This window comes from Amphiura filiformis, unplaced genomic scaffold (assembly GCF_039555335.1).
Source record: "Amphiura filiformis unplaced genomic scaffold, Afil_fr2py scaffold_26, whole genome shotgun sequence".
In the NCBI taxonomy this organism is placed as follows: Eukaryota; Metazoa; Echinodermata; class Ophiuroidea; order Amphilepidida; family Amphiuridae; genus Amphiura; species Amphiura filiformis.
The window spans coordinates 838,151-1,057,541 of NW_027305490.1; the positions used below are offsets into that span (position 1 = coordinate 838,151).

The 219,391-nt window shown below is 36.5% G+C and overlaps 9 protein-coding genes across 12 annotated transcripts; 3 read left to right on the top strand and 6 right to left on the bottom strand.

The window, feature by feature from the left end:
- Positions 1-12,047: 12,047 nt before the first annotated feature.
- Positions 12,048-23,325, bottom strand: LOC140143740 (uncharacterized). Its single transcript, XM_072165552.1, has 2 exons — positions 23,088-23,325; positions 12,048-12,671 (listed from the first exon to the last, which is right to left on the bottom strand). The coding sequence occupies exons 1-2, from the start codon at positions 23,214-23,216 to the stop codon at positions 12,528-12,530; spliced, it is 273 nt and encodes a 90-aa protein (XP_072021653.1). The 5' UTR covers positions 23,217-23,325; the 3' UTR covers positions 12,048-12,527.
- LOC140143750 (uncharacterized) lies at positions 14,989-18,847 on the bottom strand. The gene is given in 5 exon segments (XM_072165565.1): positions 14,989-15,821; positions 15,824-16,234; positions 16,284-17,190; positions 17,223-17,711; positions 18,158-18,847. Coding segments are annotated over 5 exon segments (2,895 nt in total). The 3' UTR covers positions 14,989-15,423.
- LOC140143739 (D-aminoacyl-tRNA deacylase 2-like) lies at positions 23,299-28,726 on the top strand. 2 transcript variants are annotated; one of them, XM_072165550.1, is made up of 4 exons: positions 23,299-23,411; positions 26,478-26,636; positions 27,384-27,453; positions 28,112-28,726. In XM_072165550.1, the coding sequence occupies exons 1-4, from the start codon at positions 23,370-23,372 to the stop codon at positions 28,432-28,434; spliced, it is 594 nt and encodes a 197-aa protein (XP_072021651.1). In that variant the 5' UTR covers positions 23,299-23,369; the 3' UTR covers positions 28,435-28,726. The 2 variants fall into 2 exon arrangements, with proteins under 2 accessions (XP_072021651.1, XP_072021652.1); XM_072165551.1 differs by having other exon boundaries at positions 23,346-23,443.
- An 8,643-nt stretch (positions 28,727-37,369) lies between these two features.
- LOC140143705 (uncharacterized) lies at positions 37,370-56,670 on the bottom strand. The gene is made up of 11 exons (XM_072165518.1): positions 56,567-56,670; positions 50,672-50,755; positions 48,733-48,858; positions 47,607-47,673; positions 43,781-43,825; positions 43,190-43,261; positions 42,017-42,080; positions 41,281-41,379; positions 40,357-40,560; positions 39,477-39,533; positions 37,370-38,019 (listed from the first exon to the last, which is right to left on the bottom strand). The coding sequence occupies exons 2-11, from the start codon at positions 50,712-50,714 to the stop codon at positions 37,861-37,863; spliced, it is 936 nt and encodes a 311-aa protein (XP_072021619.1). The 5' UTR covers positions 50,715-50,755; positions 56,567-56,670; the 3' UTR covers positions 37,370-37,860.
- LOC140143706 (protein crumbs-like) lies at positions 56,569-85,919 on the bottom strand. Its single transcript, XM_072165519.1, has 5 exons — positions 85,831-85,919; positions 84,178-84,327; positions 58,135-58,365; positions 57,432-57,548; positions 56,569-56,683 (listed from the first exon to the last, which is right to left on the bottom strand). The coding sequence occupies exons 1-4, from the start codon at positions 85,910-85,912 to the stop codon at positions 57,457-57,459; spliced, it is 555 nt and encodes a 184-aa protein (XP_072021620.1). The 5' UTR covers positions 85,913-85,919; the 3' UTR covers positions 56,569-56,683; positions 57,432-57,456.
- A 10,853-nt stretch (positions 85,920-96,772) lies between these two features.
- LOC140143720 (paraneoplastic antigen Ma3 homolog) lies at positions 96,773-98,114 on the bottom strand. The gene has a single exon (XM_072165533.1). The coding sequence runs from the start codon at positions 97,961-97,963 to the stop codon at positions 96,773-96,775; it is 1,191 nt and encodes a 396-aa protein (XP_072021634.1). The 5' UTR covers positions 97,964-98,114.
- A 24,375-nt stretch (positions 98,115-122,489) lies between these two features.
- On the bottom strand, positions 122,490-175,735 carry LOC140143741 (transcriptional adapter 2-beta-like). 2 transcript variants are annotated; one of them, XM_072165554.1, is made up of 16 exons: positions 175,652-175,735; positions 175,455-175,552; positions 173,474-173,533; positions 162,886-162,974; positions 161,871-161,962; positions 161,379-161,435; positions 160,868-160,971; positions 160,047-160,119; positions 157,229-157,351; positions 156,333-156,449; positions 154,786-154,857; positions 153,518-153,647; positions 138,148-138,224; positions 127,263-127,336; positions 126,223-126,285; positions 122,490-125,832 (listed from the first exon to the last, which is right to left on the bottom strand). In XM_072165554.1, exons 1-16 carry the CDS (start codon positions 175,686-175,688, stop codon positions 125,710-125,712), a joined length of 1,389 nt encoding a protein of 462 aa, XP_072021655.1. In that variant the 5' UTR covers positions 175,689-175,735; the 3' UTR covers positions 122,490-125,709. The 2 variants fall into 2 exon arrangements, with proteins under 2 accessions (XP_072021655.1, XP_072021654.1); XM_072165553.1 differs by having other exon boundaries at positions 156,333-156,452.
- Positions 175,736-175,891: 156 nt separating this feature from the next.
- On the top strand, positions 175,892-184,974 carry LOC140143759 (mediator of RNA polymerase II transcription subunit 17-like). Its single transcript, XM_072165574.1, has 11 exons — positions 175,892-176,008; positions 177,979-178,167; positions 178,678-178,831; positions 179,528-179,717; positions 179,946-180,101; positions 180,881-181,008; positions 181,547-181,678; positions 182,408-182,799; positions 183,303-183,417; positions 183,852-184,000; positions 184,490-184,974. The coding sequence occupies exons 1-11, from the start codon at positions 175,920-175,922 to the stop codon at positions 184,710-184,712; spliced, it is 1,917 nt and encodes a 638-aa protein (XP_072021675.1). The 5' UTR covers positions 175,892-175,919; the 3' UTR covers positions 184,713-184,974.
- Positions 184,975-189,643: 4,669 nt separating this feature from the next.
- On the top strand, positions 189,644-206,505 carry LOC140143758 (uncharacterized). 2 transcript variants are annotated; one of them, XM_072165572.1, is made up of 9 exons: positions 189,644-189,753; positions 195,641-195,769; positions 196,209-196,717; positions 197,652-197,837; positions 198,573-199,038; positions 199,442-199,597; positions 200,546-200,680; positions 202,266-202,470; positions 204,615-206,505. In XM_072165572.1, exons 1-9 carry the CDS (start codon positions 189,649-189,651, stop codon positions 204,833-204,835), a joined length of 2,112 nt encoding a protein of 703 aa, XP_072021673.1. In that variant the 5' UTR covers positions 189,644-189,648; the 3' UTR covers positions 204,836-206,505. The 2 variants fall into 2 exon arrangements, with proteins under 2 accessions (XP_072021673.1, XP_072021674.1); XM_072165573.1 differs by lacking the exon at positions 189,644-189,753 and adding an exon at positions 195,203-195,313.
- Positions 206,506-219,391: the final 12,886 nt, after the last annotated feature.

The following is a 219,391-nucleotide window of genomic DNA, read 5'->3' on the forward strand; positions in this document are numbered from 1 at the left end:
CAACAAGTCAGTAAAGATGAAATAGTTTAACAAATCAGCCAGGTTATCTCAACTATTGTTACTTCAATATTTGATGTATTTTTACAAAGTTTTAATTGAGTAAAGCAAATGAGAATGGTGTTTGTCTTCTATACCTACATTAGGTATACTGGTTCAACCTAGTATTTCCTTTTTTATTAGCTTCAGCAGACAACTGCTGTTTCAATGTGATGGGTCACAAAAAGGGGACATATCTGACAGTGAAATTGACAATGGAAAAAAATAGGAATCTATTTTTATGGACATTTTACAGTATTGCTTTAATGCGCCTTTCATTTCAGTTATATTGCCCTTTGTTGGATCATGAAATTCTCTGTCAAAAACCAAAGAAGTTTAAAATATGGAAAAAAAGCTAATGGCCATATCAAACTTTATGTTAATTAGGCCTATATGTTATCCTGTGTATAAATATCGAAGTAATGTATAACAAATTCGTAATTTACTTCTCATTGCCCTAGGCCTGTTATCGACACATAATTTCTAATTCAACACTTAGTCGGGAAAAAAAATACGACAATCGACATGTGTCGAAACTCGTAATGAGATTTTAAAATGCTGAAAAAAGTTGATAGATAAGCTTAAAATAACGCCGATATGAGTTAAGATTGCCGACTTCTGGTTTAAACATACTTCCTGGTTCGTTCTACTTCCGGGTTCGGGTCAACTTCGGGAGGTAATTTTTGACTTTCTGATGAAAACTTGATCATACAGTAAGCTTATTCGGACAAAATAGCATGGAAATTGCATTTTTTTCCCTTTTTGATATGTGTCATAAAGTGTTGAAAAACGACAATTTATACGTATATGACAGTCGTTAACAGGCCTACGTTTCCCCAGTTTACCTGTTTAATTGGAAGGATTAAGCTGACCTTGGCTGATAGATTTTATATTGTAGGCTGAATAATATTCATTGAATATGTGCATGTACATAAGAGCTGCATCATTAAATGACGCTTACATGATTTATAAAGGGACTTTGCTGTGATTAGCAAGACTGGTGTGCAATGTTGCACAGTGTGCTGAGACCATACCAGTATGTTTGGAAATATTGTACAATATATCATCCCTTTATTACAGCCATGCTTTAAGGGAGTATTTTGTGATCCTAGCATCCTCTTTTTATGACATTTTCAATAGATTTGCACAAAAAAGCTGATTCCCAAAATTTCAGTTGATTCCTATTTTGCGTTTGCGAGTTATGCATGATTATGTGTATTACACTGCTCCATAGGCCACAGTGTTGAATTTTGTTCTGGTACACCAGAACATAATTCAAATTTGGCGATATATTTTCTCAACAAATAAATCTGCAAGAAATCTTTTGTACATAAACATTATGTAGCCAGAGGTTTCCAAATCACAACTTTTTTTGAGAAAAGTGGGGGGATGAGGCTGTTGATCACGAAATGCCCTTATCATGTTCAGTATTAATTTGTAACATGGTTTTAGTGTTCAATATTAACATGGCTGAAATGAATTATCAGATTTAAAGAAGCGTAGTTGCATAAATGTTCTAGAAGTATATTGTATTATTTCTTGAAACAAAACCAAGTTTCACTGGTCTAGGTTGAAAAGCATTTTTGAGATGTTAAAAGAGAGTTTTGGCATCATGAACACTGATATACATACTGATGGACAACAGCAAAAGTTAGTTGAATTGTAGCCAAGTTGTTCCACTTTGGTCTCATTTATAATTGATCACCCAACTGCACAACTGAAACTCACATATTTGTTGGTTTTAGCATATTTACTAAGCAAGATTAGTGCTAACCAAGAGTGAGAATATATGTGGTGTGATCAAGCAAAATTAGTCTGAAGTTGGGTATATTCAATTTTCAGTTTCCTACATGATTCTATAAAGCTTTTGCAAAGGTACTTTTGGCAGAAAATCCAATTGAAATCAATCATTTAGTTCCAAAGATATGAACAATTGAAAAATTTCCAAAACAGTAGACAACAAAATAAACGTTTTCCTTTGTTTGTCTATATCTTGAAATCAATATTTCTGACTTCCGACTGATCTTGCTTGATCACATCGCATATGGTCATCAGTTCTAAATAGCTACATAGCATGACAAACCATGAGTTGGCTGAGTGGAACCACAGGAGATGGCCTGTATCAAATGTACATGAAGAGGAGATGGTTGTGAGTAAGTCAACCTGTGTGACACAGGAGAAGATGATACCACCACCACCTCCAATGATCGGATGAATTTGAAGCATTATCAAGATGTTGCAACATAATGTTTCAGCTTCACCCGACTCGTCTGAGCACTTCGGGAAATTTGTTGCATCATCGCTTTGAGAGATGAGACTTGAAGTCACGGTCAGGTCTTTGGCCCAGACGGGCCCAGATGGGGGGAGGGCACAAGCTGTTTTTTGGCTATTTTCCTATGAGATTTATTCAATTTTGTAATCGACGGTACCCCTATGATGCTATGCCACAGTGTTTGGGGCTGGGAAGTAGCAATACATAAAGTGTATTATTTTAGTATCAAGGATCAACATCCAATCATGCTGTTGGAGATGCTTTTGAATTATGAAAAGTGACATAATCAGTACTACAATAAATTTATAGGTAGCTTTATTTTCTCATTAAATTCTACAATATATGTATTTGATACTATTCCATAGGTGAAAGAAGAGTCTCTACTAATGGCTGAGTCCCTCCATTTTGATATTTTCATAATATTCTGTACCATATTGTTTCAGAAGCTCTGTATTAAACACAAGGGTATTTTTGTGATGTGGTATTATTATTTTATCTTATTCTACATCCAAGTCCTTGGATTTCAGTTTTATATGTATGTAACAGGGCGGATCCAGGAATTTTCAATAGGGTGGGCGCCCACACAAAGTCAGGCATTGCTCTGCAAAAATTAGGGGGGGGGGCAGCACCACTCTGCAAAAATTGGGGGGCCCATCCGCCTCTGTGTAAGACTTATCTCCGCTATTGGAATTGGTTGTGATCATATCAGTAAAAACAAAATAAATACAGTAGTAGATAAAGTAAATAACAATTGTTTCACAAATAAAAGGTATTGTTTAAATGTATGTTCAAATCTTAATTTTGTTAACAAGGATATTCAGAGATATTATATTAATTGGTATAATACTTTGGGAAATGTGTGCTAGTGAAAATGTTTTGTATCTTAATTACCATAAAATTATGTGTGCAATTTTCATACAGCTGAAAAATTTGTATTCAAAAACAATTTTTGTTCTTAACAATTAATAATTTTCTATTTGTACTATTTTTAAGCAAGTTTTATAATTGTAAATATTTTGTTTGTTTGTTTATAATGCACCACTCCAATGAGGAACAACCCTGTTTTGAAATGAAATCCAATATAATATCGTCAGCCTGCTACGCTAACTGCCTAAGTCATTCTGTACATGTTTCTCATTTGCAATTTTGATTTTCTGAGTAATAAACCCATAATTAATCAAATTTACAGCTGCATTAAACTTGTGGAATACATCTCTTTTGAAGTATTCCACAAGTTAATGAAGAATGCGGCTGGAAATTTGATTAACTATGGGTTTATTACTCAGAAAATCAAAATTGCAAATGAGAAACATGTACAAATGACTTAGTCAATTAGCGTAGCAGGCTGACGATATGTGACCATCTGAGACGAATATACCTTGTCTCAGGTGACTATCCACCACAAAGTGGTTGTAAAGTCGGCTCAACCAGCTTCATCGGACATGTGGAAGTGAAGTCATGGTTCATCAAAGGTCTAACTCCAAATATATTTTACAAAGAAATCCATATACTGTTTTTGATTGTATCTCAAAATGGAAAATACTGACTTTACGACCAGTTTGTGGTGGATGGGCACATATATATTTTTACACCTGTCAGTGGCTCAACCAAGGTCGGGGTGTGCATTCGTGTATATTTGGTTGTGTACATCATGGTGGTTTTGTCAATCTCATTAATCGCTACCCTTGCCATAATCCATCACAATTGTGATGTGTGTTAGGAGGGTTGATTTGACGGCTCTCTAGCTCAGCGGCAGATAGACTCATGTACATGAACTGAGCACTATATGTATGATTGTTTTTGATGTGTACATATTCTGTCAGGCATAGCATTTTATGTACCAATGTACTCCCAAACAGGACCCCATAAAAAGGTTTTGTTCTTTCACATACCAGAGACGATCATACATGCAGAGCTGATGGACATACACCTGTCTGCTGCTGAGCCATCAAAATAAAAAGAGTAGGTTAGAATATGTAGGAACAGATTGATCATGAAATATTGTTAAAACATGGATGCTGGCAATCAATTATTACTTATTTTAATCAACAGTTTCAATATGCATTTCATACAATTTGAGAGGCTGATATTAATGATCAAGCCATTGAATGATGAATCCTTTACAGGTATTATTTTTTAGTCACATTTAAAATGCCTTATCTTTCAAAATTGTACTCTTTTTGTGAAGACAATAGTCATCAGTATTATTTTAAGAGAAACATGCATTCTGGAAAATTAGGCCAGAGAAAAGGCTACAAAGGAAGGGCTGAAGCCTTTTACATAATCTTACATACAAGAATTGAAGACTGTCATTGAATATAATACACTAGCACAATTACTGCTAAGAAAATGATGGCCATATATGTCAATAAAACCTGTGGAAATTTTTTGTTTAAAAATCACAGCTTGCCATTAGATTTATTTCGTATATTTCATAATATTTAATATATCAAGACACCAAGGCAGACAGAAGTCAGATGGAGGGATGAGATATCAAGTTTCATAGGGATCAGGTGGATGGCAAAAGCAAATGACAGGAATCTTTGGTGCCAACTTGGGGAGGCTTTCGCCCTGCAGTGGGCTAAATATGGCTGATGATGGGGATTTAATACATCACTGTACATAAATTCTAGACCACTCATTAGTTGATAACCACTCAGTATTTTTACTATCAACCAATGATGTTTGATAGTTAGTACCATCCCAATGACGCTTATCCCCTGGGTGATACCTTAGCCATATGGGAAGAGACAGACTTGTAGCAAAATTTGTGTGTGTCTCTTAGATTTGCCAATTTGGTTAATTGAAAATTGTCACCCTGCTACGATAACTGTCTAGCTCACTTTTCAGCCGAATTGAGGTTTTTGCCAAAATCATGTCTCTATTAGCTGAGACCATAATACCTAAGGTATTATGGTCTCAGCTATTAGCATGTGCACCTGACCTGCTGTAATAATGCCATTGTCCAAACATTAAAGGAGATTTTGGGATGAGTTAGGCAATTTTGACAGGTGACAAATGGTGAGTTAGGCATAACACCAGAATTTATGCTTGAACCATATTTTGTACAAAATGTAACTTATGTAACTGCAAACTTGCGTTGCGTCAACAAATGAGTATAAAAATATTCTTGAACAGTTAGAATTCATGTACGAGTTATATAAAACAAATGACAATGCATCAGCCTGCTACGCTAATTGCCTAAGTCATTTTTGTAATTTTGAGAACGAAGTACAAAATATGGTTCAAGCATGCATTTAAACATATTTATTGACCAATCTTTGCACAAGAACAAATGATAATGGTACTAATAAAAGGGAATAATCTGAAATAATTAGGGTGATTACCTACATGTAACTGATGCATGCTTGAACCACATTTACAAAAAATGACTTAGGCAATTAGCGTAGCAGGCTGATGAATGGTCTTAAATTTTTGTAATGGTCTAAATATATTCACAAGGAGGAAGATGTGTTGTTCCATTCCACTCGCTGTTCCAGCTTGTGGAATGGAACAATCCATCTTTTATTTCACCTCATCTTTATATTTTGACCATTACAGTCATAGACATTTAATATTTATATAATATTGAATGGCTTTGAGTGTGATACAAGAATATATTGCACGAGATAGAAAAATATTGCACGAGTCGAAGACGAGTGCAATATTTTTCTATCGAGTGCAATATATTCTTGTATCACACTCAAAGCCATTCAATATTATTATTATTATTTATATCAGGCTTTTGCTATGCGGTAAAATGAAAATTTAAGCTTACCTAGCCACCGGGTTTAACCAATGTGTATTGTAATGTAAGCTTACCGTTGACCTTCTTGTTTTCTGCTCTTTACTCTCCAAAGACATTTTCGGAATAATTATATATAGGTTTATTTGTAGATGTGGATTATATTTCCCCAGGTTATCATCATCCAGAACTACAGCGAATTAAGTTTGTGATTTTACTTGTTTATACAGTACGAAATCTCCTGTGAGCCGTTACGATATCTGTAGTGTATTGTTGTGCTGTTGCATCATGACGTGTGTTGGTGCCGTCACCATGGTAACCCGCGACGCGTACAATATTCAAGAAATATTGTATTGCATCCGGGTATTTTGCAAATATTATACAATATACAGTTTTATTGTATCGCTCAAAAGCCTGATATAAATAATAATTGTATATACTTTTAAATTTGTGATACGCAAAATCAGTCTATTGTCTTGATAATTGAATAAATTCAGTAATTTAATAATTGCTAAGAGCTTCCACAAGAAGATAAAATAGATATTGGTGCTTTAAGGGGGTACTACACCCCTGACCAATTTTGAGCCTATTTTTGCATTTTTCTCAAAAAATATAGCGCATTGGTGACAAATTATATATGTATATTATAGGGGCAAGGACTACAACTACTGCACTGAAAATTTTATTTCAGCACAGACAACAGTTGTGGAGTTACAGTCAAAAATGAGGAAAACCAATATTTGATCAATAAATCAATAACTACTTGTCTTGAGTAACTGAAATTCCAGTGTAGTAACTGGATTCCTTGCCCCTATAATATGTATAATTTTTGTTACCAGAGTTTTATTAGTTTTTGAGAAAACTGCAAAAATAATCATAAATTTATCAAGGGGTGTAGTACCCCCTTAAGTACACAATTGCTTCTACAATAAGAAAGATCTCAAATACAATGATTTCCTATGAAAATCAGCTTTATTTTAATAAAATTCTGATGCACAACATTGGACTATAAACATGGTGTCATGTAGTTATTCTTACTGAAACGGTTGCCTGTGTGTGCATTCATGAACAAAACATGTATGCTGAAGCATCCGGTAAATTGGATGGAGTGAACCAAGTATGTACTCTTGCCCATGCACAAACACTTCACAATTTTATATATTTAACCTCTTTAGCCTTAAGATTTCTATACCAAAATGTATGGCAAATTTTTAAAATCAAAGAATTCCAAGTATTGTACTTTGTAATAGTATATCGTCAGCCTGCTACGCTTTTAAAGTCATTTTTTGTAATTTTGAGAACATTCAAAACAAGTACTAAAGTACTTGAGAATAAGTACAAAACATGGTTCAAGCATGCATTTAAACATATTTATTCACCAATCTTTGCACAAGAACAAATGATAACGATACAAATGAAAGGATTAATCCGAAATAATCAGGGTGATTACGTAACTGATGCATGCTTGAACCACATTTTGTTCTTTGTTCTCAAAATTACAAAAAATGACTTAGGCAATTAGCATAGCAGGCTGACGATATCTTGCACTTTCAATCCAGATGTACCATAATCTGTACATCAATCACAAGACCTTTAAATTAACGAGTAAATGTATTTTTATCATTGACATTGTAGTTATAGTTGTAGTTATAGTTGTAATCACATTTTTATAATCATTTATAATTGTAGTTGGATTATAGTTGCAGTTATAGTTGCAGTTAGAATTGTAGCTGGATTGAGAGTTATAATTAGAGAGTTATAGTTGAGTCTAGAGTTATAGTTGAGTTTATAGTTACTTTATAGTAGTTGTAGGTTTAGAGTTAGGGTTGAATATTTCACTTATGCTACATATGATCACAGAAGTAAGAAATCTTTCATGATGATCAGGTATTAAACCTAGTAAATTCAAAACCTAGGTCTATAGATTCAAATCTTCTTAGACTATTATACTCCACCATCAGATACTCTTTTTTTCTGGAAGACCTGGGTAAATTACTTGAGGGCACAACAAAGGGGAATTAGTTTTATGGCCATGATGTTTTCACTGTGGGAGACTATTACATGTAGCATGATTAGTAGTTGTGAAAACAGACCCTGGAAATAAATTCCAGGATCTGTGATGTGACTTGGTATAGATCTGATCACCTACCATGCCTATACTGCTAAAATATAGTGGGGTGGGAGTAACAATGTGGTACTTAAAAATAATTGTGCCATTTAGTACTGTTTAGCATAACATAATTAGCGCAAATTGCACTCTATTAGTTTAATTAGTGTTCAGTGGTGTAGTTCAGGGATTGTGGTGCCCAGGGGCCAATGATACATAATGGTGCCCCTTTTTTTTGCATCAGGCCCCCCCTTACAAGTGTTTGTGAACGGTCCCTAAATAGTTTATTTGCGAGCATAGCAAGCATGACATTTTGCACACATTTCTGTACTGCCCGGGGTACTGCCCCCTCTTTTAAAGAGCCAAATCCCCACAGCTCATAATTAGTGCACAGTCCAAAATGAGGGGTGTTTGGGTGATGGAGCCAAAAGTAAAACCACTGACAGGCCTGTACATAGAACCCTATTTATTTTCACCTCCAAAAGACCGCGTATAAACTCTTCTACAGGAGTGGGAGAATTAAGAAGGGGCCAAGAGGTGCAAAATTTCCAAATCTTCCTGCTGTCCCTCTACTAAAATATTGTTGATATTCACTGAGAAATTTTGGGTCAAAATTAAAATTTTAAAAATGGTGGTCTAACCAGGACAAAAGAAGATATTTACTAATTCTTTTTTTTGCTTCTTCGACCAGTCCGGGGGAGGGGGGCACATCAAAATTTTTGGTGGGTATGCTCCCCCGAAATTTTGAGGTGGTGGGTCTTTGGGAGCTGACTGCGTGCCGATAAAAGGGGGTCTTTGGAGCTGCGAACAAGTAAAACAGGGACTTTTGGAGCTGAGAACAGTCCAAATCAAGGGTCTATCTAATTGGCTTTCTGGTTGAAAATCGCCTGAAAAAAACCTTTCAGAGCTGACATTATCAAAATCAAGGGTCTTTCGGAGTTCTATTTTGGTCAAATATAGGGGTCTTTCGAGCTGCGAAATCCAAAAGGGGGGTCTCTCCGGGAGCATAGGCCTACCCGTGGTCATTTGTGTTGAGTGCCCCCCGGAGTGAAGTGACATGAGCTATCTATAAATTGCATAATGGGTTGCTGTTTTGGCCATGATTTGACCACCCAGAGGCTTTCATTTCCTGCTTAACATCATCAACACATTGACCCCTCACTGTGCGTCTCAACTCCAAGCATGAAGTTATAGAACTCCCAGGACCCCAGTTTAGTATCTTTGTTTACCTTGACAAAAAGGACTCATGTAACATTTCACAGTGAACCCAGGAAGGGCTTCATCATATTGAAAAAAATGCAGAATTATGAACAATGCCAAAGGGATTGTTATAATTGGTTGGTTAGACATGTATACATGGTATACAGGTATCAAAGGACACCATCAGTTGCGGTCCTGTAGTAAGTATCTTCACATTTACATCAAGATACTAGTAATAGTATATGGCGACGACACAAGTGGACAAATTACAAAATTCAGTGCCTAATTTGTGCCTTCTGAAGCACAGGATTCTGTTTGTGGACAACCTTCCTAGATTCAGTGCCTGATTGGTGACTTTTGAAGTGTGAGATTCTATATGTGGGTTTTGAAATTGGGGCGTTGTATGGACCATCCCCCTGCCAAAATATTGGGAGACACCCCCCCCCTGATCTACGCCTATGATTGATTGACATACACAACCAACATGCTGATGGAGAAGGATATTTTGCCCTGTACAATCCAGGATTTTTGTCTCATTTCTTTGGTCTTTCCCAAAATTCTGCAACAATCTATGGCGTTTCGACCCCATATGACCACAAAATGACAATAAGTTGTTTTTTTCCACCAAATTTCACAATCTATATTACCAGGATGTATTGATGTATTGTGACTTACCATTTCAACAAGGGATTCGAATAGAGGGTACAGCAATGCATTATGAGAAGACATTCAGTACAGAGTACGGAATGCATTTATGGAAGGCATTTGACTACCGGTATAGCATAGTATCAACAATACATTATGGGAAGCTATGGTATAATTTCATGGGAATGAAATAATTTCATAATTTTATGGGAAGCTATGGCATTTGACTACAGGTATAGCATAGTATGCACAATGCATTATGGGAAGCTATGGCATAATTTCATCAATACTTTGTATGGGAATATAAGGTACAGCTGATGCATTCTGGGAAGAATACATAGTGTACATGTAGGCCTATTTAACATGACAATAACATGGTTTTAAAAATGCATTTATATGGGCAAGAATTCCAACAATTTATTATGGGAAAGCATTACAATACAATCTACAGCAATACATTATGGGAAGACATTCCGCTACAGAGTATAGGTATAGCATATAGTTTCAACAATGCATTATGGGAAGCTATGGCATAATTTCAACACTGGTACAGAGAATGTCTTTAGTTATATACTCGATCTAGCCAACTATAAACTCAACTATAATTCCAACTACAACTATAAACTCAACTATAATTCCAACTACAACTATAAACTCAACTATAATTCCAACTACAACTATAAACTCAACTATAATTCCAACTACAACTATAAACTCAACTATAATTCCAACTATAACTACAACTACAACTATAACTACAACTATAAACTACAACTACAACTATAAACTATAAAATGTTAACACTCTAAATTAACAAGCACAATATTTGAAAAATATGATCAGTTTAATGCATGTGAATCTTGAACAATTTGAAAAAGAGATATCCTTAGCACCACCTTGACCAATATATGGTAGCAAGATAGTGCAATTGATGTTTGTGGTCTTCCCTTATGATTTCTGAGGAGCTAGAAAAATAATTTTACTTGTTTATATCAACAAATATTTACCCTTCCACACTTCCTGAGTTTTCTTGTCATAATGACTGGTTTTTTTTCATGGAAGAAAATTCAGTAATAGAGGCATGTTTATTGCTGAATGACTTGCATTGTTAATGTTAATGAGGTTCACGGATTAGGGTCACCAGCTGAATTGCAAATGGTAGTTGCCAACTTGCTTTCTTCAGTTACTCTTCATTTCCTCAGGTTTCACACTCTGAGCAAACAATTCTGGTCTCAGCTACCTTACAGCGACTTGGTTAGGAATACAGGTTTGCTCATCATATGAATGTAATTGCCTGTCTTACATGTATATCTGACTTTAAATACATTAATAAGGCTTCATCATGTATACAGGAGGTTTCAATCAGATGACATGCAGTGGCATGCGCAAGTTTTTAAAAGTGGGAGGACGGGTCTCGATTCCCCTGACTGTTGTAAAATTTTCGGCTTGATTCACTTGCCGTAATAGCCAATCCCTACCAATTCCCCATTTTCCCCCACCTGCTCTCAGCTCCACCTTTGCGCACGCCACTGATGAAATGTGTGTTGCTATGGAATGTGACCAACTTCTTTCAACAGTTATAATTTAGAACCTGTCATAGACACTAACCACGTAACACATATTTCTTTGTCTTGCGCGTAAACACGAAGACAAGCAACGCTTTATGCATATCACGAAGGCACACAACTCTGTTAGACATGAACGATCAGCCCTCATGAATATGCGCAAATTCACAGCATACAAAACATGGGGACTTAATTGGCTGTTTGCAAATAGTTTGTAGAAGTGTGTGACACTAAATTTGCTAATCCAATAAGCAATCTGTATACCCAAAATGAAGGGTGGATGAGTGTATAGCTAGAAACTACTACCTTAATTATTGCTGCATTTCACGCACTACATAAAATCACATAGCCCTCAGAGAGGAGAGATATCCTTCACATACAAAACCAAGCCCTTCTGAGCATACCATCTGCTTTGTAATTGCATGGCCACATATTACTCAGTTAGCTCTGAGACTAGTATACTAGTCTCAGGTTAGCTTAGTGTCCAAGCAAATTGTCAGATTATTTATACAAACTCCATATTTCACTTGATGCATTTTCAGACTTAAAGTTCGTCAGTCAATGCTAAACTTTTTTTTGCACATTGAGTGAACTGTTCTTATTTTACTTTGGTAAATTACACACAGATGAAGTATTGGCATTATGTGACTTTCGGAATGACAATTAATATTATTGCTTTACATAAATATAAAACTTCAAGCACTAATGTGCAGAATAAGACACATGATGCAAGGTGTTCCAGAGTAGTTTTTTTCACTGGTTGTATAAACAAACAGTTGCTTATTATACAGTGCGAATTGCCCATAAAAATTAGTTCCCCGTACTTTGACATAATTTCCAGCTTATTTGTTATTTGATGATTCACTTTTTTAGTCTGTTGGGTGTGCACCAATGTCAATCTGGTATTATTTCCATACGAAAATATCTGTCTATAAATAATCTATCCTATAGTTATCATCATTGTGTGGCAGGTTTCTTGTCATCTAGTTGTCCATCTTTAGCTCTTTGGTGGAAATCTGCCGAGGACTTTGCTATACATTTTCTGAATTCCATCACTTGAGGTTGACATTTCCTCCAGTCACGATGCTCTGCCATACAGTCCTGAAAATGATAAGAAATACAGAAAATAGGAATACCAGTAATAAGTTTGGTACATTTTGAATGGAAGTTAAAACAATTACCCATTTACATTTTAGATATATGTTTATGGTAACATATAATGTTTGATAATTTGTGATTTAAAATGATAATGTGTGATTATTTATCACTTCTTGTAGGTTACACACCTATTGTGCAATACTATTCCTACTGGAGATGCCTAGTTGAACGTTTTCCATAACGCGTCATGTACACATCATAAACACGAACAATAGAATGCTTCTGTAAAGTCTTATTTTGACATTCAATAAAGTTGTACATTTATTGTAACCTTTCCTTACAACATCTTGGTCTTCTTTCTGTGATTATTGATGATCTAAGTTATGTTCTAGATGAGTACAAATACGATATTTGACGGTAGAAAACCGTATCATCACTGCATCTCCGTTACCATGGGCGCAGCCATTTTGCTTTCTCCCAGAAACCATAGCGGCAGTGCAGATGCTGTGACAAACAAGTAGTCTATAAAAAAGGGAATTCTGACGGTAACATCCCGCCCCTCTAATTGGTATGTTCACAGACATACAATTACCAAAAGGCCAAATATTTACATTGACAAAATCACTTTAAATCAGAATGTCTAACATTTGAACGATAACATTTAAAACTTGAAATGTTTTGAACACGTAAACAATTAGTCAACAAACATGTTTAGCTAAATCTGGAAACTTTTCAAAAAGCAGAACTAAATTTGGATCATGAATATTCCAAGATTTGAAAACATTAACCTGTGATAAACAGATCAAATAAATTTGAAACTCTTGCATGTTTTTGCAAGGAATTGGAGGAGGGAACAGTAATTTCCTGATACCAAATCTCCTAACTAACCATTTGCAAATTAACTTTGTTGATTCACAAACAACTTAACATTCTTAACTGAAAAGATTATTTATGCACACCTGTGCTAATGATGCTCATTTGCAAAACATAATGGATCTCCATGTAGATCATAAAGTTAAATGTCTGACAGTTCACTTGCATCAATTGTTGCAGTTCAGTCTTAAAACAGCTCTTGAAGAAATCACATGTATGGTCCTTGCAGGCATGTTGAATATAATAACACATGAAACTAGAAACATGTCTGCATGACTTCACTTGGAACTCAAAAAGTTTGCTTGAAAATGAATGAGAGGAAATAGCTTAAGAGCTACATTGACTAGACAAAGCAAACATATGAGATTTATCCAATATGATGCCATACACAATGTTGCATGCTTCACTGAAAACCTTTGAATATCTAAAAGCAAGGAATTTTAGCACAATAATATTGCTGAGCACAAGTGCTTACTGGTTACCAAACTTTATCATAGGCCCAGTTCTGATCACAAATCTAAATTACCATCTAAAATGATGGAAGTTTGTCCATTTGAGGCTAGTCATTTTCTAGTCCTTGAATGTTCTATTTACATATTTGTTCCAACAGCAAAAAAGAAAAAGGGGTTGCATACACGCTACAATCTACCGTGAGACTAAGAGGTGTATGCACTTTAAGTATTTTGTTGCTGAAAGAGAAAATAAAAATAATTGTTAGTGTCATCTGAAATCTTCTGCAATGGTGGCTCAGCTCTATACATCTGACATGCCGGTGAGATCAATACTATTACTTGAAGAAGATGTAGCTCCCACATTATGATCATTGTCCAACTTGTCACATAATTATTCCCACATAAAGCTCCACTCACTCGATGGCCATGTGAATTTATCATGGGCATGTAATGAAACCTCTTTGATGTGTAACTTGGCACTGATGAAGTTCAGATGATTGTCTTGCTCTGTTGATACAATATTCTTCATTGCATGGTGGGAATGAGCTTGTTGACAAGTTGAAGTGCACTTGGGTAAAATGCTGAGTTGCCAATTGTAGGTTGCCATGGTGCCGCTATTGTCTTACAGCTCTAGAAGTCATGTTGACATGGTGGATGTATGCAGGTGGGACTCTCATACTAATTTGTGTACATACTACCTGTGTAGCTGTGCCATTTACTGTTCAGTCTAGTTGAACTGGTAGAGTATGTGAACGACTATGGTCCTTTCTACTGTCCTAGTTTCTTCTTTCTTCACCAGTAACCCAGGCAGGGAGGTTGCTCAAGGGCCCGAGCCCGAGCCGAGGGTACCCGTGCCGCACCTTACAACACCGCCCCCAAGACTATGCGGCGCTTGCTGCTTGAAATGGGAAGGGCTCGCCTCACTGTCCCTTTCACGAACTGCTACATGTCCGGACATGTAGGTTTCGTGCGCACCCATTACACGTCACGTAGAAGTTCTAGTGGTTCTTTCTGATATGGTTCACTGACAGCTACACAGTACACATGAAGTTAAACTTTCAATGTTTGGTGTTCTCTATAGTCCCCTGCTACTACAGTTTCTTGGTGCAATAATAGTTTCACTGCAATATATAATTGTCCATTCTTTCAGCCTCCACATTTCAATTGTAAAGGTTCTTATTCTTGATATTTCATTATCTAGTTGTAAACTGCAAATTCCTTCTTGCTTCATTCAGGAATTTTGTTGTCTCTGGCTTTCTTTAGTGAAAATATCCTTTTTTCACTTTGTTGACTTAGCTAATGGCATAGGCTTCAGGCTAGTTCTCTCTTTCTGTATGGCTTGTATTCAGTCATTTTAGTGTTCACTGCTTGTCACTTCACTCATACTCATCAATGTTGTGAAAATGTATTCAGGATTTGATTTAGTTACCCTAAGATTCTTGTTCCAAGAGTAAACATAACTTGGTCACAGGTCTGTTCAGTACTGAAGACTTGGTCTTTATAGATGCACTTCTGACAAGACCTTGGTTTCCAATATGGACCTGCTGGACTCTGCCCATTAACCATGCGTTTCTTGGGGCATTGTTGTCTACGACTAATACTACATCGCCTACTTGTAGATTCCTTGTTGGTTGTAACCATTTCTGCCGCTTCTGGAGCATTGGCAAATACTCACGGGTCCATCTCTTCCAAAATACTTCTGTCAAGTATTGGATCTGTCTCCATCGCTTTCTGGCGTAGACTTCTCTTTCATCGAAGCTGCCTGGAGGGAGTGTTACATTGCTTTTCAACAGAAGTAAGTCATTCGGTGCGATGACATTCAGATCCCTGGATCACTTGACACTCTGGTCAGAGGTCTGCTGTTCATTATGTGTTCAACTTCGCACATGAATGTGTGCAGCTCCTCCTCTCCTCGACAGGTCTTCAAGTATTGCTCTGTTAAGATGGCATTCAGTATTTTTCTCACTGTTCTAATATGCCTCTCCCATACACCTCCATGATGTGAGGCAGCTGGAGGGTTAAAGTTCCAAGTGATTCCTTGGTTTGTAGAGAATCTCTCTATTACCTCCTGGTCTAACTCATGAAGTGCTTGCTCTAACTCTCTTGATGCACCAACCAAGTTAGTGCCGTTATCTGAGTGTATTTGTTTCACTGGTCCTCTTCTACTCATGAAGCGCCTCAGTGTGTTTATACATGAACTTGTGTCCAAGTTGGTCGCTACTTCCAGATGTACTCTTGCGACTGGCAAGGCATGTGAATATTACCCCGTAGCGCTTTCTTGTTGTCCTGCCTTGTTTAATCAGGAATGGACCGAAGTAGTCAACACCGGTGTTGGTAAATGGTGGTTCATCAGCCTGTAGGCGGTTGGCTGGCAAGTCTGCCATCTTTTGACTGCTCACAGCTGCTTGCACCTTTCTGCACACCACACATTTCTTGACCAGATTCTTTACCACAACTCCTGCTTTGATAATCCAATACTTCTGTCTTAATTCAGCCAATACGTGCTCTCTTCCCTGATGCTTGTTGCTTCGATGAACATACTGGATTATCAGTGTTGAGATATGACTATTTTTGGGTAATATGATCGGATGCTTTGCAGCTTCTGTTATTGTGGCATGTCGCAGTCTTCCACCTACTGCAACAAGCTGTCTTTCGTCATAACTGGATCTAAATTCGCTATGGAAGATCCTTTCTTCACATGGCTGGTGCCAGCTTGTAGGGTCCTGTATTCTGGAAATGTCTGTCTTTGTATCGTATTTCAGAATGGCAGTTTCTGCCTTGTACATATCTTCAGTGGTAATCTTTCCACATTCTCTCTTTAGGGTCTCTTTGTCTGCTCCTTTAAGCTTCTTTTGCAGGTACTCCTTGAATTTGGTCCACCAAGCCACTGCTCTCTTCAACTTTACCCAGTCACTGTAATACTGTATCAAGTTGTCTGCAGCTTCTCTCACTTCACTTGCTTGGATTCCGCATACTGTTGTACCTGCTTCTGTTTTCTCATTTTTCCTATCTTCTGTCTCTGTCAAATCTTGATTGACTTCAGGCCAATGTTGTTCAGATTCCCAGAGGAAGGCTGGTCCATTCAACCATTCTGTCTTACCGGTAAGGTCTCCAGCATTCAGTCCGCGCGTGAAGCATGATCTGCAGGATTTAGCTTTGTGGGGCAATACCGCCACTGCTGGGGATCTGTGCTTTCTCTAATTATGGCAATTCTGTTGGCTACAAATACTGGGTATCTGGATTTCTCATTGTTGATGTACTTCAAGACAGTCTGGCTGTCTGACCAGAATGTAGAGTTACTGATCTCAATGTTAAGCTCTCTTCTTAGGGCGGTTTCTTGTTTTACAGCTAATGTTGCTGCCGTAAGCTCCAACTTCGGGATCGTGTGTGTCTTGAGGGGTGTCACACGTGACTTGGCGGTAACAAATGCGCAATGTATTTGCTGATTTTCATTCACATATCTTAAGTATGACACAGTCCCGTAGCCTTCTTGGCTTGCATCAGCGAAGTGATGAAGTTGAGTATCAATCACGCTCCCAAAATCCTTAGGCTTGTAACACCTTTCGATCTTGATCTTCTCTATCTTAGGAAGGTCTTCTAGCCAAGTATTCCACTGCTTCTCTTGCTGTTTGCTTATGTCTTGGTCCCATCCAATCTTGTCTTTGGTAGATGCTTGGAGAATCTGTTTCGCCTTCAGGACGTATGGTGAGCGTGATTCCTATCGGGTCATATACCCGACTCAACACAGAGAGAACATTCCTTCTGGTTGGTCTTAGGTCGACGCCCTTTACTCCTACCCCTATCTTATCTTCCTCCACGTGCCAAAGAACTCCTAAAGTTCTTTCTGTTGGAAGGCGTCATGGCTGAGATCTAGCTCCTTCACTTCCTTGGCTCTTTCTTTCACTGGGATCGCTTCGAGTAGCTTTCGGCTATTAATAAGCCACTTCGTCAGGTTGAATCCTGCATTCTTCAACAAGGCTGTGATGTTGCTAGCTATTTCTATTCCTTCTTCTTCAGTGGGAACCGACTTTAGGAAGTCGTCAACATAAAAGTCGGTGTTGACTGCTTCTACTACTCTTTTACCATGGTCTTGTTCGTTATCATTGGCTGCTTTCTTTAGCGTAGCTGGCAACACTGGGTGAGGATGTAGCTCAAGACGTGTACCCTCATTCTGTAGGTTTTAAGGTCTTGCGCTGTGTCTCCATTAGGCCACCATAGATAGCGTAGCAGATCACTGTCATCTTGTGGTACTTGTACTTGGTAACACATTTGTTCCACATCCGCCATCATGGCTATTCTTTCTTCTCTCCAACGAAGCAGAACTCCATACAGGCTGTTCGTCATATCAGGTCCCTGAAGTAATTGTTCATTCAGCGATGTACCTCCAAAGGACACTGGACAGTTAAAAACTACTCTCACTTTTGGCTTGTGTGGATGTTGAACAGCGTGGTGTGGAAGGTACCACACTTTTCCATCTCTACGGTTCAAATCTTCCTTTGGAACAGGTTCAGAATAGTTCTTATTCTCTAGTTTGTTCATGAATTCTGTATACTGCTGTTGCAGTCGTTCACTTCTATCCAGGCGTTTCTTCAACTGCTTTGTGAACATGACTGCTTGTGTCTTGTTGTTGGGAAACTGTGGATCATCCTCCTTAAAGGGTAATGGTGCATAGTAATGGCCATCTTCCAACTGTGTCTCTTCCATGATCTTCATGAATCTCCTGTCTTGTACCGACAGCTTCCTGTCATCTCCAAGTTTCTCTGTAAAGTCCCTTTCAACATAAGCACGGAACAGTTGTTCCAGATTTTCTCCACTCGTTTCACTTTCTCTTTCTACCTTGCAAAAGTTTGCCATAACCTCTTCTTTGCCTTGGCACTTTACAATCCCATGCACTGTCCACCCTAATGGGGTCAGGATTCCACGGATCCCCAGGGCCTCCTACTGCTGTCTGTAAAGGTACGGTGGCACCTGGTATATCCATACCAATGATGACCGTCACCCTTGGAATAGCATTTCTTGTGTTAGGAAACTCTGGGAGTTGGATGTCTCTCAAGTGTGGCCATTTTTCTAGATCCTCTTGTGTGGGCATGTCCTCTAGGGTAACTGGAATACCACTCTTCACATATGAGTGAAGCTCTTATTTGTTGTTGAATTAGTAACTGAGTCAGTTCGCTCAGCTGACTGGCATGATCATCTTGTCTGTTCTGTAACTGGTCTCGCTGTCGCTGACCATAGTCATGTGGATTACCGCTGGCTGTCTGGCCTTGCTGACTATATTCATGTGTCACTTGACTGTTCTGTAACTGGTCTCGCTTGTCGCTGACCATAGGCATGTGGATTACCGCTGGCTGACTGGCCTTGCTGACTATAATGTGTGACTTGACTGTTCTGTAACTGTTCTCGCTGTAGTGGCGTTTGATACTTGTATAAACTGCTGTCATTGTCATTAGGCCCATCTTCAGGATGGATATTATCAACTTCAAGCCACTTCTTTATTGACGCAGCCTTGTCTACAGGTTCCACAAGACTGTCTACAGACTGTACTTGGGACATACGCCTGCCATCATGATCTTCATGCATGTCTAACACTTCCATTTTAGCCCTGGCGACTTCCATTTCAGTGTCTATCGCAAGCAATTCCTTTTCATGCTGAATCTCAAGCTCTCGCCGCCGAGCTCTATTTTTCTTCTCAATGCCTTAGCTCGGCATAGCAATTCAGCCTTTTTTGCAATGGCATTTGAACGCCTGCTGACGGACGTGAACCCACTGGGTGACCTGCTTACTGAGGCTGCACTGTATTTATATCCACTCATGATTCTTGTCTTGTTTTGAATCTACTTCAATTATTTTAAAGTCAATACACATTTGGCACTGTTGCAGTGGCACTGTTTGCTACAGCACGGTATGGACTCTTTCTTTGGCAGCAAATGTTATTTTATTCTGTCCCCTCATGACATCAGACGTAGCAGTCATAATTTTCTCACAAGCTTATATTCATGTGATTTATTGCATCACAGTGACAACGGATTCTGATTTCTGTTGTACACCTTGAACTTCGTACTTCTATTGGTGCTGTTCTTTGCTTTACGAGTTGAGTTTTAACTATGTAGAGCCAATAGTTTCTAACACTGTCTAGTCTGTGACGTTTCACAAATTATTTTTCACATGATCGATGGATGGAGGGTGGCATGTTTCTGACGTTATTGTAACAGCAGGGTTCCACAACTCAGCTCTGCATAAACTACGGCATGCGTAAGCTTTAGTCACCAACTGACTGTAGTGACATTGTAATTCATATGCATGCACTCTTTCCACTGTTCATTAACGTCTTGGGCGTCCGCTTATCTCACGGATTACTACGGGATTTCCATAGGCCTATTTATAGTTCCACCATAGGCCTGATGTTGAAGTAAACAGCCTATTTGTTAGTACTTCACTCAGTCTAGTCTTTATCGGCTTTTACAGAAACATTGCATTGTTCTTTGAGTTTCAATTCCTTCGGTAGGATGAGGTTTTCTACTAGAATGTAGGTTACACACCTATTGTGCAATACTATTCCTACTGGAGATGCCTAGTTGAACGCTTTTCCATAACGCGTCATGTACACATCATAAACACGAACAATAGAATGCTTCTGTAAAGTCTTATTTTGACATTCAATAAAGTTGTACATTTATTGTAACCTTTCCTTACAACATCTTGGTCTTCTTTCTGTGATTATTGATGATCTAAGTTATGTTCTAGATGAGTACAAATCGATATTTGACGGTAGAAAACCGTATCATCACTGCATCTCCGTTACCATGGGCGCAGCCATTTTGCTTTCTCCCAGAAACCATAGCGGCAGTGCAGATGCTGTGACAAACAAGTAGTCTATAAAAAAGGGAATTCTGACGGTAACACTTCTGTTTTGATGCTTGTGTACACTCAGTGTATGTCTGGTTCCACAAGCAAGTACGAAAAAAGTCCCCATGAATTCAGAGTTCAGTGTACGGTTTTAGCCAATGTCTCCTCTCCTACTATCATTCCAACATTATTGTGCACACAATGCATAAGCAGTATTCATTAATGGGACGGAAACAATGCTGCAATTTCTATGTTTGTACCAGGAATTTTCCGACATCGAGATTTCTATAAATTCTTACAAAAGGTAATCAAAGGGTTGGGGATTGCATTTTTAACTACCGGTATCACTATATATGTTTAAGAGTTGCAGTTGTCTAAAATGTAGATCATTTCGGGAGCTATAATTGGTGTACATTGTCACATTTTGAATAGTGAGTGGGAAGTGAGGCTCTTTACGCACACCATATGTATTGGGCCTTATCTTCCCTGCGCTCGGCGCAAGGAAAAAATAATAAAGCAAAAAAAAGACTAGTTATCTAGTTATCTCCAACTTAGTTTCGCCAGTCAGAGACAGTGTCGGAATGTTTATACCGACATTTTTTAACAGAACATTACTTGTTACTAAATTGGACAATAAGTAGTCATGCGAGATGTAGTGGAAGATCGTGATGGTTCCTAGTAAGTTTATCCGCACAGCATGCTATGAGATTGGAGCCAACATGACACGGCACACTGCCCACATGTTTCACTCAGGCGCTGCAGTACTTGCTAATTGGGAAATTTCCACAATCAATTCCCACCATTGCACAATATTACACACCCATATGATAACGCGATGGTGGGATGTTTCTCATTTTCTAACACCCAAAATAGGGGGGTTTTATAATTATAAGGGATGGTGCGTATTCTTTAACTTGACAATCAGAATTGCGCACAATCTTTAGTTATAATTTTCGTGAGTTCTGCGTGCCTTCTTTACACTTACGATCAAAATTGTAACCTGATCCGTACATATATCCAGTCTGGACACATCACACTTCATGTGCGAAATACAGTAGACATTCTTCGAGGACGGCCCGTCACTTTTAGCTTCCCGAGAACACTCTTGTACATAACTTACAAAACCACAAACTCACTAACTTCAACTTGCACTACTCACAAAATAAAACATATATATTTATTATTACCGATCCTGCAGAATAACTTACATATATTGTCAATTTCATGGAATCCTGTTGCTGAGAATCGCAAATTTTACAAAGAAATGTCAGATTCGCTTCATATAAATCACAAGTGTGAAACTAACTTTATACCACTCGCTCGCTTTTGCAGAAAGGCAAAGCCACATGGGTACCGCGGTGCACAATTTCCGAAGGGTTTTGTGATTGATTGTATTAACCATTTATTGGGATCATAAGCCAATCAATGAACGTGACGGCCTTTTTGTGTAATGTAGATCTGACCACGAAAAGCAAAGTACGTCTAACCTGATTGGTTTAAAAAACTATTTTGACAATTGCTAAGCCAGTCAGCGTGCTCGATTATTAACAACCACGTGGAGGTGATTTCCTCGTGGTGATTCAGTGATCGAGTATAAATTCAGCTTGACAACTCATCTTGCAGCTGCAAGGACAATATACGGAGACAATCACTGACACTACAACAACGAATTCGGGTGGATTTCACGAACGAGGTAAGGTTTTCGGCCTGTCCCGGCGTGAATATTCTCATTTTTCTTCTAGAAAGATGCTAGCGATGATCAGTTTTTTGCAGACACTTTGATAAGAAGAAACTTTCAAGGGTAGAAAACGATACCGGGGGTAGCTGTACAATTGTTCAAAATATACATTTTGACATAGGCCTAAAATTATGTGCAAAAAATCTTTGGTCCATACATAGCCAAAGGCTTGGGATGTTATACGCATAAATCCGCACACTTTCTTCATTCTAAAGTTTTGGCGCCCTCCGCTCCTTAGTTCGGTGATAAAAAATTTGTCTCGAGTCCGTGTTAGGCGCGGCAACAGGGGGGAGGGTCATAAAAAATTTCGACCCAAGATAGGGAAGGTCATAAAAAATTAGCCCGCGGTGGGGGTCATAAAAAAATTCACTCCGTACCAAAATATTCATGACCCCCCTTCCGAAGAAAATGACATCCCCCTTTTTAATTTAAATTATGATTTATGGCAAAAGCTTAAATGCATGCTAGTATAAACCTATTACTGCAATTAATTACTACATTAAACTTTACCTGCACAGCATAATGTTTTTCTATGCACCCTGTTCTTTTAATCATTTCATCAACTGGATCAACTTCATCGTCATCATCATCATCATCTTGTCTTCTGCTCCAATCATGCTTTCCACTGGGCGCAGCCATTTTTAAAGACCAATCAATTAGCGTTGCTGGTTTCCGTGGTTATGTCACAACATTATTTGATTTATGAAACCTACGGGAATCGCTATTAGTAGCCTGTAGGACGACTGATGACGAGCTGTGAAAGCTGATGCAAGAAGTAAACAACGACTTGGCATGTTGAGTAGGATTGACTTGATGCATTTCTACGAAAAATATGTAAATATACAATTGATTTAGACAGCTAGCAGGTATATAGGAATCTGAAATTCAGAAAACATGTAATAGAAATTATTTACCTGCATGATCAAGAACTCTCTCAGCAATGTAAACTTCAGTACCGGTAAGCTTAGCCAAAGGTGCATATTTAAGTTTAATGCCTTACAGTATTCAACAAGGTCTGTATCTGTTGCGTCACATACAATCACCATCTCTGGTTGTCGCATACGTTGGGGGGGGGGTGTCATGTGCAAAGTCGCGGTTAAATGTGCAAAGTCACGGTTAAATTAGATTAGGAATGAGGACTGCGTTCCCCAGTCTAGCTTTGTCCGAGAATAATAGGAACAGCAGTATAGTTTACAGCAAGGTCCTTCAACACTCCAGCCGTCTTTACTAATTGAGTCCATTGATAATGATGGGACTCAATAAGTAAATTAGAACACCACTTCCATGTTTATGCTGAAAACAGCGCCACTGGCACTGCAGACTGCTGGAGTGTTGAAGGACCTTGCTGTAAACTATACTGCTGTTCCTATTATTCTCGGACAAAGCTAGACTGGGGAACGCAGTCCTCATTCCTCAATGATAATTGATAGGCATTTATCTATTAGCTAAAGGCCAAGGAAAGTCGATTTTGAGTTTCCCGTCACCCGCCCTCACTTCATTTTCTGACCCTCACTTGAATTCATTATTGTGATTTTCCAAAAAATACCAATGAAAACTGGTTATATTTGCAAAAAAAATTATGAATATCCCTTTATTTTTTGTGGAAAAATCAAAATCAAAACATACATTTTGCTGTCAACCTTGCAGACTCTTTGTAATATACTTTTGAATCTCATTTGGGCTAAACATCCATCTTCAAGTGAGTGAGCAGCAAATAACAACACATTTTACATGAGTGTTGGTCATATAATGAAAGGCAGACAAATAATGAATAATGAATAATGAAAAAGTTACCTCACTTGTTTTCAGAAATGATGTGACGGGAAACTCAAAATTGACTGTTAGGGGCCTAACCTATGACTAATTATTATCATTAATTTTTATAATAGAGAATTAACCGTTAGATGTTATTTTCAGGTTAGCGAATAAAAAAATGTGGTGAATATGTTGTAGTTGATTTGTGTTTTTAATTACGGTCAAAGATTGTGAACCTACCAAATTGGTCGCTTTGGCTCCTTGATATTTGCCTGTTTCAAACCGCAGCGTCGGGGACACAACATTCACATTTGTCTTGTCTTGTCTTGTCTGGGTACTGTCCAACACCCACTGTTAGGCAAGTCAACTGGACAGGATACTGTGCACATGTGTATCTTTCTTGGAATGTCTTGGTTACTGATAGGTGGTGTTGTACAGCGCTGCTTTGCAGGCTTTCTTGTCCTCAATGGATGATATTGACTGTGGCAGAGCATTAGTATTCGTGGCACGAAAGAATACTTGTAACAAAAAATAGCTTCAGTGGTATGTTTACTTTCTTTATAGGTGGCGCTAGATGTAAAAAGGAAGGTTTTATTTCAAAACTCTAATGGTGACCCGCATGTCAGTAACCTGCAAGATTGTGAAAATCGAGGCATGCAGCGATATTAAGTCGCTGCATGCACATGAAGGGTTACAGTGCCCAGAAAACAATGATGAAATGAAGGCTCTCTACAGTGATAATTGCCCATCATATGACAGTGTTGCTTTTTAAAAAAGGTATTACCAAACTGGCTACATGTCCCTCACAGATGAGCCAGAAGGGGAAGTCCATCATCATTTATAGACAAGATGGCCAGTTTAGAAATTCCTTTTCCAAAAAGCAACAGTTTCATATGACTGGCAATCATCACCATAGACAGAAAGTAAACATACTTATGAGACAATGTTTACACCTTAAATGTACATAAGGACCAGTGATTATACAGACAAAATTCCATATAGCTCCTTCACTTCTGGGCAATTTCAAAAACCTTTTGATACCCCCTCGTATTACATCATATTCATAATTGCTCAGAACTCAAGAGAGTTTATGCATGGAGTGTCATGAATGTGTATTCCCCAAGTACAGTGTATGTACAACATGAAAACATGGCTGTCATACACAGTCCATAAAAATATATCATTAGGCCTAAAAAAGGGTTTTATTGCCCTTTCCGGACTGACCAAAAAAATTTAAAAATCACACTCGCTCCCCCCAAGTGGAAATGTAGCTTTTTAAACATTTGATGCAGTTCTGCGGCAAATAAAGCCTTTTCTTTGGCTGTTCCTGGACTGTGGAACAATTTACCCATCACCATTCATACTGCAAACTCATTACCAGTCTTCAAGAAATTAATGAAGTCATATCTCTTCCCAAAAAGTTAACTGATTTATTGCTCACATTGTTTTGTTATATTGTGTTTATGCTTTGAATTTGTTTATGCGCTGTGGTCTAGATGTAACGGCGCTTTATAAAAGAATTGTGTATGTATGTATGTATGTATGTATGTATGTATTCTCAGCACTAAACATTGGTGAAATTTAGATCTTAGAGGTGTAGACCCAATTTATTCATCTATAGATGTCAATGAATGCTGTATAACAAATGCTGATCCACCGCTATACACAGAAAAATGGCAGCTGGATGTATACCAGGGAATTTCCTACCGGGATGTATTGTAAAATGTTAAATGCTGCCGAGTGAATTTTTAATATGCTTTATTCTGCAACGTAAATTCCACCAAGCTCTGCTATAAGGTATCAGAACAAAAGTTGGAACAATTTTCACAAATTCATTGTTTCCAGTGGGATTTTAGCACTCTTTGAATCATCGAAACATAATCGACCTACCACACCCAAATCAATTTTGAGCTGAAAGGGAAAACAGACCTTTTTTGGCCTTATGTATGCCAAAGAAATGGAAACTTGTAAAACAGTATTTTCAATAGCACACTGACATGAATACAAAAATAATTGCTCTTAAAAATTAGTGCAAAAGAAAATGCAGCTATGTGATGTAATTAAACTCTTATGAAATGATATTAGTAATACCAATATGGAAAAACAAAACAAAATATTAGTAATACCAAACCCTTGTTACTTCAGTCACCAGGAATCATGGCTTCATCAGAACAAGACACAAGTAAATCCGGATCATCATCTGGTAGCAATGGGTCATTAGCAAAGCTAATTATTCAGCAGTGTTTATCAGCCAGGCTACAAGTAAAGCCACCATCTGATGATGAAGAGGCAGAGTATGTGGAGGTAGGTCTGGTGGAGAGAAGTCTGTCTGATTCTGTTAAATGTTTAATCATATGATTCCATTGTTATAACCTTTTACTAACAGAAGTCAAACATAAAGATTAATGAGGCCTGAAGCCAAGATTTTTTGGGGGGAGTGGGGGGATTAAAAAGTGGACCTTTATTTGTTTTAAATTGTAAAAAGAGGCCCCCAAAGATTTAGCTGACAAGGTTGACCCACAAAAACAAGTGGAGAAAAGTTGAGAGAAAAGAACCCCTCAGCCTTGCTCCGGTCAGCATGCACCAGAGTCAGCATTCTACAGTCTTTGGAACAAGTTGTGGAAGGCTTTGGCGTCAAGAACGGAAACAGACACCCCTCAGTGTTAGGAAATGTCTTCAGCAGTTTTCCAAAGTGTTCCAACATTGATTGATAGGAGAAGGGTAAATCATTGTTGTACATGTCATGTTTGTTCATACATGTAAACAAAATCAACATCATTTCCATGATCATTGCAAATTCAGCACTGAATTTTGACAAAGTGTACCAATTTGTGTTCCAAGTACTTATTTCCAAGATTGTAGATTCAAACAAAAATATAAACATGGTGCGTGATAAAAAAAATACTTTTTAGCCTGGTTTGAACAATCAGGACACATACATGTCTCCACACAGAGCAACAATTTAAACAAATATATTTTGTAACTTTATAGAGAAGAGCATGTAGCATATTATGTACAAGTGCATGATTTCTGTCCATTATTGTTCTGCAGGTTGAAAGGGGGATAGTTGTGTATGTTTGTTTCTTAAAAGGTGCTTCAAAAGCAACAGTTGAAAAAATGGGTAAGTTTAATATTTGTGGCTTATGTAGTGTAAGACCAAGTTTCCAAATCACTTCTGCAGTTTATTTTGCAATAAGCACTACTAAAAGAAAAGTGTATACATTCAATAATTCTAGCATTTTGCCAATGCTACCTCAGCTTAACATGTGTAATTGAAAGAATTGAAATACATAATCTAATAATGCATATCAAATTGGCAAACTTTATTGCATTTAACAGCAATATCTTAAAAGTATAATCTGAAAGTTACACTTTAAATTGAGTTTGAAAATAGGAAGCAAAATGAGTCAAACATAAAACAAAAGCCATAGGAGTTGTTGGCAGAAAGCTGTCCACGTGTACGTGAGCATAAAATTAGCCGTTTGAGCAGCAAGAATCAGGCAATATATTATATTTTGTTGTGTATTTAATTTAAACAATGTAAGCATTGCATTAGCTGAAAACAGCTTCAAAATTGAGCCAGTAATTTCTGAGATATGAATGGTTGTTGTATCACTCTAATAAAGAAAAAAGAATCAGCTCACTTTATTGAATATATCTCATTGCAGTATAAATTTAAAATAATGTGTTTGCACTACAGTTGATATTTCAATAGTTTTTTTCTAAGAAAAGTCATTGTTCACATTCTAAAGGCTCATTATATTTATTCTCCTTTTCAGTGAAAACAGTACTGACCATTCGACTGAGTGAAAAAGATACCAAACTAGCGTCCGTCACAGATCTCCCTGGCGATGTATTAATTGTCCCACAAGCTACACTTGGTGGTAAAGCAAAAGGGAAAATGATGCAGTACCATTCCAATATAGCCAAGGACCAAGGATTAGAACTCTACACTTTGTTTTGTGATATGTGCCAAACTGGATTAAGTAGCAAAGGACCAAGTCAGGAATCCGGGACGACTGTAAAACACGGAACCTATGGGAACCGCCAAGTGCTGTCAATTGTCACAAATGGCCCTTTCACACATATATTTGAATTTTGATGATATACACTCAGTTTTCTTCTGTTAAAATGACTTAAAGTCAAGTTTGGTGAAAGGGTCTTTGCATATTTTTCCTTTGTTTTCAAGTTTTGAATATGATGATGATTAATATAAGTAAAATTATTCAATGGCAATCATGAAATATTCACAAAATGTTTTAACAAAAATAATTTTGGTGACATGTGCACCGATGCTCAACTAGTAACTTATTTCAAGAGTTGAACACTTGGCGTCATTTAGTGCACAAAGTTCAACATTTTACTGATCATAATTTGATTTGGTTTGGGATTAGTTAAAGCTTATTACTTAAAGAGATTATTACTTCCATGGCCATGCCATCAATATTTTGAGAATTGCTATAAATTTGATAGCAATAAAGTTGGTAAAATCAATTTGTAGAGGCAAAATGGATTCTTGCCAAATTTGTAAGCTCATTATTTATTATTTTCATTTTAGTGTATGGGTATTTACTGTTTTTAAATAAACTGCAATTTTTCCAAATTTTTTACAAGGTTGAAATTCCTGGAATCTTGTGTATACTATAGTCTGCTTCATAACATCTTTTAAACATATTTTTCTGACTTTCCCCCCGTTATTTTTCCTGCCCTTTTTCCATCATGAAAGCAACCTACATTAGAGATCCCATTCAAGAGATGAAAAATGTAAAAATTGCTGAGAATCAAACCAATATTCTGGGGACTGTGGGATGAATTTTCTATCAAAGTACCGTCAAAAGCTATTTTTTGTAATTCTTTAAGGGGTCAGATGTAAATTCTTTCTTGGCAAGAAAGGGATGCTCTCATCCCATACGAGGCAGGGGAGGTTTGCTGGTTGTAGGTTCTGTCATGGGAGCTAGGGGACCATCAGCCCATGTCAGCATCTCCCTGTGAATATACATGTACCTCCTGGATTATCAGATCAGTGCTATACTAACCCATAAACCTTGTGTGTATTCTATGGTGTTTTGGGCCAACTTCTGGTGGTCACCACCTCCAGTTGCTTAGGTAAAAGTGTCATAACTTTTCCTTGACTCTTTTCCATTAGGAAAATTCTTTTGTATGTCATATGTGAATAATAAGGAAGTTATAGCACTTCCAGTAAATGCATTTCTAAAACTTGACACTCACTTGCCATGTTTACAAATATAAACATACTGAACATACACATTTAAATACTAGTAAATTCAAACCAGAGGTACCATCAGGGAGACTGAATAAGTAGCAGCACACTTCTAAATTCTATTTTCTGAATATTTATTAGAATAGCAATCATGTAATCAATATAATCAAAACAATTATTATTATACAATCAGATTCTGCCCAAATATACAAATTACTTCAATTTCAATTAGCAAAAATACAAAAACAGTTATTTCATGAAAATATGAACTTCTAACAATTTGGACTTGTAGCTTTATTAAACCATTAGAATGTATGACAGCTGACATTATACAAAATGGCATACATTTTAGTCAGGATAAACTGTGTACTGTTTGAGTCAGGAGAGGCACCAGGACCAGGTATAAGATGGCCTCACTATTTTGATCATTTTTTAGTGTTTTGATAAAAAGGTTCTTTTTGCCAATTGAAGCCTACCTTCCGGTCACAAAAAGACATGAACTTGAACATTTGTATAGGCTGTTTGGTATGCCAATTACCCAATACCTCCAGGTTCCTATCCAGGGGTGCTATACACTGTCCAATACCTTTATCACAATTCTTAACCTCTAACGACTTCACCTGGTAACGACCAGGGTTATATAACTTTAAAAGCCAAAATGGCTTCATAACTTACAAATTTAAATCTGGAAAAATATAATACTCTAGAACAGCACATAAACTTACAAATACAACTTTATGATCTCCTTATGGGTACATAATTGAGTAACTTCCACACTATTTTCAAAATGAACAGGTAATAAAAGAATGAAATAATTATCTGTGTTCTGCAAAATTTGGATTTGTCTTTAGTCTCTTCAATTGAGAAAGGTATGACTTCAAGATTTGTAAAGACAAATTTAGCATTTTACTCCTTTGCTTTACTTTTGCCTTTAAAGAGCAATCACTGTAACATATCTATCATAGCTCAACCAACCATAATTGATTTAAAAAGTAAGATTTGTTAAAACACATAGAACAGATCACTTCTGATTATTTAGCATTCAGTGTTCATTACTTAATGGACTATTCAATGTTGAAATCTATACACCACCTGTGGAAGACATAACCTTAATCTTCCATACAGGGACGGGTGCAGATTTCAATCGAGTCGCCCATTTGGTTACCCCATTTGAAATTCACATTCCCTGTGTGGGAGATTTAGGACATGTCTTCCATAGGGGATTTATGGAATAGTCAAATTCACTGTGATTTGTGAACAAGTGTGAAAACCTAACATGAAAGTTACCTCTTGTACCCAGGGCTGTCGCTAGAGAGGGGTATGGGGGGGGAACCCCATACACAGTTTTTGTCGGCATAAATAGACTGTTGTCGTCAAAATCATGTGATTGTCGGCAAATGTAATCAAAGCTATGTGATTGTCGGCAAATTGCAACAGTCATGTAAAAGATTAATGTGTTATGAAATGGTGCTGTTGTTACGTAATAGACCTATTATGTTATAGTAGTTTAATACTAATTTAAAAACATTTGACCGTTACCCCCCCCCTCCCACTTTTTAGATTCTTGAGCGCCGTCCTGGCTAAAAAATATTTGGGTCTACAATTCACAAAATATTTCCGTCGGCAAAACATGCTGTACACCCCCCGAATCATATTGATCTAGCGACGCCCCTGCTTGTACCGTATAGCAAGAATTCACTATAACCTGTGGTCTGTATTGTCTATCATGATCATAATCATCCTGACCTTCTTACACAATGTTATTTAAAATTAGGTAAATTAAGCACATGATTGAATAATAATTCATTGTACTATGTCACCATTGTTTTCATACCTATTTTTGAGTTGGAATATTATATAGTGCTACAAAACTAGATTTGTTTTTTTATTTCTGTGCATTATCAATCTGAATCCTTTTTTAACTTTCCAAAAATAATTAAATGAAGTGAGTAAGAAGGCCTACATACAGTACAACAATCAAACAAAAATATGTCCAAATATTGGGCAAAGCTATCTCGAGGCCTATTACAGCGATAAGTTATTAGAGATCGTATAGCAATATTAAGGGGTCGGATAGCAACGTTTTGTGGGACATGAGAGAATATCAGACATATCAAATGGCATGCATTCTTAATATGAGGAATGTCCTTCTGATATCAAGAAATTTTGATTTTTTTAAATTGGCGATATAAAACACATTTTATAGCAAATGATTAAAAATTGTTTTATTATTCATATTGGTGATGCAAAATGAGTCTGATGTCGATCAAAATCAAATTTCAGTTTTCAATCTCATTATATGAGCCATTCTCAGAGCTTTATTTTGCTGAAAATCCCATCTTAATTAGACTTATGATTCCAGAGATATGGCCATTTTAGTGTTTCTCAGAACAATAAAATACAAAGGAAGTTGAATACTATTATTGAATATATCTCAAAAGCAATATTCCCGACATCCGACTCATTTTGCTTGATCGCATCACATTAACAGTCATAAATGTAAAATTAATATATCTACTGATATGTATTTAATATTTAAGTAACTGGGAGGAAAAGCCGACAATCATTTAAAAATTTTGACTTTTCGTATACACATTTTTTTCCCAAAAAGATTTTGTAGGTCTTTTGGGGGAAATGTATATCTTTGACATATCTGATGTGCTCTTATGTCCCACAAAAATACTGTGCAAACGTCGCTATCCAAGACCTAAATACATATGTACTTTGAATCATTTAATATGGGTTTTATATGTCCACAGCTTGAATGATTAGTTTTGTATGGATATCCCCTCCTTACTTATATGCCTATAAACTAGTAATAGGCAACAGTTATCAGTCCAGTCCGACTGCCTGATCAGGAAATACTGCCGAGTAGGACCGCATGTTGCCTGCACAGGCAACATGGTATCCCACAATGTAATGCTCTATTTCAAATAGAGCATCTTTTAATATACCGTTATTTCTTGGTTTAGAGTAAAGAAGTAGGTAAAATATATAAAATTGTTTTTTTTTAAAAATTATTTTCCTCCTGGTGGAATTTTTTTCGCCCCGGTGAAAAATTGTCAACTTACATGTAGATCATGTGTGTCAAAGAAAAATTTCCACCGACCTTTTATAAAATCACCATGAACAATTTAGTCTTTTGTCTGTCAAATTCGGAAGGGTTACCAAAGCCTGTGTTGCCTGCGCAGGCAACATGCTGCCCTACTCGGTAGTATTTATGAGTATTTCCTGATCAGGCAGTTGGACCGGACTGGTTATTTATATTATTATTATTATCACCACATGAAAACACTCATTGTCATTTACAAAGTTAATCATCACATATTATATTTTGGTGAATCATCAACAACATCATATTTTATCAAGTTTGGTGATAATCTCCTCAGATGTGCCTTATACATAAGGTTGACATTCCAAGCAAACAATTTTCCCCAGAAACATACTTCAGTGATGTCAGCCTTTGGATGAAAGATCCACATGGCACTGTACCCAAGGAGATTGTCAATTTGGCACTAAGATAAATTGGTTCTCTTTCTATAGTCCATTTAAACTTTACGATAAATTGATTCTCTTTCTATAGTCCATTTAAACTTTCTTGACCAGCAAGAAATAATGGAATAAACCCCTAAAAGGTTAATGATATCTTACTGATCACCTGGATTGAAAACACAAAGCTGAAAGGTTGCCTTTTCTGAATATGTGCATAATAAATAGGACAACCTTTGTATTTACTATCCAAGCCTGCATTAACCTTTTCATGTTTCTTCCATAAACAAAATTAGATTGTACAAACACCAACAATAATACTGTATTTCCCAGTCTATATGGCAAATGGAGTATGAACAACACCTCTAGCTCTATAGCTGACTGAAAAATGCAGTTTCAAACATGACCAGAAGCTTGATTCCCAGGTGCACATTTGCGACCCATCCAAGGAAAATATACCTTCAACTTATATTTTTCAACTTAATTTTAACAACTTAATTTTAGAAAAGGCAAAAATGAATTTTTTCATGATACCATACCTTACAATAATGAAGGTTTGATTCTTAAGTTACAATAAATTTAGCCAACATAATTCTTATGTTTTTCTTTATTTTTGAAGCTTAGTTTGTCTATTTCTCAAAACTTTCCAAGCTCAAAGGTACTCGTATATTTGCTGGAATGGATCACATATATAAAACTGATAACTGAAACTGTATCACCAATTATAGTCAAGAAGTTGAAACTTGTACTAAAACATCATTGGATGTGATTTAGTGGTATATGACCAAACAATTATTTGTTTGGTTCATGCATGTGGTATTACAACTGCAGCATATAGCCTGAAAAATACAGCGTCAGATTAGTCTATTAAACATGTTAAATTTAACATTCAAACAACAGATTATAAATCACATTTATTATTTAATAACAAAAGTTTGTCAATTATTTCAAACTTGAGTTGCAACATGATTAAGTGAAACTTTGGTTTCAAACAACTCATGAATCCATATTAATACAAATAATGCATTTAATGCAAACAGTCTATAACAAAACACAAACAAAATTGAAAAAACTTCATAAATATATTCTATAAAGGTTAACACAATATTAGTAGATTCAGAAAGGCCCAGGGATACAGGTATTTGAAAAAAAAATGAGACTACACCCACTGAAAGAAGTGAAGAAGGAAAAGAACAAACCTTTTTCACTTGGAATGGAGTACTTGGGAAAACTATGATAATTTGAGTTCACATGCTCTCTTTAAATTTTCTTGATTGAATATTCAATCAAAAAGATTGATTTTTCAATCTTTTGCCGATGTCAGCAGTTAGTGACAAATCTTTTTCAGTTGAATGGTTTGAATTTCCAATCTTTTAACCAATCAAAACAAGTAATTGTCAATAGATTTAGCAATTGTAAAAATCTTCTTAAAGAGGAAGCCCCACCAGAGCAGTTCTTCAATCACTGACAAGGTTATCTCTGAATTTGACTGGTGCTAATTGATGTATTAATGTTATTACTCTCTAAATGTAAAAGAGTGAAAAACCACTCTGAATTTCAGAGTGAATTTAAGTTAGCTCTAAAAGAGTGGGTTTTAGCTCTAAAAGAGTGAAAACAGTACACATAATTTCACTCGCGATTTCGAGTGAGCCTCACTCGCTCAAAAGTGGCGCAAAATCTCACTCTTTCTTGGAGTGAACTGTCAGCCAATCAGAAGCGCCAAAATCGGCCGATGTTTGTTGAACTTGTGTAACAAAATGGCGAACAGCGTGTGAATGAATGGCGAAAAGAAAGCGGATTTGATGAAGAAATAGACAGCATACTCAATAGTGATTACATTTATGTGTAGGTCATAACTCTTAGCAAGTATACACTTGGTCTGGAGACAACGGCAGCAGTAAGCTTAAGTCATATGTGAGCAGTTTGTTACCGCCCAGTGCCGGTTTACATGTACGCATATGTAAGCTTATGTAGGTTACGCCGCATCACGCTTCTCCAGACTGTGACCGTAAACATGGTATTTGCCAAGTGTTATGTCCTACACCTAAGTGTACTCACCATTGAACAGTTTGACTATTAGCTTCACTAAATCCATAGTTTTTCATCATTCATCCCACACACTGAAGTTCGACACATTGTGTATGTGCTTAAGCTTTAGACCAGTTCAATATTCCTAGACTGGGCCCTACCTAACCTGGGGCCTAGCCTCACAACAATTTAAAGCACATATAGTAGCTGTTATGAACTGCTGTGATATTCTTGTATATAAAATAGGCCTAAATGAATAAATAAATAAATAAATAAATAAATGCTCTTTTCTGATTCACTCTTTTCCGGAGTGATTTTTTTCACTCTTTCTTGAGAGTGAGCTTCACTCTAAAAGAGTTGTCACTCAGATGGCTCTTTGAAAGAGTGAGATTTCACTCTTTTTTGAGTGATTTTTCACTCTTTCACATTTAGAGAGTAAGGTTACACCTGTCAAATTCAGACATAACCTCGTCACTGATTAATTTGATAACCAGGCAGGTTTGGTTCACCCAGAAGAACTGCTATGGTGGGGCTTCCTCTTTAAGTTGAAAAAGAAAGTTCTTTTCCATCAATTTCATCATTCATTAGTTGGTGGAATTCAATCAGTTTTTTTTATGTCCTGAAAAGTTAGAATCTCAAATTGCTTCCAGGGAAGCATGCAGGAGGTCTTACATTTTGAAGAAAAATAAGAAAAATGAATCAAATCAATGAAGGTAACTATTCCTGATTAAATATAATGAATACAAAGCATAGTTGGAACTACACTAAATTGGTGAATACTAGGAAGGTTGAGTCTACAACTACTTTGGTTAAATCTAGAGAAATAAAGAAATCAGTTTGCATGGCCTGACTAACAGATGAAACAATTAACATTTCTGGGTTCTACCTTCATGTAAGGATCATCACAAATTCTAAGGTTTGGTTTTAGGGTTTGAATTAGGGTTAGGGTAAGGGTTAGCCCGAGGGTTAGGGTTATAGGGTTAGAGATAGAAAAAATTTGGGATGCTTACATGAAGGTAGCACCCACTTCTGCTCATATTCTCTTGCATCATGTATTACATTTTGCAACATAGGGCCTATTCTACAACAAGACTTCCCACATCTTATATTATCATCTGAGAAAAATTATGTGGTCAAAGATGAAACATTATTTAACAGGTATATAGGTGCTTTTTAAATGAATCTCAAACAGCTTGAAGTTTTTGGTCCATTTTGTGCATCATTAAAACTGTTAGAGAGCAAACTGTCACCACAAAATGGACCATTTTGACAATGTGGCTATGATGACCTGTGTCGTACAAAATGGGCACATTCCAAAGTTCTTACATCAAATATCTGTGCAGACTTAATTAAACATCGTTCAAGCTATAAACAATGTGAAACAATTAATTGTTCTTATTTAATGATACAAGAACCAATAGGTCTTTTTTTTTAAATCTTTGGCTCAGCACAAAGATGGATGTGAAAATACAAAAATGTAGAAAAGTCAAGTGTGATTGAGAAAGGCCAATATGATACATTATACTATTGTCTACATGTTCTCATCTGTCTTAGCACTTTGTGCTCACACAAAGAGTCAAAGGAGGTAGGCCTATTTGACTGTTATCTTAAGATTGTCATCTCAATGGTGAGAAATTTATGGAATTGTTATAAACCTTGTTCTTTTGTGAGTTGATAAATTATAAAGAATTTGTCGCCCATAATTTTCACATGAAATACATTATACTAGTTTTACTATGAAAGACCTAATGTTGAAAGTGTGCCTCTTTCTACAAGTTCAGAAAGCTTTTGTATAAATTGTGGCATACTTTTGTTTCACTTCCATTAATTGTATTTATACAACTTATAAATAGGAAGAAAAATGAATACTTAGAACAATGCTGCCAAGTCTTAAGCAGCGCAGACAACACTACTCACAAAAAATGAAAAAGGATCAGAGACTGATAATTCTTGTACTTATGGTGCTGACCAGAGTGTTTTCAGTGCCGTGGGATGTCAGTACTTGGAGGCGCAAGTGTTCAGTTGTTTGAACATTACTGAACAAAATGGTACTCATTATGATTTGCAATGTTAATGCCGTTTTTGAAAAATAAGTCTGATCCTTATTTTGAGTAGTGTACATGGTGTATGTGGATGTGACTTGCATACAGAATTTTATACTACGGAGCATGTTTGATCCATGAAGGAAAAGTAGAGACCATTATCACTAAGTCCTTCTGCATTTTATGTAGCTATCTATTTGGCATATGCATGAAGAATCCAAATATTGGTCTACCGCATGCACATTTCATGGGCACATTTCATGGCCACCTGCCCCTGCATTCAATGCCTGTGACCTGCTATCACGTGATGAATGTAAAGTCACAAGTTGGTAGTTTCGAGAAATCCTGGCTGACTGAGTTGATATCCTTTGTTTGCTCTGCACCTGTACAAGCCAGTAGTATGTCCTTCGTGAATGGCCCATTGTGTCCCTATTCACAAAGGACATACATATTACTGGCTTGAACACAGCTAGGGAGGTAAATTACAAGTGAAATTCATTTCATCTAAATGGGCCGCTCCATTGTTGTTGACCACACCGTTGAAAAGATCTCAAGTGCATGGCAAACGAAAAACACCAAAGCAGTAGCCAGGACGTCTTGAAACTACCAACTTGCGACTTTACGCTCATTTCGTGGTGCAGGTCACAATTACTCAGTCATGGCAGAATGAGATTTTCAGGATTTTGATCCATTTACCTTTATAATCTGTGAATGAAAGTATTGCGTGCATTGGTACATTAGAAAAACCCTAGTATAAATCGTCATCTCTGTAGAGGTTGATATTTTTGGTATTTCCTTCGCTTGTTCCACTCTCATCATCGCTGTCTTTTGAAACAGAGTTGTATGATTGCCGGCTTTCTAAATTATTTTGTTTTGCACATGTGTTGTTCAGCTTGTTCATGTTAATCTGTGAATAGAAATATTCAAAACAAAACAAAGGTTTAGTTAATACTGCTCTGCATAACAATTTAAACTTTTTTTATGTAGTTTCTTGACATTCTTGCGCTAAAAGCATCAACATGTGATGTAAAATGAAGACAAAGTTGTAAAAGGTGGTTTTCACACTTTCATTTATAGTGTGGTTGTTTATCATTTTATTTAAGCCATATTAAGGGATCTAAAATGAGCATTTATTGCGTTTCGACAGTATTTTTTGTGGGACATGAGAGCACCTCAGACCTATCGAATTGCATTCTCAATACGAAGCATGTCTTTCTGATATCAAATAATTTTCATTTTTGAAAATCACAATATAATACAAATTTTATGACAAATTATAAAAATTTGATATTTTTCAAATTTTTGATATATAACAGTCCTCAAGTAAATTATATAAATCTAATGACATATTCTTAAAGTGTATGTAGCAGGGAGGAAAAGCCGACGGTCAATTGAAAATTTTGACCTTTCATATTGAAGATATGGATTTTTTCCCAAAAGACCTAATTTTTTTGGTGTTTTGGGAAAAAAATCCATATCTTCAATACTGAAAGGTCAAAATTTTCAATTGATCGTCGGCTTTTCATCCCACCTACATACACTTTAAGTATAAATCATCAGACACATAAAGTTTACTTGAAGTACTGTTAAATATCAAAAATATCAATTTTAATGATTTGCCATAAAATGTGTATTAAATTGCGAATTTCAAAAATCAAAATTATTTGATATCAGAATGACATTCTTCAGATTCAGAATGCAATTCGATGTCTGATGTGCTCTAATGTCCCACAATAAATACTGTCCAAACGTTCATACCCCAGCCCTTAAACTCAGACTCGGTTGTTGTAGTTAGCATTTTGATGAGAGGTATATCAAGATCACTACATAAAACTAACACTTCCCTATCAGTTTTGAATCTAATTTATTACACTCTTAGAAAAGCTGTTAGAAAAATAGGAGTGAATAAATATTGTACACTTGCACTTGTGTGCAATTTTGTACACTATACACCAGGTGCGTAGCAAGGTGATAAAAAATTATGAAAAAAGCTGCAAAAAAGTGCAAGAAAGTGGTATGCACCTTTTTCGATGTTACGCGCTGTGCGTTCTCGTCTTGCAAGATTGATATATTTTCTTGAAGGTGGTTGTATTGATATTGGTCAAATTTGCCAAGTATTTTTGTATATTATGAAAAATAGCAGAAATTGCAGAATTTCTTTGTTGTGTTTGAAAGAAGTTAATAAATGCAGATCCCTTGTTGCTTGAGAGATTGGACACAATAATGCACTTGCCCTGGATGTTGATACGTCCAATGCACTGCCCATGTGGGGCTCATGCACTGCACGAATCAACATCTCAACAAGTGATATGCATTTATTAATCTATAACATAACATAACCAAAATGTTAAGAGGAACACTTACCCCTGCTGGTGTGTTAAATTGATCTACTGCTGTCTTTTCTGATTTACTTCTTTTAACCTGCATTTAAAAGGAGAAATGAAAGAAAACATTTGGATGTCTCGCTATTCATACCCATTACAATATTACAGGCCTACCTGTGATTTGTTGATGTGTGGCTTGCTGTAGTCATTGTAATGTGTGATATTATGGGCAATTTTCTATTTCAGTTATTTAGCTTTTGTTTGATGTCCATAACATTTGGTAGGGTTGTGTTGTTATCAAGTTGGTAATACTGGTTAAATTTGTCACTTTTGGACAATAAAATGCCTTTGTTTTGAAAATAATGGCATGATATATCACGTATAATGCAAACCACAAACTGTTTTGTTTCTTTCAATTTGATATTCAGGGAAGTAAAATGCAAAATGGAGTCCCTTTTAGCCAACTTCAAAAACTATGATTGCATGGACAAAAACAGGAGGTATGCATGACCCCCTGACTGACTGTTTAGTGTGATGCTCCTCAGCTCTTGTTTATTAGTCTGGCATTACTATCTTAATTAAGCGACAAATTACCGTAAAAACTTGATAGTTAGCATATTTGCTTACTATCGAGTGCTTTTGGAAACATGAAATTGTACCAAAGTCTGGTGCTTTACCAACTGAGCTAATGGGGTTCAGACACACATTTGCAGGTTTATTTGTTCGTATATAACTATGTGTATCGATGATGTGCTCAAAACCCTTTACACTTTTGTCGATGGGGCTCTTCATGTTTGCTTGTTTTTAAAGCGCTCGATAGTAAGCACATATGCTAACTATCGATATTTTTATGGTATGGTAGATGTCACACTACTGAACATTAAAAACATTAATTTTCAGGAGAAATAACTTGTACTTACAAATATTATAATAAGTCCTGCAATGACTGCTAGTACTAATGTAACGCTTACAACCACACACACCGTGACCAGCAGTGAATGTGTTACAACTGGCTTGTATGTTTGGTTTTCTTCTGTTGGCTCATACTTGACTAACTGCACAGAAGTTGGATCTACATGGAATGCATGACCCTCAAACGGGAAAATATAATGACCTGAATCCAGCTGAAATGAAAGAATTACACCAGAGAAAATGTTACCACTTTTGCTGAGTAAACAAACTAGCAAATACTACAAACAAAATGCAATGAAGTATTTGATTTAATAGTCTATGACATCTTGTAACTACTATATGTACGCCCCAAGATTCCAAATCATACTAGACTCACACTTCTTGGGTATCTGCCTTGATAGCTCAGACTCAGAGATAAGACTGATGCAGAGTCTCAGTGGTCCTAGGTTCAAATCCTGGTCATGGCTGATTTTTTTTCTGTGGCTAACTCAATTGAGTGGAAGAATAATTTTTGATCATAACAGTTACCCTTACGTACTAGGCAATCCGTAATTCACTACTACTAATAAAATATACTTCTGCATCATGCATGTTGCTAGAGAAGAGGGAGAAGTATGATGTGGAATCTGAGACCTACAAAATTATCATGCTTCAATGCTATAAGATTCTATGGTTAGAGTGCTGGTCTGGAGTACCCGGGGTTCAAATCCATGTCTCTTTCCTTGACCAATTTGGAAAAAAAGGAATAATTTGTGCTCATTTAACACTTTAACCCTATTTGAATTAGCTCAAGTGTTATAGTAATCCTTAATTGTAAGTACCTGTTAATATAATAAGTCAAAAGACAAAATGAAATTAATTGTGACCAGTGTGGATAGTTACTAACTTTTGTCCAATATAAATGGGGTATTAGTTAACTCATGAAAACTTACCAGTAATACTACATTGGTTGCTGCATCCTCTATATCTGCTTCCACATCAGCAGTTGCAACTAAATTGAATTCAATATGAATACTACTACCAGCTGATATCTGAAATAAAACAATCAGGTGTGAAAAAGAAATGTGATTTGATCGGACTTATCTGGGTCAAAGGTAATTGTGTTTCATCATCTTTCACAGTAACCAAGCATGCTATTGCTGAAATCCTTATAACCAGTGGCGTGTCCAGGGGGTGCTTTGGGGGCTAAAACCCCCCCGCACGTTGTTAAAAAATCATGTAAAATTAGCCGTTTTTAGCCACTAAGCCCCCCGCAAAACTCTGAGAGCCCCTCTGAGCCCCCCCTGCAGGAACAGGTCCTGGACATGCCGGTGATAACTCTATCATACTTGGTTTCAAACTTATCAGCTTTTACAATGAGCGACTCCACACGAGATTGGGATCCGCATCAATGCAACTCCATAATAACAAGTGTCTACACAGCATTCCAATCCACATTCGGGAAATGATCGCGTAGTGAGCGCATTTCTTGTGTGTTACAGTGCGTGCACTCATGGCACAATGCTGTCTGCGCAAACTGTCACAAACAAGAGAAGATCCTCATCCCAGGAGTGTGCATTGATGTCGATCCTTCCCATGTAGAGTCGCCCATTGTCATTATCTTTTGTATTTCATTGTTGCATAGACTTTAACTTTCTCATGCTCTCTTTATTTTGAAAAGAAACGTACCTGCATATCTTGTATTACATTTCTACTTATATGAATTGATTCTGCTAGATGTAATTCAAATGCACTGAAAGAAAAAACAAAACAAAATGGAGCAGAAAAGAAGCAGTTAGTTTGACACTAGTTATTGTGACATTTTCTACAGGTCATGAAAAGTAATAAATATATCTGATTATATACCTCATATATAGATTCCTGTCATCTGATTGGTTGAAAGTGCAGTCATTGAATTAACTATGCCCGCAAAATGAACTATGGACCGGTCCATGGAAATGAACTATGGACCGGTCACGTGCGTCACGATCAAACTGCGCGTTTTCCCAGCGTAAAATGATATTACGCACGCGTTAACGTTTTCACGCTATAATTACGCAGAAATCGCAGATTGTAATCTGTGTGCCGTTCGCATTGAAACTATTAATTTCTTTTCCCAAAATCGATGCTTTTAACCAAACAGATGACAAGAATCTTAAGATTTGGTATATAAAACAAATATTGACTGCTTTTTATCGGGGCATGGTTAAAATTATAGGCCCTCGGTGATCTCAAAACCATGACTATGTCCCTCGGCTACGCCTCGGGACATAGTCATGGTTTGAGATCACCTTGGGCCTATAATTTTAACCATGCCCCTCATAGCAGTCAATATTTGTATACTATAATGATAATCTGAAAGTAATAACACATCACACAACAAGCTTATTGTAAAGCGTACTTTTAGCTACTTCACAAGACACAGCCATTATACTTTTTCAATAACCTACATTTGTGTCCGCATATTTAAAAGTTGTTATCTGTGATTAGATTAAACATATCGCGTATATTCATGAGGTTATGAATTTTCAATAATCAACCATTTCTTTTCTTTCCCTGAAAAAGCAATTGTTTGCTTTTGCCTTTATATGCAATGTACTTAACAACTTCATGTTTTGCATTAATACCTGATACTTCTAGATTTTGTTTTTTCTTTCATTGGTGGCTATAAATGCCAAGTGGTCTAAAGTGAGATTTACTCTCAAACATTGCATTATTTTAATGTACTTGATGCCACTTCAAGACTGCTCCATGTTTTATTGATAACTATAGTCACATATCTTCATATTTTGATAACATTTTCACCAGAGAGGGTTTTTTGTTTTAAATTACAGTCATAAACATGATAAAGGTGCAACTTACTTTTTGAATTTCGCTGTTCTTCCTGTGAGCAATGAGAAATCTTCTGTGAAATCAAGCATCACTGCTATTGTGCTGAAATATAAATGAATGTTTGGATTATAACATGTGACATATCACCCAACTAATCAATCTGAATGTGTTGTTGTTGAGCGTTAAATATAGCTATAACAAAACAAGGAGAACCTGTTAAGAGGGTCTGGCATTGCATCAGGGAATCAAACCCAGGCTGCAGTGGTGAGGGGTGAGTGCAGAATGCCCCCTTGAAAAATTGCTTTTGTCTGAAATCAGGACAGAAACCAGGGGACAGAAAGAACAAAAGTCAAATCAGCCCCTATTGGGCATGTTGGGCCTTGTTTTTCATTCAACTGGGACAAACTGGGAACGATCAAGCTGGTCACGCACCTGCACCAACCAGTCATACCTTCAAATATATTAATTGATTGTATGATCTCAATTAATCAATCAATGCAATGAAGCATTACGTTAATTAAAAAAAGAGATTAAACAAAGAATTATTTTATCTATAAGTCAATAACCAATCACCCAGCTAATCCAACCATGCAGCCTATCATTATTTTAATCCATACTTACCCACAAAATTTAGTTGTACATAGCCATGACCCAAATTTGCAATGACTGAAAATAAGAAGGAAAGAAATTATTAAAAACTGACATAACTGATGAGCTACTATATATCTTTGTGAATATTCTGAAACTAGAGAGCTACTACTAGTATTTACTTTAGTATAAATGCCCAAAATTATTTGTAAGCCATTCAGGTCAACAAAACAAGTCACATTTGTATCAGCAGAAATATTCCCCCTTGTATTTGATTTGGTACCAGGTTGTGCATTTATACTCTAACATATTATAGTTTTTTATAATGATTATTCTTCTGCAAAGTAGAAATGATTTTATATCTAAATTAACAAATCAGGGGAAAAAGGAAATTAAACACCCCTAGTCACAAATCTTTAAATTGTCCAGCTCAATTTAAGCTGTCCCAACATTTTGCAAATAGGAAATGTTTACATTTACATACAGGGAGCCCTCATGCATGCATGAGCCCCTCTGAATTGGTACAGGTATGAGCAGGGACAAGTGATTTGCGCGGAACTTTTTTCCCGCACAATCTCCGTGCAATTGGATATTTTTTTCCTATGGGCAGGGATACATGATTTGCACTGAAAAAAAAGTTCCGCGCAATCTGCTATTTTTTTTCGCGCAGATCACCTGTCCCTGGGTATGAGAAACCGGCAAGTAAATCACATTTTAAAGTTATTGTCTTCACTGGAATTTAAAAAGGCCTTACAATTCCCAAGTTTCTTTAATTTGAAATTGTCGTTGGCAGACTTTCATCAAATGAATATTGTTGACAACAACATTGTAGAATATTTCTGTCATGGCATTATTTTACTTGTCTATCTAAAAAGATGAGTTATATCAAAAGTGTATACTGCACTGAAAAACTAATAATATTTGTGTATAGTTATTTTTCGCGATTTGGAGTGAGAATAACATTTAGGCCTATAATTTTGTTATTTCCCTGATTGTCTAATCCTGCCCTATATACTTTCTATACATTAAAACATAATTTGCGATGTGTTAATTTCGCAGTTGGAACTCTGCGAAATTCATGAAAAATAAACCCTCACAAAAATTACCGTTTATACAGTAGTACAAGTAAGCAAGTTATACTAATAATATAACAACCTTGCAATGCTTTGAATCCAAACATAAGGAAGTAAAGTACAATTGACTCTTCCAAACAAATAATTATTTGCATGATGGCAACTCTCTGGAAATAATTTGCAACCTTGCATAGCAGATATGTGACCCAATGTACTGTATGTTGGGATTCATGGATAACAATTCTGCCACAAAATATTACTGGGGGATACAATGCACTATATTTCATCCAAGCTCATCCACATCAGATAAATAGAATTCCATAATCATTAGCTTAACCCTGTGTGCTAGCAAAAAATCCAAAACATTTATTGCAAAATTCTACTTGGCTTAATTGGCTACTTGCCTACTTGACTTATTTGAATAATAAATCAAGAAGATTTCAAATATTGGAGACAAAATGACCATTTTTGGCAACCCGATTCTACAAAATATACATCTGGTTAATGGTTAATTTGCTTGCTATGCTATACAAATCTTTTTCCAAACAAACAGTTTTTAGCCTTTCTTGATGTATATCAGACCAATTTGAAATTTGACAAGTTAATAACAATTTGCCGACTACCCCTATCATGCTTATAGATCTTTGTGGACAATTATACTGAATACTCAACTCAACTCCATAAGTGAACCGAATATTCTATTGTTATAATCAGTAGGCCTATATTAAACTGTCACAAGGTACCCCTCATTATCACAGATTTCAATACATATCCCCAAGTTCAACTATCACCTTAGGCGAACTGTTTTGTTACAAAAAGTGCATGATCATTCAGTGTGTCCACGGAATGCTTCATGCAATTGAAGTGAAGATAAACCATTTGAATCAATTAGGGAAATAGATGTCTTACTCTGAATAACTCTATAGTAGGTTTGTCACTTGAGTGTCGGTGAACATAATAATGGGCGTAATAAATATCTATTCAAGTGTAAAGATTTTAAGGTAGTTCATGTACTTATTGGCCTACATATGTGACTATAATTTGCCTCAATTTCCTTCTCAAATAACAAATTTACAACACTGAACAACATTATTTTATTTTCTATTCATCCTGTGGAGGTTTTAACCCCCTGAGCACTACCTGCCGATCTAACATTGCCTAACATTCTAACAATGTTGCTGATTGGGTTAATTGATAATGAAAACTTCTTTTTGGCCAATCGGCAGGTAGTTCTCATGGGGTTTAAAGTTATGTAGCAAGATAGTACAATCCTGTAAATATTTATACCACAAAACAATTTACAAACCATACTTAATTTATCATATGAATAATTTATATAAAGAAACATATAGCCTAATAATTGCAAAATTTGTCAAATATGGTACACACTGCCAATGTTGCACTTTTATGAAAATCTGCACAAAGTTCATAGCCTGATGTTTATCGTACCGTCTGGATCAATCCTATCTAATCTTCAGTTATGCATAGCTATGAATTGAACTCTTTTTAATGATCATGAAAATATTTTATTGACTACATTCACAATAGAAAAATGCTTAACCAAGTGAACCTGTGGAAAGCAGTACGTGCAAAACGGTTACCCTGGTAAAAATATGACTTTAAATAAGAATAAATAAAATTGAAAGTATTAAATACCCTGGTTTGTGATCATACCATTTCTTACATTTGATTATTATTTTTTTTTAACAGTGTGGTTGAGAAAATCCCCATTAATTTGCAAATTGCTGGGAAAAATCAACACCAATTTGGTTACAATACTAACAAGGCCAGCCTGTAACTAGTAACCCTTTTTATGAACATACATTAAAATAAGTCCAAAAAGGCCCTAATTTGGAAGGAAAAAAATCACACACTGTCCATTTGTGAGTGGGAATGTTCAAATTTTTAAAGTCAATTTTTAGGGGATAAAGTCCAAATTTCTATGCAAGCAGATTTGTTCCAAAAACTTAATAAATACCCTAGATATGCTACAGGCCTGAAAACACCCGATCCAACCACTCTACAATCTTAAGAATAGCTATCATGTTCTGTCAAGAATTGCAAAATCATATAATTAGAATACCTACTTAACGTACTGCATCATTTGATAATATCGCTCAAAGTCACATGATAACCCCTTAATCGTTCCAGGGGTCCTTCAACTGCTGTGTTCTATTGCCAAGTGTTTAGAAATCCATGATTCAAGCATACCCATTGCAATATATAACAAGTTTTCAGTTAAAAAATCTATTGTTTTGACTTCTGATAATTGTATTTGTTTATTCTCTCTCTGAATTTCATAATTTGTGATTATTTGTACACTGATTAGATCACATCAGGTCAAATTTACTGAAAGGCAAAAAAAAAAAAGATGGCTTGCTTGTTCTCCGCCAACTGACCCTAATCTGGAAAATTCAAAAACAAGTTTGTTTGTTTGTTTTATTGTGCAAATGAACACCGACCCTAATTTTGGTAATTCCAGGAAGGAAAAAAAATTCTTTCAACATTTTTGACATCCTGATTTTTTTTACAGTTTCTACACAGTTCTAAACTGTTTTGAAAACATGAATGAAGTGGTATATAGTAGAGAAATCCCCCAATTCATAACTACTTGGGCTATTTATTAAGCTGAATAAAGGCATAGAGTCATGCTTTGGCTATTACCTTTAAATAAAAAAATATTTAAAAATATATTTAAAACCTACTGACCACCCAATTCTGACAAAGTTGTAAAAGTCAAGCAAACTATCTTTTGTTTTTTGCCTAGTTTTAAACCAGTTACATACCATTTATTGCACTCCGCAATGCGTATTTCTCCATGTATATAAGTTTTTCCATTATAATAACAAACAGCTGTGGAGGCAAAACAGATCCATAATCTTATTTCATAATTGTTGTTTAATTGTTAGTCGATTAGTGCACTAATCTAATATCAATTTCTAGGCTTACAATTATTAGAAAGATAACATCAATATCAGTGCTATGAAATTAGTTATAACAGTTGCATAATAATTAGTAGAGCAGTTTTCTACCAAACAGCTAAGAATTCAGGCAAGTTGTTATACAAGAGGAAGTAGGTTTATTTTTACAAATACTTGACTCCTGTGTAATGGCAAATGGACTCATATTATATGAAAATATATAGATCTTCCATGATTACAAGCTTCAAAATAATACTATAATTTGCACAAATGCCAGGTTTTTATAAACTATAGGGCTTAATTAAAAAGAAGAGTATCTCTAATGTTTTTGCACTAAGGCCAAAAAAAGATGTGTGCTTGCCCTCAACCGACCGACCCTAATTTTGGAAATCAGAAAAAGTTGTTTTTTTCTATTTACTGTACAAAAGAATACCGACCCTAATTTTGGAAATTCCTGAAAAAGTGTTTTTTCTCAAATTTTTGCATTCTGAAGATGTTTAAAAAAATGTATTTTAGAGCTTGTGTTCAACATTTTAGTTGTTTTGTAATGTTAGTTGATTCATTTTGACACCAAAAGTGACTGATTTTTCATATTTTGATCCTTAATTGATAAAAACAGTAGAGTTTGCTAGTAATTAAAAAAAAGACGGAAAAAAAGAAAAGAAATCCCGACCGACCCAATTGTTAAAATTCATTTGAGGGCAAGCAAACAATTTTTTTTCTTAGCCTAATTGGCTATATCTTTGTGTTATTGATTTTTATTTTAGATTTCATATTTTGATCAACAATTTTTTTTATAAGTTATAATTAGTAGCAAGCATCATATTCACCAATCCATCAACCGAGTGAACAAGGAATAGTGATACATTCCGAAAGCTCTCAGGTGAGCAAACAAATAAGCTTTGAGTAATTGTTCAACTTTTTTCATCAAGTTATAATTATATTTATTTTATTTACTGTTTTTGATATATGAATAAAACTTTTAACGCACCATGTAGTTTTTGATCGCAAAGTCTCCCTGTATATCCAATGGCACACTCACACACGTAGCCATTAGGGTCATCGGGTGATGTTGTACAGCTTCCGCCATTCTGACATGGTTGACTGTTACAACCAACTAAAGAAATAAGGGAAAATGGCAGCCATTTTGAATAGTGAATTTCTGTATCACAGTTTACGTACCTGACACACTGAGAATGAAAAGTTATTCAAATGTTCTGACTGATACAGTTGACCATAAGTTTTTAGGAAAAGTGTTACTAAGAAGTGCCAACCTTGCATGCTTTTAATTTCTTTTACCTATACCCACAAATTTCTATCAAAGAAATGTTATAGTAATGAAATATTAGACATGCAAAAATACATTATCAATGTTGATAGAACAGGGTAAATAACTGAAGTACCTGTTATGTTATAAGAATACAGAATTCATTGTAGGCATGCAAACAACACTGCTGAAATTCATATGCATCAAACAAAATGAGGATATGTCATGCAAGTTTTTGGCTCTTTTTCAAGAAATTAGTAAAATTAAAAAAATATAATTTTCTTTTATCTCCAGCTAGGACTAAATGAATGAATAGGATTGAGCTATGTTTCATTTGGCAGAACTTGATTATATTTTTTTAATCGCCAAAAAATAGTGCTGTATTTTTCTGGAATAGGGAGTACCACTGATATACATCATTGGTGACAATTGTCCTCTTTTTGCTTGATATATAATTTTTTGCATGGCATTATCATATTCACTATGTTCACATCCTTATTACAAAGTATATTAGCAAGATTTAAACAGCACATCAGAGATCATGATAGCAAGCAAAGCATAATAAAAAGAAAGCTACAACAATATAGAGAGGTTAGCAAAAAAACATCTTAATAAATTTATGAAAGCTCATCTATTAGACATGACAAGTTTGTCACTAACATGGTCAGCTCAGTCTGATATCTATACGCATCTCCTGAATTGACTTTGGTGTACCTTTGGAGAATCTGTGGTAGCTAGTGTATAAGGCAATTCAATCAAACTACCAGTCAGAATCCAGTGGTCATAATCATAAAGGATGTACACCAAGGAGCAAAACATCCCTTTATCAACAAGCAAAACTTAGTTGTTGGTTACTAAAAATGATTCTCTGAGTTATGGCAAAAGTGACAAAAGATGTATTCAATATTTTTATTGTGTTATTGGTTGTTTGTGGTAAAATATTAATGTTTCGTTCAATAAATGATATATATTTTGCTGGGATATTTTGTCACACACATTTTACACCTACAGTGTGCTAGATAAGACATATGTGACACGATCTGGTCCATGGGGGCCAAAGGAGGCATTTTTGAAAATTGAGTTACTATAATTTGTACCTTGTAGTAACATTGGGCTATCATATACTGAAAACACCAAAGGTCTAGCATATTTGGTTCTAAAGTTGTGAGGTTTTGTGATGCATATTTTTTAAAATCTATTTTATTGTTTTTTACTCCATATTTTTGCCTTTATCTCGCCTATGGCCCCCATGGACCAGATTGTGTCACATATATAATACCAACTGGTTCATCCTCTACAGGCAGGTACCGTATTGCATTAACCGTCTAGTTAGTTTTGCCACTGATTTCTCAGCAAATTTTAACAGAAGCTTTACTTAATATAATATTAAGCAAGCAGCACAAGCACCATGCACAAACAAATAACAATAAAAGCTGGCATAAACAACCTTATGTTAGTTAGACAAAATTCACATCCACATTTATACCGTTTCAGAAGCATGCAAAAGGGAAAATATTACAATAGATGATAATGGAGTCAAGTAATAAGAACTCAGAATCATGCAAAAAGATTTTATAAAGAAAACTAGCGGGGTATCAGGAAGACAAGGATGAGGCTCATGCAACAATGCGATGAAATCGTAATCGTGAATCGTCAAACTCACGCATGCATTCGTATCCTGTGGTGTCGTTAACTTCTTTGCACATGCTGTTATTTCCGCATGGTTGGCTCTCACATGGTGAGAAATCTGAATGTGTATGCCAACAAGCGCATACAAGTTTATGGTGTGGTTCAAGGGAGGGGAATGGAAAAAATCAGTTTATAAAGTTAGTAAGTTAAAATATGAAAATAATATATGAAATAAGGCCATCTTAATTTAATAGTTTATCTCAAAGCCCTTCCCTTCCCAAGTTGAAGATCTAATGCGGAATGTGTGGAAAAATTACATTTCCAATCCAGCAGGAATAGCACGCAAAAATTGGGCGATTTTAGTCTTTTACTAATGCGAGCGGGCAAACTATTAAATTAAGATGGCCTCAACCCAAAATATTTCTGATTCAACATGCACATTCTGATTCAACATGCACATTCTGTTGATAAAATGTATAGGTATTGATCAGATATTAATGATTTGTGCAGAACTAATTCAAATCCCTATTTCCAGGTTCTGCAGTGCATATTATGCTAAACCTAAACCTGTTCTTTCTCTACTTCAACTTCAAGCCACCATGGCATATACCCTGCCACCTTTTGAAGCCAAGCTTGCAACATTTGCCCAACGTGCAGTTCTTCACTTTTGTTCATGGAAGCTGGAATTGTGCACACATGCATGCACATTGTGACATACCACCTACCCCCCCTCTCCCATACACGCACACCACCACCACACCCCTACAGTACACACACATCATGTGTAAATAATCCTTTCCCTTTTTTGACTGGTTTTAGTTCACTTCATTTTGGTTCTAATTTTGGAAATAATTTTTTTAAATATGTGACAAGATCTGGTCCATGGGGGCCAAAGGAGGCATTTTTGAAAATTGAGTTACTGTAATTATTACTTTATACATACAATAATAATATGCTATCATTTACTGAAAACACCAGAGGTCTAGCATGCTTGGTTCTAAAGTTTTTTGATGTCTATTTTCTTATGTATTTTATTGTTTTTTACTCCATATTTTTACCTTTATCTCAGTTTCAAATTTGCTACCTTTGACCCCCTTGGACCAGATTGTGTCACATATTATACTTCTTGTTTTGGCTCTCCTTGTGTCATCAACAAATTATCTTGTCCAATACTAATGAGTATTTAATTCTGTATAAATGTGCACTCTTTATTTACATATGTAATCATTCCGACTTATATTGTTAAATTGTAAATGAGAATTTGTATTTCATTAACCTGTTTTTAATTTGATAAAATGTTGATAAATTCGAATCAATTAAAATTTAATTGAATCCTTATGCACAAATGCAAAATAATATGCACACAAGCTTCTCTTTTACCATGTCTTCTGTCTATGCTCTAACACCCCCACACACACCCCTACCACATCCCTGCTATTACTAACACTTATCGGGTCTTGAGTCTTACATGCCGATGCAACCAAAACCAATTAAAAACATTTTTGCTGAGCTCCACTGGGACACATACACTAAATTACATGTCTGTATCTCTTTAAATCTCAATGTTTACGCTCACTGCATTTTGCAATCCAATTGAGCTTCAAAACTAAATTAAAATATGCTGTTTCACCTGCATAAGATCGAACACAAACCAAGGCTAAAGAATTGTTTGTGTTAGTCATGTGCACATTGGTACAATATCTTAAGATACACCATGCACCATGATCCTTAATACAGTGTGATTCTGGCAGAAATAACAAATTGCAATGAGTAGTTCTTAATCAGAAACCTCATATATAAATGGTGCAAGGTGTGGTGTTTGTAGTGGCGCAGCCGTGGGGGGGGGGGGCAGATTGCCATGGACATTTTCCAGGGACAAATGGGGATGAAAAAGATAAAAATGTCATTAGAATGACTAAAAACAGGACAAAAAATTGACAATGGGGAAGAAACTTGGGTTTTACCCCCCCCACACACAAGGCTAGCAATGTTGCTGAGTGTTGGTGAAAGTCCAGTGATCACTCATTTCCACTACCAAGTAGTATGTATATGCATACTTGACTGGACCCTTGAGGGTCCAAGACCGTGGCTATAATAGTTTGGCCGGGTTTAAGAGGCAAGCAAGTAGTTTCATACACTATAAAATATATATAGTCTTAAGGTATTTGCTATCATGTGATCATAGCTGACGGCCCTTAGATACCGTACCATCCCAACATTCATTTTGGTTGTTAATTTGATTGCACATGCTTCATTAAATCTGTTATGCAGTAGGAAGGTCCCTGTAGTGCTGCAGTCTGATTTTCATTAAAATTAATCTGCCAAACCACTCTTAATACTCTATATCATTCATTCAAAATGCACACACATTCCTCTACCTACGCCTGCCCCGACCGCTGACATTATTGCTTTAAAACCGAGGACGTCTGAATTGACATTTAATCGACAAACCAAGGACCAAAATTTTGTGTATGATACACAGCTAAGGTCAATATGTTTATTGCACGATACAGAGGACATATCTCAAAAATGCATTTAGTACGCAATTGCGACCTACTGCAGATTGCAAACTGTGGACTGTGTTCATTTGCAGTTAGGTCTTCGGTTTAATAGTAAAAGGTCTTGTGTGTGGCCAGGGTCCTTGGTGCCCCTACTTATTCATTCATTCATTCAATCATTCCTTAGCAATTTGCAAAATTGCTAAGGTCTGTTTCTGTCAAGTTCTTTGTTGCACATCCGCCATCGGCGATGTGCATTCTTTTTACCGCGTTCTTCTTCTTCTTCTTTCTTTCTTCTGTCAACACTATGATCAGCCATCGTAGCCACATGCTTTCAGGCATGTTGACCATACTTGGTCAGTATAACTGCTTGGTGGTGCCACAGATGTCACATGATCAACTTCCGGTCAAATGTCATCCACTTCCGGTCAATGGCCAAAACTTGGATTTTCACTAAAATGCTACTCCTCCCACATATTACATAGCACCGTGGCGTCACTTACACACATGCATCATCTATAGCCAGTGTCTAAAAGTTATACCACAAAATTGGAATCAAAGGTCATTAAGGGTCACTTCGGTAAAAGTCTGAAAAATTTGTAAAAAATATTCAAAAAATCACTGTCTTTACAAATTACATAGCAGAGAGTCGCCATTAGCACACATGCATCGCTACTAGCTAGGGTCTTTAGGATGCCTACAGTTTTGGGGTCAAAGGTCATTAAGGGGTTACTTCCGGTCAAAAACTAAAATTATCAAAAAAGTTTAAATTTTTTTATCTCAAAATGTAAACAAACCAGAGTAATATACCCATCATACATGAATTAGTGTTACATGGTGTATGCATGGTATTTTTTATTTTGGGGGTCAAAGGTCATTAAGGGGTCACTTCCTGTTTTAGCTAAATAACTTCAAGAATTTTTATCTCAACAACTAAACATAGTAGAATTTTTTAATTAAAAGTGGAACAATGCATTTTGTCGTTGTATATAAGGTTTTATTTTCATTGAGGTCAAAGGTCATTAAAGGGGTCAAAAGGTCAATAAAAAAAAAAAAAAAATCATAATCCATGTATAAGTTCCGATAAAGCTGAAAATTCACCAGGAATATTCCTTATGACATCCTAAGCACTATGTAATATTTTTGCGGGGTCAAAGGTAATTAAGGGGGTACTACACCCCTGCACAATTTTGTGCCTATTTTTGCGTTGTCTCAAAAATTGTAGTGCATTGGTGACAAGTAAGATATGTTTATTATAGGGGCAAGGACTACAACTACTGCGCTGGAAATTTTATTTCAGCACAGACAACGGTTGTGGAGTTACACTAAAAAATGAGGGAAAACCAATATTTTATCAATAAATAAATAACTACTTGCCTTGAGTTGCTGAATTTTCAGTGCAGTAGTTGTAGTCCTTGCCCCTATAAAATACATATCTATCTTATCACCAATGCGCTATAATTTGTGAGAAAAATGCAAAAATAGGCACAAAATTGGCCAGGGGTGTAGTACCCCCTTAAGGGATCACTTCCGGTTCTCACAGATTCGGAGTCATAACTCATTTGTCACTGCTGGCTGTGCATCCTCGCGTCGCATGCAGGCGAACGCAATCAGATCTCGTTTACATTATTGATTTTTATTTAGGGTCAAAGGTTATGAGGCGTCACTTCCGTGTTAAACAAAATACCTTCTAAAATACCTGGCGGTTGTGCATGCTCGCGGTCGCAGGCGGCCGCAACCATATCTAGTTTCTTTCTTTCTTTCTGTCAATCTTATAATGAGCCACTGTAGCCTTATGCTTTGAGCTATGTTGACCATAGTTGGTCATTAGGACCATTGGGTGGGGGGACAAATGAAACATGATCAACTTCAGGTCAAAGGTCATCCACTTCCGGTCAATGGCCAAAAACGTGATTTTACTAAAAATGCTACTCCTTCCACAAATTACACAGCACGATGATGGCACGTTGGTACATGCATCAGCTATACCCAGTGTCTAAAAGTTATTGTCCAGAATCGGGGTCAAAGGTCATTAAGGGGATACTTCCGGTATATGACCAAATACCCTAAAATGCTGATGCTGTCGCAAATATATATAGTACAACAATGTTACTTGGTCATCAGGACCAATAGCTGGTGGCACAAATGTCACATGACCAACTCAAGGTCAAAGGTCATGGAAAGGTCATTATGGCCGAAATGTTATTTTCTATTATTTTTACTAAAACTGCTACTCCGTACACAAATTACACAGCAAGATGACGTCACTTGACACATGCATTAGGCTTGAGGTCAAAGGTCATACGAAGGTCATTATGGCTGATGTGATTTTCTGTTCTGTTACTAAAAATTCTAAGTCATTCCACAAATTATAATATAGCATGACATTATTTGCACACATCCATTGGGGTCAAAGGTCATTGGGTCAAAGGTCATTGGGTCAAAGTTCATGTAGGTATTACTTCCAGTATGTAGCAAAATACCTTAGGAAGTCGCACTATAATAGCGCATGACCAAAGTTGCACAGAAATATTTACATGAATATTGAATAATTTCTGGTTAGGCCGAATAAAAAAATAATCATGTTTCGCGTCTTCTCCCGCTTCCTTTTTTGAGGTTTCTCCAATTTATATTTTTATTTTTTGAAATTCAGTTATAACTTGGTTTTGTGATGATTAGAGGAGGCCTATCTCGTTGAACAAGATATAAAAGAGGCCTTCTCCTTTTTCCGGGCATTATTCTGTGCGCTAAAACAATTCTAATTATGGGTATTTGCACCAATTTTACGATAAAAAATAAAAAGCCCCCTCTTCATCCTTTTTGAAACATGTTTTTTTATTTTACTTGGCCTTATCAAAATGATTTCACATACTGTAATATTATGGAAAATAATTATGTAATATAATTTATGATTATAATTATAATACTACAAATATCTGTTCATACATGTATATTCCAATGAATTATACATATGCTGGACCTTTTGAACTTGCATATGCTATAGGTGAGCTAACAAATTAACCTTGGTCTCTAGCCAAATTCCAAAGTTATAGTGCATTTCAAAAAAGACCTCTCAGTAAAATCAGCATAATATACTACTGCTTACATGCATTCATGCTATATAGCTGGGCTAATTAGCTATAGGCCTAGTTAATTAGCTATTGCTAAGGTCGCGTATATGTGTATGCGCAGTTAGCTCTAGTTCATTCTTTCTTTGGTAGAATTATTGAGATATAACCTGCCTTTATAATTCATCACCTTACAATCCCAGCTTTGCAAAGATAAATTTTAAACATACTAATTTAATTTCTAAGATTCCCTTTTAATTGCAATCACCTATTAAAATTGATCAAATGCAATACCAACACTGTCAATAATAAAATCATGTGACTCCTATATCATGCAACTTTCCCGCGCGACAAGTGACTTACTTTCTCTAATTTCACAGAAGTTGCCTGAGTATCCCAGACTGCATTCACAGAATTGAGTGTCGTCTGCTTCGTAACAAATACCTCCATTGTGACAGAAATTTGAAGCACATTCTGAGGCTGTGTTAGAGAGAAACAGGTCAAAGAGAGATATTTAAAATAAAAAGAATTGAAATCTGTACAAGAAGGAATACTCCATTAACAAGTTAAATTACTATGAAGAGTGTACAATAAAGAACAAGTATTGATACATGTAACGCTATGAGAAATTAGGTGTATAAAGTTCTATACACAGGGGCCAAACCAAAGTAATTTTATTCCTCTCCTTCAATGTTGAAGTATACGTACAGAGACCTGTTGTTGCCTTTTCAACAAATCCCTAGACATGGAGTTATGTTTTTTTCAATGAAAATCCTTATACATGGGTCCATGTTCTGAAAATTGTGAAAAATGGTAAAAATGGAATAGTTTATAGCTGTTTATTACAGGAAATTCTTTAGACATATAAGTCTACCTTTTGAAATAATCAACATAAAAGAGCCAATATTTGTTGTTTTTCCCTAGAAATGGGATAGGAGTTTGACCCCCATCAACAAATAATTGCATCAAAGGATAAATCCAAAGACCATAGACATTACAAAGATTTCTGTGCTTTACATAATCAGGAAAATTAGGTCTATTATTCGGTACTCCAATTGATGCTTTCTCCAAAACTTCCATGTGTTCAGATCTAATAGAAAACATTTACTTTTGAAAAATTTTCTTCACAAACCTAACTTAACCCAACCCTAATCTTCATCAGGAGGAGAATATACAGTAGTACATTTGAATTTTGATTTCTAGGATTGTGACCTATTACCATGGTTACCTTGACAATTCTCTCCTCCAAAGCCTTATGGACAACTGCAGGTGTAGCCAATATTTGTGTCTGGCGCCCTCTCACATTTACCACCATTCTCACAGGGATTGGCTGCTGTACAGATATCTAAAAGTATTTGAAAATAAATCCATCAGATTGATAATATTACATCTCTATGTAACATTTTCCATGCATTCTAAAAATGAATGGGTAAAAAGAGTACTTTTCATGTGCCAGTTAATACTTTGTGACATCCTAAAAAATAGTTAATAAACACCTATCATGTGGGAGTGAAATTGTACAAAATATTTTGTGTCTAATGCACGAGCCCCGAAGGGAGGGGTGCGTTAGACGTATCAATATCTTAGAACAAGTGCATTATTTTGTGCTGTTTCTTGAGCAACAAGTAATATGCATTTATTAACCTATTTGCTATTTCATACATAAGAAAAACAGGTCTTGCTATTTTTATAACAAAATTATCCCTAAAAATGTTGGAAAATAGTACCAACCAAATATAAATGCATCAACCCAACTGAAAAATGAATCATTCCTAGTCCTACATGACACGAGCATGTGCGAAAGCACTGCGCATAGTACACGGAATACACAATCAATGCACTCTGCATACTTTTCTAACCACTTTTCTGATTGGCTGCTTTGATATAGGAGTGTATGAAGAAAGTGTATAACTTAAATTTTGCAACCTCACCTTTATCACAATTTTCTCCGGTAAAACCAGCTGGACATCGACATTCAAAACTTCCAATAAGATTGACACAAGTCTGCTTACTGTTGCAACGGTCATCTTTAATACACTCATTATCATCTATGTTACAGTTGCTTCCTTTCCAGCCCATATAGCACATACATGTATATGATGAAGGGTTAGTGCTGTGGCAGAGACCATGGACGCAAGGCTGAGATGCACAGGCGGTTTGCTCTGAAATTGAAAAAAAAAGAGAAATACAATTATATTATTATACATTAGAATTTCAGTACTAATAATGTCAACTCAGCTGGAAATTTAAAGTAAGATCACCTTGCCATATAGCATAAATCTAAAGCTTAAGAAATACTCAATTAAATAATTGTTAAAGCAATTCTGATTGACATATGACATATCCAACTAATTTTTTCATTAACAAATTTTGATTCAAATATCAATATTACTAATGCATTATTCTGAGCTTTTCATCAACAAATTTTGATTCAAATATCAATATTACTAATGCATTATTCTGAGCTCAGTGAATTGACAGTGGTACATTTTCCACGAATTCTATAGCTCCTTTGAGAAATAAAAGCAAGTTCACTGGCCTAGCTGATTCAAGACTTGGAAAAAAAAAAAAGATTTTCAGATCATGATCAATTTTTGTTAGCATTTCCAGATTTACATTTTCACAATATAGACTAAAAACACCACTCTTTTGTAATCCTTTGGGCTTCCTCTCGAAAATCGCTCACAGGAAACCACTTTGTGTTCCCTACAGATTCAGTTTTGCAAATATAGAGGAATTAACTAAATGAACTTGAATGGTGGCTCATCACATACATAAAGTTCTTTTGGAATTATTCAGTGCAGTTTAAACAATCTGTGTCCAAACAGTTTTTATCGCAGTTTTGGGACAGAAAATAGTTGGGATTTGGGAACCAAAGCTTCAGTGTTTCAAATAGTAGACTTGAAGATAAAAACATTTCAAATGGTTATATTTAAGGGCTCAATTACCCAATTGTGGGACACGAGAGCACTATATAAGGACTGTCATTCTGATATCAAAAATTTAGATTTTTTAAAATTTGCGATATATTAGGTGGGTTACACTATAGCCCTTAACAACACTTACAGTCTATGACCCAGGTCTATGACAACACTCCTTTGAATGCATTACAATTTATGAAATCAACCTGGTGGTGTGCTGTTCATCAGGAGTCTCTTTATGTCAGTATGAAACCCAAATATCCTAGGGCAGTACGACTTAGTAAGCTTATCTACTCAAGATGGTTAACTATCATTTGGCATATACTTCAGTAGTTTCTAAACTAACACTAGATAACAAGGGCCTGTCTGACAGACGCCAGGTTTGGGTAGGCATAAGCTAAAGGTATACCTTCTATGATAACTTGGAAGCTTTAAATCTTGTCAGGGAATGTCAGCCTTTGTTACAAACTGACAGATACAAACGCATATCATGTAGTACTATTAAATTTCAATACAATAATCTGTAGATTAAAATTTTCCAACACCAAAAAGGTTGCATGCAACAACAATGCTGATGTAGCCAACAGATAAGATAGATTCTTTCAGTATTATACAAGGGTCATTCCAAAAGTTCTACCTCCATCATTTCAGTTATCTTACGTGCTAGGAAATTGAAAAAAAATAATCACATTTTCATCAAATAACTTTTCTATTTTATTTTGCAATCAAGACTTAAGAATATAATCATGGGTAATTTCAATAGCCTAACATGTAAGATAAACAGAGATGTGATAATGGAGGTAGAACTTTTTGAATGACCCTCGTATGTAACTTGTAAGCACATTTATAACTGTAACAACAGTGTTAATGAAGAAGAAAATAAGCCCTCATATAGTACGTATTATAGCCACAACATGGTAATGTGATATTTTGAAAAAAAAAAGTGTCTCAATAAAACCAAACATTTGCAGTCAACATATATGACAAAAATCATAGCCACTCGACACTAGTGAGTTGATTCTGTTACAATCGCGATGTTACCATGGGAAGACACTGAATCTATCTCATAGAGGTATCCATGGTATAACATGGCACAAATGACCCAAAGGCTGCACGATATTTCCATTGTGTTTCCGTACAAATCCTATTCAATTTCATCTTTTAATTACATGGGACACCGAGTAATCTATCGCTTCATCCCTCAAGGTGTTTTGATAATCCTATCTAGTCGTCAGCTTTCTTGTCATATCACAAGAATTCACAGTCTCAATAGTCTACCCTTTCAAATAATTATCGAATGTTCAGAACCAGAAAGCCGTAACTCACTATGACCAGCTCTCACAAAATGAGCATAAAGTTGGCTCCTTTTTTTGGTTTTCATAAATCAATATTTTTTTTGTTTTCTATTGAATTTTGTCATTATTAAACAGACTATCGTCTAAAAAGTGCCCTGGCGACTTTATGCTCATTTTGTGGGAGCAGGTGATTGTGAGTTGAGGCTTTCTGGCTCTCAACCTTTATTATGTTGCTTGATATGCAATTAAGTTTCTTTACTTTCAGACTCAAATTATTAAATTTATTACTTTGTATTGTGGACAAGGTTTAGGAATTGTGATAAAATTATTATAAAATTGTTGATTATGGAATTGTTGATAATCATTGAATCAGCTCCTTTTTTTTCTAAATAAAGACTATGCATTTGAAACAAGATGTACTAGCAAGTAGGAATTCAATTTACAAATGGCAGTGTGCAAATTTGGAAACATCATAAAAATAGATTCATGTCCATATAATCTTAATCACAAATAGAGGAACAGTTTGATCTTTCAGACACAAATTATTATTAATTTTGTATTTCTGTACAAACTTTGGATCATATTTATTTAGATGATGATAAAATCGTTGAATTTGTTATTTTTCTTCTAAATAAAGACAAGCAGTAACATAAATTTGTAAGCTGAACTAACATAGAGCAAGAAGTATTTAAAATTATAAATGCAGCAAACTTGCAAAAAATCAATTTGAGAATCTGCGATGGATCCAACCAAATACTTTGATCCAAGCATATGAACTCAACAAGGGCAAATGAGGACAAACTGGTGTAATTGACCTGTCACTAGCTAATTGAGACACCAATTATAGCCTGCTATTTAATGTCATATATCATTTTGATCCTCATAATGACAGATGACTACATCTCATTTGGCATTTATTATTGAGTCACTGTGATTGAGCACTGAGTATGTTGAATGTCATTTCTTCATGAGGCATGCAGATAGCAATTTAACATGTTTAAACTTTAATGTCAAAATGTTTTGTGCGCTCCTTTCAAATAGCGATGAACATGATGAAAGATGCATAGATGTGAATGCCCAATGGATATTATTTGAAATAGGTGTGTACATATCGAGATATGAAGTAGAGGGTTTTATGGGGGTGGGGAGGCTGATATCTGGGAAAGTACAATTTGACCTGGTAAATAATAGAGGTGATTTGGCAATTTTAACCCATTTGTCAATATTTGGCCACATTTGTACCCCCAAAATATACCAAAATTTCAAAAATGTGTTTCACATCAGTCATTGTTTTACACACAATGGTCCCCAATTTTGGCTTTAATTTGCAAGGACTTGGGAATTTGAAGTCAGTCATTTTTGTTTTTGTTGGGGGGGCACGGAATGAGCAGTGAAAAGATTGTATGGGCAATGCCATCCAAACTCTTCTTTGCCAATGGCATACAAGCCTTGAAATAAGCAGACTGGAACCAGGAGCAATTAGTTTTCGAACATTGCTCCTGGTTCACTGGGATTTTACAAGAACCAGGAGCAATTTTTGAAGAAACAGGAGCAATTTTCAAATAGTAATCCTTTTCTGCATATATACAATACCATCACTACTGCATCTACTACTAAGTGCAAAACTAAAACCAGGAGCAATTTGTTTTAGAAAATTGCTCCTGGTTCATGTGAATTTTACAAGGACAAGGAGCAATTGGTGGCTTTACGAGAGCAAATTTGCTCCCCGCGCCTGCTTATTTCAAGGCTTGATGGCATATGGTGAGTGCAATAGTTATGAGCCCTGGGGAGGTTAAATTGGGGGTGGGGTGGGCATGATTTTACCACTAGGGGGCATACAGTTATGTCTTATGTGGCATCTTTAAAATAATACCCCGGTACACTCTAGGTTTTGTAAACCAGTACAGGAACATTAAATTGCACAAAATGTCCTGCTCGTTACACTTGCACTACATAAGGTTTGCAAATTCGAAACCCCAAAATTTGGCATGCATGTGCAAAGGAGTGGTGGGGTAAAGATTTTTTGAAAGGCAGATGGAGGGGGCAAAAAGTAATTTTGGCAAGCCGGGAGAAGGGCCAAGCAATTTTTGTCATGCCATTATGAAATTTTACCCCATCCCCCCACTCATAATATTGCACAGCCCCTAAGTTTTAGTTTGCAGACTGTATAGAGTTTAATATCATGATACAGAGTACCGTCCCTGCATCTCAAGAGTACCATCCCTGTATCTTCACCTGATTATGACTCTGCTGAGAGCAATTACATGCAATCACAACTATATTTAAGCTTATTTAGCTAGCTCAATAATGATGGTTAGAACTTTATAATTGTGAATGTATTGTGTCATTATGAATATTCATTTACTAATATAGCTTCATTTGAAATCCATTATGAAGATCACTGTTGCAAATACAGATTTAATTTCATTAACATGTTGAAGGGCTCTTTGAGATTTCACTTCACTCTATCAGAGTCAAACAGAATCAATTTGTGACATAACATGTATCATCATCATAACCCTTCTGCTACACTGCTGTAATTTAAAACCCTTTACTCTGTCGGATATTGTAAAATAGTGTAGTAATACCCACAGATCGTCAAAAAAACAAGATGATCTATGATAATACCTAGCGATATTACAGTCTGAATTACATCATGGCAAAAATATAGCTAAATCTGATGTATTTTTGTCTCATTGGAATATTTCCAACATATGAGTCAAGTATGACATATATCTACCATCCACAAACTAAAAAGGTCAAGAGTCTTATAAAATGCAATTATAAAGTTCCACTTATCTTAGTCATATTAGCTCATATTGACCAGTTGTATTACATTTACAAAAGCAGACCTAATTCAGGTTTGAATTGAAGGCCTATAATAGTCATACTTATATTAACTATAGATATTCACTATTCCAGATGAGTATGTTCAGTTCCATTTATGTTGTGCACAAAAATATGAACTAACACCCAATAACACTTTAAAATGAGACTACATGTATTGGAATGACCCCAGCGAATTGAGTACCTATAACATTTCACAAGAAGTCTTTGTATCATAATGTATGTAAGGGGCTAAACACACATTGAACTGAAGTAATTCCAATAGGGGATCAAAAAGGTATCAGAACCCCTGACTTTCTTTCTGCAAGTCCCAGTCAGGGATCAATGCAATATGCCATCTTCTCAAAAGGACCATTTTCACACTGTTTTGTTCACATAAGGGATCAGCTTTGAACCCATTTTGTACTTGCTTGAGGACCCAATCAAATGTACAGATGATATTTTACTTTTTTTTAAATGGTATATATTATTTATTTTGCTTTATTTGATCAATTTAAACTCTACATCCAGTACATGTACCGTAATATTAATCATTGTCCATCGTGCTAAACCACATTAGCCACAAGTTCCTCCTCAAACCAATTTGGTTTGTTATTTGTACACAAGCAAATACTGAATGGTATAATCATATGGCTTTAGGTCAATATAATTTGGCCTATTAGCAACTAATTTCTGTAATATTTAGGTCAATTGTGTCTAATAAATGATTTCATTGTCCATTCATTCTAATTTTATTGTCCTTGACACCTTACATCTCTGCAGACTGCAATATCCTGTAAACTTCCTCCTCTGTCTGTAGACCCTAGCAGTGCTAGAAGGGGTCTACATGGTCTATGCTCTGTCTAATTTCCAATTAGACAAGATCACACCACATTATTGTTAACAAAATACATGTATATTTTTAAAATCATACAATATCATAGCTTCTAATATAAGCAATAATTTTTAAATTACTGACTTTTACAAAGGATAAGGCTATAGTAGCCTAGGATTTTAATTTTTTCTCGAGGAATGCACAAAATGTGGTATGGACTTATGTTCATTTGCAAGTAATTTTTCAAGCAATTGACATTTGGGACCTTTTTGAATAATGAATATTTTTGACAATATGCTCTTTCCTGGCGTGCCAATCTCTCTATAGGGTCTTACTGTAAGTATAAAGACCCAAAAGTGATCCCGCATCAAAAGTGTGAAAAAAATTAAAATTGTGTATAAATTGCCTAAAAGTGAAGAATACGTCATTAAAATTGACATTAGGTATTTTTGAAATGAACAACTTGTCAAAAAACAAGGAAAACAGAAGTATTGACAAAATTGAAGTCCCATTCAAATACATATAGCTAATTTCTCATGTCTTATTTTGACTTAATACATGGCTTTCGGCTTAACCACTAGCAGGCAATACCACATACGATTGTCCATAGATTCCTTCCTTGGGGTAGGGTTGGTCGGTCTGATTTTTTAAACTTTAAAACAATAATTAAACGTCAGACCCAAAACATGTTTGCCTAATAATTAGCTTAACAAATAGCCCAAATAGGTATGAATTGGGATATTTCTCTACTGTATACCACTTCATTCATATTTAAAAAAAAGTGAAGAAACTATTTTAAGATATTGCCGATTAGGGCTGGTCGGATGAGAACAATAAACAATTTTTTTTGTCGCAATATTAGGCTCTAAATTTGGTTAAAATCAATAAATTGTACTTTATTTGCTGCCTGAACTTGCATTTTTATCTTAGCCCTAAATATAGCCCTGAATCAGGTCAAGTGATCAGGATGATGTTGTAGAGTAAATGGTTAAACTGATAAAATGAGGTCGGGGTGATGAATGTTAACTTGATACCAAATGAAGCTGCGCATTCAAATTCAAAACCTTTTGAGTGTTGAAAATATGTTGCCCAAAATAGAAGCATTATTGATGAGCAAATTGAAGCCACAAAAAGCCTTGGGAGTTATAATTATATCTATATTTAAAACTACTTGATTCAGGCATTCTGTTAGGCTGAACAAAAAACAGCTGTCTCAAAGCCCATGGCAATTTCAAAAACTAACGCGGAATGCATTTTTTTCAAAGATTTTTATTTTCGAATCAAGTAAATTTTCTTCCAAATTTGTCTCAGAATTTCATGATTTTACGGCAAAAGACTAAAGAAAAAAAGAGAAAGAAAAAGGAAATAAAAAATGAATTTGTCATTTCAGCTGACATGGACATTGCTAAGAAAAACGAATGTGTGCTGCGGCTTTGAGACATAGCTTTTTAATTTTGCTTGATTATGATATTGCGCATCTCTTCTAAAAATATTGTATCCAGCACTATCTTGAACTTTTGCATCTAGAGATATTACAAATAAGAAATAAAAAAATAGTGAATGTATTTTAGTTAAAGTTCAATGGTACATTCAATGACATTAATGAAATTTAAAATAAAAAAGACAAATTATTGAAAGTGAAAATTTTGTTAACAACTTTTTGTATCTTTTTGTTGTTGTCATGTTTGTTGCAAAGATGATCTTGTTTAGGTTTAAAGTCAATCTTTACATTATCCAGACAAGTAGGGCAATGCCCCAGGCAACATGTACACAGCCAAACTGAAATAGGATTTTTAAATGAAAGCTTGCATGTCAGATACCCAGTGCTGTATGGTGCGACCATTTTAGTTGCATTGGCGACTAGATTTTTTCCAATGCGACTAAACCTTCAATACCTGGCGCCAATGGTGACAAACTGTTGAAGCTTTTAATCGCCAGCAAATAGGATAGGATAGGTCAAAAGTTTTGATTGTTTTTAAGTACTCAAGATGGTGTCAAAGTAAAAAAGAACTTTGAATATGAACCTTGGGAACAAGGAGAAGGAGGATGAAACAATAAAATCAGGGAATCCAACAGCTACTAAATACTAATACTATTAATGATGCAAGTTATATAGTGGTGTTATGTAAAGTCATGGAACTGGAAATGAAAGTAGCCTAAAAAACTTAAAATTGAACGTAGATTTAAACCATAGAGAAAATACTTAAAATTGAACGTAGATTTAAACCATAGAGGGTATCCACTTTACTCATGCGTGACTTCTAACAAAAGGCACTGATTCCCGTAGTATTCCTCATTCAAACCAATTCAATGCACAACCTCAGAGTTACCTGCATGACTTTCAGATTTTGGAGGGCTATTTTGAAGCAGTCATGGTTGCACATGCAGGTACTTCTTTTGAAAGTCCTAAACAAGGTATAGCAGTCGCTGATAGGACATGCATCTTATAGAACATGGATAACATCTATTGTGGCAGAATGACTTCGAGCAGTTGGAGTTAGGAGCCAGTTTTTGCACCGCACAGCACTGAATATACCATTCACTTGATATAAGTGCAAAGAAAATATTTCTCAAATATTCTTATCACAATTATTCTTTGATATTGACATCAATCTGCAATACAAATCCTGCCTATTTTGATTCATTTCATTTACCCTCAGTTGCAGTGAAACCAATCAGTATCTGAGCTTATTTGGATGAAATTGTCACTTGGCAGCATGTCACTTATGTGTATACTTTAATCAGTACTCTCCTACAAAGATGTGTTCATATGTATTGATCTTTTCTTTGAGTGATTGCTCTGAAACTAGACTGATTCATACTCCATATATAAGGGTTTTGTTCAATTTTTAAAGTCATTTTTATCTTTGAACAATTGTTTTGCTGACAAAACAAGTATTTGACATCATATATTTGGTGGTGATAGCATTCAACATAGAATATTTGATGGCTAATACTTTTTCATCAACAAAGATTCGTTAGAAGATAAAAAAGTCTGAACCAGGCCTCATCTTCAGTAACATGATACCATTTTCAAGCAACAGTTTGACAAGTTTGATATGATCAATGATCTGGGGGGGAACTCATATAACAGCTATATACAAACAGATGCTGTACCTCAAGATTTCATATCAAAATGCTGACTATTCAAAAGGATCATACTCCAAGTTCTGTTGCCTGATCTAAATCTTTGACAAGTAGCAATGTTTTTATTAGCAAACTTTTACAATCACAAAAACAATTGGAATCACATATCAATGTTAATTGGAATCACAAACAAATGATTAGAAAAGCAGCATAATTAATACTTATACAAAGTCATGCAGTTATACAAAGTAGAATTATATTCAGCACAAGAAATACACACAGTACACATGTAAACTAGAGTCCGAAGTTTTCCGTTTTACGGAAAACGGAAGAAAATCACGGAATCGGAGGTACAACACGGAAAATGACATTTTATTATGATGTGACAAAAATTGTTAAAAGATAAGAGAAATTAATGTTAAAAACAATCATGAGTTGTGTATGTCAATTTTATGATAAAAATACCGCTTAATAATACCGAAATAAAGGTATATTACCAAGGCATGAACCCCATATATCCCTCCCAACATCGTAATAGTCGGCCTATTATCGTGAGAATATTCCAATCAGAGCATATTGATCGCGATATTGGAACACTTTGTTTATACATTTTAATCTTTATTCATGACACGGATTTACAAATTTTACAACACGGATTACAACACGGAAAATGGATTTTAGAAAACGGTAAACTTCGGACTCTAATGTAAACATAATAATTAAAAGACATCAATATCAATCAAAATCAAATCTGAATTTCTTAAAATGATAATTGAGTTTACCTTTGGCCTTAGCAATATAAATTTCTGTTTGTCTTTGTAGCTTTAAAAAAGCTCTAAGGCCACCATAATCAGGATTTATTTCTGAAACTTACAACGATAGATATAAAATTTTGCACAAAGGACAAGTATAAATGTTGATCTGTCGACGAGTTGGCAAAAGTATTGTGTCCAATCACAGACGAGCACTTGGTAACACCGTAATATGGCAGAGTTGCACACATAGTGCCCACAAACATGACAAAACAGAGAAAACATCCTGTCTTTAATCCATTTGTTTTGATATACTTGTAACATCTTTATAAGATGTGGCAGATATGTGGACTCAATTACATAGGCATATATATAATAAAGCTGGATGGATGACAAGGCAATGTAATTCAAGCAGGTTTGATTTGGCATTTCTGTTTATTTCTCTCGATTGCATCTTTACTTCTTCATGCTCATCTCAAATATCCTAATATGTTCTATATCCTAACTGTTCAGTAGTCAAACCATTGTGGACATTACACCATGAAGATAGACAGATAGGCTGAGCTTTTACTGCTGAAAATTGTGATATTTGAATAAAAACGGAAAATTATGATTTTTAAAAATTTTCATTTTGCCAAATTCAAAAGTATAATGCACATACTTTGGTTAAAATAACATAATTATGTCACCTCAAATGTACCTGTTATGGTACCGGGTAGTATTCTAAATGCAGTGTATTATTATTAAATATTTGTTTTTAACATTAACCATTTGTTTCAGATAAAATTAAAGCAGAGAAATTGAAAAATTGTGATATTTGCTATATTTTAATGCCAAAATTAATTTAAATTATGACTCAAGCTCTACATTGAACACCCCTTCTCACATCTTGAGGTGCTAACCATAGTAATTTTAATTATCATGCTATCTTCAGTAGATAGCAGATATTTGCACTTTGAAATTCTGCCTCAGAGCAAACTTGAACAAGTTTGATTTTCAAAATAAGTTAAATTACATGCAAAACATGCATTTCTTAGAATTTCTTCTAAGAAATATTAGAGTATATATACAATATATAATATAGTAGTATGCATGTTTGAAATTGAACCAGCTATTAGTGATTTTAAAGTGGTAATAAGATCTTGTTCCTCGCCATATCTTCATGACAGCATTGCCTGGAGGTTAACATGATATGGACCTTTGAACTCGTTCACATCACAACATTTCTTCATTCGATGAAGAATAGTTATAATCGTCATTAGTCAATGAAGTGTGCATTCACACCATGCTTAATGAATATTGAATGAAGAAACAGCTCCATTATTGTGTTACAACTTGAAGGTTCCCGTAGTGCTGCTATGACTCAAGTTTGGTGTTCATGAGACCAAATTTTAACCAAAAGTCTTATATTTATGGTTGACACACAGCCATACAAACTGATCATGCTGCCATAAGGTCTCTCCTTCGGAATGCCTAAAAAATTTCCTCGTAGTAGGACTACTAGAATCTTAACATTCATATGTAACTATGGTAAATACAACAGATGTGCCTTGGGGTTATTTTCATGACACTCTGGGTGAATTTGATATTTGTAAATATCCGCATTGGACTTATTTGTGCCTCCTTTAGCATTTGCTATAATCTTTCTGTGCACACATCAGATAATGAGATATGCTATACATTATACTTGGTCTTTTTTCAGTATAGCATGCTCATGCTTGTACGCAGGATTGGGGGGGGGGGGACTAAGATGGTGGACCTCCCCACTCCATGACTTTTGCGTTAATTTGAATAATAAAACATGAAAAAGTGGTCCATTTGTTAATTTGTCTTTCTAATTAGACCCTGGACATTTTTACACTGTCTTTACCCCCTGCACACTGGCCTGATCCTGTTTGATATTCAGATCTCACCACATGCTAAGAGTAAGATACTCAGCATAATATGCTATCTTCAGTAGATAGCAGATATTTGCACTCCAAAAATTCTGCTTCAAAGCAAACTTAAACAAGTTTGTTTTCCCAAATTGTGTTCAAAATAAGTTTATCACATACAAAATATTTTAAATATTAATGAATTAGAGAAATATCCCTTAATTCAACATGCCCTGCAGCACACGTAGTATGCGTGTTTGAAATTGAATCAGTAATAAATGATTTCAAAGTGGTGACAAGGATATCGTGTTCCATCATCATGTCTTCATGACAGCATTGCAACTCTGAGGTTATTAGCTTTAGCAGGATGATATTTTATGGCCATAAGTTGTCACAAATGATTATCTTATTAATGAGATTCCATGTGTATTATTTTGTTCAATGCTGCGAGAATTAACAACAATATATATCATGCAAACTGGTCGGTGGAATATGTTTGGATGATAGATCTTATATTTCTTGGGCAGATGCGTGTTAATAAACCAACATTCTTTCTAGATGTTAAATTATTGTGAATATGATGAATAGTTCTGAAGCTATAGGTGTATTCATAATGGCTACGTTACTTTTTGTGAAGGCTTTATTTCAGCTTCAGGAAAGTAATGTTAATTTCTTTGACACACTCCTGACATGATGTGTGAGGAGATTAGTTGAAAGATTCTTATGGAAAATACATTTTTTGAGTGGACCCCATACACCGGTGGGCATGTCTGTCTATTTTAGACATGGTTGTTGTCAGTTGCAATACAAATCCTCCAGACTTGGATTATACAAATCATTAAAACTCATTTAAGTATAACTTGGATTTTTTCATACACTGAAAACTGAATATAGCCAGTAAGTGAGATATTTCCATTATGGTACTTTTATACTCTTTGTGTATATTTTCTTATCATTTGTGTGGTTTGCTCTGTACGTACATTCCAAAGGACTGTAAATATGAGCCAAAAATATCTACCCATGATGCAGTGAGTGATTGGCTGAGAGCGGGTACTGCAACTGCATATCTATCTATATGCCTGGCTGCTTTAGCGTGACAACTACAAAAACATTTGTAGGGAAAACCCCTAATTTAAAATGTTACATCTTATTTTCTTTGACTGTTTCAATGAACAGCAATCACTGAATGTTTGGGTATGTATGAACTGTGTTCATTGATTTAATAGATTTGAGGGTATTATCGCTGTTTGAACTGTGTTCATTGATTTAATAGATTTGAGGGTATTATCGCTGTTTCTGTCCTCGACTCTGCTCTCACCATCATGACTGTAAACGTTAAACAAGAAATCATGTCCTAATTATATTAATTAATGAACCCTACATTTCACTCCTACAACGTGCGAAAAGGAAACCCTGCCAAAACAATTTCAGCTACATTATAAATGAAATGAGTGCCTCCCTGGAGTGCCTCATTGTATTGTGCTACGGATTCAATCACGGTTCTTGCCAGTTTCAATATAAATCCCTACTGATATTAAATAGTAACTTGGGGATGAAGATAAAGCAGAGTAGTCGATACTACAAACTGATCTTGACAATGTATTCCGTCAAGGTGGGAATAGAGGCTGGATCACGCATAGCAAAAACTACTATTAATGGAAAGCCAAATTGAAAAACAACCCTATTTTGGAAACACTGAATCATCTGACATTTCAATTTTTAAAATAAAATGATTTTGGTGCACATTTTCTTCAATTAAATATAAAGGTATATAATGTGATGTGATCAAGTTTGAGTTGGAGCTGGGAAAAATTGATCTCAGGATATGATACGGTCATGATAAGTTTATCATTTCTTGATCAAGTAACATTATAAATGTTCATTTCTCAGAAACAAATTATAATAAAATAGCTATAGCATCTACAAAATTAATGGTAAGGTTGACATTGGACTTACTCAACCAATGGCTTTAAAAAAAAATTGTATTTCAAAATTTGTTCTACCAACATATTCTGGTGTGGGTTTTTGGGTGGGGAAGGTGGGAGTGTTTTGATACCTAAAACAGACTGGTAAAAATTGCAAATGTGCCAACATTCTAGGTAGTAGTAGTAAGGCCCTTCACAATTGAGTCTTAGTTTCCTGTTTCATGGTTGAAAACAAGGGATGAGGCGACTTTTAATTATTAATTATCTATTATTTTCTTTATTTTAAAACAAGTGGTCGCATCCTACATCAATCTGTTTTGATCGGAACATGCATTTAATTATTTTACAACTATGTTTGATTTTTATACATAGGTAATGGTACAGTTATGTTCTTTGTTTATTCATCATTATAGTTGATACAAGCACAGTCAGAAAGTAGCAAATTAAAGTCAATAAAAGTTATTTTAAAAGAGAAAATCCAAAATAAAAATAAAATAATTAAATATTTAGCAATTCTCTACTTTGGACGTGCGCGGGAAACAGGCAGTGGCGTAACCAGTGGGGTGGCCGGCAAGCTGCCCCCCCCCCCCCCGGACACAAAAAAACTGGGAAGAAGAGCAAAAAAAATTGGGAAGGGGAAAAGGGGGAAGGAGAGAAAAAGATGGAAGAAAAAAGGGGAAGGAGAAAAGAAAAAGGGAAAAAAGGAAAAAAAAAAGAAAAAAAAAAAAAGGAAGAAAAAGGAAAAAGAAAAGAAAAAAGGGGAAAAAGGGGAAGGAGAAGAAAAAGGAAGAGAGAAGAGAAAGGAAAGAAAGAGGGAATTTGAAATTTGTACTCTGAAACACTGATTTTTTAGCTTCTAACATGCCAAAACCAGAGCTTCAGGGGCTTCGCCCCTTGATTCCAGAGGGCTTTGCCCCTGGACCCCACCAGGGCCCCTAAGGCGGGCCCCTGGACCCCACCCGTTAACGCTTCGAGGCAAGCCGCTCATGACTTTTGGTCAAGAATTGGGAAATTTTTCAATCTTGCCCCCCCCCGGAAGGTCAGGTCTGGTTACGCCCCTGGAAACAGGAAACTAAGAATTAATTGTAAAGGGCCTAATCATGGTTATCAAATTGTACATAAAAATGGACCATTTTAACATTTAGAAATTTGCCTATATTTTTGACAAGTATTTGTCCTAAATACATTGTCATGTATTCAAACTTGTCTGACAAATATACTTTACCCATTTATTTAGACAACTAACCTAGATATCAAGTTTCATGTATATATTTCAGATAAATAGTGGCTGAAAATCAGCATTTAAAACCCACAATATTTTGATCAAATTGATATGCATGAGTTGTTGTAATGGCTTGCATTACCAAGAATATCAAATGTAGCAGTGTGCTATATATGTGACACAATTTTCAAATTAAGTGTCCTAATTTGAAACCCCTTTTCCTTAACCAAACACAAGTTGCTATCTTTATTAATATGCTCGTTTGAAAGGAATAGTTTCATTGCATAGACATTGAAGGATATTTTCATTTCCGTTGGAATCCTTTGACATTTGTAACAAGGCTAATTTTAAGTTGCTGCAAAAATAACAGGTATAAAGTACCTTGCCAAAAGCGGCAGTTAAATTGAATCTCCAGAAGATATCTTACCCTTCCCAGAATCCTTTGCAACATGACATATCACCTTGTTTCATCAAATGACACTCCCTCTCATGTTCCCTTTGTTCATCTATAGCTTGAGAATAGACTGGCCAAATAATGGATTCATATAGTCAAGCCATAAACATAATTTGCAAGATCTGGATAATTATGCTCTCTACATTTGAGGTACATTTCGTCACTATCGACCTATGCTGCACTAGATAGCAGATCAGTACAGATTATTGAAATGTAAGAAATGCATTATGGGAAGGGTAAGATATCTTTTATGTTGAATCTCTCAATCCCACTGTCGCTCTTCATCCTACATTTAACTGTTCCAATTGTATTCATCGCTGGTATTGTACTGTGTCACTGCAATAAAGTCAATCCTGTAATAGCTGTTTCATGCTAAATTCCATCACCACATTCCTCCTCTTGTTTGACATTCTACTTGCAGTGGCAGCAAATGGGGGGTGGGAATGCAGGAAAATTCCCCAGTCAGAACTCTCTTTCTCCCCAGTTGCCCTCCCCAGTAAACCCCCAAAATTAAGAAATTTTCCACTTTTTGCTGCAATTTTGCGCGAAATTTTTTGATTTTGCCCCCCCCCAATTCCTTGCACCACCACTGTCTACTTGTTCAATACCTCTTGAGCCAATCAGCAACAAGGCAAATATGACTTTCAATAAGGTTAGGGCAATAGGGTTAGGGTTTACCGTGTCCAACAAGTGGAGTGTCAAACAAACAGAGGTACTATACTATACTATACTATACTATACTATACTATACTATACTACTATATTTATAGGTTAATGAACGCATATTACTTGTTGGGAGATAAATTAGACAAAATAATGCACGCGCACTGATGTTGATGCGTCTAATCTTCGGGGCTCATGCATTAGACGCATCAACATCAGCGCATTATTTTGTCTAATTTCTCGAGCAACAAGTAATATGCGTTCATTAACCTATTTCATACACTAGAAGAAAAAGCACATGATTTTTGCTGTTTTTATAACAAAATTATCACTAAAATATTGGAAAATAGAACCCGAAATATAAATGCATCAACCCGGCCGAAAAAATGAATCAAGCCTACGCGACGTGATCATGTGCGAAAGCACTGCGCGTAGTACGAGGAGTGCACATTATACACAATCAATGCATGGTTTGGATTTTTCTAACGCTTGCTCTGATTGATTCTCGCTATGTAAGAGTGTATGAATATACTATACTATGCCCGAGATACTATGCATAGGGCAGCTATGGTGTATAACCCCATACCACTCAGGTGAAATAGTTATCTCATACAGAAAGAAATTCAATTCCTATGGATGAAACACTTTCCCTGCTAAATTGTTATATTGCAGCAATGTAAACTAAAAGACATTACTATGCAGCATCCATAAAACATGCCATCCTGGTGTTCTACCATTTCAATGCAGAACTCAAAATTTCCATTCTTTTTTTAAACCACTTTTAAAAGTTAATAGCAATCACATAATACGTACTGTCAGACAATTCTATATAGCTGTGAATTTTGTAATTTAACCCTACTACCACCATGACATTCATTGTATGCAATTCATGAGTATTTGTGATGTGGGTTTTGAACATTTTGCTTCTTCATTCAGAAGTACACAACAATATAATTTGCCACGATGTAATTTTGAATAAATATGAAATGAAATGAAATTACCAGACAATTAACACAATTTAGTATTAAATTTAAACCTGCTGTACTGCAAAATATTGTTCACAACCTTATGATTTTAGCTCTATGTGTGGATGACTGGATGTGGATCATGTGGTATTGCCAGTGCAGTTGTCAAATGTGTGAATATGTGCTATTGTATGTGGTCGTGGTTATTCCTAAGTCATGGTTATTCTAAAGTGCACTGGATCAATGGCAGGGCAACAGTATGTGACATCATATCTTGCACAATGTGTCCCATCCCCATCTTAACTAAACATAATAGAAAGATTTCATTGCACGTTTTAGACGATGTGTACGTGTAGAACGGGAAAAAGAGGCCGTCTTTTCATGGTATTAAATTAAGGAATACAACTGCCTTTGGAAATTTAAATGTATACAGTCCCTGATTTCCTAATAAAGGACATGACACTTTAGTTTATCTACTACAACTTAAAATATGTTAAATTAAAAATAAAGAAGACGATGAAATCTCTGTAATAAAGTAAACGTTCGTGCGGAGTTTTCTTTACATATTAATGGCTACAGGTGTGAATTGAGGTAGGAATATATGAATACCAATATAAGCGTTGCATGTGTGTGTACTTTTTTGCTACTTGAGAGAGTATCAAGAATTAAGTTTGCCTTCTCTACATCTAGGGACTATTCACAATTCGGTAATGTAGCAAATGTATCTGCCAACAGCTTTGACAAAATTGGAGCCAATTGGAGGTTTTTTGAAAGGGCAATTTAAAAGCTTTCAAATCAATTATGAAGATTCATGAATTTGCTTGTCCATCCGTACAGACAAACAGCCAGCCAAACAGACAGACAACCATTTGGATAAAAACGATTAACCCTAACTGAACTGAATCTCACTAAAGCTCACTATAAAAAGCACTGAATGCATGGATATCACATGATGCGATGACACAATCAGCCTAAGTCATATATACTCGGGGAATTGTTGGCCGGGCCAGTGAAACCGGCATGGTGTAAACTAAAGGTTTTTGAATCATGCTCAAACGTTATACGATCAAGCAAAACCAGTCTGCAGTAGGCCCTGGTCAATTTTAGGAAAATCAAGTTTAGCACACCTAAATACATATAAATACAAGTTAACTTAGCAGCTATAGGCTACCTTTGGTTTAAGATATGGCAACAAAATTTGGCATAACAAAATGCTAAATTCGAGCTTCTTTTGGACTAATTTCACGATATTTGACAAATATCGAAGATGGGATGAGGGTCAAAAATGTCACTTTTTTAACATTTTCTCTTCAGAATGTCAATAAAAATATTTTCATGTGAAAAAAGTAATGTTTTTCCCTTCCATTTTTGCACAAAAAGTCAATTTTGATTTTTTCACCCAAGCAAAGACTGCTGAGTTCTGACTGATTTTGTTTGATAATAATTTTGAAAGTTTTCTTATGCCTTTGGCTATTTATTATATGGATGCCACTTACATAAATTTCCCACTTGTACTTTCCTATTAATATTAGGGATGCCCACTCTCAATACAGTTTCCACTAGAACGATTTTTCATTTACTGTGTGCGTGCACTCACACACGTATTGTCTATGGAGAAACTGATCGATACAAGAAATCCCAGGCCTGTTAAATGGCGTACATACTTGTTTTGATCCAAATGTAGGCCTATATCAGGGTGTTTCAAGAAATTCCTGATTCCACCAGAAAACATTAACCAAACTTTTCCTGTTTGGTCAGTAAATAGAGAGGACCTTCCTGCATGAAGAGATCAACTTTTTTAATGAAAAATTTAATGAGATGAGAACTACAACAGGTTGAAGTGACACCATTCCGTGCATCATGTGTTCAAACGCAATTATCTCCGAATTTGGAGTGAATCAGACAAGCAAACTTACATACTCATAAAATTTAACTATTTATGAAGACAAAATGTGTAGGATGTTAAGAAATTTAAGAATGTTTAAGCCTACATGGCCCATCTCAAATCATGCACTTCTCACTACCATGTCCATTTCATAGGGAGTATAAAAACCGGGGCTCATCATGGCTTCCATGCACACACAGTGTATTGCTCAATGTAGTAAAGATAACCTTTGAGTTGGAGCAAATTTCTCAAAATTGGTAGTGATTAATGTTACCAAACTTATGCCATGATGAAATATAATAATTTTGGAAGATAAAATGTGCTGACCATAAAAGATTGAACAATGTTTAAGACTACCGCTTTTCATTTGAAATAATGCACTTATTGTTCATCTCCTCTATGGAGATATTTTCCATGGCGGCCATCTATGATCATGCTTGAGGTTTCACCAAACAAACCATGGGTTTTGAGGTCTTATATTTTTTGTTGTATGTCAACAAAATCGATTAAATTTTCAGGATGATCTTATTTTCATGTTGTTATAAGCAAATATAATGTTCCAGATAAGATAGTTAATAAATACATTAAGAAAAAGTACCTTAAAGTTGCACTTTCTGTTAGTATTCCTTTTTGGACTTTAACTTTTTAACATGTTCTAGCAGCCCTATATAAAACCGTGACACTCGAAAGGCCATATCTCTGGAATGAAACGTCCGATTAAGATTATTTAAACGCCAAAATGTTTCTTTCATCAATTCCCATCCAATAAGTTAGGTCTGAATCAATTTAAAAATACTTCAATTTTTAGTGGACATGCCTATTAATATGAGTACTGGTAAAGTTTACAAATGATGTTGACTGACCTGCTGCAAGAAATCTTAGGCATCAATTCAATAGAATTGTAGAGTTTATTCTATCATCTTCAAGTACATATACTTTGATGTTTGCAGGAAATCAAAGTCAAACATTTTATAACTTATAGTCATCAAATCAAATGAAAAAGATGATAAGATTATGTACTTCGGTGTTTCCGACCTTTTATATGCAACTCATCTGCTAACCCTAACACTGCCATGGTTTTTTGCTATCGGAAGGGAAAAAAGGAATGCAAAAGGAGGGAAGATGAGCAAAGAAATCACTTGGCACCCCTGGGATATGAACCTTATACCTCTTGTTTGGCAAGCACAAAATCACGAACCGGTATAGCCACTGGCGTTTCGCTGGCCTGGCCAACGAATCTGTGCTTAATTATATTTGACTTGTGATTTTCCTTGTAAGATTGTTTGTGGTTTAAGGGTTAATATAGGCCTCAATCAAGGGATGTGTATACATGTTCATTAACCCTAACACTGCCTATTTAGTTTTTTGCTATCAGAAGGGAAAGAAGGAATGCAAAAGGAGGGAAGATGAACAAAGAAGTTACTTGAAACCCGCAAGATTCGAACCTTAGACCCTTGCGTGCCAAGCACAAGATCACTGACTGGTATAGCTACAGGGGCTACGCGCATAATTTTTCCTCGTAAGATTTTTGTGGTTATGGTTAATAGCATCCTGGGAAATAGCGTGTTAAGGACTTTAACCCTTGAGAAATTATACAGTGAAATTCATGATTATTTCAGTGCTCGAGTGTAAAATTTGCAGACCTTCTATACAATAGCTGTCATTATTTGCCTTGGACAGTTGGACTTGATGTGTGTCAATTATTTTATACCTTGTGTTTTTCTATCGTTATAATAAACATCTCTTTAGTTTTTATAAAAATTTAGAACAAGCTAATACTAGGTGATACGCGGAGAGTTTGGGATTACTAAAAACTAGGATGGTTCTCACACCATTGCTGGACCATGTGCTTGTCAGCAGTATCCTGATATCACAGGTTTTGGACAGAAAAAAACAAATTTATCAGGCTTATTAGGGGTGCGCTTATTGGGCTGTGCGTAGGCACTTTTTCCACTTCAGGCTTCAATTGCTCCTCATCATGACTTCTTATACTGTACATTGCAAAATCTATACACAGATTACACACATTTAGTTGTTTGGATATTACAAATGTAAGGTGTTCACTGAAGTGTTTAGTTTCCTCAGGGTTATACTAATTCAGGTCATCTGAATGTATAGTAGCATCTTTCATTCTGAACAGGAAATATAGTGATTGGATTTGATCATAGCAATAATGTGTGATTTGCATAAAGAATAGATTCCTATTTAAATATTAGTTTTCACTGATCACATCATCCCCTTTTAATTTCAAGCCAAACAAATGAGGTAAAACAAAGATTGCTATTTCATTCCAACGCCTACAATGCGTGTATTAGCTCGCTGATTTTATTACATGTATTATGCACAGAGCATCATGTAGCTGGGACGTATATTACAAAACATACGATGAATAGCAATATGCGCACATTTATACGTTACTGATTCAATGATACGATTACACATGAGCTGACATTTGAGTGCTTGAACTCTGAATAAAACAGAAGATCTCCGGATTTAATGTAAAAATTTAAAATTTACTGCAATTAAAGCACTTCAGGCTTAGTCTTTCATGTGGTATTTTAGCACACCACTGCGCATTACAATCATGCAAAAAGTAGAAATTCAAGAAAAATTGAGGTCGTAATGTGGAGCAAATATCACACATGGCTTTTTAACTCTCTTAAATGAAGCTTTTAAATTAAATGCACTTTGTAAAAATATATCCATCATTATAATTAATATCTATGCTGCTCAGTCATGGTACTTTTCATCTATAGTATATTCATGTTATCTCTTTTAAGGGAACTTCTTGTACATACATTTTGTCTTTTATCTAGTATATTTTAAAACATGCCTTGTAATATAGTTTTATGATTTAAAGGAGGATTTCGTGATCCTAGCATCCTCTTTTTATACATATCCACGAAAAAAGCCTATTCCCAAAATTTCAGTTGATTCCGATTTTGCGTTTACGCGAGTTATGCATGATTATGTGTATTACACTGCTCCATAGACAATGCGTTGTAATTTCGTTCTGGTGCACCAGAACGAAATTCAAATTTCACGATATCTTTGCAAAACGAATGAATCTGCAAGAAATATTTTGTACATAAACATTATGTAGCCAGAGGTTTCCAGTGATATTAAAATCTCAACTTTTTTTGAGAAAAGTGGGGGGGATGAGGCTGTGGATCACGAAATGCCCCTTTAAATTGTAGCACTTACAGTATTAATTTGTATAGCCTATTCTCTGTAAACCGCCTTGAGGTGTTTCGTACAGGCGCTATACATGTATATGCAGTTTTGTTGTTTTGTTGTTGCGTTAAAAAAATCAAGCTATATAATGCCATTATATTACAAATCAGAGCATTTATTACTCCACTGACCAATAGTGATCCACGCTAATAATTGCTCCTGCAATTTAATTGTTTTCACTGCTGCGAGCTAAGCACTTATCTCGCAAGGACACACCTAACCTCGCGCCTATTGGAATTTTATTGAGTGTTTAAAACATGATACGACACACGTGAGATCGAATAGCCATTTTAATTGTCGGTGGTTTCCACCTTGGTGAATGCCATGCTGTGATCATATTCACTGATATGTTATGATCACAGTGTATTATAATAATAGCAAAATATTTTGAAGTTGTCAACTAGTTTGATGTCTGAGACACTAAAAGCGAAATGGTCTCAACTCCAGTGGCACAATCACTGAACTCCATTAAAAAATCATGGCTCAAAATTTGACCTCTAGTTATGGAGTATGAGTTTATGTACCAGTACCCAACACATTCAAAGGTCATTCTGTGAATGTACAAACATATTGAGGTTAAAGGACTGTGCACTGACAGATGATGATGTTTGACATCCTATAGTGAGATGGTCTCATCATTAAAGATTCATTAGATTAATTCAATTCAAATTCAATAGAGAAACAAATTAGTCTCCTTTTTTTTAAATTATAACTGATCATTATATATTATTGCATATTATCAGATCTAAATTGTTTGTGAAATTTTACCACCATTGATCAAAAGGTATTAAAATGTGAGACTTCTAACATAAAACTGTGAAAAATGGAAACAATGTTGTCTTCAATGTAGCTATATCGAAATAGCTCAAGATCATGATGGAATGTCACAAAGAATGCTTCCTCCATCTTGGCCCTGTATAATGATTCATAAAGAAAGCATGCTGCACAAAACTGTATCACTAATTGGCCACTATGCATATTATCTTCCAATGTGCACATTATAGTACAAAACAAAGGCTTTCTTTGCCTCAGTTGTTCAGGTCAAAATTAAAAGGGGAAATATTTTCTGGAAAAGAAATACTAATCTATTATTTATGGAAATATTACAATATGGCTTTAAGTATATCAACAACATGTATCAAGAGTTAAAGCCCAAGCTTTCAAAGAAAACCTGTTTTTGGTGAACTTTCGTCAAATCTTGGGCCAAAAAAACAAAAATTTGCTCCTTTACAAAGTGCATTCCTATATGTGATAGTCTAATATCTGCTGCTTACTGACCATACCTGATGGTGGACGGTCCTTTAATAGGTTTACTAATTAACATTGCTATTTAGTAATAACCAGGTTAGGCTGATGGAGACACCAATAATATGGACCTCATTTAATGAAATGTAATTTTGCCCAGTGACTGTAGCCATATAATTTTTATTTGTCAAAATATTTGGGGAAACGTTTTAAGTTAATCTTTTAACTTTAGCACTTTGTATTAAATTTGACTGTATATAGCGATGGGTCCAATTTTGGTAGCTTTTGGTATATTGATGGCTACAATTTCAAATTGTCAGAATCATATCCCTACCCAACCAAACTTGAATACCCCCACCCCCACCTTCAGAATTAATGTTAATTCTTAGCACAAAACTAGCCCCATGACTTGTTGTCGTGGCTAACCACGACTGCATACAACTGGTGCATGGTTGTGCAAAATAAGGCCCACTATATTTGCATTGCGGCCACAGCCTTCAAATGAACTTGTGTGGTTTGATAATGTTGGTGACCAGGTGAATGGCTTGTGATCTATCAATCTTGAACACATGCTAATTGATATTAAATGATCAATTAAATTTACAGAACAGTTCTTTTTTTTATGTTCTTCCCAAACATTTTTAATTTTAATACAGGGAACATGAAAATATAGCTGAAAATTGGTCTGAAAATATATACTACTGATCTCGGAAAACAAAACTAAATCATTGGTGATATAAATGCTAAGTAAAAAAGCTAAAGCTTTCTTTAAAAGTGCAGATTTACAGTAAGCTATCCAAGCTGCTGCTGCTGACATTAGTTCAATAAATGAAACAGGGGATCTAGAGACAAGAAACAAATTTGCTCCAATTTCTCCTTCAAATACATTAGCAAATGTCATACTTCTTGACCTGGAACTATAAAAACATTCAAGTGTAAGTGCAAAACACTAAGTGATTTGTGTAGTAATAATTTTTAGGAACACAACACCACATCTTTAATTTGATTTTAAATAACATACATTTTAATTTTTCAAACAACCAAGCTTGTTCATTGAGTCAACCGAAATGGCATTTGTCTACCGATTCGATATCCTATATCGATTTTATAATATCGGCCGATATCAGTTAAAATTGTTTGTTTAATCTTATTGGGTTTTTTTTACTACTGCTTTGGAGAACCACTTGACCTATCCTGAAGTGCTAGGATAATTCATACCGTAGTTAAGTTGAAAAAGAAATGCAGATATAGCCATAGAAATAATTTTACCTTTCTGGGAACTAACCAGTGGCGGTGCCATGATTTTTTTCGGGGCATAGTGAATGACGGTGGGCAAAATCAACAAATTTTGCGCAACATTGCCGCAAAAATGTGGAAATTTTCATAATTTGTTGGGTCAACTGGTTCTAACTTGGCACTGCCACTGGAGCTAACAAGAAAATTTCTGCAATGGTCACGTTTGTTTAACATTTAAGGGATGGTTGAAACTTTTCAGGCTATAAAAATAACCTTAGACATTCATTAAACAAAAACAAGATGACAAATGAAGCAATTTTGGTGACAATTTATTGCATTTAGTACTGCAAGTCATTCCTATTTATTTCCTGCCAATTCTCAAGATTTTCTGGGAACTGCATTCTGACATTCTGCTTTTTAAGCACTGCATGCTGAATTTATGAAAAACTACCTATGTAACCATCCACAGGGATTTAACAATGCCCTATCATGTACTTCAGCATTATTCAGAGCGAATTTAAAGCACCAGTAGAAACTGATCCAATCCCTCAGGTATATATTGGTAAACGGTGATGAAATAGATACAAGAGCGGCAAGCAACCACCAAGATGAGATGATAGAGTTAACGTTCAACGTTATGCAAATGTGAATTCAGTCGCATATTGACATAGTAGTGTTGATTTAGCGAGTGAGTGTATATCGCTGGCTTTTGCTTTCTGTATTATTGAATCATAAGCATCATTAATACATGAAGTCTCATTAAAAATTTAACAAATCTGATAAATGGCAGTTTTTTCTATGAGAGAATGAAGAGTCACAAAATAAATGTCTAGTAAGAGTAAAGAACAGTTGACTTATTTCATGACTCATAAAATAAATGTCACAGGTTACAACAAAAACGTATCTTGCAGGTAATTTTTCAAAAATAAAATAGATGACAAATTACCATGATTACTGACAAGCTTTACAATGATATTACTCCAACATGTATCTAAATTTCATTCTGAGTTTGGGTTGAAAAGATATATATAAGGCCTATGTAATGAAATTATTAGTTTCCCACCACCCGCTTGCATCACCTTTCCAATTTGACCAAACTTTCATTATTTTCATAAAAAAGTCAATATCTGAAAATTGAGATGGAAATTGAAACTCTCAAAATGCCTGACATCCCCTGTTGATCATGATCAGCAGTTTTTCTTAGTTGTAGGGGTAGAGGATGTGGTGCTTTGACTTGTGTGTGTCAAATCTGTCAGCAGTGGTGGTGCTACAGGGGGGAGGTCAAGAGGGCCCCAATATGAATCCCCCCCCCCACTTTTGAAGCAAAAAACCCAAATTACGTAAATTTCCACTTTTTGCGGCAATTTTGCGCTAGATTGGTCGATTTTGTCCCCCCCCATATTCACTTTGCCCCAATGCCCCCCCAAAAAAATCCTGGTGCCGCCACTGAATCTGTGCCTAGCCTATTTCAATAACACATCTACCTAACTCTGTCAAACAAAGTCGCCTTATCTTATAGGCCCAGTATGTTTGTGACTCATTTTTGGTAACTCACCTTGATCAGACTCATGAGTCTCACATCTGAGTCCTACATATCCGTCTGCACACTGACATACAAATGCCTCTCGTAATCGCACACACGTCCCGCCATTCTCACAAGGTTGACTGGCACATGTGTTGTCTGGTTCTGTTGTTGTTACACCCTCTGAAATATAATAAACAAGATGTAAATGTATGCACATAGTCTAGTGTACATTGCTAGTCTTGACTTTCAATCTGTTGGACTTTTATAAGCATGATAAGCATGCAAGCTGAAAAGGTATAATAGAGCATGTAGAGGAATATTAACAATCTAGCAAAAATTAAATTGAAAAAAAAATTGTGTGTGTCAAATCAAATCAAAATCTTAATATCTGGTCAAAATTACATTTTTGGTTAAAACTGTACAAAAATCACTAAAAAAAAGAAGACATTTTCACCCAAACATCAAATGTCTCGAATTAAGTGATGATCTTGTTCATATATCCATGTTTTGTGTATCCTGCACACCAAATATAAAGTTTCTACTCCATTTAGCTTCAAAGAAATAGCTAGTTAAAATGTGACAGTTTTAGGTAAAAATGAGAAAGCATTCAATAGGCAACTGCTGCCATGGAAACTGAATAGAACGCATGGGTTACAAAATTGTCAACAGAAAAGATTCTTCAGACTCTTCTGAAGTTCTGAACATTTATATGATTTGACCATTTGAAACATCTGTCCAACAACACAAACATTTTATTGATCTGACCTATACTGTAATAATTGGTCATCTGCTATAAAAGCCAATTTTTGTGATGATATTAATTGTTCCAAACCAAACCGAACTAAAATAAAATTAATTATTACACCAACATATACCCAAGAAGTATTACTCATCTGTTTGCAAGGTAAATATTATTTCATTTATAATAAATGATTAAACACTCACCACAATTAATCACTTATATAGTGATATTGAACAAAAATGGACTTTGGAATACTGTGTTTTATTGATTCACAGTTGGATGGGCAAATAAAATTATGAGTATTGCATTACTAGGGTATGTAAACTAAAAAGCCATAGATAAATATATTCAGTATGGTGTGCCTAGAAACCTGTAACTGGGGCTGAGTGATTGAAATATGGTCAAACAGGGCTATGGTTTTTAACCTGTGCATTTTAACATGGTAGAATGCTATCTTCAGTAGATAGCAAATATTAGCTACAAATTGATTCTGTTTTTAAACCAGTTTTCTTTATCAAATTATGCTCAAAATAAGGTCAAACTCATCTTAAATAGAGAAAATAAGACAAATGTTAGATCTCAGACCACAAGATAAATATTTGGTCAAGTTCTGTCTGGACAATGAGATTTACTTTTCAGAAAAAAGGTCGGCTAACCAAACTAACTTAAACCATTAAAATGAGCAGAAATTGGCATGATTTTTGGCTAAAATTTAAATCACAATCAGTCATAATTTTTAATCTTAATCAAGAAAAGCAGTTTCTCTGCTCAAGGATAAATTTGTTTGGCCAAAATTGTGCTGGGAGAAAAGTGGTGTACAGTAAAATTGGGTTGTTTTGGGGGTGTTTTTTACTTTTAAGGTGACCTGTTTAGGAGGTGTCTTGAAAAATGTGGTCACACACATGTGTACACTATCACAACACTTTAACCTGGAGTCTTACCTGTTATGCTTGTGCTGATACTACAAATAAGTATTGTGAGAATCACTGGAAAATGGCTGCATTTCATCCATAACTTAGCCATGTTGACCAGATCTGAAAATAAAGTTTTGAAAGACTCAATTAAGTTATCATTTAAAAAAAAAACCAAAAGCGCGCATTTCCAGAGGAGGATACTTGGGATGCAGGGTATTGCAATACTGTGGTGTTATAGGCTGGCTGAATGAATGCGTCAGAAATTGCTTGGACCTCTCTGTGGCCAAGAAATCCTTTCCACATTTTGATGTCCAAAACGTATCCTTGCACATGCCTAATTTTGGTGGTCTTAAGGTCTTAAGGATTAAAGACGAGTGGGATGCACTGGATCAGGTCGGGGGAGGCTATTTTGCTTTTAAATAGGCTTTATTTTGCTTTTAAATAGGCAGTGCTGTCTGGGTCAGGGGTCCATGTACTGGTCCCGATTGGGTTATTATTTCTACCAACCAGGTCTGGGGCAAATATCCCCAGTACTTAATTATAAATCTATGAATATAATAATGCTTAATTAGATCTTTTACCAAATCAAATTGGCAACAAGCGCTCAAAGTTGGAAAGTTCTTGGTATTCTAATCTAGTGCAGAGTTGTGTAATAATGTATCCGTTTTGTACTCTATGACATGGCAGAGCATGGTCTGAGTCCAGACTCTTTTATTCAAATCTCTTTGGATTATTCATCTTTTTTTCTGGGACTTTTCTGTTTCAAAATAGGAGGTGGATTAGTATGAATATTAACAATGATAAATGGCAGTTGTAGTCATCAAATTCAGGCATCAAATTCAATGGATTTCCCCCCAACCATACCAATCTATTTACTCACCGTGCACCAGTTGAACCTGAAAGCTCTTGAACATGATGGAGGAAAACTGGCTAGAATCCAAAACCAAGAGGTACATCCAGGGCCGGCAGGTTCGTTTTGCATACCTGCATACTGCATATTTCTAGAGTTTCTTAGTGGCGAGTTGTAAGCATCAATTGTTGCAAGATTGGGCATATATGTTATATCGTAAACAAAATATAAACACATATGATATAAACACTTTTGTTTGACCGCAGACATCTTAGAATTTGCAAGAGATGCTATAGATTAGATTGGATGACTGTGCAATGCTCGAGCTCTGTGTTATGAGTATGAATTAATTTTCTAGGTGTCTGCATCTCAATTTGGAAAAACATTCAGTCTTAAATGATTCAGTCAGCATCACCTTAACATAAACTATTTCATTTAGCACATGGCTGTTCTGTTCTTGCCTTCTTGACAAATATTCTCCAAAACAAAATACACATTGTTTATGAGTGTAGATTTGTGACATCATATCCCATAATGCCTATCTTTGGATGGTCTATGCTTATACCCCGGTACTACAGTAAGGTGGAATGTCCCACTGAATGATGGGACATAATATGAAATCCAGATTTTTGAGCTATGACCTGACACCATAAAGACATCTAAAAAACATGCCAATATTGGAAATAGTTTGAGTTCAAAATATATAACCTGAACCCTAACATTTGGTGAAGCGGCATTGGGGGAGGGGTATAATTTAAACTTAGTATCATAGGCCTAGGGGGACACGGGGACGAGGTATGGTAATTTTATACATGGATGAGTGTTCATGAACTGATGAGGTAGGGTTTTTTTCCTTCAATGTAAAATTTGCATTGTTAGTAGTTTCAATCTTTTCCTAATCTTTAGGAAAGTCCTTCAGTAGGAATGTCCCTTTTCTTTTCTCTTCTAAAACATTATGAGGGTTAAACCCCTTAGAAAAGACTTGGAAGTGATTCTTGTTACTTTAATATTAATAAACTTATTTAGGTCTATGTATGAAGTTTTCCTATAAAAGCATTCCAAAATATTTGAAAAATCTAATCTGACAAATCTCAGAAATTGAGGAGGGAGGGTACGAGAACCAAAACATTGATTTTTTTCGGCCCAAAATGATCCCTTGGGGAGGTCCAGTGAAACTGTTAAGGTGACAGTGCATCTACTACATATCTTGGGTTATTTTTTCCCCAATTTATATATTGAAATTAAAACATAACACTCATTAACCTATCAAAATGAAAAATATCATGAAATTAAACTGAAGTGCATACACACCCATCCAGCTCTCTCCATACACGCCACCACCTCAAAGTTCGCACCAACATCACCAAAACATGCTCTCCAAATAATTTAGCTTTAATATACTCGCCACTAAGAAACTCTAAAACTATGCAGTATGCAGGTATGCAAAACGAACCTGCCGCATCCAGGGCCATTTTCATGTAATTTTATCAGTCTGATGAAAGTGGGGAAGGATTCTGGGAGATGAACTATGCCTGGAGAAAGGAGGCTATTGCAATGAGCTGGATTTCTTCAAAACTCCCAAAGGATATTTTTCATCAAATCCTTTTGATCCCTAACTGCCATATGGGATTTATGTGGTTTCATTTGGGAATCATCTAAGGTCAAAGTCAGCAGGTCCTGCAAGTTTATTTTCAGAGGAAGTTCAAACATTTGAAGAAGAGAACACTGTTTCTTCTGTTGAAAATGTGATCTGCCCTCCGGCTGTTGGGAGATAATGCTGAGATAAATAGAGCAATCTGTTTTCTAATGGCATGTTGGTACAGTTTGATCACAAAATTAACAGATGTTTTTGTGCTGCTGTTACTTATAATGTTTGATATTAAATAGTTAATACATGTACATTGCTTTTTCTCTAGTGCAGTCATTAATGTGTCAAGATGGTTTTCTTGAAGCTGCCCCCCTCTCCTGCTGACGTCATTGACTTAAAGTTAACGGGTATAATAGCATGTTTATACTAATACCAACCACCTATCATGTGTAGATTGGATTTTTTCCTGATTAGTACAGGTTTAAAGAATAAAGTTAAAGATTCTGGGATTCAACATGGTCTAAGATCAGATCATTCTTTGGTTACGCTTTCTTTATATGGTAACAAAGCAATCATGGTAAAGGAATGTGGAAGTTTAACACCTCCCTCTTACAGGACACTGAGTATACTAATTTGATACATGACGTAATTAAGGATATTTGTTCAAACAATTCAGAGGCATGTCCTGATATTCTATGGGAAACTATGAAATGTGTTATTAGAGGTGAAACAATTAAATATGCAAGTCAGAAGTACAAAAATATGAATCAAGCTGAAAAAAGTCTTGAAGGTGAAATAAATGATCTTGAGCATGCATATGTTAATAATCCAAGTGTTGATCTTAGAAATAAAATTGAGACCAAGAAACATAACCTGGAATTCATCTTTGAAGAAAGAGTTAAAGGTGCAATGGTCAGAAGTAAAGCAGATTGTATTGAATATGGTGAGAAAAGTTCGAAGTTATTTTAAAAAAATAAAAAATCACGTGTTAAGAGGAAATCTGTCGAAAAAATTGTGTTGGATGATGGTTCCATTATTATGGATGATAAAAACATTCTTGATGAATTAAAAATTTTTTATTCAAACCTGTTCTCGACAGAGTGTGAGGATGAAAACTATATTGATACAGGTATCTTAGAGTTGGGAATACAGCCTGAGGACATTCCTAAAATCAGTGATGACCAGTGTAATTTATGTGAAGGTATTCTTTCTCTGCATGAATGTTCTGAAGTGTTGAATGATATGCAGAATGGTAAGAGCCCAGGCTCTGATGGTTTTCCAATTGAATTCTTTAAGTATTTTTGGAATGACATCGGCCAAATTGTCTTTAACTGTTTCAATTACTGTTTTGAAAAGGGATGTATGACTGATGAGCAGTGTAGAGGAGTCATCTCATTAATTCCTAAAGAGGGTAAAAATCATGATCAGTTGACAAATTAGAGGCCGATTAGTCTTCTCAATGTAGACTATAAAATAGCAACCAAAACAATTGCAAATAGGTTGAAGAAAGTACTTCCTTCTGTAATCTCTAATGATCAGACAGGCTTTTTAGCAAATAGGTACATAGGTGAGAATATCAGGCTGGTGTTAGATATTATTGTAACCCAGGTTCATGTGTCAAGTGTAAACAATGACGTTACACTAATGACAGAACAAAATTTATAATCACACTGTACAACGATGAGCCTTATCTTGATTTCTAAGTTAAAAACATTTATTAAGAATAAAAAAAAAGGAAATAAAAATAAAATAAACCTTAATACATTTTACTAGTAATATTACGCAAACACGCTACTTCTCGTGGATCCCATAATAATATAGTTAAAATTTCAAAGTCAACAGTTCATCCAGTGTTGTAGTAAAGTCACAATCGGTGTAAATCACTCCCTCGATGACCATCATCACAAATCACAAATCAGTCTCTGTAAAGATCATCTCTGTAAAGAGCAACAAAATGTATAGGGACGGTATAATCGCTGTTTCGTCCACATTTGTGTGTTGAAGACTTATCGCATTGTCAAGGTAATATGCAAACGTTAATATCTTTTTCCTCAACTTTGCTCGCGCAATATTACATGTATAAAAAAAATGCTAATTGTTTTATCTTAGATTACTATTAGTAGACAACTGTGTTTCTGTCCAACATTCATAAGGTAATTGTGAACTCAGCTCATGAAGCGTTGCTATACCTTCTGGCAAGTGAGCTACTTTGCCAGTTTGTCTTGGGCAACATCATATCTTTGGGAACTAATGAGACGAGCATAGAACCAGATATATAATAATAATTATCCAAAAAGAGTTCACCCACTACAAATGTTGAACATCCATCACATATGGTTAGTACACATTTAATATTAATAAAGTATAACAGATAGGGCAATGCTAATTATAGATTGACTGAAGATTGATTGGAATGTTTTAATAGTGCTACTTAATATACCAAACAAATGATCAAAACTTCCAAAATAACTGAGTTAACGGGACAAGGAAGTAGCACCTAAAGTATTTTGTACTGAAACAAATAATCAAATAAAGTGACAGTGCAACATAGTATTTCTCATTATGATCAAGATCAATGCACTGAAGTTGAAACCAAAATAACACATATTAATTATGAGCAATTCAAACAAAGTATGTTTAATTTTAAGATTTAAACATGAATATAATATACATAACAACACTAAAAGTTATTATTATCTGATCAGTTATGCCATCATGAAAAGCCTTTTGCTTATATTTCATAACTTTCATTCTTATACCAATATTTTCTAGTCATAATCACATTATGTATTGAGAGTGCAATTTCCAAAAACTACAAACAACTAGGGTTACTCAAATTCTATCTCTAAATAAAGTAATCTACACTCTCCATAGATAAACTGCATGGTAGGCAGTCAATAACCATGGTAACTGATTGAACACCCTATATGTATTACATAAGCATAAAAAGTGAAGGACACTTTCTCTGGAGTTAGCTACCACGAGGTGTGACGTGTCAAGTTCTGTATAGACTAGCCCATGGCTAAAATGACCACTTTGCATTAAAAGTGAAAGTCTACATTAGAACATCAGAAACATAGAGGAAAATATGAACATTTAACTTGACCTAAATTTTGATGAAAAATTTATATATACACATGTGATAATAACCTGAACTTATAAAAGAAGACTTAAATGGCCAAAAGTTGAAAGATCATATTATTTAATGTATTTTAAACATCAAACTAAATTCTTCAATTTTACAGAAATTAAACTCTAATTACCTGTAAAGAGCCAGCAGAGTAGTCTCCTATCTCACAATAATTCCATGTCATATATAAAATCCAACAGCTATATATAAAATCCAATGTAGCTGGTTCACTCAAAGTATCTTGTATTTCACAAGAACAGAATATTGATGATTATAATTATGAAGATATACAAATGTATGATAAAATTAATATTTAATATCAGCATGATCAGAGGAATCAGACATCCATGCTGGCAGCACATGTAGTCTCTCCATATGTGGGCAAGGGTCAGCAGAGGCCAGAGGTCAGCAGAGGGGATTAAGTGGGATGAAGTTTTAGAGGTTGGAGGACCACTGGAATCTAACTTTTAGGGGTGTTACACTCTCCCCTCTAGAATTATGGCCGTCCCTCGGACATACCTGGATCGCACCATTTCATCCTCAGTCCTGAAGCAAGCGAGCCATCAGCATACTATTCATTTGTTGCTGCTGTTGTTGCTGCACCATTTGCTGTTGGATGAGGCCTAAGATATCACTCTTGGAAAGGACATCTGACTGGGGTGCAGTTGACATGCCTAATGTGTAAGACGCAGGTTCTCCTGGTAGGTAGTACCCGAATCGCTGGGTTGGCTTACGCTCTCGTGCCAGTCGATTTGCCGTCGGGGTTGGCAAACTTGAAGTTTGACTCCCAGGTGATCCATTCTCACTTCCTTCTTCACTATCCTCAGCAGTCTCAGCATTAGTCTCTGGTGCTTGAGAGGTACCTTCATCTGGGACTATACTGTCAGAGGTGGGTTGGTCAGATGCATATGATGCAGCATCTGGCGAAGAGCTAGGGTGAGTAGGATCTTCTTCACCATTCTCCGGTGGACTGGGTGGTGTTGAATCATCCCCAGCATCTTTGGGTGAAGCAGGGAGTGTTGAATCGTCACCATCATCTTTATCTCCACTGGTGGTGTCATCCGGAGGTGAGCTGGGCCCAGGTATCTCCTCTAAATTCTGTGTACCGTCATTGTTCTCTTCTAGAGTTCCATCATCAATATGATCAGGGACGGTTTTCTGCGGAGTGTTTCTATTGGGGCCTATTGAAGCTGGATCAGCAAGGTAGGTTCCATACTCTTTATCATCATCATCTTCATCTTCATCATACACATCATCATCGTTCTTCCCACTACCCGATGTGATACCTTCTTGTCTCACATTTTGTTTACGCTGCAGTCTCTTTGACTGCTTCACGGCTGTGCAGCACGGGTTGGGGAACTTTCTCTTCCTTTTCCTTCTTCTTCTTCTACTTCTGTACTTTCCTTGAGGATTTTGCAAGGAAGCAGCAAATTTCGGTGAAGGGTTCGAGATGGACCATCACCATCTTCTGGTTTGATGACATACACAGGAATGTCATCACTTAATTTCCTCACCACAACATAAATGTTGTCCTCCCATCTATTTGCTAGTTTATGCTTTCCCTGAAAGGCCATCCTCTTCACTAGGACTCTGTCTCCCTGTACCAGACTGCTTTCTCGCAACTTCAAATCACGACGCTTCTTGTTGGCTGTACATCGTTTTGATGCTGACTTCTCAGCCAATTTAAAGGCTTCTTGTAGCCTTGCCTTTAGCTTTTCTGCGTATGATTGGTGCGATATCTGGCTCTCGTCTTTGCCTCTCAGACCCATCTGAATGTCAATGGGAAGTTTTGGTGTCCTCCCAAACATCAGAAAGTATGGGGTCATACCAGTGGCATCGTTCGGTGTGCAGTTATATGCATGCACTAGTGGTGCTACATGCAGTCGCCACTGCGTCTTGTCTTTGTCGGAGAGTGTACCCAACAAGTCAAGGAGTGTCTTGTTGAACCTCTCCACTTGTCCGCTTCCTTGTGGGTGGTATGGTGTGGTACGCGATTTCTTGGTGTTTAACATCTTGCACAGTTCTTGGATGACACGGGATTCAAAGTCGCGTCCTTGATCAGTATGGATACGCTCGGGTAGTCCATAGTGTACAAATACCTTCTCCCAAAGAACCTTTGCTACCGTGGTTGCCTTCTGATCGGGGGTTGGGTAGGCAAGAGAATATCTAGTGTAGTGGTCGGTGATGACTAGCACATTCTGCACTCCCTTGTCATCAGGCTCTATCGTAAGAAAATCCATGCACATGAGCTGTAGGGGAGCAGTGGATGACAAAGATCCTGCTGGTGCAGCTGTCTGGGGACGAGCCTTATGACGTATACACCGCTCACATGTTTGGCACTTCTGAAAGATGTGGGTACTCATTCTTGGCCAGTAGAATCGTTGACGCACTAGTTCGGTAGTCTTCTCTGTCCCTGGGTGGCCCATATCATCGTGTAGAGCTTTCATGACTTGGTCTCGATATTGAACAGGAAGAACTAACTGTAATGTCAACGATTTGTCGGGATCCACAATCTTGCGGTACAGGACTCCATCTTGTAAGATTAGCTTGTCCCACTGACGGAGTAGAAATTTCACACCATCGGTCTCAGCTACCAAGTTCCTGGGGCGAATTCCACTGTGGACATACCCTAGCACTGCAGTAATGTCTGGGTCTTCCCTCTGGGCTGTTGTCCAATCTGTAACTTCCAAACTAGGTAGGGTGGACTGGCCAGGTACAGTGGGCATTATGAACTCTGCAGGAATGGCATCAGGGGAGTCAGTCAAACTCTCTAGTAGAGTGTTGTCTATGTCATTACCAGCTAATCCAGTGTGTTGATCTGAAGTCGCTTGCTGGGCGTTGCATCTAACTGGAAGGGCTTTGGTGATCCCATGAGCTTGACAGACAGCTACAATGGCAGAGTCAGTTATGCACTCGTCATAGTTGTGTCGTAGGCGGTCACACATAGCATTGATTTTCTGTGTGGTCTCTTCAGCTTCATCGTCATCTGGTGGCGGAGCTTGGGGTCGGCGTGAAAGACTGTCTGCGCGATGTTGATCTTACCGGACGGTAGTTAATGTCGGTGGAAATTGGCTAGAGCAGCCAACCATCGATGACCCGTCGCATCCAGTTTTGCCTTACTCAACACATATGTCAAGGGGTTGTTATCCGTCATGACGCTGAACTTGGAGCCATACAGATAGTAAGCAAACTTCTCCGTCACTGCCCATTTCAAAGCCAGGAATTCTAATTTGTGCGCTGGATAGTTTAACTCTGATTTTGACAATCCTCTGCTAGCATATGCCACAGGGTGCAAATGACCATCTATCTCCTGGTAGAGCGCTGCTCCCAGTCCTTGCGCATGGCGTCTGTGTGCAGTACAAAGGGTTTAGAAAAATTGGCGTATGTCAACACAGGGGCTGAAGTCAGGGCGTCCTATTAGGGTGTCAAAGGCCTCCTGACAGGCTGGAGTCCACTTGTCTCCAAATGGGGTCTTCGGATTAGGTCTTCCCTGATCTTTGATGGATACCGTCCGATGCTTCCCTCGCCCTCTCTTCTGCAGGGGCTCATATTCTCGTATCAGATCATTCAGTGGTTTAGCTAGTCGACTGTAGTGTTTGATAAACCGCCTGTAGTACCCGTGAAACCAAGAAAACTTTTCATCTCTTTGGCGTTGGTGGGTCTAGGCCAAGTATTCACTGCAGATAGCTTCGCTGGGTCCGGTTGGACACCTTCAGCTGAGACGACATGTCCCAGGCACTTCACAGATGGTTGGACAAATGTGCACTTATCAGGGCTCAATTTCAGTCCATACTCATGGAGACGATCTAGAACATCTCTCAGTTTTTCTTCATGCTCTTCAAGAGTGCTGGAGTATATCAGAAGGTCCTCCAAGTATACAAGGACATCTTCGTATGCCATGTCACCCATACACTTGTCCATAAGCCTCTGGAATGTGGCTGGAGCATTACATATGCCCTGGGGCATGCGGTTGAACTCAAATAGACCTAGAGGACTCCAGAATGCGGTCTTCTCTTTATCGCTTTCCCAGTTCTATCTGGTAGTAGCCAGAACGCAAGTCCAAGGATGAGAACCAACAAGCGCCGTTGAGGGCGTAATGCATCTTCTATCTTGGGTACCACATACTGGTCCCGGATGGTCCGTATGCGTTCAACCGGCGGTAATCAATGCAGAGTCTCACGCCTCCGCTTCTTCTTCCGGACAACCACTATGGCAGATGAATACGGACTCTGGGATTCTCGGATGATGTTCTTGTCGAGTAGGTCTCTGATATGTGTTTTCACATCTTCGAAGTCGCCCGGGCTATTCTCCGCCTTCCTTCGCGGAAAGGACTTTCATCAGTCAAGCGTATGCGGTGTTTGACTTTCGGCGTGCATCCTATATCCAGCTCACTGGTGGAGAATACTTCAGGTCTGCTCTGTAGCAGTCTGGTGAAGCGATCTTTCCAGTCCTGGCTAATTGGAGATTCACCGAACTGGAAATCTATCGCATTAGCAGTATCATCCGGGTGTTGTGTCTCTGATGATGGTGTCACAGTCGTGGCTCGAGCTGTGTTGCTGGTTACCGATGCAGTAAAGGAAGTGACAGGCTGGACACTGTCCAGGGGTACAGGGCTCCAAGGCGGATCCGGCTTTCAGGAAGACATCATGCGCCAATGTATTCTGCACGACGAGACGGACCTTAAACCGCTTTCTCGCTGTAAGGGTTATTACTCCTGGGTGCACCTTGATTCCACCTGGAAGGCCTGCATTCACGCCATGGTCCAACAGAACATCGGTGTCTCTTAGCATGTTATTTCTCACAAATCCAGTGACAGTTCTTGTCTGTCCAGCTGGAATAGTGGTGGGGTGCTTTCCAGTGAGTCTGACTATCATAGGGGTGTTGTTTGGGACGCTTGTCATATCATAGGCGTGGTATGCCTCTGCCCAGGCCGCACTCATGGTGAGGGTTTTCATGAAGCGAGGGCCTCCTTCTCCACGACAGCATCGGATGAGGTGTCGAATGACGCCAGAGTTGGTTCCTATTATAATGGCAGGTTGGCTTTCTCCCTGTGGTGTAGGACACACAAGTGCAAGTGTTGTCATGCACTTGTCTACTCCAGCCTCTGCCTTCATAACTTCTAAGTCGATGTGGATGTACCCTATATAGGGTACTCTCTGGCCACCAGCACCGATAACAAGGAGGTCACTCAAGGGGAATATCTGGCGATGGGAGAGATGACATCTGTGGTATGACTCCGTCACACATGTCACCTGTGACCCGGTGTCCAGTAGGCCCTCACACCGTCTTCCATCTAACAGTATGGGGGTGATTAGTAATTCTCCAACTAATCCAGGGGGTAGGGGCTTACTGGACTTCTCCTGCCAATTCTCCACTCTGCTATCTTCTGTCGCGGAGCAGGTTAGTACTGTTTGGGCACCGGGGTGCTCCTCCTTGGGTACCCATGACCGTTTCCCTGTCCATCGTCGTCACAGAACTTCTCAATCAGCCTGCGCTGAACAAGGGTGGGATTGGAGGCTGATGTGCACTCGCTCTTCCTATGCCCATACTCTCCACATTGGAAGCAAACCAGGGGTCCTCGGGGCTTCCGTCGGGGTCCTTGAGGTCTACTATAATGTGTTGGTTGTGGGGGGCCAGCCGCCTTCGCTTGTGCCTGTGCTGCAGGGATGGAGGGTGCTAGCTGTAGTTGCTGTACCAACTTCTTTAGTTCTTCTACCTCTTTCCTCAGGCTGGTATCAGCTGAAGGGGTTGAAGGAGGAACTTGTGCGTGATGAACCTTCATACTGGCCTTGGTACCTTGCCGCATCTTGACTCTAGCCTGCTGTGCCGTCTCCTCCACTCTCACATCCTTGAGCAGAGTAAGATAATCTGGTGGATGTGTCTTCTTCTGACGTAGCTGTAGTGCATTTACCAGGGCCTCATCGTAGACACACCCACGGATAAATTGATTGAGCCTGGCTTTGTCCACTTGGCCGGTTTCGATGCCATCGTAATGGACCACCCTGTCTAACTTTGTTTCAAGGCGGGTCAGGAATGCTGAGGGCACCTCTCCCGGCTCCTGATGCGTTTCTCTAAAAATACTGTATAAATCAGCCCCGTCGCAAGCTGCCCCAAACACCTTATCCAAACTTGAGAGATACTCTGATGCTGTAGCAGATGCAGGCAGCTTCCTGACAACACTCAAGGCAGGGGGAAGAAGGCTTTCCGTAATCCGGGTCTTCTTGTCCTTGTCTGCGATGCCAGACTCCTTAAGCATTTGGTCCGCCAGTTGAAACCAGGTGTCCCAGGGCAACTCTCCTCCAGGTGGGGGTTCCTTGCCTGAAAAGTGGCGGAGTCGGCGGTAGGTCTTGGAAGAGTCCTGGATCTTATGCACATGCTCCACTACCTTCGAGGGGACTTCACCATTGACCAGAGATGCCAAGTCCTGGCTCTGCTTGTCGTACTTGCTGAGCAGTTCTTTCAATGCATCTTCGAACGTTGGTGGTGGGTGTGGTGGCAACGCAGGCGGTGGATGACCAGGTGGGGGTGGTTGAACAGGTGGATTATCAGCTGGTGGTCCTGCAGGGCCGGGGTCTTCATTATCCGAACTCATGGTGGATGAAGGATGACCCTGTTGTCCACTCTACTGGCTCTCTACAGACTCTTAGATTAATTTGGGATTTAAACTTTAATTAAGTATTAAATTTATCATAATTATTGTGACTTCTCTGTGACTTGCAATATTCAGTGACTTGTACTTTTTTATTTAGTTTACGACACTGCAGTACAATCGCTCATTAAGTTTATTTTATTTAATCGGTTTACTTGTAATTAATTCAAGAAGTGGCTCAAGGTTGTATTTAAAAAATCAATTCCTCAGATGCATAAACTGTAAAACTCTATAATCACCAATTATCAAGTTTATGCAATGAATCTAAAAAATAGATTTAAAATGAATTTATTTTAATTCATTAAACAAACAAACAAAAACATAAACAATAATAAATCCCGGACGAGCCCCCATTTTGTAACCCAGGTTCATGTGTCAAGTGTAAACAATGACGTTACACTAATGACAGAACAAAATTTATAATCACACTGTACAACGATGAGCCTTATCTTGATTTCTAAGTTAAAAACATTTATTAAGAATAAAAAAAAAAGGAAATAAAAATAAAATAAACCTTAATACATTTTACTAGTAATATTACGCGAAGCGCTGCTGCTTCAAGGATCCCATAATAATATAGTTAAAATTTCAAAGTCAACAGTTCATCCAGTGTTGTAGTAAAGTCACAATCGGTGTAAATCACTCCCTCGATGACCATCATCACAAATCACAAATCAGTCTCTGTAAAGATCATCTCTGTAAAGAGCAACAAAATGTATAGGGACGGTATAATCGCTGTTTCGTCCACATTTGTGTGTTGAAGACTTATCGCATTGTCAAGGTAATATGCAAACGTTAATATCTTTTTCCTCAACTTTGCTCGCGCAATATTACATGTATAAAAAAATGCTAATTGTTTTATCTTAGATTACTATTAGTAGACAACTGTGTTTCTGTCCAACATTCATAAGGTAATTGTGAACTCAGCTCATGAAGCGTTGCTACCTTCTGGCAAGTGAGCTACTTTGCCAGTTTGTCTTGGGCAACATCATATCTTTGGGAACTAATGAGACGAGCATAGAACCAGATATATAATAATAATTATCCAAAAAGAGTTCACCCACTACAAATGTTGAACATCCATCACATATGGTTAGTACACACATTTAATATTAATAAAGTATAACAGATAGGGCAATGCTAATTATAGATTGACTGAAGATTGATTGGAATGTTTTAATAGTGCTACTTAATATACCAAACAAATGATCAAAACTTCCAAAATAACTGAGTTAACGGGACAAGGGAAGTAGCACCTAAAGTATTTTGTACTGAAACAAATAATCAAATAAAGTGACAGTGCAACATAGTATTTCTCATTATGATCAAGATCAATGCACTGAAGTTGAAACCAAAATAACACATATTAATTATGAGCAATTCAAACAAAGTATGTTTAATTTTAAGAGATTTAAACATGAATATAATATACATAACAACACTAAAAGTTATTATTATCTGATCAGTTATGCCATCATGAAAAGCCTTTTGCTTATATTTCATAACTTTCATTCTTATACCAATATTTTCTAGTCATAATCACATTATGTATTGAGAGTGCAATTTCCAAAACTACAAACAACTAGGGTTACTCAAATTCTATCTCTAAATAAAGTAATCTACACTCTCCATAGATAAACTGCATGGTAGGCAGTCAATAACCATGGTAACTGATTGAACACCCTATATGTATTACATAAGCATAAAAAGTGAAGGACACTTTCTCTGGAGTTAGCTACCACGAGGTGTGACGTGTCAAGTTCTGTATAGACTAGCCCATGGCTAAAATGACCACTTTGCATTAAAAGTGAAAGTCTACATTAGAACATCAGAAACATAGAGGAAAATATGAACATTTAACTTGACCTAAATTTTGATGAAAAATTTATATATACACATGTGATAATAACCTGAACTTATAAAAGAAGACTTAAATGGCCAAAAGTTGAAAGATCATATTATTTAATGTATTTTAAACATCAAACTAAATTCTTCAATTTTACAGAAATTAAACTCTAATTACCTGTAAAGAGCCAGCAGAGTAGTCTCCTATCTCACAATAATTCCATGTCATATATAAAATCCAACAGCTATATATAAAATCCAATGTAGCTGGTTCACTCAAAGTATCTTGTATTTCACAAGAACAGAATATTGATGATTATAATTATGAAGATATACAAATGTATGATAAAATTAATATTTAATATCAGCATGATCAGAGGAATCAGACATCCATGCTGGCAGCACATGTAGTCTCTCCATATGTGGGCAAGGGTCAGCAGAGGCCAGAGGTCAGCAGAGGGGATTAAGTGGGATGAAGTTTTAGAGGTTGGAGGACCACTGGAATCTAACTTTTAGGGGTGTTACACTATTGATTATGCTGATATTAAAAATATTCCAGGCCTACTCTTATTTTTAGATTTTGAAAAGGCATATGATAAGTTGGAGTGGAATTTTGTTGAAAATGTATTAACATGTTTGGGTTTGGTGAGAGTTTGAAAAAATGGATTTCTCTTTTCGCCAGCCCATTCGGGGCTGGTACCTGTTTCAGGTTTGGGGTCAGTTTACTCAAGAGATTATATTTTAGTGGTATTGGAATGATTTTTTTTTTTAACTTTTTGTGGTCAAATTTTTTTAAAATATTTTAATTCGATTTGTTAGGAAAAGTAAGTATGTTTTGCCGTTTCAACGAACGAAAACGAGTGAGTATTACCAAAGTTATGTTTGAACTAATTAATTATGACTTTAAAAGTTTAAAGGCCTAAATGTAACAATAATAGTTAATATATACAGCAGAAGAAAATCTGACATCACCTATGATGTCATATCAGTGTTCTTGACCGGGGTCCTTACTCCTTGACCACTGAACAGCGTGATATCATGTTGATAACAGATCTATAGAATCAAAATCTTCATCATATCCTCGGATCATATCACAGATTCTCAACAATCTGTGATCATATGGACCATATTGATGTGAAAGTAGTTATCTATCATATCCTGTGTCGCTTTTATGGATAAAAATGACTCAAAATGTTATTGATGAAATGGTTGCTATCATAAACATCAGTTTTGTCTTTTCAACGGGAAAATCCGATGCAAAATAAAGTTTTTAGGGCCTAGCTATAATATGGGCATAATTTATGCATATAGTATTGAACAATGTACCCCATTTGACATGCACTTATAGATAAATAAATTGTCTTACTTTATTAATTTAATAACTTCTTTATTATAAATAAAATGACACATAACTATTTGATTCATAAAATTACATTCAACAAAATGATTGAAGAGAAAACACACAAGGCACTAGGCAGACTGTTATAGAATGGAGTATGTAAGATGCCATGTCCATAGCTTCAAGAGGAGTTTCCGACTAGCAATCAACATGATCAGCACATTCAGAATAAAAATTCCTTTAAAAAGGAATGTGGCGCCAATGTGAGCTGGACGGGATATGGTGAATTCCATGGTGATTAGATTTGGTATTATAATGATTTTTTAGGGAAGAGTAGAAGATGATCAAATCTGAGAGAAATGCTTCATGGAATGAAGCTTTCGTATCAATTCTATGATTATGTGGGGTCGGAGTTCTGTTTTGGGAGCCTATTGTAGTGAGGATATTGCTTTGGATATTGAATATTGTTGAATTTCGTTATGCAGGGCCTAGGGTATATGATGGATAACTAGAAGACACAAATAAGTAAGCTTCCCCCTAGGCATCTATACACTCATTCTTGTCACACGCACCAATTTCGACAAAGTCATGTAAACGTAATTTCGTTTTTCACCCGACCTCATTCCAGCATGTCCAGAAACAATCCTGAAATGTTGAAAACTTGGGGTCGGCGCACTCATGCCAGTTTATCCTAAGGTATACTCTGTGTCTTTTGTAGCCAACCATGTGGCTAAGAGAGGCTAGGAAATACTTAAACTAATACAAAACAATCATACCCTCCTTTCATATCAAACAATACCAAGAAATTGACAGGCCTGTTAAATCAAGGGTAAGATCGATCGTTATTCTTCATGAAACGGGCACAGCCCATTTTTATGTTATTAATTCTGCTAAAAATTAATTAATAAATAACAAAATTACGTCATAGAACTCTATTTTAAACAGACAAAATAGCCAGTGGGGTTTCTTTCACTTAACCTTGCTAGGAACCCTTCCCAGCAGTTAGGCATTACAATGAATATTATTTTTGCAAATACACTTCTGACCTTCAACACAGTCATGTCTTCCGAATTTATTCCTTTCTCTGCTGACCAGAACTGATTTTCGTTAATTAATGTTTTTTATCAGAGATAGTCACCACAAAGATACTGAGCTTCTAATATCTTTGGTCACAATCAGTTAGCAGTCGATTCAAGCACATAAAGTCATAAACCAATTAGTGATTTCATGATTGGTCAGTGGTTGTGTTGGTCAACTATAATTAATTGGTGTTGGTTTAAGGATTAGGTGCACCGCGTGCAATCAATCACTATGGACCACAATGGCCTCATCCAGTGGCATATTATCAATAACCTCAATTAAACAATCATAGTGCAAAATTTGACCTTAAGTTGCAAAGTATGAGTTTTTGTACTCACATTTTCAAAGGTCATTCAATGAATGCACACATGTATTGGGGTTAAAGAACTGTGCCCTGATAGATGAGCATGTTGTAGATTCTTCACACTGTAAACAACTAGTTCATGTGCAAACATGTTCAAAACATACATAATTAGAATGGTCAAATGTCACCGCTCTATCGGGTTCTAAGAGGCGGTAAACTGGTTTAAACCATACAAAGGTCACGGGTTATTTGGTGTTTTTATAAGTCCATTAATTTTGTATTTTAAACAAAGAATATACACACATCATTTTATCCCGTGCATATCAGAAAACAATAATAAAATAAAATCCTAGCATATTGTGGTTTTATTTCTGAGCTGGGCATAATTTTAGCAAAACAATTAAGGAGTAAATCTAGCAAGAGTGAAATTAGAAGCTATTCACAAAGTACATGTTTATATGTGGCCCCTCCGTAGAGGCGCCACAAAAACACAGTTTAAGAGTGAAGATTGTAGTGAGTAACCAGTCCTTTATAAATGTGCTGGCCACTATCTATTATAATATAGTAGGCTTAAACTATACATTGCGAATTAATTAAGTTATTTTAAAATAAAATGTACATGTAAGTTAACTCAAACCGGCAGTGTATATATCGAAAGCAGTGAAATCGGACATTCCTAAGCGAAGATATTGAGTTCGTAAGTTCTGGTATTACAAAATTGGAAATTGAGATATCGTGGGTAAAAAGCTGAAAAGACAAAAAAAACCAACGACAACAACAACAACAACAACAACAACAAAACAAACAGACCAGAACAATTTGGAGTACATGTAATGAATTAAAAGAGTTGACATGAGATTAGGAATTAATGTTTTCTGCTGTTTCAGTGTGCATGTTCTCATCGTTGATGGTTTGGTGGACTGTCATGTAGATGTAAGCGTGATCCTAAAAATGCCTTTCACATTGACCAAAACTAATTACAAGACCTCTTCTACATTGAGGCTGGCTTTCCTTTTAAAGGGAATTTTTATTTATAAAAATATTCAAAGCTGTGTTATTAATAAGGGTTTTGTTTCACCATATTTTGAATTAACACGTGGTCTGCGTCAAGGATGTCCCTTGAGTTGTTATGTTTTTATTCTTTGTGCAGAAATTCTTGCAATTGCCATTCGTAAAAATGATAATATAAAAGGGATTGAAGTTAAGGATTCTATTTCTGTCAAATTAACCCAATTCGCAGATGATACTACCTTAATTTTGGACGGATCTGAAAACTCCCTTCTGAGTTCAGTGGAGACCATCAAAAATTTGGCAAAATTTCCGGTTTGGTTGTTAATTATTCAAAATCGTCCATTTTAAAAATTGGTTCTTCAAAGAATGAAGACGATATCTTGATTCCTGGCACAAAATTTACTTGGACCAAAGGCCCAATAAAATTTCTTGGTGTGAATATTTCTTTGGATAAACAAGAGATGTTTAATTTAAACTATGAAAGTCAATTGCATAAAATGAACACAGTTTTGAATATTTGGTCACAAAGGGTCTCACCCCAATTGGCAAAGTTGCCATTATTAAGTCGCTTGCAATGTCCCAGCTTACTTACCTTCTTTCAGTGTTATCTAACCCCCTGATGCTTTTCTTAAGAGAGTTGAGAAACTATTTTTAAATTTATTTGGAATGGTAAACAAGATAAGATTAAAAGAGAAACAATGTATAATAAAATTGAAGATGGTGGTTTGAACATGACTAATATATTTCTTTTTAATAGTGGCAGTTAAAATATCTTGGGTTAAAAGGTTCATGAACCCAGATAATAATGGCAAGTGGAAATTACTTTTTGCTAGAGAACTTGACAAAATTGGTGGGTCCGGAACAAGTAACTGGTTATGGCAGTGCGAGCCATCTAAGATTTCTGATTTTAAATGTCACACAAGTAATGACTTTTTGAAAAATATTTTGGAAGGCTGGTTTAAATTGCGTGCAGAATATGATGTTACAAACAAAGTTATTTGGTTTAATTCTAAAATTAAGGTGAACCGGAAGTGTGTTACCGTAGTTGGAGTTTAGATGGTGTGAACTTGTTATCAGATTTAATTGAAAATAATCAATTTATGACTTTTGAGGGTTTAAAAAAAAGCATCCCAATGTGAAGTGTAACTTTATTCAGTATTATGGTATAATTAGGAGCATCCAGAATGCACAGTGCAAGGTTTTTTCAATGAATGATAATGAGATGAGTGACTGTCTGTTGACTGAACTTTGGAATACACAAAGAGTTTGCAAATTTGCATATGAAAAGCTAAGACAGCAGGCATGCCCACATCACAGGCATACTGGAATGCCAGGGTAAATGATTTTGTTGTACCAGTACCTATTGAAAATTGGAATGAGATATATACTATGGCTTTTACTAGCAGTATCGACACATACACAAGATATTTTCAATTTAGATTTATTCATAATATTTTAGCGACAAACAATTTTCTTTACAAGATAGGATTAAAAGAAACAAATTTGTGCAGTTTTTGCAAGACAAGTATTGAAACCACTAAACATCTGATGTGGGATTGCAATTTCTCCAACCTTTTCTGGAAGGAAATTATTTCCTGGATAAAAATGATCTTCATCTTTTCATAAACCTTACTTTCAAAATAGTTTGTTTTGGTTTGCTTAACGAGGAATTTGATTGTTTCAAAAATTTAATTATTCTTTTGGCCAAGCGCTACATTTATAGGTGCCGGGTCGAGGAAAAGCCTTTGAGCATTTTTGTGTTTACATCGTGGGTCAAAACTTTTGAGAAGTCAGAGAGGTTTATTGCTGTTAGAAATAATAAGTTTGCTAAGCACACAAAAAAAATGGGAGCCTTTGATAATTTGATTTTGGAGCTGTAACCCTTTATTTTATTAATTCAGGAACTGTACATTTAAAAAAAAAATTATTTTTTGGGCTTTTTGTCATGTGTTGTGTTATTTTGTTGCAAGGTACATGTACATTGTATGTTGTATGAATTATGAAACTCTTGATTTGTAATTACATTTTATGAATACAGTCTATAGTTAAAGTTTGTTTCCTTTATATTATAAAGTGCTTTACTGATTACATGTATGTATCTTGCTTGTTTATGTGTGTAGGGTTTGATGGTTTATTTTGTATGTTTTTCCCCCCATCAAACCCAAGTACAGGGAATAAAATACGAAAGAAAGAAAAAAAATGTTTATACTAAGCTCCTAGCATTAGCTTCAACTAGCATTTGTTTCTGCTGCGAAGCAAATGCAGGCTATCTCACCATGGGCCTCTCTAGCTACGCCTAAAGATTTGCATCTTCCAGATCAAGGCAACCTATGTACACCATACACAGGCCTAGAAAATGTTTTAAAGCCAACCATGATTTTAGAGGGTAGGGGTGAACATGGCTGTGTCAGCATTTGTTTTCCCTGCACTTCAATGAACTCTGCCCTGGAAAATTGTAGCATTTGAAACCAAGATTTCTAGTATTTGGCAAGGGGGATGTCAGAGGTCAGCAATGGGTTCATTTGGTGTCACCCTTATTGAGATGATTCACATCTGGTGAAAGCAGCTAACTGTGAAGTTGATGCATCCAGATGGGTGATAATGATAAGCAGTGAACAGATCCTGATGTGTGATGAGAATGAGATCAACACTCAAAATACTTATTTATATGTCTTCATGTGCTGCAATTTTGCAATAGGGCTTGGTGTTGGGAATGTTATTACTCAAGTGCTTGATTTGTTACTTGGACTTCACCAGGTAAAAAAGTTCAGAATAGAAGTTTAGAATCTTTGGAAAGTGGTGTTGAAGTTCACATTTAGATTTTAGTTACTTTAATGCTGTGTAGCACCCACAGCAGCACCAGTGCTTTTATATCACTAATAAAAGCAAAATATATGACCTAAAAATATTTATAAAAAATAGACCTGCAGACAGCATCGTCATATATCTATGCCAACTACTTCCAATAGTGTATGAAATTGTTCCAAATTTATTAGCAAACCAGAATTGTTTTTAGACAATTTTGTGTCACTATGAAATAAGGCTACTGACAATCAATCTTGAATTTCCCATCACATAATTTCTGAAAAAAGTGAGGTAACTTTTTCATTATTCATTATTTTGTGACTTTCATTATATGACCAAACGCAAGTTTAAAATGTGTTGTTATTTGTTATCAGACGTCAATCTATCGCAACAAGTTAAACTGAACAGAATCGCTGATAATGAAATGGATGTTTCAATTTTGATTTTCCACTAAGTTCATTCATATTTTTATTCAGTACTCACATAAAAATATTACAGCACATATGATAAAAAATATACATTATAAATACATACAAGATATGGTCAATTGCATGAAATACCAGATATAGCAACGAAATATATGGATTATGGAGTAAACACCAGACGAGTACCAAGGATAGCCCAAAAAGCCTCAATAAAATTGAAGCTTATTTCCATTGGGGTCCTTAAAGAAAAAAGAAATGGAGGAAACAAGCAGATCAGGCAACAGAACCAAATAAATAAATAAATAACTCCCAAACCCAAAATATTGCACATAAAATAAATAAATAAATAAATAAATAAATAAATAAATAAATAAATAAATAAATAAATAAATAAATAAATAAATAAATAAATAAATAAATAAATAAATAAATAAATAACACCCAAATCCCATATATTCCACATAAATTACAACCAAAAGCAAAAAAATCAAACCCCATCAATACCTAATGAAAGAACTCTGCAGTTCTTATGGCTTGATCCATCAGATGTTTTTTGATGGTATTTTTAAATTGGGTCAAATTAAAATGCACAGATATTCATCTTCTTTTTTTGTGCAAATCTGACCAGTTTTTATTTTAATTTTTAGAAAATCCCAATAATGAAATCAAGTGACGGTCAGAGAATAAAGTGAGGGCAGGTGACAGGAATCTCAAAATCGACTTTCATTAGCCTAAGCTGATGAAGCTACCAACATCATACTACATGTAGTCAAGTTTATTTGATGTCCAAACCTACATTACCCAACCTACTGTTGCATATTTTGTGTTGAGTACCTGATTGCTGGTTTAAAAAAAATAGAACAGGAAATCTGGTAATACACTGAAGCATTTCAACAAGTGAAAGTCTTACAGCATAGCATACAACAACTAAATCAACCATTACTCTGGCTTTATGAATCCATTTGTGTTGTAAATGTTAATCTTGATAGATTATGTCTGATGTCTGTATTTCAGCTTAGCAGGATATTCTACAGAGTATTCCATAAAAAGCAGGCCTGACAAATGTTGTGATATTTTAAAAGTTTGTTAAGAGACCAATGATGTGCAAATAATAATAATAAAAAAACAGCCCATTTGATAATAGTTTAAATGATCTGGGGTGTAAAAATGGTTGCAGAATAATTTTGATAATTACCTAGCTGTTTTCTGTCGACTTCGGGTCGCACTGTAAATGGTTGATTGGGTATTATACATTAAGTTAGACTAAATCTATTTTTAATATGTTTTATGCATATAAAAATTATCCCAAATTCTAAACAAAGTTTCGGATATGATTTGAATGAACTTTAAATGTCAATATACTCTTGGTATAAATGACAAATTTGAAGTTATCAGCAATAATAGTTACAATTGAATGCGGTATGTTCATGGTTGATTAGTGAAGTGAAAACAGCAAAACAAGTACAGTGGTACACAATTTGCTAACCCATTCAATAAAATAAGGAAACAGAAAACATTACAAACATTATTTTTCACCTCGTCTGAAAGTACTTGGTCCGGACTGAAACAGTTTGGTGGCATTGTAGCTGGTTAGGGGCAAGATGCTCACTACCCAATGTGAATAACTTAGCTTTCTAGGGTCTGTGGTATAACACACTTTTAAATAAAATTCTACTTTTAAAGATTAATAAATTCAATTTCACAAATTTTAGGTATGCTGAAAATTGATTAATTGCTTAATTTCACCTCCACCTAACAAAAAATATTATGTGTTCCATTTCCATAGCTTTATTAGTTAAAATGCATTGAAACAACTAGGATTTGGATCTATAGAGTGTACAAAGAGTGTTCAAAATTTTGTGTAAAACCCATAGTCTATGGTTCATCAGGCATGGTGAACACTTGCATTGACTGAACTTGTCATTGTACACCCCATGAATAGATGCATTGAACCACACTGCCTCACCGGACTGAACCCACTTGGTCAACAACACTATACCTACATTTTGTTGTGATTACTATGCATTGAATGTAAATAAAAAGCAACCAGTGGGGATTTTGAAAAGTCTTTTATTCTTGGAATGAATCACTTTTGTTTGCAGGAAACAGTCCTTTAAATAGTAATGATATAGCCTTCAGTTGCAGGAGTTTCATGTTCGGCATACAGTTTGGCACATGACAACTTGAGGGATCTTGTATTCAAAAATTCTATTGAAACCCCCTTATGAAAAGCAGATGAAGATTACAATCTTTTACACCTCCAGACTCGGTCATAAGCCACACCCTCCGACATCCACAAAAAAGGCTATAAAATATTAAAAAAACACCTATTTACTATTTATAGTCCCTCTAACTAATAAAGTACAGGGAGCAAAGTCCAAGAAAAAAAAATTGTTTGCTTGCCCTCAAATGAATTTTAACAATCGGGTCGGTCGGTCAGGATTTCTTTCTTTTCTTTTCTTTTTTTTTTCTTCAATTACTAGCAAACTCTACTGTGTGTATTAATTAAGGCTCAAAATATGAAAAATCAGACTATTTTGGTGTCAAAATGAATCAACTAACATTACAAAACAACTAAAATGTTGAACACAAGCTCTAAAATACATTTTCTTTTACATCTTCAGAATGCACAAATTTGAAAAAAAAAACCTTTTTCAGGGATTTTCAAAAATAGGGTCGGTATTCTTTTATACAGTAAATAGAAATTTTTTTTTTTTCTGATTTCCAAAATTAGGGTCGGTCGGTTGAGGGCAAGCAAACATCATTTTTTTTGGCCAAATTCTACATTTTTATATATGCAAGTAATACATGTACCAATGTAGTTTTTGAAATAATTCTGCATTTTGAATAATTTCCAATAAGGTTTAGGTTAGGGTTTATTCATGGTTTGGTTGGGGTTAGGTTGGGTTATGTTAATGTTAAAGGGTTAGGATATACATACCATATTCTATGGATATTCCAAAGCTGGCTTCTTGTCTTGAAAATGTGAACATTTTATACCCCTTATCCTAACAGAAGTAATTTATAATACATTAAAATTGATCAAATCACTCCAACCAAGAAACATTTTTATCTGTGGATCCTGGGGTGGGGAGGGAGAATGTGCAAACTCAACTCTTGTATAGTTCATATTCAACACCGGTGCACCCAACACCCATCTAGTCATGGGGCCTGACCATCTACATCCGTACAGTTCTATATAGTATTATGGGCCCCCAAGTCTGAAGGGTCATTTGTATGAAAAAGGTTAAAATTAGGGTTTATAGAACCATGATAGGACATTTTAGATTAGGATTAGGGATATGGTTAGGGTTAGCTTTGGGGTTAGTGTTAGCAACAGGATTAGGCTAGGATTAGGGTCAGAGTTAGGCTGGGTTATAGGGTTAGGGTGTATGGTTAGGGGTAGTTTTAGGGTTAGGAATAGGACTTATATTATCTGTTTAGGGTTAGGGTGAAATGTAGGGTTATGGGTTAGCATATAAGTATTAATCATAGGGTCTATTGGTTTGGAATATTGACACATAATTATGTAAGAGCTATTTTCTTACATAAAACAAATGATGTCACTGCCATTACTATACTAGAGTGCTAAATAACCAATATCTAGACCAAGCAAATTTGTACAAAAAATGAAATTTCTCCTTAATTAATATTAAGATCTCCATTTATATATGGTTTGCAATTGGATTTTCCCACGGGCCTGGCCTGTCCATCTAAAGTATTAATCATTTCCATGGTTTTACTATCATATTGACTACTGTGCTACTAAAAATATTATTTAAGTCTTATTTACATTTTTTAATATAGGATGTCTTACTTGGAAATTACATCTCATAATCTCATTATACATGAATCAAATTGAAGATTATTTTCTTATCTCACATGTACCGAAAATTATTTGACTTTTCAAATGAATGGGGTACCTGAATAGATATTTCCTGAATATTGTTTGCTTGTCCCACTCATTTTTATTCAGGTATCATTTAAATCTTTCAATAGGTTTTACAATATGAACATCACTTGACACATCATCATCCGTGAAATCTTTTACAAATTGCTTTTCGATTTTGAGGTTTTGCTTGTTCATGAATATGGTAAAGTCCAAACTACTACTTATTAGTATTATTCTACTTTTGTGGCTTTTTAGTTTATTTTTAGTCTTTTATTTCCTGTTTTCAAGATTTCCCCCCGGATTTCCCTTTACATAATTATTCCATACTTCTCCTTCACATCATACTTGATCGATTATATAAACTATTTTGGAATTTTTAGTTGTACTTATTCAATTTTAGTTATATAAATGTTGCAGAAATTCGAGAAACATGGAAATGGAAAGGTCTGCACAAGAGTTTGAAGCCGTATGGGGTTTGAATTATTGAAAAAATGGTAGCATTGCATGCAATGATCGTTATGTACAGACTACAGGTCCAAGTATTGGGAAATGCTTAAAATACAGTGGTTGTTGATGAGAAATTATCAGAATAAACCACTGTAAACATACTATTCTTTCACAATTAAACCCGGAAATTATGGTAACCTACCAACATAAAAGATTAAAAGTCAAAATGAGTTCAATTTTAGTGAATCATGAACTTCAGGCCCTGACTTCATGCAATTTTAAATGGATGCTCCTGTATGTTGTTTTTATAAACCAGAAATGTAAAGAATGGCAGTACAAATTGTAATCATTTATATCATGTTATCATCATGACAAATTATTAGATAATAAGATTTGCATGACAAACAATTTACAGAGCTACTGATCGAACAATCAAGTCACCATACAGGATTGCGGTTTACCGTTATACATGAAGTATTATTAATTCAATCAGCTCTATCAGGATAATATTATTATATTGATTCGATCAATTGATACATGTACATATCAGCTAATATTAGGCATACCATTATTTAAGCTCTTATACTGCAAATTTGTAACAATTGAAATGACAATATACCATCTATATTTGTCATTCATAAATAAGACAGATTATGCCGATGTACTGCATAAGCCTGGTGTTTTAAAAATGACATTTCTAGTTCTATGTTCTATAGTCCGGATTTATCAAACAAAATGACAGAGAAGATGCATGCATGGACTCTGAGACGAATACCTAAAATCTCAGATGGACTGGAGAAGATGCTAGCAATAGTCTCGTGAAGGCCTAAATCATGATAAGATTAAGATATGCCTAAACAAAGATACTCAATAAGATTTAGATTTGAAATATTTAAAATTCCAAAAACTGCAATCAGGTTTATGTATTGATAAATTGGCTCTTCAGTTTGTTTACTGTTCTGTCAAACTGTACGGATCTGTTTACATCTAATTGGTCAATTATAAAACGATTTTACTTACAGTAATTTACTCACCTTTTAATACCAAAAGCCGCGAATAAATTCCAATAATTAAAGTTATCAGTTGCAGTTGATACAAGTCCCTGGATCTGGATACAGGTATTTGATATCTTCCAGCACAATGGAGTGCACGGCAAGTGTGATCCAAAAGTTGCCCGTTAGTCACGCAGCAATGGTTCGTTGACACAACGCCCGCGTATAGTCTCAACAATATTCCATAATTAATGCAAAATGTAGTGGGTGATAAAATACCACATCTAGTAAAGTGCAAAATATTCACCTAAATTGGTAAATTGTCGAGAGTCCAAACAATTCGAATCGAAAATGGCAATAAAATAAATCCGGGAAATAAATCCTATGTCGAATTGCCAAATGTTATCTGTTCCTCCTGTTCACCGCGCATCTTCCCTGGTATAGCACCAAGAACGTGTAAGTGGCAGCAGCATGAATCGAATGGAGCAGACCGTGTTGTGTTATGTACACACACATCGTACGTGTAAGAGAAAATCAGTGACCTCATTCAATGAAGTTTGCTCAGCCTGGCTATGTTGTAGCGATCCCACAGTGCTTTGTAACAAATTGGTTTAATTTGATTAAAAAGATGGAAACAAGTTCAGTAAAGGCCTGGGAATTACAACACCAACATCCCAGAAAACGCCGATATGTTAGGACGGCTTTTTGTTTACAATCATGTGTAGGCCTATATCATAATGAAAAAGGTAGGGCTACATTGAAACAAAAAACATTAGGCCCTACATTTTTTTTGCATAAGTAGAGACCGTAGAGACGGTCAATAGAATTCGAACTATTATTATAATGTCAACGTAACATACTCCGGGGGCGGCATTAATGATAAATTATCATAAATATAGCTATATAGGCCTATACTAGGCCTACCTAGACGTTCCCAGGTCTATGCTCCCTAAATTGCTCTTTCTAACGTTTCACAAGAGATGGGCAAATTATTGATAGCCATAGGCGTAAATCCCGAGGGATGGATGGGGAGGGGGTTATAAATACATCCCCAGTATTTTGATAAGAGAGGATGATGGTCCCCCAATGTTGACGCTTGTATGTGGGTTTCAAAATAATGTCACAAAATAATGCAGAAACTTTCAAATTCTGTTATTTCAGCAAATTTGTATTGTAAATTTGGGAAATTTTATAGAAAGCTCCATTTTCCCAAAATTTCCTACCCGATGATCCATTTTGTGACATTTCATACCCAAATGACCCCCTTAGACACCGTAAAACATATATAGCTCAAGATCAGTCCAACTGAACTCTGATGAAATTTAAAAGCGATTTGTTTGTGTATGGTGCAAGTTTTAAAGAGTTCAACAACCATTTATTCATAAAATCTTACACAATCTCAACATTTTATGGCATAACATAATTAAATTCATGACAACAAAACTTGCCAAGGCATCTAAAAGAACATTTGTGATAGGCCTACTAGCATGTAAGGACAAAGTTACCTGCCTAAATACTATAGTATAAACATTTAGTAGTTGTTGGTATTTAGTTCCTGCATAAACGGTGTAAACCTGCCAGTTGACCAGGCCAACGATGTTTAAACATATCGGTACTTTAACCGTTTATCTATTTGCATCTCTTCCTGTTTAACGTACACAACTGCTCTGTGCATTGTGGGATATTTGTCTATTGGCAAATGAGGGTGGTATACTGCGCACCTTTTGATGGTGAAAACGCATGAGTCATGAAGAGGTGTTCCCCTCAGGATGAGATTCCGCATGAGATGAAAGTTACTCGTTTTTTCTATGAATATAAGGGTTAACCCCATTTTGGATATTAATGGCGACGAAAACTGATAGATACATAATCAAATGAGTGGGTTTGATTTTTTAAGTTCTTTTATTGTGGGCCGCGTGTTTAAAAAGTTAAACCCCAAAATGGCCTGCGATGTATGAGTGTTTCAGAGATTTTTATATTAAGCATGTCAAGTTCAACACGTCTGACCTATAAATTTTTCCAACAGATTTAGTTTTTAGTGTTTTTATATATTGAACTAATCATGCTATACTAATTGTCAATATGGCCAGATGATCTCACTCATGACAAAAATCGAAACTTATTAAAAGTTACGTGCATGCATTTCGTGATTCTATAACATCCTCTTTTTAGTCTGTAGGCTATGGTTCAACATTCACGAAATATTTCCAAAATTTGATTCAACCATTATAAGTAACGCATATAATTGCATGTAGGCCTATAGGCCTATATGATATAAATGTACAGGTATATAAATAAAAAAATAAATTTCGGAATTTATATAGCGCTTTTTCCAGAGGATTTAAAGCGCTGTAATTTCGCTGCGTGGTGAATCATCACAATAAGATCGCATCAACTAGGCTAGTTGCTGCCGAACCCGGCGCAAACCTATCCACACTTAGATTGTAACATCCACCCATTTTCTGCAGCTCCCCAAATTCCACTGGGTGAAGGAAAGCAGGAGGAAACAGGAGAAATCCTGCGAGAGCGAGCATGGATCGGGATAAACCAAATGCACATGAGTCCTTGGGCCGCGCCGGGGCTTGAACCCGGGACCTCAGTGGTGCAAAGCGAGGGAATTACCGCTGCGCTAACTCGCCATCCCTCCCTATATGCAAATACCCCCATAGCCAGGGGATGGCGGGTCGACGATTCCGACTATGAAACTTTATGGGTCATTTTTCAGCCAACTGCAAAATGAGTCCATATTATAATATGATGAATGGGTCACTTTAAAATTTGGATCAACTTTTAGCTTCGAGGTAGGCCAGAGAAGATTCACACCCGGGATTCTCATCTTCTCTTGCTATGGGCCTACGGTATCTGTCTGGTTATATATACCACACCTTCTAGAGCACCCCTCCCCATTTCAGGGGTGTGAGAGGCCACAGACCAAAAAAGAGGAAAATTACTTTAAAAAAAAAACGCTGAAAAACAGCGTAAAATGCCAAATAGGCCTATGGCTTGAAAATGGGGTCTCTGGCTTCCCGTTAGTCCGTTACACTGCATGTCAGTCCGAATTTTAAGGTTAGGGTTAGGAACCCTAGCCCTAAAAATTCGGACTGACGGTGGTTCGGACTGACGGTGTGTATCAGTTATGTCTGTCGACATAAAACAAATTGGACGATGTCTTATATTTTTGTGTATTTTCCCCATTTCCGTTTGCTCTTTTTTTTGTCTGTTTGGCTTGTTTTGTACCTGTTTGTACCTTTTGTGTTTTGATTTATTCTCTTCGTGTGATTTTGGTGTTATTCATGTAGGCATCACTTCAATTTATTGTTCTCAATTATTGGGCTTTGCCTAGCGTTTCACCGAATGTTATAATAAAATAAATAAATATTTGTCAAAACGACTAAATCGGCAAGAAAGGCTGATATGCACACATAGGTTCTGGAGTCCTTTCTGATGGTATTTATACCTTTTTGGAGTAAGGGAGCACGAAGTAGACCAAAGGAAGAAGACCAACAACCCTCCAGAAATGAAAGAGTAGCCTTTGTTCAGTTGCAAGACTGAATGTTAATATTGTAATGGTAAAATGTTATATCGAGTAAATTACTTCCTACTCGTTTGCAGTGATAAAGATGGGACTGAAAAGTAGGATAACCTATATTGGCTCGACCCTAAATAAAGGTTGTTATAAAGTTTGTTGACAGGAGAAACATCATGCGTTGCTATTTAATTTAGTTGGTATTGGCCTATACTGTACACACACTAAACGCAGTAATGGGCCATGGGGGTGTAAATATTCTTGCTGTTCGAACTTCCTTGCGGAAATTTATTTGTTATCGTAGGCTTTAGACATCCTTATGTATGCAATTAAAAGCACAATCATGAAAATTAGGCCTACTGAAATCTTTAGTCTGTCTGGACATGTTCACGCCGGGGTGTTCACGTCATGTTTTGACGAAACCAAGTGTGAAAATATTGGATCCAAAACACAATAACGATAAAATGTGATGCTTTATTATAAGTTTTAAAATATCCTTAAACTCGCAGCTCGACCAATAAATATGGGCTCAATCGATCCAATTTTATATCAAAGTTGCAATAAAGAAAACCAAACCGATTTATTTAGTAGAAAGTGAAAAACAAACAAACAAAAACCCATCTGCAATCTGTTTTACTACACAGTACCCCGTCACATTTGCATATAGGCTAGTAAAAACAACTTTGTATAATGGAATTCTTTTATCCAGATATTCTTTACTTTTTAGTGCTTTTACTTAGCGAGCACACCTGTTGAAAACAAATACCTAAATCGGGATAAACAATATGCACGGTATGCACCAGATACAAGCAATTCTAATTGAAAACAACTGGTTTTCAGAATAAAAATTGCGTTATCAAAATCAGATCGTACTATTATGGTGACGTCAACATCATCAGATATCACTTGAATTCTTTAGTGGTATACTAAAGTAGCTTAAAGTTGAATAACATGTTTTTGTGATCTAGATTTGAAAGATTTTTTTAGTTGTTCTCATTTTAACCTTCTTATAAATATATATCAGCGGCGCACTGACTGGAATTTTCAAAGGGGCAAAATTGTTAAAGCCTTAATATATGCGATAACGATTTCGGTCAAATTTTATTATTCTTTGTCAAATATTCCAAAATATCAGTTTAACTGCCTGGAAAGTTTTCTGATCAATTTAAGCCAAACTATAAGGCAAAATGAAAGCAAAGTCACTATCTTAGCCGCTTAACTGTGGAAGTCATACGTATTTCATTCAAATTTGCTACGTTGTCCAAAACGCAATGGATTTGACTGAATTCAATTAGGTGTAAGTTGGGATATGTGTCAAAAATCGGGTTTGAAAAAAAAATTGACAAAAATCATTTTAAACACAAATGTGGAGGACCTGTGTTTTAAAAGATTGTACATTATGGCTTTAACCACAGATCATAAGGATCTGCACTTAGTTTCTCCCGCTGAACTGCTCCCGTCACCAGGACAAATGGGACCGTACTATACACGTATTACAATGCTGAAATGGACCAAAACAAGATTTAGGCCCAATTTTGGGTTGAAACGGAAACAAAGGGAGAACAGTATTGCAAAATGCCCTGGGGCAACCTGTTGGTCAATTTTGGATGTGAATTTCTGACGCTGTCTTTAACAAACAATACTTTTTTAAAACACACACACTATTAAAAACAAACTTTGCAAAACACAACTATATTTTTTTGTCAACAACTTGTATCTTTTATGTAAAAATCTTTGTTGAAGAACCATTCCACAGACCCATTCAATAATGCATGCTCTATAATACATTCTAGAAACAATTTTCACAAGATTTTCGATAAACTTAGAAGATCTAAGTTTCACATGCTATTCACAATATCATCACAATTTACATGAAAGGGCCATTTTACTGCTTTGAAACACTGAGAAATTTAATATCATATCATAAGGTCAATCAGACACCTGAAAGGTTTTTCCAGACATGTCTTGGCAAGCATTCTCGCCCATCTTCCTTTACCATTTTCATCAGTGACAAAAATCCGATGATTTTTGACAAAAGCAGGTCTATTCTATGTAACTTTGATCAATGTCATGAGGGATTTTGTGTGATAAGAACATCCCCTCAGATTCCGTGCATATTAGCCCTAAATTACTCCTTTAACGCCCACTATAACTTTGCACCAGTACATCTATGTTCATATGTGATATTATCAAGTAAAATGCATTTTTGTCACTGAAATCCATCTTGAGAAATATAGTCAAAATAAGTGTGCAAATTCTTTTGTATTTTACTGTTACTATCAGGAATATGAAGATTTTCATATTTCAACAGTTAGCACATTGTAAGCTGCTATAATAACAAGAACGTTTAATTATAGTGAAAATGAAGAATGTATTTTTGTGTGACAAATGATCCATTTATAGCTTGACCAAATCACATTTTTATATCTCCCTATGTACCTTCCCAAATAAATTAAATACCGGTTCCCTCCCAAACATCCACCAAATAGATCTACTTTGTCTACACACTATATGCACTAAGTTACCAGAAAACTAGAAATGAGTAAAATGTCCCTTTCAATATACTTTACTACCATAATCACAATAATCTGTTTCCTTTGTACAATTCAAGATAAAACATCTTTCCATTTACAAGTTGCAAGTTTACATTGGGGTTTTCTTCACCAGGCATTTGGATCCATGTTAATGCGCATCATTTCTGTTCCAGATCACCCAGTATCGAGTGAGGAACTAGTTTGGAATGTATATGTCCACACAGAAGAAGATCAATACTGATCAACAATTGGTCTGTGTTCAGTGGAAAAATCATTTGCTTATGAAGTAACTTTTAGTATTCTGCATTATGAATGTGAATGTGGGATCTCTTTAGTTTCTTGATGTCGGGGGATATGATGATGTGGGTGAGGCAAAATCTATCAACTGGAATCATGACCAATCAATGCAAATGATAGGAATCATGATTGATCAACTGAAACCAAGCTGGATCAATCTAGAGACTCAATGATCTCAACCATGACCAGTTTCACCTCGACACCATCGACATGGGGTTTGGTCACAGGATTTAAACAATAGATTGACCGATTGCGCTTAAGCTTGACCAATCTACATCAAGACTGATTAACCGGAATTCAAATGCCTTGTACTAAAAACCCTCAATTATATCTTCATTTCTGTCCAATTTACTTCTTATCAGGATCATTCATAGCAAGGTCCCTTTCCTTGTCACAGTACTGGGAAATTCTTCATACATCTTAAATACTTCTCTTTTCGATATGGAACGTGTGACATTTTTCAAAGGTTTTGCCACATTTCTTTGTCTACTATATCGCTGCTTCATAACGTTAGCCTTGACTACACAAGTCTTCAAAACATTGTTTTTATATCAAATTTAGTATCAAAATGGCAGTTGTCAAAAGTCCTTGGTAAATGCTGAAGAGAAAAATAGATGGACAACATAACAAAATCAATAGTAACAAAGAAGGTATAAACTGAAACATGTACAAATGTAGATTTCTAGCCCTTTCATAGGGCCTATAATACTGTTACACTCTGTTCATGACTACGTAAGTAGGAAGTTTTGATTATTATTTGTGCATCATTACAAATTCATTTCAATCACAAACATGTAGTAATTCATCAAAGATCATGAACAGAGTAGAAAACAAAAGCAGAAGTTCATAGATATCTTGCATTTGGAAATTAAATAAGCAAAAAGTGGTATAAACAGAACATGGAATGAAGGTGATTTTGCATAGCCTATATTTATTATTAGGGATGGATGACAATAGTGATACCATAATAGCTACCATAGAGATGACAATGAAAGCTAACTAAATCTTATCTTTAAATCAACGCATACTGTGTCATGTAATCAAGCTAAAAAAGTACATGTATTATGTCAAGAAAATGGATTTTTTGACATTTTGCCAACATACTGCCATGTTCTTTTTAATGTCAGTAATAAGCAATTATATGAGTTTGTTTTCTACTAACAACCGGGACTGCTGAACAAACAACCGGGACTGCCTTTTGAGCATGTTGAGGAGAGTGAGAGTAATCGCTCTTTATTGCTCTCCTTAAATCTGATATAGGAGAGTGATTTTCATCTCTCCTTAGTTGACCATTCTCTCCTCACATTCTATTGTAAATGAGCTCTAAACAGCTCTCCTTGAAGGCCCCAGAAGAGCTATTTAATGCTCTCCTGCAAATTCCAAAAGACAGTCCCTGTAACAACATGGGCAATTTAAAACTTGCATATTGATTTTATCCAAATATTATGAGAGGACAAGCTTTAATTCATGTGCTGCAGTGTAGTCCTTTTGCATGTTGAATATATAACACTGCTTTGTCAAATTATGTCAAGTGCATTTCTTCTGTGCCCTCATGCTCATTTGGAAACTTGCAGACCCCATTCTTTTGAACTGCTAGGTCAGCTTTGCATTCTGTCATACATGACGTGATCAAGCAAAGAGACAACCTTCACAGGACTGGTGATTTTGAGACATGGGAAAACACACCTCGACCAATCTTTTTCTGCTTCAAGACACCAATTTCTCATAAATATCATGTCCAATATGTAAGGCATTTTCAGCTAAGTAAATGGTAAGGCCCTTCGCACTTGATTATTAGTTTCCTGTTTACCGCCCGCGTCCAAAATTGAAAATCTCAAAATAATTAATTATTTTATTTTTATTTCCAATTTTCTCCTTTAAAATAACTTTCAACTACTTCTACTTGCCATTTTCTGACTTAAATAATATCAACAATAATGATGAATGAACAAAGAGTACAACTCCACCTTCACTTATTTATAAAATCAAATATTGTTGTGAAATAATTAAATGCCCGCCCTAGTCAAAACGAGTCGCTAGTTGCTTGTAATAGTTCAAATCAAATAAAGAAAATAAAAGATAATTAATAATTAAAAGTCACCTCCTCCCTTTTTCAAAATCTTAAACAGGAAACTAATAATCAAGTGCGAAGGGCCTAATCTTGTGAGAGAAACTAATAATAAATTTGCTAGCACTCCTTTGCTTGATTACACCCATACTGACACTCTTCATATTTGTTGCTTCCGTCTACATATATTAGCTTAGAGTTTTTTCCCATGATACTTTTGCCACCAGCAATAATCTTTATATTTATATTTCATGATTGTATGTGATACTGAGGTATTTTTCTAGATAAAAACAAAATAAGTTATGAGTAATATTTCATATAAAGTAGTTCTAGCACCTATGGCACAATGGGTTGATGAAGGAATTCAGTATGAATACACTGTTTGGATATACATGTATATAGACCACAGTGAAAATTAACAACGGTTGCGATCAGTCAGTTTGACAGACAAATCTCAGTGCTCGTCAGAAACACTGACTTTTTATACGTTCAAAATTTGCCTTGCAATGTAATTCACAAAGTGCAAAAAGATGAAATTTCTGCATTTTATACATTTAGAAGAAGTTTTTTTCAAGCCAAGGTTGAAGTCAAAGCAACACTTCTCTAGTGAAGCTGACAATTTTGAAGCATTTCCAGCTTGGGAGATAAGCTGATATTACTAATTCAGGACTATTCTCACAAAGATGTGCAACATTCACCCACAAAGATGTACAACACTTTCAAAGATCCCAAATGTATCATTTTATAAACCTGAAGCTATGTTCTTCAACTATACATTGCTGGATTGGTCCCTTGTCATTTATTATTTAGAGCATTGCAATCATGACTTGCATAGCGCTCAGATTTTGATGTCATTACAAGCAAAAGTGCTTTCACTTGAAACCTTTGGAACTTAAGTTACTACATGTTTCATATCTTTGTGAGAGCACAACCTGTTTAAAACTGGATTTCTTTTGTGGTAAAAATATCTGCAAAATGCACCATGAATTGGAAAAATCAACATCCTTAAACCTCTATCCTTATTCCTTGTAGATGTCAATAGATATAAATCTTAGTTGTCTCTCATTTTGTCAATACCTCTGATAGCTAAAAGATCAATACCCTGTGTTTATAATTGCAAGTATGAGTCATGGTCATAGTAAATATGTGGCAGAATCAAAATTATGTCAAGTAAACACATTTCAAAAACTGGAATTAACTTGTATCAAGTTCAGGGTCATTAACAGTGTTTGACATGATAAATGGTTTTCTGTCAACAAAAGGCAAACTAAAATTGACAAAAGATTTCCATATTTCTTCCACTTTTAATGGCCTGTCATAAACCACAATTTTCACGATATTTCTAATGAGAGTATTTTTTAGCAGCTATTTGTATGCAATTCCTGACTGATCCAGAGACTGATCTGTAAACAAACATGGTTACAACTTTTAGGAACCAAAACCTCAAAAACATAAAAATTGCCGTTTTGTTTGCTACAATGACATTTTTAACGTTTCAAATTAGGCCAAATAAAAAAATAAACAATTTTCACGTCCCCTCCCGCTTCCTTTTTTGAGGTTTTCTCAAATAAATTTTTATTTTTTGAAATTCAGTTATAACTTTTCAAAAAATATGTCTAGGAAGTTGGGATGCTTTCTATATAGCCTTGTTAAGATACAAGAAACATTTTAGGAAGGTTTTGTGATCATTAGAGGGGTGTAACTCTCAGAACAACAAATAAAAAAGGGCCTCCTCCTTTTTCCAGGCATTATTGTATGTACGGATTATGCGCTAAAACAGCTCTAAGTATGGGTATTTACACCAATTTTGTGATAAAAAATAGAAAATAAAAAGCCCCCTCTTCCTCCTTTTTTTTTGAAAACCCGGACGTGAAACATGTTTTATTTTTTACTTAGCCTTATACATATTCTGGGTGTCAACTTTTCATAACCGACCAGCTCAGCAAATTACTTCATAAATAAGAAACTTCTTTCACCAAGATGTTAATCTGGTATCACAAACCTAACCAAAAATATCAATTTTCAAAAACATCAACCAAATTGTTTCATAACACAGAATGTAATAAACAACACTGTGAAGTTTCTTTTCTGAATTTCATTTGTTTTAAATTTCTACAAAAAATTACATGAAAAATATGATTTTTATGTCCAAATATACATAATTATTCTAATATTTTGGGCTGTACAAGAATAGCAGTGACAAGTTAAGCCACTCATAAATCTTTAGGATTTCAATAAATAACACAATTGACAACAAATTATGGATGTGCGGAAACTGTACATATCCATTCCTGTAATCTCATCCGGATAGCAATCTGTCATTCTCTTTTCATGATTTAAACATATGCTATCATTTGTATGGAATAATTCAAAATCATATATTTACTTGACTGCTCTCAAGAAATAAAGGTTTGGCATCCTTCAAATACAAGGAGCATAAAGAGTGTGGGAGATAGAATTATATTTCTCTATATATGCTCAATAATACATACATATACAAAACAAACACAGCAAAAGAAAGCATATGAAATATTGAAGAGCACGACAAGTGTGTAATCTCTCCTACATAAGGCAAGCACTCGTTTGTATTTCCTCTAATGCAAAACATTACGACTGTTTTCACACGGGAAGGTGCAGCGGAAGTCGATTTTGAGTTTCTTGTCACAATTTTTTACAAAACAAGTAGGTAACTAACTCTTGAATTATTCACTATTTTGAAATTTCATTTAATTTGACAAAATTCAGGTGTTAAATAAGAAGTTCACACTGATGACCTCAATCAAAAAGTCAGGAAATATGGCTGAATTGAGATTTTACTTTTCCAAAGAGACATTCTGTGATTTTTAATATTTGGAGAACTTTCTTTGATTTTCTGGAGGGGGAGGCAAGATTTATTATTATTATTATTATTTTTTACAGAATCTCAATAATAAGAATTTCAATATTAAATTCAAATGCATGCCTAAAATGGAAGTGTAGGCATGAAACTCAGAATCGACTGCATCATGCCTAATGAAGAATTCTTTTCTTTTCTTGTGAGAAAACTTGACTTGCAAACCTTCATTTCACTTATGTATTGGGAAAAGTGTCAAAACACAGATCAAGGTGAGGCAGATATCAACCCTCTTACACGATGTCCATCATTTTGTATTCAAATACATACAGGATATGAACTACACACTCTGGAAACGTGATGAAATTTGATATGATACATAAAATAAAAGAATTAATACACACATAAAGCAAATAAATAAATCAACAAAACCAATCACCTATAAAAACGGAACACACTTTACCTAGAAAACAAAATTACAAGTACAAAAACAGGAACAAAATACAAATCAGGTAAATCGTAATAAACTAATTATTTAAGAATTTGTACACATTGCACACCTTTTAGGGAACAAACCAAAATGTTGATGATATCCTATAAACAAGAGTCCTTTCGTAAAAAAATGGTTAAAATATTGATCAAAGTGAATTGGGTTGTAGTTTTCAAAATTTCACTTTTGTTTCAGGGAGGGAAGGAATTCAGCTTCCTTACCAAAGCACTTTCATTTATCATTGAACTTTTGGCTTGTTCCCTCATCATTAATAGGGATTCAATTTAATTTTGTTTATTTGGGGCCTACATCACCCACCAGTTCAAGAAAAACTTGAAAAGAGAGGTGGAATATGGAATTTTTCTTGAATGATAAATGCAAATGTAATGGGTTTCCTTCATTCCTCCATGTCTCACAAGCCACAACACTGAGCTCAATGAACGCACATCCTGAGGTTTTGCAAAATTTAAGCGGGTAAGAGTCTATTTGCATCAAATGCACATTTGACTGGTATACTTAAAACTCATATCGCTGCTTAAAATTGGGTAATAATGAGAAAATAAAGATGACTGTCCTGTCTGTATTCAAGGAATCTGCCTGGGCTGGCTCGGACTGAAGATTCCCTCAATTTCCCTTACGCACTACAAGGTATAAAAAAATGATGAATACAGTTGACCTATCTTGCACCATATTTGAATGAAATTAAAATACATTTGGAGTACACAATACACACACAAATAATGCAACTGCATGTATCTTAACATAAGTAACATTTGTAGCCATTTTAAGCAAAATATCTCTGAGTTATCAAAAAAGTGTGGTTTCGTTTAGAAACTACTCCAACACAAAAATGATATTGAATTACTGTTTTCAGTTTGAAAACAACTCAAATCTTGGACATTGTCCCTTGGAACTTACCATTGTCCAATTGAGAACTGATGCTATGAACAACTGATGATGTAATCCTATTTGGCTTTATCTTGTTCCTTCAAAACTTTGAGATGCACAGTAGATAAGAACCAAAAGGTTTGTGAAAGTACTTGTAGATGGGTACGGATTTGTTGCACTTACATTAATTTGGCACAATAATATGAGATGATTATTATTTCCTTTATGTTATCAGACATAATGTCCTCAGTTGTATGCATGAGTGTCACAAGTTCTCGTATTTAAGCTATGATACATCAGGGGAAGTTCTTTAACATTTAGTAAACAAACAAAAAAGGGTAATTAACCAAAGTTCAGCTCTTTCTTTGCTGAATGTAGTTGGTAATATGAATTCATTAACAGGAGTCATTCCAATGTATAATGATTTCAATAATTTACTTGTGAAACAATTAACAAAAGATCACAGAATAAAGCTCATAATCTCTCATTGTAATGTACACACAAAGGGCAAACCCACATCTGAATGTAAAGGCCTGGACAGAACAATTTACTCTGTGTATATTGGGTAACCAGTAGTAACTTGAGCTGGTTTTTATGCCCTAGTTATAATTACCGAACAACTGAGTTTTACCCAACGAAACAGGTGGATATTTGTGCGGAAAAAAAGATTATCATTGGCCAATCCTCAATTGTTCGCCTTGATAGTTCTTTCTCCTATACATGATACACTTGTCTGCTGCACATAGCCTCCTTGCTATGCTTACAAACATTAGAGACGGACAAGTTAGAGACAGACATGGCTGCTGTCTGACAGCAATTTTTCCCTTAACAGACTTGAATAAATTACACACATACTATATGCAATAGAGCTAGGCTTGGAGTTGTGGATAGCACCAATAGGAAGTAGCCATTGTTAACTGGATTTGATCCAGCCACTCTTAGTCATGTAGTTGAAGATTCGTCTCCTATGGGTCTTGTCTAAGTTACTTGGATACCGTGTCTTGTGTGGGATGCCCTGCTTCCGTAATAGATGGTCCTAGGAAAACAAAAAAACATCGTAAAAAAATTTGAGGTGACTAAGTTACAGACTGGTTCTCTAAATACAAAGGATTAAGTGAATATTTTTGCCATGCTCATAACTTGGCAGAGATCTCTAACAGCTTTGGGAGTATCCAAACACAATGTATAAACAATTATGCAGGAGTGTGAGAGGCCACAGACCAAAAAAGAGGAGAATGACTAAAAAATGCTGAAAAAACAGTGTAAAATCAGGGTAAAAACGCCAAATATGGGCTGAAAATGAAAGCAAACATGTTAATTTTGGCAACAAAAAAGAGGAAATCAGCTGAAAAGAGGAACTCTCACACCCCTGATTATGACAATATCTTTAGTTGGCAAATCTCAATGATCTGTAATATTAACTTACCTTGATGATGAGAGCCTTGAGTGTAATATATCTGGCAGGCCTCATCTTCATGGAGTTGCACAACTGCAAAAAAACCCCACAAAACCAGTCAGTTATGGGATATAGATATACAGGTGGACAGGCAACTCATTATTATTATTTTAAAACACACATATGTGGACAGTTGGACAAACAGACATATAAGACAAGCAACAGAACAGACAAACAAAAAGCTAAACATACAAGTATCTAATACATGTTGCAAAACTTTGCATGCTGACGCCTTTCCATAACAGTATAATGATGTTTGAATTCTTTCCCAGGTCCCCTAATCTATTGTAACTGCACTCAATTGACTTCGGATACGTGCTGTGATTAAAGTTTCTTTGAATGACGCCATCTACTCCCCAATTCCAGTAAAATACAGCACTAACTTGCTTAGTTTTGACCATTAAAGTCACATTTTAATTTTGACACTTGACAATAATAGTCACAAAATTCAAAGATTTGGCACAAGGAAAAGCATTCAGAATCTGGCGTGAAGGCTGAAATATAACTTTTAATTTCACCTGGCAAAACCATCTTTTTTAATCTCAAAAATTTAATGCTGAATTTTTCTGATTTCAGTGAAGTGAAACCGCACTTATGCACAATCAGACTCTCGCCTGAAGAATCTTAAATCCTTTATGAGAACCAGTATATTTCTGGCATACTCCACAGCAGCTAAAATATCCCATATACTTTTAATTGATGGCAACTTCCCAAAACAAAACGATTTTGTCAATGCAGACATGATGTGGGTGTACTTGCATAAATCAACATTCACAAGTCAGCTTCACCTACAAATGCACAGTGGAGAAAAAGTATCCTATGCTCACAGTAGAAGCTAGTAGATGATGCAAATATCCTGAAATCATGAACATTTTCTAAAAAACTGTAATCTCTGTATGTAGTAGAAGGATGTTGGTTTATAAGGAGACGCGGATAAAAGACAAAACTCTACCTTAGCCCTTAAGCTTAGGATCTTTGTAATCAATGCACAGGTAGTATTTAATACTTACTTTCTTTTCCCTGTCTGACAGGAAGTTGAAACCAGGAGATGACTTTATTGCTTTGAATTCATCTTCTACTAGCTCTGAAAAAACAAAACAAAAAAAGGAAGTAGAGATTAGTGTTTGAGACAAACAAGCAGTGCATTGCACTACCTTTTTTTTTAAACTCATTACAAAATCTTATAAAACAGGGGCTGAAAAAGAAAATTTACAAGTTGCATAAACAACTTCTCCCGGAGTACAAAAGTACTGATATTGGGTTGAAGGTGCTTTATTATAGTATTTGGAAAGGTCCTTCAGTGGTGCTCTTCGGACACGTGTTGCAACACAGCTAGATTGTGAATGAGGTATCAATGTGAATGATGACCCAGGATGATGACATGATTCAATTAGCCAATCAGAACCCCACTTCCGTGTCTACGCTATAAAAAAGCGCCAAATCGGCTGACCGCTGAAGAACCTTGTCAAAAATTATAGCATGTTGTTATAGCCAACATATTAAAAGGTCACAAACAAGCATGCCTAACAGAACAGTGTATTGATTGAGCATAACTGGTATTCCAGGGTATGCTAAACATTCTATGTGGACATACATGTATAGTTATTCTTAAAACAAACTGAACCCCTGATAACTGGGCTTGGACTCATCACCAACCTCTGTCTATGAAGAGTCTAAAATCATGATGAAAATGACTCCCATATGTAAGATGTTGTCATAACTTGTTGACATAAACTTGAACTGACACTGATGGCAAGAATGTCAAGTTCTGGTAGGTCATGTACACCTATGACAATTATTAATGGACTTGTCTTGGGTACAAGGACTAACCACTTAATAACTGACATGCAATTAATTTAACTAAGGTACAATTAATATAGATTGATTACACTTGTACAGTTAAATGAGTTTTTGATTAAAACAGGATTTTGTTTCACCCATATTAAAGTATCCTTGGCCTAAATGTTATGTTTTTTTTTTTTTCAAATTGACTTAATTAAGTGGTTTGTGATTTAAAACTAGATTGCAATTTGAAGGAATTAAGTATACAGGTAATATTTGACCCCATTCAGTTAGAACCACCATAAATGGTGTGGAGTGTAACTTTCAGGCCAACACTTTCTCCAGATTAAGAATATTACGATACTACTAAATCAGTGTTGGGATTTAAAAAAAAAAAAAACGGTTTTGTTAAAAAAAACCATTGCTCAATCATAAATCATTTAGTTGCATTTAACTGACATAAAGTTAAATTTTTATATTTGGCCAATTGTTTGGAAATGAGGGACGAGAACATGCATTTTAGCAATTAAATAATAATTAAATAATAGGCCTAAAAGTCTGCATTCTGATTTTTGTAAAGGGGTTTTATATCAGGATCCATATTTTCCTTTATTAAATATAATCAATTATTAAAAGACAAAGAGTGAAATCACATGTAAGAGTGATATTTTGGCATACACATGATTTTGAATGCTTAGACTTGTGCAAAGTTGGTGACTTTAGTAACAGTTATTTCAGAAACATGCAAAATTGTTTTTTTTGCAAAGAAATTGATTAAATATGTAATTTTAACTTTTATTCCTAGTTAGGACAATTATAATTGAGATATGTTTCATCTGGCATAACAATATAACATAATATTTTTTGAATTACTCTGGGAGTCAGGAGTAGTAAAATGATTGAATATTTAAGTCTTAATGTTGGTTCTGTTCATGCAACACAACAGGAATATCTTATGAAAAAGATGGTGCTTCAACCTGAGACGATAATACCTAAATCGTCTCAGCTTCAACATTGCTTAAGGGGGTACTACACCCTTCGATAAATTTGTGACTATTTTTGCACTTTTCTCAAAAACTAATAACACACTGATAACAAAAGTTATGTATATTATAGGGGCAAGAAATCCAATTACTACACTGGCATTTCAGTGACCCAAGACATGCGGTTCGTTATTTATGATAAGAAATGAGGTACCGCTAGGATGTACCTCATTTCCTATCATATACACTGAACTGCTTGTCTTGAGTCACTGAAATTTCAGTGTAGTAATTGGATTCCTTGCCCCAACAATATACATAACTTTTGTTACCAGTGTGTTTTTAGTTTTTGAGAAAAATACAAAAATAGTCACAAATTTACCACAGGAGTGTAGTACCCCCTTAAGGCTACAGCAAAGAAATAGTCTACAATGCAAGTTCATGGAAATCGTAATTTGTATAGAGAATTTCACTAAATATTCAAATACATGTATTCACTCTGGTCAATAACCTGGCCTGAACCAAAACAAACTAGTCATCTTTGATATTCATAGAGTTTCACCTTTTGACAAAAAAATTCAATAAATTCTATGGTTTGTTTGATCATTCAAGTTCATCATAGCATTCAACCATTTCAATGTACTCTAGCACCTTCTAACAAGGCTCAAATAACACATCAATCATGCAGGACAAACCAAAAGTATTTCATTATAATTGGCTATCTTTGTCTGACCATAGCCCATTACACATCCCTATAATACATGGCCAATTAACTTTTAGGAATCAAGTAACTTTTAGTTCACAGATTCCTGTATATTCTATATTATTTTATTTTCTATATCATATTTATATAAATCTTCATGATTTTTTTTTTAAATAAAAATAAATATTGACATTATATGGAAGTAACTTTAGTCCCTATGCTTTTTGTTTTTGTTTGTTTAGGACTTGGGGATTTATTTTAGTTTATTGTTAGATATAAATTAGTTGTGAGAGTCAAAGTATAGTAGAGTCTGTAGAATGGGGTATGTGGACTTGGAAAATTATGAATACACGTTTCATGAATGATATGCACACTTACAGTTGCAGGCTTACAATGGATGTTCAATAACAATAAAGAGGTTATGATAGAAAGTCAGGCTTCCAACATTTTCATATTTTGCTCATTGAAAGCAAAGTGCACTTGGCCCTGGTGATCTTTGATGATTTTTATATCTCTCGGTAACAGAGGCTGTATTAAAGAGGTTGAACGGTAGTTTGATAAATATTCATAACATTTTCAAGTAATTAATCCCAGTGGTCATTTTAATTATTGCAATAAGCCAGCATTTCCTGTGTGTGTTGGAAACTGAATTTAAATTCGGAATCAATGCAATAGAAAAAGGTCTATACTTGAAGATATTTATGACTATAATAATTTTTATTAAAAAATATCAGAATATCTAAGAAATGCACTTTCAAATGAAAATAGACTTTTAATTTAAACCGATCTGATTTCAAGATAAATGCAATTGTATGTGAGGATAATTACAGCTTTAATTGAGTACTCAAAATGTTGACCTCAACTAGTGAGGATTTCATTTCCATTCAACTGTCAGTGATATGAAAAGAGAAGTGACAAGCATCTCAATAATTATTGAAGTCAAATATAATTTTCTTAATTGGAAATATACACCTTTTCTTATGCCCATAAAAGCATATTAGTTGAACTTGGAAGTTGGCAGCAGCTCAATAGCATATGCACTGCTGAATTTGGGTGATATTTTGCCAAATATGAACGTCTTTGTCATAATATATGCATGCATATTTAATAAATGTAAACAAATCAAACTGACATTTGAGATACTATTGCCAATTTGTTATGCACTTTTTAGGCATTTCCCAAAAGGTACAGGATACATAAACTGAAATATTGACACTTTCAAAATACATTTTTAAGTAAAAATTATTGCAAATTGAGTCATTTGTTCTGTTTATACTATCATTTTGCACCCAGACTGATCCACATGATCAATGTAGTTTTGTATTTTCTATTAAATATGCAACAAAATCTTTTGCTTTTGCCAATGGGCCAGAATTATCTTGTGAAAAGAGTCAGAAGCATTATATAAATGCCTTTTCACTTGAACATCCAAATCCAATAAGACTTGAGTTGATCTCCTCTTGGCTAACATGGGTATCCACAGACACTACTAGTGTCTGTGGTCCCACCTTTTGGCTAACCAAGCTTGCAAGGGTCACAGATAGCTCCAGCTCCACACCTACCGATGATCCTAGGAGCTGATCCAAATAGGCAGGAAGAACCTAATTTGAAGCCACACATGCTTCCTTTGACTTGAGGGAGTAAGGCAACCACCTCATATTTGTTTGTCTGTTGCTGGATCAAAATAGGCCTGCATTCTAAATTTCTTGATCTGCATCCAGATAGCGATGTGTTCAAAAGAGTTTACAATATCCAATTTATCGAAGAGTTCAAATGTACTTTCTTTGAAAATATTGATCATAAGATACTACTGTTTGATAGGCCTAATTGGATTAGTTATTACTAGCATGTCTCCCAAATCTTATTGGATTAAATTTTCATCATGAGAAGTACCACCAAATGGTAGAAATATAAAGAAATTTAATTACTGAATTTACATTTCTAGTTCAATCGGTCATGCAGTACTTAAAATATGGGTCAATATATGAACAACTACATGATAAATTTTTATCATACCTCATATATTAAAGATGAAACAAAACAACTTTTATTAATATACATTAACACTCCCCATCACATTCCATGACTGTGGTTATAACATCATTGATGACTTTAAAAGCACAATTGAATGCTCTGTAATCCTCAGAGCCCATATACAATTTTCACCAATAAAATAAAAATGCAGTGATTTATAATGCTCAACACACAACAACCAAAAAGCCAAGAAAGACCCTTGATTTTGACTTTTCGCAGCTCCAAAAGACCCAATTTTACTTGTTCACAGCCCGGTTCGCAGCTCCGAAAGACCCCTTTTGCCGGTACGCCGTCAGCTCCCAAAGACCCACCACCTCAAAATTCGGGGAGCATACCCACCAAAATTTTTGATGTGCCCCCCGGCCCCAGCACACTTTGCAGGAAATTCACTGACCACTGTAGCCCAAGACACATTTTTTTAAAACACACTGAGGGACACCAGCTAAAGTGCACACCATATACATACTACAATAAACCATTGCAGCCAGGATCTGCTAGTTAACTCAATTATTTCAAGAGTACAAACAGGGTCATGCGCTCAAACTCGCATTGCCACACACCAATGCTTCCAAGTTCCAATCCAACAACTTGACTGGTCAAAAATATTACACTTAGCTCGGAATACAAATTCTTCTGATCCATATTATGCTTAACATGATCATGTTCAATTGAATTTAACTTTGGTTTTGGATCGGGCTATTGTCAAGTAGAAGTTTCAATGTGGACAAGTTGTCGACAGAGCATCAGTTAAGTCAAAATATTAAGTTCAGAGTGTGTTGTTTACACATCATCAGAATATTGGGATTGTAATTGAAATATAATCTGCACCACTTACTAAATAGAAGACTAATGCAGTTATTGTATGGTAAATAATAGGGAAGTATTTTTTAAGCTTATCTATAATATTTTAGTGACTAATTTTTTGTAAGCAATTGTTCTACTAACACTTATTTACAATCAGGAAAATTACTTTGTCAACAATATTGTCAACAATATCCCTAGCTTTGGTAGAAAGAGACAGGTATAACAATTTTGGTCATATATATATATATGAAATTAGAAATATAGCATTTGCTTTCTTTTAAATCCTTTTGGTGTTTGGGCTGAGTATGCAGATTTCCTTTTTGACATAAATTCATTTATTCCAGAGAAAAGTATTGATTTCAATAACTGCCTTTAATTTTTCAGTTACTCCATTACATTTGATAACTAAATGATGTAAATTCATACAGAAATCTAGATTTACTTCAATGAGATTTAGAAACAGGAAATCCAGTTTTGATTAAGAATATATTATTACATAGCCGTTTACCAATGGTAAATGTCCAAAGAATTTTTCAACAGAGCGCTGAATCTCTATAACATGTTATTGAATACAGTTTCTATATAACCTCAATCTGCTGCATGGCTTTATAGACCTCCATTCTCATTCAAATACCAAAATATACCATAATGCAATGTGGTTATATATGACGTCTTCAAGATTATTGCAGCGTGTACCATTACAAGCCATGTCTAAAACGTTATATCAAACTGAATTATGGGATTGATGAATTCAAACAAGTCAGCCCTTTCTTTGCGGTGAAGTAAACATTTTTCAGTATGCGATTTGTCGAGATAAGAGTAAAGCTCCCCCTCCAGGCAATGACATGATAAAGTCATCTGTGTAGTACTTTTAAACTGAATCACAGTCATGTTTTTACCCAGCTGTTTTTACGTTAATTTTGTTTGAGGTGTTGATGATAATGTGCTGCCTACTGATGATGGTACGACTGAAATCATGTGTGAACAATGAAGTTGTAACTCATTGAATATTCACAAACAATACATCTAGGGATTGGAGAAAGCAGGTCCTATCTGAAATAGCTGCTCTATATACATTTTGACCATTTCTGCATTCTATATTGTATACATCCAGCAACATCACACCTGGCAGCTATTGCAGATAGGGCCTTCTGGTCCTAAACCCTTGATATGTTGCATCATAATGATAATGCGGAAAAAAAACAGGCAAACATGTTTTTTCCCCACCACTGCATTGATCAATTTCATTTGCACTGTGCACCTTTTAGAACATTGGATTATGCACTACACCCACTGGCTACAAACCTGGTTAAAGATAATTTGTTTATAAAGATAAAAGTGAATGTAAATAAATAAATAAATAAAATGCTGCCTCCTACATGACTGATCTTTTGTTAAAGTAAGATCTCTTACTGGTAGTTCATTGACTCACGTTAATGTTAGCTAATAACATAGACATTTCAAGTCGGAAAGCGAAGGGTATGATCCAGAAATGCCACTTTAATAATGCATTCAAGTATTTCTTTGAGTTACAAGCTTGATCACAGAGCTGGGTGGTACAGCTTCAGGGCATCCTTAACATTCTCCAAGATAACATACTTAATGCTATCTCAAGCTACTTGTATTCAGGGTTGCCAAAAGATTTCAGCCCGAATCGCGGGTAAAATAAGCGAAAAGTCGCCCAATTGGTCTCTTTCCCATTGGTTCCTATGGGGCAGGAAACTATCAGAAGTCACGGGAGCCAATGTTGAAAAGTCGCCCAATTTTTTTTTTAACCATTGGTTTCTATGGGACAGGAAATTGTCAACATTCGTGGGAAAAATCTTCAACAGTCACCCAATTGGGCTACCAAATCGCAGGTTTGGCAACCCTGCTTGTATTTGCTTTGATGAAATGTTCTTCTACAGACTTGGTTCATAATCCATTTTGAATGTCAGTAGTGGAGCAGTACAAATAAGGTTAACTATAGACCGTCGATTTCAAAGGTTTAAAATGCTAGCATTTGCCTTTTCCATGTATTGAGTTAACATTATTTCTGAAACCTTTTTCTGGAGATTTTGCTGAAAGCAAATTTGACAAAACAGTTTGTTGTTTTTACGGCTACAGTGTTCTGCACAGACTTGTTTGAAAAGGATACATATTTAAAATGGATGAAAAAAACACTTTTCTGCTCATTTTTAGTTTTATCCAAAAGATTGTTTTTGAGTTGCATATTTTATTTTATCACTGCCAAATGGCCCATTTCACGGTTAGGCGCCACTTTTTGATTTTCAACGTATCTGGCCTGGTGTGTAAAAAATAATGGGGTTACAGAATTGACTGTTGGTGATTTTTCATTGTCTCTGTATAGCCTACCTCCACTAGCTTAATCGGCCTTTCTGCTTTTATCTTTCAGGGCGCACAGGGGTCAGAAGTGGTCAAAAACCACATTTTACTAGCAACCTAAAAACAGACATTTATTTTCCAATGCTGCCACTTTTAACTATGTTGAGCCTACCAGCTGCTTTTGTTGTTTTTATGTAATGAACAAGTTGCACTATACAGCCATACATTAACAAAGTAGTAGTTGTCAGTTAAACTAGCATGAGAACCATTTTAATTTCTGAATTCGGATGTGACATTTTCCGTTCACATCTATGTACCTTATTCAATGTGGAATTGATCGACTAATACTTTACATGAATGGCAAACTAGTGTGTTTTAGTAAAGTTCAGAGTCTTGTTACTATTTGTTGAACAAATTACACTTGTTGCTCTTAATACGTAGATACAGCGATATTTTGAATTTTTGCCAACAAATTCCGTTCACAATTTTGTCACATCCGATTAATTTTCCAAATAGTATAATTTATTAACAAATAAGTGGCAGAATTTGTTCTCTTTGATTTTTAAAAATCTCCTGCTATAAGCTATCTAATGACACCATTTAATGAAAACTCCTTCATCAACTTAGCTTGCAGATGTCATTTCAAAGTTTCCGTTCACACGTGTCACATCCATGGTACCTGTCACATCCAAAATAGTTTCTTCAAAGAACTAAGACAGGAATGGGACTAGGATGCCAGTTTGAAGTTATTTCATTACAGGTTTGTGGGGGATCAAAAGGCACAATAAGTTTTTAATTCAGTATGCCTTCTTTAATTGTGACAGGAGATTCAAAAAGCTTCAATTTCCGTTCACATGTCACATCCTCAAAATTAGTAGTTTTTAGGCCAAAATACTTAAACAACATGATATTTGACTTTCTAAAATAGGTTTATTATTTCATACATGTCACATATGATTATTTCATGGCTTTGTTGTTGTCTTTTAGGGGACAGTTTTGTATACAATTTACAGAAGCGGATGTGACATTTTCAATTGTGAACGGAATATTTCAGTATTATAAACATTTTGCTTGGCAAAAATATAAAGGGTCAGGAAAAACATTTTAGCGTTGCTCAATTCAATAGAATCTATCAAAATATATGTGTTAGAAGGGCTTTAAAGCTTATATTTTGACAAGCAAACTGTTTATAATAATGAAATATTCTGTTCACAATTAAAAATGTCACATCCACCTCTATTAATTGTAAACAATGTTTTAAAATGAACACTAACACAGGTTAATATGTTTCAATATATCCCATTTAATTTACTGAGTGTGTGAAAACTCTTTGAATCATTATTTTCTGAAACATACTCTGCTTTACAATGTGTGGTTTCCGTTCACATTGACATCTGTCACATCCAAAATTGCACAAACATAAGAATCTTGAATTTGACCTGTGCTTTCAAACTGGCTGATATTATTTGTGAACATTACCCATATTATGACCATCAAAGCTGTGAAATATCAGAGTCATTCATTGATTATTAAAATTATTGAGTAAACCTTTTCATGTCAATTTCCCTTTTTTACCACAAAAATTACATGTAAGTGGCCATAAATTTGTCATTACACAACAAAATTTGCCCAAATTTGGTCAGAAGAGAGCCTATGACATACTTGTTTATTTTAAATATCTATTATATATGTATTGGACAGTAAAAGTATAAATATTCACTACTCAATATTTATCAAATTTGTTAAAAATTACATAACATGAGATAATAAATTATAATTTTCTTCAAGAAGTAGAGAGATTTAAGCTGGGAAATGATATTTTTATGAAAATCTGGTCTTATGTGGAAAAGAAAACCCCAATTAAATGAAATTTAATCCATTTTGAAAATTTCAAGTTTTTTTCACCAAAAGTGGCGCCTAACCGTGAAATGGGCCATATCCCACTGACTTTGTACAGTTTACTAAATTAGCTGAAAGTATAAAAACATAATTTTTCACATATAATTTGCTCACCTTTATATTCACTGTTTAGAAATGTTTTCTGATTCATTTTGTTGCAAAAGAACATGGCAGTGATTTTCCCCCGATTTATTGGTTGCAATAAACACTAAATATACAAGAATTATTCTTGAGCCAGCCAATGGTCCAATTTTAATAAGCAATGTGCCATGTTATCAAATTTAGAAATTCTCTTTAAAAATTTAGAATTATAGAGCTTATAATAAACCCCTGAATTTTGGAAGTCATAGCACATTTCCTATTTGCTGAAAAAAAAACGGTACATGGAAAATTCAGGGAACTGAATTTTCCAAAACTAAGAAAAAGTTGTTACAATTTCTATAACATTCCTGAAATAGGTGGGGAAATTACTTAAGGTTTTAATGAATAGACATAATTGATATGACATAGTAGTTATTTTTGCAAGTATGTACATGTAGTATCCATAACTTGGAACAAAAAAATAGACATTAATAGGTAATCACAGTAATCAATTACATCTTAAATGCTCTCACTAAAAGCAATATTGTCTTTTCTTGAATTTTGATACATTTTTGTTAAGGTGTTGCATTGTAACTTAATATTCCTTCATGATATAATAGTAAAAGGAAGGGGTAAGATGTTATCAGTATTAAACACACTGGTGTATAATCAAAGGGAGGAGGGGGAAGCGTGCAACAGACACAATTTTTTCAGATAAATCCGGATAGAATTCAGCCTTTTTTGGATACTATAGTTTCCCTCTAAACAGGATCAAATTCTCAGTGACCAGGCGTTTTAACCCTTGGAATGCTGATACTGGTATACAGAGTTACTTGAACTTACTTCTATCAAGCATTTGCCATTATAATATCTGTTGACCAAGTTTATTATTTTAGGGCGAGGTATTATGTCTTCTCATCTCCTTCATTTAGGCCTATGTATTTATTTGCTAATTATTTTTATATTTGTTGTGATTTGGTAAAATCAGAGAGGGATGAATGGATGAATGAATGATACACAAAGGTTTCTTCAAAGGAACATTGCCTTATAAAAGAGCTTGGTATGTTAAATTATTTGGCACCTGTTTTGTTCTTTGAGAAATACTGTTGGTAAAAACATTACCTTTGGAAACCAATGTTCTGTTGTTGTTGCTAAGCTCAATTTTGTTCAGACAAAATGTTATTGACATTACTAAAGTTCCTTCAAGTTGAACTTTGAAGTTTATTAGCTTTGTCCTTTTTCCTCTCAGAGAAACAGAAACATTATTGTGTGACACCTTGTACTTACCTCTATCATCTTTATCCCTTTCCTTTTCTTTTTCCTTTTCCCTTTCCTTTTCCCTCTTAATTGTATCTTCTTTGGATCTGGTGAGGAAAAAACATAAGAAAACAAAGAAATTCATAAATTTAACTCAACTAGAAAGGCATTAATACTAATTCTATGGGCGACCTAATTCTTGCATAATTCTTTGCTTTTTATCAAAAAGTTTATGTTCTGTGTAATATGTTTTTCCTCTGCAGCTTCGAAGATGTGGGAATAATTCTTGTAAGCAACTATTATTAGCAATATTGAATCAGAAAGGAGGTAGGATGCAGGAAGGAGGGAATAAGTGAGGGAAGAAAGAAAGAAAGCAAGTATGAAAAAATAGGCAAGCCAATTAAAACATAAATATAATAAAGAACATAAAACAACAAGAAAATAATGAATGAAAGAACACACAAATGATAGAACTGAAGGAAAGGAACCCCACATGCCAAAATGCAAGGATAACATTACAATGATGAGGATATTATAACATTCATTACTAAACAAATGCCACGAAAGTCCACACTTTCATGACATTTTCCTCCTTAAAGTGAGTCACTCTCTCAATTTGTACTTCCTTTTTTTTTGTACCTTTCTTTCACCCAAGCATGACCAACAATACCCTTGACAAAAATACTAATCACAAAATCCTTTATTGGAAAACCAAAAATTGCTCCACAAAATGATGCAGGTCACTGCCCCATTACCCTCTACCATAACACCATGAAACAATGTGGCTGGCAAAAATGTTTGTATCAAATTCCTAAGCTGTGACTGATGGACAAACAGACAGCTCTAAATCCAACTTAATCAACCCTTCTTGGTTTGGTTTAAAGTATGTCATATTCAGGTGTACCAGAGTCTTCTAATGTCAGGTTCAAAGTAGTCAGACTGATGTGGTCCTAAATTGTACTTTTTTCTCTGCTTCATGTATCTAATATTATTAAGACATGGAACCGACAGTGGCGTAGCCAGGGGAGCAAGAGGGCAGCTGCCCCTGTGAGAAGTCTTGCCCCCCTGTGAGAGGCTTTTTTTCTCTCGTAATTTTAACCCATTTTGACCATTTATGTCAAAGTTTGCCCCGGCCCCAAAATACCATATTGTTTGTAATAAACGCCCTGGGGGCATTTATTGGAAGTGAATTATCAATGAAAAAGACTTTAAAAATCGGGTTCAATTTCCCGATGGTGCTCCTGTAGAAAAGAGGGATTTACGACTATACTAATGTCACTGCATGATACTGATGAAAGTAGCTGAAAGTTTTAACTTACACGATATGACATGGAAATGTTTGCATTTTTGTCAGTTTTTCTCAGAAATATTGGAGGGGGGCATTTATTAGAGGGGGGGCGTTTATTACAAACAATATGGTATGTCTTGCCCCTTCCCCCCCTTGGGAACTGGAACTGGAAAACAACAGGGTTTTACCTTTATGCATAATCCATGTTGTCATCTGTATGTGGGTTCATGGTTTCATATGGCGAGGGGGGTGATGGGGGAGGGAAGAAATTAAACCTCACCTGACCAGGTAACACCAACACTTGTGGTATGTTTTCCTGATACAAGGAATTGTAATCCCAAACAATGAAGTTAAAAGTAAACCATAATACCATGACCACTTGGTTTCTTTGCTTTGACCCTGTGCACTTTTGATTCCCACAAAATCAGTACACCCCATGACACACTTTGGGAAAGATGGAGGAGGGGACAATGGTCTTTCTCCCTACTCAATATATGCAGAGAGCAGATTAAAACCCTTATTCATAGCACAGTTTCAATAAAAGAGCAATACTACACAGTTAAAACTGTTTGTGAACTGAGGAATTAGATTGAGAATGCTAATTTTGGGTCAATTCAAAGCATTCCAAATGGATGATTGAGGTTTTTCCAGGAAGTTAACACTGTAAATTCAAAATAAATTTATAGTTATTAAAAAAAAGTTTCATGGTTCAAATAAGGTCAAGTACAGATTCTGAGTCAGACTTTTCTATTGTTTTTATTATGAATTTAAGAAAAAAGAAAGTGGAGAAAGAAAACTTTTCCTATATGATCATATGATAAAATGAAAAAAAAAATGAAATGAAAATATAGTCATACATGTAATACTGTACATGATATGTACTGTATAAGAAGCTTAGTTTGAAGTAAAAGCAAATAGTTCCCCTTTAAATCCTACACAAACATGACTTATTCTATTTCTAGCTACTATAATAACATTTCAGGAAGATATGACTCTAACAAATGTCATCAATTTGACGCCAAATTTTAAACAAAGTTGGATGTTAAATCAAGTTTAACCTCTTTATAGTTTGGTAAAGCTGCTGACAGTGTAGGCAATGATGGCTTTCCATGCTGTCTATAATTGCATCCGATTTTGACCACAATATTTCCCTATAAACAAAATTTGAATAACATTTTGTGGGTGTAAAGTGTGATATTGTAGTTTGTGGTATATCCACAAGTAATGCCACAGTAACCTTGGTCAATTTGTAGAAAGGATACCAACATTAGGCCTACATATCCATTTTCAAAATAGTTGGAGTAGAACTAGCCCTGTTCTCAGGGGCTATTTTAACATGCCTCACTGTCACGTTCGTGCAATGAGATAAAAGTGTTGATGAAGTAGAGTGCGTTTCAAAAATTAAAAAATTGACATTTTTAGCTGAATGTGACCGTAAGAAAGGCTCTACCATTGTCTACTATAAAAGCATATCTACACGGATTGTTAATTGTCACTGTACGAATATTTTATCTCGGCACGTTAAAATAGCCCCTGCCTGTTCTCAATCCGCCCTGGTCAATCCGCAGCGTCTCTCAAGCAGCGAGCGCCGAGCGCAGGTATCCGAGTACAGCCTAGAAGCCTGTGCTAACAAGGGAGATGAAATTAATATACCTAGGTCTATTGAAAATAAATCTGATCAGTTTTCATAAAAAACATATTTTACAAGTATTATTTCTGAGTTCTGACACAAAAATAAATAATATTAATATTAAGTAATATTTAAAAAGAATCAATATCTTACATTTTTTTTAACAAACATGTTTGCTTTAGGACCATGCCCCAAAATCAGACAGAAAAAAGCACATTGTGTGGACTGGACATATGGAATTCTCCTGCAAAGCAGCTGCACTTTTGTCTTTCACCAGGAAACTGTATCAAGCAATTTGTGTCTTAATTTTGGAAATGAATTTGGTTGCTAACTTTATTGGTATGTATGTACCAGACATAATTTCCATCAGAACTAAATCGTTGTCATACAGAGATTGACAGAAGACTAATGACCTACAAAAGTGAGCTTATATCATTGCAAAATTAACTCTCATGGCACTAGTACTCTGTGAGAATCAGTAAAGGAAATTTTTTGTATTAATGAGCTTTGCTTTCACATCATGAAATGAAGTTGGTCACATCGCAGAGCTTTTGTAGGGTATGTGGTCACACAGAAGGCAAATGGTAAAAAGAAATCTGAAATGCTTGAAACCAATATAAATTAATACAGATTGCTATAATCCATATCAGAACTTCCGATAGCTGTTAGTTTTAAATCTGAGTGCAATTTACTATGATTTATCAACATTTCCTAAAGAATCTACTCAACTATCTTAAATATAAGCCTCAGTTAAGGTCCATTCATGCTTCCTTGCGTTACCGATATATCAATCATTTTCTGCTGCAACTCAATGCAACGCACTGCGAATCCTGTTAAAACAAATTTGTGACCAGAGCTGGTCCAATCAGGCTAAAGTCGGCAATAATGAAATTGAGATATAGCCTAATAGGTAAAAAAGAGGAGAAAAAACAATGAAAAACCATAAGAAAATAGACATAAAAAAGGTTGATAACTTTGCAACCAAGTATTCAAGAGACCTGGAGATTCAACATCAGTAAGTGTAGGTACTGAGCAAGTTAGTAATGTTAGCCCGGGGGGGTCACTTTCATTGTGGCCTGTACACCATCCGCGATAATCAAATTTTGAAAAGCACCCTAAACAAGGATTTAACCCTTGGCTAAAACGACACCCTAAACAGGGATTTCATTCCTAACATCAAATTTCATACCCTAAATTTCATTTCCCCGTATTTAGAAATTGCAATTTTGCTACCCTTTTTTCCAATTTTTCTTGTTTTTGACACCCTAAACGCGATACGCCACAGATCGTGCCTACCCACAAAAACGACCCCTTTTACGCTGCTTTCATTATCGCGGATGGTGTACAGGCCACAATGGGAGTGACCCCCGGAATGTTACCTCAATTTTCGAAAATTTCCAACTTTGGCCTGAGTGGATCACATTGGGTCACATTTAACGTTATTGTGATACTGCAATGCAGTATTTTAGGAAGAGACTGCAATCTGGGTGACACAACTCACTGCAAGGCAGATGCGGCGAAGCATGAACATACCTTAAGGATTTGCAGAGGAGTTGGGAGGAGAGAGGTCTTTCATAACAGGTAATTGGCATATCTAGCTTTCCCATCCAGGCTCCTCAACCTTTCAACCTACATGTACATCTGTACCAAATTGACCTACAAAATGATTGGTCCCTTCACCATATGTTCACACACCAAAATGAACTTTGGCAATCCAGATTCAAGGACCTATATGATGCCATCAACACAGTAATTAGTATGAAGCAATGTCCTCTTCTAGATCACATCCTATTAGAGCTATTCCAATCATTCTATGCCACACAGTCAGACAGATAGGGCCTACATGAAAACCAATCAACTGCTAACATACTTTCAGTTGATTGATAGTAATCTTCAGAAGTTCAGCATTCCTAAGATTTCATAACAACATCATCAGACATTGTCCTAGTGCTAGAGTCTTACTAGTCTATAGACTAGCATGTAGGCCTTAAGTGGAAATCACTCAGACAAAGAAGAAATGGGCATTTGTTCGATGTTTTTGGTTTTTGTTAGGCTATCATATACTGAAACATCAAAGGTCTAGCATACTTGTACAATGTACATGTATCTAAAGCTATGAAGTTTTGTGATGTCTATTTTCTTATGTAGGCCTATATTTTTTATTTTCCCCTCCATATTTTTACCTTTATCTCAATTTCAAATTTGCCACCTATGGCCTCCATGGACCAGACCGTGTCACATATGAGAACCACATTTACTGTTGATTCATACATGTATACATACATAAAGATATTTATAAAGCACCTTTAAAATTTACAAGAGCTGAACAAGGAGAGGAAAAATGAAAAAAAGAAGAAGAAAGAAACACAGAAGGAACAAGAAAGAAGCTAACTGAAAAGGTGAGTTTTCAGTTTCTTTCTGAAAACTGGAATTGAAGACTCCTCCCTGATGGCTTTAGGGAGTTTATTCCATACCCTCGGGCCAGAGACAGAGAAGGTATTTAAACCAGCTGTTCTACGTGCCTTAAGCTGATTAAGCACGGTCTAATCGGAAGAAGATCTCAATCCTTCTCTTCCGGGAGCATAGGCTAAAAGAAGCTCACAAAGATAATTCAAAGTTAAATGGGCAAGAAAGATGTCTGGTAGGAAATAAGACTGGATGTTGCACAAATGCAGGTCTTCCACTGTGGAGATTAAGGCATTCCTGAATTCAATTTTAGGAAATAATATGACATAGATGTATGTGTGTGATAAAATAGCAGCTACAACATAACAAGGCAAACCAGAATCGGAAAGGGCCGGATTTTAAGCTCCCCTTTTTAATCAATTGGGGCACAGAGTATTTTGAAATGTGAAATGCTGAAATACAGCATGTGAGATGCAAGCTGAACATATAAATTCACCTAGAGATTTGAGGAAAAAAAAGAATCACGGTTGTCTTCTGGAGGCATTTTCGTTTTATCAATCAAAGTTGTGGAATTTACAACCAGATTGAGTTGGAAGCCCAAAATTGCAAATGCTAGTGAAGTGCTAGGAGGACTGAAGCTCCTCTCCCCGAGCTTCCAGAATCCCCATTTTGCTTGGCAGGCTCTTTTTGGTAATTGACCTTTTCGGTAAATCCCATAACCCTTTGCGAGTACACCTAAGAACTCGTCATTTTGCCTCACGCCGCTCTACGCCGATGCGCACATCGTTTATCGAACATCGTTACTGCGCATTGCAAGACGGCGTGACGTAAAATGACAAGTTCTCAGGTGTGCTCGCAAAGGGTTATGGGATTTACCGAAAAGGTCAATTCAATATTACAAAAGTGATCCTGACACTTGAATATTTCATACTATTAAAAACTATTTCATCATTTTATACCACACAACAACTTGAACAAGCTAGGTCGAGATCTGGTCCTGGCAATTCCTGAAATTGGAATAAGATGTTTTTGTTCAATGTACTTTCTGTTGATAGATACAGTTTTCTTGGATTACATTCCAATCACAGATGTTGTAGAATGTTGGAAACATCAGGGATCACAGCCAAAATTATTGCAACATGTTCTTGTCTATCACTCAAAAACATAACATACTCTTACAATGTAGGGCATGTTTAAATGTTTCAAATTGTGTCAATCTGTACCATGTTTTATTTCACCATTGTAAACATTTAAAAGGCCATTTCTCATGTTCAGAAATGTAATATTGTTGGCAGCCCCAGGTTGATACAATTTTGTCCTCAGATGACCTCTGCAGCAGCCAGGGGGCATGCCTGTTACAGGAAACTAAGAATTTACTGTCAACTCTAATTGCTAACACTGTTTTAGCACTTTACTCAATCACTCAGGGGACTCTTGATTATGATAAATGACCTATTCTTGGTTGTCAAGAGTTTGATGGAGAAAAGTCTATAGGCACTTTGATCAAGTTGCTCTAGTATTCAGGCCCAAAGGTGGTGTTTTTCATGCAGTCCAAATTCACTTACTGAGGAACAGACACTACTAGAATTATCCTGATATTACATGTATGTTTCAAAGCTGCAACAGACTTTGAAATTGCCCAAATCCACAGAGAAATTGCCAATTGCTTGGGTGAAATAACATTATGAAGGGTCAAATTAGGCGTCTGAAGTGGTTTTTGTGGTGGGAGTGACATTTCCAAGATGTAATTGTCTTGCATGCATTCGTATAGCAGACTTTTACCTCCTGAAGATAGATTTCTTCAACAGGAAATGATAGTTTGTGAATGATTCTTTGGCATTTTAAACATGTAAATCCAAAAGAAGATGTCTATCTTCACACACTGAAGTTTGGATTACACGTTCACGCTACTCCCTGTCTGCACACTTCTTGGCTGCAGACAGGCCCGTACAGAGGATTTTTAGGGAGTGGGGGCGAAATTTCCCAAATGTAGACCTTCCCCCAAAAAAATTTGGACCTTCTCAAACATTTTTTAACCCATTACCCTGAAAAGTGGAGTTTTTGTGGAGAGCATACAGGCCTGGCTATAGGTATACTTCTATGTGATTGGTGCTAATAATAACCTTGGCATAACAAATCTTAGGGAGAATATAAATTCTCAAAATTTTCAAAACTCTGCTTTATATATACAAGTCACTGAATGGGCTGTGTCCCCGGTATATCGATGAGTGCCTAACTGTTAAACATCCTCATGAGGGCTCAGTCACCACACGTTCGGACCACGGTCTCAATCTTCGTGTACCAAGGACGAACAAGGGTGCCGGGACAGGGCCTTTTCAGTGGTTGCTCCTTACAAATGGAACTCAATCCCCTAAATATCCGCAGTGCCCAAACTGTCACCGGGTTCAAATCCTTCTGAAAACATACCTTTTCTCATGATGTTGCTTTTGTTTGTTTTGTTTTGTTTTCTGTGTTTCTGCGCTTTGTATCCTCTGGCATTAGGCGCATTATAAATGCCGTGTTACTTACTTACTTACTTACTAAATATGAATGAAATCAAAAACAAACAAACAAACAAACAAATGCAAATTAATATTGGAAGAAGTCAAATTTGGTAAAGGTGTGATTGGTTACTCAGAGGCAACTCTTTAAAACTCCATTGTAATATCTTTATATAGTCCGACGAGTAGGACCTGTTTTTTTCTTAGTTTACCAACTATACTCTAACTCTGATCGCTCAAGAAAGATTAACCACAAAAGTCCACTATCCTCCCGAAAAAAGGTCCTACAATAAACGCCGCTTCCCCCCACGTTGGTTGAAAACTGGTCACTGCTTGCAATATGAAACCATGATGTAATCACCCCAAATATGGAATAACCCTTCCAAAAGTCACGCCCACTGGATTTGGCAGCGACCACCTGTTGTGTATATCACTCATCTCGGTCAGTGATGGTCTTCCAGGGTCTATGCCGATACCAACCTTGGAGCGCAGCACGTGTGACCTAGGTTTTATATAGATCAAGTTTACAATTTTGGATTCAGCCTGCATGCGTGTTTTAAACATTTGATTTAATTATGTTGTATTTAACCATTTATAATATTGCGATTTAAAAAATCCATTTAACAATATCATGGCCTTTGAATATGTCATGAACTCCGGATGAAAGATATAGGCCTATAGAAAAAAATATAGGCCTATTCACTTTTTGTCAGAATATAAAAACAAGTTGAAATGAATATTTAAAATTTTGTTTCTACTCCCGGTTTCTACTGTGAGTTGTTTGCTTCATTATTTTCTTACTTTGTTTGAGAAATGAACATCAACATGTACGAGATAAGATCTTTAGGCCCATGAAAGTCAATTCCGAGTTTATCGTCACTTTTTTTTCCAGGTTGGTGAGGTGACTTTTTCATTTTTTATTTTTCATTATTTCATCAGATTTCATAATATTGACCTAAAATGCGTGTTGAGCCAAACTCATACATGTGATTTATAAACATGTTTTTTATATGGGTAAAGGACTAGAAAAGAGCCTGGTTTTGCTTCCAAGTTAATATGAATATATGTTTTACAATAAAAAATATAGGCCTATGTTTCACTAGTGAAAACACCGATAGGGCCTACTTTGAAAATAATGAATTATTTTGGCATTTTTGAAAATTTGACGCTGGTATTTTTGGTTTCCAAAAGCTGAGACCATAATACCTAAATTTGTCAGATATAAAAACAAGTTGAAATGAATATTTAAAATGTTGTTTCTACTAAGTAGTTGTTTGCTTCATTATTTTCTTACCTTGTTTGAGAAATGAACATCAACATGTACGAGATAAGATCTTTATATAGGCCTATTCACTTTTTGTCAGAATATAAAAATAAGTTGAAATGAATATTTAAATTTTGTTTCTACTGCGAGTTGTTCGCTTCATTTTCTTATCTTGTTTGAGAAATGAACATCAACATGTACGAGATATTAAAAGATCTTTCTTCCATGGTTTGAATACGTCGCTTTTTTTTCTAAATTCTGTTTTGCCTTGACCATGACTTCATGAAAGATGGGAAAAAGTGATGAATTTGAAGCTCCTTCCAGAGAAATATTTATGCCTCGTGGGAAATCCGGGCGCGCAGTAAAAAAATGGATCGATCACGATGATCATGGAAGAAAAGAAAACACAAATCATCCCGAAATCATCACTGCATTGCACAGAATAGCAAATAATATTGGAAGTCTTTTTCCAATAAAATAAGTTTGAAGAATATTTCCAACCCCTGAGAATTTCTTAGAAAACACAAAATAAATCTTGAAGTTATTTATTGTGTGAAAAGGAATTACAAAATAATGTACCTCATCTGAAAGTCATCTTCCCTTGCACGCACCTGAGCAATGCCGTAATTAAAAATTGGGAAACCCCATTGATTCTACCACTGTAGCTGCTTTCCCAGGGGTGTTTTGCAGATTTAAGTATGTTTACATTCATTTTCCATCACAATTCTAATTTGATGAGAACTAGTAATTAGTCATAATAATTTTAAAACCATCATGGAATTACTTTAATTAAAAATATATAATTATAAATGCATATTTTCCCCATTTTTATAGAATTATCGGTAATAATAAAATATATCACCCCGTCAGGTAAATGTAACATTCCAAAACAATTTCCCATTCATATGGTAATTAGAAATAAACAACTAAACAAGAGGTCCCTGGAAAGAAATAAACAAGCAAAACTAGTGAAAAAATTAAAACTAAAATATTTAAAATCCCTACAGGCATAGTTTGGAGGTAGAAATTGTTAAAACTGTATTTTGGATATTTTCATAGATTTATTGCCAGTAGTTTGAGGGGAAAATGGCGACCCAGAATGGCGACCTGGGCTTCACCGGCGGGCCGAACTTTGAAAGTAATTTGCCAAATCAGGGATCATGCAGCTACTTTTGCCTTATTTTAATACCATGAATACATTTACAGGATCCCTGTCGACATGCAAAGTCAACATTTTCAGAGGATTTAAGACCCAAATATCAGTGAATGTCAGGTGAATAGGTGTTTATAAGCTTATTGAATTAAAAAAATTCTGTTTTCAGAAAGTGGTTTTGATTGCAAGGAAAGGTGTTTGTTTTAAAATTGTGTGTACAACTTCAGGGTCAGTCCATTGCCATGGACATGCTAGTTTTGCGGTTGGGGTGTGCATCGTGACTGACCTCGGAGGGAGACCCGGGGACAGCTATATGTGTCTGGCTGATAATTCCAGTTACGCAATTGGAAGCCCCTCGGCATAATTTGTCTCAGATTTTAACCGTCGCCTGTCAAACAAAAAGTTGGGGATTTTCTATTGGTCGTCAAATTGTGATGTCACCACTGGTGTCAAGTTAACTTGTACCGAATTCGGTACACCAACAACGAATATTGTAGGACCTTTTTATTTTGGGGGCGCGGTCACTGGACTTTCGCGATTCGTCTTTCTTGCGCCATGTGAGATAGTGATCATAGTGTGAAATGTGTATAGTCTGGTAACTTAGAAATAAAAGGTCCTACTCGTCGGACTATCTTTATAGTAGAGATGGGGAGTCTGCTCTGTAGAATGGATTGAATGTGTCCATATGGTTCTTCCATCAACCAAAGTATTCTTTGCATCTACTATATGCCTCAAGTAAACCAAATTTACTCTTGAGGGATGAAATGTGGTGGGAAAGTTTATGCCTGATGTCCTGCAATTGGCAGTTTTAATGGTGTTGTAGGAAGCAGAATCTTGTCAAAGTAGGTGTTCCTTCTATAGTTTGTTTCACCTCAGCTTTGGTATTGATGATATGCATACCCTATTTACTCTATTAAACGCCCCCTTCTATTAAATTAGATGACCACATCTTTTTTTAAAGAAAAAATGTGCCCAAAATGCAGGAATTTCCATGTATGCATGTAAGCACCGTAAATCAATTGCATGAACAAATCCTATTATAACTTGCATTTCCATCCAATTCACCACCACATTATAAGAAAATGTCACATTAATAATTAAATCTTTCCAGATAATATGTTTGAGTAATCTCTTAATTACTCAATTAATTACAAAACCAAATTCAAATCTGCTATGGCAGTGAACGTGTTGCACTTCCTTTTAGATAAATAGACTGAGACTAACAGCCTTGTCCTACTATTGCTATGTAAACTTCTTCTGAGAACTATTCTTCTGAGAACTATTCCAAGTCAGGTAAATATTTGACTAAGGAAGGAGTCTGCTGTTGTTACCTTATGAACAAGCAACTATAGTGTGTCTTGTATACTGGATTTCGTAGTGGCAGATCAAATCAGTGTTATGTCGCCAGCGTACGGACAAATCTCCCTTCCACGCGTGTGCATACGCCCCCCCATGGGAGGGCGCAATTCGAATCTACCACTGCGAAATCCAACATGGTGTTGTTCTCAACTTGAGATGAGACACACTATAGCAGTTACCATGGTACATACATGAACATATGTGGGAGTGTAGATGAAGTTGTAGAAGGTATGGTAGCACGTACAAAGACTTTCCACAGCTACATCATGGCCATAGCATGGAAGGGCAGATGGGGAGGGCATGGCTGCCCCACTTTTTGACAAATTTTTCTTTATGGCATTATTATTATTTTGGCACATAGGCCTATTTGTATTTTGGCTGCCCCATATTTTGATGGCTGCCCCACATTTTGATGGCCACCCCACATTTTGATATCTGCCCACATTTTTCAACCTTGCTACGGCGTTGAGCCACATTATTGTGTGTTTAGATCCAGGGTAAACACCAACACTTTCAAAAGTGTTCAGAAGAAATGGCCAGAAAGTAAATTTAAATGTGATCCAATTTTGAACTAAACTATTTTTGTATGTTCAATTTACTCAGGGTGTTGGAAATGTTTAATCACCTTTCCATCCGGTTAATTAATTTACACACAAAACAAATTACCAGCAATGCTAAATTATGAAACTTGATCTTCAGCCGTGGCATTGTCTTTTTTAAAGACATTTCTTGTTATAAATGTTCTGCTGCTATTTTGCATCCTAATCCTATCACCACTTGCAAAGCACATCAATGTTAAGTCCTTTAAGAAGACACCACTACTCCATCATAATGATATCATAATTGACCTAGTGCACTAAGCATAATTACAAAAAGATCAAGCTTGACTTGGTGTGGTGATTGATCAAAATAGGACACAATTGACCTGATCTGTGTCAAAGTGGATTGGTTTATCATATGAAAAGTTGAGATACAGTTGACAGAATGTGTCCGTAATCATTCATCATAATCATGCGCTAATAAAGGATGCTTTCATCAACTGCTGATTTTGGAACTGCTAGGTCATAGACAATGAGATGCACGTCTATTGTTTTCTTTATGAGATGTAAATGTGGGTAAATTGGCACAAACTTTTTAACTCATGATAACTATTATTAATTGCCAACCTGAAAGCTGTTGGTATAATAAGGTTAAATGCTTGAAATCTATTTTATCAAAGATTCATACATGAATCCCTGCAATGCTATTATGAAATCAAGATCAAAATGCTTGCAACCATCAATACGTTCAACATCAATGGATTGAAGAAACCCTGTTCAAAGAAAGTAACCTCATTCCATGAACATCAAATGAACTTTATATAAATAATTAAAAGATATGATCTACTCAACATAAATCACTTACACAATGAGTTATTTAAATAAACAAAGGAAGTTGTTACAGCACAAAAAGTACATCTAGGCTGTCTTATCAATATTTCAAATAAACACAACCCACATGGTAGATATCTTCATTGGATGTTTTAGATTACTGCACATTTGTTGTGATATAAATCACAATTCAACATTCAACATGAAAGTACAGACCCATGGCAATACAAGTTGAAATTGTTCATCTGTAAGTTTCAAAATGAAAGATCTATACAAAGATACAAATGATAGATGCATACTTAGGGTAGTGGTGTCAGATGTACTTTTACTTCTCTGGGGCACCAAGCAAGGTACCATTGACATTAGAGTCTACTGTCTAACACTTGCAAGTCCAGTTTTACACACACGGAAATGCATGCAAGTATTTGCCCAAAGGTGATTCCAGAAGGGCCGGTAAACTTTCTTTGAGGGATGGAGCCTTGCAGTCAAACCCTCAAGCCAACCGCCTGGCCTTTCAATGTATATATGCAAGGACTGACAAAAATGATAAGGGTTATCATTACACAAGTTAAATGGGATTAACATAATAGGGCTGAAGTACTTCTGACTTTGACAGATTACCCAGTGTAGCACGTATTGGCTTACAGATGTCAAGTGCTGCCTGTGATTCGATAGTGGGGAGTAGTTGAAGAGGGGTATATCCAAAGATGTACATAATTATGTTAAATAACCTCTTTTGAGCAAGACTGTAATTGCTACTACAATGACATAATATAACAATGATCTTTGATATGTTTTGCAGCCTTAACTGTGTTGTAAAATACATCTTTCGAGCAGGTCTGTGGGCAAAAACAATAGAATTCAACAACTGAGAAACAATTGAGTAAATTGCTGCAATGATATAACAATGAACTTCAAATTTGTTATGCAGCCTTAACTTTTATGTCAATTTCTGACAAAAGTACAGTGTACACACTGTTAGAATCTCTTCCATCCCACATGTGGAACAAATAACAAACTTTTTCTTGAGGCAATCCTTTTAAACAATTCATTCATCCCAGCAGGTTCCCTCAATGGGCAACTTATATTACAGTAGTGTGGTGAACCACACCCTTTAGCTACTGCACTGAAATCTACTAGTACAATGTCATTTGTCAGATGTAATTAAGATCATCTTGTATATCAAATGAGGTGATTAACCGAATTGGAAAAATGTCTCTGACTTTGACAAATTGGTATATGAGAAGATATACTTCCAGATGCCATTCTTGGACCATTATAAATATCTTCACTTTGTGGTCGCAGATGCAGGCATAACCTTTCATCTATGTTTCAGACAGGTCAAATGCTTTAAAAGATAGCGGGCCACAGACTCTTAGATACTCAGGTAAAGAAGGATAGAACACAAGGGATGCAAATCTGTTTCTCACTTCTCTTTCCATACAGGCCAGCATGCTTATAGGCTTTTTAGCCTGGCTTGAGCATTTTGTTTGAGCCTGGTCCCATCAGGACCCAAGTGTGTCTCCACACAGAGTGACCGTTTAAACAAACAAATAAACAAACATTAATGGCAAGAACATAATTTATTTACTGGAAGCTTTTAAGGGGTGAAATGGCATGCATGTTAAACTTTAACATTACACTTTTCGACTTTCTGAATATTTCTGCTTCCCAATTTGGGCCTCTTTTGCACACATATCTTTTTAAGATGTGGAGTTTTTCATATATTTTCTCAGGTGAATTGCAGCCTGTTTTCTTATTTTCTTACCATTATTTCAATGGGTGTGGGAAATGCTGTTGGCCAGCGTGAAATGCCGGCAAGCTCACCGCTGTATATTAATACTTAGGGACAATGTACATGGTATAGTAGCAGTATTCTACTTTATGATTGGCTAGTGCATATCATAATACACCACAGTAACATCTATTTCTACTGGACTTGTTACATGGCAACTCACAGCTACAAATTGCCAGTACAAAGAGGCAGAATAACCCTAAACCTTAAAACACTTGCATTTTATTTCTATTACATAATTGTGATCTGCTCTCACAAAATGAGCATAGAGTTTACAACAGGCCTATAACTTTCTGAGATGTTCCAGATTTGTAATCCTTATTTTATACCCTTTAAAATCATACCAAACATGTTACGATGGCTCTTTGCGTTGGTCTTCAAAAAAGGCCACCAACATTTTTGTTGAATTGAATTTGATCATGTTTAATGGACTGTGTCTTCGATAGTGCCCTAGCGACTTTATGCTCATGTTGTGGGAGCAGGTCACAATTATTTTTCAAGTACTATTTCTAGGGTATGAATCAGTCTTTCATTGTCTTTCATTTCATCTCAATCATGGATGTTACATTAGTAGTGATTTTGTTCAAAGACATTAATCCTTTTGTTATCATTAACAACTGAACTGTGTACTTACTCTATTTTGTTTAGTTTTTCCTTTTCTTTCTTTGCTGATAGCACCCTGCCTTTGGCTTTCTCCGCTAACCTCTTCCTACTTTCTTTCCTTTTTTCCCTCTTGAATCTAGCTGCTTCATATTCTGCACACTCTGTAACATTTCAAATCAAAGTATATTACAATTTGTACACCTAGGAATTCAACTAGGAATAATCATACATTTAAACCTACATTAAATACAGAAAGTTGACTAACTTTGCAAAAAGAGTACATAGAATGTGAAAACATACCCCCACCCTCGACTCTCCCTTCCCATTTACTTTGATTCTCAAATCAGGGCATCAATTTATGGAGATATCTACCAGGCTAAATCAACTTGTTAAATACATTCACTAGGAAAATTTATCTTAATATAATTAGCATTACTACAAATAAACAAAATTAAAAAATAAGTGGTTTAACACCACCAATACAGCCAGCTTTACATTGCGGTTCTATTATGATACCCTACATTACTTATTGTATTTGAAGATACAATTGGAAGAGGGCAGCATTTCACTGCAGTAGTTATGATATTATTATACAAACAACCATTTGTACTATATATAATAGAGGGCAGTATATGCTGCCTAACTTGACATACAGGCATAGCAGGATATGGTTGACTTCTAGTTACTGTGAATCCATTACATTTACAAGCAAGCTCATTAATTTGATGAACTGAGGGATTGTTTTAATTTGCAAAATGCACTTTTTTGTGGCAAAGGACAGTACAACAAAAGATTAAAATGTACAGTGTACTGAACGTTGTGGATTTAAATCACTGTGATTTTTTCTTGAAAAAGATGCTTGGTTAGAAACAAGCAAATTATTTGATAATGCTGTAATTATATTTACAATAATTGTTTATTTCTTGTACAATGGTACACTTCAAAGACATTTTACAGTGCAACCTCCCTTTTTCCGAAATCTTTTATATGGATCTCTCTGTTATCCGGACATGTGATCTTCATAGAAAAACATGTTTTAATGCTTTGAAACCTTAATTTTGCTGTTTCAATGTTAGCAGTTCAGACATTTAATGCAAAATTACATATAATTCACTTATCCGGATTTTTCACTTATCCAGCCAATGCCTGGTCCCATCAAGGCTGGATAAGTGAGGTTGTACTGTATTATGGGTTTACTGATATCTTTGATTTTGTTACAAAATTTACATTTGGACAAAATCTGTCAAATGACCTACTTCAAGGGTGAAAGATGGATGTCCATGTGGACGGGCTGCTTACCTTCATGTTTTGTGATACCATTTCTCCTATATTTTAATAATTCCTTTATTTTAGCTCTGAGACGCTTTTCCTCTGTAACAAACAAAACAGCAAATGCTTGAGTTATTCTTACCAGTATTACATCAATCAAGAAACAATTGTAATCTCATTTGAGTATATTTCTTACTTACATGAGATCTTACTTCCAATAAAAGTTTTGTTTTTAACATTGTCATTATTACAGTATTTAAACTATATACGTTCCTTCACAATGCAGATGTATTTTATTGAACATGCTACTCTCGGACAAAGCAGGGCCTAAGAATATATCCCCTGGGTCCAGAAGTTTATGTAGTTCTAATTTACTTTGTGCTTAAGGGCTGGGGTATGAACGTTTGGACAGTATTTATTGTGGGATATTAGAGCACATCAGACATATCGAATTGCATTCTGAATACGAAGAATGTCCTTCTGATATCAAATAATTTTGATTTTTGAAATTAGCAATGTAATACACATTTTATGGCAAATCATTAAAAATTGATATTTTGATATTTAACAGTACTTGAAGTAAACTTTATAAATCTGATGATTTATACTTGAAGTGTATGTAGGTAGGATGAAAAGCCGACGATCAATTGAAAATTTTGACCTTTCGTATTGAAGATATGGATTTATTTTCCCAAAACACCAAAAACAAATAGGTCTTTTTGGGAAAAAATCCATATCTTCAATATAAAAGGTCAACATTTTCAATTGATCGTCGGCTTTTCCTCCCAGCTATACATACACTTTAAGAATATATCATTAGATTTATAAAATTTATTTCGAGGACTGTTATATATCAAAAATTTGAAAAATATCAAATTTTTATAATTAGTCATAAAATTTGTATTATATCGTGAATTTCAAAAAATTAAAATTATTTGATATCAGAAAGACATGCTTCGTATTCAGAATGCAATTCGATACGTTTGAGGTGCTCTCATGTCCCACAAAAATACTGTCGAAACGCCATAAACGCCATTCTAGATCCCTTAACGATTTGGTAAAAACAATGAATATAGTCAATCTTGCTACCTGAATGTACCAACAACAACTTTTCTGCTGCTTGCCGCTTTGCTGTTCTGAGGACGATTTTGCTTCACTGCGCAGTCGCACCAGAAATGCTAGCGGTGACCACCGGCAAGCCGATATATATCAACTTTTCTACTGCGAAGTGGCAGATAGCTAGGAGTTGAATTCAAGTCAACTCTGGAGAGGTGTCGCTCAGATTTATGAAAACAGGATACGATTTTTGGCCAATGAGCACAGAGCGGAGCTGAGCGGCAGCATTTGCTTTCAGATTCACGCTGCTGCCTCTGAGCGGGGTGCTGCTTCACTTGCATAAATGTGCAAGTGGCATGATGAAGCTTCACACTGAAAATATGGAACCAGCATTGAGACAATCTGTTATTTTATATTCTGTTTTTAATTATCTTTACCATCTCCAACAGTAACCACAGAAAGGCATTGCTGCACAAAGACTCAAAAAAGATCCCCTGAGGTCTTGTTTATGTTTTACTTACTTTGTACATTTTCATATAATTCTTCCTGGTCTCTAGGTGTCATAAATTGTGAAAATGGTCTTAGCTTTTCCCTAAAGTCTGATTCATGTTTACTGAGTTGCTTCTTGTTTTTATTTGCTGCTGAAACAAAGAAAGAAAGAAAAAAAGAGGTGGATATCATGTAAATTTCTGTATTCAGAAAAAGTATTTTATCTTATTTCTCCCTTCCCGTGTGCAATGAATTCAAATTGGCAAGGGTGCTATATTTTGTTTTGACATGCAGCACGTGACATAGCCAGTGGAGGGGTAATCCATCAAGGTAAAATAAAGTCCCTCATACCTGCCCCAAGTACCCCAAACCCCTAAAATTGGCCCATGGTCACCCAAAATTTCCACCAAATCCACTCATTTTGCGTGGCATCCCCCCAAAAAGCCTACCTTTTCAAAAATATGAAAAAAGGTCAAATTGAAAAAAAAAATCTGCCCCTTCCCCAAAAAATAATTCCAGGCTATGGGCCTGTTGATGAGTCTTGCTCCAAGTTGCTTGCTTGAGCAAACCATACACGATGTGAGTTGATTGATCAACAAATTCAGGGATTAGTGCAACAAAGGGCTATCTACAAATTGGGCATTTCGAGTTATGAGCAAAAACGTTTGCAGATAGACCAGATACAGATAGCAATTTGTTGCTCTAAACACCAGAGACCCCCTGCGTTGCTTACAACTCTATGGAAGCTTTGCAGATAGCCCTTTGTTGCACTAAACAAAATGGCACTTTTGCTCAGGAAGTCTGATTTCAATGCAGATAGTCCTTTGTGTCCAGAATATTCCCAGTGTTCTCAGGATTATTTAGGAACCAAAACTTCCATATCGCCAAAAATGGAGATATCCTTTTGTTGCACTAAACTCCTACTTACCTTGCTTTTGCTTAGCTGATGAACAAGCAGCTACTATAAGGCCATAATCTCTCGATATTTTCTTTCTTCTTAATCTTTCTTTCAATCTACTTGTATAAATATCTACATGGGCTAATTTTAAACCTGTAAAAAAACATATGAAAATATTAATCCTACATACATATACACATGATATGTTTCAGCCAAAAAAATATTTTAATTGTATTTAACTGATGTTCAATGCATGTCATGCTTGTCAGTAGTTGTTAAGTGACATTTGTAGAAAATATGAGCCATTTTGTGGACATTTAACTATCCCAACACTAAAAAAACCACCAAAACAAACAAAATAATGGAAGCTGTATGCAAATGATTATGGCTCATTTTTTACAATGTAAACATCAGCTTCATTTATTTCTGTCAATATTAGTTTTGTTAACTTTGAATCACACTCTGTAAAAAGAATCTGACAGATCCTATCTCTCATCTACATTTTACTTCCAAAGTTCCCAGTGAATAATCCTAATTATATAACTCATACAAAGTTTCTTGTCAATTACTATTGATTATTTCTGCTACTTTTAGCGGCCAGCTGCAAAAGGTCTATTGCACTCCGCGCGAGTACAATGGTCATTTTTCCATTGCACTGACGCGGAGCTACCATAGCAACGCTGACAGACGCGCAAGGTTTCCATCTGGACCCGCCAATTATAGGTGCAGGTTTTGCTTCTAAAATAAATACAAATTTAAGATATTTTTTAATTTATTTTGTTTTCTTGGTGATTTATAAAATTAAGCGGAAGAAAGGGAGCTTATATATGGGTATAATCAGAAATAATGGCACCCAAGTGTGACAAAAGTGTCAAAATTACAAACAGTGTTCAGAGATGTAATTGTTGTCTTATTGTAAGCAAAACATATCTTAATTCAAGAAAAATAAAAAATTACTTCAGTAATATTACTATATATTTTTTCAACTGGTTTATAGGCAAAAGTAGTCCAAAATCTTCAGAAACATAACACAAAAGATCCATGTCATTCCTTGTTATATTTTGACAAAATTATGCAAATATGTAATTCTTTGAGTTTTAATTAATTACTTAGACACTAAACTAAAATAGTCATGCAGAATTTTTCACATGGAAACAAAGTTTTGGAAAAAAATTAAAATTTTCATTTAAACACCTAAAAATTCGCGGAAATCAGGAACAAAAGTTTTTATTTGTCAAAAGAAACATCTTAAATTATTTTCTGTTTAAGTTTATATCATGCAATATGATGTGCAAAAACTGTGTTTAGGTTTTTAGCATCACATTGTTCTTCAAATTGATGTAAGGATCCATCAAAGTAGTACTATTGTGTAACACTCCTGACACTGTACACTACCTGTATGGCCTGAAATATTTTATAAACTACATTTTCTAAAACAGTCTTTGTAATTTTTTGTTGACAACATCTATGGCCCTCTCAAAAAAGGCACAGAATTTAGGTGATTTACGTTCATTGTTGTTTTTCGAGCCCAGCTTGCATGTTTTTGTAACACTCCTGACACTTTGCTACAGTAACTGTATAGCCTCAAATATATAAATTTGCAAATCACAATTTATAAAGTAGTTTTTGTAATTTTATGGTGACACTATCTATGGCTATCTCAAAAAGGGGCAAAAAATTGAATTACATTATTTTATTACTTACAATTGATTGTCAGGAGTGTAACATTTTGGTCGAGCTATGAAAACCATGTTTTTATGTACATATTTCTTGAATATGAAGGTCTTTACATCATGATTGCAGCAGTTTGGCTTCAGGAATATATTTTCAGGGCTAAAAGAACACCAACAGACTGGTAATTTCTTCAGAAATTTGAATTATTGCCAATTAATTAATTCTGTGTAACACTCCTGACATTTAGATAGCTGTAGCAAACATGTTCAAGCAATGGCAAATATTTTTCTTGTTTTTGAGTTTCTTCTCCAATGCACTAATAACATAAAAAGTAATGTATGAATATTGCCAACTTGGTGTATGAAAAAAATCAAGTTGAATTCTGATGTAACACTCCTGACGAGACAGAATTTCTCTTTTCAACCCGCTCTAAAAAGAAAACGGTTTTGATATCATGCAAGTTTTATTTTTTCCAAGTTTGGCCCAAATGTTGCTTTTACTTTAAACAGACTGAAATAGATTATTACTGTCATCATAACCTTACATGCTACACAATCTGGCGAGAAGTGATTTTTGGAACATATTTTATTTTTTGCACCATGTAATCTTCACATGTTCCTAAGTAGACTATTTTAAAAGTGACTAATATGAAAGAATTTGGTACTTAATAATAGCAGACACTTCACAAAATGCCATGAAAACCCATGCAACACTTTGCAACTTGTATATTTTTTACAGTGCATGATTAAAAAGCAAGTACCTCTTTTCTTGTCACGCTAAAGTGTAACACTCCTGACCATATGGGGAAGAAAATTGGTCATATTATTTTTTACATGACAGCTATGACACTACAAATTGCTGTGGTTAAAGAGAAAATCATAACACAATTTTTAAAAGATGAATTTCTTTGCTGGTCTTTTTCATTTGCATAGCAGGCATCAAAAACCAAACGGTGCCATTATTTTTGACTTTACCCATATATGAGTTATATAAAACAAATATTGAATGTTTTTATTCGTTCAATGGAAGCGGTGAAATATGAATTGTTCCATTCAACTCGGCAAAGCCTCGAACGGAACAGTCCATATTTCACCTCATGGAAATATTCTTACCATTGAACTCATAAACATTCAATATTTGTATACTATATTTTATAACATTGAAGTCTACTTACTAATATCTAAGTCATCATCTTCTATTGTTACAGCTAGATGACTCACTAATGTTTCTGCATCATTATCAAACTCCTGCAATGAGAAATATCAACCTTGAAGTAGAAGGTAGCAATGGTTTCCACAACACAAATTCATAAGAAAAGTTGTACAAAATAAATTAGATTTGGATTGAAAAATGCACTATTCGCCCTTTACACAGATCTGCCATCTTGCTACCAAAACGAGGTTCTCCCTGCAAATGCATGCGTAAAAAGTGCAATTTTGTTTCTCTCGCTTTTCTAGCAACGCGCCAGACGGCTTTTACAAAGTGTATGCGGCATCTGCAAATTTGCAGTGAAAACACAAACAGGTTCATGTGTGTGTGAGCATGTATTTCATGTAGTGGCGTACTGGACAACATTTCCAACATGAGCAAAATTTCGCAAAGTTGTCATGCCAAACTATTCCCAGAATAACTTAATTGAGACAATAAATGCCAAAATATGCCTAAACAAGGTGAATTTTTGGAACAAATAAACTAGTTCCCAGTTGATAGATACAGGTTTTACAACATCCACATTAAATACACAAAATGTCCACTGTTAGATAGTGGGAAATCAGAAAGTAACCTCTGCGATCTTTGTGTAGATTATTCATCCAGTTCCAGGGGTGTCCCGGGGGTGATATTTTTTCCCATACATCATTTTTGTAAAATCAGTTGATTTTCAGGAAAAAACAACAAAAATGATGTACAAAAACAAAATTCTGCATCCTACGATGAGTGTGTATGTGAATGTATGAATTAGCATAGACCCATCTGACTTTTTCTATCTTTACTTACTCTTTCAAAGTCATCTCTATGAGGCATATATCCTAATTCTGACTGATCAGCTAATGTAATATCTACAGGAGTAAACGTAGTACTGAGACTTGGAGATAACGGACCTGCAAAGTAAATGCAAAAGAATCATCAATACATGAAAAAAGATCAAATGTATTCTAAAGAGAGTCAATTCATACATTCTGACTGGCTCTCAAGTGAGCAGTGAGATTCAGGATCAACTCTGCACTATTAGTATACAGGTAATCAATGAAGAAATTTATGCTTAATACAAGAATTTAACAGTCACGTGGACAAATTTGTTCTACACAATTTTATACCTTACTTGTAACAATGTTACTTATTTCCTTAAAAAAATTATAGCGATTTGTCAGAGTTCCACATTTCAGAGCATTGGATGGATCACATCATGGAGCAAGATGTTTAAATGGTAATTAATGATTGCTTGCTTTTAATTTTACATTCTACACATTTCAATTTATCTTTCTTGCTTCAAACAGGTTCCACTTACCTTCCTCAGGTCCAGTGTGATCTATAACTTTGGAAGTAAGTTTATCTGGTATTGTAACTGTAAAAGTAAACATTATGAAATTGTGAAAATGACATCTACTAAATTACTATTACTGATATAATTATCTATCAGACAACTTCAAACAAATTAATTTATATGTTTTCACTGGTGTCATTGTCTTATTTTTAATCAAAGTTTTTGTCTTTTAATGGTTCAATTTGAAAATATTTGGTATTCTTGGTCAGAAAACATAAGTAGGGTGTAGTTTTCCCTTGAGAGGGCCATGTCCGAGAGCTGAACTCTTGATAAACTACTAACAGTCATCTTAAGACCTCATGGAGAGCATCATGTGTGCTTTTGTTTCAGGGTTTACAGTTACAGCTTAGGTGTAATGTGAATGAAATGGTAACATTAATCCATTGCTACATATTTGGCTACACCTTGAGCACATGATTCTCTGATGTACATTCTTTCTTGTAATCAAATGCTCACCTCTTCCTACATTGCCTAATATAAAAGTACTGTTGTAATGTTCTGTGACCTCTGCCTGTGATTTGGTCCCTACATGGTTGGCTGCATCCGCCCTGAGTAATATAAAAATAAAATCGTAAGTTAAGAAAAGCTTAGATAATTGATAACTTGTTACTTGCTTTATATTATCACACAGTACCTGACTTCTCCTTATTACTGTTATAAGTATCCTGTATCTTTAATGCTTTGCAGTCAAGTTAGCTCGATTGATAAGGTGATCGACTATGGTGCGAGAGGTTGCGGGTTCGAACCCTGGAGGTGCCTCTCTTCGACAAAGAACTTACTGCTAATTTGTCTCGTTGTAACTTGTATGAAATTCGGGAAGCTGATCCTGGTTGCGAAGTTATTTGTGGAATGTCTAGGGTGCGCTCTCTTGAAGCAGCAAAGTCCCTGAATTGTTGTTTAATGGTTTATGGAATGATGTGGGCCGTAGTGGTCAGCGACAACCTGTAAAGTGTGCTGAGGCTTGTGGATCAACGTCTAGGCATTGTGCCTGTGCGTAGCACACTATAGATCACTACGCTTTTTTTAAGACAAAGATCTTTTACAGATCCAGGGGAGGATTTCACTAACATTTGCAATCCATCTTACTGTATAGCGGTGGGGGGGGGGGGGGTAATTTTGTACTTTCTGCGGTTAAACAGGCTGCCGCGAATATTTAACCATACAAAAATATTTATCACACATAGTACTTATAATATAATTAATGTGAATATATTTGGAAACACAAATTAAACACCCACTAAAATGTCCAGAATTGATAAAATCATGAAAATTAAACCTAGTGAAAACCTCTCATAACTCTGCCATAGAATTATTATGGATAGGTTTGAACTTCAGATAGGCTTCTGTGTCATGTGTTGGTTACTTCTGTGTCATACATGTGTTCCATGTAATGCTGCAATCCATGGAAAATATCTACCTTACGGAAGAAAAAATGCTAGTTTGAGCATATTTCACCCAAAATGTGTCTTACCAATTTCCAAAGCCAAATGTTTCTACACCATCTAGTAGAGCATATTCCTCGCTAACACTCCAATCGCTGCCTTCAAACAGAGCATGGTCCTGTAGAGGGTGAAACAGAAATGAAAGATTTGATTAAATAACGCACAGGACCCTTTATTACCATAGTAACTGAGCTGTTAAAGCATTCTGAAGGGTGAAATCCTACTTTATGTTGTATTGTAGGGTCTTATGGCATTTGGCGAAGAGAGAGTAAAATAATCAAACTTTCATTTAAAGGTCCATTCAGTGATCCCATCGAAAGTGCAAAAACATTGAAAGGCAGTACAAGTTACTTAAATGTGAAGGACAAGTCATTCAGATTGTCATTGGGTATTTTCAAAATGGCATTTTGGCAAAAATGAGGAAAACAGCAGTATTGACAAAGTTGAAGCTCTGTTAAAAAAAGTCTTATTTTGTCTTCAATACATGGCTTTTGGCTTAGTCACTTGCAGGTTATGTAAGCACATCTATGATACATATGAAACCTTATTGGTGGGGTGAACTCATTATGATACCAAATTTTTTCTCACATTTACTAGTGTGACAGACCTTCCCTGACACTATACCGATTGCACTCCAGTCACCTTGCGATGCTGGCATACCTGGTAGGACCCCCACAACCCCAGAGCAACTGAGCCTGCTTTAGAATACACATAAATAAGACTGCAAAAAACATAGCTAGTCTTGCTAAAAATATACACAGCACATAGTTGCATCTAGGTAATAATATGTGCAAGGGTACATGCAGTTCGTGATCTGATTTTAGTACAAAAACACACATACAAACCTAGCTGTCTATGCACACTATTTTCACAACAGTTTTCTTTCACAAGCATTTTATGTGTACAATACACTAGTTGACAAGATTTTTTTCAAGAACAGCAATTTCTACTATCATATTGAAAATTGCAAAAATAAAGGCAGGTTTCTAATATCATTTATTTCCTTATGTTTAAAACTAATCTTCTCATAATATTGATGTTTTTTGAAGCTTGCGAAAATTAAGTTGTCTAATGTTATGGACTGTACACTATTCTTCTCTTGCTGACAAATTCACAAACGTGTATCCAATTACACTATACTGGGACATAAAACCGTCTTTATTTCACAGTCATTCAATTTTCACTGATTAAAAAGATATACCAATCTACACATTAATTCTACATTGGGATTGCAGACAGCTCCAAATGAACCAAACCATTTTAAGAAAGAAGAAAAAAAAAACCAGTTTTATTTTACAATAAATTTATCTAAATATAATTACCATTGCTAAAAATAAACTACATTTAAAAAAAAAAGTGGTTTAACACCACCAATACAGCCAGCTTTACATTGTGGTTCTATTATGATACCCTTATGATACCCTGCATTACATTATTGTATTTGAAGATACAATCAATTTGTTTGTTTGTCTTGGAAGCAACAATTTTACCATCATGGAGACTAAATGTTGATAAACTTCATGTGCAATCTCTTTTAAAGGGGGGTAACCCTATTGGTTTTGGATATGGATTGTCTTTAAAATTACATAATAATATCAAATATCGCCTCCTTTATGCTGCTTTGTGAAAAAAGCGAGAGCATTTTCAGCGTAAATGTGAATAAATAGCCAAATTTGCAATCCAATACCTTGGTATACGTGAATTGCATTCTGGGCAGGCAATGACGAATTCTTACATGCTGTACAATGCCCGGGCCGTATTGAACGGAAAATGGTTTTTTTTCGTACCGTTTCAGAAAAACAGGAAACAAAATATATTTCCCCTTGCAATATGTACATTTCAAATGAATATAAAAAAGTTTGGGTAAAATGGAGAGGAAAAAACCCTTCAGAGACCGGGTTTTGAACCGGTACCTCTCGGTAAAAACAAACGCTAGTCAATTGAGCTATTTAGCACACCACGCTTTCCGTTGCCGTTTTCATAACTATATACGGCGCACCGTCTTGCGGTGACTGATATTTCGCTCATAATTCCCTCCCAGAATTCCAAAGTATTTACCATTGTTTACAAACTGGTATACCTGTAAAACCGCTGTGATTCATGATTTCTCCGAAATACATCGACTTGGAGCGTCAAATTTCAGGATAGTAATGAGAAAAATAGTATCTATTATGTGATACCAAAACCTCATCAACAATGAAAAAAAATCGGGGATGATGCTGTCGATCGGGTTACGGACCTTTAATTCTTTCGCATCAATTTTATAGTAATAAATAGGCAAAAATATAAATTTGTATTAAACGAAGATAGTAATACCTGAAGAAACTTTCTGAAAATTCAATTCTCTGATTTGAAAGATTTCCTGAAAACAACAATCTTTCATTAAATGAATAAATTAATATGATAATAAATATGAAGAAATTTGTATGCTTAAAATGTCATAAATGAAGTAATCTGGCACTACCACTAAGCCTTGGGCTGAGACTAGATGCTAATATTAAATGGATTGGACAGAGTCGTGACTTTTCACTGATTTTCTCTGTTCAGTTACCAATCAACCAGTAATATCACTCAGCGCATGGTGTCCCTGTAATTCTGTAAACACATGCATTTCTTGATATCCATGAATATTGCACTGCTCAATTGCATATTTTTTTGTCATTATTTTGTTGTCATTTTTTTTTTTTTTTATCTATTTCAAGACAAAAAGAGAATAATTATTTTCTGTATGCCATAATTTTAATAAACATTCACATAATCACTTGATTAAAAAATGTGCTGACAATTGACAATTTAATAACTGATTTGATGAAGAAAATTAAGATGTAAGCCGGGGATGTAAGCCCCATGTAAATTTAATATGAAATGAACTCTGTATTTTGTGCCTTATTGTTTTTTGACTTCATACACAATGGCCTGTTGTTGACCTTGTTCCCTAACAGGAAATGGAAACTAAGGAAGAATTTGCAACTTCCTTGCTAAAAATCTGTTATTTTCAACATCTTTTGTGAAAAATACAACTTGCACAAGTTACATCCTGAATTGCTTGATATCAATTCTAAACACATTCAATGAACATGCCTAGGGCCAGGAGTGTGCTGCGCATAGTTTTGCACACATTTTTACAGTTATTTTCAGAGCTTCAGCATTGTAAATTTTATTATAATCTAGGGAACTATGCACATATTTTACAGAATTTTATGCCTTTCATTAAAAAAATAATAATACAAATAATTGCCTGATATTGGATTTCAATTTTAAAGAGGTCTCAGGTTTATATGATTATGATAGTGTCAATTACTGTTGGTAGAACTTAGCCATGTTGATGAGAATAACCATTGGTGTCATTCATTTTTTTATCAAATTAAAGTATGGCACAAAAATAAAATCTAAAAATAAATAACAACAAACATAAAATATTCCCTGAATAACTACAAAATTGTACATTAAAGACGTAAAAAATTAATCCATCAAACAAAGTTATCACTATAATGTGACCACACATCCCCTGGAGCGTTAAGCGTGCTGCATATAAATAGATGAGCAGACAAAAGTGATACCCATGGTGTATGACTGACCAGGGGTTAATTATACTGGGAATGTTTGTTGATGGAACCTTGTCTGTAGTTATGAGGTTATTGCTACCTCAATGCATCATGCAGACATGTGCCACATATATCAATTTGTAGTTGAGCATGTTAAGGGCTATTTTTGCATACAATGCACATACCTGCCAATTTGTTCATCAAAAATGCTATCAAATCTGTATAATATTTATATAAATTCTACAAGATTTTTTAAATAATAATTGACACACATGTATATATCAGCAAGTGACTGGTGATCTACGAATACATAGAATCTTAACATCTTTCATGTTTCCTTAATTCCTAAAAATGAAAGATTTTTAACAAAATTTAATAAAAGTGAAGTCTCATTTATTTTTTAAGTAAAGCTTTTTAGAAGCTTATAGGACATATATTTTTTTTCATTGCTTGATTTTAAAACATTAAATATCAAATCTATTTTAAATATTAAAGTATTTTCCCATTGATGCAACGTGGTTATAGTTTAAATCTCACAGTCAGAACATCTATACAGTAGAATAAGGTATAGGGCAATGTCACTGTCAATATTATTAATTTGATTTAGTCATTAGTATGTAGAATTACTTGACAGAAATAATAATAATTGTTAAATGGAATTGGCAAGTCATCCACCTGCAGGAAATACAGTAATATTACAGCAGCATAGTTTGAGGAAATCAATATTTGTATGGGACTCATTCATTTAATGTCCAGTTAACACTGCAGTATACTGTAAAGCAACTAATTTTTTAAAAGATTATTTTCACTTTGTCAAAATAAAGCACCTCAAACATAATAGACTATAATTGAACTCTAAAGACTAACAGTATGTCAGTAAATCTGAAACACAAAACCAGCAACATATTTTCCTCTCTCTATAGGAAGTGAGCATTTAAAATTGGGCAAAAAGAGCTCTGCAGAAGTGTAAATTTTAATTTTGACATTGCAACAGGCTTTTAGGCAAGTCTCGTTGACTGAGTGACAAGAGCTTCTTGCATTTCCTGAGATGTTTTCACTGAGGCTATGAATAACACTTATAAATAAAGCAATTAATAATTTATTACTCTTCTTGTCATTATTATAACCTATATAGACGGCACATTGTACTTCCATGATTTTACAAATAAAATAAAATAAAACCAATACCTGACTTGATAACTGATGTTCAGATGAGATTTTATGTCTCTACAACCACTATATTTAAAACATTTTATATGATACCATGTCAAATTTATATGATCCTCAGCTATTTCAAAAACATGTTAATTAGTAATGGATAAATTCTCAGCTGCACACACACATAAATTCAGTTGCATAGTAGCAGCCCTGCTGAATCAAAACGACAACTACATAGTGCACCTCACAATGTGCACGGGTCTAGAGAAATGATGGATAATATTTCTGATATTTTTGCTTTAAATGATGAGTCGCCGTTCTTCATAATACTGTCTCCTGTTACACACAGCCGCTTGATGTACAGCTAATGATATTGGCTTCTCTGCGAGTAACCTGTGCACACATACTATGCACTGTGTGCCACTTCATACTGCTATTTAAAATTATTTTAATTTACATTTTGTTAATTTTTTCTTTCCATTTTTGTCCGATGACTTAATGCTATCTCATACACTTTCTATAAAACAAGTGAGTGTATCAGTGGATAACTAACCAAAAAGCTGTATTTTAAAATGTATACCCTTTCAACTACTATTTCAGTTGTAGCCTGTTTGTGATTAAAATTACATTTGCAATGTTTTTTTAATGGCTGATGTAAATTAAATTATATAATGTTTTGTGTGTGTTTCTTTTCTTATTCTTTTAAATGACTATTACAAACTTCCAATTTATAGGCATGTCAATTCAGTTTCACTGAAATTTAATAAAATAAAATGACCTTTCATAGTTTTGGTAAAAATATTAATTTGCTTTCTCTCTTTATTTGGTCGATCCTTCATGTAATTATTTCGTGTAATCTAATCCTAACTCTAACCCTAATCCTAACCCTAATCCTAACCCTAATCCTAACCCTAAACTAACCCTAACTCTAACCCTAACCCTAACCCTAATTTCGTGTAAAATTACATGAAGGAATAACCCTTTATTTGCTCCCTTTTTTGTTGCAATGAGACATTGCAGAAACGAAAACATTACTGATCCCTAAAATATGTCAATGTGCTTGTTTAACATTGAACTAGAATTCTGATATTAAATAGCACATTATTTTGATGCCATGTTATCAAGTGAAAATGTATTTTTCATTATGGTACTGTATGTTACATTTATTTAATATTTTAGTTGTTCTTAAATTTAAACTTAGCTGAAATTGTAGCATGCTACTGTAACCATGATAACCCATTATTTTTGCTCAAATGTGCAGAATTCAACAGGTGTCCATAGATGTGTAAATAAAATGTCCCTTTGTCCTAATAACTGTAGACTAGTTGTATGTAAACATATAAACTTTCAATGGTATAATATAATACAAAGACCTCCTACTGTAGGGTCACACTTTGTTCAACTGAATGAACTCTACTTCACACAACATTTTAACATAAATTGCCCCATTTTTTCATACAGATCTACATACTGCACACACCATAAGGAGCAACATGCAGAGATATTGATAAATGCATTTAAAATTTCACAATGATGATGACAATGACGACAACAATAATGATGATGATGATGATGATGATGATGATGATGATGATGATGATGATGATGAATTAATGATGATAATAATAATTTAATAATAATAACAATTATAATCAAAATTAAAAATTACTATACAAATAATCATAATAATAATTTTAAAATACCGCAATTGAAAGCAAGTACCACACCTATCAATTGCATGGAAAGAGACAGTGAAACTCACCCTGGGGCAGGCCAAACTCATCCCCGTAAAATTGACCAACTTACAAAGAGTTTATGAACTCTGCCACTGAATGTGAAACTAATAAGCTCACCAGGGGGCAAAGTTACTGAAGCTCAATTAATTAAACCATGCATTAAATTATTTTCTATTCAAAGACACTTTTTAGTGTAAATTAACCATAAAATGGTCAACAAAAGAAACAATTTTTCATAGAGTGTATAGTTATTTAAAAGTATACAAATGTTGCTTGAAATGGTATTTAAACCAAAAATTAAAACAGTGTAGAGAAATTTAACAACAACAAAAAAAACCAGAAACCTAAAAAAGTTTATTTCATTTGAAATTGGCATAATTAGTTTGGTTGTGTTTTTTTTTGTTGTTTTGTTTTAGTTTTAAACAGTTGATGTTTTAACATTTTCAGTTGAGAAATGATGGCATTTTTAAATACAAATAAATGAGTTTCAAAGATTTCATGCCTTATTCTGCAATGCAGGGGTATCCACTAAATGACAATTTTTTTTAATATATATTTCAAATGTATAGGGCCTACACTTTTGAATCCAATTCTAATCAATCTCATGAACAACACAAAAGACAACCTTCTACATTTCTAACACTAAATTTGTTCACGTCTTTTATCCTTAACCCCAAGCCAGGTCAATACCATTCTATTGTGGAATTTGTATTCATTGTCATTTTGTTCCAATAATGTAAATGATCCCTTGTTCAATTGGCTCACTTGTCTATCTGGAACAGAGCATCAGACAACTACATCAAATACGATCACTGAACTGTGAAAACCAAGTGAAAATTTACTAGTAGTAGGCAAGGTCACCATAGCAACCATTTGTCTGGCATAGCAGCCATCTTTAAATATAACAGCATTCAGTGTGAAAAATTGATCGCACAAAAATTACACTGTATTTACTATTTGGGTCAGTGCATCGGTGTTTACATACAAATCTATTTGATTGGACACTGACCTTGTACACAAGGATATGTACACCTTGTAAAAAATGTGCAAATAAAAAACTATACCCAACTTAATAATACTTTTATACTAACAGAGTTATAGCTAGCCAAATCTTTTTAAGGAGCGCAGGGGATCGTGGCATAGACTACGGGTGTATCACCCTTCTAAACAGATGTTTATTTGGTCTTTTTATGAGGAAAAATTAATTTCCAGTCGGCTAGTGTCAGTGCCGGTTAAACCTGACCCGCGTATACTACCCTGAATATTAGTACTACTGGGCTAGTACTACCAATATCTAATATCTTGGCTCCTACTGATGTTATGTCACTCTGGAAGAAAATTTATTTCAATTCCAATCCAATTCAATTCTTCACTGCTCACAATTATTCCAATTCCAATCCAATTCAATTCATGCCCAAACCAAATCATTTTTATTCCAATTCAATTCCAATGCACTGAAATGAAAATCCCCAAAATTCATATATTTCAATGCAATGCATTGAATTAACATTAACTCTTACATTAAAACATGTTTAATTTGATGTGTGCGTACAAACATCATGATCACAGCACCAGCAAGATAACAACTTTTCACTATAATACTTCTCTACTGAAAAAAACAACAAAAAAAACCATTTTCTCTGTAAGATACTCATTTTTTTGTTTTCACCAACAAGCTAACATTTATTAAATTGCCACTGCACTGGTACCTTTAACAAATAACCTATTTTAATTTTTATCTTCATGATCAACTGATGTATCAAAATAACTAAATTATGACATTTTCTACTGATTTAGATCCAGGCTTTATTCATACACAAATGAAAAGGGCATTGGAATGTCCCTGATTAGGGGGCGTGTCAGTTTCTACAAACGTGAATAGAGTCGCTGACCGATAGTAAAAAGAGCATGAAATGGTACCTGAATAGGTCTCGGGAGTTACTCGCAGCAGTGCATTGTGACTGGATGTTATTATGGTAATCAGATTGGCATGCTCTATTAGTTGGCCACTAGTTACTTGGTTAGCTAAAATAATCTTTACCAATATCATGAACTTGATATAATAATCTTACAATTTTCCACATTGTGTAGCGGTGGAGGTCTATGCATTATGGAAAGTACAAATTTAATGAGAATAAGAATGATGATACTCATTCTATACCACAGATAGTGGCACCATTCTACAACTTAAGATTCTAAAAGGTACATGCAGGGTGAAAACTACTGCAGCATGACCCTGGGAAACAGACTTAATATTATTATGTGATTGGGATTTGAGAAAGGTGTGGGAACCAGCGTGATGGTTCTTGCAATTAGACTTCTTGTAAATTCCAAAACTGGTTGCATTATAAATGACTTTGGTGACCTACAAAAACTTTTGGGGTTTCATAAAAATACAGTCATGAATCATGATGGTGCTTAGTATAAGTGACCACTGTATACATTCCTAAATTTACATCAATAAGACCAGTAAGAAGTTGCTGGTTGGCAGTTGTTGCAAAGGGGGTGTGGCACCTATCCAGTAATGAGCATGCACCAATGCTTGAATAAGTTCAGTGACCCATTACAAGTTTGAAGCAACCCTTTAAATCATGCTTGACATTTCTGTGAATAAATCTTAAAAGTGGAACTCTGTCTGTTATTTATATGCTCCAATGATTTTGCATAGCAAGTGCAAGGGAGCCCAGGTTGCATTTCCAATGCATTTCACAGAAGGTATTTAAACTGATTGGTAAAGTAAAGGCAAACTTTTCTATAAATAATTTCCTTGATAAGTAGTGGAAATAATTACATGCACACAGGTCTTTTCAGCATGTATGTGTACTACAGTACATTGTACACAAAAGATATGGCATGCTAAACATCAGCATAGTCAACAACTTAAACAAGTCCTGAAAAGTTGCATTTCCTCATATCATAAGAGTTTCAAATACAAATGCTTATGGGTACAGCAATCTAAACAACTATGTTATGTGTATCTCATTGGCAAAATAAATTATAAACAGATTTAGTACAGTTATTTTGAGTTCTAAAAAACATAAGTTTTTCATTTGGTCTTGACAAATGAATTCTAAATAGCCGATTAATTAACAGACCTGATGAACCTCTTCAATCGCGATTTGTTACAGTATTTGGAAATAATCTAATAGATAGAAATAATGAGCGTTTTGTTTTTATATTGAATCAATGATTATGGGAGTATTTGTCATTTTGGCTTGGTTGAAGAAATCAAGTCCACTTCACCAAACCATCAAATATTCCATCTCTGTATCGCATTGTTGAAATGAAGTTACATAACATAAAATTTAAACAATTTAACATTTTCAGCCTTTTTTTACAAGTTAACATCAAATGACCTATGACCTTCGGCATCAACAATACATGTCCAGGGACTGCCTTTTGAGGAGAGCGAGAGCAATCACTCTCTACTGCTCTCCTTAAATCTGATATAGGAGAGTGACTTTTAGCTCTCCTTAGTTGACCATTCTCTCCTTACATTCTATTGTAAATGCTCTAAACAGCTCTTCTTGAAGGCTCCAGAAGAGCTATTTAATGCTCTCCTGCAAATTCCAAAAGCCAGTCCCTGCATGTCAATGAAGGATCTCATATAGCACCAATTACCCTAGTTTGATATAAAAATATTTATTGGTCGAACTATGAGTTTAGGTCTTGTCTAATATTTTAAAACTATAGCGAGACTAATAAATATTGGGCGTAAAGCATCCAATTGTATCATTATGCTTTGGATCCAATATTTTCACACACTTCAATTCATCAATCCATAACAATGGACTAATGGTTGCAATTGGACTTAAATGGTTCACTTGAGACAATGTTACAGAAATGCATTAAACATCTATTTGGTATTTGGAGAGGGAAAAAAACAAAACAAAAAACACCAAAAAACAAACAAAGAACACCCCCCCCCCAAAAAAAAACCCAACAAAAAACAAAAAAGCAAGCAAATCACAACATTTGGAATTCATCCTTTCCATTTCTGCTCCTATTTTGTATTATTCATTTACCATCTTTTACCATTTTTGATTAAATAATAAATATTATCTTATTCTTCCCTTCTTTTGTCCATTACCCCAAATTGGATGACTCTGACAGAAAATCAACTTTCAATATCACCACATAACCCCGGAACATAACGCCTAAATTGAAGTAGCACTTACCACAATCTGGTAGTCATCGTCTCTTTGGTGGGTTCCAATTTCAGCACCAGATGAAAAACACTGCAGGATTGGAAAGAATGCAATGAAGATGTTATAATTGGTTGCTGTTTATAATCATAGACAGTACATTGATGGTATAATTATACTGTGACCAGTATATAAAACACAAGGATGTATCATTTGATCCCTGATGCTGACCTTCATCACATTTTGTGATGAGAAGTCTGGAGGGGAGAGTTGGATATTCAACTGTTTGCTTCCGATCAGTGTTTACACAGGACACCGGATTCCATATCCCACTGATCGGGTTCTTTGTTTAGAATGGATCAATGTTTTCATTGAAATTTAATGCACATGATGCACTGGGGTCAAGCTGGGATTGTCTGTCAACAGGTATAACATATTAGATCAGATGTCACTAGATTTGCTAAAGGAATAATTATGAATTTTAAAACATAACACTTGCAGTTGCACCATGCAACACCGTGCTGACTAATAATTCACTTCTTTATCTCAGGCATGAGAAAGGCTTATTTGAAAACTGCCTGAAAAAGTGCATGAATTCAGCCTTTAAACCAAAAACGGCTGAAACAAAATGCGTAAATTTGGACAATAAAACGGCCGGAATTCAGGCAAAAGCCTGAAAATTCTCATGCTTATAATCTAGTTTTACAAAATTATACTGAAATTGGAAAGTCCTACCAAAATTGGGATATCCTACTTCAATTTAATAATACCAGTAATATAATTATTAAATTTTATAGAATATTCTATGCCTAATTATTTGCAGTTGTACTGTTATTCTTATTTGATATTAATTACTATTTTATTATTAGGCCAAGTAAAATAAATAACATGTAGGCCCTATATCGTCCCGACTCCCCGACCTCACCGATTTTTGGATTTTTTTCAAATATTTTTATTATTTGCTCCCTTACATTGTTTCTAAAATGGTTGAAATGAGATGTGAAGAAGTTCTTGATTATCATTTGTAAAACACATTGCAAACACTCTCTTCAAGCTAGGGGTCTACAGGGGTTTGGGGAAATAAAAAATTATTAGGGGCCTCACCGTTTTAATGATGTGTTGACAAACACTTTGCAATTGCAATTTTACACTTAATGAATGATAAAAAAATAACATTACAATATACATATACAATATTAATATAATAATAATAATATAATAATAATATAATATTACAATGTACAAATAATATTAAAGGGCCTCCCTCACCGATTTTTGACAAAGTCCGGACGATATAGGCCTACATGGTTTTTTTTCTTACTTTATTTGCTATTATTATTAATAATCATATTTATTACATCAATATTTTTAATCAGTTAATACATTGTTACTCCTAGTAATTTAATTGTTAGGCATCCTTTTTATATTTTTAGCATGAAGGGTTTTATTTTAGGCTAAGCTTGCATACATGGCCCGGCCCGTGATACATGGAACCAGGCATGGCAGTAACTAAGGTAAACTGGTATTGTGCTGAACTGCTGATAAATAAATAAATGTGATTGATTAATAATTAAAAATGTTAATGCCATGATGTTTGCATGGTGGGGATACAATACACTGTAATATATATTGTGGCCATATTAAACATATGTACTCTGTACAAATTAGGAATACCAGTAGTATACAGGGACTGTACTGTAGTGTAGTACACCATGCATATTTCAATGCACACAACATTAATTCTAGTTCTACACAAAATTAAATCAACAAACACAACCAGGAAACAAAGGGGGCAGGGCTTTGCTTTGTCCTACTATTTACAGCTGCATAGCTTTAATCAATGACTTTATCTCATCCGAAAAGATGTGCACAACGATGGCCGCCGTGCTGTGCACACACACACAGCGAGCAAAGCTTCCCTTTAAATTGCCACAGCGGACTGACCCTGCACTCAATGCGGGCTGTGTCTGCGTGTATCGACTGTAGTCAGCCGTATAAACCTATGCGTGCTTACCTGTAAACAAAGATCAAAGTCGGGACATTTGCAGCATTTTACGCTGAACGACTTGAGCTCGTCCTGGCAATAATTGCAGTACCACCGAGTAGGAGGATCTGAAATAGACAGTCATTGTAAAACGGTTAAATTCTACTTAAAATTGCCCAAAATAATTAAAAATAAAAAGTGAGAGACGGAAAAATTTTAATACTCACCAGCCATTTTCGGCTCGGGATCGCCCGGTGACGTCATGACCTTTCCCACAATGCAAAGCAATTATAATCTTGCATGTTGCCAACCATGCTACTTTCTAGAACGAATGGGTGTTCTTCCACCCAATAGGGAAATTGAAATACACCCGTCGATTCCACGAACGTATAAAGAATCTAAATGCGCCCAATTGGATGGTATATTACACCCATTGGACGTTTTGAGTCATACAGTTGCGATCTGGCAATCGTGTATGTAGCAAAACAAGGAAAAATGGCGTCTGCTTTGCGAGTGAGTGTTGAATCTCTGGCAGAACATTTGGTTCAAGAAGTGGCCTTGGATGGACAGGAAACGTTTGTTAAGTAAGTTTTGGTATCGCTTGTACATTATGTAAATTTTTGCACCGTGGATGAATGTGATTTAGACTTTAAAAGTGTTATCTTTAATACGGTGATCAATCGAGCGTCAAAATTTTGCAGCCGTGCACGGGCATGACGGGGGGGCTGTAATTTTCTTCGGAAGGAGGGCTTGCATATATACTAGTAAGGGGAAGGGGGGGTCAGAATTTTTATATCAAAATAGGGTGGTCAGAATTTTTTACACCAAAAATAGGGGGGTGTTTAATTATTAATGTGATCAATAAGTGAACAGGGGGGGGGGGCGGCCAAGATTGACTGAATTTTGACATCGCCATTGGCATTGGTTTTACACGTAAACACGAAAATGTCTCAAATAATTCCAAAAGTGTATGCATGTTATCAGGCACTATTTTATCAGTCTAAATCTGTTGAGGTTCAACAGTAAACCTCAATGTAAGTACTGTTTTTTGAATTTTTTGTATGAATAACACACAATATTTATGTTATGATATACGGTACTAAAAATTTAGTATACAAGTGTATTCGTGGTCTAGGGGTTAAGGCATTCGCCTCTCACGCAAAGGCCGTCCCGAGATCAATTCCCACTCCCGGCGATAATTTTTTTTTTCTTCACATTCAAAATTATTTATTTTCATGTAAAAATGTATGCATTGCACTGGGAAATATATTTTGTGCATTTTTTTTCTGTAACAGGGCCAATAGAGCTAAAAACGCACCTTGGCACGGGGCGTCCAACGTCCAGGCAGTGTTGCTCATATCGGTGTGATTTTAAGCTAATCTTTTGACTTTTTTTAGCATTTTTAATCTCATTATGAGTTTCGACACGTGTCGATTGTCGTATTTTTTTCCCTGACGAAGTGTTGAATTAGAAATCATGTGTCGATAACAGGCCTAAAATCTATATTCTATTCATAATAATTGCAAATCACACATCATTATTATAGTTTTAACTAGTTCCAGTAACTGTAACTCATCATACCTAGATCCGTAGTCATTATGTTTATGATAAAGACTGAAGTCTTGCTGGCAGGACTAGGCTTTAACAACATGAAATCGTGGAATTAACAACATGAATATATTCTAGGTATGCCAGGTGTCACGATCAATCCAATTGATCATTAGATCTTAATTTTTAATAATCAAGCTCTGCTTATCTAGCGTTTTAATTTGTTGTGTGGTCTTTCAGCGTCCAGCGTGTCTAAGCTTACGCGAGTCCAACAAGCAAGACGCGACTGGAATAAATACTAATTGTTTTGAGGGAAAGAAAAAGGAGCATTCTTTGATTTGGGTTTAAAAAGACAACTAAAAACAATAACATACTTAAATTAAACCACAGCATAAGGGAGTGTTCGGAACTGTGGGTAGCTAGGATGTTCATAAATTTTGATGTTCAATATTTGCAGCTGAAAGTTCTTTCATTTGAAAGAGAATAAAATTACCTAAACAATAAGGCCAGGGGTCAATCATGTTTCTAGTGCATATACTTTTGAAGTAACTTACAGACAAAAATAATGTCACCAAATTGTCCAAAATTTTGCGTGTGAAATTGTGACAGCAGGCAAATGTACTATACACTACTGCAATACAGTGACCCCAGATGACCTCCTATTCTTTACTGTAAGAAAGCTGTTTTGCATGGTCTTGATTTACACACAAATTGCTTTTGCGCTTTAACAAGTGACGACTTGGTGGAACATAGATTGCACTATGTGATAGTTTATGAATCAACATCACTTAGGTTTTAGTTGTCAAAATTAATTTTTAGTGATTTTTTCCATTGAGCCCCACAATAAAGTCATTTTTGGACTGTACATGCACATTCCACTTCCCTATGGACGAATAGCGCCACCTATGCCTGGAAAGAACAAAGAAAATATATCAGGATCAGGAAAAAGAAGACCACCTCATTTCATGTATGTCAATAACAAAAGTACAATATTTTTCTCTTACAGACCGCTGTCTATGTCAGATAACCTGACAAAGCTAGCTCATAAGATAGACTTCAGTACATCCGAAGAAGAACCTACAGAGGCTGCTAAAGATGCCAAGAAAGAGTTGGACACACCTGACAGCAAGGAGGCAACACCAACATCATTCCAACCTCCTACCTGGCCCTGGGAGTCGGTCAGAAATAAACTCAGGTAATGCTGGAAAATTCAAGCCTGGTGTGAGCTAATTTATTAAAATTATGCATCATGAGTGTGTGTTTCGCATCCAAATGTTCTAACAAGAAATTAATTTCAAAGATCCCCAGTGCTATTTTGTTATGTCCTGGTGTTTTATTTCCTGGTTAATTTCCTTTGATCCGATTACCGATTTATTGTAATTGGGCACAAGTAATCTGTTTGGCAAATGATTTGATGCTCCCAATAAATATGGGAACAGAACGATACTCACTGATATCTTTCGACAGTCGACATATTTTGATATACCGGTATCAGTTTATTTTGTTAAATGTATTCAGTTCATAAACACATTCATGCAATCAATGATGGTGGCACTATGCACTTTCTCTCACTGTGTTTGTAAGAAGATAATAAAGGTAGTCAATTGAACCATACATGCTGGTAAATGAAAGACAATGTTATAATAGCCTAGGCTACTAATAATAGTTCACTAATGATGTCCAATTTAATTTGATTTCTCCACAGGATGGCTCTGACAGAAATGAGTGTTCTATCTGATATACTTCAAATCTCTCGGTGGGCCAAGGAACCTCCCTACATGGTCCTAGATCCAGTGTCACAAGAGGCACCCCCACCTGTCAAACAAGTTCAAATTATACAACTTGTTGATAAGAAAACTGTAGGTTGAATGCATGATTACTTGAAGTATTGGTTAATTCAACTTAAAATCTGTCTACTTTTTGTTTCCTGTTAAAGTTGACATTATCATATAGAAGAAAAATGTTTTCAAAGCAGAAAAACCTTTGCCCCATTCTCATATCTCTGCTTTTGTAAATGGTAGCTCTGATGGGTTTATCTGTTGAGGGTGTGGGGATTGGGGAAGATACATTTGTTTTGCTTATCCAACTGGGGATATACCACAGGAAAAATTCTTGTAATTGAGGACAAATCTGGTAACAGGGATACCTCTGTTCGCCAAAATGGCGCTATACTACATGTATGCAACTGAGGCTTTAAATCATGTTAAAACACTTTATAGGCTAATACTGCCAGCTAGGGCTACCTGCACCAGTATACTGTTAGCATGTTGTTTGTATGAAATTGTTCCTGTAGTCAACCGGAGATATAGTGGAAAGTTAACACTGTATTGAGTTACACATTATGTCAATTATGTAAACTTGTTTGTAAATAGATCCCCAGTTGGATAGGGAAAATGGTTAGTTAGGTATAAAGGTGTATGTACTTGGATTTTTCAGATAATAACTTGATTTGAACACCATTTTCTGGTTATGATATGTCTCAAGTTAATTTGCTTTCATGATAAAATTAAAAACTATGCTTATTGTATTTAAACTTGTATTTTGTTTTGTTTCAGAGTTTAACATCGGCCGCTAGTATCTTGTTAAAAGGAGCACAGGGTATGACAAGACCACAAAATGTTGCAGCAGGCACCGCTAAAGTCAACCAGGAATCAGAATTCCATGCGGCCTTACACAGGTTACGATTACATTGGAGACTCAAGAAAGTTGGCAATAATATACTAGGGGATCTCAGCTTTAAAACAGGTAGTTATACTTGTATCAGTTTGATTCATGTTAGTTGTGACTTACTTGAAGGATTGGGGAATAACATTATAAATATGATGTATCCAAAGGCATTATTGACCTAAAGAACGGTGAATGTTTCTTTTTCTTTTGTTTATCAGACGAAATCTCCTGCCGTGCTTACATGTTATTGATCTGCTTTACATTGTCACCAATTAAAAACAATGCCCACAATGTTTTGTTTTGCAGCTGGTTCTAGATTTTGGCACAGTGGGATGTTTGAAGTCACAAAGACACCAGAAGAAGACATGGAAGACACACCAGAGAGAAAAGCGTGTCCTCTAAAGGTCACTGTACCATCAGATCTAGAAGGAACAAGCTATATTCAAGTGTTAATCAAAGAAGGTATGAGTACTGTACTGTAATGTGAAGAGTATGCTGTTGCTGATCTTTCAAACTGTTGCTATGAATTGTTTAAAAGTAACATTTGGAGTCCCAAACAGGGAGTGCTGAGTGTGGGCAGTGACATTGTCAAAATCGACATTGGATAAAGAATGAATAGATCACTGATTATTGTAATCAGGGGTTGCTCCCTAAGAAGAACCTGTGACATTATAAATGGGTGGACAATGGAAAAAGAAAGATTTTAAATATGTGTCACGATCTGGTCCATGGGGTCCATTGAGTTACTGTAATTATTACATTACACATACAATAGGCTATCATTTACTGGTAGGTCTAGCATACTTGGCTTTAAAGTTATGAAGTTTTTTGATGTCTATTTTCTTATGTATTTTATTGTTTTTCTACTCCATATTTTTACCTTTATCTCAGTTTCAAATGTGTCGCCTTTGGCCCCCCATGGACCAGATCGTGTCACATATATGCTCTCATTAAGTAAACAACAAAGCAAAATGTTAACATATTCTATTCTTGAATCTTCCCATTTTGTTCTTGTGGCAAATGTTTTTGTGTTTGAAAATTAATTTTCTTGTGCTACAGGACAGTTATACAGGCAATGCATCAAAATTGACAAATTTCATAAGAAAAATGCCAAAAATGACTGGGGCCCCTCAATCAGTAATGGTACCTGTTTTGGTAAGTGGTTAAAACAAGCATTGCATTTGAGGTAGATACAATTATGTGGCAGACATAGTCACTCATATCTGCCTTGTTGTTTACAGGTGAAGCTGAAATAGCCATAGCATTTGCTATTCAATCAAGTAGGAGTAAGGTATCTGAAGATCCACATTGGCAGGAGAGACTAGAGGCTGCTCAGAATGTGCTGTTTTGTAAGGAAGCTTTTGCACAGGTGAGGTGAACTAATGGTGTTTTTCTATTGAGATCTGTTTGCTGAAATATACCAGTTAACAGATTAATGTGTTCACTAAATACATCCATTCTCTGCCATTAGCGGGTGAAGAGTTTTCACTGGAATTTATCCTTCTAGAGTAAGGATACTACTGGAAAAAAACCCTGAAAATGCATTCCAGAGAGAAATAGGAAATTTGTGGATGCTCAATAGAAAGAAGATATTATTTATAAAAAGGAAGGAAGGGTTCCACTTCATTGCATTTTGAAGAACAGAAAATGATCAATAGTGACGCTTTACATCTGCAGTTGCTCAGAACACAAAACAAAAGTGATCAATATTGATGCTTTAACTTAAGTTTTCTTTTAAGTTTCTGAAGGGCAAGGTCTGCACTTTTAGAGGATGTTTTGAGAACTGTACAATTCATTTCTTTTTACACAGTATATCAGATCAGTCCCAGAGTATTGGTAATTTGGTATTATTGCTTCTATTCTAATGAGTATTCTGTAATCTTGTTTTTGGTTATTTATTATTTCAGATTGCAAGAGAAGCAGTACAACTCAAGTCCCCCATACCTCATCTAGTTGTTGGTAACCAGATCATCTGTAATATCTTCCCTGGTGTACAACTCTGTATTACATTATGTCATGACACTAGCATGGATAAACAGGTATGGGAAGATCACACTCCTACATCAAAAGGGTTAGAAGTAGGGCTCAAACGAAATGGCATTTGTCTACCAATCCGATATTGATGTTATAATATCGGCTGATATCTGATCCGATCCAATATTGGTAAAAAAGAAAAAAAAATCTCTCTATAAAGTTCTGTCAAATTAAATGGCATGATATCCTCATTGTTATTGCAACACCTTTGTACTTTTAATTTTAAAACTACAAGCAACTCTGACAACTTACAACTAGGGCTCAATTGGTGACTTTGGCGAACCACTGGACCTATTCTGAAGTGCTAGGATCATAATCATTCACAGTTAATTTTTTTCTTTTTTCTCCAAATTAACTGTGAAGTGTGAATGATCCTAGCACTTCAGAATATGTGCAGTGGTTCTCCAAAGTCGCTGAAAACTTTAAAAAATTTTTTTTTTTAAATTTCATTTTTTTACCAATATCCGATCCGATAATCAGTTGAGCTCTAGTTGTCAGAGTAGCTTGTAGTTTTAAAGTTAAAAGTACAAAAGTGTTGCTATAACAATGAGGATATCATGCCATTTAATTTTACAGAACTTGATAGATACCATGGTTTGGTTCTGGAGAATTAAATTTGTGCAATGGATACTTTGAATTTCATCTTCGCAAGTCATATTACTGTAATTACATGCCAGAAACGGATTACCGTATGATTTTGTTTTGAAATTATTATGTTGAATTTATTTTACCAGATCGAGCCTATGGTCAAAGCTAAACACAGTCATGCACTAGAACTCTCTTTACACCACTTATTAAGAGAGTTGCATCGTAGTAATCTTAACGGCCAAACACCCCGTCCAGTCACAGCTTCACACACCATCAGCAAGAGGCGGAGGTTAGCGGGTCCACAGGCAATGAGCCTTAAACAACTAGCAGAAATGCAACAGACAGAATGCTTATTAGAGAAACTACTCAAACAGGCCAAGCATATAGTGTTGAGGTCAAGAACAGCCCTGGTTATTGATGAGCTATCAGGGAAACTACAAGATACATGTTTAATGGGTCATTGGAGTGCCCTCACACAGCCATTACAGACAACTGTCAAGATCTATGTAACGTCGACAGGGTATGAGTCTTTGGGAAGGTGAGTGGGTTTGTATTGAAGGACACATGTTTCTTTTATGTCTAAGGTTATAGATCAGAGGGTAATGGTATAAAAGCAAACATGGAAATGCTTTTCCAAAACATCACCACATGTGATATCAGAGTTAATTATAACCTAACCTGATATCATCTGAGGTGATGTTCCGGATGAGCATTTCCATGTCTGCTGGTACATGATGTAGGGAGGTTAGTGAAAAGATGGGAACTAGGAAGAAGATCCTTCAAATGTACATTTGGACCTCTCAAAGCACTTGACTTACCTCCTTGAACTTGCCTACCCTAAGCCTGGGCTCTCACCTCACACAGAATGACCCCAAGGTATACTCAACAGATGTAATGGAAAAATCATGATGCTATGTTTTCACTCCTGATGTTTGTCTTTTTTCCATTATTGCAGTAATAATTATTCATCTCTTGTCGACGGTGGTACTGCATTAATGATTAATGCCAACTAATATTAATGTCTTTTAATTTGACTGCTAGGTCATCATTACAACTGATCATTGATGTGGATTACATCAGAGCAATCAACAAAGATGGCAGAATTATCAAGTTGAGCCATGAACAGCAAGAACTCAGAGATCTTCTCCTTTGTCAGGTAAGTTTTGTGCTGTATTGGTACACATTTGTGAAAGTTTGAAAGGTTACTCTTACTCCCATTTGTAGATGTAAAATCATCTCATTTGAGTCTAATTGGGTTTTGCATAAAATAGCTTGTCACACAGACCCTAATGAAGTTACCAGACAAAAAAGTTTCTATAAGCTCAAAATTGGTCATCTTGTATTGGTAATACTTAGCTAATGAAGAAAGCTGGGATGTTTGAAATAATGAAATTAGTGGTGAAAGTTTGTTTGTGCATATATTGCAAATATTGTCTGACATGTGTCCATTATGTATTTTGTAATGCCTTGCAAACCTGTAGATTATTTGATGGAGCTGGTTCAAATCCAGCCATTTCTGATGTTTTCCTTCATTTGTCATAATGTAAATCCACCAAAATTGTGATTGTAATTTTTCAATTTTTTCTTCAGGTATCACAGCATCAAGTGAACACAGTATCGACATTATCAAAAGCCATGGGAATGCAAATATTGCAGTATAACTTCCATGTGGGTGTAGGACCTGTGGCTAAGCTAGGCAATGCATCAGCTATTATGATTGCCACACCAAATGGCAACAGGTATGTGAGTCCGTTATCTGTCATGAAGTTGAATGGGAAAGTAAAGTTGAATACAGCTTTTTGTCAAGTTTATGATGAACAGAACACACAATGCACAATTTCAACTGTGTGTAAACCAAACAAGAAAATTAAATTTGAGCATCAGCCATGCCATTTGAAAAGGACCTGAATTTTGTTACTAGATGAGCCATTCAGAATGTAATCACCCTGATGGGCACTGTGGTTACGTACAAGTTAGGGTAACCAGAATAGGTACCGGTTTTAAGGCAAAATAAAACTGTTTATAAAAATTAAATCACACATTTACAGATAGCAAATCGTCACAGTCACCAAGGCCAATTTTTTGTTTCACCAAGTATTATTTGGTATGGATTAAAATACCATATATTGTGAATGAATTAGCAATAATTAAGTCCTAAATGCTAATTTTGTTTGTATAGTTATTGTGTCATAAGCTTACCATATCATTTATTCTTATCATTTCATCAGGAAAATTGCTGTGCGCAGTGATCCACTGGAAGGCATCCAGGTTCTCGTCCAAGGAGCCAAGGTTTCTCAATCAGCTACATGTAGTCCTAAGAGTAATGTGGTCACCGATTTCAAATGGGAAAGCCTGCCATCAGGGTACCATGAAGTAAATATGAGTCGTATGCCAGGGAAAAACTTCCTGAATAAGATGGAGCTACTGTTAGCCACTCTTGCCCAACAATGAAATGGATAGGCTGTTCTGAAGGTGAAAGTATCCAACATCTCAGAAGGACATTTCTGACAGAAACATTGCTAATGATCTGAAATGGAAAAGTTCCAGCGGGATACCGTAAAGTGCATGTAACTCCAAGTTAGGCAAAACCTTTGTGAAGACAATGTAGCTATTATTAGCTCATAGTAGAAAAGGAATGTGAGAGGGGAGCATGGTATCTTGTTCTTGTGAACATAAGTCATGTTGAAATATTTTGTAATCAAAATTTCAAGAGTTCAGTGTAAGCTACAGATCAAAGATGTCACTAATTTGAAAAATGAATGTCTACTTGCATGGTATCATGACTGACAAGCCAGGCAAAATAATTGCAATATGTAGTTATTTGTGACTACTCTTGCCTAAAGGCTAGACGAAAATGGGAGTGCAGATTCTGACCATCTATATTATAATACGCTATTCTCTGTTTGTCTGTTTGTCTGTTTGTCTGTGACTGCTAATGTGAGGCCACCGTAGGTCATACGGGGCTCAAACTTGGTGGGTGGGTGCAGCTTGGTATGAGGAAGACCAAGTTTATATTTTTTAAGGTCAAAGGTCAAGGACGGGGTCAAGTTCAATTGAAGTCTAATTTCAAATACTTTAAATGGCAAATCTAGCCATGCCATTGTGTTGACCTTGGACTATCAAACAAATGTTTCCACGGTGACCTTTTCGTCAGACCAACGGTTAAGAGGTCAAAGGTCAAGAAAGGTAAAAATTTCAAACTGCCCCTATGAAGCTCAAACTTGGTGGGTGGATGGACCTTGGACTAACAAACAAAAGTTTCCACGTGACCTTTTCGTCATACCTACGGTTAAGAGGTCATAGGTCAAGAAAGGTAACAATTTCTAATTGCTCCTATGGAGCTCAAACTTGGTGGGTGGGTGGACCTTGGACTAACAAACAAAAGTTTCCACGGTGACCTTTTCGTCATATCTACGGTTAAGAGGTCATAGGTCAAGAAAGATAAAAATTTCAAATTGCCGCTATGGAGCTCAAACTTGGTGGGTGGGTTGACCTTGGACAAACAAACAAAAGTTTCCACGGTGACCTTTTCAGTCATACCTACGGTTAAGAGGTCATAGGTCAAGAAATGTCAAAATTTTCAATTGTCCCTATGGATCTCAAACTTGGTAGGTGGGTGGACCTTGGACTAACAAACAAAAGTTTCCACAGTGACCTTTTCGTCAGCCCTATGGTTAAGAGGTCATAGGTCAAAAAACAAAGATTTCAAATTGCTCATGCAGCTCAAACTTGGTCGGTGGGTGTAACTTTGGCCAAGGAAGCCCAGGTTTGAGATCTGCAAAAGCCAATAACTATGACAGCCGAGAACCGCGAAATACGGGTAACCGCCTAGTACTTTATAAACAAAGACTTCCTTGACAAAATTGAAGATATCAGAAGCAACAAATTGAAGAAAAAGCAGTTAGCACTTATGAAAATATCTATCAGCCAGGTACATTATTAAAATAAGTTCCAAGTGATAAATGCCTTTTAACATGTTTAAGGTGCATGATCTGATTGAAAGCCTCATCTCCTCCCCCTCACACTTCACCTCCCCCCTCACCTCTTCCTCCTCACACTTCACCCCCTCACACTTCACCTCCTCTCCCCTACACTTCATCTCATCATAATTGAGATATTGACATCTGATGAATCAAGATTTTTGGCATAACTCCTTGGAAGTATGTATGTAGTTTTAGTGGTAGAAATTCAGACAGGCTGAAAAAATGTTTTCTTCCCTGCAAGCAATCCAGAATTTCCCTCCAGTTTTATCAAATTTCCCTCCAGTATGACATATTTCCCTTATGTATTTCTTTATTTTTTTGGTCAAAAACAAAAATTTCCCGGCAATGAGCTTCCCGTATTGCCCACTTTTTCCTGCTGGTGTCCACCACCTTCTTGTAGATGAGTATTCTAATGTTAGCTTTTCATGGACAGCAACAATCATTTCAAATTTATCATCCCAGCTGACTGTGAAGATGATGCAAGAATGTTTTTTATGAGACAAAAATAATCTGCAGCAAGTTAATATGCATGCAGAATATTTTGTATTACTTGCATTATGTTCTTGTGTCATCTAAAATGAAGTTTTATATTAAATTATTATTTTGATCAATCTGAATAGATTGAAGGGAACTTGATTAATTTAAAATACAATGGCTATAAAAACAACCTTCAGCACCTTGAGACTTGCTGTGAATTACTTGTCCATTGCAATTACTTAAAGCAAAACATCAAGGTATCTGTGCATTTTGTTCTTAAAGCCATAATGTGCAATTTCCATTATAGCTTTAATTTGATTTGTATCTTGCTTTCAAGGTAATTTTTGTCAGAAATTGTACAATATATAAATGGATTTTTGATAATATGAAAGTCTGATGACGATAATAATTAGTTTATAAACTTTCAGCTTTTCGTCAAAAACCATTAGGCTTCAAATGCCACTCAGACATCTTTGTATAAAACAAGGAGAACACTAACTCGCTGAATTTGTTTAGGATGAATATTCATCAAAAACATTAATGGTTGGACAGTAACTAGATATTCCCTGCCAAATGGGAAGTGAAAAGAAAAGTGCGCTTCTTTGAATATGATCACTTCAAATTCTCAGATTATCCATTAATCCAGTGCATGTGTTAGGCATGGTCACTGGTGTTAGGTATGCTCAACTTTGATCATGAATATATTAGATGTAGTATGTACTACAACTTTTTATATTTTTTATTGCCATAGATTAATAGCATTTCATTCGAAATATTTAAAAAACCAATAAATATCAAAGCTATTCTGTTATGTGTGTGTATTTTTTCAGTGTCATTTATCTTAATACCATGGCAAGGCATTTGTGCTCGGGGCCGTCGCTAGACCATTTTCTCAGGGGGGGTGTCGAGATATAAATTTTGCTGGTAGGCCTATATGGCCGGATTTACCTTTTTCTGGCCCTTCAGCAACATGATTACCACCCCTGGTTCTTCGGATAGAAGACACCCCTCCCCCCCCAGTTTTTCCAAGCTGTCCCCAGAATTCCTTTACCGACAAAAATTTGCTATTTCAATCCAAAAATTCAAAGGGGGATGAACCGGAGTCACCGAGCCCGGGGGTAAAATTCCCTATTGTCCCACTAGCTCCCACTTATCTTCTAATAAAAGAATATTACTGGGACGAATGCGCGCGAAGCGTGCCAAAAATGCAATTTCAATGCTAAAATGAACACAATTGAGGACAAATGTGGGTACTAAAATCGTGCGAAAGGAAGATGTCTAGGCCTTTTACATCTTTTGGTTAATTTAGTCCGGGTATTTTGATCCAGCTCAAGAGTTTTATGCTTTTGAGTTTTATGTGGCAATTTGGCAGTTTAACGCTAAATGTTTCAAAATGATCTTAATTTTTTGTCTAAAAGGAAGATGCAAATCGTAAATTTTGTCACAACATTTCTGCCGACTGAGCAGGGGAGGGTACTAACTTGCCACCATGCCCTATGGCCAGTGGCGTAGAATTCTTTTTAACATTGGGGGATATGTGGGTTGAAAATATTTCTTGAAGTATAGTGAATCCAGCACCTTATCAGATTATGCTATAAATGCGCGCGAAGCGCGGGAAAAATTACCATATTGAAGCTAAACCAGTGGTGAAGTGTGGTACAAAAGTGGAATTAATTTTCCGCAAAAATTGGCACTTTTTAGGTTTATATGGCCAAATGTGAGGTTAATTCGGTCATTGGGGTGATGGACCCCGGGGATGGACCATCCCCCTATCAATATATTGGGTGATTTATCCCTCATCACCCCTGGGATCTACACCTATGCCTATGGCTCCCACTTTGATGCTGATGAAGGGCGCGGTGCAGAAGGGTGATGAGATGCGCACAAATTTTGCCCGAAATTGGGTCGACCTTGAAAAATCATTAGTTATATGTCCACATCATCTCAACGCGCCTGACGACCAACCCCGGGGGGCACTTCCATTTGAAATGGATATAGGTGTAGGGCTGGCACTTTCGCACAAGGGACTAAGGGGCATTCGGTGAGAGCAGAATGTACAAAAATATGGGGTTTGGGTGAGAGCATGATTTTTGGCATTCGGTGAGAGCAAAATGTAAAAAATATGGGGTCATTGGGTGAGAACATGACCTTTTTTTTTAAATGGCGTCTTTGGGGGAGCCGAAACAGCGCAACAGAAACCTCGAAAGTCGAATTTCTAGTTCTAAATGGCTTCAAATTTCTTTGTTTTATCAAAATAAGTGACAAAATCAGTGATAAATGAAAGTTGCTGTTAAAATTGAACAAGTAAGGGTCTTTGGGTGACAGATCAAATGAAAAAATAAGGGGTCTTCGGGTGACAGAACATGTGTTCGTAAAACTATGGTGTCTTTGGGTGACAGCGATGCTGAAAAAGGGGGTCTTAACAGCCCTACATACGCGTCACCTCCAAAGTTGGAGTGCCCCCCCACCCCGGGCGACCAACATCATCGTATAGGTCCACTATACCCGCCCAATAGGGCCTAGGCCTATATTACGAACTGAATGAAGTTATCTCCCCTCCCTCTCCTCTTTCTCCCTTTCTTCCTTCGGGGTGGGTGGGTGTTTGAGTAAAGAGTCATTAAAATGACTAAATGGGAAATTGGTAACGGTAAGTGGGAACCGGAAAATTTGGCTTTGCCCCCCCCCCCCACACACACACACCAACACTCGGAAATCTTGGCTAACTTTCACCTTTAGATTCACATCTTTGTCTTCATAAAGAAAAGCTTTTTCCAGAATTTGATTTCACTTTATCCAGAATTTGTCAACAAAAGTCTGTAGGCCTTCTTCAGTATTTTGCTGGAATCTGGGGAGGTGTCTGGCACCACCTGCTACATGAATCAGTAAAAAAAAAATACTGCCACCAATGTTATTGTTGACGTCTCAAAATGGAGTCGAACGAGCCCGCCGAAGTTTGGTGTTTGCGGAGAAGAGAATGCACTGAAAATGCAGACTCCGTAGCGTTTCTGATACCACTTATTGCTGGAAATGAGGTATTTGATAATATTGTGGTCATGTTTGTCAATTCAATCTGCATTATGGTTAATGAGGGCTGTTTATAAGGTTTATAGAGCTTGGACGAGTGTTGGGATGGGGTGCAGAATTCGACTGGTTTCAATTTTAATTAATAATTCAAATTTCGATTTAAAAAAAAAATGGTTATCGATATTGGCTCTTGGACTGACAGTGACATGACTGATATGAAGTACTTAACTTAGCTCATGAGTTATGTATGATCCAGGGTTCCTGTAAGGTTTAAAAAAATGTGCGTCCGTTGGCGTTGTGCATGTGTGCTTGTGAGTGTGACGACGCAAGTTTCTTCTTCTTCTTCTTCTTCTTTTAGTTAAGTCGGTAAATAAAGGTGCACAATGTGCATATCACACCAACTGAAATGACCTGGTGACTCGCGTGAAGATTTAGTGACTTGCGAAATGCTTTGTTGCGTTGACTTTGAAGGCTTCCACTGTCTTCTTAGAGTTAATCACATAAGCTGGCATTTTGTTCCATTCAGCTATTGTCTTAGGGAAGAAGGAGTTCTTGAACACGTCTTTGTTGGCCCTGTGCTCAAAAAATTTCTGTTGATGGCCCCTAGTATTTCTAGTATTCAACTTGAGATGAGATGTTGGAGAGATAGCTACAAGGTTGTTGTGTATTTTGTAGAGCATGGTCAATCTCTTGATTTTTCTCCGCACTCTTAGATCACCCCATTGGAGATCTTCTAGAAGTCTTGTGACTGTTCCTTCCTCTCTGCTGTAGTTTCTTTTGCAGAACCTAGCTGCTTGTCTTTGCACCCTATCCAGAGATTTACTATTGCAGATTGTATGTGGATCCCATGCTGCCACTGCATATTCAAGGTGAGGTCTCACCAGAGAGAGGTACGCTGTGGATTTAACCTCTTCACTGCAACTCCACAAGTTACGCCTAATTACACCAAGGACTCTCTGAGCTTTACTTGTAGCTTTTTTGGTTTGTTTATTCCAACTGAGAGTGTTGTGGAGCTCAATCCCCAAGTAAGGATGGGATTCTTCAGATGATAGCGGCACACCACAAAAGGTGTATTTCCTCTTGGTGGGGTTCCATGATCCAAAGGATATGGTACAACACTTTGACGGATTGAAATCCATGAGCCAATCATTCTGCCAGGACTCCAACAGCTCGAGATCATTTTGAAGCGAAGATATGTCCTTGTCAGATGAAATAGGCTGGTAAACAAGGCAATCGTCAGCGAACATTCCGACTTGCGAGGTCAGCTTGTCAGGTAAGTCATTTATATATGACAGGAATAATAGTGGTCCCAAGACCGTTCCCTGAGGAACACCTGACGTAACAGCTGCTGCCGAGGATGACTCGCCGTCAATAACTACTCGTTGCTGTCGACTTGACAGGAAGTTAGAAATCCAAAAGTGTAATGATCCTCTGATCCCTAAGTGATGGAGCTTATGCATGAGACGTTTGTGAGGCACTTTGTCAAATGCTTTCGTGAAATCCAATATCGCCACGTCGATGGTTTTCTTGTCTTCCATGGTGGGCGCCAAGTCATTGATGGTAAGTATCAGCTGGGTCTCAGTTGACCTCTTGGCTCTGAATCCGTGTTGGGTATCTGACAAAATGCTGTTCTGCTCAAAGAACTTCATGATATGGCTGTGTAAAATATGCTCAAGGAGTTTACAGACTACAGATGTAAGCGACACTGGACGATAATTCGCAGGCTCTGCACGATCACCCTTTTTAAAGATCGGAGCTATATTAGCTATCTTCCAATCATCGGGCACTTCTCCATTATCAACCGAAGTCTGGAACATGTCTCGTAGTGATGGAGCAAGATCTTTTGCTGCCAGCTTCAAGAACCAAGGTGGAATTCCATCTGGTCCCATAGCTTTTGAAGCATTAATATTCATGAGCAGTTTTTCAACCCCATTAGTAGAGATGATCAGGTTTGGTATTCCATGAGGTAGAGAGAAGCTCACATGAGGGAGTGTGTTGTCATTCTCCTTTGTGAAAACGCTTTGGAATTGATGGTTCAGCATTTCAGCCTTTTCCTTTGTGTCGCTAACGGTCTTGTTATCCTTCTTAAGATCGCCAACACCAGTACTTTCTTGTCTTAAGTTCTTTATGTAAGACCAGAATGCTTTCGGCTTGTCTTTGATGGAGGAACTCAGAAATTCATTGACAAATCTAGCTTTAGCGCTTCTAATTGCTCTGGTGAATTCCTTTCTAGCTGAGCAAAATATGCTCCAGTCTTCACCAGACTTGGTTTTACGGGCACGCAGTTGTAAAGCTTTTGTTTTTCCTGCATTGTCTCACGGAGTGCTCTGCTGAACCATGGCACATCAAACCTTGAGCTTGTCATCCGGCTGGGAACAAATTTCTCCATGGCTTCCAGGATACAGTTCTTAATGGCATCCCACTTAGCACTAGCACTAACGTCCACAAGCTTGGCAAAATACTCGGCCGAGAATTGACGAATGTGGTCACCAATAGCCTCTAAATCTGCTTTATCCACCAGGAACTTTTTATGCGTTTGATCTTGCGCTTTCTACTGGGTCTCAGATCTAGGTCCACCACTACCGCATCATGGTCAGAAATGCCATCTGTGACTGATACCTTCTTCACAATGTTTGTGTTGTCGGTGAAGACTAAATCCAAGATGTTGTTACAGTCATCTTTGTGCCTTGTGGGTTCTGTGACTAGTTGGTCAAGATTGTGGTCTTCTACCAAGTTGGTGAGCTTCTGAGCAGCTATCCTACTGTACCCTCTTGGGTAACTAACCGCAGAATTAGTTGGCCAGTCAATGTTGGGTAGGTTAAAGTCTCCAACTAGAAGCAGATTACTGTTATTGGATTGTTCCTTCATCTTTAGAATTGATGTATTTACTTCATCAATCCTAAGCCCATGATTGTCTTCAGACGTCCTGTAGAAATTGCCTATTATCAGAGGCTTATTTTGTTTCAAGTTCAACTCACTCCATATTATTTCACATGATGAGTCCAGATCTTTACGGTGGGTACAAATGAGATCAGTTTTAATTGCCTGGAAAACCCCTCCACCATGGGTGATAGTCTGCCTGTCCTTTCTAAGCACGGTAAATGTAGGCGGAATATTTCAGCACTGTTTACACCATCATGCAGCCAAGATTCAGTCCCACATATCACGTCTGGGTTGTGCAAATCTATCATAGCTGCTAGATCAGCTGGTTTATTCACAATGCTACGGCAGTTAATCATAAGGCAACGCAGAAATGGTTTCACAACTGAACGTAAAGGTTTCTTGTTCTTGGAATTGGTTTGATTTTCACGCGAGTCACCAGACTCGTTATCCGTGCTGGTTGAGTCATCCATACTGGCTGAGTCATCCACATCGGCTGAGTCAGAGGTACTTTCTCTCTCGATGCTATTTACACAATCAGGGCAGAACCAAAGCTCGTCGCTGTTTGCTAGGCGATCATGAGTGGCCTCATCCATATTGGTACATTTATCATGCAGCCAAAAGTCACAACCATCACACTGCACTGCAGAATCAACTCCCTCCACTACACATTCTTTACAGAGTCCACATGGGTAAAAACAACTCTGACAGAACTTGCCCTCGATGGCACATTGTTTGTGTAAAGATGCGTTGCAAATATCGCACAAAGTTAGCCCTGATTTGCGGACGACTTTGGCACATCGGTTGCACTGGGGACCATTTGGTGGCCCTGGGTTGAGTTCAACATCACCGCTGAGCAGGATGCACAAAATAAACCAGCTTGCATTTTTGTTGGGTTGGTGCTTGACAAATTTGTTGACTTTAAATGAGTTAATACTTTTTACAAGAAGAGTTGAGTAGGCCCTATTGCCGTCTCTCCAACATGTTGAAGAAACCTGTATGTTGTATCTATGCGGTAGGTGTCTCTCATATGGTAGGAGATTCTGTTAGGTGTCTCTCATATGGTAGGAGATTCAGTTTGCTGACAAGGTCATGATTGAAGGTTGCAAAAACTTGCGTCCAGACAGATTTTTGTGCATCCATCTGAAATTCATGATCAATCATACCGGAAAACGCCGCGGAATGCCATGAATGATCAGAACGGCAACCTGGCCTTGTTGTAGGTATGCCAGGCAAACCTTAGGCTTAGTTAACACATTTGCTAGTCAGCCAAATGCGCCCGACAATGTCAATGCATATTTACATCGAAATTTAAAACAACTGGCCGAAGAAGGAAACCTACATAAATATGTCTTCTATACTTCACTTGACCCAAATATATGATTTTTTATGGTGATAAGACAATCGCACATGGAATTTTAGAGGGATTTTGATAGCAGTTGCATTAAAAAAAGCTGCTTATCATAATGAGACTAAGTAGATCTAGAAACACCCCCGAAATGTCGTTTTGGGGAATTTTCTAGCTGAATCTTTTTGATAAAAGTCAATCTTTGACAAGATGTAACTTTGCTACGGAAAGTGCTATGAAAAAAAGGTTTTCAGTTTTGGCTTTGTTTACTCAAGGGCTTTAATTTGATATATAAAATGATGCAGTTTGATGGCAAATTTGAATTCACCTAGCATACCTACTTGTTGCTACGTACCCGGGTCTACACACCTCATCAAATCATGTTGATTGTAACATTGTTAAAATAAAATAAAAGTGCATTTTCGCTGTGATATTCCATCTCCAATCGCTATGATAATTTTTCTCATTTCTGTGTCAGTTTTGGTCCGAAACATGGTCCGAAACAGCTGCAAAAACATGTGCAACGTCCGTCAATCTTTAGCAAATGTTCATTCTTTTACTTCCGCATTTCTTTAATTAACGTGTTGTTGATGCTAAGCTAAAACACGTGCTGCCAAATAATACAAAAAAAGAAATCATTTGGATTTTGTCTTTAAAATTGCTTTTATTCATCGTAACAATAATACTACTACTAGTATAGAAAAATTATTAAATTAAATTTTTTTTTTTTAAATTTTACGCATCCGCGTAGGGATGTAGTCAAATCATCCAACACCGAGGGACTACAGTATACATCCCCGAAATGGAACATGTTGTATTTATTTAATTATAGTCTATACCTCATAAATATTTTCACAAAATTGTTAACAAAAGTCTAAACACACCTGTACCAGTCAACATGGGGCCCGGCATGGTAAAATTAAGCTGAATGTTTTGCTTACCTGATTTTACTGGAGGATTTCTGTTCAATCAATCTACATTTAGGCCTATATTATTCCAATTTATTTTTTAAACACACACCCCATAAATAACATTTTGTTTTGAACGTCAAATTTGTGTGTTATTTTCCATCGGAAAATCTCAACAAAATAACTGCAGCATTTTCACGAATCGCGATAAATGCATCTGCAGAATCGCTGTTGTGTAGCATAATGCTACGTCTGAACTGTGACACGCGAGGTCGAGACACTGTGTGGTAGTAGGGGTGCGGAAGTGTTTACTACTTCCCCGCGTGTGTGTAATTGCACAGGCGCGGGGAAGTAGTCAAGATACTGTACTCGGACGCTGGCATCATTATTCAATTAGATGTATGGATTACCGACCTAATAAATATTTATGAGGTATAGTAATCCTATATGTCTATGGGTAATTAAGTTAACGGCTCACCTCCTCCCTCTTCCCCTGCATGGTATGGTTGAAAGTGCTTTCCTATAGTTTCTTATAAAGTAAATTTTCATTTTGACCAACAACATACTCCCAACAGACATGGCTCGAAAAAAGTTTTACTCGGAAAAGAACTTTTTTGCAGTGCACCTTCAACATGATTTTCTCTCCAAGATCTTTCTCTTATTTGAAACAAGGTAGAAACATTTCCAGTGGCAACTCTGCAATATCTGGCACAAATATATTTTGGAATTCACACTTTTTACAATTTTCCTCATGACCAGGTAACAATCGGCAGAAGTTATGATGTTTCTGTGCAGCTGTTATCAGACAAGAATCCCCTGATGTTATCAAGAAAGCATGTGATATTCAAGCAGAATGATGTAGGTGGATGGACTGCAACAGATAATAAGGTTGGTGAGCGGTGTCTTGTTTTTATTTTGACACCCGTTTTTGTATTTGTGAAACATAGCTGGGAAAAAGGATGTATATTAGTATAATATTACATATATTTCTCAAGTATACATTTTTGTAAGGTGTTTATTATTTTCAGCTTTGTTATTGGAACCTTTCCACATTTTAAACATGATATTTGAAAAAGACTGATCAGTTTGGATATTTTCTGAAGTACCGTACAGTATGATTTTAATGTTGGATAATGTGGATCATATTTTTATGGAATACATCATACTTTTTGTTCTTGTGGTTCTTGAGATAATGTTTCAAAATATGAAAACAAAATCTACTGTGACCCTTTTTGTAGTCATAACCCAATAGCACTAATACCTATTATAGAACTGCAACATTAATTGGACTTCAGTGAAAGATTTCAACCATTTCTATTTTTTTCAGAGCTTAAACGGTGTGTATGTTAATAGAGACAGGATCATTGCAGGTTTACCTTGGAACATTAGCATCGGTGATACAATCCAACTGGACATCCCAACAAGTGATGAACAACCAGAATATATATTTGATGTGATACTTGAAAAACTCACTCAGGATCAAGCCAAAGAAATCTTAGCCAGGCATGCAAGGGATATTGAAAATCGTAGAAATAGGCAGAAAACCAAAGTTGTGGCTAAGAAACAGTGTATGGCATGTGTGACCAAGAGTAGTGCCTATCCTCATTGTCCTGTTCATTGTAGTAAAGCAAAGGCAGGTAGTAGTTCAAGAACTAATAACAATGATAAAGCCTGTTTGTGTAGCTTACATAGGAAGAGTGCACAAAGAACTAAACAGGGCGATGAAAACACACAAGGTGCACCACCTATGAAACGATTTCGTCAGGATGCTGATGAAGAGCAGCGCAAATTACGAGAACAGATTGCAGAAGAGGCAAAGAAGAGGGAAGCTGAAAGGTTGGTTTATATTTAAGACTTATAAGATTTTTTTGTTTACAAGGTATTCTGTAATTAAATTGGTAGGCACTTAATATTTGGCTATTTGGTTGTTCATTGAAAATGGTTTCCAGTTGAAATTCATACATCTACTGTGGAAGACATGACCTTAATCTCCCACACAGGTGGGTGACCGTTGGTGTCGATTTCAAATGAAGTCACTCAGTCAGGTATCCCCATTTGAATTCACACTCCCTGTGTGGAAGACTAGTGATGAATGGATTTCAACTGGAATATCCCATCAATGTGTATTTTAGAGGTGTTCAACTTGCAAGATCAGTTGATAACAGCAGTGCAGCAGTCAGTGAGGTTTGCATAATGCAGAGAATTAAGAATGTCAATTGTCGACTAGTCTTTGTCAAAGACTACTCACGATGGATGGAGGATGAGCGGGGAGCGCCGAAGGGACGACAGAGCAATGAAGCACGACCACTCTGTTTTCTGTGAGAGTGTGGTACCCAGTAGTTTCTTTCCCTATGGATAGTTTACATGGTCTGCAACACAGACCTATTGTACATGTAGACATGAAATCCACCTCAAAACCGGTTTCATTTGTAAGTCCAGTCTAGAAATTATGAAACCTGTTGCAATGGAAATTTGTAACTAGTTAACTTAAATATATTGAAAAAAATGTTATGTGCAGTATTTACTCTAGATTTTAGAAATTGGGTATGCCAAATGAAGTATTTTCTACCAAATTGGCCCAATTCTGGCTCAGAAATTCCTCAAATTTACTAAAATTTTATAAAACAAAATTGCACATTCTTGTGGGCAAATTTAATTTTCATTGAGCCAAAATCGCAACTTTTATGGCATATGAGCAAATGCTGATCATGTATGAAATTTTAGTTTGCTTGTAGATTCCCTGAAATGCTCCTGGTTTTCTGATTTCCAGGTTAAAATTACAGAAACAGCTGGAAGAGGAGAGCAGGTTAGCCAAAGAGAAGGCTGCTGAAGCACAAAGACAGTTAAAGGAACTTCAGCGTCAGCTTGAAGAACAGGAGACTGAACGCCAGAAGCTACAGAAGGAAATGCAAGATAAAGAGATGCAAGCCAAAACTGAGGTGGAGAAATCACACAGGTATTTATGTAGAAAATGATCATCATCACTAGATATTTTGTGCAGTACACTGTAGGAGCAGCTTCAGCAAAACTAAATAACATTTTGCCAAAAAAAAAGCCTACCAGCCTACCCTTTTGTCTGTTTCAGAATTGAAGCAAGGTTTTTATTGTAGTGTTCAAATTTTGTGCGCACAAGTGCAAGAATCAGTTGTGATTCCTGGATTTGCAAGGATCTTTTGATTCGCACAAGTTATCTACTGTTTAGACTTTGTTATGAGAATAAACTTTGATTCATGCAAATTCATGCATTGACTTAGCCCTAACACCAGCCAGTGGCACAAATTACCACACTCTGGGTGTCTTTCCTGGAACGGAGTAAGAGCAGGCAACATATGGGTCACCCCACCCGAAACACCTCAGCAGTGTTAAGGTTAATAAGGCCTGTATGGCCAAAAAGTGACCGACAGAAATCTTCTCAACAAACACCATGGAATGTGTGCACAAGGTTTTTGTGCTATATTTAGCACTTCATGTAGTCCGATGATCCCAGAGGTATATTAAGTTGCCATAACTGACAACTAATAACACTGCCACAAAGTGCCTGCCAGTCCCCCTCAATACTTCTATCGTACGCTCAATAACCCACGATGCATGCGCAGTAACCACCCCACCCTCTTCAACATGTTCTTTACAACATTCCCATTAATTCAGTGCCTGAAACAGAATTATATGTATCTTTTCTATTTTTCCCCAGGGAACTCATAGCAGAAATGGAGAAAGCAGAACAGAGACATAAAGAGGCTCTTGAGGCAGACATTAAAGCTCGAGAAGCACAACAAGAAGAACGGATGAAACAACAGATTGAAACCTGGGTGGCAGAGAAACAACGCCTGGAGACTGACCTCAATGAACAATGGGAGACACAACTCAAAGAAAAAGAATCGGCTTTAGAAAATGCTAAACTAGAAAGGGAAAAACAACTGGAGACGGAATTTAAACAAAAAGAGGCAGATTTCTTAGCAAAGATAGAAGCGGATAAAGCGGCATTGATGGAAGAAAAGAGTAAGGTTGAAAAAGATATGCAAGATGAGTTTTCCAAGAAGCTGGAGGAGAAAGAGAAGAATTTACAGAAAGTGCAGGAGAATAACACAAAGATGCTTGATAAATGGATGAAGGAAAGAGAAAGCATAATTCAGAAACAGCTTGAAGAAGAGAGAAAGGTAAACATTGATCACAACAAATATTATTTGCTCAAAAGATTAGACCTTTATTTTGCAAAAAAATAAATGAGAAAACATTGCGTTATTTTGATAGATTGAACACTCATAGAGCCTACCGAGCAGTACTTTAGAGACAAAAATCCGAACATTCGAATTGAACATAAGAGACATATTGTGAGCACAGTGTTAAGCTTATCTGCTATTGAACTGTGTTGTAGAATAAAGTTTTGGATCCGGAACTTTGAGCAATTGTTCTATCCTTTATATTTGCATTATGCTACAAACCGATTTAAGAAATGTTGATTGGGTTGATCAGTGATGAGGGCAACACAACAATTGTTTTTTGTTACCATTTGAACACCCCTTTGAAAAACACAACATGTCCAATTTATTTTAACTGCAGACGTTGTTGGCTAAGAAAGAAGAAGCAGAGAAAACCTTCAAGGCTGAGATGGAGAAGAAAACAGAGGAATTGAGCAGCAAGATGTTGATGGAGAAAATGGAATTGGAAGAAATGGTGGCCAAGAAAGAAAAGGAGCACACAGAATTGATGAATGAAGTAAGTAAGCTAATAAGCCAGGAACGTGACCGGCCATGGAGTCATGTTGGCCTAAAAGCTGTTGCCTCATTTAGCTGTTGCCTCATATTTGCCATGAATTTATCAATTGGCACATCAGGTTCTCTCTCTCTCTCTCTCTCTCTCTTCTGTAAAGTACAGTCTACCTTTGTCCGCCTCTGGCGTATTACATACTGTGATGGCTGTGTGCATGCCAAGTGAAGATATATACAGTGCAGGTGATAAAGTTACTTAAATAAAGGTTATTTCATAGCCTAATGTTGTCCAGAAAGAATAACTGCCGGTACACAACTGTCCTGATGAAGGGATCAAAATAACTCAATGAGTGTCCTCTCAGTGCTATGGTTGGCATGAAAAAGCCTGTGAAAAATTTAGCAACTTGCAATACCGCCGTGAGACGAGTAGCCTGTTCTATGTTAAATATGATGCTGATCAAACGTCATATAACTTATTATTGATTATGCCATGAAACCACCATATTTACTGCAGCTCTATGCTACTTGTATGCTTCACAAGACATTTTTGACTCGCTACACACCAAATACGGGCCGATACTGGGGAAATGGCAGTACAATTTGCAGGGGAAATAGTATGTTCCCAATAATATCTCATTCCTTTACATACGCTTTTTGACTTCTTTTCAAAATAGTTAAAACTATTTTTGGTCACATGATACAGTTTTAACCAATGTGAATAAGAATATATTAATGAAGGTTATAATTCTATTTATTACATGTGGATTTGTCATTTTTATTCCTGCCCTTGCTGTGGTGAAACTGTATAAACTAAAAGGTCTGGAGGGTATTAGCTGTTTCCTTATTATTGATGATCCCACCGTTATAACCTGAGTTCTTCTAATGCAACTTCAAAAATGTTATTGTTATATATGCGAAGTATGCTTGATGATTATCTTTATCTTTCTACCATTAGTTGACTGCAAGACAGCTGGAGCAAGAATCAAGAGAGGCTGAGATCCTCAAAGCCAAAAAAGAAATCTTGAATCATGTAGAGGAAGTGATGGACTCGGAGCTACAATGTGTGGTATGCAATGATCTATTCATTCAGGTCAGTAAAAGGTTAAACACCGTAATCATTTTCAGTTACTGCAACAAAAAGACCGGTAGCTTGTTGGGTAGCTGGTTGGGTGTTATTCTAACTACACTTGGGTTTGAGAGAAGAACGGCAGCCCCTTGCTCAGATTGACGCGAGAGCCCTGTTAATAAGCGACATATGCGTAGCTTTGCGTTTCCTTCAATGGCGCCGATCTGTGCCGACCCAATGCTTTGATGCATAAATGGCCAATCAGATTATCGGTCTGTTGCTTTGATTGTCAGACGATTGATTCAGCCATTCAGAGCCCCACTTCTGTCTTTACACTCTGCATGCTCTCAAAATGTAAACAACTGCTGTTCTTCTCTGCCAAAAACTGTATGTGCAGTGTGTCTATGTAAATCCACATGACAAAGCCCTGGGTTAAATTGTGCAATTCGGATGCAAGAAAATTTATCCAATAAAAGTTTCAAACTCCATTTTGATATTTCAATGTCGGTAACCCTTGTAACTGGTAGAAACAAAATATTGTAACTTATTATGTAAACAATAATCAGACTCATATGAGAGAAACCCACTCAAGCTGCTTCCCCCCACCCAATTGGGTATACACCTCTACATCCTTAGTTAATGTCTTGTCTAAATTCTGGCACAACTGTTGGTTTGTGACTTTTCCAATCAAAGTGACTTGAGACCCTTGACAACAAGAAGATGCAAGTACATGTATGTACATGAAAATGTGTTGGAAAGCATTTGATAGTACACACTTAAACTTGGGCTCTTTCTATTCGCTGTCGAAGTAACGTAATAATCGGATTAACTAAGATCGAATACAATTTTTGAATAGATCGCCCTGCACTACAAGCAGGTTGCACTCATCACCTGTGTATGTCTGCAATCATAGATTGAATACAATACCGCTCTTTTCAAAGATACTAATCTTACAGGTATGAGTGATCAGCATTTCTTTGACATGTATGGTTCAATGCATAGGTATAGTACCGTGTGAATGTTGTAGTGCAGGGCGATCTATGGTAGTTAATCCAATTATTACGTCACTTCGACAGTGAATAGGGTTTACTGCTTTGGTGTGCAAACTAATGTAGTAAGGTAAACCCACAATGCAATATAGTCTGTATTTTGCAATTAAATGTGTAGGTATTAAGCCATGGTTATTCTAGTGTTTGAGTGTGGGTCATTAACTTTGCTTTATGTAAGTTGTATAACAAGATTGAATATAAGAAATATGATGTCATAGAAAGGCTCCCGATTTATGTTCGGCATTTCAGATGACGCTTTTAAGATGTTGTGTTATGCACACCACTATACCATTTTACATTAAGTCACTGTTTAAATTTGAAATAAAGGCAAACATTTGGAGTAAAACACAATTAAATACATAAGAAAATAGACATCACCAGAACTTTAGAACCAAGTGTGCTAGACTTTTGGTGATTTCAGCATATGATAACCTAATGTTTGTATAATGTAGTAACTCAAATGTCAAAAATGCTTCCTTTGGCCCCCATGGACCAGATCGTGTCACATATATCAGTTACACTATAAACTCACATTTTGATTCCACTGTTCTTCTGCACAGGCAACTACATTAAACTGTACTCATACCTTTTGTAAGCATTGTATAGCCAAATGGAGGCTAACCAAGAATGATTGCCCCACCTGCAGAGCTAAAATTACCATAGAAACAAGATCACTAGTCCTTGATAACTACATAGAACAAGCTTTGAAGACCATTGGGGAGGAGGCAAGGAAAAAGAGAGAGCAGTATGTGCAAGAAAGAAAAGGTAAATGTAAAGCTAAATTTCAGCACACTGGAATGTCACACAAGGGTTTGTATATATGCTCTGCACATCCTGTTACAAATAGAATGCAAATAAGCATGGAGTTATCTGATTTGGTTATGTGGCTATGGCAAGGTAATGTATGCTTAGTTAAAGGATATCCTGTAGCAGTGTTGACATGCCCAAGTCATCGCCTCTTTTCATTTATTATGTGTCCATTTTACAGGATATTCACCCTTTGCACAGATCCGCCATCTTGTTGCCAAACTGAGGTCTTCCCTGTAAACGCATGCGCAAAAAGTGCATTTTTATTACTTGCGCTTTTCTAGCAAGGCATCAGAAGCCTTTTGCAAAGCGTACGTGGCAGTTAATGCATTTGACTGGCGTATGCACACACGCAAATTTATTCGTTTTCACCTGTTCAAATGGCCAATAGGTGGGAGCAATGTATATCAACTATAATCAAATTAAGTATTTCTTGGCCAAGTTGGAACACTGTGAACGCTAGTGGCTCCGCGATAAACACACGCGAATATAGCGTGGTACAGAAGAAAGTATACACGCACCTTACACGGCATACACACTTAGTACACTAATTGGACGCAACACGCATGTTCCAGTTTGGCCAAGAAATACTTGATTTGATTAATTGTGGGATAGACCTTTGTTTGGCCTAAGCCTTTCGTCTGATACAATTGCATTTTTATCTTAATGGGATCCTCACCTTATTTAGTGAGAACAGCCAAAATGGTTCACTGAGCTCAGCCAACTTAAGCTTTGCTGCCTTCGGTAATGCATTCTAGCGAAGGGGTACCCGGCTTTTAGCAAAGCCCAAACCCATAAAAAAAGCCTGTAGAAACTGACAGGCTTCGCTGAATTTACACACACCGCTCTGATTGATTTACTGTTGACCGCAGACAACAACCCCGGACATGCTGGTGTGATGACCACTTGAGCATTTGATGAGTGGATCGATCATTATGTACTTAACTGAACACAAAGGAAATGGATTATGGTTGTGTCATCGACCCATGTTTATAATCCTGCTGCTCTGATACATATATCAGCAAACTAAGGCAGCAAAGCATGGCTGAACTCCGCAAATCATTTTGGCTGTACTCCCTTGCATAATATTGAAATAGTACAAATGAAATGGAAACTTTCTCAAAATCTATGGGTGGTCAGATGAAGAGGAAAACTCGGGATGCAGAACAAGATGATTATTGGTGGTAGTAATTCCAATCTTATTATGCCCACAAAAAGCAGTCCTGGGTTATGCACTTTGTACACCAAGAAATAGGCAAGATTCTAGCAAATACAGCTGGAACATATAGTAAGCATCACATACTTATCGACTTGTTTTATTTTATTTCCAATTACAGAGGAAGTAAAAAGTTCAAGAAACCAGCTGTTGTCATAGCCATAGATGATGATAGTGAAGATGAAGAAGGATCTCCCACCCCAGGGGGCCTAGTGGTCATTGACTAGTGGGTATCATCCATGAACAAAGATTCGCCTTAAAAGGGTAATTTTCTAGATAAAAGCCGTGTACGTACATACTTATCTAAAACAAGCAAGTTTGAGAAAAAGGTTATTCCTTGCTCAAGGAATCATGTATTAAGAGTCTTTTGAGAAAAAAAGTTGCAATTTGGGTAACCTTGTGAGTGTATTGTTATTGCAGCTGGTATAATGCAGGGATTAGAGTCAAGAACATTTACAATTTACTTGCTTGGTATAAGAGAATTTCAATACTTGGTTAGGGTACAGAAATGATACTTGCCCCACTTTGTATTAGCGCACTTACAGATCAATGCTCATGTGTTTAGCGTGCTTTTTGAAAGTCCATGTTCATGGATGATACCTCTTTGTCAATGTCAAGTTGATAATGAACTTGCTTGTGATTCCAAAAGCTCCATTTTGATGTGGGGGATTATGATGTCAACTGGGTCATCTACCTTTAAGTAGACACTTATAATTTGAATATATGTCCAACTAAGTTTAGAGTGCTTTTTGAAAGTCCATGTTCATGGATGATACCTCTTTGTCATTCCAACTGGGTCATCTACCTTTAAATTGAATATATATGTCCAACTAAAACACCTGTATTGAATGTGAACACATTATTTTGTTTTATATTCCAATTACAGAGGAAGCAGCAGAGTTAGCTAAACATCCTGTTGCCATAGCCTTAAGCGATGATAGCGATGATGAAGATGAAGATAATGATGAAGACAATGATGAAGATGAAGACAATGATGAAGATGAAGAAGATGAAGATGACTATTATGACAGGCGACGTGGCAGACGGGCCTATGGGTGGTCAGATGAAGAGGAAAATTCGGATGCAGAAGAAGATGATTATTATTGATGATAGTAATTCCAATCTTATTATACCCACAAAAAACAGTCCTGAACTTATGCATTTTGTTCACCAAGAAATAGACAAGAATTGTCACGCCCTGTGAAAATGTAGAAACACATGTGGTCCAATCCAAATAAGTTGTATTGAAGTATGCCGATATAGATTGACCATTTTATGTCACTTTGTGATCATTTTACACCACAGTATAACTAATAAAATAATCTTTCTGCAATACAAAACAATCAAAAGTGACTTGTCAGTAGCATTCTCATTTTGTTTGAGTTGGTCATGTGTATTTTGCAGCTACATTATTAAAGAAAGCTATGTTGGTTTAAAATACATTTTTTAAGTCAGGATTTGTGGTAAATTATGCCTCAAATCACAAATATGTATTGTCAAGTATATAAATAAGTTCTGATAACAGATCCAAAAGAATATAGCACTCACTAGATATATTTCAGTTGGCTTGTACACTCTGCAATGACTGTAATGTTTCTGGATATCGCCACTTTTGAAGGTTGCTGTTAACGTTTTGAGATGATCTGGTCGTAAATTCTATCCAATTTGTATGCCCCTTGTTCTTATTCATAGTGTTTTTGCCCCTTGTTGTTGGATGTTGGTTACTTTCTTTGAGATCTAGTGAAATTCATGCCACTTATTATCCAACGTCTGTTTTGTGTTCAGACAACCTGATTTTAAACAAGCTTTGGATCTGTTACCAGAACTTATTTATTTAATTAACTTTTGAACAATATTGATAATTTAATAAATAATTTCTGGTAAACAAAGTGTATAAGTTAATATAGCATACAGGGATAAAGTTGTGCAGTTTGTAAGTGATGACACTTGTTACTGCGTATCATGTCCAACCTGCTGGCATGTGCCACTTACCTGGTGCACTATTAATACTGCTTGTCACCTGAAGGGTGGTAGTGACGTCACCATGTTTTAGGTTGCATAGCCTTGACACATGCTCGGAATGCTCTGTCACATATGGGGACACAGTTTGATGTCACTCCCAATCTTGAAGTGACAAGCAGTAGTCGGTGGTGCACCTTTGAGAAGGCAAAATGTGACGGTGGTCTAGGCAGGTCTATTTTGAGCAATATTGACTCATTGGAAACTGCTATTTTGTATCTGCATAACCACCCTAACAAAGAATTTGTTGAACAACTTTGTGTGAATCAAATGAAACAGCAGGATGAATTCTAATCTCTAGTTTGTAGAGACGCAAAACCATTGTGCCCATGACAACTGACTGAAAATGTATCCATGTATTGTTGACACGATTGTTTAATCTTGACATGTCGGAATAATGAGACCCCTATGTTGACATAAATTTGGGATCGGAAGTGGGACCAGAAATTGTTCAAATTGGTTCACATTAATTACAAAATGAAAGAGATCTGTCATTATGTTGTTGAACATCCGGCATAGATTAAAAGCTGTGGGGACCAGTCCAGCAATGTTATTTATTCCAGCTCAAGTGACACCTCAGTAAATTCCCATGTCCTTTGGATGCATTGTAATAGGGATTAGCATTTTACTTTGAAAAATTAATAGAACAGGGCTGTATTGCCAGTGTGCATGCCCCAGTGAACATAGGTCTAAGGGCCGCTACAGACTCTGAGTATTCGACGTATTATATTTGATGTAGCATATCTACGTTATTTAATCTAGTCCATTCTATTTCAGTAGTGTTTAAGATCTAACGAATGTTTGAGGATGTAAAAGCGATTATATGTTACGTATAATATCTGGTAGAAATATATTATCGATTTTATGTCATCAAACATTCGTTAGAACTTAAACATTACTGGAAATAGAATGGGAATAGATTAAATAACGTAGATATGTTACATCAAATATTATACGTCAAACAAAAAGTATGCATGATGAGGAAAATATGCATGAGGTGTCACTGGATTTGGAACAGATAATAATTGCCAAGGTGTGCCTACCTTTTTATTACAAATATTATACAGCACTACAGGGTGAGGGGTTTTTTTGGCACTTAACCCAACTTTTTTTGTGACATCTCCAAATTTTGGTGACATGTCAGGATATTCCTTATGTCAACATAATGTCAACATAACACATTTCGACAACAGGATAAGGCATTTCGATAACAGCACTATTATTTATGTTACCAGTGTTCCCTCTAAGGATTTTGTTGTTGGGCCAATTCAATAAATGGTCCAATTGGACTGAAAACCTCTTTTGCACCAATTATGGCAAACCTTGTGCCATATATGGCCTTAGTTGGAACACTGGATTATATATTTTTGACACGATCTGGTCAATGGTGGCCAAAGGCGGCAAATTTGAAATTGAGATAAAAGGCAAAAATATGGAAGAAAAAAACCCCAAAATACATTAGAAAATAGACATTCCAATTTTTTGTTATAACTTCAGAACCAAGTATGCTAGACCTTCGGTGTTTTTAGGTAATGATGGCCTAATGTTTGTATAATGGTAATGATTAACTCAATTTTGCCTCCATGGACCAGATCGTGTCACAATTTCACTATTATTTGCAGTATGCTATACCAAATGTGCCCGCAAATTGAGACGTGATCAAGTAAAATAATGAGTATGGGGGATTTCTTTCAAATGTCGCTTCATTTTGTGCACCAACATGAAATGGTAATTTCTCAATAATTGTAAATTGATGGGGTTTTCAGCACATTTGAGCCTGTAATACAGCAAATATATTAAGACAAAGTGAAATGTGATTTTTGCTTAAGAAGCGACTCACATTTCTTGATAACAAAACACTATCCCAGATATATTTACACTGCTTATTGCTGCTAATTTTTTAACTTGGTGCTAAAACTTGTGTACATAATAATATTTCAAACTATAACCACCTCTCTGAGGTTGCTGAGAGGTGGAGCAGCTACCAAGTTTGAAGATTGTTTAGGATTTCTCGGGTAGAATACAGTAGTAACAACTGGCATATATACAACTTAAAAATGAAAATGGGATAGAACAAAGTTAATTATAATTCTTATGTAGTAAAAATTCTTTACTTTTGTAATCAGTCATAAGTTCGAGAAATTTATCAGCAAATGTAGTCTTATGTTGAAATCTGAAAAGTCCGCTTTGTAGGCAGAACTAGTTAATAATGCTGAGACTCAGTACACCGGTCGATCTTACCGCTTCCGATGTTGATTAAGATACTTCTTGCATCGATCCCGAGATGCGGAAAAACCAATAGTCATTTTGTCCCACATAAATGAATAAATAACAAAAACCCGATCCCCGAGTGGACTCACCCATTCGGTGACGTCACACACGATAATCATCCCTTATCCTCCTTGGTTTCTAGATGAGATAGACGTGTGGATTTTTCTTTACCAACGCTAAGTATCATTACGAACCAAAGGACGAGATATACAGTTTGTTTGTTACACTGAGGTAAAAACCAACCAGTATAGTCGCTAGGGAGATAGTTTTGACGACATTTTTCGCTAGAAAAGTGACAAAAACGATCCAAAAACTTAGCTTGTATGTGTGTTTCCGCTCATATACGGGACACACGTTTTCAAAATGGCCGCCTTAGGACGCCATTTTATTTTTGTTCTCACGTAAAACAACTATAGCAGACTAGTAAGTTACAATAGATGTTTGTACAGTACTGTGTGTACATGTATGGTGAGTGATTATCGCTATGTTTATGGTGTGCTCTATCGTTATATCTTTCAGCACGCTGCCTGATGACGAGTTACTGCTAAGAGTTCGTGGGTTTCAAGGACCAGCCTGACAAATCTTCCCCAAAAGGTTTTCAGTTTTTCATCCCTTTGTATATATATTTTTATATCATACCACTACATCAGCGCCAGCCACTGTGCGTGTGGGTCTGTTTATTGGGCTTGAGCTTGTGTTCGGGGGTAGTGCTGTACGCTCCCCGATGACTACAATGTCTAGGCCTTGTCAATCATGCCCTTCCCTTGTGGCAGAGTGGGACCCGCATCCACTCTGCTACACCCACAGGGATTGCTCTAAATCAAATAAGTGTGCTTCCTTTTGCATAGGCTTATCGGACATCCACTTCGAGGATTTAGAAAGTAGCGCTGCTTAGGTCTTCGACACAGACAGAAGACGAAGACTAAGAAACAGAAGCCTACAGGTAAGATTGATATGGTAGGTACTAGCGCGGGCGGCAAGGGCCACGCTAAGGTAACCTCTGGGGCTCCGGTCCCGGGCAAGCAGGCGCACCCTCCGGGGGCTGCTAGCGAGCCCGAAGGCCTAGCAGCCAGCGAAAGCACTGACTTAACGCCTAAGCTAGCAGCAGGCAGCAGGGCGGTACTTGCCCTAACAGGCGAGTACCAGTCTACCAGTGAGATCTCTAGCGAGCTTCTTGCAGGTGGACACCCGCCTATTGCTGGCGAACGAGCGGGTCTAGCACCCGCGGAAGTAGCCGGCGACGGACAGTATGCCAAGGGTACCCGGCTTGCCTGGGTTGAATCCTAGCATACAGCGTGCAGCGGACTTGCCTCGGCCGGTCTGTAGCACGCCGCGTTCCAGTGGCACCCCGGGCTTGCCTCGGTTTATCCACGGCACGCATCACGCCTCTCGGTCCCCGCCAGTGTCGAATGACAACGTGCATGGGTTTAGCAGAGACGATACCGGGCTAACGCTTCAGGTGTAGTCTTAGCAGAACCAACTGGGGTTGTCACACGGCAGCGTCCCATGGTGGGCCCGGCGGGGGGGCCCCTGGGCCTTGGAACGGCTGCCGGCTGTCCTCCGGGACTGGCTAGCGGTTATACCGGGTTGGGCTCGCAGTCTCTCACGGACAGCGACCCAAGTGCAAACAGTGGCAGCTACCGAGACGAGCTACGGCTTGACTTCAGTGGTAGCCACTATGCACGCGCCCATAGCTGCCGTGAGTGGTCCGCCACACACAGCGACCTTGGGCGAGGCTCAAGAGGTTAGGGTAGGTAGTTTGAACAGCCTGGCTGATCAACAACCCACTTATGTCCTCGAGAGCCAGCAGAGCGTGGTGATCCATTACAGTCAATGGGTCAATTACCCTCTTATGATCGATCACTATCTATTCAGCGGAGCATGGCTCCATTGATTGATACTGCCTATTCAGGTAGCGAGGTGACTGATCGAGGGTATACACGCTCAGCTACCCGTGTTACTAGGCAAGCTCCTTTTAGCCAAGGGACAGCCAGTATAGCGGGTACCCATACACACGGCTTGATCCTCTAGCGGGAACGCTGTGAGGCATGGGTACAGTGGTACGCGGCCGGGAGCCCGTGCGGGGAGGGACGGTAGAACCGCGGGGGGACCGCGTGACGCGGCCTGGTTACCACAGTCTCTGTGGCAACAGGGGGAGGCGGTACTGGTACTGCCGCTCCATGGGGTTTCCCTGGTGGCGGATCCTTCAGGGTCAGCTACCAACAGGGTATGCCCCGTGGTATCCGCCGCAGGGTGGTTTCTTCCACGGTCTTCCACCGTGGCAAGTGCCGCCTAGCGCTGGGCAAGCAGTACCACCAGTTGTTACCCAACCCGGGTGGCGAGTGGCTAACCCTGATACAGCTCAGGGTAGGCCGCACACTGCTATGGCTAGGGCGACAGCAGCGAGAGCGTCGCGGATCCCGGGTGCTATAGCTAGCATCTCGGGGTCTAGCGGGAGTACTCCCTCTTCTGCTGGTGTTCAGTTGGCTAGCCACACGGTGGCGACACCTCCCTGTCCACCTTCAGATGCCCGTCGTCAGATCTCTTCCTCATCAGAGAGTGAGTCAGAGTCTGAAGGCGAGGGAAAGGAGTCGGAAGATGAAACCAGTAGCGACTCACAGTCTGATGAGACTGTGCAGCTAGCTTCAGGTATCCTTCCCCGCTTCCCGTGAGGAACTCGCTAGCAATGGTCTGCCTGCGGACACCGCTGAGGTGATGAGCCGTGTGGCCCAAGGTTTGGGCCTGGCTTTCTCTCAGGAGGAGTCCGTTCAGGAGGACCAGGGCATCTTTTCAGTAGGATGCCCAGCTAGCGGCCCACACAAGGGTCGCCCGCACTTGCATTCCCCGGCGGACCTCAAGGGTAGGTTTCAGAGGGCTGTCAGGCTCGCTGGAGCTTCGGACGCCGCGTGCTTGCACGCTTCCACTGCGTGTTTCGCAGGAGGACTACGAAACCTACCTCAGGGTCCCTGACATGGATCCAGACGCGTTGCCAGCGCCTGCCGCTAGCGCCAAGGCGCACGGGTCGTTCTCCCCCAGTGGGAGGAGGAGCTAAAGCTCATCGATAAGCGAGCACGCCGCTTATCAGAGTCTCTAGCGCCGCTACCACGCTTGCCGAGCACCGGGGTAGGAATGTAGCGAACGACCACGGGGTAACGTCGGAACTCTTCCGCGAGGTTAATCTGTTAGCGGTGCTGACAGCTAACCTCAACGAGAGTTCTATGGGCCTAGCCCATAGGATGTCATCTCGCCGCCGGGAGAATGCCTGTCTGTCCCTCCAGTCAACTTACGGCTCCGACTTTGCTGATGCAATGAAGAAGTCAGACTCGGTGGGACAGGGGCAACTCTGTGGACAGGCCTTTTGCGCTACGGGTGAGGACCGGGCAAAGAAGGCCACCAATGAGAGGCACTCTGAAGAAGTCGGAGGCTGCCCTGACCAAGGGGAAGGGCAGTAAGGCGAAGAAGAAGCACAAGAAGAAGAAGTCTTCTAAGCGTTCTTCAGCGCTAGCTTCGGCAACAGCAGGGCGCCCACCGAGGACTACACCCGAGCCCGAGGCTACTCCAGCACCTCCCAAGAAAACTGGGAAGCGCAAGAGTAGTGCTGGACCAGATGGCAAGCCCCTAAGAAGAGCCGTTCTTCTAAGGGTGGCAAACCAGATCGGTCCTGAGGGCACGGCGGTCGACAGTCCATGCCGGCAGGTTTGGACTTCCACAGGGATTCCCCTGTGGGCGGCCGCTGATGCATTACGCCCAGAGATGGCATGCCATCTCACCGGGCGCCTGGGTATTGTCAGTGGTCAGTGGGGGTTACAGGCTGGAATTTACCAGCCACCCCTCGTGCGCCTGCACGATTCAGAGGTCCACGGTAGTGCCGCCAGACGGCCCCCAGCGGCGGGCACTACTGTCAGAGGTCACTCAGCTTCTCACGGCAAGCGATTGTCCCGGTCTACCCCCTTTCACCAAGGGGTTTTGGAGCACGCTTTTTCTGGCTCCAAAGAAGACCGGCGATTGAGGCCATTCTGAACCTCAAGCCGCTGAACGAGTTCATCAGGCCCAAGAGGTTCAGAATGGAGACTCTCGCTTCGGTGCTAGCCTGCCCCATCAAGGGTATGTGGGCGGCATCGCTAGATCTCTCGGACGCATATCTGCATGTTCCGATCGCACCTCAAGATCAGAGGTTTCTACGCTTCAAGGTACAGGGTCAAACTTACCAGTTTCGATGCCTGCCATTCGGCGTGTCCACCTCCCCCAGAGTGTTTACACTCCTGGTCAGGGCGGTGGCAGCGCACCTGAAGCGCAGGGGAGTCAACATGTGTTGCTACCTGGACGATTGGTTCATTTACGGACGCACCCGCTGGAGACACAGTGTCTCGTGGAGTTAGTAGTCCGTACGGTGCGGGACCTGGGATTTCTGATCAACGTGCAGAAATCCAATTTGGTCCCGACGCAGACACCACTATTCTTAGGGGCCCAGATCAACCTCAAGGAGGGGATCGCGGTGCCCTCACCCGAGAGGGTGACGAACATGGCGAGGTGTGCCCGACCCCTGGCCGAGCCAGCGGGGGCACCCGCTGTGGCATGGATGAAGGTTTTGGGCCTTATGGCCAGTATGGTAGACCTCGTGCCGCACTGCCGCTTTCACATGAGGCCTATACAACTACACCTTCTAGCCTTTTACAGGCCCAGTCGTCACCCAATATCCCTCGCGGTTCCGATGTCGGAGATCGCGCGAGAGGAACTCTGGTGGTGGACCCATCAGCCCAATTTGACTCAAGGTGTCAGGTTTCCTGCACCAGCGGTGCGTCACGCAGTGACGACCGACGCGTCAAAGCTGGGCTGGGGGGCCACATCCACGGGACTCAGTCTCGGCCTATGGTCGGCCACGGAGACGGAGTTCCATATCAACCTTCTCGAACTTTGGGCAGTGGAGAGAACTCTCCAGCATTTCAAGAAGGCGATCGTGGGAACTCATATCGTTGTCCAAACAGACAACACAACCGTGGTGGCCTACCTCAACAGACAAGGGGGCACCAGGTCACCACGGTTATGCCTGCACGCACTACGCCTGATAGGGTGGTGCAAGGCCAGGCAGATTACGTTGAGAGCGATGCACATAGCGGAGTCACCAACATCCTCGCGGACGATCTGTCACGAGGAAAGGTGTCGGGACCTACAGAATGGTCCCTTGCTCCGCAGGTCGCCCAGACGCTCTTCGAGGTGATGTACCACCCCTCGATAGATTTGTTCGCATCTCATCGAAATCATCAGCTGCCGGTGTATTGCTCAAGGGTCGCAGACCCACAGGCATTCGCCGTGGACGCTCTGTCCGTAGACTGAGGAGGAATGACTGCTTACGCTTTCCCCCCGATCTCACTGCTCGCAAGGGTGGTGACCAAGATCGGGAGGGAGGATTGCAACGTCATTCTGATAGCACCGTTCTGGCCGAAACACCTGTGGTTTCGACCGATGGTGGATCTACTAGCGGCTCAGCCGCGAGTACTCCCCGAGTTACCGTCTACTCCGGATGCCCGGAGGAGAGGTACCAAGTCTACCACTAGAGCACCTGCAGTTAGCTGCATGGCCCTTATCAGGAACGTCGCGGCGGAGGGAGGCTTTTCATCAGAAGCTGCTTCTCTCAGCGCCGGGGCTAGACGAGAGTCTACCCTTCGTACGTATAGTCAGCGTTTGGCCCCCTACTACGCATGGTGCGATGAGAGAATACATCTCCCACTAGAGCCCCTGTGCCTCTAGTGGCAGATTTTCTGACAGAAAAGTTCAGGTCAGGACTTCAGCAGGCAACGATAGCCAACTATAAGTCAGCCATTCTCTCGATTCATCGGGATTTGAAGACGGGTCGACTATCAATTCAGATGGGTCCCTAAGTCTTCTTCTCGACGGTCTGTTCAACGAGCGCCCGCCGGAAAGGACGGTGGTCCCTCCATGGGACCTCAACACAGTCTTGGAGTATATTAAGGGTCCCCTTTTGAGCCCCTGTCAAAAGCGACCCCAAATACGCCACTCTTAAGGCGGCCTTTCTTCTGGCGTTGGCTTCGGACGGCGCTGCTCAGAGTTGCACGCAGTCTCAAGTCAGCCTCCGTATTACTAACAACGGAGCGACGCTGTTTCTTCGCCTCGGATTTCCTTGCAAAAATGAGCGAAGTACATTCCGACACTCGCTCTTCCTCCCCAGTATTGGGCAGGGTTCGCAATAGCCGAAGACAGGTTGTGGTGCCCGTGAGGGCGCTACAGCACTACCTTGGCCGAACACAAACCTTAAGAGGGGCTCATGACCGCTTATTTATCACTCACGCAGAACCGCACGGTCCAGCCGCTAAACAGACTCTGGCACGGTGGCTGGTCCAGGTGTTGGTGGACTCGGGCGGCAAAAGACGCTTCGCCCAAGGCCCACTCAACCAGATCTATCTCATCTTCGTGGGCCTACCATAGGGGGTCCCCATAGAAGAGATTTGTCAGGCTGTGTCTTGGAAGAACCCGTCGTCCTTTTCCACGGTTTACTACAAAAACGTAAACCAACGACCAGGCGATAAGTTCTCCAGGGCTATTCTGCGGAGATAATATGGTGGTTGGGTATCAGGTGTTTTATGGACAATCAGAATTCCAACATGGTAAGAACCAGTGCTTCTATTCTTAACCACTGCACCGTCAGTTCAGGGGTTTTTGTCTGTTCACGTAGTCTTTCTGTTTCCCGGCCGTGAGGGGGGGAAATAGTTTGACCTCGCGATTACCATGCTACCCACTCTCCCGATCCTTATCAGATGCTGGCCAATCTTGTACCTCCATCCGTCGTTTACTTGCTAGATCGATCTTTCAGATGTTGATGCAAGAAGTATCTTAATCAACATCGGAAGCGGTAAGATCGACCGGTGTACTGAGTCTAGTCCCAAACAAAAATGTTTGGTAGACTCATAACCGTGCGATCTTACCTTTCCGATGTTGATTATCCGACCCGGCCGCCCCTACAAGTTTGGCCGAGTAGGGGCTGCCCAGGTCGGTTAAGGTGTGATTATCGTGTGTGACGTCACCGAATGGGTGAGTCCACTCGGGGATCGGGGTTTTTGTTATTTATTCATTTATGTGGGACAAAATGACTATTGGTTTTTCCGCATCTCGGGATCGATGCAAGAAGTATCTTAATCAACATCGGAAAGGTAAGATCGCACCGGTTATGAGTCTACCAAACATTTTTGTTTGGGACTATTTCTCAACAAACTTGAGTCAGACGACTTGCATATTCATAGGGTTCATATGATGAGTTGATGACTTTCTAATCCATGCGTTAACCGGGACAATTTGGCAAATGGCTTGAACATAAAACTGTAAAAACAAAATTTGTAAAAAGGCTTTTAAACACCTTGGGATGTATTGTGTGTTAAAATAGTTAATACCAAACCCACGTAGACTACACACTTGCTGCTAATAAAGAAGCCCACACCCTAGACATAACAATTATCAGTTTAGAACTGAAAGTGTATCTCAATATATATATATCTATTGTTAATTCATTTGTCATCAATTACCATCTGTTTTTTTTGCAAAAAGGTCTTAATAATGATTTTCAGTGGTACACACAACTTTCTTGCTCTGTTGATTATTAATAAAACAGGGTATGTGGTACACACAACTTGCCCAACTGTAAAAAATAGTTTCTTGAAATAGGTCTCACATGCAACAGTACCTTTGTCCAGATGGGTTTCTTTATCCAGCTTGACAATCTCTTCCATACTTGTTCACCACTTACAGACAGATAAAATAATACTGGTCTTAATCATTGTGCATTTGGTCATGTATGATATAGCTGTCACTAAGTTTAATAAAAACTTGCTAACACAACCTAAATAATATTTCGTATTTTAGTTTATTCGATTGATATGATTTAACCATGTATTTATGCAGTTGATCGATATGATTTTGTTCTTTTTCCACTCGTCAGAGACGGAAATGTCTGACAGAAATGTCTGGAAGCCAGCACTCCAATATAAAATTATTTCCAACTTCCAAGTTATACAAAAGGCATACTGGTAGTGCTCTCAGTGAAATGATTTTGTGTGAGCATTTGCTTCCAAATCGTCAGCTGACACTCTCAGTTATAATAAAAGGGCACTTTGTGATCCTCAGCCTCACTCCCGCCCCCCCCCCCAACTTACTCCAAAACTGTTTTTCATACCATCAGAAACCTAAGACTAAAGCCACAACTTTTCCTTGTTACAAAATTTCAATTGGATGATTCCGTGATTTTCCGTTTTACATTATAAAGCACTGAAAAGTGAATACAAGCATGTTTTTAAAACTGTAATTTGTCTTATATAATTATATACATGTACCTTTTTACTGTAGTCTCCCGTCAACATCCCCATTCAAATTAAGCATCATCAATTGTCTTGTGCATTGTGTGTACTGCCGATAGCTGTATCGGCGAGAATCTTGCATCATAGGCCTAGAATAAATGCTAGAATGGATGGTTGATTACTGCTAAATTATCACTTTTCTTTGTTTTCTTTTGCAAATCAACACAAAAGTTAGACATTTTACACAGTTTTTCACTATTTTGTGGCATTTTCAAATTTCTGTGAGCAAACCCTGAATTTTTCCGTTTTTCCCGTATCACAGAGAAATCGTGGCTTTACCTAAGACTATAATGTTTGTGTGTTTAACCCCATAAACATTCTTCCGGATTCAGTCGTTTGACAAATATATCATTCAGTTTGTATTTTGGGGCTGTCAACAGCCTGAAATTACAACACAGTGGCCCATAGATTGCTGTAATATGTGTAATTATGTGAAATGTTTGAATCAACTGAATTTTTTTGTGGAGAGCTATATCCTTTAAAAAAGAGGATGCTAAAACCACAAAATGCCCATTTAATCCTTATGTAAACAATTTCATATATTATGATTTTGATTTAAACTTTTGATCCAAACACAAAGAAATAATTCCTACCTCGGAATTTTCAGATGGTACTCCATCTTTCATCAGCGAGTGAGTGACTGTATCAGGTCGTGATTTTCTTGACCTTTGACCTGATAACAGACTCAGAGACTCCTGAAAGCTTGAACCGCCCCGCCTTTGTTGAGAGATGGTTGGTTGGCTTTGATGTGAACTGCTTCTTTGTGTTTGGATCAAAAGTTAAAATCAAAATCATGATTTATACCAACACAGATGAACTTTCATGAACAATTTCATATATTTAACACACTTTCAAATATGAGTGATTAAACATCTAATCCAAAAATGTTACAGAATTGACCTTTTTTGTTTTCATTTGCCTTAAGGGCTGGGGTATGAACGTTTGGACAGTATTTATTTTGGGACATCAGAGCACATCAGACATCGAATTGCATTCTGAATACGGAGAATGTCATTCTGATATCAAATAATTTTGATTTTTGAAATTCGCAATTTAATACACATTTTATGGCAAATCATTAAAATTGATATTTTTGATATTTAACAGTACTTGAAGTAAACTTTATAAATCTGATGATTTATACTTAAAGTGTATGTAGGTGGGATGAAAAGCCGACGATCAATTGAAAATTTTGACCTTTCATTATTGAAGATATGGATTTTTTTCCCAAAACACCAACAAAAATTAGGTCTTTTGGGGAAAAAAATCCATATCTTCAATATGAAAGGTCAAAATTTTCAATTGACCGCCGGCTTTTCCTCCCAGCTACATACACTTTAAGAATATATCATTAGATTTATATAATTTACTTCGAGGACTGTTATATATCAAAATGTGAAAAATATCAAATTTTTATAATTTGTCATAAAATTTGTATTATATTGTGATTTTCAAAAATGAAAATTGTTTGATATCAGAAAGACATGCTTCGTATTCAGAATGCAATTCGATAGGTCCGAGGTGCTCTCATGTCCCACAAAAAATACTGTCGAAACGCAATAAATGCTCATTTTAGATCCCTTAACCTTGGTAACAAATCACATGTAAAAGCAGCATTTGTGCCAGTTGACAAATGCCCCCTTGACAAAAATAGACATTCAGTATGGCTAACAGCCTAACAGGGAAATATTTCATCCAAGTTAACAACATGGAAACCTGCCCTCTATACAGTGCAGTTGCATTTATAAGGCATGCATGTGAGAGGTCCTCCTGGCCTTATGTTGGATTTCATGTTTTGGTTTTCTCCTTTTTCTGCACTTGTTCCTGTACAAAAGTATAGGAGCTTTTGAAATTTCAGCTGTTTGTTGGCTGTTTTACTTCCTTTAATTTTATGAAACACGGGGCTTGATTTTTGCCAGCAAATTGACAAAAAATGTCAAAACTGCAAGAAACTTGTATAATAGTCAGTCAGTACGGTCGTCGGTCACACATAAAAAAGTATTCATTAACGGTATTGATATTCATGAAACAATGAGCCAATAACAGCAGATCTTTGATAAGTGCATTTCTTTTTTCTGGAAGCCTAAAAAATTGGTTGCATTGACATAAAATGGTCAAACCAGTGGTAGTGTAATTGTCAAACTGAATTTTGTTTTTGTACAATTTTTATTCAGTCGGCTTTATATACCTTAAAATGGGATAAAAGAATCGTAACATTTTGAGATTAAAATAACCCTGTTTCAGGTCTGATCATACAGTAAGTATGCTTATATGATTTTATTAACCAGTATTCCTTTTAATTATCCTGTCTATCATATCGTATCATATTGTATTCCTTTTAATATAATTATCTTATCTACTATTATATCGTATCATATTGTATAAGGTACCAAAGTTGATAAGTTGGTAATACCATTCGGCCTAGATAGAAGAAAAGGTTGTGTGAGTCTCCACTCAGCACTTCAATTTCCAAAACGGGTTGGTTCTGTCTTTGCATTGAATGCATTTGTATTTGTTTGAGATATACTGAGATAGGGAAATATAACTGGTCAAATATAAGAAAATATGTGCTGGTTTTGATCATATTTTCACAATAATTGGAATTTTTGAAGTAGGGGGTTAACTTAACGCGGCTGTGTACTCTAGCCATTGTTTCTTTCTCAAAATTGAGTTTTTATGATATGTTTGTACCTTGTTATGTTTTTTTATAAATACAAGGAATGAAAATCCAGATTTGTAAACTCCAACTGCAATATTTTAAGGATTTTATTTCACTATTCCACTCGTGTTTGAAATTGAAAAGGAAAGAAAATCTGTTGTACCAGCAAGGTACACGCCAAGCAACAACTCATCGCGTTATGCATTGCGCAATTTGTTAACGCACAAATACGCGACGCATACGCGACGCTTATCTGCATGCGCGGCGCATCTTATGGAAACACCACGGAAGCACTGATTTCACAAAAACCTAGTGGTCAAATGGCTCCGCTTTAGCTGATAAAATGTCGCG

Excerpts from the sequence above, each read along its gene's own strand:
- LOC140143758 (XM_072165572.1), top strand. The coding sequence starts at position 189,649 with ATGGAGTCGAACGAGCCCGCCGAAGTTTGGTGTTTGCGGAGAAGAGAA. Across the intron at positions 196,718-197,651 it reads AAGAAGAGGGAAGCTGAAAG|GTTAAAATTACAGAAACAGC; the intron begins GTTGGTTTATAT and ends TCTGATTTCCAG. Across the intron at positions 202,471-204,614 it reads GTATGTGCAAGAAAGAAAAG|AGGAAGCAGCAGAGTTAGCT; the intron begins GTAAATGTAAAG and ends TTCCAATTACAG.
- LOC140143741 (XM_072165553.1), bottom strand. The coding sequence starts at position 175,688 with ATGACGTCACCGGGCGATCCCGAGCCGAAAATGGCTG. Across the intron at positions 173,534-175,454 it reads ACTTTGATCTTTGTTTACAG|TGTTTTTCATCTGGTGCTGA; the intron begins GTAAGCACGCAT and ends CCAATCCTGCAG. Across the intron at positions 125,833-126,222 it reads TCAAGGCTCTCATCATCAAG|GACCATCTATTACGGAAGCA; the intron begins GTAAGTTAATAT and ends TTGTTTTCCTAG.
- LOC140143705 (XM_072165518.1), bottom strand. The coding sequence starts at position 50,714 with ATGTGCAAAGAAGTTAACGACACCACAGGATACGAATGCATGC. Across the intron at positions 43,262-43,780 it reads TGTACAACTAAATTTTGTGG|CACAATAGCAGTGATGCTTG; the intron begins GTAAGTATGGAT and ends TTTATATTTCAG. Across the intron at positions 41,380-42,016 it reads ATGTAATACAAGATATGCAG|ATATCAGCTGGTAGTAGTAT; the intron begins GTACGTTTCTTT and ends GTTTTATTTCAG.
- LOC140143759 (XM_072165574.1), top strand. The coding sequence starts at position 175,920 with ATGGCGTCTGCTTTGCGAGTGAGTGTTGAATCTCTGGCAGAACATTTG. Across the intron at positions 180,102-180,880 it reads TCAAGTGTTAATCAAAGAAG|GTGAAGCTGAAATAGCCATA; the intron begins GTATGAGTACTG and ends TGTTGTTTACAG. Across the intron at positions 182,800-183,302 it reads GGGTATGAGTCTTTGGGAAG|GTCATCATTACAACTGATCA; the intron begins GTGAGTGGGTTT and ends TTTGACTGCTAG.
- LOC140143739 (XM_072165550.1), top strand. The coding sequence starts at position 23,370 with ATGTTGAGTAGGATTGACTTGATGCATTTCTACGAAAAATAT. Across the intron at positions 23,412-26,477 it reads TGCATTTCTACGAAAAATAT|TCACCAGGAATCATGGCTTC; the intron begins GTAAATATACAA and ends TTGTTACTTCAG. Across the intron at positions 27,454-28,111 it reads AGCAACAGTTGAAAAAATGG|TGAAAACAGTACTGACCATT; the intron begins GTAAGTTTAATA and ends TCTCCTTTTCAG.
- LOC140143706 (XM_072165519.1), bottom strand. The coding sequence starts at position 85,912 with ATGGCTAAGTTATGGATGAAATGCAGCCATTTTCCAGTGATTCTCACA. Across the intron at positions 58,366-84,177 it reads GACTCATGAGTCTGATCAAG|AGCAAACCGCCTGTGCATCT; the intron begins GTGAGTTACCAA and ends TTTCAATTTCAG. Across the intron at positions 57,549-58,134 it reads CGGAGAAAATTGTGATAAAG|ATATCTGTACAGCAGCCAAT; the intron begins GTGAGGTTGCAA and ends AAATACTTTTAG.
- LOC140143740 (XM_072165552.1), bottom strand. The coding sequence starts at position 23,216 with ATGGCTGCGCCCAGTGGAAAGCATGATTGGAGCAGAAGACAAGATGAT. Across the intron at positions 12,672-23,087 it reads AAAAACATTATGCTGTGCAG|GACTGTATGGCAGAGCATCG; the intron begins GTAAAGTTTAAT and ends TATCATTTTCAG.
- LOC140143720 (XM_072165533.1), bottom strand. The coding sequence starts at position 97,963 with ATGAGTTCGGATAATGAAGACCCCGGCCCTGCAGGACCACCAGCTGAT.